This window comes from Hippocampus bargibanti, linkage group LG11, assembly GCF_051943395.1.
Source record: "Hippocampus bargibanti isolate YZ-2025 linkage group LG11, ASM5194339v1, whole genome shotgun sequence".
NCBI classification, from domain to species: Eukaryota; Metazoa; Chordata; class Actinopteri; order Syngnathiformes; family Syngnathidae; genus Hippocampus; species Hippocampus bargibanti.
The window spans coordinates 8,906,213-9,163,837 of NC_142744.1; the positions used below are offsets into that span (position 1 = coordinate 8,906,213).

At 41.1% G+C, this 257,625-nt stretch overlaps 12 protein-coding genes, 1 long non-coding RNA gene and 1 other non-coding gene across 20 annotated transcripts; 10 read left to right on the plus strand and 4 right to left on the minus strand.

Annotated features, from left to right (window-relative positions):
• The first annotated feature begins 4,698 nt into the window (after positions 1-4,698).
• LOC148891416 (insulin receptor-like) lies at positions 4,699-41,306 on the plus strand. Its single transcript, XM_089009168.1, has 4 exons — positions 4,699-5,772; positions 19,370-19,918; positions 34,259-34,594; positions 41,167-41,306. The coding sequence occupies exons 1-4, from the start codon at positions 5,685-5,687 to the stop codon at positions 41,169-41,171; spliced, it is 978 nt and encodes a 325-aa protein (XP_088865294.1). The 5' UTR covers positions 4,699-5,684; the 3' UTR covers positions 41,172-41,306.
• Positions 41,307-43,830: 2,524 nt separating this feature from the next.
• LOC148891417 (insulin receptor-like) lies at positions 43,831-62,534 on the plus strand. The gene is made up of 17 exons (XM_089009169.1): positions 43,831-43,849; positions 44,928-45,054; positions 45,284-45,537; positions 49,153-49,320; positions 49,476-49,674; positions 50,450-50,730; positions 51,215-51,354; positions 53,053-53,212; positions 53,295-53,391; positions 53,476-53,543; positions 53,673-53,902; positions 55,323-55,433; positions 55,523-55,682; positions 56,906-57,035; positions 57,115-57,249; positions 59,359-59,585; positions 61,313-62,534. The coding sequence occupies exons 2-17, from the start codon at positions 44,981-44,983 to the stop codon at positions 61,465-61,467; spliced, it is 2,589 nt and encodes an 862-aa protein (XP_088865295.1). The 5' UTR covers positions 43,831-43,849; positions 44,928-44,980; the 3' UTR covers positions 61,468-62,534.
• Positions 62,535-63,208: 674 nt separating this feature from the next.
• LOC148891418 (rho guanine nucleotide exchange factor 18-like) lies at positions 63,209-90,141 on the plus strand. The gene is made up of 20 exons (XM_089008873.1): positions 63,209-63,355; positions 70,476-70,589; positions 70,802-70,896; positions 72,134-72,274; positions 75,512-75,762; positions 75,916-76,041; positions 77,974-78,091; positions 78,186-78,437; positions 79,985-80,061; positions 80,163-80,353; positions 80,434-80,492; positions 81,317-81,496; positions 81,570-81,716; positions 81,803-81,906; positions 81,987-82,046; positions 85,551-85,598; positions 86,501-86,977; positions 87,901-88,225; positions 88,407-88,487; positions 89,401-90,141. Exons 2-20 carry the CDS (start codon positions 70,516-70,518, stop codon positions 89,544-89,546), a joined length of 2,952 nt encoding a protein of 983 aa, XP_088864999.1. The 5' UTR covers positions 63,209-63,355; positions 70,476-70,515; the 3' UTR covers positions 89,547-90,141.
• A 329-nt stretch (positions 90,142-90,470) lies between these two features.
• On the minus strand, positions 90,471-103,315 carry sppl2b (signal peptide peptidase like 2B). Of its 2 annotated transcripts, none has more exons than XM_089008812.1 (15): positions 103,164-103,315; positions 101,896-102,006; positions 101,465-101,647; positions 101,303-101,392; positions 100,875-101,014; positions 100,608-100,750; positions 100,401-100,497; positions 99,131-99,247; positions 97,843-97,924; positions 97,695-97,769; positions 97,552-97,614; positions 97,285-97,384; positions 95,171-95,248; positions 94,916-95,076; positions 90,471-93,467 (listed from the first exon to the last, which is right to left on the minus strand). In XM_089008812.1, exons 1-15 carry the CDS (start codon positions 103,218-103,220, stop codon positions 93,318-93,320), a joined length of 1,647 nt encoding a protein of 548 aa, XP_088864938.1. In that variant the 5' UTR covers positions 103,221-103,315; the 3' UTR covers positions 90,471-93,317. The 2 variants fall into 2 exon arrangements, with proteins under 2 accessions (XP_088864938.1, XP_088864939.1); XM_089008813.1 differs by having other exon boundaries at positions 93,333-93,467; positions 94,863-95,076.
• Positions 103,316-103,546: 231 nt separating this feature from the next.
• On the plus strand, positions 103,547-103,618 carry trnae-cuc (transfer RNA glutamic acid (anticodon CUC)). Its single transcript has one exon. It is a non-coding gene; the product is annotated as a tRNA-Glu (tRNA).
• A 404-nt stretch (positions 103,619-104,022) lies between these two features.
• Positions 104,023-112,716, plus strand: dapk3 (death associated protein kinase 3). The gene is made up of 10 exons (XM_089008985.1): positions 104,023-104,142; positions 104,236-104,351; positions 104,757-104,875; positions 104,970-105,330; positions 106,526-106,655; positions 106,781-106,829; positions 108,750-108,776; positions 108,863-109,015; positions 109,082-109,127; positions 109,617-112,716. The coding sequence occupies exons 3-10, from the start codon at positions 104,814-104,816 to the stop codon at positions 110,145-110,147; spliced, it is 1,359 nt and encodes a 452-aa protein (XP_088865111.1). The 5' UTR covers positions 104,023-104,142; positions 104,236-104,351; positions 104,757-104,813; the 3' UTR covers positions 110,148-112,716.
• A 1,106-nt stretch (positions 112,717-113,822) lies between these two features.
• Positions 113,823-144,246, plus strand: prkci (protein kinase C, iota). The gene is made up of 18 exons (XM_089008984.1): positions 113,823-114,172; positions 124,382-124,503; positions 125,709-125,798; positions 128,045-128,095; positions 128,965-129,050; positions 129,412-129,549; positions 129,800-129,854; positions 130,584-130,639; positions 133,236-133,412; positions 135,011-135,108; positions 135,759-135,845; positions 135,943-136,078; positions 136,213-136,300; positions 138,547-138,672; positions 139,536-139,615; positions 139,844-139,933; positions 142,456-142,571; positions 142,656-144,246. Exons 1-18 carry the CDS (start codon positions 114,090-114,092, stop codon positions 142,741-142,743), a joined length of 1,767 nt encoding a protein of 588 aa, XP_088865110.1. The 5' UTR covers positions 113,823-114,089; the 3' UTR covers positions 142,744-144,246.
• A 4,351-nt stretch (positions 144,247-148,597) lies between these two features.
• On the plus strand, positions 148,598-190,956 carry LOC148891423 (ski-like protein). Of its 2 annotated transcripts, none has more exons than XM_089008982.1 (8): positions 148,598-148,720; positions 152,345-153,632; positions 182,463-182,567; positions 184,407-184,492; positions 185,052-185,194; positions 186,599-186,927; positions 187,224-187,454; positions 188,367-190,956. In XM_089008982.1, the coding sequence occupies exons 2-8, from the start codon at positions 152,508-152,510 to the stop codon at positions 188,619-188,621; spliced, it is 2,274 nt and encodes a 757-aa protein (XP_088865108.1). In that variant the 5' UTR covers positions 148,598-148,720; positions 152,345-152,507; the 3' UTR covers positions 188,622-190,956. The 2 variants fall into 2 exon arrangements, with proteins under 2 accessions (XP_088865108.1, XP_088865109.1); XM_089008983.1 differs by having other exon boundaries at positions 182,466-182,567.
• On the minus strand, positions 156,278-160,943 carry LOC148891424 (uncharacterized). The gene is made up of 3 exons (XR_016116516.1): positions 160,885-160,943; positions 160,601-160,791; positions 156,278-156,731 (listed from the first exon to the last, which is right to left on the minus strand). It is a non-coding gene; the product is annotated as an uncharacterized LOC148891424 (long non-coding RNA).
• A 1,797-nt stretch (positions 190,957-192,753) lies between the features above and the next one.
• On the plus strand, positions 192,754-209,314 carry nadkb (NAD kinase b). Of its 3 annotated transcripts, none has more exons than XM_089007712.1 (12): positions 192,754-192,942; positions 195,557-195,873; positions 195,957-196,040; positions 198,177-198,306; positions 199,615-199,723; positions 200,098-200,183; positions 200,257-200,359; positions 201,554-201,714; positions 204,849-204,948; positions 205,031-205,188; positions 205,652-205,734; positions 206,482-209,314. In XM_089007712.1, exons 2-12 carry the CDS (start codon positions 195,563-195,565, stop codon positions 206,639-206,641), a joined length of 1,485 nt encoding a protein of 494 aa, XP_088863838.1. In that variant the 5' UTR covers positions 192,754-192,942; positions 195,557-195,562; the 3' UTR covers positions 206,642-209,314. The 3 variants fall into 3 exon arrangements, with proteins under 3 accessions (XP_088863838.1, XP_088863839.1, XP_088863840.1); XM_089007713.1 differs by having other exon boundaries at positions 195,562-195,873; XM_089007714.1 differs by lacking the exons at positions 192,754-192,942; positions 195,557-195,873; positions 195,957-196,040 and adding an exon at positions 197,811-198,037.
• Positions 209,315-210,227: 913 nt separating this feature from the next.
• On the minus strand, positions 210,228-217,867 carry sec62 (SEC62 homolog, preprotein translocation factor). 3 transcript variants are annotated; one of them, XM_089007715.1, is made up of 9 exons: positions 217,789-217,856; positions 215,960-216,004; positions 215,766-215,874; positions 215,544-215,649; positions 215,274-215,463; positions 213,939-214,025; positions 213,793-213,853; positions 212,794-212,913; positions 210,228-211,236 (listed from the first exon to the last, which is right to left on the minus strand). In XM_089007715.1, exons 1-9 carry the CDS (start codon positions 217,828-217,830, stop codon positions 210,752-210,754), a joined length of 1,245 nt encoding a protein of 414 aa, XP_088863841.1. In that variant the 5' UTR covers positions 217,831-217,856; the 3' UTR covers positions 210,228-210,751. The 3 variants fall into 3 exon arrangements, with proteins under 3 accessions (XP_088863841.1, XP_088863842.1, XP_088863843.1); XM_089007716.1 differs by lacking the exon at positions 217,789-217,856 and adding an exon at positions 216,187-216,204; XM_089007717.1 differs by lacking the exon at positions 215,960-216,004 and having other exon boundaries at positions 217,789-217,867.
• A 931-nt stretch (positions 217,868-218,798) lies between these two features.
• On the minus strand, positions 218,799-229,383 carry samd7 (sterile alpha motif domain containing 7). Its single transcript, XM_089007710.1, has 9 exons — positions 229,121-229,383; positions 223,875-224,006; positions 223,668-223,791; positions 223,462-223,586; positions 222,280-222,361; positions 221,548-222,206; positions 221,358-221,473; positions 221,172-221,282; positions 218,799-219,456 (listed from the first exon to the last, which is right to left on the minus strand). Exons 2-9 carry the CDS (start codon positions 223,975-223,977, stop codon positions 219,208-219,210), a joined length of 1,569 nt encoding a protein of 522 aa, XP_088863836.1. The 5' UTR covers positions 223,978-224,006; positions 229,121-229,383; the 3' UTR covers positions 218,799-219,207.
• A 3,136-nt stretch (positions 229,384-232,519) lies between these two features.
• apoda.1 (apolipoprotein Da, duplicate 1) lies at positions 232,520-234,636 on the plus strand. Its single transcript, XM_089007718.1, has 5 exons — positions 232,520-232,648; positions 233,278-233,412; positions 233,645-233,766; positions 233,838-233,923; positions 234,132-234,636. Exons 2-5 carry the CDS (start codon positions 233,299-233,301, stop codon positions 234,389-234,391), a joined length of 582 nt encoding a protein of 193 aa, XP_088863844.1. The 5' UTR covers positions 232,520-232,648; positions 233,278-233,298; the 3' UTR covers positions 234,392-234,636.
• Positions 234,637-238,338: 3,702 nt separating this feature from the next.
• On the plus strand, positions 238,339-243,162 carry and2 (actinodin2). Its single transcript, XM_089008505.1, has 6 exons — positions 238,339-238,400; positions 238,474-238,550; positions 240,245-240,289; positions 240,415-240,578; positions 241,638-242,531; positions 242,644-243,162. Exons 2-6 carry the CDS (start codon positions 238,493-238,495, stop codon positions 243,031-243,033), a joined length of 1,551 nt encoding a protein of 516 aa, XP_088864631.1. The 5' UTR covers positions 238,339-238,400; positions 238,474-238,492; the 3' UTR covers positions 243,034-243,162.
• The last annotated feature ends 14,463 nt before the right edge of the window (positions 243,163-257,625 follow it).

The window sequence follows — 257,625 nt, forward strand, 5'->3', positions numbered from 1 at the left end:
TGTAAGTTGCTTCAGTGCTATATTTTGTAAGGAATGTATGTTTAAGGCTTACATAAGTATGTTTAAGGTTTGTATAAGTTAATTTGTCCTGAAAAATAAACATTTAATAAAATATATCCTCTGTAAAGATATGTACATGTACAACTGGCGAGAATATTACATATGTTCCTACAAAAATGTTCGTATGTTCCGTTGTTCATACTGCGAATGTTCGTAAGTAGGGTAGCGTCTGTAAATATATATTTTGTCATGCCAGCCTTGACACATTGGGGAACATAAAATGCAGTGTGAATCTTAACCCTAGAATTGAAATATTATTCATAATAATACATTTCATTTCTAAGCGCCTTTCAAAACTCTCAAGGTCACAGGATAAGTTTGTTTTTCTGTGGGTGAGCAGCGGCAGAAACACGCGCCAGTGTTCACTCAACCCAGACCCGGAATAACTCAAATAGATAGAAAACTAGCTAGCTAGCTAACAGCTATCCAACAGCTAGCCAGCCAGACAGCTAATAGACAGCAAATAGATAGATGGCTAGGTAGCCAGCTAGATCACCAGCAAGATAGCTAGCTAGATAGCCAGATAAATAAAAAGAAGTGAAGAGAAACTCCTCCCCTCAACATAATTACTGTATAGCGATACAAGATGATCACACTCTTCACCTTATAGTGCAGGGGTCGGGAACCTATGTAATTTTTACATTTATATTTTACTCTTTGATCCAATGTCAATATTTTGCTCCAAATCAGCTCCAGATATACTTTGTGCTGAGCTACACTTAATTCAGACCGATTTCTGTGACGATTTTCACAGGGCAATCAAAAAAAAAAAAGCATTGTTGAAAAGCAGAACGCGATTACACCCCCCCTCCCCCGCCCCCCAGTGGTTCCATCCGTGATCCCAGAAAGGAACATGGAAAACGACATCTCAGCTCTTCTCAGTTGGCTGTTTTTGTTATGTTTGCCACCATCAACTTGATCTGCTAATTTGCCAGCTCTCGTCAACGACTTTAAAAAAAAACACGTGTCGGCTTCAGGCCAGGCGAGCTCGTGCGGTATGAGAGGACACGGAGTACCCATGTGGACTTGGTTCCGCAGACCTTAGATTAGTCTCATTATAGCTTCGGAACTATCGACGTGTTTTTGTGGCTCACGCGCAAATAAATGAGTCATGGTCACACACAAGCCTGATGTCAGCGCTTTTTTTTTTGTTTTTTTTTGCTTCAAAAGGGATGAGGGTCGACAGAGTGTTGGTCTTAAAGGACAACCGACGCCCCGGACAAGTTGTGTCCATAATTTGTAAAATCACTTCAAATGACTTCCACTGAATGTATTTTACAAAGATTCCACGGCATATAGCTATATTTTACGTTTTAAGATTTGCCGAATATTCAGGAAGTCTTGTTTTCGAGTTGGCAACGAGTCCGTACGTGACGTCACTGAAGGAACACCCCTGACGGAGAAAGCCACACACAATGCATTTTGGGTGCTTTGTTTGGGCTGAAAACTTCGTGTTGATCCGTGTTGATCGCGAAATTAGAAGGCAAACACATAAATAATGCGATGGTGAATCGTTGTGTGTTGCACCAAGACTACTATTTGATACTAGTTGATGCAAATTCCCAGCAGACAAATCAGCCCATTTCCAACGGAGCTTGTGCGCCATCTTGTGCATTTTCTGGGCGCTACATTGGAGTCCTGACGCCTCAAAATGACACGGAAGGACTTTTTAAATTGATTGCAAACATTTATGCTTTCCTCTTCAGAACTATTTGAATCATCTTCATAACTGGATGAGTAACAAGAAAGCATCTTCTCCATATCTGAAGCCATTGTTTTGATTCTCGAGCAAGGCAAAGACGTACTGGCGTGACGTCACAAACAAGGGGGCGGGACCTTCTGAAACTCGTCATTTCTAAGGTCATTTTGAAATAGTTTTGGGACACTTTAAGTCATTTTTATTGGTGTTTTGCATCTGACTAAAAATATCAGCCTGCGTGTTTTGGGTATTTTAAATGCATACAACGTTTTTCTGATGTCAGTTAGGAAACAGAAAAAAATGGTGTCGGTTGTCCTTTAAACCATTTTTTTGCACCTATTCAAGTTCCATCCTCTTTTGTTCCCCGTTTATATCATGCGTCTCTTCAATTTGTCAGCAGTTTTCCAACTGAGGCCACCGTCCGGGGGGGTTGACTTCAGCCCCTTTGAATGTCACATTTCGTAACATGTGAAACTAGTTCTGGGAACATCAAGCTCTTTGGAAATGGTCCACTTGTACAGTCTTTCACTTTAACTCATTCACAGCCATTCACAAATGTATGGGGGGATAGAAATTATGACGTAGAGCGCCATTCCCGAATTTATTCAGGTTTTGTTTTTTTTTCACGCTTGGGTGCAGATAAAGCGATAAAGCTAGCTAGCCAGCAGACATAGAGCTATCTAGCTAGTCAATAGCGAGCTAGTTAGCTATCAAAGAGAGAGCTAGCTAGCTAGCAAATAGAGAGCTAGCTAGATAGATAGCTAGCCAGCCAGATAGCAAATAGAGAGCTAGATAGATAGATAGCTAGCCCGATAGATAGCAAATAGAGAGCTAACTAGATAGCTAGCCAGCTAGATAGCAAATAGAGAGCTTATTTGATACTGTGTTGATTTTATTTTGATATTTAAATACTTTTATGGACTGACTCACGGGCACAGTAGAGTTGGTTTTGATCTCACTGCAGAAATCAGTGATTGGCTGTTCCACAATTGGCCTTTCCAGTACTTTTGTCAGATTCAAATGATTTTCATGACCATTGAGAATTTTTTTTTTTCATTACTGGATGGGTAACGACCTTTTGTTGTCATTGTGTGTATCGCTGTGATTTTTATCTGTCTCTTATGTTACTCCAGCATTTGTGTTGAAAACTTTGACCATTGTGGCGAACAAATATATACTCAGTGATGTTGAGTCGCTCATTACCTGACAGTGCTTGTATCTCAAGTTTGCGCTCGCCAGTCAAAGCAAGATATCAGCTCAGCGGCAGCTTGTGTCTTGAAAAATGTTGAGTTGAGTTGAGTCATTCATATCTCATCGCTCTAATTGTAAATTTAGAGTTTGGCAGCTTGACAGCAACTCCATCCCTCCTCATCAGTTTCCGTCTTATCATCCATCTTGCTTTGTTTTGACCATTTTTCGGTGTCACTTGGATACGGCGGTGTTGTTAACAACCTTTCTTTCATCCACTTCCACCATCAACAATACATGTTTCCTTCTTGAGCTTGCTTTCGCACCACCATCTAATAAAAGAACTTTTCTTAGACCTGCGTGTGAGAGGACAGAAAGTCAAACAATAGTTTGAGAACGGAAGTGTCAATGTCCAATGTTCACGTTTCCTCGGTGGGAAAATCGTTGAATTCAACACGCATGACTGGTGAGGAAAACAGGTACCAGGAAGACAAAACAATGAAGCAGACGTGCGTGTCCAGAAAACTCATACAGTACGTGATGTCCATCTCTTCAGATTTTCAGCTCAGGTGGACAAGCATTTGTTGTCAAGGGGTCCACATTTGACCTTTCAAACTGGTTATTGGAAGTGAGGAGAGGTCAACTGTGCATGTAATGTCAGACATGTCTAAAAATACAGTAATTACAATCGTGACTTTACAGAAATACCAATTGCATTTTTCAAACTTAGAAATGAAACTGAATTCCTCAATAGTGATAACTTGGCTTACAAACTTAATTGGTTCCCCGACAGAGTGTGTAAGGCGAAAAGTTGGTATCCCAAAAAATAATTTCCCGTAGGAAACCATTAAAATGAGAATAATCCATTTCCATGTCCCTATAAAACATAATTTTCTACTTTCTAATTTTCTCAGCCTTAAAACGACACCCTTATTTTATGTAAAATAAATGTGCTATGGTATTATAATTAAAGAAAGTAACTGTACTGTATAATAAAGTCATTTTAGTTACCTGTGTGATGGTCGTTGATGGCTTGATGCAATGGATAGCTTTTTGCATTAAGTGTTTCAAGGAGCTGTGGGTTTTACAGCTTGGAAGTTGTGATATTGCAACAGATACAAGCAGACACACTAGAAACATTAAAAGCTTGTTCCCTTGCTCGTCTTTTCATTTCAAATTGAACTGCTGGCTAGTGCAGGTTATTTGGGGAGTCTGATTGATGGGTTGTTGAAACAAGTCCAAATGTCACTGTTTTCTATTCATTTTCTCCCTCTCTCTCTGTCATCTGCCTGTCTCTTTAATGTTTAAACCACCTCCCCTCACTGCTGCGTTCTTGACCAATCACATGGCTTTAACCGACGACTGTGGGCGGGGAATAGAGGACAAAAACAGTCATCTGCCATTTTCTTGTTAGGAGAACGGGCTCGTTCGTAAACGACACATCAGTCATTGTGGCGCTCTGCGTGTATCCCGAAAAATAGTTTGTATGACAAGGTAACATTTTCAGAAATTTAACGTTTGTAAACTGAAACGTTTGTAAGCCAAGGGGTTCGTAAACCGAGGTATCACTGTATAAATAAGTATAAAAAAAGAGAAACCTTGAACAAGGTCCACAGATGGGCAGGGATTCGCCCATCAGGATGACCAGGCTGCAATGGATACATTTCACACACAATCTGAAGTGTTTATTGACGGAGCGTCATTTGCGATCCAATGAACTCCAGTCCGTGTTTCCTCGGGAGCCCATCTGCCTTCTCTTGGCAGCGTTTGTTTACTGCCTGGGAGAAGAAGAAAAAAACACGCACACACCCTGTGAGCCAGACTATCTACCTCTATCTACCCGTGCAATTAGAACGAAAGGGGTTTTGAAAAGCACAACAGAAAGGAAAAAGTGCGACTTTACTCCGATTGTAGCGTTGTCTGCCATTTTACAAGCGGCGCGAGTCGCGACTGGGTGGTGTGACGTTCACGTGAAAAGCAAACAAACGTGGAGCTGCCCTTGCTGCCGCGTGGAGCTGCAGGAAATCTCGAAAATCTCGCTGTCGAAGCTCGCCTCGGAGTTCGGAGGAAAAAGCACAAGCAAAGAAGTCAACTTTTTTTGCCATGCTTGGGCCCACGTTTGACCCGCATTCGGGGGACGATTTGATTTTTTCCCGAATTCACGTGAATGTAACGCCACGCGTGCCACCATCGACCTGGACTCTCAGGGGCTAAACGGCAACAAATGAAAAACATGCACATTTCCGGTGCAAATTTTTGACATTTTTCTGGACTCAACATCACGGTTTTGTAAGTAAAGCGCGGCGTTAAGTGTCCGCGACTTGAACTTTGACGTATGTGGCCTGGTTGGTTGGGATTGGCTACTTTTGACAACTAGCCTATGAGCTCCAGGTGGCTCACGTTAGCTGCCAGGTAAAGCCGCTTTTGAGCTCTCTTGGTCGCGAGGGTTGAAGCCACAAACCCGCGGAGAAGCCACACGGAGCTGGTTGGCTTAACGTTAGCTTTAGCCGCAGTAGCTGAAGCGAACACGTTGGACTCGTTCCTCCGCCCATCTTCCGGGATGCCGTTGATTTATATTTATTTACTTGCTGGCTCACGCCGCAAAAGTAAAACAATTTCCTGAAGAAGAATTACACCCCCCCCCAAACAACACCCCATTTGACGCCCTCCATTTTTGTGCCCCCTCCCTCGTCACAAGAAGGATTACTCGAGGAGTTTTTTTCTGACAAATTGGCGGATGGTGCTCGAGCCCGAGTCAGTGATGTGGCTCCGGACTTTGGCTGTTGTTTTGGCCGCAGCCTGCTTCGTGCCCACCACCGCGGAGAGTAAGTAACCTTTCAATTTCAATGAGCCCCCCCCCCCCCCCCCCCAATATGATCCCCTTGGATGTAAACATTATTTACCTGTGGTAGGAAAAGTGTGGCCCGAAGGCTTAAATTCCCTCATTTATAATTCGGCCAATTGAGAAAAGCAACCATAAAAGGGCATTAAAAGTGTAATAAACATCAAATGCAATTGTATTGCATTCAAAAGTTTAATATAGTTGAATTGCATTGGTGAAAATTGTGCATGCCACACATTTTATATTAATAAAAAAAAAAACTGAATTTATTGATTTACTGTCAAGCTGGTATTTCAACAAACAGTGAATAGTTGCGAACAGTCAATTCGGGGGTTTCTGCAGTATTCATAATTGCGGGAACGTTTTAATTCTTCCCAATATTTTTTTTTCTCTTGACGCTATCCATAAATGAATGGTGGCTTCAAAATGCTTTCATATCGGGGAGTAACCAATCAAAGGAAAGCTTCTTAAATTAAGGAGAACAGCAACCCAATCAGAGAAAAGATTCAGATGAAAGAACATCATGATAATTAAAGAAAATACAATAAAATGTGGCATGAATCAGCGTACTGTACTGGAGTAATGAGTAAAAAAACAAGAGCTTAGCATAAAATAGGGTCCAGTTCTGCATGATTTGAACATTTAATTCAGCCGTGAACAGTGGTTCAACCTTTCAAAACCATCAGGTCTGTTGATTTATTATCACTAAATCGTATAATACTGTACACAAAATATTGTAAAAATTGGTATTGTGCGTATGTATGCCTTTAGCAATTCTGCATTTATTTTAGGAAATAATAATTTATGAAACATGGGTAATACCAACATTTTGGTGATACTTTTGAAATATTTATTTATTGTAGTTGATGAATTAATATTGATCACTTGACTAAAATGTTTCAAAATATGTTTTATTTGCCAGTATATTTGTTGTTTTTCTTTTAGTTTTTCCCAAAAAAATGACGATGATCACAGTGAAAATATTTAAAATGAATTGTTTCTTAAAATAAAGCTATTCAACGTGTTTTGCAAATTTGAAATAGTTGTTCAATTCACTGAAAATTTGTTTATGTATTCTAAAAACTACTTGGTTGGTGAATCATAATTGAATTAATTTCAAGCAGTGATTGATAACTGAATGACTTCATTAAAATTCTATCTACTTCATATCTGATAATCTCCTAAAATACAAAACAAGTTTTTTCCAGAGGGGAAGTAAAAATAGACCACAAAGGTGAAGTGCGGCATTATAAAATGGTGGATGGATGTGGTTGCATCAAGAGTTAACCAGTCATTTAAACTCGTGTAAAACAGGGGTTGTCACACGTCTTCCAGCATTAAAAGTGCCATTCATTAACACCCAAATAAATAAAGTTCCGATGTTTTAGTTGGCGTTCCTGGGCATTTTTTGTGGTCGCGTGTGACATGCACGGGCTGCTACCATGGCATCAGAAGGCAGACCAGGCCAACTTGACGGCTCCTCCAAAATGAATGAAAAGACCAAAAAAGAAAGCTGGTCAGTGGAGCCGCCGAGAGGCCATACAAGAGCTATGAGGTAGCTGTCGGAATTTTTAGTACACGGGATGGCAAATGTCTCATCATCTTCGTATGTCTGGGGCCGTGGGCTCGGGTGGCAAGAGAGAACAGATGTCTTATCTAGCGTCGAGAGAAAAAAAAAGCAACATAAAACGCTTGAAATCTGCCAGAAGGATGCGGGAAAATGTGTTACGGTCTGAGGAAAACAAGGATAAACGTCATTCCAAACTGTACCGATGGCTTCTATCCAATGAGACCATGTGTTGTCAAAAAAAGCCAGCACAGCCACAACAAAGTAATTATTTGAGGTTGAGCATTTTATTCATTTATTCCCCCCACTGCCTTTAAAAATATCAGTTTGTGGCTCAAAGGTCACATGAAAGGTCATGAAAAGAATACAAAAAATATGGCATTTGTGGGGGTAGGCCCTTTATTTATTTATTTATTTATTTTTGCTTTTTTTGAATGTTGCTGTGCCGATGACCATTTTGTGTTTGTGAGCCTTTTACCAAGCGAGTTGCTTGTTCTGTAGCCACAAACGGACATAAGTCTTCTTGTTCCGGTCCCAAGCCCGGATAAATACAAAGGGTTGTGTCAGGAAGGGCATCCGACGTAAAAGCTTGGCCAAAACAAACATGCGGATCAAACCTCTAAAGATGGAGGACGCTGATTTGCTGTGGTGACCCCTTGAAGGGAAAAGCCAAAAGAAAAAGATTTATTTATTTATTTATTTATTTTTATTTATTTGTTTGTTTGTTTGTTTGTTTGTTTGTTCATTTATCTATCTCGCTATCTAGTGAGTTATCTATCTAGCAAGATAGCAACTAGCAAGCTAGCTATCTTGCGAGTTAGCTAGCTATCTTGCGATCTAGCAAGCTAGCTAGCTATCCAGCTATTTATTTATCCATTTATTTGTTCATTTGAGTTTATATATTCATTTTTCAACAAAAATGTTTATTTTGTTTTTTTTTAACCAGGAAATAAGAACTATAAAACCAGATTTTTGTCAGTTGAGTCAAAATTTCACTAGAATAAAGTATTTATTTATTTATTTATTTATTTATTTATTTATTCATCTATCTCACTATCTAGCGAGTTATCTATCTAGCAAGATAGCTATCTTTCAAGTTAGCTAGCTAGCTTTCCATCCATCTATTTATTTATCCGTTTATTTGTTCATTTGAGTTTATATGTTCATTTTTCAACAAAAATGTTTTTTTTTGTTTTTTTTACCAAGAAATGAGAACTATACTAGCAGACACTAGAATAAAGTTTTCATTTATTTATTTATTTATTTATTTATTTATTTATTCATTTATTCATTTATCTATCTCGCTATCTAGCGAGTTATCTATCTAGCAAGCGATCAACTAGCAAGCTAGCTATCTTGCGAGTTAGCTAGCTAGTGATCTAGCAAGCTAGCTAGCTATCCATCCATCTATTTATTTATCCGTTTATTCGTTTATTTGAGTATTTATATATTTATTTTTCAACAAAAATGTTTTTTTTTTACCAGGAATTAAGAACTATAAAACCAGATTTTTGTCAGTTGAGTCAGAAATTCATTAGAATAATATAATAATATTTATTTATTTATTTATTTAGGGTATTTATGGTATTTATTTATGTATTCATTTATTTGTTTGTTTATTTGAATATTTATTTATTTATTTTTCAACAAAAATGTTTTTTTTACTGGGAAATAAGAACTATAAAACCAGATTTTTGTCATTTGAGTCAGAATTTCACTAGAATAAAGTTTTCGTTATGTGTTGGGAAACTAATGCAATTCTATCAATGTATTTATTTATTTATTTATCTATTTATTTATTTATTTATTTATTTTATTTATTCATTTATTTATTTATTTATTTATTCATTCATTCATTTACTCATTTGTTTATATTTTTATTTTTGTACTTATTTTTCATCGATTCCATGTATTTATTTATTTATTTATTTGAATGCGAAGTGAAAATGATGAAAGTCAATGTCTCCACTGAGCGACGGCAGTGCTTCAAACGGTCGTGCCAGTTGACGTTTGAGTATAAGCGCTGTTGTTTTGGCCACGACGGCATATTGACGATGTTGTAACTCACAGGCGCCTCATGCACGCAAAAAAAAGGCACAAAGGTCGAGCACTTATCATCTGTTTGTGTCCGTAAACAAATTGTTGTTGCCGTTACCTTTCCTGGCTAAGAAGTCTGAGAATGCCGAAGGGGATAATCTGTTCTTACTCACTACTGGCCAATTTAAGCATTTTTTTTGCATTGAGTTTCTCGCTCTTATGGCCGAGGAATGTGACATTATAAACTCCTGATAGTCTCCTGATAGTTTTTTCATAGTCTAGTTTTTTTCCTAGATGCATAAACCCATGTTCCTTTCAAGTCTGAATGTAATGATGCAGTATTTCCTACCTGTTGCCAAAGCATCCAACGTCAGAGAAGTGCTCCCCCAATTATCATTTATTTACCGTATTTTCTGATGTATAAGGCGAACCCAAATGCCTTGATTTTCTTCAAAAGATGACCCTGTGTCTTGTATGCGTACCGCCTTAAAGGACAACGACGTCACTTTTTTGACTTTTAACTGACATCAGAAAAACGTTTTATGGCATCTAAAATACCCAAAACACACAGTGTGATATTTGTATTCAAATTTGAACTGTATTGTGCGTAAATAGCTATTCTTGAATCTTTAGCTGGGCACTTCCTGTAATATGCGCTTTTTCTCCAAACGGTTCACTGCGCCCATCTCCAGTTGGCGTATAATAATGTTGTAAATATCACACGGCACTCAAAGCACGTACACAGTAGGTCTTGATGGTTTTTTTAATCCGTGCAGATGATGATGTTTCTCTTTGGCCGCTGTCTTTCGGGTGACCCCGCCCGCGTACCTGGCATGACAACAAAGCTGCCCTTTAATCCTCCACATCGCTTGTCATCACGTACTCACTGGGCCTTTTTAATTGTGAAGGGAAATAAGATGATATGTCAAGCATGTTTTCTATTAAGCATGTGTGGGTTAAAAAACAGTTGAGAGTTCTTTTTATTTTATTAACAAATACACTGCCAGACAATGTGCAAAAATGTCCACTTCAGTGCCAGCCAGGGTTTTTGTCATTGTCACTTGACCCACAGAAAACTTAACCTGTGACTGTAGAGTGTCCTTGAGAGTTGTGAAAGGCGTTTATGAATGAAATGTGTTATTATTATTATTATTATTATTATTTGAGTTTTAGGACTACATACATGTAAACATTAAATTCAGCGTACGAAAGCTAAGACTCTGCTTTCATCAGAAAAAAAGAGTTAATTCCTAAGATATAGTTCTGGAGTTATCTGATCTTGAAATGGGTGTGGCTGTACAAAGTACAATATTACATACTATAATTATATTAATTATCTTAATATATTAAAATATATTTAATATTGATTTATATAGCGCTTTAACAACAGCTGAGGCCGTAGCAAAGCGCTTACATGAACAAAAAGGCAAATCATGCCCCTTCGTGGAAGGGGAAAACATTGCTAGAGGTCTGACCAGCGCTCTATCAGCACCCCCGCAAGAAAAACCAAAACCCAAACAAATTCGGGAATGGTGCTCCACATCACGCTTTTCAATTCGGGAATAAATTCGGGAATGGCACTGAATGAGTTAATCTATCTTAATATATACCTAATCTTAATATATACAGAAATCTGCGTCAAATGTTTCATGACAGCCTCTATGAAAATCGATCCTGAACATTTCAAAAAAAGTATTTATTTATCTGTTATTATTTTGTTTTTTTACTTTTTTTTTTTAACGGACAGCACCAGAAAAAAATGTTTTGCCAATACATTATATGGACTTTATGACGATACTGTCCCCATTTACTCACAAATTAACTTGTTCAATTTCAAATCTTGTGATTGATTCTGTTGGTGAGGCAGGTTAACTGGGCCTTCTGCCATTTTGGAGAAGAGCATCCAATTGCTCGTGCTTCTTATACATCGCTGACATGGATAATAATGATATGGTTGTTGTTGAAAAAAAAAAACGTTTTTTATTTGTTAGTTTGAATGGAAAAAAAGTACCCTGTAATTTGTGCTGCCAGTGAAATGTGGCCCGGCCTGTTGGGCACGAGTGTAAATGCCAACTGCAATAACAAGCACATTGTTAAATTAACACCTTGTTGACAGAATCATTAAAACCCAACATTAGTTGCTTTGCGCAATCCTCAAAGCCAGACGGTGTAACTCGCAGTCGTGCGGTGTGACTTTACAGGCTTTTTCTTCGCTGATTAAAAAAAACAAAAACGTAGTATTAAATGTATGAGCTTCGTCATAGCAAGCATCGACTATATTTGTGATGAAAAGTACAAATATGTCAACTTTGGTGGCCAATCGAATTGTACCCTCATCTAGTTTGAAAACGACAAATTCATTTTTCACTCTCAACAGCAGCACTTCATCCCAAGACTCAAAAAGTATACTTCCCTACCGCTCAGATTTGTGTATGTGGTACATGCAGTCATTATCAAAAGTGCCAAGAGGCTAATTGAGTTCGCTGTTGGTAATCTCCGGATTCAACAAAACAACTTGTGTGGTTTGTTGGTCGCTTGAAGATGACTTCTCTTCACCCAGGCTAGCTGCCAAGTCGTGGGTGAAGAAACCTGATGTGGTAGTGACAATGTTTTTTTTTTTTACGTGGGAATGTTGCCGTTCATTGATATGTCGATGAGAGGATCAAGTACAGTCAAACCCTGGTTTTTGACCATAATCCGTTCCAGAAACCTGTTTGAAAAAAACAAAACATTTCCCAATACAGTGATACTTTGGCTTACGAACTTAATTGGTTCCCAGAAAGTGTGTGTAAGGCGAAAAGTGTGTATTCTAAACATTCACTTCCCATAGGAAACCATTAAAATGAGAATAATCCTTTCCCAGGTCCCCATAAAACATACTTTTCAACTAAATAATCCTTAAAATTACACACAATATACCTTATTTTATGTATAATAAATGTGCTATGGTATTGTAATTAAAGAAATAAACTGTACTGCTGAATAATGTTGTTTTATTTACCTTTGTGATGGTCGTTGATGGCTTGATGGAATGGATAGCTTTTTGCAAGTGTCTCAAGGAGCCCTGGGTTGTACATCTTAGGGATTGTGATATTGCAACAGATGCAGGCAGACACACTAGAAACTTCATGAATAGCTGGTTCCCTTGCTTGTATGTTCTCTTCAAATTGTACAGATGGCTTGTGCGGGTTATTTGTGGAGCCTGATTGATGGGATATTGTAACCTTGCTGTCTACACTCTGCTTTTGAACTATCAATACAGTTGAAACTAGTCTAAATTTCACTGTTTTCTATCCTTGTTCTCACCATTTCACATTATTAATTTTTTGTTTGAAGCTCTGTCATCTCCCTTTCTGTTTCTGTTTCTGCATGTGTCCCCTCCCTCCTCTACCACGGATCTTGACCAATCACGTGCGGCTTTAACCGAAGACTGAGGGTGGGGAATAGAGGGGAAAAAAGGCCGGCTGCCATTTCAGGAGCTCCAAGAACCGGCTCATTCACGAACGACACATCACTCATTGTGGCGCTCCGTGTGTTTCCCAAAAATAGTTTGTATGCCAAGATTATATTCTCGCGAATTTAACGTTCGTTAGCTAAATCAGAATCAGAATCATCTTTTTTGCCAAGTATGTAGAACATACAAGGAATTTGTTTGTGGAGAGGCACTATACAGTTCTATTTGGGCTACTGTTGAAAGTGTTAATGGCTTGGGGCAAGAAGCTGTTTAAATGTCTGCTGGATTTGGTGCGCATGGATCGTTCGTAAACCGAGGTATCACTGTATAGTATAATCAATATAATCAATGTCTGCTTTTTTTTCTAATCGTGATTGAAAACACGCCTTCTCATAATGGAACGCGACACGAGGAAGTGACGTATAAGGAAGCGCAGGGAAGTCAAGTGGTCCATTCAGGTGCACTCATATACATACACAACACAAATACATAAAAAAAACTGCAATTTTTGGTTAAAAACTAAGTTGGTCGAGAACCGAGACGTTGGGCCATTACGCATATGTTGCGTAATGGCACCGCCCATCCCTTGCCTGTCTCAGGCGGCTTTTTAAGGGCCTACGGTTTCATGACGTTTTGACCACAGCTCGAAGTGAGCAATGACATCAAACCGACTCAAGCGGGAATTTCTGCAACGTAAATCAAAAGAATAGTTGCGCAATTCCGCCGCACTACGCAGATGGAGGGCCTCATGCTGAACCCACTTCGTAAGCCCGTCCGACCAGTGGCTAAGTGTCCTCTCAGGTGCTTGTTGAAAGACGAAGCTTTTAGTCATCGGCGATGGGAATTTAATGCATTCCAAAGTTGCCTCCGACTGAGAATTTCACTATCTGGTTTGTCAACTGCCATTTTTAACATTACTGCCAGACGATGTGCAACAATGTGTCCACTCCAGCGCCAAGGTTTTTGTCATTGTCAGTCAAATTGCAGGACCCACCGAATATTGAGTTTTAGGACTACATACACATTCAATTCAGCGTAAGAAATCTCAGACTATCTTCTTTTATCAGAAAAACAAGAGTTAATTCCTAAGTTCTATGGGTCTGGAGTTATCTGAGCTTGAAATGAAGGCCGCTGTCCAAAATACAATACATACATTTTGATTTACAGTAAAGTCTCGTTATATCGATATTCCAGGGAGTCCGAAAAAATATCGATATAACCGGGACTATCGATATATCCGATATCGATATAACGAGACTTTACTGTATATAGCGCTTTAACAACAGTTGAATATGTAACAAAGCGCTCACATGGACAAGAGGCAAATGCTGCAAAACATTGCTAGAGGTCAGACCAGTGCTTTATCGGCATCCCCCGCAAAAAAACAAAATCCAAAGAAATTCGGGAATGGCGCTCAACATCACACTTTTCATTTCCTGAATAAATTCGGCAATGGCAGTGCTTGAGTTAATGATGTTTCATGACACTCTATAGCCCCAAAATAACATGCAAGCGGTGGCAGCGTGGGAAGCTAACGTCTAGATTGCCAATCAATTTGCAATTATTTTCAACAAATTCACACACGAGTGCCTCACAGGAGACTTATAAGATTCTAGTCCTCAAACCAAGAATGCTGTAAACAAAAACAGGAAGTTAGAAACCTTCCAAAATAAAAGCAGGAGCCGGTAAATACAAATGAGGGCTTTGGAGTGAACCAAATGTATTGATTCTTCAAGGTTTTTTATGATTATTATTTAAAATAAATAAATTAGCGGATGGATGGATAGATAGATAGATAGATAGATAGATAGATAGATAGATAGATAGATAGATAGATAGATAGATTCATACAGGGATATATAGATTGATAGATACAGTAGATAGCTAGCTAGATGGCTAGATACAGTAGATAGATAGATAGATAGATAGATAGATAGATAGATAGATAGATAGATAGATAGATAGATAGATAGATAGATAGATAGATAGATAGATAAAATATTTGCATCAGCCAAACAACAACAAAAAATGCTATTTTATGTGCGATAGGAAATGGGGTGGCCATACCAATCGATGGTTGGGAGCAATAAGAAAGAAACATTAGCTGTTGTAAATGTTAATTTCTTTGGCTGCAGTTCTTTCACATCACATGTTGTGAGAAAGAATCTCGCTGACTTGTATGGAAAGCAAAAAGAACAGTGAAACCTTGAAAGGGGAAGTGTCGCAATGTCCCCACTGCTTGTGTTCCCGCGTTTTCCAGAGGCCCTCTCAGGGAGTTCCCACCTCACCCCCAGGACCACCACAACCTCCGCCACCGCAGACTCAACACCAGCCTAACAACATGAATCCTCGCCAGTCTTCCTCCTCCCCTTGTGTGGGGTCAGAATCGACTCCTTGCCCCATTAAAAAAAGGGAAAAAAAGGAATAGCCGGTTGTGTGTGGGACATGTGCGACACCGACGGGCCTCCGACTTGAGCCCGATTAAATTTAGCTTTGTCCTGTGACCTGCTTTGTACTTTTGGCCTGTGCTCAAGCCCGCTAATGGCTCATTGATGATTCTTTGCGGCACCGTCGAGCGCTTTGCTTTTCACTCTGACCTTGTATTGATCACGGCCTGTTGCCATAGCAACGTTTTGATGAGCCGTGCCTCTGCCGCGCGAGGGAACGTCACAAACGTGGAGAAATTACGGCTTTAATCATCTGATTCGTTTTAAATCAATTATCCTATCGATTACTCGGTTGATTGACCGTGTGCGTCTGCAACCAATGTCCGTTTGGTAAAACATGAACAGCGTCCGTACTTTTTTTCTTGAGTTTTTAGCTGTATTTTTGGTCATCGCTGGTGATGAGGAAAACAAGTGTGTGATGAAAATCTTGACTCAGGAAGCATCTGTCTACTTGCATCGTCATGATGAAGTTTGTCTTTTAACTCATTCACTCCCAGACGATGTGCAAAAATGTGTCCACTCCAACTGTCATTGTTACTCAAATTGCAAAACCCACAGAATATTGAGGTTTGGGAATACATAATCATTCAATGCAGCATTAGAAACCTTAGACTCTCTTCTATCATCAGAAAAAAAAGAGTTAATTCCTCAGTTACAGTAAAGTCTCGTTATATCGATATCGGATATATCTATAGTTCCGGTTATATCGATACTATTTCTATGCACGCACGGAGAAAATTACATGCAAACAGGGTCGGATATATCGATAGTCCCGGTTATATCGATATTTTTTTGGACTCCCTTGAATATCGATATAACGAGACTTTACTGTATATGGATCTGGAGTTATATATATATATATATATATAAGTGTCGTATTTCCAATTCCAGAATAAATTTATGAATGGCAGTGAATGAGTTCGTAATACAGCACCATTTGCCTTGTGTCATCAACGTTTGACCAGTTTTCTACTTTTATTTTAGTTTTACTGGACAGTGGTTCATCGTTCATAGTTCCTCACTTGTATGACAGTCAAAATAGATTAATTTTTTTAAAGACATGTAAAAGTCCTCTGTTTGTTTTGCTTCAAGGCGAGTCCCGTTGCCATAACCTGCAATGCAGCTATTTCATGCCTTTGGCGCACGTCCTTTTAGATTTACAAGCCATGGCAAAAGTCAGGACTAAGTGTTCGCACGTGGGCCCAGTCAAGTCTTTCTCAAAAATTCCCCACTCACACATTTGGGTCGTCATGTTCCCGTTTTTCAGTGAGCTTAGCTAGCAATGGCTTGCATTTGGCCATTTCTAAAAATACTCTCCCAGCTGAAAGTGAACACTGATAGTAGCAACGATGATGACGGCTCACTCGTCTTTCTGAGCGGGGTGGGGGTCACTCGGTGCATGTTTTACGAGTGGCTGAGCCCCCCTCCTATTGTACGCTTGTCCATTCACTCCTTTTGGTGTGCACCAGAAAGTTGAGCTCTTTGGGGCTCTCCACTCTTGTCCCGCTCAGTTTACTGGTTTTGAAATGTCTTAGCACCATGTATGATCTCCTATTTTTTTTTCCTTTTTAATGTTGTTTTTTGGGGCAGAGCGGAGGTTATTTTGTGTCCGTAATGAAGACTATTATTTGACAATGTTCTTTTTTTGTAGAAAAAGCCAATTCAGCAAGGATGTAGATTTGTGATTTTTTTTTTTGGTGACAATTTTATTTTATACTTCACTTTGTGACTATATTGGAGCGATGCATTTAATTAATATGAAAAAAAAAATCTAACTTAATTTGCTAAGAATAGTTACATTTTTGTCTTGAGAAAAGTTATTTTTTTAGGAGAGTTAATTTGCAATTTTAGAAGAAAGGTCACGTCTATGAGATGGATTTTTGGGGGCTTCCAAGAGAATTTTTTGGAAAAGAAAGTCATTTTGTGGGTTTTATATCCATCTACTTCTTTTATCTACTAATAGATATGGATATATATCTAGCTATCAAGCTATCGCACAGTCTAGCTAGCGAGAGGTAGGTAGGTTGGTTGGTTGATTGATTGATTGATTGATTGATAGATTGATTTATTGATACATTGATTGATTGATCGATCGATAGATTTATAGATAGATTTATAGATAGCTCGATAGTTATGTAGCTCGCTAGTTATGTAGCCTAGCTAGTTACCTGGCTAGCTAGTTACCTGGATAGCTAGTTACCGAGCCAGCTAGCTACCTAGCTATCCATCCATCAATTTATCTACACATATTTATTTATCAATGTATTCATTTATTTATTCATTTATTTGAGTATTTATTTATTTTTCAACATGTCTATTTTTTTTACCCGGGAATCTGAACTGTAAAACCAGATTTTTGTTATTAGAGTCAGAATTTCACTAGACTAAAGTGTTTTTTTTTTTCATTCTTATGTAATGGGAATCTAATGCTATTCTGCGAGGGGAAAAAAATCAGTTGAAAGTTGAATGTTTCCTTGTGTGACATTGTGCATTGAAGTCAAATGTGCTTCGGGGCTTTTAGAAAAAAACTGGTTGGATGTTAAAATGTTCCAAGCCATGTTTTGGAAACATTTGGTTTTAGAGTTTTTGAGCCATTAAAATAACACACATTTTCATTGCAATTGAAAGATATATTTGCATCAACAGCAGGTGCACATATTTAGTGTTCCCCTCCCTAACAACTTCTTTGTGGTAAATATAAAAGCCATGTCCTCTCGGAGTGTTTAAAAAATAATAAATAAAAGTGTGCAATGATTCACACGGTGTATAAATGCTCTTGTAAAAGCTCGTTTGCGGTTCGAGTAAAGTTGTCAAAAGAGTTCTCGGCCATAAAGAGGTGACGGCGAAAGGCTTTCGCCGTCTCACAGCTGACCGGTTGACCTCACCGGCGGCTGCCTCTGTAAACAAATACACGGCCGCATGCCTGCACACTTGTGAACTATAAGTTGGAATGTCCCGATTTGCACCTGCATGCCAAATAGAAGAAGTGGGATGGATCAGATTCAGGCCTTGACCACTTTTCTGAGCCTTCAGCTAAGCTCTTTATGGGTCCATTGGTGCTTTCGTCTGCAAGTCTGTCACCACGCGACTTCAAATTACCTTATGCATGTGAGCACTTTTCTTTGGAAGTTATTTGGAGTTGTCTTCTGGAAAGTGCCTGGTGACTCGCCAGCACACTACTCAAAAGTGAATTTAAAGTTCTTTGGTTCTTCAGCACCTCTGCCCACTACCATTATCCAGAACGCCCACCGTAACAAATATGGCAGTCGCACACACTGTGACTGACAGGCTTCTTTTCAAATAAAAAAAAAAAATACAATGAGACCACTCATGACGTCCTCACACTCATTTCTGGCTCGACCGAGAACTTGGCTCACACATGGAAACGCTCCCCAGTTCACAGTAACTTAACACCACAAATGCAATTGCAAAACAAAACAAAAAAAGTCAACAAAAACGATCTGCTCTCATCACAAGCTGAAAAATCGTCGCATAGTTTGCGGTGAAACCAAACTGCTGGTTAGCATTCATACCTAAGTAACGTAATCCTCATTTATTGGCTCCAAGTCAGGAAGTGGGGGGTAAGATTTATATGCATGGTATTAATAGTGACTCTTAATGTTCTTCTGTATTCTTAACTCATTCGCTGCCATTCCTGAATTTGTTCGGGTTTTCATTTTTTGCCGATAAAGCGCTGGTCAGACCACTGGCAATATTTTTCCCTTCTTTGAGGGGGCAGCATTTACCTTTTATCCATGTTAGCGCTTCGCTTCAGTTGTTGTTCAAGCACTATATAAATCAATAGACATGTATTGTATTGTATTTTGTACAGCCGCCCCCATTTCAATCTCAAACAACTCCAGAACCATATAACTTAGGAATTAACTCTTTTTTTTGTTTCTGTCGTCTAAAACTCAATATTCTGTGGGTTCTGCAATTTAAATGACAATGACAAAAACCCTGGCACTGGAGTGTACACATTTTTGCACATCATCTGGCAGTGAATGAGTTAGTAGCGACTCTGAATGTTCTTCTGTTTTCTTAAACTTCTCCTTCTCTCCTTTCATCTTTCCAGTCTGTCCAAGCAAGGACATCCGTAACAGTGTGACCAACCTCAACTCACTGGCCAACTGTACGGTGATCGAAGGACACCTCAAGATCATTCTCATGTTCAGCACCAAACCCGAAGACTTCCGGGGTCTGACGTTCCCCAAGCTGACGGTGGTGACAGACTACCTGCTGTTGTTCCGCGTGTACGGCATGGAGAGCCTGAGCGACCTGTTCCCCAACCTGACGGTGATCCGTGGCAACAACCTGTTCTTCAACTACGCCCTGGTGGTCTTCGAGATGCTGCAGCTGCGCGAGCTGGGCCTGCACAGCCTGATGAACATCACGAGAGGAGCCGTCAGGATCGAGAAAAATCCAGATCTCTGTTACTTGTCCACGCTGGACTGGTCTAAGATCCTGGACTCGGTGGAAGACAACTACATCATGGCAAACAAGAACGACAGGGAGTGTGGCGACGTGTGCCCCGGTGCGTCTGTGGGGAAGACCACGTGCCAGACCACCACCATCAACGGACATTTCAGCGAGCGCTGCTGGACGCAGAAGCACTGCCAGAGAAGTAAGTTCATCAGCCGCCGTAAAACTCAAAATCACAGAAAAGAAACGCTATCCACCCAAGGGGGGCCCATAGAATTGATGCTATGGCTACATGCTACGCTAGAAACCTTTTGGTGTGGTATGACACAATATTCAAAGAATACTGCTTTTAAAAAAGGAAAATAAGACAAGTTACAGCTGAACTACGGTCAAGAACAGCTGCGATGTTAATTGCCACAAAAATAAAAATCCAAGTAATATAAACAAATAAATACATTAACACTTGAATGAATGAATAAATGAATGAATGAATGAATGAATGAGTACGTAAGTAAGTAAATACATCTCATCTCTCATCTCATTTTCCATACCGCTTATTCCTCATTAGGGTCGTGGGGGTTGCTGGAGCCTATCTCAGCTGTCTTCGGGCACGAGGCGGGGGACACCCTGAATTGGTTGCCAGCCAATCGCAGGGCACACAAAGACATACAACAGTCACTCTCACACTCACACCCAGGGACAATTTGGAGTGGTCAATCTGCCTGCCATGCATGTTTTTGGAGTGTGTGAGGAAACCGGAGGACCCGGAGAAAACCCACGCGGGTCCGGGGAGAACGTGCAAACTCCACACAGGGAGGCCGGACCGGGACGCGAACGTCTCCACTGTGAAGCCGGTGTGCTAACCACTCGACTACCGGGCCGGCCCAAGTAAATACATAAGTCAATAAGTCGATAAATAAATAAATAAATAAATAAATAAATATGGATACAATTACATAAATACACCAATACATAAATAGACACATGCATAAATAAATAAACAAATAAATAAATAAATAAATAAATATAAATACAAAAATAAATATATAGATAGATAAGTGTATAAATGTATAAATACCTACATGTACAAATATATAAATGTATCAATATATAAATGTATAAATACATAATTACATGAATAAACACACACATAAACAAACATCGATAAATGAATAAATAAATATAAATAAATAAATATCTGTATTAATATATAAATGTATAAATATAGAAACATACAATTACATAAAGACACAAATAAACATACATGCATAAATAAACAAACAAGTAAATAGATAAATGAATAAATAAATATAAAAATACATAATTACATAAATACACAAATAAACATGCATGCATAAACAAACAATCAAACAAAATAAATAAATAAATACATATACATGGATAAATATATAAACGTATGAATATATAAATGTATATAAATACATAATTATAACACATAAACATAAAATAAGCATAAATAAACAAAAAATAAACATCATCGTTTTTTTTATACCCACAAATTGCACTCACAAAGAAAAACACACACTAAAAGTTCTCTTTTAAAACAGATTCTTTACTTACAGACAGTGTATTGTCGGTGTTCAAATACCTGACATGTTTCGGCGTATACTTCGTCAGTGTCCAGTCACTGGGACACTCTGAAAAGGCGGAAGTATACGGCGAAACATGCAAGGTATTTGAACACCTACAATACACTGTCTGTAAGTAAAGAATCTGTTTTAAATTAGATATCAAGTAGACAGGATGAACTTAATACAACGACACTAAAAGTTCGGCGGAAACACGGCAGCACAAACACAGGTGGAAAAACGAGCTGTCAAAATTGCAAGGTGACGACGACGTGTTGCGCAAGGGTGCAAGAAAAGGCATCAGCACAGCACCCTCGTGCAAAATTCTTCCGAGAACTTGAACTGCTTGGCACCGCCAAGCCGCAGTCCGCTTTTCGTCACGGGGGAAGCCAATGTTTTACATGTCGTATGAGAGCAGCTCCGAAAATAAGAGAAGTCACAGACCCGCTTAGAGGAGCCGTTGATGGCCGAACTGGCCCGTTTAGTCCCGTGCGAAGCCGTGACCGAAATAGAAACTACAACAAGCAAACACTGGCATATGACACAATGCCGGCATTCCAACATAGCTAACTTTAGCTAACGTTGCGATTCATCCCGATTGATGATAGACGACGATGATTAATTATTATGGTTTTGTGCATAGGACATGGTATAGCAGGGGTCAGGAACCTTTTTAACTAAGAGAGCCATAAAAGTAAAATATTTAGAAATGTTTTTCAGTGAGAGCCGCACACACACACACACACACACACACACACACACACACACACACACACAAACATGCACGCACGTGATCTCAACAAAATGTCAGAATGTGTTATTCAAAATAACTGATAATGCGGCCAGGTAGTCGAATGGTTATCACAGTGCAGAGTTCGGCGGTTCGCGTCCCCCTCCGGCCTCCCCGAGTGGAGTTTGCATGTTCTCTCCGGGCCCGCGTGGGTTTTCTCCGGGTCCTCTGGTTTCCTCCCACATTCCAAAAACATGCATGGCAGGCAGATTGAACACTCAAAATTGTGAGTGTTAGAGTGATTGTTCTATGTCTTTGTGTGCCCTGCGATTGGCTGGCCACCAATTCAGGGTGTCCCCCGCCGAGTGCCCAAAGACGGCTGAGATAGGCTCCAGCACCCCCCGCGACCCTAATGAGGAATAAGTGGTACGGAATGGAACTGTGATAATACTCACCATTAATATGAATGGTTTTCCGTTCCTCATGATTGGTAAAAATCCAGCCAAACGATCAGAATGAAAGGAACTCGTCAGGCTTATTTAAAAGGGGCCGTTTACCTGTTTCGACATCAATGGCCACCTTGGTCAGTATCATCCAATCGAAATGGCTCTTTGAACATCAACAGCTACCTTAGGTCAGTATCATCCAATCAAAATTGCGCTTTCCGCCAACTGACGCCCAAACAGGAAATGAACAGCAAAAAAAGCAAGAATATATATTTAGTTTTAGCGGCGAGCCAAATGCAATCAGCAAAAGAGCCATATATGGCTCGCGAGCCATAGGTTCCCGACCCCTGGTATCGTACAAAGTCCAACCATGGCAAAAGCAACCTGATCCATACCACCGGTTTTGTTTGAGCTGTAGTGAACAAACCACATCCAAATCACGGTGTCAATACAATTTGATCAAATGGAGAAACCTTTGTTTGGAAAGACCATCTGGCAACACGGGCACGTACCATTACGTTAATTGAAGACACTCTATAGCCAATAGTCCACACGCTGGTTTTCACCATTGACAGTGTCTGAAACTCATGACAAAAAGTTACCGGACACCAGGGTAGACAATTGTGAAAAGTTGCCTGCCCGGCCATAAAGTTGGCTGTCCCATTTTTCACAACTCGAAACACAATAAGACGACTAATCGCAAAAAAAACCGAATGTTGCAAAGTATTAAGTTTTTTTATTATTATTAAGGATGTGCCTCCCACAAATGCTCCCTTGCTTAATTTATCGTAAATATCCCTTGCTGATGATTTTGCTCCAGTTGTCGTTTGTCCATATACTGTTCGGCATGTTGCACATTGCAATGTTTGCGGTGCATGCAACAAGCCACGTGAACTTCTCTTTCTAAGCGCCTTTCAAAACTCTAAAGGACATTTTAGAGTCACGGGATAATGTACGTTTACGTTTTGTAGCGTCATAAATTGTATTAGCTTCTTTTGAATCTTTCTTCTGGGGCTGAGGTTCTGTGCATCTACTTTGGAAAATGATACGCAAATGCACGACCTTATAACGCTCGGGAAAGTCTGGAAGCAGGCTTGTGATTGGCTGCCGTGTCGAGTATGCAAATTGCCAAACGAACCGAAATTCTGAAATTTCCAAACCAAACGAAGATTTTGAAATCGGAATAATGTATTCCAATTTCAAAATCTTCGTTCAAACCGATGAAAAGGTTTCTTCAGCCGTCATCTGTACTTCTTTGTTCAAACGTTTGCTTTATTGAAAAATGCAAACATTCGATTTGAATTTTTTTTTTTTTTCCAAAAAAAGTTGGCCACCCAGGTGGAGACGTTTTCTATGTTGTACGCCCGCCATAAAAGTTGCACGCCCCGGGCCTCCGGGCAGTCACTGCTATTGAGCCTTTATTCTGAATCCGAAACCCTCCGTGGCCCCCGATGACCCTCCTCCACATTCTCCCCTCCTATACAGTAAAGACCCGTCAAATCGCAGTCTTTTGCCGTAACAAAAACTGCATTTTGTGAACTTGCGATTGTCATGCTAATGCAGTTCAACGTTCGGAATATGTATGAGTGGAACAACTTTGCCTACACTGAAAGACGGGAAAAAATAAAGAAAAGAAAGCTCTGCTGCCTCTTCATCGGCATTCCCGGTTAGTACAGTATTAATTTATTTCACCTTTTTATTTTTATAAATATCGACACCAATTTGGAAAATGCATTGTGATTCTGATTTGGATTCGGATTTGGATTTGCATTCTGATTCATATTGTGATTCTTATTCGGATCTCTAGAATGTACCCGCATGTTCTCAATGTAACCATACTTTGCCGCTTTGTTTTGAAAAATGAGGCAATTAAGCAGCTCTGGTTAGAGTCATTGGGTCAAACTTGTAAAACAACAGAATTTGACTCCAGATCCCTGCGGCCTGACCTGGCTTATCGCCCGTGTTTGCCCCCCCTCTCTTGCTGTTTTCCCCACCGCTTCTTCTGCAGCGAGGTAATTTTAGCTGCAACCGGAGTGACCGCCGCAGATCACGCCACTTTCCTTCCGCGGCTGAGTCGCGCTCATCCTTTGGTCAAAGTGGCGCACTGTGACTCTGGCGAGCGACGCTGATTAGATTTTAGCTGGAGTCACCTGCGTGAACATGTGCCACGTCAAGAGTGACCGCCGCTGGCTGATGTTGCGATACGGTCTCGTTGACTGTTCTTGTGATCACTGCTCGCCATAACGCTTATTGAGTTTTCTTACGTCCTACTTATTCGGTCGGCAACTTCAGCCGATGTTCATTTGGACAACGTGACTATGTCAATCCTTTACATCTCAGCTTTAACGCACCAATACATTTCCTTGTCCATTAAATGTATAAATCCCCTTTCTGAGTTATTGGATTGGATATGCCTTTATTAGTCTCACAGTGGAGAAATTTACATTTCACAGCAGCAAAGTGATGAAAGGAATAAAAGTAGGAAAACAAAATACATGAGCTGCTGGAAAGGCAGCCACTCTCGCGGCGCCGTCTTGAAGTCAAAATAACAAAAAAAAAACCTAAATAACAAATAATATGACAGCATAGAGACAATATGACAAAACAAAGACACAGAGAGACATTCATTCTTCAGGACTTGCTGTACCCTCTTTGTGATGACATGAAGCAGTTATAGATGAAAGAGGAGAGGATCAAAGCGTATTTCTATGAAGCTCCTTTTTAAAAATAATTATTTAGTATTTTTTTTTATTCATGAAAATAACTTTGGACACAAAATTTATAGTCATTTTCAGATATTTAATCAATTTTGTCGACTGATTTCATCAAATCCAAATCTGATGCCGTCACAAAATCTCAAACTTCCCGGCCGATGCTTTGAGTAATGTTAACTGTCAAACGTACGAGTTGTGCTTCAATTTATTTGGTAAGTGGAGTTGTTTATTTACACACAGTCGAAGAGGTCACTTTTTTGGGGGGGATGGTGAATGTCTTACCGCATTTAAATGTTTTTTTCAATTTTATATACAGTGAACCCTCGTTTATCGCGGGAGATACGGTCCAAAAATAGCTCACGATAGGTGAAATGCGCGAAGTACAATGTTTTTTTTACACAATTCAAAACTGTATGTACTGCAGAATGAAACAAAAAATAAAACCTCTTTTTTAATAGTTAAAAGACTGTGTTGTTAAACAATATTTTGCTCCTGCGCCTATTCGTCCTGACTCCGCTGCACTGTAGCGTCTTTTTCGACTGAAGGAGTATTTCTCCAAGAGAAGAACATTGTTGTCGGTAGTTGTTGGCACTCTTGTATGGACAAGATGAGAGTTTTCCATGTTCGGACACTGTGCAAGGCAAAGCGTATAAATCACACACTGCGTGATAGACATAGCTTGTGCGTGAGGTTGCGTATTGTTTGGTGTTGGCTGCTTGGAGACAGAGGAAGAGACCCGGCATGGCGTGTATATGAAGCCATCCGTCACTCTTCAGAGGAAGGAATTGCAAGGCCAACGGTCACCGGGGCGGATAAAGTCACTTGAAATGGCCGCCGTACTCGGCGAGGCCTCTTGCTCCCACGCGAAGCTCCCGCCAATCTCCTGACTGGCGCCACCACGTTTCCTTCACTCCGGATGATCGTAGTCATCCGAGTGTTCATACTGATTGTTTCCCGTCTTTGTTGCACCTTTCCCACTGGGGGGTTATTAACGGACGTGAGAGCCGGCTAGTGGAACCTGATATTATTTTTATGACGGATCTAGATGAAAAGTTAGATGCCCACTCAGGGAGGGATTTGAGGTTTATGTCAACGTTTGAGCAATTTGAGGTGGATTTTGTGACCTCAAGAACGATTTGAGAAAATGGGCTTTCACTCATGGCGCTTTTGTTGGCCTATGAGGCACTTCAAGTCCCCATGCACTGACTGATGACGCAGAATCAGGTGTAACTGCTGGCTCATTCTCTTGTGTACTTGGGGATCGAACCCATGTCACGTTCCGGTTACCGACCAATCGGTGGCACTGTCAGCCACACCTGCAGCTGCATAGGTGTTGGTTGTTTTAATCAGTGGCAGTTAAAAGGTTCCCGGCACAGCCATTCCATGTCGGGTCATTGTTTCTTTCACCCTGTCTGGTTTGTTTCATCTTGTCATATTTTTACTGATGGTTTTATTTGATACAGTGATACCTTGGCTTACGAACTTAATTGGTTCCCAGACAGTGTGCAAGGCGAAAAGTGTGTATCCCAAAAATTAATTTCCCATAGGAAACCATTTAAATGAGAATAATCCGTTCCCAGGTCCCCATAAAACATACTTTTCTACTTTCTAATTTAAAGAAATAAACTATACTGTATGATAAAGTCGTTTTAACCTTTGTGATGGTCGTTGATAGCTTGATGGAATGGAGTGGCCGCTTTCATCAGCATTAAACACTTGATGAGGAAAGTAACCTTCTTTCACCATCTTGAGGAATGATCCTTTGTAGGTGCTTTCTCTGTGATAATTTTATCTAGTTCCTCATCAATTGTGTTCTGTTTAGCTAGTTTGCAGTCTACACTCTGTCTTTGAACTATCAAAGTTGAAACTCTCTCATTGTTGTCTGCCTATCTCTTTAATGTTTAAACCCCCCACCCCCTCACTGCTGCGTTTTTGACCAATTACGTGGCTTTACCTGAAGACTGGGGGCGGGAATAGAGGACAAAAAACAGTCGGCTGCCACTTTGTTGTTAGAAGAGTGGGCTCGTTCGCGAACGCCACATCAGCCAAGGTAAAATTTTCATAAATGTAACATTTGTAAACCGAAAAGTTTGTAAACCAAGGGGTTCCTAAACCGAGGTATCGCTGTACTTTGGACTTTTTCTGTTCTGATGACTTTATTTTAATACAATTTGTCAAATACACATTGCTCCACCCCTCTGCCTCCTTTTTTGGGGTCCACCACCATCACAACCTTGCAAACCATGACAACCCACAACTGCTGGGTTAGGAGACGACCAATCCACCAATATTTGGTTTGAACTGATGTCTTGCAGTGTTGCAGATAAAGATATGCAATAAGGTTGGATTGAATTGACCCCTTTTGATGAACAAAATATTTGAAAATATGTATCTTTGGAAGCTCTCAGTCGTACAGGAGTGGTCCAACGACGAAAAAGTTTCTTCAGCCGTCATCTGTACTTCTTTGAAGGTTTCGCTCCTCATCCGAAAAGCATCGTCAGCGAACTAATATTGTGCTGGTCGCTCTGGCCCTCTATCACAATTTTAGTTCGCTGACGAAGCTTTTCGGATTGAGGAGCGACACCTCCGACACCTTCAAAAAAGTACAGATGACGGCTGAAGAAACCTTTTCATTGATTGGATAATATGTGAAATATTCTCCAAGCAATTTTTTTTCTTGTCTATGACGCACTCCGCGGCTAATTCGGGAGACCACGTTCCATTGTTCTTGGAAAATACACCAATTTTGTTCCCCCCGTCGGTAAACTGCAGTTGAAATTGAGGATGAGTGCGCCATGTCGGGCAAAAACCAAACCCGCCCAACCGAATCGGTACATATGAGTATTTTGAAGTGCATGGTGTCACTCTCTTCAATGTGCATCTCTATTCTCTTCACCTCGATTCAACCCTGCACGCACGTGCGCACATAGCGTGAGTGTTTCCTTTGAGCTGACTACACCGCTCTGGCACTCGCCAGGAGCTGCACCCTGCGAACTCTTCGCCGTACTGCTACTGAAGCCAGTCTGGCGGAATCCCGGATATTTCAGGCATCCGGCAACAAGCTTTCAGAATCAGAATCATCTTTAGTGGCCAAGTATGTAGAACACACAAGGAATTTGTCTCCGGTAGAGCACGCTGCACTAGTATCATCATTTAAAAAAATTGCAGAGGCACTATACAATTATATTTTGGTTACCGTTTAGAGACTTAATGGCGAACTTGTTTAAATGTCTGCTGGATTTGGTGCGCCTGATGGGAGTATTTGGAATAGGTGGTGGGCAGGGTGCAAAGGGTCCAGTCGGATTTTCTGTGCCCTTGTCTTGGTTCTTGCAGTATGTATTCTCTGTGTTTGTGGAACAATCCGTGTTTCATTAATCAGAATCATCTATATTGGCCAAGTATGTAGAACACACAAGGAATTTGTCTCCGGTAGAACACGCTGCACTAGTATCATCATAAAAAAATGGCAAAGAGTCACTATACAGTTATATTTTGGTTACCGTTTAGAGAGTTAACGGCTAGGGCAAAGAAGCTGTTTAAATGTCTGGATGCTGGATTTCGTGTGCATGGATCAGTAGCCCCTGCCTGAAGAAAGTTTCTGGAAAAGGTGGTGGGGAGGCTACGGAGGGTCGAGTAGGATTTTCCACGCTCTTGTCTTGGTTCTTGCACTGTGCAAGTCCTCGAGCCAATTATTTTTTTTCTGCCATCCTAACTGTCCGTTGAAGTCAGATTTTGTCCATTTTTGTGGCGGCCCCGTACCACTCTTTTTCACTACAATAGTCACTCTTTTAGTCGTCACTGATACCAATGGACCAATACCTCTAGTGCCGTATTTTTCGCACTGTAAGGCACACTTAAAAACATTCCATTTTCTCAAAAATCAACAGGGTCTTGGAGAAGGATCAACGTTCTGGCTTCTTGGACATAGTACCTCTACTTACGAACATCTCTTCATGCAAATTTTCACGTTTTGAAATGACGCAACAGGAAAATATTGCCCGACGGGAGTATTTGGAAAAGGTGGTGGGCAGGGTACAAAGGGTCCAGTCTAATTTTCTGTGCCCTTGTCTTGGTTCCTACAGTATTTATTCTCTATGTGTGTGCGCACAATCCGTGTTTCATTCAAAACCTACCGTTATGCTATTGGATTATTTTAAATATTTGGTGTGTCGTCAGGATTCAATGTCGTTTGGATTGTCAATGTCAACATTGACAATCCAAATTGCTTTGCTCTTCCCACGTTTTGATTGACCACGAGGCGATAAGGTTGGATTTAATTGACCCCTTTTGATGAACAAATTTTCTAAAATATTGGAAAATATGCATCAGTCGTATATACGAGTTAAGACGCATCTGCCATCTTGTGCGTCATTTGCCTGTCGAGCAGGAGGCCTTAATTACCGATCACCGCTACGTGTGTTTGTCATTTCATTCCTGTCACGGACAAACTGCATATCCGGCTTTCAGGTGGCGATGACAACAACAGCGCCCTTCAAAATGAAAAATGTCGACCCTCCTCCTCCCCGTGTTGTTTTTCTTTTCTCGATTAGTGGCGAGCGGAGCCCGCTAATCAAATTGTTTACCTGTTCTCCCCACCCCGCAGCCCCCGCCGTTTTCTGAATCCGAACACATGATGAGCAAGATGAACCAAGAATAAGAAAACAAAATAGATTATTCTTATTAGAATGAGTCACTTTTTTCCCTATCATTTCTGAATGTGCGGAACTTAGTCAGCCGAACGCATTCTTAGCATGTTTGTCCAATGTTGTCGTGGATGATTTGAATTCTCGCACGTCTTGCATGTTTATCATTGAAAGATGTCACAAGTGAATATTTCAACCGACTAAGAAAAAGTTCCAATTCAAATTTGCCTTTATTTTTGGGGATAAGATGGAGGCCAAAAAAAATCACAACAGACCATGTTACATACCATATACACACACCGTTGTATAAGGCGCACCGGAACATAAGGCACACCCCCAATGAATAGTGTATTGTCAAAATGTTTCCATATATATGAATGAATGAATATTTTTTAGATATATATTACAAGATGTAAAGATGTTAATAAACGCAATATATTTACTAAAACAGAAAAAAAATCAACAGAATTAGTATCAGTAAAAAGTATATATATATATATATATATTTTTTTTAATTACGCACAAAATCATCCAGCCAATGATGACCAAGTGGGCATTTCATTATTACGGTATTTTTCGGTGTGTAAGGCGCACCCCCAATGAATGGTGTCTTCTCAAAAATGTCCCACATATAAGGCACACCAGAGTATAACGAGCACCTTCAATGAATGAAGAGGTGGAACACATGAATGGAATTTCAGTAAACTTTAATGATTTGATGTGTGAGGAAATTGATATGAACTCGGTCACTCAATGAAAATAAAACGAAAAGTAAAATTAGAACTAGCTTGCTAGCTAGTTAACAAGCCAATATCGGCCAAAGCAAAACTCCTCTCACATTATTACTGCTTGTAAACATGCTAGCTTACAGTTATGGCCACGTTGTTCATTGGCGTAGCATCTTTTCCTGTGTAAACTGTCATCTATTTGTAGTCATACCAATTTCGAGTAGTCGCATGACTCCACGTTTCAAACAAAAGGCAAGTAGACGACTGCTGTTTATTTACTTTCGTGTTCATTCAAACCTGCAGTTGACCGTTTTAGCAAACATTAACCTCTGTTATTGATCGTCCTTCTCTGATGTCAATTACGCCTGTCTCTGCCGTGTACTCTAAAAATCTTTTGTTGATCCAACAACAACTAATTTTATGTTCTTGGGCTGCGTTTGCAGTTGGATCTGGAATATACGTTCCAGGTGTGATGAGCGACGATTCCATTCACTTCGTGGACGGACTGTATATCATTTTTAGTACACGCGGTACTGTTTTAATGACTTCCATATTTGAAATTCAAACAACCCGTTCCCAAAAAGGATCAACGTTATAGCATCGACAGTCAAGCCGATTAACTAATTTGAGTTTACTTGCAAATCAGAGTAGGCGTCAGACATCTTAATGAAGTTATTAACAAATCGGCTTATGGGTTGCGAACGCGATGAAAGCGACTCGACACCTGAGATGTTGTTGGCTTCTTCCTATCCTAAAGAATTTCTAGAATGTGCTTCTGAGTCAAAAGTTTGACCCACGGGGCCATTTTTGTATTCAGCCACGGTGCTGGAGTGAGTTTTTTTTGTCTGCGACAATAAAATTCATGTGAAGCGGTTGGAGTATATTTCAGCTTGTATAGTAAAATTTTTACAACCTTCCTACTTTTGCCCTCCTACTGACCACCCACCATCTGAAAGGGCTTGAAAGTGTTAAAGCTGGGGGGGGGGGGGGGGGGCGTCTTCCTCAAAGATGGGAGAGAAGCCATTTGAATGGCTAGCTTACGCAGCTAGCCAACACATTGGCTAAGGCCGAGGGTGGTACTTGCGCAGCCGCGACTCTCCGACATGGATCCTGCGGGATCAGGAGTGCGATGCGGCGTTAATCCATGCGTGCGTTTGCGCAGAAAGCAACGCTGAAGGACAAGTTTTGGAAAACCAAATTGGGGGCTTCACCTAAAAGGCAAGATATGTTAGCGACTTAGCGAAGAGGTTCTTATTTCACAATGTTTTCCCTCTCACACGATGCCCCCCCGCAACCCCCTCTTCACATTCCCCCTCTCTTTGCCATTCTCACATAGCTACCCCCCCTGCCCCATTTCCATACACATGCTTCTTTCAGAGGTAAAGAAAGAACCTTGGGAATTGGGAGGCGATAGGCAGTGTCAATGTTGAATAGAGCGGACACCACAAACCACGCGCAAACATAAAAAAAATCATTAAACCCTCGAAACGCGCTAGTACCTGAAGAAAAACCACACACAAACTCCATACGAGAAGGCTTCAGCCGAGATTCCGACGCCAAACCTCAGTCACAACCGTGCGGATGTGCTAACCACGACGACCTCAAAGCTGACCATTGTAAATTCAGACACATTAAAAACCGCCACTTGACCGGGCCCTGTGGTTAAACCCCTGCTACAAATAGCATGTGGATGAGAAACTGATTTTAACCCCCCCTCCCCGCCCCTCCGGATTTTTTTAATTACCCTGACGAACACTGTACTCTTCTGCAACGCGATGGTCCAGTACTCACGTGCTACAAGCTCAGAACATTTAGATCACTTGCTAGTCGACGCAGGAAAAAAAATCTCAAACAACTCGGCTCCTTGCTACGCAGGGGTTTTCACATTTTGTACAGGGACATGAAGAAGAAGCACACTCTTGCATTTTTCGGTTCCGAAGACCCCCCACATTCACACCCTAACCCCCCTTTCTCAATCCAAAGCATAAGTAGGGTCGGTGCATTTTATTTTGGGCAGGCCTTTACCTCAAAGAACCTTTTGTACTTGTCCTCACATTTACACTTGGATAATAGTACACACACAGGGGGGGGCTTCACACCCAATCTAATGTTATATAACAGGCGTATTATGACAAACACACACATATGCGGACGCGTGCATAAACAGTGGTCTTGCGTCATGCTGTCATGCTTGGTGTCCTTCAAAGTCCCAAAAACTCGCCGGCCTCGTATGTTAACCTGCCACGTCTACTATTCGATTTTGCCGTTGCCGCGCTTGGTTCATGCACGCGGATCCCCCCCCCATCCTCCCCAAGTCGCCGTTCACGAAGGCACACGTTTTTGTTGTTGTCGGTTCTTGAGTCAGCCGTCGCGCATTAGTTTCGTATTACAAAAGTGTCTCGCTTGCAAAACACGTCAACCGTCGCTCGTGTTTACTTCCCGCCGGTCGACGATTGTCCTTCCTCATTAGAATGTGTCTGCTGTTGAGCCATAGCACCCCCCACCCCCCTCAGACACTCTCCGGCCCCCTGCTGTTTATATACAATAACAATTACTGTTAGCATACAGCGAGATGATTATCTCGGCTGCTGACTGGCTTGCTGAGGGATTTCACTCTACCTGATGAGCATTTTTATGGAACAGTAAAGCTACATGAACCTCTTTATTACTCCTGCGTGTGTCAAATCCCGCCTGGAATCATGTCTCCAGATTGTGCTGTCAAGTTCCCCCCCCCCCCCCCCCCCCCCCCCCCCCCCCCCTGTCCCAAAAAAATGGCAGAATGACGGCTGGTATGTCGAAAAAGGTCCTTTGCTGGGTCACTTGTATCTCAAGTCTGGACAGGAATGTGGAATGCCATGATTGTGACAGCACAAATTTGCTGTAACATTCTACAATTTGCCTGCTTCTGTGGAAAAGATGAACAAAAAAGCATTTTTTACCCTCTAGCATTTTTGCAGGATTGATGTGTCTCCCCATCGTCTCGGTCCTGATGTTATAACTCTGTCTGAAAAAAACTGCACCTTTGTAGGATGACGGGGGTGTCACGTAAAAAAATATTTATCCAAAGGAACCCGATTGATGAAAGAAAAAAAAGAGCAACTCTTTAAGAGCCGTCGTTAAAATAACACACTGGAACGCATTTGCACCCAAAGTGAACCCATGAATAAACAAAGATAACGCCACTTTCCATATGCCTTTGAGGGTACTTATATTCTTAAATGATGAACGTTACTTTCCAACCCAGATTAAATCTCCTTTGATCCACCTCCAGAAACACCCAAGAAATGACCGCTTTCGTTTTCACCCTCTTGACCACAGGTGTCAAAGTCAAGGCCCGCGGGCCAAATCCGGCCCGCCACATCATTTTTTTTCGGCCCGCGAAAGCAAATCAAACTTGTTAAATTCCATGATGATTGCTAAAATCTGAGCCCACAATTTCATATTTTTGGATGTCAACCACAATAAAAGTCATTATTCTTGACTTCAGATTTGAAAACGAGTTATTCATTAATTTGCTGTGTGCTCTACATGTAATATTTGAAGGGATTTAAACATTCTAGTGGGTTCCCCAAATTCATAACGGCCCTCGAGAGGAAACCATAACAACAATGTGTCCCGCGGCAAAAAATCACTTTGCCACCCCTGCTCTTGACCATCCTGACCTTCTTTTGTCCCCCCCCCCCCTACCAAAGTGTGTCCCGTCCACTGCAAACACCGCGCCTGCACCGGGACCAGCAGTGCTGCCACGAGCAGTGCCTCGGCGGCTGCTTGGAGCCCCACTCGGCAGCCCACTGCGTGGCTTGCAGGGGCCTCCGGCACCAGGACGGATGCGTGGAGCGCTGCCCCGAAGGCCACTACACCTTCAAGGGCTGGCGCTGCGTCTCCTTCTCCTTCTGCCAGGACCTCAATGACAGGTGCAAGCGGGAGAAGGAGCGTAACCAGAGCCCAGAGTGTCATGAGTACGTCATCCACAACGGCGCCTGCATCCCGGAGTGTCCCTCCGGCTATACCACTGTCAACTCCTCGGCGTAAGTTCACCCAACTTTGCATGACTGAAAAAAGGTATAAATAATATATATATATATATATATATATATATATATATATATATATATATATATATATATATATATATATATATATATATATACACACACAGTAAAGTCTCGTTATATCGATATTCAAGGGAGTCCGAAAAAATATCGATATAACCGGGACTATCGATATATCCGACCCTGTTTGCATGTAATTTTCTCCATGCGTGCATAGAAACAGTATCGATATAACCGGGACTATCGATATATCCGATATCGATATAACGAGACTTTACTGTATATATATATATATATATATATATATATATATATATATATATATATATATATATATATATATATATATATATACAACTACAAAATATAATATAGAAATATATAAATGTTTTCCATATATCAGGCACACCGCATTATAAGGCGCTACAGTAGGTTTCGCACGACTTCTTCTACAGGCGGAAATGGAGTCGGTGGATGTTGACAGTAGTTGCGAGACCTGTTATGGCTCAATATTACCTCACATATAAGGCGCACCTGTGTCCTTGAGTTTTGAAAGGTGCTTATACATGAAATGTATTATTATTATTATTAATATTATTATTATAATTATTACAAGGCGCAGGGTCATCTTTTTAAAAAAAATCAAGGCTTTTGGGTGAGCCTTATACTCCGGGAAATACGGTAATTGACACTTTTAGTCAAGGTGCTCTTATCCTCCATTTGCAGAATCTCAATTGAATCCCTGCATGACTGCAGATATATTCCTGACGTTATTGGATTGTTACGCTCAAGGATGAATTTGAATGTTACATTTTGTAAAAGCCAGTATTTTTCCGCACCCCCGAGCCAAGTGGCTCTTCTTTATAAACTGCCACGGTGGGAGATATGAGCCAAAGAATTTTCCCCATTTTAAAGGGCAACTGACACCTCCGGACAAGTTGTGTCCATAATTTGTAAAATGGCTTCAAATGACTTCTACTGAGCGTATTTTACAAAGATTCCACCGCATATAGCTATATTTTATGTTTTAAGACTTGCGCTGAATATTCCGGAAGTCTTGTTATTGAGTTGGTGACGAGTCCGTACGTGACGTCACTGAAGGAACGCCGCTAACCGAAAAAAGGATACATTGTAGCAGTCCTTCCATCACGTCAATGCATTTTGCTCTACTTGTTTGTTCTGAAAACTTCGTGTTGCACCAAAAATAGGCAGAAGAGGGCGACAAAGCTCCGTGTAAGGAATTAATCGGCCTGTGGAAACGGGCTGATTAATTCCTTACACGGAGCTTTGTTGCCATTTTCTGCCTCTTTTTTAGTGCTACACCCCCCCCCCCCCCTTACTGCCTCAAAATGGCACAGAATAAATTCTTTAATCGATTGCAAACATGTATGCTTTTCTCTTCAGAACTATTTGAATCATATTCATAACTGGATGAGTAACAAGAAAGCATATTCTCTGAATCTGAAGCCATTGTTTTGATTCTCCAGCAAGGCAAGACGTCTTGGGGTGACGCCACGAACAAGGCGGCGGGACCTTCTGAAACTGGCCACTTCCGGGTTAATTTTTTTTTGTAGATTTTGGACACTTTAAGTCATTTTTATTGTTGTTTTGCATTTGACTAAAAATATCATACTGCGTGTTTTGGGTATTTTAGATGCTATAAAACGTTTTTCTGATGTCAGGAAACAAAAAAGTGATGTCGGTTGTCCTTTAAGGTCACGTCAGCCAAAGCAGTGACAAGATGGTGCCTGTGTAGACAAGAATTTTGGAAAATTGCAGGGTGGACATTGCCAACTTAGTCAGTGTTGGCGTTGTTGATTCCAACAACATCGGTGGGGAAGAAGGTGGGAAGGTTGACTTGTTGTCCCCCCCATACCCCATCCCATTCAGTGTCGGACGAATTTGGTCCAGACTGGGCTGAATGAACTGAAATAGAGTTCAAGTGTACTCAACAACACAAGAAAGCAGACTACTGTGTTGATGTTTTGAGCAACCTGTAAATATTTCCCATTTTCTTACCGAGCTGAATTCAGTCCCTGGGTGTTGTCTTGCTACATAAGTGTCTCGGGGACTCAGACGTGAAGTGTTTTACCCTTTCCTCCACTTGACTCCATTTCCAGTTTTTGTGATCCTTATCTCTCTGGCTTCCCACTCTTGGTTGAGGATTTCTATACATACGCTGACCTCCGGACAACCTTCTTCACTTGCTCCTCGTCAGCCTCGCGGACCTCATCGGGGGAACTTGCATATTTTTGGCCTGCCAGTCGGCGTGAACTCCCAACATTATTATCTTCTTTCATCGGAAAATAAGAGTGGATTCTTAAATTACATGGGTCTGGAGTTATCTGAGCTTGAAATGGGGGCAGCTGGACAAAAGGAAATGCTGCCAACTCGTGGGAGGGCGAAACATTGCCACAGGTCTGACCAGTGCTTGATCGGCACCCTACGCAAGAAAAACTAAAACCCAAACAAATTCGGGAATGGCACTCCACGTCGGAATAGCACTCCACTTTTTTTTTTGCCACAGTTCTAACCGGCGCTTTATTGGCAACCCTCCCGCAAGTAAACCAAAACCTGAACAAATTCGGGAATGGCGCTCCACGTCATATTTTCAATTCCCAAATAAATTCGGGAATGGCAGTGAATGATTCTGATATGAACACAAAGAGTGAAGCAACACATGTAGACGGACAATTCTAGAAAAACTCACAGGCATATGTTCTTTATCCTCTCACCAAAAAATAACAAATATTGGATTGGATTGGATTGGATATGCCTTTATTAGTCTCACAGTGGAGAAATTTACATTTCACAGCAGCAAAGTGATGAAAGGAATGAAAGTAGAAAAACAAAATACATGAGCTGCTGGAAAGGCAGCCACTCTCGCGGCGCCATCTTGAAGTCAAAATAACAAAAAAAAAAAACTAAATAACAAATATGACAGCATAGAGACAATATGACAGAACAAAGACACAGAGACATTCATTCTTAAGGACTTGCTGTACCCTCTTTGTGATGACATGAAGCAGTTCTAGATGAAAGAGGAGAGGATCAAAGCGTCTTTCCACCAGTGGATCAGGGACATCATGGTGGAATGTGCACGTCGACTACAAGCTAAATGTTGAAAGCAAACACGCAGCTGTAGCATCCATTGACGAAAAGAGATTGTCTCACATCTCCTGTTCCACATAAATCTGCTTCAATTCCAAGCCGCAAAAGTTCCACATACGCATCGGCGCTCTGCGCTGACGCTCCTTTCTTCTTATTGCGGGTTCCTCAAGCCATGCATCCATCCAGCCGCAGACTGCCAACAGCACTGACCTTCCACTGAACAAAGCGGGGCTGTGAAGATGCTGCCCATTACAGGCGCAAAAAAGCACAATGGCCCCTGTGGTGTCCAGCGATGGCAGTCGAATGGCTCCGACATTCCTCCCATTCAAAAACAGTACTGGCATATTCATGCTGCCGAAAAGGCGCAACCGCTCAGCACAGTCTCCTCCTTGATGAATGTCGTGGTCAAAAATGCTGAAAAACAATCCGTATCCGTTCCACACGATGCACAACAACACAAAAGTGACAAAACAAAACACAAAACAAGACAAAAACAACCAAAAAAAGCAAGGCTCATGAGAGCACTTGCTGAGGCTGCCTACTCGGGCGCCATCTTGGACTTCACACAATATCACAGCGTCGGACTGAATCACTTATAGTCATAGTGGAATTCTTCTTTTACTTTTTTTGTACCGCAAAACATTCATTTTATTCTATTTTATTGCCAATAGCACTCTCTCTTTAGTATAATATTGAGTTCTACTTTTCCATATTGGAAAAAAAAAAAAATAAACACACCACAGGAAAGAAAATAGAGTCGCTGAAACGGAATGTCTCTTATACAGTCGCTTCGGGAACATAAACGTGCGTGCTCGGAACATTTAATCAATTTATTTTGGAACACTATAATTTACTATTTTAGTTTTTCGGCCATCACGATCACGTCCTGTGACAATAACGTCCCGCCATGCTTGCTGTTGCGCTTTGAGTTTGCCGCATTTGCCTCCAACTGAACCCTTATTGCGTTGTCGCATATCAACAGATTTGAACCCCCCCCCCCCCCCCCCCCCCCCCCACACACATGCGCCAACCAGCACCGCTTCCGTCGCAGCTCAAGTCTCACCGGCGCTCAGAATAAACGTTACGCTCAACGCTCCAAGTGCACACGTGGCAGAGAGAATGAGGTCAATGTTGATTGTTAACTCAAAGATGGCTCCCCCTGCTGAAAGCCGCATACTTGGCCATGTTGCTCCTATCAGCCTGACTCTTTTTTTAAGTGCCAGTTTCCTTGATTGCTCGATCGCTACCTCGTATATCAGATTGGGCGAGCGACGATAAATGGCGAGGAATTTGGGTCTTCACCTCGTCACGTTGGCGGAGTTTGTCTGCACCGTTTCAGTCCATCCTTTTTATGTATTTTTTTTTTTTTTTACAGTTGCTTCTGTGCTCCGCCAAACAAAACATTTCCGTCATCATCAAACCGCCAGACCAAAATAATTCAGTACCGATCACAGCGATGACCGTAACTTGCATCACTAAGGTCTAATCCTCGATTTAATCACAACCTTAATCACTCTGGTCACTCCCTCCCCCCGTATCTGTTGAGTGAATCCGTTCCTGGTTTACTTTTTATAATATGCTCATCACCACCGCGTTATGAATGATGGGATTGCGGCGATGGATTTATCAGAGAAATAATTTCACGTGGCAGACACACACAGCTCTTGTGCGATATGAAAGCCAAATAAATGACATCTGGTGGTTTGTTTACACCAGGTTCAGGCGAAAGATAAAAATGGCACTATTTTTGTTAGCCTCCGTTTGTGTAGGCTCTCAGTCATACAGGAGTGGTCCATCAATGAAAAGGTTTCTTCATCATCTGTAGAGTTACCAGCACAACTTTAGTTGGCTGACGATGCTCTTTGGATGAGGAGCGAAACGTCCGACACCTTCCAAGAAGTACAGATGACTGCTGAATAAACCTTTTTATCAATATTTTTGTTAGCGTGCACTTATAGTCACCATTTTTTGTCCAAAAGTCAGTTGTAGTCACTTTCGCGGGGATGCGGTGGGTGTTGGAGGAGTGCTGAAATGTCACACAAACACATTTAGCAGTGGTAACATTTATTCGCTAATGGCTTTTATATTTCTCTCAGGGTGCAGATACAAGCCTCTCTTGTTAGCGTCAACGCTAATGTTCTCATTCTTTGCTGTTTGTCTAAACTTTGCCTTCCCTACAAAACGATCAGACGGTGTTTATTGCAAGGTAAACACACAGATGGGTCGTAGTTGTAAACCTTGATAGCATAAGGAAACCATATTTAGTCACCTTTAAGGCATGTTCGATGTTAACTCATTCGCTTCCATTCAAGAATTTATACAGGAATTGAAAAGTGTGACATGGAGCGCCATTCCCGAATTTGTTTGGATTTTCCTTTTTCTTACGGGGGTGCCGATAAAGCCCGAGTCAGACCTCGAGCAATATTTTTTCCTCCCACAATATAGCAGCATTTGCCTTTTGTCCATGTTCGCGCTTTGCTACAGCTTCAACTGTTGTTAAAGCGCTATATAAATCAATATATATGTATTGTATTGTACAGTAAAGTCTCGTTATATCGATATCGGATATATCGATAGTCCCGGTTATATCGATACTATTTCTATGCACGCACGGAGAAAATTACATGCAAACAGGGTCGGATATATCGATATTCCCGGTTATATCGATATTTTTTCGGACTCCCTTGAATATCGATATAACGAGACTTTACTGTATTTTGTACAGCCGCCCCCATTTCAAGCTCAGATAACTCCAGACCATTATAACTTAGTAATTAACTTTTTTTCTGATGAAAGAACAGAGTTTAAGGTTTCTTATGCTGAATTGAATGTTTATATATAGTCCTAAAATTCAATATTCTACAATGAGTGAAAATGACAAAAACCCTGGCACTGGAATGGACACATTTTTGCACATCGCCGGGCAGTGAATGAGTTAAGGATTAACTAGTTTTCAAATTTGAAGTAAAAAATGATGACTGTTATTGTGGTTTACCTGGGACAATTTGAAATTTTGGTTTGTACTTTAGTGACCATTATGAAATTTCACAAGTTTGATTTACTTTTGTGGGCTGAATAAAATGATGTGGCGGGCCAGATTTGGCCCCTGGGCCTTGACTTTGACACCTCTGCTCTAAACCATTTCTTGGTAGTAGTCTGGCAGTGAATGAATTTCTCCCAAACAATTCAGAAGGAAAGGTAACATTGCGGGATGGTAACGTACCTCCTGGAAAGTGAAGTTTAAAACAAAATAAATTGATGATAAAAAAATCTGATTTACAATAAAAATGGGCAGAATAAAAGATGTCTGGCATCTCACCCAAAATATAGACGAGGACCCGCCCAACATCGGGAAATGATACCATGTCTAATGGAACACAATATTGTATATTTTTTTTCCCTCACAGGAGTAAAATATTTGTTTTTTGACTGCACAGGCTGAACTGTACCCCATGTGCCGGGCTCTGCCCCAAGGTGTGCATGGGTCTGAAAATCGTGGACTCGGTCACGGCAGCGCAGGCGCTGAGGGGCTGCACCATCCTCAACGGCAGCCTAGTCATCAACCTGCGCGGAGGAAGTAAGGACCCCAAAATCACCACCACCTTTAAGTCTAACCGGGCAACATGACAAAGTGTGGGCTGTTTATTTATTTATTTATTGATATGGCGAATGGGGCAATCATGGCCAGTCATAGACCATAATCAGTCAGGACAATAGAAGTAATCAGTTTAGTCTCAGGCAATAGTCCTCTGCTCCCCCAACCTTAGAGCAGGGACCTATCAAAGCAGAGGTCTGGCCCTGCCACCTCTGGACATTAGGGATATATATAAAGGGCCAGAGCCACCAGCAAAATTTAGTATGCTTCTTGGATGAGGAGCGAAACCTCCGACACCTTCAAAAAAGTACTTCTGAAAAAAACCTTTTAATCATCCATGGACCACTACAGTATGACTGAGACCTTACACCAACATATGTATTTGTTTGTTTATTTACTTATTGTTTTTGCATCAGACAACATAGCAGCAGAGCTGGAGGCCAGCCTGGGCCAATTGGAGGAGATCACCGGCTACCTGACGGTGCGGCGCTCCTACGCCCTGGTTTCGCTGTCCTTTTTCCGCAAGCTGCGTGTCATCCGTGGGGAGGAGATGGAAATTGGGTGAGGCATTTGGCTTACCTCCTGCAGAGGTTCTCAAAATGTTTTTTACACAAGTACACCGTCATAATCCAGAAGACCATTTACGCATATACAGTGATACCTCGGTTTAAGAACCCCTTGGCTTTCGGTTTACGAACATTAAATTTCTGAAAATTTTACCTTGGCAAACAAACTTTTTTTGTACACGGAGCTGCCTCAATGAGTGATGTGTCATTCGCGAACGAGCCCGTTCTTCTAACAACAAAATGGCAGCCGACTGTTTTTATCCTCTATTCCCCGCCCCTAGTCTTCGGTTAAAGCCACGTTATTGGTCAAGAACGCAGCAGTGAGGGGAGGTTGTTTACACAATAAAGATAGATAATGATAGTTGAAAGGCAGAGTGTATACTGCAATGTTAAAATATCCCATCAATCAGGCTCCACAAACAACCACTTGATGCAAAAAGCTATCAACCCAGCTAAACAGAACACAATTGATGAGGAACTAGATAAAATTAGCACAAAGAAAGAACCTACAAGTGATCATTCCTCAAGATGGTCAAAGAAGGTTACGTTCCTCATCAAGTGTATAATGAAACCGGCCACTCCATTCCATCAAGCCATCAACGACCATCACAAACGTAAATAAAAGGACTTTATTATACAGTACAGTTCATTTATTTAATTATAATTCCATAGCACATTTATTATACATAAAATAAGGTATATTTTGTGTAGTTTTAAGGCTTAGAATATTAGAAAGTAGAAAATTATGTTTTATGGGGACCTGGGAACGAATTATTTTCATTTTAATGGTTTTCTATGGGAAATTAATTTTTGGGATACACACTTGTCGCCTTACACACTCTGTCTGGGAACCAATTAAGTTCGTAAGCCAAGGTATCACTGTACTAGTTATCCTTCACTTTATTTGTAGTTTATTTTTTATTTTTTGCACTTTTCCGGCTTTGCTACATGATAGCAAAAAAAAATACATTCCAAAAGAAAATTATTTTATTCTTGTTTATTTTTTCCTCCTTCCCCCAACATATTTGGTTGTCAAATGAGGTGGATTTTTGCTTTTCATGCCCAGTCGCTACTGTATCCCCCATGAATAGCGTGCGTCCGACCGCTGTGAATAGTAAAATAAATATTTAGCCACTCGCTACTTTGTGGATTTCATCTGCTGTGGGCGTAACGTTCCAGTTTACCCCCGCAATTGTGAATGTTTTCCATTGCTGCTTCTTTTTTGGAGAACAGCAAGTTGTGCAACAAGTATGAAAGCACCGAACAGTTGACTGTGCATTCAAATGTTTAGACAAAGTGAAATTAAGTACAGTACACCTATAACGACAGCATATGTCAGATACGCACGTCTTAAAAATTAAATGAAATAAGTGATTGCTAATTCTTATGGTGAGGGTGTCTCAGCTCTCCCTTTCGCATTGAGAGAAGCCCGATGAGGTGGCTTGGGCATCTGATTAGGATGCCTCCTGGACGCCTCCCTAGTGAGGTGTTCCAGGCACATCCCACACGGAAGCCGTCCTAGAAACCATCAGGTTACGCTGCGGGACTTTGTGTTCTGATTAATGTGGAAACGTCTTCAGATATGTCAGGGTGAAGTGGCTTGGGAGCGAAAATCCTGAGTTTTGGGAATGGAAGAAGATGGATGAATGGACAGACAGATGGATGGATGGATCACCCCAGTTTAGAATCACTGACTTCGAATGTGTCATGAACCAGTTCTGATTCTTCAACCTTGTCTATTCCCTCCCAAGCAATTATTCCTTCTATGCGCTGGATAACCAGAACCTCCGACAGCTCTGGGATTGGTCCAAACACAAGCTGAGCATCCTCCAGGGACGCATGTTCTTCCACTACAACTCCAAGTTGTGCATGTCCGAGATACGCAAGATGGAAGAGGTTGCCGGACCCGAGAGCGCAGGAACGACATTGCGTCCAAGACCAACGGTGACCAGGCATCGTGTAAGTCAAGAGTGTCAAACTAATTTTTTTAGCCGCGGGCCACATTGTAGTTGCGGTTTCACCTCGGGGGCCGTTATGAATTTGCGGAAACCATTAGAATGTTTAATCCTGTCGACATATTACACACAACAAATTAAAGAATAACTAGTTTTCAAATGTGAAGTAAAAAATAATGACTGTTATTGTGATTTACATTTGATTGGATTAGCCTTTATTCGTCTCGCAGTGGAGAATTTACACTTCACAGCAACAAATTGATGAAAGTGAGAGGAAAGGAAGAAGTAGAAAAACAAAATACAGGAGCTGCTGTAAAGGCAGGTGACACAACTTAAAAGACAGACAGTCATCAATTTTAAGCACTTTCTGCACCACATTTGTTGAATTAAGCAGTTCTTGAAAAGAGTAGAGTAGAGGATCAAAGCCTCCGTTTCACCAGTGGATCAGGGACGTCATGGTGTAATGTGCACGTCTGATACAAACTAAATGTTGAACGCAAACATGAAGCTGTAGCATACATTGAAAAAAGGAGATTGTCTCACATCTCCTGTCCCACATAAATCCGCTTCGATTCCAAGCCGCGACAATTCCACTTGAGACAATTTGAAATTTTGGCTCAAACTTTAGCAAGCATCATGCAATTTTTCGAAATAACTGTTACTGCGGTTTACATGAGACAATTTGAAATTTTGTTTTGGACTTTAGTGACCATCATGAAATTTCACAAGTTTGATTGGTTTTCGCGGGCCGAATAAAATGATGTGATGGCCACATTTGGCCCCCGGGCCTTGACTTTGACACCTGTGGTGTAAATAGTGTTTTCACAGAGATTGACACATCTTACTAGTTGTCGTTTCATCGGTGGCTTTTGTTGGCATCACAAACAAGCATGATTTTGTTCGTCTGTTTAAAAGCGAAAGTCCTGAAAGCTTGATGACCCATTTACATTTTGATTCACTTAAAAAAAAATATTTCAGCACATTAAAACGATTGATTGTGCCCATCTTTTAGCATATGTGTGTCACTCGGGAACATCTTTTGCAACTTTCTTCACCTCGTGACCCCAAATGTTTTTTGCCAGGTGAGAATCACATCCTGAAGTTCACTCAGATCCGCACTAAGAGCGATAAAATCATGGTCAAGTGGGAAGCCTTCTGGCCCCCAGACTTCAGAGACCTCCTGGGCTTCATGGTTCTCTACAAAGAGGCGTAAGTTTTTTTTTCCTGTGACTGTGTGACCCGGAGCGTATACCAAATCTTTATTGTTTTCAGCTGCAACAAAAATGGATGACGTGAAAAAAAATGTGAACATGTGTTTTAGAAACATGGGAATGAGCTGGCTAGCGCTTCATAGCCATCTCGTTTCTACCCTTTGACATGTAAAATCCACCAAATTTATGTATCCGAGTCACTGATTGACTCGCTCTGATCTTCTCAGACCGTTCCAGAACGTAACCGAGTTTGACGGGCAGGATGCGTGCGGCTCTAACAGCTGGGTGATCGCCGACGTGGATCCGCCGCCGCGCTCACCTGAGGGCGACAAGTACCATTTTGAGCCTGGTCACCTCATCTTACCCCTTAAGCCTTGGACGCAGTACGCCATCATGGTCAAGACGCAGCTCTCCGCCTCCGACGAGAACCAAGTCCACGGGGCCAAGAGCGACATCATCTATGTGCGCACTAATGCAACAAGTAAGTGATTCCTCTTCTCTGTCGAATTATGTACACGAATAAAAAGTGGTCTTTTGTCCAAATTGAGCAAAGGTAATCTATTACAGAAGAAAGTGTTGCACGAGAAAGAAATACAGTAAAGTCTCGTTATATCGATATTCTCGGGAGTCGGAAAAAATATCGATATAACCAGACTATCGATATATCCGATCCGGCGGCATGTAAATTTTCTCCTTGCGTTCATAGAAATAGTATCGTAATAAGCAGTACTATCGATATAACCGATATCGATATAACGAGACTTTACTGTACCTTTAAGTCTTTTTTACTGTACTAATTTTGATGGCTACTTTTTTCTCGGATGTTCAAGACATTATTCTTTTAAGATTTATATATTATTGATCTTCATTTTTTTTCAACTTAACTCATTGACTGCCAGACGATGTGCAAAAATGTGTCCGCTCCAGTGCCAGGGTTTTTGTCATTGTCACCCAAATTCCAGGACCCACAGAATATTGAGTTTTAGGACGACATAAATATTCAATGCAGCGTAAGAAACCTTAAGACTCTCTTCTTTCCTCAGAAAAAAAGAGTTAATTCCTAGATTATATGGGTCTGGAGTTATATGAGCTTGAAATGAGGGTGACTGTCCAAAATTCAATGCAATACATACATATTGGTTCATGTAGCGCTTTAACAACAGCTGTAGCTGGAACAAAGCGCTAACATGGAAAAAAGACAACCCTCGTGGAAGGGGAAAAACATTGCCCGAGGTCTGAGCAGTGCTTTATTGGCACCTAAGCAAGAAACACCAAAACCCGAACAAATTCGGGATGTCATTTTCAATTCCCGAATAAATTCAGAAATGTGAATGGGTTAATAGCTTGAACAGTCATTTTTACTGTACTATTTTTATTGAAACTTTTTTCTCAGATGTTCAAGACATTATTCTTTTGACATTTATAAATTATTGATATTAATAAAAAACTTCACTTCAACTTAATTTGTGGAAGGTTGCGACCCTACTTTCATAAGACATTTTTCCCACTGATATTCTTGAGAAATAATGGCTACTATTATAGCAGTTTATTTATGTAGATATTTATTTATTTGTTTGTTTATTTGTTTATTTATCTGTTTATTTATCTATCTATTTATTTATTTCCATACCCTTCTTTGTTTCTTTGTTGATGTATTTTTTGTTTACCCATTTATTTATTTATTCAGTGATCCATTTATTATTTATTTATTTGTTTGCATATTTATTCATTTTGTTGATGAGTTTGTTTATTAGTGTATACATTTATTTATGTTTTTTATGTATTTTTATTTATTGTACAGTAAAGTCTCGTTATATCGATATCGGATATATCGATAGTCCCGGTTATATCGATACTATTTCTATGCACGCACGGAGAAAATTACATGCAAACAGGGTCGGATATATCGATAGTCCCGGTTATATCGATATTTTTTCGGGCTCCCTTGAATATCGATATAACGAGACTTTACTGTATTTTTTTTTTAGGGGTGAGGGTGGTGAGCTACTTTGCTCTCACAAGAAGATAAAATACATTATTTGGACCAGTCGCTTTTATTTCCATGGCTGGCCGGCCAAACATAATATTGTAACGTATGGCTCGAGCGCAACTTTGTTCATCGTCAGTTTTGACCAAGTGCTCCCCGGGAAGATTTTTACATGTGACACCCGCGTTCTTTGCTGCTTCTTGAAATAAATCCTCTACTCATGGAAAGATGGAGGGGGGGAGACAGTGTTGTGTGCCAATTTTTCTGTCTGAAACACACTGCACATTGTATATTATTAATACCATCTGGTCAAGATTCTACACAGATTCCTAAATGTCCTTTTGCTAGCTCGGTAGCCATGTCTAGAACAGCATGGCGCTTTTACACCCTGTCTGGCAGCTCTCACTCCAAGGTTCCCTCGTCCATGTCTCGTTTGATTGTCATTCCTGGCCCCAAGGGCAGAGCTGTCGGTTTGGTGCACAAACAGTCTCTGCGCACCTTTACCCTGACATCCAGACTTCTTTTCCGCTTCCAGGTCTTGACGTCGTTTTTTAATGCTTATTCACATCACCGCCGGCCTTGACTCGTCAATGAGCTTTTGTTCACGCACCTCATCCGTTCAGTGGCGCAAACTTTTCTTCATCAGTCAAACGCATTCTCTGATCGCCATCTCCAATAACGCTTTCATAAAAACAACATACACTTAAAATGTTTTTGTTCACAAGTGACTAGCATACGTGAGTTAGTTAGCGGGGGACGCTAACCAAGCAGTCTATGTCATCACTTTGTCAAAAAAGATCAACTCAACACACACAAGCTCTTCGCAAGAGTATGATTGACGTAAATCAGAATGTGAGCGATTGCAAAAAGTAAAATACAAATCAAATCAGATCAATTGTAGCAAAAAAAGAATGACAGACTCCATTGTGCAATAGCTGACATAGAAAATACTTTAACATCTATCTATCTATCTATCTATCTATCTATCTATCTATCTATCTATCTATCTATCTATCTATCTATCTATCTATCTATCTATCTGTCTGTCTGTCTGTCTGTCTGTCTGTCTGTCTGTCTGTCTGTCTGTCTGTCTGTCTGTCTGTCTGTCCAGATAAAATGGTCGGGTACAGCATCAGTCCCATATTTAGCAACTAGCTAGTTCGCTAGCTAGCTAGAAAGATAGACAGACAGACAGATAGCTAGCTAGCTTTGTATATACAGTAGTATTCTTTCTAGATAGATATATAGCTTTCTAGATAGATAACTCGCTTTCTAGCTAGCTAGCTAGCTATTTATTTATTTTTGTGGGGTACACTACAAACATATCTGCAATTGCAGCTTCTTTATGTCGTAGGGTCGGACAAAAAAGTGGCCGGGAACAGCATCAGTCCCATATTTAACTACTTTCTAAACTTTATTTACTTTAGGCCCTGCGCTATTTTAGAAGCTCTCCTCCATATAATACCTAAAAATAAAATTGGCCGCATATCAGCCCCACACACATACATACACACACACACACACACACACACACACACACACACACACACACACACACACACACACACACACACACATATATATATATATATATATATATATATATATATATATATATATATATATATATATATATATATATATATATATATATACACACACAATATTTATTAATGTATACAAAAAAAGCACTGAAACAGAATAACTAAGGGTTATCCCACCTTTATTTAGAGCGCACTTTAAAACAACCATACCGTACCAAGTGCGTTCTCTACGCATAGTAAAAATCAGTTGTACAATCACAAACAATGAAAAGAAACAATTAAAAATGTCACAAACTGTAGCTGAAAGTGACAGTACGGCTAAAATAGAAAAGTCATCTGTTGTTGTCAACATCATTGGCCTCATTTGCCATCTCTGAATAATATAAATGGTGTAATTTTGTCGCCAGTACCTGAGCCAGTAATTATTTTTGAAATTAAAGTTTTATTCATTATACTACACACGCCTCCCCTCGAGCCCTCGGTGAGTCAGCATTGATCAGTCATACATACAGGAAGTGGCAGTGCATGTCCTAGATATTCAATGTCGTTATCTTTCCGTCCACAGAACCATCCGTCCCCCTCGACCCCATTTCGTCATCCAACTCGTCCTCGCAGATCATACTCAAGTGGAAGCCCCCCAACGACCCCAACGGCAACATCACACACTACCTGGTCTTCTGTCAGCGGCAGGCCGAGGCCAGTGAACTCTACAAGTTTGACTACTGTCAGAAAGGTGAGAGGTCGATGACAGTTATGCACGTGCCGTTATGATTGACGTGTCAGTTCGTCCAGTGATCCGGGCGCCGAAAATAGCCCACTATTTACGGTACGATCAGCCTGGCTTTTGGATGCGACTGTTTTAGTCACAGCATCTTCCCATTCTCCCAGGGATGAAGCTGCCTTCGCGGGTACCGACTCAGGTGGACGGAGACGAGGAGCAGAAGTGGAATCAGACGGAAGAGCAGGGAACCGGCACGCGATGTTGTGCCTGCCCCAAAACGGACAAGGAGCTCAAGAAGGAAAAGGAGGAGCTGGAGTACCGCAAGACCTTTGAGAACTACCTCCACAATGAAGTTTTTGAGATGAAGTAAGACTTCCATCACGCGATACTTTAAAAGGGTCGTCAAGTCAAGTATTTTTGAGGAGAAAAAATAACATCTTGAAAAATGGCTTTCAACTTTATAGTGGGAAATTTTAATTTTGAGATTTTCTTGATTTTTCTGGGTGGTTCCAAGGAAAAGATAATATCTATTTATCCAGCTATTTATCTAGCTGGCTAACTATCTAACTAGCTAGCCATCTATCTAGCTAGCTATCCATTTATTTATTAATTTATTTGTTTGTTTGTTTATGAAGTGACCTAATTTTGAGAAAATCATATTGTGAGAAATTGTTTGTGAGAAAATCATATTTTCTAGGTTTTGTTTGTATTTTTGTGTCATATGTTTTCTAGAAAAAAATATTGGTGGTAATGGGGGGTCGTCATATTTTGGGGGGTTGTCATTTTAGTTATTTTTTTGCCAAGGGACAAAGTATAATTTTTTGAAAGAAGCCTATTGTTTCCTCGGAAATAATGTTTATATTTTTTTAATTAATTGAAAAAAGGCTTTTCAATTATATGTATATTAATTAAAAAATAAACATTCTTTGCATTTTCTATCAAACAAAGAGGTATTTTTAAGGCAAAAATGTATATTTGGGGGAGTATTTTTGAGGACGCAAAACAATTGGATCCGTTTTCTAGAAAGCATATACAATTGTATGGAATGTACTATAAAACTCAAAATGTTTTCTTTTTTTGTGAAAGTTGTAAAAATTTACAATTTTACAAAAAAATACAAAAGTCAATTTCCCCATTGCAGACGCTCAAGACAGCGGCGCTCGGCGATGGCCGTGGCCAACCAAACGCGCCCCTTCCCCACCTCTGCTTCCGGCAGGCTGTCGAGCACCGTCATCCCTGAAGACGAGGAGATGTTCGAGAGCACCAAGACAGTGGTCACCGTCCTATCCAAGGAGTCCACAGTCATCTCCAACCTGCGCCACTTCACCAGCTACCAGATCGAAATCCACGCCTGCAACCACCCCACCGACGCGGCCCGCTGCAGTATGGCGGCCTACGTCAGCGCCCGCACCATGCCTGAGGGTGAGCCACACTCGACACATCCCTAGGCTGTACCATATACAAGTCCAAGTACAGATTTCCTGCTGCAAACAGGATTGAGAACATTTACAGCGATTCCCAAATCCCTTAAGAAGGAAAAAAAGTATCAATTATTTCCTCCTTGTTGATTTAGCTTAAGGAGGGACTTGTGACAGTAATTCTATTTAATGTATTATTATAATAAAATCAGAGTTTTCAATATTAAATGATATATTTTAATAAAATTAAAATGTAATAATAATACTTATTATTATTATTATTATTATTATTATTATTATTGTTATTATACATACTACTACTACTACTAATACTACTAATAATAATAGTGTTACTGTTATGTCATTTATCTATATTTGTTTTTTGTATTTATTTATTTATTTTGGGTGGAAGTCCACCTGAATCACAAAAGGAGTTGAGTAAAAGTGAATAACAAACCTTCCTGTGACATTTAATGTGTTCCCCACAGACAAAGCCGATGACATCACGGGCCCTATCACGTACGAGGTGTCCGACATGATTGCGCACATCACATGGCAGGAGCCCGCCGCCCCCAACGGCATGATTATCCTGTACGAGGTCAACTACAAGCGCATTAGCGACAGTGAGGTGAGCGGCTGTGAATCGAAACAGCAGTGTCAAAATGATACAAGAAATATTCAGGAAAAAATACATGGTTTAGGTAAGCGAAAAATATTTTAGAAAACATAAATAAATAATGGGCGGCCCGGTAGTCGAGTGGTTAGCACACCGGCTTCACAGTGCAGAGGTCGCCGGTTCGCATCCCGGTCCGGCCTCCCTGTGTGGAGTTTGCATGTTCTCCCCGGACCCGCGTGGGTTTTCTCCGGGTCCTCCGGTTTCCTCCCACACTCCAAAAACATGCATGGCAGGCAGATTGACCACTCCAAATTGTCCCTAGGTGTGAGTGTGAGAGTGACTGTTGTATGTCTTTGTGTGCCCTGCGATTGGCTGGCAACCAATTCAGGGTGTCCCCCGCCTCGTGCCCGAAGACAGCTGAGATAGGCTCCAGCAACCACCGCGACCCTAATGAGGAATAAGCGGTACGGAAAATGAGATGAGATAAATAAATAATATGATACCCCATAAATACAAAGTAAAAAGCAAAAAAAATAATGAACCTCTGAAACATGGGTACAGTGATACCTCGGCTTACAAACGCTTTAGCTAATGAACTTTTCGGCTTACAAACGTTAAATTCGTGAGAATAGAATCTTGGCATACAAACTATTTTTTGAGAAACACGGCGCGCCACAATGTGTGATATGTCGTTCGCGAACAAGCCGGTTCTTGGAGATCCTAACAAGGTGCTGGAAATGGCAGCTGACTTTTTTTGTCCTCTATTCCCCGCCCCCAGTCTTCGGTTGAAGCTGCATGTGATTGGTCAAGATCCGTGGTAGAGGAGAGAGGGGACACACATGCAGGAGACAAGCAGCAGTGAGCGGGGGGTTACAGAAACTGAAACACACACGAAAGGGAGACGAGAGAGCTTGAGAAAAAAAATCAAATGGTGAGAAAATGGATAGAAAACGCAGTGAAATTTAGACTTGTTTCAACTTTATTGATAGTTCAATGGCAGAGTGTAGACTGCAAGGTTAAATTTCCCATCAATCAAGTGGCACAAATAAACCGCACAAGCAATCTGTACAATTTGAAGTGAATATACAAGCAAGGGAACCAGCTATTCATGATGTTTCTAGTGTGCCTGCCTGCATCTGTTGCTGTTGCAATATCACAACTTCTAAGATGTACAACCCAGAGCTCCTTGAGACACTTTATGCAAAAAGCTATCCATTGATTCCATCAAGCCATCAACGACCATCACAAAGGTAAATAAAACGACTTTATTATTAAGTACATTGATTTCTTTAATAATAATAATAATAATAATAATAATAATAATAATAATACATTACATTTTAAGCGCCTTACCAATACCATAGCACATTTACTATACATAAAATAAGGCATATTGTGTGTAGTTATAAGGCTTCTTTAGTTGAAAATATGTTTTATGGGGACCTGCGAACGGATTATTCACATTTTAATGGTTTCCTATGGGAAATTAATGTTTGGAATACACACATTTCGCCTTAAACACACTTTGTGGCAACCAATTAAGTTCGTAAGGTAAGGTATCACTGTACTTAAAAGAACATTGTCCTGAGAATACAGTACAATGGAAAAATATTGCCATCTCCTGGACTTGACTTCGGGAAAATCTCTGAGGAGATTGCAAATGAAGAAATGAGATTTAGCCCATGAGTTGAATCAGCTGTTGTGGCCCAGGAGCTGCACCAGTGCGTGTCAAGGAACATGTACAAAGCCATGCGTGGCTGCAAACTGCGGGTGATGCACTCCGGAAACTACACGGTGAGGATCCGAGCCACCTCCCTGGCGGGGAATGGCTCGTGGACCGAACCCACCTACTTCTACGTACAAGACGCGAGTAAGTATTTGATAACGGTGACGCGTTGACATCATCATGGAAATGTGTCTCACTTCAGTTATTTATTTTATTTTTTTACCAGGAGATCCTCTCAACATCGCTAAAATCGTGATCGGACCGGTCATCTGTGTACTTGTCCTTTTTGCAGCTTTAGTGGGATTCGCCATGTTCAAGAAGAAGTAGGCCGCTTCCCCCACTCGTCTCAAAGCGCTGCGCTTCTTTGATGAACTGATGTGATTGATTCTTTTTTTTTTTTTTTTCAGCCAAACTCAAGGGCCCAGTGGTCCCATTTACGCGTCGTCCAACCCTGAATACCTCAGCGCTAATGACAGTAAGGCACAACCTCACCATCTGATCTTTTATTCTTTTTTTAATATTTATTATTTTCATAATTATACATACAGTACATTTGGTCACTGTAGTATGTCACTTTACCAACTGCAAATGCGAATGCACGCAGTGTATGAAGAGGACGAGTGGGAGGTGGCGCGTGAGAAAATCAAAATCCTGCGAGAGCTCGGCCAGGGATCGTTCGGCATGGTGTACGAGGGTATCGCCAAGGACATCATCAAGGGCGATGGTGAGACGCGAGTGGCCGTCAAGACCGTCAATGAGTCGGCCAGCCTGCGCGAGAGGATTGAGTTCCTCAACGAGGCTTCGGTCATGAAGGCGTTCAGTTGCCACCATGTGGTAAGCGCAACAGCTACAGCGACTTCACAGTAATGCACCATTGCAACACATATTACCTGACAAATTTCAATTCCTTTTTTAAAAATTGTTCAATGTATTTATTTATTTTTATAATAAAAATGAAAAGTCAAAACTTTCAGTACAATTGGGACACAAATATTAGATGGAAAAATACATTTATTTGTATGTATTCTAATGCAAAGCATTAAACAAAAATGTAAATATATATATATATATATATATATATATAGTGACAACAAATATGGAAAAATATTTTTCAACATTTCCCAAAAAGAAAATTGATAACAAAAAAAGATCGTTATAAAATAACAAAACAAAACATCTCTTATTTTTAATAACTGAGAAAATAGCGCAAAATTGGAAAATATGGAGAAAACACATGACTGTAAAAAGTAGACAGCAATAAGTACATTAAAATATGCTCACACACATATATATATATATATATATATAATTTCTCAATGAAATATACACTTGCTACACAAGCTGCGGCTTGGGAGGACCCGACAACGGGATTCGAGAGAGTGCCTGAATAGAATGACTGCGCATGAGTTGTGGCGTAACAACAGCTCCTGATTGTATGTGATAACTGCTACGTTTTGTTATTAAAAAGACCGACCCGCTATACCAGCGACTGTGCGCATCATTTGCCACGCTGAGGGGCATTACAGTATGTTTCAGATCCTATTTCAGCAGTAATGTGAGCTCTGCTACGCCTTTTTTATTGTGCTAGCGTATGACAGTTCAAAACACATGGAAGCTGGTCACGTGACTGGGGCTTGGGAGGACCCGACAACGGGGTTCGAGAGAGTGCCTGAATCGAATGACTGCGCATGAGTTGTGGCGTAACAACAGCTCCTGTTTGTATGTGATAACTGCGACGTTTTGTTATTAAAAATCGATATAAACAGAGCAAAATGGCCGGTGGGAGATGAAAAATAGCACCGTAGTAACCAGAATATCGTAATAACCATGTATCGTACTAAACGGAACTAATTATACATAAAAAGACGAAAATAGACAAAAATAGTATCGTAATAAGCAGTACTATAAATATAACCGATATCGATATAACGAGACTTTACTGTATTTACAATTAGCAAATCAAGTAGCACCCTTTATTTATTTACTTTTATGTATTTATTTTTTTAGGTATGTCTACCGGGTGTGGTGTTTCAAGGTCAAAATTTCAAAATATGGAAAAAACTTATGACACAAATATTTGGAAAGAATGCAAATACAAGTCAACAATAATTACATCAAACTAATCCAACAAAAATATATATAATTATTCAATGAAAGACACACAAAGAAAAAAAGCACAAGGTAGTAAAATATTGGAGGTGGGCGTGTATATAGTACCGCCCTTTATTTAATTTTATTTATTTATTTATTTTAGGTACGTCTGCTGGGCGTGGTGTCCAAAGGTCAGCCCACCCTGGTGGTCATGGAGCTGATGACACACGGAGACCTGAAGAGCTACCTACGCTCCCTGCGCCCTGATGCTGAGGTAACACCCCCCTTATACATTTCCCTCAAGCAGCCGCAGTGTACTCTCCACTTGAAACAGCTGAATAAATAAAACAATGTGATTATCAGAACAACCCGGGTCGTCCACCCCCAATGCTTAAAGAGATGATCCAGATGGCGGCGGAAATCGCCGACGGCATGGCCTACCTCAACGCGAAGAAGTTTGTGCATCGAGACCTCGCCGCCAGGAACTGCATGGTGGCGCAAGACTTCACCGTCAAAATCGGAGGTGTGTTTTACACCTCGGAAACGTTGACTCAACATGGTCATGTTATTTTCACAATTTTTTTCCCTTCTTTCCTCTTATGTATTCTTTTATTTTGAAAGGATTTCATTTTCACACACATATACACGTATAGTGATACGTCTGTTTACGAATCCCTTGGCGAACGAACTTTTCGGTTGACGAACGTTAAATTCATGACAATTTTACCTTGGCATACGAACTACTTTTCGGGATACACACGGAGCTGCCACAATGAGTGATGTGTCGTTAGGAGAACGAGCCCGTTCTCCTAACAAGAAAATGGCAGCCGGCTTGTTTTGGTCCTCTATTCCCCACCTCCAATCGTCGGTTAAAGCCACGTGATTGGTCAAGAACGCAGCGGTGAGGGGGGTGGGGTTTACAGAGAGAGAGAAAATGAAGCCATTCTTCAAAAAAGAAAATGGCTGCCGGCATTTTTTTGGTCCGCTATTCCCCGCCCTCAGTCTTCGGTTAAAGCCACGTGATTGGTCAAGAAAGCAGCAGTGAGGGGAGGTTGTTTAACATTAAGAGACAGGCGGACGACAGAGAGAGAGTGTGACAAAATGGATAAGAAAACTGAAATTTGGACTTGTTTCAACTTTGATAGTTCAAAGGCAGAGTGTAAACTGCAAGGTTAAAATTCCCATTAATCAGGCTCCACAAATAACCCGCACAAGCCATCTGTACACTTGATGAAAAAGCTATCAACCCAGCTAAACCGAACACAATTGATGAGGAACTAGGTAAAATTATCGCAGCGAAAGCACCTACAAGGGATCATTCATCAAGATGGTGAAAGAAGAAGGCTACGTTCCTCATCAAGTGTTTAATGCTGATGAAACCGGCCACACCATTCCACCAAGCCATCAACGACCATCAAAAAGGTCAATAAAACCACTTTATTATACAGTATAGTTTATTTCTTTAATTATAATACCATAGCACATTTATTATACATATAATAAGGTATATTTTGTGTAGTTTTAAAGCTTAGAAAATTAGAAAGTAGAAAATTGTGTTTTATTGGGACCTGGGAACGGATTATTCTTATTTTAATGGTTTCCTATGGGAAATTATTTTTTGGGATACACACTTTTCGCCTTACACTGTCTGGGAACCAATTAAGTTCGTAAGCCAAGGTATCACTGTATATAGATAACGAGTTGTATTGCTTTTGTTGGAAACATTTTTGTTCCTTCTCCGTTCAGATTTTGGCATGACCCGAGACATCTACGAGACAGACTATTACCGTAAAGGAGGGAAGGGCCTGCTGCCTGTCAGGTGGATGGCACCCGAGTCTCTGAAAGATGGGGTGTTCACTGCACATTCTGACTGCTGGTCCGTAATTCAATTCATTTGAACGTCATATAAACATTTTTTTTGTATCACAAGGTTTTGTTTTGCTTTTGGCCGGCAGGTCATTCGGAGTGGTGCTGTGGGAGATCAGCACGCTGGCCGAGCAGCCTTACCAAGGCCTTTCCAACGAGCAGGTGCTCAAGTTTGTAATGGATGGTGGATACCTGGATCGACCAGACAATTGCGCAGACCGACTGTGAGTACATGATCATGTCAATCATGTAAAAGTATGACTGTTGCCATTTATTTTATTGACAGTTAAACGTAAATATTGGCAATTGTAATTGTACAAAAAAAAGGTGGTGGTTGCTATTTGTGGTAGGGCCTAGCCAAAATGGACTTGGACCCGCTAAGTGATTGTAATTACATGTTGCTGCCACAAAATGGCGACAAAGCATTGAAAACATAGTGTATTTGGGGGGACTCACAATTACAGTGAGACCTCAATTTACGAACTTAATTGGTTCCCAGACAGAGTGTGTAAGGCGAAAAGTGTGTATCTAAAAAAAATTCCTATCGGAAACCATTAAAATGGGAATAATCCGTTCCCGGGTTTCCATAAAATATACTTTTCAACTAAATAAGCCTTAAAACTACACACAACATACCTTATTCTATGTATAATAAATGTGCTATTGTATTGGATGGATTTGGATTGGATTGGATTTACCTTTATTAGTCTCGCAGTGGAGAAATTTACATTTAACAGCAGCAAAGTTATGAAAGAAATGAAAGTAGAAAAGCAAAACACAGGAGCTGCTGGAAAGGCAGCCACTCTCGTGGCGCCGTCTTGAAGTCAAAAGAACAAAAAAAAAACTAAATAACAAATAACATGACAACACAAAGACACAGAGAGACATTCATTCTTAAGCACTTATTGTACCCTCTTTGTTACATAAAGCAGTTCCAGATGAAAGATGAAATACACTACATTGTATCATAAAGTCACTTGGCCTTGGAGGTCAAAGGGAATTGCTGTTTGGAAAGAGAGGCGCATTACATGAGGACTGTAATTAAAGAAATAAACTGTGCTGTAAAATAAAGTTGTATTTACCTTTTTGATGGTCGTTGATGGCTTATGGAAGCATGTGTATGATGAAAATAGTGCTTATTATAACGTTTAATTTTCATAAATTTGACGTTTGTATGACGAAAAGTTCGTAAGATAAGTTGTTTGTATGTTGAGGTCTCACTGTATTCATTAGATTTCATACTGAAGGGCCACAAACCCCAATACTTTTGGCGCACACTTTGACAATGCTGTTTTTGACTTCTTTTTGTCTTTCACAGACAGCCCATTAAACGTCAAAAGACTTCCAATAAAAAAAAAAAAACAGATCAAAATTGCATGATTATGAAACATCTTTGGCATGGGCTTTTGGGTTACTGTATTTTTTGGTGTACAAAGCGCACCAAAAAATCTTGATTTTCAACAAAAGATGACCCTACGTCTTATACGAGTTGTGCCTCATATATGAAGTAATATTGAGCCACAATAAATCTCGCAACTACTGTCAGCAACCACCGACTCCATTTCCAACCTGTAAAAGAAGTAATAATAATAATAATAATACATTTCATTTTAAGCGCCTTTCAAAGCTCTCAAGGACACTTTACAGTCACAGACAAGCATAGGTACTATAATAAATAAAATACAATCACAAACAAAATGCAATAAATAACATACAATTACAAATAGAAACACGAGAAGGAGCTACACAGAAAATGCGATTCTAAATAGGTGGGAAGAGAATCGATGTTACGAATGTTGGGAGGAAGTGAGCTCCAGAGCTTGGGGGCAGAGCAGCTGAAAGCCCTGTCCCCCATCGTGCTGAGACAGGCAGGGGGGACACAGAGGTAGTAGTAGAGGAAGTAGTGCGTAACCCCAGCCTTTACTGTCCTGTAGTGCCTTATAAAATAGTGTGCCTTATATTCGGAAAACTTTAATATATTTATGTATTATATTTGAAAAACTTACAGTCCTGTGCGCCTTATATATGGAAAAGGTTTGAAAATACATCATTCATTGGGGGGTGTGCGCCTTATAATCCGGTGCACCTTATACATCAGAAAATACGGCAAATTAAGATCATTTTTGGACTCAACAAACTAGGCAATGTTAACACAAATTGAGATGATAATAATAATAATAATAATAATCCATCCATTTTCCATACCACTTATTCCTCATTAGGGTTGCGGGAGTGCTGGAACCTATCATTTTTGTTTGTTTGTTTGTTTGTTTATACTAATGCCTAAGCGCAAATGTGTTGAGTTTTCACCATTGCCGCTCCCCTTCTTCCAGACACAACCTGATGCAAATGTGCTGGCAGTACAACCCCAAGATGCGTCCGACCTTCCAGGAGATCATTGAGATGCTCCGTGACGACCTCCACCCGTCCTACCGCCAGCGCTCCTTCTTCTACAGCGAAGACAACAAGCCGCCCGAGAGCGCCGACGACCTGGACCTGGACGTGGACAACATGGAGAGCATTCCGCTCGACCCCTCGTCCTACTCGCAGCGGGAACTCCGCTGCTGCCCCGACCGGGAAGGAGGCGGGGGAAGTTACGAGGAGCACCATATCCCCTTCGGGCATATAAATGGCGGCAAAAACAACGGACGCATACTGGCTCTACCGCGACATAGCCCCTCCTAACCGGAACCCCTCCTTCCCCCCTTTTTTTAAACACATAAATCACACACTCTCCAGAAAAGCCTCAATGCACATCTCAGGATTTTTACTTTTGCTACACACATACCCACTACAGTGATTTTTGTAAGCAGAACCTTCTGCATCTTACCTCTGTACATACTATATATAGAAATAGAGAGAGAAATATGAATTTTGCCAATTTTGTGGATAAAGAATTCAACTGTGAAACAAGGCTGCTAACAATAACAAAAAAACAACAACCTTTGGATGAAACCAGGGGGTGAGAAATGACATATGTACATATAAGCCTGAGGGGGGAAAAGTTGAGGGTGTTCCCCATTCCTGTGCTAAAAGACTTCATTCTCTGGTTATTGTTTGTGTGTATGTATGTGTGTGTGTGAGGGGGGGGGGGGGGGTTGAAAAGGGGCTCCCCACTCCCGCGTCAAAAAGCTTCGTTCTCTGCTTGTTGTGAAAAAAGAAGGGAAAAAAAACTGTCCTTCAAGAAACTCTTCAACAAACTGCTGAAAATGAGCTGGTTCATCGTGAAGATTTTTTTCTCTCCATCTCCTGGCTCTGCAGTATTCCAAACACAAACAGGCACACAAGATACAACACACAAAATCACTCGTTTCCTTGTCAGATTTGTATTTATTTGTTTCTGTTCCACATTTACAGCTGAAGGATATTTAAAAAAAGGACCTCCTCACATGAACCAATAGCTGCTTTTTCTTTCAAAGCGGGTGTTCAAAAGAGACGCTATATACATTTTTTGTCGTTTTGTTTTTAATATACCGTGTATATATACACGGCATATCCGTGAAATGATTCTTTGATTGTTTTTGTACATAGCTCATGTTGTCGCTCCTGAAAAAAATGTTTTTACATGTTGTGCTATTATATTCAATCTGTTTTTTTTTTTTCATTCTAACATGAACTCATGATCAACCAACAGCACTTGTTCTGTTTTTGCAGCCTTTACTGTCCTGTAGTGCCTTATAAAATAGTGTGCCTTATATTCGGAAAACTTTAATATATTTATGTATTATATTTGAAAAACTTACAGTCCTGTGCGCCTTATATATGGAAAAGGTTTGAAAATACATCATTCATTGGGGGGTGTGCGCCTTATAATCCGGTGCACCTTATACATCAGAAAATACGGCAAATTAAGATCATTTTTGGACTCAACAAACTAGGCAATGTTAACACAAATTGAGATGATAATAATAATAATAATAATAATCCATCCATTTTCCATACCACTTATTCCTCATTAGGGTTGCGGGAGTGCTGGAACCTATCATTTTTGTTTGTTTGTTTGTTTGTTTGTTTGTTTGTTTGTTTGTTTATACTAATGCCTAAGCGCAAATGTGTTGAGTTTTCACCATTGCCGCTCCCCTTCTTCCAGACACAACCTGATGCAAATGTGCTGGCAGTACAACCCCAAGATGCGTCCGACCTTCCAGGAGATCATTGAGATGCTCCGTGACGACCTCCACCCGTCCTACCGCCAGCGCTCCTTCTTCTACAGCGAAGACAACAAGCCGCCCGAGAGCGCCGACGACCTGGACCTGGACGTAGACAACATGGAGAGCATTCCGCTCGACCCCTCGTCCTACTCGCAGCGGGAACTCCGCTGCTGCCCCGACCGGGAAGGAGGCGGGGGAAGTTACGAGGAGCACCATATCCCCTTCGGGCATATAAATGGCGGCAAAAACAACGGACGCATACTGGCTCTACCGCGACATAGCCCCTCCTAACCGGAACCCCTCCTTCCCCCCTTTTTTTAAACACATAAATCACACACTCTCCAGAAAAGCCTCAATGCACATCTCAGGATTTTTACTTTTGCTACACACATACCCACTACAGTGATTTTTGTAAGCAGAACCTTCTGCATCTTACCTCTGTACATACTATATATAGAAATAGAGAGAGAAATATGAATTTTGCCAATTTTGTGGATAAAGAATTCAACTGTGAAACAAGGCTGCTAACAATAACAAAAAAACAACAACCTTTGGATGAAACCAGGGGGTGAGAAATGACATATGTACATATAAGCCTGAGGGGGGAAAAGTTGAGGGTGTTCCCCATTCCTGTGCTAAAAGACTTCATTCTCTGGTTATTGTTTGTGTGTATGTATGTGTGTGTGTGAGGGGGGGGGGGTTGAAAAGGGGCTCCCCACTCCCGCGTCAAAAAGCTTCGTTCTCTGCTTGTTGTGAAAAAAGAAGGGAAAAAAACTGTCCTTCAAGAAACTCTTCAACAAACTGCTGAAAATGAGCTGGTTCATCGTGAAGATTTTTTTCTCTCCATCTCCTGGCTCTGCAGTATTCCAAACACAAACAGGCACACAAGATACAACACACAAAATCACTCGTTTCCTTGTCAGATTTGTATTTATTTGTTTCTGTTCCACATTTACAGCTGAAGGATATTTAAAAAAAGGACCTCCTCACATGAACCAATAGCTGCTTTTTCTTTCAAAGCGGGTGTTCAAAAGAGACGCTATATACATTTTTTGTCGTTTTGTTTTTAATATACCGTGTATATATATACACGGCATATCCGTGAAATGATTCTTTGATTGTTTTTGTACATAGCTCATGTTGTCGCTCCTGAAAAAAATGTTTTTACATGTTGTGCTATTATATTCAATCTGTTTTTTTTTTTCATTCTAACATGAACTCATGATCAACCAACAGCACTTGTTCTGTTTTTGCTTGGCAGGATAAGGAGTGTTGTTTTTGTTTCTTCTTTTTTTTTTTGAATCGTCATCCTAACGAGATCAAATAAAATGTACATTTTCAGCCAGGTGCATCCTCAACCTTAGCCTGCTATTTCTTTTTTATTAACTACACAACTAAATGTATTCAAAAGCAAAAATAAATAAATAATTAGTCCTGCTGCATAATTCCAACCAAAATTCAAACGAAAAATGCCAAAATATTTAAATGTTTTCTAAAAACACTGTAAGTATCCATGCATCTATTCTATGAGACACTTTAGCCTCACAAGGGTCGCGGGGCATGTTGGAGCCTATCCAAGCTGTATTCGGGCGGTAGGCTGGGGACACCCTGACCCTGTTGCAGGACACACAGAGACGAATAACCATCAGCGTTCACACTCAAGGGTCAATTTAGAGTGTTCAATCAGCTTGCCATGTATGTTTTTTGGAATGTGGGAGAAAACCGGAGGATCCGGAGAAAACCCACGCGGGCCCCGGGCGACCATGTAAACTACAGAAAGGATGGGGTTCAAATCTGGTACCAAAACAAGTATCTCCTTTTCACATACAGTGCATTGGGTGTATGTACACACATACAAAAATATGTAAAATTGTCCGAGTAGAAAATGTACAGAAAATATCCCTAAACTACACCAAAAACACTGAACATATTTAAATGTAATCTTAAAATATTAGACGGTTTTTAGTTTCTGCCCTTTGAACGGAAGTAGTTCTGTCGGTTCTACCACAGGAGGCTGAACCTTCTTCTTGACCGCCTCCTTCGAGCTGACAACCTGTTACTCGGGAGTCGGCATATCAGCGTTCCCCGCTGCTCTCATCGTTCAAGTTGAGGAAACGGCGACCTGTCGTCTGTCTGGAAATTAACAATATAAAACCTTCTCTTTCCCGTCTCCTCCGAGGTAAGATATTCGACCACTGCAACGTTTCACGTGCGCCCGACATTTTGTTCCTTTTCCGGGGAGGTTTCCCAATAATTTTTGAAAAGACGACGCCAACCCCACCTGCTTGAAAACGTGATATTACTTACAAATGAGATGAATATCATTTTAAATTGTTTGGTAAATAATGCACTTTTTTAAGCGTGGCTTTTAATAGCTAACAATTTAACACAGTAGCATGCAGGTAGCCAGCCAAGTCACCTGCCGACCTCAGTCTGACTTGACACCTGTTTGCCTCCTCGCCCGAAACTGATGATTTAAACCGACAAACTGATGACTTTTTATATTATCTTTCAAATTATTGTATGTGTATAGTAAAATGTTTTAAAATCGAGACGAAGCCGTGGTAACTGAACACACGTTTATTTTGTTTGTTTCTTGTAGTTTGTTGCAGTTTCATTTGTCATCATGTTGCGCGCGGATTGATACTGCGAAAGTGAAAGCGACACGAAAAAGTAGGTCGTTCGACGATAGATTTTCGGCGATTGGCAATACATCGTCGCAGTAAATCTATAAATATTTAAAAATATGTGAGTAAAAACCCAAAATTGTGAAAAGATAAACTACTAATCAAATTTATTAAATATTTTGTTTTAAAAAAATATTCCGGAATGTTTGAAATGTGTACAAAAACAATAAGGGAATATTATACCAAAATATATACAGTAAAGTCTCGTTATATCGATATTCAAGGGAGTCCGAAAAAATATCGATATAACCGGGACTATCGATATATCCGACCCTGTTTGCATGTAATTTTCTCCGTGCGTGCATAGAAATAGTATCGATATAACCGGGACTATCGATATATCCGATATCGATATAACGAGACTTTACTGTATTTTAAACAATACTAGTCATTTAGAAAATAAGAGAAACATAGAGGAAAACGCAACATGTTGGAAAAAGACACCAAAATGAAACAAATATTTGAATAATACAAAAATGTTATATGAGACGCTGTTAAGTGCTATATAAACCAATATGTATGTATTGCAATGTATTTTGGATAGCCACCCTCATTTCAAGCTCATATAGCTGCAGACCCATATAATTTAGGATTTTTTTTCTGATGAAGGAAGAGAGTCTAAGGTTTCTTACGCTGCATTGAATATTTATGTAGTCCTAAAACTGTATATTGTGAAAAACGCATATGAGCATTTTTTTTGGGGTGAAAAATTAATAGGGTGTCTCATTGGGACCATTTAAAGTGTCCTGTTAACCTGCCATGCATGTTTTTGGACTATATGAGGAAAATGGAGTACCCCGAAAAATCCCACGCAGGCACAGGAAGAACATACAAAAAGTTACAACTGTTGCCGCTATTGACAAGTTCATGATTAAGAACTGTACATCCATGAGCGTGTATTAATCAACAAGTAGAATCCAGAAACGGCTCTCTCTGAGTTGTGTTGTGCTACACGAGGCCGCTGTGTACTGTATGTTGAGTCGTGCTGTTTGCCGTGTGCGCTGTGCAGCGAGCCACCTGGCAGACTCGCTGATCTAGTTCCTTGTGTTGTGATGTGGGGAAGTGACCTGTATTTCACATGGCTTCGCTTTCGGTCCTTTGAGGTGTGGCCTGCGCTGAAAAACATATCAGCATTGGGGAAAGTGGGGTCGGGGACCGGATGTCCATATTTGCTGATAATTTTATTTTGAAGATGGCTTTACGTTACAATTGAATCTGTTTTTATGACACATTTGTGTCATTTTATATAATTGGATTTCATTTGATTGTGGCTCTTGTATTTTTGCATTAATTTTAAATTTTGTAATTTAATTTTGAAGTACAGTGAGACCTCAACTTACGAATGTAATTGGTTCCCAGAAGGAGTGTGTAAGGCGAAAAGTGTGTATTTTTTTCCCCATAGGAAACCATTAAAATTGGAATAATCCGTTCCCAGGTTAATAAAATATACTTTTAAACTAAATAAGCCTTAAAACTACACACAACATACCTTATTATATGTATAATAAATGTTCTATTGTATTGTAATGAAAGAAATACACTGCATTGTATCATAAAGTCACGTTATTTACATTTGTGATGGTCATTGATGGCTTGATGGAATGGCGTTGGAGGTCAAAGGGAATTGCTGTTTGGAAAGAGGCACATTACATGAGGACTGTAATTAAAGAAATAAACGGTGCTGTAAAATAAAGTGTTATTTACCTTTTTGATGGTCGTTGATGGCTTATGGAAGGAGAGTCACCTTCCACAAGGACTGTTGGTAACTTAACCTCTGGTGTGGCTTCTCTTCTTTGCTCCTTTGGAGACTCCTCATCATTTTTGCTGATTTAAAAACCTCTTAATTGACACCTGTCGCTTTCTGACTTGTAAGGTCTTATGAAGCTGAGACATTATCATTCATCATGTTGATGATTGTCATAGCCACAGTCTTTTTCTGGATGAAACTGTTCGGTAAAAGCCTGCACATCATTCCACTATGCCAACATTGCCTTTATGAGCTCACTTGATGCTGCAGCCATCTCCTCCTCGCCCTCAGATGTTCTCAAACGATCCGTTGCTGGCTTTCAAATCCTCAATAAGCGCCGAACTTCCAAGTTGGTGCATGGCGATATCGGTGTGAATTAGCCATTCTTTCTCGCATAAAATAGCTTTACTCGCGCTGTCACCGGATAGCTGCTTTTTGTTATTCCAAATTAACAGAAGTTTTTCAACTTCGATTGCCCGAGACTGTCGCTTTGAGCGCACGGAAACACCTTTTGCAACTGATGCACCTTTGATGGCTTCTCTGTTCCGGAGAATGGTAGCAATGGTTGACTTAGCATAGCCGTGCTCGGCCACTGAATCACACACACCTCGTTCGTGTTTTTTCAATTATCTCCTTCTTCTCAGCGACGGTGATTTTATTTTGTGTCTTCTTGGGCTGAACACGAGCCTGTGGTGGTTTTTTCTTCGGTCCCATCATCGTAAAATTATCAGCAAAAAGCTCCAAGGAGGCGATCAACGTGTGCATTCAATGAGAGGGGGTGTGGAAAGTAGCGCCGGCTGGAGCGCCGTTTGGTCGTGTGTTTCCGCCGAAGATCACTCCGCCAGATCCGAAGGTCGTGTGCTTTGGTGTTCTTCCGCCGAAGATTACTCCACCAGCCGTGGTCGGGTGTGTATCATGAAAATAGTGTGTATTATAAGGTTTAATTTTCATAAATTTGACGTTCGTAAGATAAGGTGTTCGTAAGTTGAGGTCTCACTGTATCTAATTCCTGGTATATTTCATTGTTTCATTTCTTAATTTATTTTCTTTCAGGCATGTCTTTTTTTGTATATTTCCATCTATTTCAAATTTTTCATGCCCTCACTTTGTGGCGACCCCTCAAAGGGAAAAGCCGAAAGGAAAAGAAGAAGACTTTTATCAAAATTGGATTGGATTGGATATATCATGTGACTATAAAGCAGGGGTCTCAAACTCAATTTACCCGGGGGCCGCTGAAGGCAGAGTCTGGGTGAGGCTGGGCCGCATCATGATTTCCACAAGAAAAGCATCGATAAAACATTCCAACGTTCTCAAAATCTTTATTTTTAACACACAAAAAGGAATTAAATGAAAAAATGAATAAAAAATAAATTACCCAGGAATAAATAAAATAATTATAATGATCATGAGGCAGATACAGACGACTGAGAAAACCACAGGAAAACTAATTTAATTTAAACTAATTTAATAAAGTTTCAAATGTCTGTATTAACAGTTCTTTACCCTTTAGCTTTCTTAACATAAATAAAATATTGAACATGAACTGTCCTAAACATTGCTTCTCTTGCCTACTTGTTCAGCTTCACACACAAGTTACATTCGTATCAATCATGCGGGCCGCACTAACATTAATCTTTCATATTAAGGCGGGCTGCAAAATATTCTTTTGGGGGCCGCAGTTGGCCCGCGGGCCGCGAATTTGAGACCACTGCTATAAATTGTCCTTGAGAGTTTTTAAATGTGCTTGGAATTAAAGGGTATTATTATTAGCCTTTATGAGTCTCGCAGTGGAGACATTTACATTTCACAGCAGTAAATCTATAAATATTTAAAAATATGTGAGTAAAATACACAAAATTGTGAAAAGATAAACTACTTCAGCAACTTTTAAATCAAATTTATTAAATATTTTGTTTTAAAAAAATATTCCGGAATGTTTGAAATGTGTACAAATACAATAAGGGAATATTATACCAAAATATATATTTTAAACAATACTAGTCATTTAGAAAATAAGAGAAACAGAGGAAAACGCAACATGTTGGAAAAAGACACCAAAATGAAACAAATATTTGAATAATACAAAAATGTTATATGAGACGCTGTTAAGTGCTATATAAACCAATATGTATGTATTGCATTGTATTTTGGATAGCCACCCTCATTTCAAGCTCATATAGCTGCAGACCCATATAATTTAGGATTTTTTTTTCTGATGAAGGAAGAGAGTCTAAGGTTTCTTACGCTGCATTGAATATTTATGTAGTCCTAAAACTGTATATTGTGAAAAACACATATGAGCATTTTTTTTGGGTGAAAAATTAATAGGGTGTCTCATTGGGACCATTTAAAGTGTCCTGTTAACCTGCCATGCATGTTTTTGGACTATATGAGGAAAATGGAGTACCCCGAAAAATCCCACGCAGGCACAGGAAGAACATACAAAAAGTTACAACTGTTGCCGCTATTGACAAGTTCATGATTAAGAACTGTACATCCATGAGCGTGTATTAATCAACAAGTAGAATCCAGAAACGGCTCTCTCTGAGTTGTGTTGTGCTACACGAGGCCGCTGTGTACTGTATGTTGAGTCGTGCTGTTTGCCGTGTGCGCTGTGCAGCGAGCCACCTGGCAGACTCGCTGATCTAGTTCCTTGTGTTGTGATGTGGGGAAGTGACCTGTATTTCACATGGCTTTGCTTTCGGTCCTTTGAGGTGTGGCCTGCGCTGAAAAACATATCAGCATTGGGGAAAGTGGGGTCGGGGACCGGATGTCCATATTTGCTGATATAGAATTGGATTTCATTTGATTGTGGCTCTTGTATTTTTGCATTAATTTTACATTTTGTAATTTAATTTTAAAGTACAGTGAGACCTCAACTTACGAACATAATTGGTTCCCAGACGGAGTGTGTAAAGCGAAAAGTGTGTATTTTTTTCCCCCATAGGAAACCATTAAAATGGGAATAATCCGTTCCCGGGTTAATAAAATATACTTTTAAACTAAATAAGCCTTAAAACTACACACAACATACCTTATTATATGTATAATAAATGTGCTATTGTATTGTAATGAAAGAAATACACTGCATTGTATCATAAAGTCACGTTATTTACATTTGTGATGGTCATTGATGGCTTGATGGAATGGCGTTGGAGGTCAAAGGGAATTGCTGTTTGGAAAGAGGCACATTCCATGAGGACTGTAATTAAAGAAATAAACTGTGCTGTAAAATAAAGTGTTATTTACCTTTTTGATGGTCCGTCTGTGTAAGCTCTCAGTCGTACAGGAGTGGTCCATCGATGAGAAGGTTTCTTCAGCCGTCATCTGTACAAAAGTGAAGGTTTCGGACGTTTCGCCTCCTATCCAAGAGGCTTCGTCAGCGAACTAAAGTCTGACTGGTCGTATCGGCCCCATTTATATATCTCTATCTCTTTTTGATGGTCGTTGACTGCTATAAATTGTCCTTGAGAGTTTTTAAATGAGCTTGGAATTAAAAGGTATTATTATTAGCCTTTATGAGTCTCGCAGTGGAGACATTTACATTTCACAGCAGCAAAGTTATGAAAGGATGAGGAAACAAAAGGAAGAAGTAGAAAAACAAAATACAGGAACAGCTGTAAAGGCAGCCACTGTTGCGCCGCTATCTTGAAGTCAAAACAAAAAAACAAAATAACAAAATGTGACACCACAAAGACACAAAATGTATTTTAATTCATTTCAATGAGGAATAAGTTTATATTATTGTTACACTGTTATGCTAATTCATGATTGTATTTTATTGATGGACGACTTCCCTCTTTTCATTTATATTTTTTTAAAATGCTATATGAGATCTATGAGTTCTAGCGCACCTGTGACTTTTGTGAAAAGTGCAAAAGAAACATGGATATTTTATTTTCGTCTGAGAGTGGCTGCTCCACTTGTAACCAACAAATGACTCCATTGCAGTCGCCACTCCAATGTCTCAATGCTGCCTTGATCTCTTTCTTGAAGTTTTACAGGTTCCATCCACGCCCTCGTCCCCAAATTAAAATAAAAAGAAGTTACCATAGTCATAAGTCACACTATGCATAAATCAAAAGTGTGTTTGATTAACAACAGCGTGTTTGAGGTGTGTCTGCTTGTGAGTTGCTGTTGATTTTTTCTTTTTCCAAGGGCTCTAAATAGCGCGACGACATCGACGGTATGTCAAGTGGATGCCGGCAGGTGTCTTGTTTTTCAAACGGCAGCCGTGCGCTCGTGATGAAAATATTTAGACATGCCGGGTATGCCGCACCCTCGTCAAGTATGAGTGGATAAATGCTGCCGTCACATCTGGGCTGTGACGGCATTTCCCACAGTGCGCTTCCAATGTTTGTCAGGGAGCTGGTCGGACCTGAGCTCTTGGCAGCTGTCGTTGATATTGCAACCTCCGCCGTCGTCGCCGGCATTTTATTTCGATCCAACGCGCTCTGCTCTTGTCTGTCTTTTGCAGGCAGCTCCCGTGGCAACATGCTCTCTCGCAAGTCTAAATCATTGGTCTCATTTTGGTTTCAAGCGAGCGCTCCAGGCAGATGGCCGACTCCCTCGAGATAACTTTCGTTAACCTCTGAGACCGTTTGGAAGCGCGTTGCTTAGCAACCCTGAGGAAATGTCACTGCCATAATGTAAAGTGTACGGATTGCATTGTGTAACAGTGAATATATAGTTTCCTTGCCAAACAACTAAACACACAGCCATGAGTGCCGAAACCACCGTCAACAAAAGCGAGTCCATCCCTAAGTTTTAATCTCAATTTTGCCATTTTTGATCATCTTTTTCCAGGAAGTTCGCATTCACACGAGCACTTTTTACTGTATTCCACGTTGGTTTCATTTTGTCAGTGTTCCCGATGGCATCGCTGGTTTCCCCCCGGGTCCCGGAATGACAGTGACGCCAACCCAAGGCAAAGCTCAACCCGGTTCGTCCCCACATAAAGACGCGACGACAAGCTTCAGGTGCGCCGGTAACGGCAACTCTGATCAACTGGTTTCGCCTCATACTTGAGCCTCAATTCACATCCCGCGCAAAGCACTGAAGAAAAAATAAGTTTGGGGAAAGTACTAAGCTAGGGTATATGTTAGCTGCCTTTTTCAAAATGAGCTTGATCCGCCCTTTTTGATTTGAGCAATGTTTTCACTCCAACCATTTTTCACCCCCTAAAAACTAGATCCGGCCCAGCACGGATGGATGAGCTGGATGCCCTGCGGGGGAGGCTTATGGTCGAGGATGCCATTTCCCTGGCTGAGTCCATTAATCTGGAAGGTCAGCTCCTCAAGATCGTTTTTTTTTTCACACACGATGGTGTCTTTTGACAAGAAAAAAAAAATGACTTGTCATGCGCGAAGGATGACTACTTTTGTAATTTAAATTTTATATGTATTCATGGCTTCATTCTTTTGAGTTTCTCTATTTTGTACTCATTTATATTATTTCATTTATTCATGATGAATTTCATTTCCTTTATTTAAAAAAAATCAGAAGATGAGTTTATTAGCTTTTAATTTATTTGGAGTGGGGTTTTTTCCCGGAACATTTAAAAAATCATTTTGTTCATTTCATTAACTCTTTTAGATCATTTTATTTGAACACGAACATAGAGATGCTTCACCATTTAATTATAGTTTTTATTGTATGTCATCACTAATTTCAATTACTTAATTTTTCATTTTCCTTTTAACTCATTCACTAAAAGTTACATAAAATAACATTTAAATTTAATACTAAATTTGGGGTTATGCTTTTCTATTCTTACCACCCCCCTAATTTTTTTCCTGTTTTTTTGGACTTTATTTATTTGACTTTAGTATTTTAATACAAAAATACAAAGAAAATGATTTCCTTCAAAAACATGCAAAAATAATTCAGATTTATTTTCAGGTGACTTTTTCTAAAATAGTTGTAAAAGTTTTTAATGAACTCATTCACTGCAAGACGATGTGCAAAAATGTGTCCACTCCAGTGCCAGGGTTTTTGTCATTTTCACTCAAATTGCAGGACCCACAGAATCTTGAGTTTTAGGACTGTATAAACATTCAATGCAGTGTAAGAAATCTTAGACTCCCATCTTCCATAAGAAAAAAGTTAATTCCCAAGTTATAGGCGTCTGGAGTTATCTGAGCTTTAAATGGGGGCAGCGATACAAAATACAATGATATCATGCATAAAATCATATCATGTTTGAACAACAGTGGAAGCTGTAGCAAAGCACTATCATGGACTAAAGGCAAATACTGCCCTCACGTGAAAGGAAAAAACATTACCAGAGGTCTAACCAGCGCTTTATCGGCAACCCCCGCAAGAAAAACCAAAACCCGACCAAATTTGGGACTGGCGCTCCACATCATGCTTTTCAATTCCCAAATAAATTTGGGAATGGCAGTGAATGAGTGAAAGATGGCATAACTATTTTATTTTTGTATTTGTATTTTTTTCATGTTTATTATTTGCAGAGTCATTTTCTAGATTGTCCCCTACCTAGCGAATATAATGTGTCCCTCAGATGGCCATTATTCTTTGCTGCGAGGCGGGTTAGAGTCCGACAGTCAGAGCCTGGAAGCTGAGTCCTGGAGCGCGGCAGCCGACCCGGATTACCTGAGAGGTCTGGACCGGGGGGCCATCAAAAGACAGGATGTCATCTACGGTACGCCCAACATCCCAACACCTGAGCGCGATCAATTGCGCCCGAGTTACACATTGTAACGGATGTGCTATTTCACAAGCGGTAGCCACGGTGATTCTTATCTTTTCACTTACAATGATTGTTAATTATATAAGGGCGACTACTTGTAATTATAATAATTACACAGTGTGAAATGTTTTTCACTAACTAGAATCTCAAACGGTCTATGATTAGAAAGCTCACCGTTGTCGACGTACCGTGTTATGGTGAATGCCCGAAACGGCATGCTATTTCGGTCCATATGGCGCTAGATGCTTCCCTTTGTGTGTTCTGAAATTACTGTATTTTCCGGTGTATAAGGCGCACCAGAGTATAAGGCGCACCCCCAATGAATAATGTATTTTCAATTTTTTTTCCGCATATAAGGCGCACCGGACTATAAGCAGTGTTTATATTATTGTCTGCCCGGACGCCCGGGGCGTCCAACTTTTCCGTCGGGCGTACAACTTACAAAACGTCTCAGCCTGGGTGGCCGACAACTTCTTCAAGAAGGAAAAAAAAATGAAATACTTTTTTTTTTTCAAATCAAACGTTTGATTTATTTAATAAAGCAAACGTTTGAATGAAGATTTCGAAATCAGAATAAATCATTCAAATTTTGAAATCTTCATTCGGTTTGGAAATGTCTGAATTTCGGTTTGTTTGGCAATTTGCATAATCGGCACGGCAGCCAATCAGAAGCCTGCTTCGTGCTTCCGTCATTCCCGAGCGTTATAAGGTCGTGCATTTGCATATCATTTTCCAAAGTCGACGCACAGAACCTCAGCCCCAGAAGTAAGATTCAAAAGAAGCTAACAAAATGACGCTACAAAACGTAAACGTATATTATCTCTTGACTGTAAAGTGTAATTGGATTTGGATTGGATTGGATTTGCCTTTATTAGTCTCGCAGTGGAGAAATTTACATTTCTTACTTGAGAGTTTTGAAAGGCGCTTAGAAATTGAACGCACATTGAAAGCATTGTGGAAAGAAAAATCCACGTGGCTTGTAACAGACGACGCAACGCAAACATTGCATTGTGCAACATGATGAACAGTGAACGGACAAACGACCAACTGGAGCAAAATCATCAGCAAGGGATATTATGATAAATTAAGCAAGTGGTAGTTACTTCCTTTATTAAAAAAATCCTTTATACTTTGCAACAATGTTTTTTTTTTTACGATTAGTCGTCTTATTGTGTTTCAAGTTGTGAAAAATGGGGCAGGCAACTTGTCAGAGAGTTGTCTGCCCTGGTGTCCACTAACCTTTTGTCATGAGTTTCAGACACCGCTATAAGGCGCACCTTCAATGAATGAAAAAAGTTTTCCAAATAGAATATATAAATATATAAGTTTTCCAAATATAAGGCACACCACCTCCGCTAGAGGCTGGGGTTACGCACGACTTCTTCAATAGGGTGAAATTGAATAGTTGCGACATCTGTTGTGGCTCAATATTACTTCATATATAAGGTGCGCCTGCATTAGACCTCTTCAAAATTGACCTTTTTCTTCAAACATATGGAAACTGATATTATTTCCATTCTCCAAGGTCTAAATTAGCTAAATATACAGTAAAGTCTCGTTATATCGATATCGGATATATCGATAGTCCCGGTTATATCGATACTATTTCTATGCACGCACGGAGAAAATTACATGCAAACAGGGTCGGATATATCGATAGTCCCGGTTATATCGATATTTTTTCGGACTCCCTTGAATATCGATATAACGAGACTTTACTGTACCAGTTATTGTGCTCTTGGACCTTGGCTATGCCCGCCTCAAGAGCCATGTAATTTTATTGTTGACGTTTTACAAAAACACAGCAAATTTTGGGATATTATGTCCTTATTTTCATTGTAGCTTTCATTTTTTGAAGAAAATCAAGGAATTTTGGGTGCGCCTTATAAATCGGAAGAAGAAAAATTGAAAACTTAAAGAAAAGTTCAGTAACAGTGTGAAAATGAATAGAATGATTATTCATTTTTCATTCTGCCTTAACCGTTTTGTTAGTTTTTTTTGTTAGTCATTTTTTTTAATAGGAAGGGAATGATGCTGTGAATTGAAGTAAAATTTGAAATTTAAAAATACCGTATTTTCTGGAATATAAGGTGCACCGTCAACAAATGACATATTTGACATACATTTTCCATACATAAGCATTGTCATCAAATGGTGAGTATAGTTTTGCTTTTTTGAATGTTGCCGTGCCGATGACCATTTTATGTTTCGGAGCCGTTTACTTAATATCTCCATCTTTATTAAGTTCATCAAGTTGCTTGTTCTGTTGCCACAAAGGGACATAAGTCTTCATGTGCCGGTCCCAAGCCCGGATAAATACCCAGGGTTGTGTCAGGAAGGGCATCCGACGTAAAAGCTTGGCCAAAACAAACGTGAATCAAACATCTGAAAATGGAGGAGACTGATTCGCTGTGGCGACAACTTGAAGGGAAAACCCAAAAGGAAAATAAGATTTTCCATACATAAGGTGCACCACATTATAAGGGGCACCTTCAATGAATGACATACAGTAAAGTCTCGTTATATCGATATCGGATATATCGATAGTCCCGGTTATATCGATACTATTTCTATGCACGCACAGAGAAAATTACATGCAAACAGGGTCGGATATATCGATAGTCCCGGTTATATCGATATTTTTTCGGACTCCCTTGAATATCGATATAACGAGACTTTACTGTATTTTAAAAAGTTTTCGATACATAAAGCGCATGGTAAACTATACGGTACCATTTCAACATGTACATTTCAAAAATATTTTAATACATAGACATTTATTTAAAAAAAAACATTTATTTTTTTATATATTTTATTGTAATTATTTTGTTGGGGTGTGACAATTATGAATACTCAAGCACCAAATCTGGCCTGTCACATCATTTTATTCCGCCCACGAAATCAAATCAAACTTGTGAAATTCCATGCTAAAGTTCAAACTAAAATTTAAAATTGTCCCATGTAAACTACAACAGGTCATTATTTTTTTACTTCAAATTTGAACTAAACTATTTCTTCATTAAGTTGTTGTGCGCTCTATATGTAATATGTGGAGGAGGATTAAATATTCTCATGGCTTCGCACATTTTATAACGGCCCCTGAGATAAAACCGTAACTACAATGTAGCCCGCGGCAAAAACTGACCTCGTCTTACTTTATTCTGTGTTGCATTTTTTTTTCCTCTCCAGAATTGATCCATACCGAGATGCGCCATGTGCGTACGTTGAAGATCCTCCGACACATCTACATGCACGAGTTGCGCCAATCCCTGCTGCTGGACGACGACAAAGTGGGCACCCTGTTCCCCGGTGTGGACGCCCTGCTCACTTTGCACCAGCACTTCCTCGACTGCCTCAAAGTACGCCAAAGCCAGAGTCAACAGGAGGGCAGTCCCAACGGCTACCAGATCACCGAGCTGGGAGACATTCTGATCGCACAGGTAGAACGACAACATTTTCCTCAGGAGTATCTCTGTTTCTTTAGAGATAATTTTATTTGTATTTATTTATTTATTTATTTATTTATGGGAATAAATATACAATACAAAGCAAATGTACATATGTATGGCTAATTTCTTTTTTCTGGGGGGTAGTTTTCTGGCCTGGTGGGTGAAAAAATGAAGGAGTGGTACAGTATTTTCTGCAGCCATCACACAGAAGCTGTCAGCTTTTACAAAGAGCAGCTGCAGAGCAACAAGAAGATTCAAAGCCTTATGAAGGTAAGTGACTCTTGCGGGGCGGAAACCGGAGATGCCAGCAGCGTTAGTTTTCTGACGTATCCAAAAGCCACCAGACGGATCGGTTTACGGCTGAAGATGATGGAAAATAACTGAACTTTGATGGCTTATGCAGCTAATTTACATAATACGGCCTCTGCTCGCGCTTTGCTAGCCTGACTGGGCTACATTTCGCTATGGTTTAATTGCAGGTGACGAGCTATTTTAGTGAAGGCGTACTGCGTTTAGTGACTTTCCAGACTCCCTGGATTGTTTTTTTAAATATAAGTCATTTACTGCCATTCCAGAATGTATTCGGGAATTGAAAAGCGTAACGTGGAGCGCCATTCCCGAATTTGTTTGTTTTTTCTTGCAAGGGGTGCTGATCCGGCAATGGCCTCTGGCAAGGTTTTTTTCTTTTTCACAAGGGGCAGCATTTGCCTTTTTTCCATGTTAGCGCTTTGTTACAGCTTCTAGCTGTAACAAAGCACTATATACAGTAAAGTCTCATTATATCGATATTCTCGGGAGTCGGAAAAGATATCGATATAGCCGGACTATCGATATATCCGATCCTGCGCCGAACTGCGTTAAAAGGGGGCAATACAGTAAATGGGGAATCTTTGATATGGCATGTAATTTGCTCCTTGAGTTCGTGGATTGCGTATCTAGCATGCTTTTGGACTATAGTGAAGTGAAAAACAAACTTATGCATGAAATAAAAACGTCATTTATTATTTTTATAATGCACTCTTGCAATCGTGACTCTGAGTAGCACTCGACATTGTTGACATTGTACACACGAGAGAAACCACGAACGGCAGCATGTAAACATATGAAAAACAGTGATTATTGCAAGCGATAAAGATACCTGAATACAACACAATTAAATACATGTATGGAAAACAAAAACTGCAACGTTTACATTACTTACGTTGATGAAGTACAATATTCTGCGGCACGTCGAACTCTTTCGCGATGAAGGATTTGGTTGTTGGATTGCCCTCCACAGCCACGATTGCCTTGTACGTTGTTCCGATATCACAATTCTTACGTTTCCCCATGGTTGAAATTGATGTTGAACAACAGTACTGTGGTGCCTTTCTCATCCTTTTTGATGCAGGTCCGAAGTTTTTTACTCTTCTTTACTTTACTCTTTACTCTTCAGCCACGTTGATAAAGTACAGCATTTTGCGGCACGTCAAACTCTTTTGCAATGGAGGATTTGCTCCTTGTTGGATTCTCCTCGACAGCCATTATTGCCTTGTACCTGTATTTCGTTCCGAGTTCACAATTGTGACGTTTCCTCATGGTTGAAATTGGTGTCGAAGATGCTATTGCTGCTACACTGTGCGAGACGCGGAAGCTGGTCACGTGACCAACGGTGTGACCGATACAGATTTCGATAATGGTGGTACTGTATAGAAATCCCTAAGGAAATATCGATGCAGCTTAAACTGCTTTTGTATCGATATAAACAGAGCAAAATAGCCGGCGGGAGATGAAAAAGGGCACCGTAGTAACCGGATTATCGTCATAACCATGTATCATACTAAACGGAACTAATTATATATAAAAAGACTAGAAATTTGACAGGAAATGAAAATAGTATCGTAATAAGCAGTACTATCAATATAACCGATATCGATCTAACGAGACTCTACTGTAAATGTATGTATTGTATATTGTACAGCTGCCCGCATTTCAAGCTCAGATAACTTCAGACCCATAGGAATTTAGGACTTAACTTCTTTTCTGATGGAAGTACAGAGTCTAAGGTTTCTTACACTGAATTGAATGTTTATGTCGTCCTAAAACTCAATATTCTGTGGGTCCTGCAATTTGAGTAAAAATGACAACCCTGGCGCTGGAGTGAATACACTTTTGCACATTGTCTGGCAGTAAATGAGTTAATGTCCGTGAGTCTGCCACCAGAAAATTGGTCAGCTGGTGCTGGTGAGAAGGTTGAGCATCCCCGAGTGTTTCCTCCTGGTGACCCAGCGTATCACAAAGTACCCCGTCTTGGTGGAGAGACTGGTACAGAACACAGAAGGTAAATGATTGGAGTCATTCGCTTATTTAAGAGTTACGTGTGCATTATATGCCCTAAAAAAAAACATAAAACAAAACCCTGGTGCGCCTTTCAGTCGACACAGACGAGCACGAGTCTCTGCTCCAGGCCTTGGCGGCCATCAGGGACACCATCTCCCGAGTAAACGACAACGTCAGGGAGTACGAGAAGGCCTCCCGCCTCCGTGAGATCTGCATGCGACTGGAGCCCAAGTCGCTCGGCCGGATGAAAGACGGCCAGCTCATCCGTCGGGAGGAACTGTTCCAGGGAGAGCGGACGCTGCTGCACGAAGGACCGCTCACCTGGAAATCATCTGGCAGACAGAAAGGTTCCCTCACAACATCTTATTCTTATTATTGCTAAAGTTTGTGGGCAGACAGCTCATTATCACACAATGATATGCCTCTGGAGTTGGGATATGTTTAGTTGATACTAATAATAATACATTTCATTTATAAGCGCCTTTCAAAACTCTCAAGCAGCGGCAGCCGCACGTGCCAGCGTTCACTCAACCCAGAATAACCCATAGATAGAAAGCTAACAAGCTGGCTAATAGATAGCTAATAGTCAGCTAGCTAGACAGCTAATAGATAGCTAGATAATAGATATCAAATAGACAGCAAATAGATAGTTAGCAAGGTAGCCAGCCAGCTAGCTAGATAGCTAGCTAGACATATGAAAAGCATACATTATTTATCCTCTGCAAAGAATGACTCTAAACTGTATATATAGAGTCCACTGCATTTATAGAGTTTGGGTGACCAGCGGCAGCCACACACGCCAGCATTCACTCAACCCGGACTAACTCAAATAGATAGAAAGCTAGCTAAAAATGCTACGTTTTCTGATATTATGAGATGCATAGGTTGACCTAAGGCTTGCTAACTTACTAGCGAGTTTGGGCTAACGCTATCAAGACAAATTCTGAATTTATTCTTCCACATTTTTCGGTTAGTTTGTTTCATTTTGCCCAATTCACTAAGATCTCAAACAGGTGCTGAAACCACATGTAAATAATTAAAATCATATTTTTAAAAATGCAAAATTTTCTCGATGTTAGAGTGAACACTAGCGTGTCTGGCTGCCGCTGCTCATCTGCATAAAAAGTTTATCTTCTGACTGTAAAGTGTCCTTGACAGTTTTGAAAGGTGCTTTTAAATGAAATGTGTTGTTATAATTATTATTATTAGTAGCAGTAGCATTATTATTATTATTAGTAGTATTATTATTTTTAGTCTGTGTAAGCTCTTAGTCGTACAAGAGTGGTCCATCGATGAAAAGGTTTCTTCAGCCGTCTTCTTTGAAGGTGTCGGACGTTTCGCTTCTTATCCAAGGAACTTCGTCAGCAAACTAAAGTCTTACTGGTAGTTTCGGCCCTATATACAGTAAAGTCTCGTTATATCGATATCGGATATATCGATAGTCCCGGTTATATCGATACTATTTCTATGCACGCACGGAGAAAATTACATGCAAACAGGGTCGGATATATCGATAGTCCCGGTTATATCGATATTTTTTCGGACTCCCTTGAATATCGATATAACGAGACTTTACTGTATATATATCCCTACTGTCCAGACATCTGCTATGATAGGTCCCTGATCTCAGGTTGGGGGGAGCAGAGGACTATTCCGTGCTAATTCATGAAGCAGGGATTATTATTATTATTATCATTTATTATTATTAATTCAAGCCACTCAACGCGGCCTCTTAAGTTCGACAAGGCTCACGCGTCACAGCGCTTTGATCCAACCAGTCTTGCAACATATTTGAATGTCGTTACATCATGTCAAAGGTTTCCTGACGCTACCAAAAGCTCATTTTATCCTACCCCGATTTAAGTGGAATCATCTTTGATTGTATTTTCATCAGACATCCATGCTGTGCTGCTGTCAGACATGCTCCTGCTCTTGCAAGAGAAAGATCAGAAGTTTGTTTTCGCTGCTGTAGTGAGTGACCCTTGGGAGGGGAAAAATTTGCATTCATTTAATTTTCAAATATATACGTATACACAAACAGGTTTCCCCTGCCCCGCTATGTTATCACGCAGGATAATAAACCGCCAGTGATCAGCCTTCAAAATCTGATCTTGAGGGAGGTGGCCCATGAGGACAAGGCCATGTTCCTCATCTGCGCGTGCACCGCCACGCCGCAGGAGGTGTACGAGATGTACGAGCTACACACCGTCTCCAGGGAGGAGCGGATCGCATGGATGGGGCACATACGGGACGCTATAAACCGGTGAGGACACTTTTTGTTGTTCTGATTTTTATTCTTTGTGGCGGTGCTGGCTAAGACATGAACAAATGGTTGCGGTCCAGTTACTCGGCGGAGGACAAACACTTCCAAGAGCTGATGAGCAGATTGCAAGAATATCAAGGTGAGAGTCCAGACACTTTGGGGGTTTACAATAACATTTAATCATTATTATTATTATTATTATTATTATTATTATTACTGTTTTTATTATTGTGTGTTTCCAATTCATATCATTATGATTTTTTTTAAAATTATTGTTATTTTGTGTTTCCAATCAACCCTCTTTAATCATGCTTTTTATTTTTATTTTATCATTGTCATTATTATTTTTGAAAGGCGCTTATAAATGAAATGTATTATAATTTTGTTTGTTTCCAATGCATACTACTCAATTTCTGTTTCATGTCATCACAAAGAGGGTACAGCAAGTCCTGAAGAATGAATGTCTCTCTGTGTCATTGGATTGGATTGGATTTGCCTTTATTAGTCTCACTTTGTTTTGTCATATTGTCTCTATGCTGTCATATTATTTGTTATTTAGTTTTTTTTTTTTGTTCTTTTGACTTCAAGACGGCGCCGCGAGAGTGGCTGCCTTTCCAGCAGCTCATGTATTTCGTTTTTCTACTTTCATTCCTTTCATCACTTTGCAGCTGTGAAATGTAAATTTCTCCACTGTGAGACTAATAAAGGCATATCCAATCCAATCCAATCATGCTTTTTATTTTTGTTTTTATTTTATTGTTATGATGAGGATTTTTATTGTATTTTGTTTTATTTTATTTCATTGTATTTTATTTTGTTTTATTTTACTTATTGTTATTATGATGATGATGATGATTTTTATTTTATGTATTTATTGATTGGTGTATTTATGTCTCTATTTATTCTTTAATTAACTAATTAATTTATTTATAATTATTTTTATTTATTTATTTTAATGGGTAGAACGTTTGAAGGCGAGGGACGAGCACATCAAACTGTGTCTGTCGGAGAAGCTGCAGATATTCAGCACCATGTATCAGGACATGACCGGCCAAGAGAGCCCCACGAAAGGGCTTCTGCTACGAGGAGATCCCACTGATCTTCAGCAGGGGGAGACACTGCTCGAAGGAGCCATCCGTGAAGGTCGGTGCCAATTCCAAATGTCTTTTGGGCTCATGGAGTTCCCTTTTTAAGTTTCTTGTTCTTCTTCCTGCAGTGGAAAGCCTTCAAAATCTCCTGTTCCGCACAGCAAAGGACCCCACTAACATCCAGGGGGGTGATTATGTGTTAAAATGGAGGTCGCACAGGAGGGTCGAGGCCTCAGAGCCGGTCGATGCTAACCCGTCTGCAAACGCTCTTAAGAGTAAGCTGCAAAATTGGAACGATAAAACCCCCTCATGTAACCGCTGGGATGAATCCCATTGGATAAGGTGTTCTTCGTCGTTTTAGATCACACGTCTTCCGACGGGGATGTGGTTGACGGGCTCAGCATTAAGGCCGACGACGCTCCATTCCAAGAGACGGCGCACTTCTCCGAGAGCCATGAGCAGCCTGTGAGTGACAAAACCGCAAACCTTACCCCCACATACTGATCTGTATATGACCCAAAACCTTTTTTTTCTCTCATCGGAAGGCCACCAGCAACGAATGGACGCATATTTGGGCTTCGGCCCCTAGCGACTTCCAAGCCGAGGTGAGAATCGTAGAGCTGAAGGGTGTTTTACATGAATATTCACCCAATCTGCTCCAATTGATTCTGTACAAATTTCGTAAATATATGCAATGAAAGAAAAACTCAGTCTTGCTTTAATATTCAATATTTTGACATTTATAAACTTTTGAATTGGTCAAACAATATTATTCTTTTTTTCCCTGCACTGAACACATTTATGTTGCTCGTCAGTTTAAATCTTTCTATAAAGAATGACGCGAACATGATTAAAAAGCCTGCAAAATGTCAAATGCTGAATTTGATTTCATACTGCTATGCTAGCAGTGAAAAGGTTTCTTCAGCCGTCATTAGTACCTCTTTGAAGGTGACGGACATTTCACTCCTCGTCCGAGACGCTTCGTCAGCGAACTAAAGTTGTGCTAGTAACTCAGGCGCTCTATATATATCCTTAATGGACAGAGGTGGTGGACAGACGTACTGCTATGCTAGGTTATAATTTATTGAGTAAAAAATAAAAAGGGGGGGTCATTCTCAGAAATATATAAATAAATAAATACAATTTAAAAGGCTTTACATTGGACCTTGGCTTAATTTCTTGGCTTTGGAATGAATATCCATTGCTACAAGGGTTCTAACTACCGAAACGTTCTGCCCGTACGCTAGTTTCATTTGTGCGCATGTTTTTTTTTTTTTTTTTTTTTTTTTTTTTTTTTTTTGGGTGTAAGATTGGTTTCACATTTATTAGTCTCGCAGTAGAGAAACATGTAGCATCATTTTATTTGGCCCGCGAAAGCCAATCAAATTCCATGATTCAGTTTGAGCCAAAATTTCAAATTGTCCCTTGTGGAATTGTCGCGGCTTGGAATTGAAGTGGATTTACGTGGGACAGGAGATGTGACGCAATCTCTTTGCATCAATGGATGCTACAGCTTCGTTTAGCTTGTAGCAGACGTGCACATTTCACCATGCCGCCCCTGATTCACTGGTGAAAAGGACGCTTTGATCCTCTCCCCTTTCATCTAGAACTGATTCAAGTCACAAAGAGGGTGCAGAAAGTGCTAAAGATTGAATGTCTGTCTTTTGTGTTGTCTCACATTATTTGTTATTTAGTTGTTGTTTTGACTTCAAGATGGCGCCGTGAGAATGGCTGCCTTTGTAGCAGCTCCCGTATTTTGTTTTTCTACTTCTTCCTTTCCTTTTATGACTTTGCTGCAGTGAAATGTAAATTTCTCCACTGCGAAACTAATAAAGGCTAATCCACTCTCAAAATTGTGGCAAAATCTTACTATTTTGTTGACATTCTCTTTAGTGCAGCACTGTCTAATGCAGGCATAACATACCCCCAGCCTCTACTGTAGCGCTTTATAAACTGGTGCGCCTTATATATGGAAACATCTTTAAACATGCATGTCCTTCATTGAAGGTGTGCCTTGTAGTCTGGTACGTTTTATATGTGGAAAAAGTTTGAAAATACACCATTCATTGGGGGTGCGCCTTATAAAATACGTTACGTATTTGTAAAGGAACTGCCCACTGGTGTGACAACTTCATTTTCTTGTTGTCACTTGGTCTCGCAACTTGGGGCAAAAAGAAAACAAGGTGAACTCTGGAAAAACTCGTTAGATCACACGTCTTCCGACGGGGATGTGGTTGACGGGCTCAGCATTACGGCCGACGACGCTCCATTCCAAGAGACGGCGCACTTCTCCGAGAGCCATGAGCAGCCTGTGAGTGACAAAACCGCAAACCTTACCCCCACATACTGATCTGTATATGACCCAAAACCTTTTTTTTCTCTCATCGGAAGGCCACCAGCAACGAATGGACGCATATTTGGGCTTCGGCCCCTAGCGACTTCCAAGCCGAGGTGAGAATCGTAGAGCTGAAGGGTGTTTTATGAATATTCACCCAATCTGCTCCAATTGAGTCTGTACAAATTTCGTAAATATATACAATGAAAGAAAAACTCAGTCTTGCTTTAATATTCAAGATTTTGACATTTATAAACTTTTGAATTGGTCAAACAATATTATTCTTTTTTTCCTGCACTGTACACATTTATGTTGCTCGTCAGTTTAAATCTTTCTATAAAGAATGACGCGAACATGATTAAAAAGCCTGCAAAATGTCAAATGCTGAATTTGATTTCATACTGCTATGCTAGCAGTGAAAAGGTTTCTTCAGCCGTCATTAGTACCTCTTTGAAGGTGACGGACATTTCACTCCTCGTCCGAGACGCTTCGTCAGCGAACTAAAGTTGTGCTAGTAACTCAGGCGCTCTATATATATCCTTAATGGACAGGGGTGGTGGACAGACGTACTGCTATGCTAGGTTATAATTTATTGAGTAAAAAATAAAAAGGGGGGGTCATTCTCAGAAATATATAAATAAATAAATACAATTTAAAAGGCTTTACATTGGACCTTGGCTTAATTTCTTGGCTTTGGAATGAATATCCATTGCTACAAGGGTTCTAACTACCGAAACGTTCTGCCCGTACGCTAGTTTCATTTGTGCGCATGTTTTTTTTTTGGTTTTTTTTTTTTTGGGTGTAAGATTGGTTTCGCATTTATTAGTCTCGCAGTAGAGAAACATGTAGCATCATTTTATTTGGCCCGCGAAAGCCAATCAAATTCCATGATTCAGTTTGAGCCAAAATTTCAAATTGTCCCTTGTGGAATTGTCGCGGCTTGGAATTGAAGTGGATTTACATGGGACAGGAGATGTGATGCAATCTCTTTGCATCAATGGATGCTACAGCTTCGTTTAGCTTGTAGCAGACGTGCACATTTCACCATGCCGCCCCTGATTCACTGGTGAAAAGGACGCTTTGATCCTCTCCCCTTTCATCTAGAACTGATTCAAGTCACAAAGAGGGTGCAGAAAGTGCTAAAGATTGAATGTCTGTCTTTTGTGTTGTCTCACATTATTTGTTATTTAGTTTTTTTGTTGTTGTTTTGACTTCAAGATGGCGCCGTGAGAATGGCTGGCTTTGTAGCAGCTCCCGTATTTTGTTTTTCTACTTCTTCCTTTCCTTTTATGACTTTGCTGCAGTGAAATGTAAATTTCTCCACTGCAAAACTAATAAAGGCTAATCCACTCTCAAAATTGTGGCAAAATCTGACTATTTTGTTGACAATCTCTTTAGTGCAGCACTGTCTAATGCAGGCATAACATACCCCCAGCCTCTACTGTAGCGCTTTATAAACTGGTGCGCCTTATATATGGAAACATCTTTAAACATGCATGTCCTTCATTGAAGTTGTGCCTTGTAGTCTGGTACGTTTTATATGTGGAAAAAGTTTGAAAATACACCATTCATTGGGGGTGCGCCTTATAAAATACGTTACGTATTTGTAATGGAACTGCCCACTGGTGTGACAACTTCATTTTCTTGCTGTCACTTGGTCTCGCAACTTGGGGCAAAAAGAAAACAAGGTGAACTCTGGAAAAACTCGAAAGTTGGCTTACTTGGAATTTCAAAATCCCCATCGTAGCTCACATGACTCTCATTCCCCCCGCAGGTGTGTGAACGTGTCATTCTGCTCGCCCAGAGGCTGTATGCCTTGCAAGTAAGTTGTAAACTGCCCTCGCCCTGAAAGGACAACCGACACCTTCGGACAAGTTGCGTCCATAATTTGTTAAAATCACTTCAAATGACTTCTACTGAGTGCATTATACAAAGATTCCACCACATACAGCTATATTTTACGTTTTAAGATTCGTGCTGAATATTCAGGAAGTCTTGTTTTCGAGTTGATGACAATGCCTGAAGTGATGCCACATTTGGACCGAGAAAGTGACACACAATGCATTTTGGCTACTTTGTTTGGTCTGAAAACACTGTTGATCGCGAAATTAAAAGGAAAACTACATAAATAACGCGATGGTGAATCATTGTGTGTCGGAGCCAATTGCGGTAACACACATAAAGAAGGTGTAAGTTTACACAAATTCACAGCGGACAAATCAGCCCATTTCCAATGTAGCTTGTGCACCATCTTGTGCATTTTCTGGGCGCTACATTGGAGTCTGACGGCTCGAATTGATACGGAAGGACTTCTTTAATCGATTGCAAACATTTATGCTTTCCTCTTCAGAACTATTTGAATCATATTCATAACTGGATGAGTAACAACAAAACATCTTCTCCGAATCTGAATTCTTTGATGCCGTTGTTTTGATTCTGGAGCAAGGCAGTGTGTGACAAAGAGTGACATCACGAACAAGGGGGGGGGACTTTCTGACAGCCCAGTTTTGAGCTCATTTTGTGGTAGTTTTGGGCAACTTTAAAACATTTTTATTTGTGTTTTGCATTTGACTAAAAATATCAACCTGTGTGTTTTGGGTATTTGAGATGCTATGAAATGTTTTTCTGATGTCAGTTTGGAAATAAGAAACTTGTGTCGGTTGTCCTTTAACCCACCCTGCCGACCCCTCCTCCCCAATGCAAATTCAACCCTCGTCCTCCCAGGCTGTGGTGGCCCAGCAGGACAGTCAGATCGAGGTCCAGCACGTCCTGCGTTCTCACGCTCAAAGACACCCGCGGCCCTCCAGCAGCGCTTTGCTGGAACAGGAGAAGCAGCGCAACATGGAGAAGCACAAAGAGGACCTGGCCAACCTGCACAAGCTGCAGGCGCAGCACCGCGAGGCGCAGCAACGCTGGGAGAAGGAACGGGAACGCCACAGCGTCTACGTGGAGGCCGTGGAGGCCCAGCTGAGGCTGCGGGAGGACGAGTGCGTCCGGCGAGAAGTTAAGCTCGGCGAGGAGAAGGAGGAGTACGACAGGCAGTGGGAGAACTACCAGCAGGGTCTGGAACGCCTGCGGGAGACCACCAAAGCCGTGGAGAGGGAAAAGGAAAGCCTGAATCAGGAGAAAGAACGCCTGGAGGACAAGTTGAAGAAGTACGCCGAGGCCGTGAATGCCGGAAACGCCAACTATGACGACTCGGTGAGTACAAAATGGCGCGGCAGCTTGTCCGGTCGGCATCCGGGACGTGTCTTCAAGTGTCGTTTGGTTTGACTGGCCAGGGCCAAGCTTTACCGAACAAAGCAAATATGAATATTTTGGTGGAAAACTCTCACGGGACACCGACAACAGACACGTTCATTTACATTTTCTGCCATCTCGTGGACAGACGCCTCGAAAATCTCTTGCGCTCTCTCGCATTCGCTCTCACTCTCTCTCTCTTCTCTCTCAAACTCCCTCACATTCTCTCTCTCACTCATTTCTCTCTCTCTCTCCCTCTTGCTCTTTCGCTCTCTCGCTCAGTCTCTCCCTTTCTCTCTCTCCCTTGCATTCGCTCTCTCTTGCTCTCACTCTTGCTCGCTCCCACTCTTTCTCTCTCTCTCTCTCTCTCTCTCTCTCTCTCTCACTCTTTCTCTCCCCCTCTTTCTCTCTCTCCCTTTTTCTCTCTCTCCCTTGCACTCGCTATCTCTTCCTCGCACTGTTGCTCGCTCCCACTCTCACTCTCTTGCTTTCTCCCTCTCTCTTCCTCTATCTCTGTCTTTCTCTCTCTCGCCATCGCTCTCCCTCTCCCACTTTCCATCTATCTCTCAATCTTGCTCACTCACACTCTTACTCTCTCTCTCTCCCACTTGCTCTTCCTCCCACTTGCACTCTCTCTCTCCCTCTCTCCTTTTCTATCTCTCTCTCTCCCTTGCACTCGCTATCTCTTGCTCACACTCTTGCTCGCTCCCACTCTCTCTCTTTCACTCTCTTGCTTTCTCCCTCTCTCTTCCTCTATCTCTCTCTCTATCTCACTTTCTCCTCTCTCCTTCCATCTCTCTCCATCTCGCTCTCTCACTCTCCCACTTTCCACCCCCCCCCCCCCCCTCTCTCTCTCTCTCTCTAATTAAATGTTTCCTCCACAGTACATCAACCTCTCGAGCTACAAGTCATTCAGGAGCAGCCTCGCCAACAGCCCGACCAGCGTAAGCCCGCGTCCGCACGTCCTCCTGGCCATCGCCCGCGACAACAACAAGGAAACGCCGCCCAAAGTGCCGCCGCGCAAGGAGAGCATGAGCGTCCCTGCGGCGGCCAAACCCGAACTGCCCGTGCACCTGGTCAGCACCACCAACCAGGTGCACAAGGTGGCCGGCGTGGTGCAGCAGATCCCTACCAAGCTGGCCACCATCTCCAAGGGCAAGGACCGGGGATTCCGTCTCAAGGCGGCGCACCAGAGGGCCCACAGCGCAGGTCATCTTCATCATCATCATCATCGTCGGATCTAGCTAGCATATTTAGTGTATTGTACCTGATACATCGTCTCTCTTTCTCTCTGCATGATGTACCTCAACTGTCAATCACTGTATCCACTGCCTATTTAGTCATCTGTCTAGCTAGCCACTGTACATGTTTGACATCTCTGTGCTTGCAGCCTCCATCGACGTGAGCCAGGTTGTGCCCATCAGGGTGACGGGGAAGGAAGGAGGGAGTCTGAGGGCCTTCTCTCATTCAGGTACGAATAATACAAGATCGATGATGAAGGGGCCTGCAGTTTTTTTTTATTAGCGCCACTAGGGGTGCCACTGAGTACTAAAGATGATTGTAATAATAATAATAATAATAATAATAATGATAATACATTTCATTTCAAAACTTTCAAGGATACTTTACAGTCACAGGATATTTTTTCTGCAGCTGAGTTGTTCATTTCCTGAACAGATTTGATTTTAAATACACAAAATATGTACATATATATATCCCTGTTTGTAATTATATCAGTGTACAGAACAATGTTTATATATTCTCATGGTCAAATGAATATCCTAAAAAAAATACACAGATGCTGTGATCCACTCAGGCCTTTTTTGTTGTTTTTTTGCCTAAAATTCACATTCAAAAATGGCACAAAACAGCAAACCAACACACATCAAGTACAAAAATAATTTTGGGGGCTGTTTTCACAACATTCAACTCACTAACGTCTTAAATTTATATCATGCTAAACTTTCTGTCAGTGCAGTACAGGCGCTCCCCAACTTACGAACGCGATCCGTTCCGAACATTCGTTCGTAAGGTGAATTTGTTCGTAAGTTGCTTCAGTGCTATATTTTGTATGTAATGTATGTTTAAGGCTGATATAAGTATGTTTCGGGTTTATATAAGAAACTTGTATAAGTAACCTGTATTGGTTTGTACTGGAAAGTAAGCATTTAATAAAATATATGCTCGATAGATATGTACAACTGGAAAGAATACTACATATGTTACTACAAAAATGTTCGTATGTAGCGTTGTTTGTAACTCGAATGTTCTTAAGTAGGGGACCGTTTGTATTTGTAAATGGATGACCCTTACACGTCCTCCCTTAATATGGTTCTTGACCCCAGCTGAACTTTAATTTCCTTTTGCAATGTGTCTTTATGTAGAAGAGTCATCCGGGTATCCCGGCAGCGTGAAAATATCCCAGTCGTTTATGCACTCCCGGATTGGTGTGGAGACTCCGCCCCCAGTCCCACCCCCTTTCCCCAAGGAAGTGCTGGAGAAGCCGACGGAGAAGGTGATATTTCTATAATTCACACCGTATTGTATCGAGGAGGGGAAAAGACTCAGAGTCCTCTTTGAGGTACCGAACACAAATGTGTTTTTGTCAAAACATTTTTTTTTTTTTTTTGCCTGAGATGAGAAGTTAAAAAAAGGAAAGCGCAGCCATTTTGCACAGTGGAGAAAATATTATGTTCCGTGTTATTAATGTTCTGATATTGCCAAAGATTATTTTTTTTCGACAAATGTATTTTTGATTGCAAAAGAACACCGCGTTTAATGACATTTTTAATTTTTTAATTTAATGGTGCGTGGAAGCTATTTGCAGAGGAGAATTTAAAACAAGCACTGCATTTGAATTAAAACAAACACAAAAAAACTGCTGCAATATAGAAATAATTGTGCTCTATGGAATTATTTAAAAAAGATTTTACTGTTATATTGGTATTTATGGTTTTTATGATAATTTTTAATTATATTGAATATTTTTGTGCAATGCAATTCTTTAAAATCCAAAACAAAGAGAGAAGAGATATTTCATTCTATTTGAAAAACATTAAAGCAAGTACAATATTTGGAAATGCTTTTGTTGTATTTCTATCGGAAATTCAAAGAAAGCTTTTTGACAATTTGTATAAAAATGATTATTGTTTGGATTATTCACCACAACAAAAGACAATTGGTGTTGCTGATTTATTTTTAGAAAAATATATTTTACAATCACAAAAGACATTTTTTTCTTCATTTTTTTTGTAAATTAAGGGGTTGTTTTTTTCCTTTTTAAAAATTTTCGCATTTTGTTTCTTTTTCAACCAAACAAAACTACCTTTAATGAATTCAATTTTTATTCCTCTTTTGGATACATTTAAAATATTTGTTTTCACTGCAGAATTTTTTTGACATAACCAAAATGTTTTATGTAAAGAAAAGAAAAAATGCACAGAGTCAAAAGATATTTCCGCAAAAATCGTTTAGTGTTTATTTATCCAACTGCAAAATTCAACCTTTCATTCTATGTTGTTCTCAATTGAGGCACTGAACAGAACTAAAAGGAGTACATTGCTCTTAAAACCTATACAGTTGGGTCACCGCCTCAAGGGGCCCCATCCAGCGTGTTTTTTTAGCTCCTTCCTCAAAGACACCCCATTATCCTGTTTTGACACGCTAATCATTTGAATCGGGTGTTCTGGATGTGAGACATCAAAAACATTGTGGATAGGGGGGGTTGAGGGACCAGGGTTGGTGACCCCTGCTCCAACATAGTATAGCACGTTATATATACATACACAATATGTACATTTAAAAACACAGAAATGATCTTGTATAGCATGAGTTGTGCAAATGCTTCATACAATCTCACTTGATCTCTTGTAACTTGAATGACTCCCGCGGGAATCCAAAGTGCTACATTTTTATTTCATGATTTTTCAAAAAAACGTTGGCTCCAGCCAATATATCAAGTCTGCACTATAGGTTATAATAAATTGGTAATACTAGGTTGAGAATCCACATCACAGCATGCAAAACAAAGAGAGTAGATAGCAAAAAAAGAGGAATTTAAATTAAAAAAAGGAAAACATTTGTTTGGCTCAGTAGACAAGCTGACCAACTTAAAGCATATATCCACACATTTCTGTCATTTTTACTTGAACTGCTTTGTTTTGAATGTTTGATTGTTTGATTTAACACGAGCAGAGGCAGTTAATTTTTTTCTGCAAACGGCAAAATGTTAAAAAAAACACAAGAGAAAAGCACAAATTGTGATAATTTTCAATTTCTAAAAAACAGCTTTTGTAGCCATTTCTATTCAGTTCTTATTTTTGGTAAAAAAATAAAATAAAATCAAAATTGAATGCGAAATTTGCTGTTTTCTAATTATCACCCTAAATTTTTTCTCTCTGTATTTTACATTTAAAAATTCAAATAGATTAATAGATTCTTGACTTCAGCATTTAAATAGTGATACCTTGGTTTACGAACCCCTTGGCTGACGAACTGCCTCTGAGTGATGTGTCGTTCGCGAACGAGCCTGTTCTAACAACAAAATGGCAGCCGACTCTTTTTGTCCTCTATTCCCCGCCCCCAGTGTTGGGTTAAAGCCACGTGATTGGTCAAGAACGCAGCAGTGAGGGGAGGTGGTTTAAACATTAAAGAGACAGGCAGACGACAGAGAGTGAGAAAACACACACGCGAAAGGGAGACGACAGAGCTTGAAACAAAAAAAAAACAAAAGTGAAGAAAAACCCAAAAGTGAAAGGGTGAGCAAATGAAGAGAAAACAGTGAAATTTGGACTCGTTTCAACTTTGATAGTTCAAAGGCAGAGTGTAGACTGCAAGGTTAAAATATCCCATCAATCAGGCTACACAAACAACCCGCACAAGCCATCTGTACACTTGATGCAAAAAGCTATCAACCCAGCTAAACAGAACACAATTGATGAGGAACTTGATAAAATTGTCACAGAAAAACACCTACAAGGGATCATTCCTCAAGATAGTGAAAGAAGAAGGTTACGTTCCTCATCAAGTGTTTAATGCTGAGGAAACCGGCCACTCCATTCCATCAAGCCATCAAAGACCATCACAAAGGTAAATAAACTTTATTATATAGTACAGTTTATTTATTTCATTATAATACCATAGCACATTTATTATACGTAAAATAAGGTGTATTTTGTGTAGTTTTAAGGCTTAGACAATTAGGAAGTAAAAGATTATGTTTTATGGAGATCTGGGAACGGATTATTCTCATTTTAATGGTTTCCTATGGGAAATTAATTTTTAGGATACACACTTTTCGCTCACTCTGTCTGGGAACCAATTAAGTTCAAAAGCCAAGGTATCACTGTACAAAGAAAATGATTTACTTCAAAAACATGCAAACATAATTCAGATTTATTTTCAGGTTTTTTCAAAATAGTTTTAAAAGTTTATAATTAACTCATGCCCTGCCAGATGATGTGCAATGATGTATCCATTCCAGTGCCAAATGCCAATTTGTCATTTTCACTTAAATTGCAGGACCCACAGAATATTGAGTTTGAGGACTACATAATATTCAATATATTGTTAGAAACCTTAGACTCTCTTTTATCATCAGAAAAAAAGAGTTAATTCCTAAGTTATATGGGTCTGGAGTTATCTGAGCTTGAAATGAGGGCGGCTGTACAAACTACAATGCAATAACGCTTTAACAACAGCTGGAACAAAGCGCTACATGAAAAAAAGGGAAATGCTGCCCACTCGTAGAAGGGAAAAACATTGCCAGAGGTCTGACCAGTGCTATATCAGCACCCCCGCAAGAAAAAAAAGCCGAACAAATTTGGGAAAGGCGCTCCACGTCACACTTTTCAATTCCCGAATAAATTCGGGAATGGCAGTGAATGAGTTCAATACAAAGAAAATGATTTCCTTCAAAAACATGCAAAAATAATTATTTTATTTTTAGGTTGGAATATTTTAGTTTTTGATTACAAAGTTATAGAGAGCCATGCTTTTTATTGGACTTTTGTTTTTTCCTAAAATACTGAAAATGTCTGTTTTTTCCCTAAACTAAAAACAACAAAAAATATTTTCTGGAGATTGAACATAATTCAGATGTGTCGTTAGATCCACACTTTTTGTTGCACAGCAATGATACACATCTTGAGCCACATATTCCCTCCCCAGCTATCATTCCCTTTAAAAGATGAGGTATAAACACACATTGCGGCGCCTCGTTCTCATTTGTCCCTTTTAACGTCCATGTGTGTTGCAACACTATATGGAAAATAAACTTGAAACAGAGACATGCGCTTGCTTTTTAGTTGAGCTTTTCCTCGTTTTCAGAAAGGGGCGTGTCCTGAGCCTGAACGGGGTCTTGGCCCTGATTGGTTGCGTCTGCGCCCGATGACCCCTCGGGTTGCGTCCCTGCCATTTGTGTACACTTGATGGGTGCGAGAGCTATGGCAGGCTGTGAGGGATACAGATGAAAAGGCGTTCATTAATGTAGCCGTTACATGACAAAAGTCAATGCGCTTGTTTCTGATCAACAAAGTGCTGGAGAAAGTATTGCATGTACCTCCACGTGAACGTCGTTCCTCAAATAGCGTAAACTGCTGTCACTGTGCCCCACTTATGTGCCAATCATTAGGATATCGGTTTATTTTTTTCCCCCCAAATTATGTCAAGTTAAAAATAATATGCAGTCTTCTCTGTATTCTTGTTTGAAAAAAAATTCAAACAAACAGCACCGCTAATAAAGTTGCCTTAAAGGACAACCGACACCATTTCCTAACTGACATCAGAAAAACGTTTTATAGCATCTAAAATACCCAAAACATGCAGTATGATATTTTTAGTCAAATGCAAAACACCAATAAAAATGACTTAGTGTCCCAAAACTACTTCAAAATGACCTCGGGATGGCGAGTTTCAGAAGGTCCCGCCCCCTTGTTCGTGACGTCACGCCAGGACGTCTTGCCTTGCTCTAGAATCAAAACAATAGCTTCAGATTCGGAGAAGATGCTTTCTTGTTACTCATCCAGTTATCAATATGATTCAAATAGTTCTGAAGAGGAAAGCATAAATGTTTGCAATCAATTAAAGAAGTCCTTCCGTGTCATTTTGAGGCATCTGGACTGCAATGTAGCGTACAGGAAAATGCACAAGATGGCGCACAAGCTCCGTTGGAAATGGGCTGATTTGTCTGCTGGGAATTTGTCTCAACTAGTATGAAATAGTAGTCTTGGTGCAACACACAAGGATTCACCATTGCGTTATTTATGTGTTTTCCTTCTAATTTCGTCATCAATCCAGATCAACACAAAGTTTTCAGACCAAAGTACCCAAAATGCATTGTGTGTCGCTTTCTCGGTCAGGGGCGTTCCTTTAGTGACGTCACATCAGGCATCGTCACCAACTCAAAAACAAGACTTCCTGAATATTCAGCGTGAGTCTTAAAACGTAAATAAAATAAAATAATATAGAATAATAAATAAAAAAAACAATAAATAAAAAAAATAAAAAAATATAGCTATATGTGGTGGAATCTTTGTAAAATACGCTCAGTAAAAGTCATTTGAAGTGATCTTACAAATTATGGACACAACTTGTCCCGAGGCTATGCTAATGCTTCAATGAGAATTAACAAAATGGAGGCTCAAAAAATTGTGTGAGATAACAAACCAGACAGAATACCTGCAGTGACCCTGACAGAGAGCTGAGCCCTCAGCAGCAGACTAAATAGAACCCCCCCCCCCCCCCCCCCCCCCCCCCCCCAAAAAAAAGAAACAAGCAGTTGGAATGTATAAAAAAAAATAATAATAATAAAGATAACGTTATTCTATTGAAAGTGATTTTCCCTTACTCGCGTCAAAAGTATTGTTTGTTGTTGCGTGCTTATATCAAACTGGTAGTCACCACAAATCCGCTGCCGGTCCAGAACTGAGACAGCTCCCTTCGCCACAGCGCCACCGCTAGGCTGGTGAGCAAAGTGCAAGGCACCAGGTAGAGCAAGGCTGGCTGGCCCATCTGCATCAGGGCCAGCGCCACAAAGGTGATCAGCAGGCCTACGCCGTATGCTAAATAGAGAGGGAGACAGACTATAGTTTTAAAAAATATATAAAAATAAAATAAACAGGCCCTGTTATGATGTATCGATTGATGGTTATGTACCAATTGTGCAAGCCACAAAGTAGATCCTGGAGGACTGTGTCAAAATGTCAAAGCGGTGGCAGTACACTACCAGCAAGCCTGGGGGAGAATGGAGAAGAAAAAAAAAACATTACAATGATAACAATAGCACTGTGTCAAAAAGTCCAAAGTTGACTAGAATTTCCCAAATATGTTTTGAATTTTAAAAAATGTATAGCTGGTATTGGATAGTTTTATTACTTGATTTAAAAAAAATCACTTTTGGAAAGAATTACCATATTTTCTGGTGTATAAGGCGCACCGGACTATAAGGCGCACCACGAATGAATGGTGTATGTTCAAACTTTTTCCATATATAAGGCACATCATCAATGAATGAAAAACGTTTTCCAAATATAATATATAAATATAAAAGTGATAATGTATAGACAGAATAGAAGTGATTATATTTAGGAGTTTCATGCTGTTGTATGCTTTGTTGGCCGAATACAAGGCCAACAACAGAAGCACAATCGAGTGTCAATCTGAGGTGAACAGACACAGCCTGTTAAACAGTCATCCTCAGGTAAGAAATCTATTCTCGGGCGGAATTTAGGACTCAGCTGCGCAGGAAGCGCTCATTCGCCAGATTACAAATCAATCAGTTCATGGGAAGACAACCCATTAAAATGTCTACGTTCTGTTGGTTTATGGATGTTGGTGAGTGTACCATGGGACGTCCAGGGGCGTGGTATTCAAATCAAGAAGGCTGCGTTTTACTAATGTATCACTTAAATTTGAATATACAGTGATACCTTGTCTTACGAACTTAATTGGTTCCCAGACAGAGTTTGTAAGGCGAAAAGTGTGTATCCTCAAAAAATAATTTTCCATAGGAAACCATAAAAATGAGAATAATCCGTTCCCAGGTCCCCATAAAACATAATTTTCTACTTTCTAATTTTCTAAGCCTTAAAACTACACAAAATATACCTTATTTTATGTATAATAAATGTGCTATGGTACTATAATTAAAGAAATAAACTACAGTATAATAAAGTAGTTTTATTTACCTTTGTGATGGTCGTTGATGGCTTGATGGAATGGAGTGGCCGCTTTCATCAGTATTAAACACTTGATGAGGAACGTAGCCTTCTTCTTTCACCATCTTGAGGAATGATCCCTTGTAGGTGCTTTCTCTGCGATAATTCTACCTTGTTCCTCATCAATTGTGTTCTGTTTAGCTGGGTTGATGGCTTTTTGCATCAAGTGTATAGATGGCTTGTGGGGGTTATTTGTGGAGCTTGATTGATGGGAATTTTAACCTTGCAGTCTACACTCTGCCTTTGAACTATCAAAGTTGAAACGAGTCCAAATTTCACTGTTTTCTATCCATTTTGTCACTCTCTCTCTGTTGTCTGCCTGTCTCTTTAATGTTTAAACCACCTCCCCTCACTGCTGCGTTCTTGACCAATCACGTGGCTTTAACCGACGACGGGGGTGGGGAATAGAGGACCAAAACAAGCCGGCTGCCATTTTCTTGTTAGATGTGTTGTGTCGTGCGCGAACGACACATCACTCATTGTGGCAGCTCCGTGTATATCCCGAATAATAGTTCATATGCCAAGGTAAAATTGTTGGGTTATTTTTTATCGTTCGCCCTTGGTTCATTGCTTCGACGGGTGTTGATGGAGATCGATGGTTAAATCATCAGGGAGCCAGGACTTGAACAGAAAGTTGATTTAATTTGGAGAGCACGGGCATTGTAGTGTCGCGGAGGAGGAGGGAGCGCATGGGAAGAGAGAGAGATGAACGGGCTGCAGGAGTATTTATGCGGTGCATAGCAATGACGCGACAGGATGTGACGTACTAAAAGTGCGACATCGTGTAAAGGAAGGCAGGATATGACATACGAGGAAGTTCAAAATGTAAACAAAGATTACAGAGCGATGTTTAGAGATGTTTGTATGGCGAATTACCCTAACAAAAATGTTCATAAATTTAACATTCGTAAACCGAAAAGTTTGTAAGCCAAGGGGTTCGTAAACCGAGGTTTCACTGTATGCTCATCTTTTAAAGAAAATCAAGGCTTTTGGGTGCGCTTTATACACCAGACAATATGTTTTTTTTCTGCGTTAATGGTGTCATTTAATCACCTGGCACTAAGATGTCGCCAAAGCCCAACAGGGAGAAGGGCCGATCGCATAGGGCCAGGGGTGAGGAGTTCAAGCGTGGCACCTTGAGCACCATCGGAAGCTGTGGAGAAAACCAGCAAAAATCAAGCTGGGAATGTATTTTATATATATATATATATATATATATATATATATATATATATATATATATATATATATATATATATATATATATATATATATATATATATATATAAATCTTTAAAAAAGCGTTTGAGAAACTTTTACCTTTTCGTGCGTGGCTGAGTCAGAAGGGCCCGCCGCCACTTCCACCATGACACTCTCGCCACTCTGCACATTAAAAAGGCAACGCATGCCATGACCAACCGTTAAGACCCGAGAATGAGGCAGGGTGTCATCTGTCAAGCTACCTTTGTGAAGAAGGGCGTGATGAACACGAAAAAAACGTCGTAGACGAAGAGCACCGTCAGTAGTAAAGTGCAAGCCTGTCATAGATAAAAAAGAAAAAAAAATCTCCATTTTGGTTCATAGCTTCATGATATGTTTACGTTTGAGTACCTTAAATGTGGGCAGTCTGACAGTCTTGAGCATGTAGAGACAGAAGGCGATACCCAGGGTGTCCTGCAACACCCACGCCCACCTGGACACAAAAATAAATAAATACGATCTCTGATTTTGTTCAGTGACAAACTGTACAAGGCGCACCAGAGTATAAGGCGCACCCCAATGAATGATATATTTTCAAACTTTTTCCATATATAAGGCACACTGGAATACAGGCGCACCCTCAATGAATGACAAAAGTTTTCCAAATATTATAAATATATCAAAGTATTCCAATATATTCCAAATTTTATTTACAAGCGCCTTTCAAAACTCTCATGGTCACTTTACAGTCACATGATCAATTTTTCTGTGGGTGAGCAGCGGCAGCCACATGTGCCAGCATTCACTCAATCCGGAAGTAACTCAAATAGATAGAAAGCTAGCTAGCTAATAGACAGCCCATAGATAGCTAGCTAGATAGCTACATAGCTAATAGATAGCTAGCTAAATAGCCAACCAGCCAGATATGTGGTGTCCCTTATATTTGGAAAACGTTTATATATATCTATATATTATATTTTGAAAACTTTTATTCGTTTGCTGACTATTTTGGAGGATCGGCCAAACGTTTATAAGGCACAGCACATTATAAGGCGCTACAGTAGAGGCTGGGATTAAACACTACTTCTTCTACATGGGGAAATTTAGTCAGTGGCTGTAGCAGACGTGCACATTCTACCACGACATCTCTGATCCACTGGTGAAAAGAAGGCTTTCATCCGCTCCTCTTTCGTCATGTAATAAAATGTTTGTCTTGTACTCAAATATCAGTCAATGGGGAAATCTGTTAAGATTGCACAACTGTCCACGTTTTTATGTGTTTATTATTTTGCTTTGTGTTGACTATCATGTGAAGTGCTTTGTCCCAGCTGCAGCGGTTGTGAAAGCTCCGCCTTTATGGCGCCCGCCATGCGGCTGCCTCCGCAGCAGCTCTGAACCCTTTTTAAATCCCTTTCTGCTATTTTTTTTTCTGCTTAGAATACTTTTTTATCTTTTCACCGCCCTCCTTTCAATGTTGCTGCTATAGATTGCACATTTTCCCATGATGGGACTATTAAAGTCCTTCTGATTCTGACAGTAATTGCGAGACCTGTTGTGGCTCAATAATACTTCACATATAAGGCGCAGAGTCATCCTTTAAATAAAATCATGGCTTTTGGGTGCCGGAAAATACGGTATGTGATAGCCAGTCGTCCATGCGTGCACCCCCCCACCCCCACCAAAGTGTCTCAATGCTCACTGGTCCTCATTGCGAAACACCATCCAGGTGATGCTGACGCCCACGCAGAGTGCCGACAGCAACAAGGCGCGCACCTGAGGGCGCTTGTGCAAATAGGGAAGGTTGTTCTCCGGGATTCTACGTAGAGGAAAGGGAAAAGGGGATATCGATAGGGCATCAATCACCAGCATGAAATATCCTCTCTCGTACGGCAGCTACAAGTTGCCATCTCAGCGACCGATCGTCAAGCAATGAGTTTTGTGCAGTGGTGGGGAGTCACGATATCTTTTGGTGAGTACTCCATACAGCACAAATAGATGTAATGTTGCATACTGGACTTACTAAAGATACAGGAGGTTTTTATTTTTTTTCCTACAGTCAAATCATTGGGCAGCCATTTTCGGGTATCTTAAAATGTGATATGAAGGTATATTGGAGTCATAGTTGTACAGACGCTCCCCAACTTACGAACAAGATACGTTCCGAACAGTCGTTCGTAAGGTGAATTTGTTTGCAAGTTGCTTCAGTGCTATATTTTGTATGGAATGTATGTTTAAGGTTTATATAAATATGTTTAAGACTTGCCTATGTAACCTGTATTAGTTTGTACTGAAAAATAAACTGTATAAGATAGATGCTCTATAAAGATATGTACAACTGGAGAGAATACTACATATGTTACTGCAAAACATTGATATGTTCCTGTTGTTCGTAACTCGAATGTTCATAAGTAGGGGAGCGTCTGTACGTTTAACTCATTCACCGCCATTCCCGAATTTATTCGGGAATTAAAAAGTGTGACGTGGAGCGTCATTGCCATTTTTTTTTCTTGCTTGGGTACCGACAAAGCGCTGGCCAGACCTCTGGCAATGTTTTTCCCTTCCACGAGGGGTCAGGCTTTCCCTTTTTTCCATATTAACGCTTTGTGACTGCTACAGCCGTCGTTAAAGTATGTATTGTATTTTGTACAGCCACTCCCATTTCAAGCTCAGATAACTTCAGACCCATATAACTTAGGAATTAACTGTTTTTTCTGATGAAATAAGAGAGTCTAAGGTTTCTTACGCTGCAGTGAATGTTTATGTAGTCCTAAAACTCAATCTTCTCTGTGTCCTGCAATTTGAGTGAACATGACAAACCCTGGCACTGGAGTGGACACATTTTTGCACGTATGGCAGTGAATGAGTTTCCAAGTATTGACAAAGGCAATTTTATTCTTTTTTTTTTGTCTTGTTTCTTTGGTGTCACGTGACGTTTCATTGCATTTTAAGTCTGGCGTCCTTTGTCTCACCTGCATTTGCAGAAAGGAAGGCGCCGCACAAAAGGCCACAAGCAGCTGTAGAGCCCCACGGAAGAAGCCAGACAGAAAATGGCGATCACCCAAATTGCTGCAAAAACAACCCAAAAAAATACATAGATATAAAATTGAATCAGGACATCATTTCGGATGTACTTCATGCGTTTTTGTGTGACTCTTTTAGTATTAGTTTTTTTGTACCCAGGCTGTCGTAGAAGAAGTAGAGCAGCACCAGCATGCTGCAGCACATGACCACAAACACGCAGATCATGATGGGAGTCACATCCAGCGTCTCCTCGTCCTGCTTGTCCGACCCATCGTCACGCTTGTGCTTCATGTAGCGCCTGCATGTCAAAGGTACATATTATGGCCGGAATAGTTTAGTTCAGGTGATGTTTATTCAAGTAGATGACCCAATTTCAGAGAAAAAAAAAATTAGTTTGCAGCCTGTTGAGCATCCACACTTACTTCTTGCGGTCTTTGCTGCCGGCCCAGTGGCCACCGACTGCGACGGTTCCCACAGCCATGAGGAAGATGATGACCATGTTATAGTCCAGAACTGGCTCTTTGGGGGCGTACATGGCCACCAGTCTGCCCTTGGTAAACATCTACCACTCAAAACATAGTGAGTCAACTCAGGCACCAGTCTCGTTCAAATAAGAATAAAACATTTTAAAAAGCCTTTAATCGTCCAGCAATGGGGAAATTTGAAAAAGGAAAAAAATAATAATATCTCAAAGAAACTGTATTTTTGTTGAGTTCATCGTGCGGCTAAAGATGAATATTAATTAGCTTCACATTGTTGGCAGGTTAGTTGAGTGTCCATCCGGCTTGCCTTCAATTGCCGTATTTTTCAGTGTATAAGGCGCGCCGGAGTATTAAAAACTGCCTCTCACCTTGCTTATCTCCAGCATGTCAGAGTAGCTGAGCAGCGCTACAGGGATGTCAATCTCCTCATACTGAGTCTTGTTTCCCGCTGGTGGCGTCTGAAATTATTATTATTTTTTAATTGCCAGATGTCGTATTCAATAGGAATCCTTCAATCCGATTGACGTTACCAGTCTGTCCTTGCTGACAATGAGCAGGCCCTTTGCGCCGTTCAACTGTGCCAGACGGACCTTCTCGTAGAAGGTGCAGTTACCCCTCATCACCATGGCGATGCGGTTGGGGAAACCGCCCTCCGGGACGTCGGCGGGCGAGCACAAGACTGATGTGGTCAGGTCGTAGATCTGGAGACGTGACTGTGAGTACGTGGAGAAACCCTGATGTTAGATTGCAGTGTATCAAAGCAATCTTCAGTTATAACATTAGCCAGAAATTACATCTGCAGAGCACAAGTGGCATCTGTAAAGCTGCCATTCATTCTGGAGTTTGAAAAATATGTATAGGGACACTTTGAATTATTTCGTTGACCCGTAGAAATAGGAACCGGAAGAGAACAAAAGAAACACTAAGGTAAATGCAAGCTACTCTGGACTTGAGTTCTCACCGCCTTGTTGAGGTCCTGAGGCAGACGTGCCCATTGCGAGTTAAAGAAGATGCAGTAGTCCTTCCCTTTGTTGTCATCGCTGAAATGAGCCATGCCATGCTCCGCTGCCACCTGTGGATGTGGCGAGGACAAACGCAAATGTGCCTTGAGATACAACATTTTATGATGGCAGTGAACTCGACTTGTATCATGATGGCTGCACTTTGATAAAAATTATCCTATGTTGTGTGTGTGTGGAGGGGGAGGGTGAGAGAAAGAAAACCAACACAGTATAGTCTCGTTATATCGATATCGGATATATCGATAGTCCCGGTTATATCGATACTATTTCTATGCACGCACGGAGAAAATTACATGCAAACAGGGTCGGATATATCGATAATCCCGGTTATATCGATATTTTTCGGACTCCCTTGAATATCGATATAACGAGACTTTATTGTATTTGTGTTTTGGAGCTGAAAAAAAAGAGCTCAGGCAATAGTATGGCAGTACTTCTATTAGGAGGGCATATATATTTTAAGGAGTAAAGATGATTTGCGACACGACTATTTTTAGTTAAAAATTAATTCTACGCGGATCTCAAGGAGCCACCGTTTGGTTTTATTCACCTAAAATGTCGATTTACGTCGAAGTCAAACCGAGAAAACAAACGTATATTGACAAACCACAATATTGGGGACACCAAATGCGCCTCAATAACCCAAACAAGAGACATTTTATCTTTATAAATTCCTGGCTGATGTGAAATTACTGACTGTTATTAGCATTTTTCCTAGGTAACAAAAGGTAGTGATGGAACACATGGACGCCCCCGATTACCCCCTCTCTCTCATAGGCGAGGGGAGAAAAATAAACATTACAACTAGAAGGCTGTGATGTGGTAAGAATCAGCTCACAGAAATGTACTCGGATGTCGTTAAATGACAAACTTCATTTCACCGCAGAGGCGAATTTTAGCTCGGATGCTATAGGCGTTAGCTACCCACTACCACCCAAAATGACTCAACTGCTAACATGCTAGCATTTACATCACCGTTTAATACGATTACAATGGCGATGATGGGATGCTACAAAGTTGTCAACTGGTGTCAGACTTGACGAAGCAAGAAGCAGAAAAATGCGACTCTTTGTTGTTTTATTTATTGGTCAACGATGATGTGGTTAGATAAATGGCTCGTAGCCGGGCACACGCAAAAAAACTTAGCGGTGGGGAAGAGTGATTTTCGGTAGGAAAAAAAGAGACGGCGTTGGTGTCGCTCACCCACCTGGTGGATGACTAAAAGAGCTGCCCAGATCATTGTTCCGAGGCCGGGGACCGTCATCGTGAAGGCAGGCAGCTATGTTGTTCTGATCACCATCCAACAGAAAGCAGGGAAGTGAACACCACACACACACCAGCTGTCTCTAAGACACGCCCATTGGATGACGCTCAACCCGGAAATGTTTCTGGGACACTTCTCGAGGACTAAATTAATTAAAAAGTACACCGCATTTTAGTTAAATCGTTTAGTATGTAGGTTTCTAGATGATGAAAACTAATGTCATGTAATGGGTAGACATGCACGCACAACAAAAAATGATAATAAAAAAACAATACAAGATACAATGTTTACTCCTTGAGGTTACACATGCGATTGAATCGTATTAGTCCCTGGTGGTCTAGTGGTTAGGATTCGGCGCTCTCACCGCCGCGGCCCGGGTTCGATTCCCGGTCAGGGAACGAATGTTTTGCCAATCTTTTTAAAAAGACCACGTGTAACTTACATTTACGTCTTCGACAATGTCTTTGTCTTTCCATTGTCTTTTTATCTAATTGATCTGTCTTTCTATTAGTTTTGTTGTTGAAAAATGTAAACTGTTGGCACTGCTCTCGAAGCTTAGAGTCGCGTTGCGCGCTTGACTCACAGCGGCGTTAAAACCGCGGATCAACGTCAATTCATGTTTTCCCTTCTAGCAGGAATACTGTACCTGTAGTTTTTTTACGCCAACGCCGGAATTTAAACGCCGGAAATTAAAAAAATAAACGTTAAGATAAAAATCCTATCTATTTCATTGGGTAATACCTATTTTCATTTTTGTATTTGTATAATGGAAGGAATTCGCTGTTCGTGGTGCGACTACCTTCACAATGTATTTTATTCTGACGAGTCATAACGGAAGCTCAGTGACTGTACCACTCTTCATTTTCCATCTCACACAGTCAGTTAATTTGTCTCAATGCAGCACTACTAACCCAATAGAAACGTAAGTACCTCGCCGTAAATCATGTTTTACATTCCATCCCAAACTGGTGTTTATTGAGCGTTTTTCAATGACTGCCAATCGGTGCTTTTTCAGCGGCTCCTTCTAGCTAGCTGGTCTGCTAAGCTAACTACAGTCTTGAGTCCCGGCTGTTTCTTTTTCTATTTTACTCGACCCCCACTCCATGACAGTACCGCCAGCAGAAAAAGGAGGTTTGTAATTGTAACTTCATTTGTTTTCCGTTCATTTCCAATTTGCTTTTAATTCCCGCGAACGTGCTGTTTTTTATGTTGATCGTTCCTATCCGAAAGTCACAATACAGTGCCCAATCAAAATTTGCGAGACATTGTCATTCCTGCGTTCACTCAAAGCTGTTTTCATGCTCAGTTTGCCATTTTTAGAAAGTAGTAAAAATGTCCGTATAAGAGTCCATTTAACTGACTGATTGGCAAGGAGATGACGTAAGTAGGACTGGAATGCAGGGGGCTCGCTGACATCATCTTCAATACTGCTGGCCAAATAAGGAGGAAAGAAACGAAAGAACATGTGACGTCAATTTGGATGTTGATGCCTCGAGGAAACTCATTTCTTTTAAGTATCTAATCTCTTCTATGCAGTATAAAACTCACAAAAGAAGGTTGCCGGGCCATCAGCATTGGTGTAGCCAGCACGTAATGGCTGGCTTCCGGGAAGAGGATGTGGAGCTGCACTATGAGATGGGAGAGGAGCTGGGCAGGTATGCTGTTCAGATATGGTTGTTAACTTTTCTATTGTGGGCATTATACATGCAAAAAAAACATACACATACTGCTGATGTCTCCTCCCTTCAGCGGTCAGTTTGCCATCGTGCGCAAGTGCAAGGAGAAAAGCTCGGGCTCCGAGTACGCCGCCAAGTTCATCAAAAAGCGTCGCCTGTCGTCCAGCCGGCGCGGCGTGAGCCGCGAAGAGATCGAGCGCGAGGTCAACATTCTGCGCGAGATACAGCACAGTAACATCATCACCCTGCACGATATATTCGAGAACAAGACAGATGTCATCCTCATCCTGGAACTGGTGTCCGGCGGTGAGCTCTTTGATTTTCTCGCCGAGAAGGAGTCTCTGAGCGAGGAGGAAGCCACGCAATTTCTCAAGCAAATCTTGGACGGTGTGCACTACCTGCACTCCAAGCGCATCGCACACTTTGACCTTAAGGTACGGCCACTCTGCACTTTATTGGGTAACACCTTGCGCCAACAATAATAATAATAATAATAATAATAATACATTTTATTTCTAAGCACCTTTCAAAACTGTCAAGGACACTTTCCACTCACGGGATAAGAACTTTTTTTTTCTGCGGGTGAGCAGCGGCAGCCATTCGTGCCAGCGTTCACGCAACCCGGAAATAACACAAACTCACGGCACTAATGTGAGTGTAGACAGAAAATGCAGTATGTAATAATACTACTACTATTACTACTACTACTACTACTAATAATAAAAATAATACATTTCATTCATAAGCACCTTTAAAATCTCTCATGGTCACTTCACAGCCACAGGATAGGTTTTTCTGTGTGTGAGCAGCGGCAGCCATACGCACCAGCGTTCACTCAACCAGGAAGTAACACAAACTCACGGCACTAATGTGAGTGTTTATATAGACAGAAAATACAATAAATAAATAAATAATAATAATAATAATACATTTCATTCATAAGCACCTTTCAAATCTCTCATGGTCACTTTACAGCCACAGGATAAGTTTTTCTGTGTGTGAGCAGCGACAGCCAGACGCCTCGGCGTTCACTCAACCTGGAATAACTCAAATAGATAGAAAGATAGCTAGCGAGCTAATAGATAGCTAGTATATTGCTCGCTAGACAGCTAGATAGCTAATAAATACATTTTCTACTTCTTTCTTTCCTTTCCTCTTCCTTTTATAATTTTACTGCTGTGAAATGTAAATTTCTCCACTGCGAGACGAATAAAGGTACATCCAATCCAAATAGCTAGCTAGATAGCCTGCGCGACATCCTAATTTATATAGCGCTTTGACAACAGTTGCAGCTGAAACAAAGCCTTCACATAATAGTCAACACAAAGCAAAATAATAAACACAACAGGAATACAAATACATGGATAGTTGTACAATTTTAACAGCTCACCAGCCAATCGTGCAATACCAAGAGCAAGCATTGACAACCACAGCCATGTGTAATTAACAAAATGGACACTTCGAAACAACTCCGAAATGCCGTTTCAATTTCAACTCCACAATTTGTTGACGATGAATTTGTCACCTGTGCAGTTTTTATGTGCTTTATGGGATGGCGAACGGTCAAATTTGAATTCTTACTCTTGTACGCAAATTACTTCGTTTCATTGTTGCTGCGTTGCGTCACAGCCCGAGAACATAATGCTGCTGGACAAGAATGTTCCCAATCCCAGGATAAAGCTCATCGACTTTGGCATCGCCCATCAGATCAAAGCCGGCAATGAGTTCAAGAACATCTTCGGAACGCCCGAGTTCGTAGGTGGGTTTCGTGGCCCCCTCCGCACCCCTCCTACCACCGCGTTGAGTTTCTTTGCCGAGTGAGTGAGTTTGTGCGGTCTCCACATCTGCTTCGCATTGACATCTTGGTTCGTCTGTGCTTTGCAGCTCCAGAAATAGTCAACTATGAACCGCTGGGACTGGAGGCCGACATGTGGTAAAGACTGCAACCTGCTTTGCACACATTACAAAACACATTATACATGAAGACATTTTTCATCACCCGTATACATTTGATGGGGTTTACAGCTATTTATTTCAAGGCTACACAATTTATATGAAATTTATGGTGGGCGTATTTTATGCTGTCTACATGCACGTAGATGCGTAGAACTTCAGGTAGCCCGAAACAGTTTTGGCCGTGGTCGTCGTTTTACTTTAACATGTAGAACTTTTATGCCATTGATCGTACTCCCATTTACTGTATTGTCCGGTGTATAAGGCGCACCCAAAAGCCTTTATTTTCTTGAGAAGATGAACCAGTGCCTTGTACGCAGGTGCACCTTATATGTGAAGTAATATTAAACCACTACAGAGTAGTGCTTAACACCGGCTTCTACTGTAGCGCCTTATAATGTGGTGTGCCTTATATTTGGAAAACTTTTTTCATTCATTGAAGGTGCGCCTTATAATAATAATAATAATAATAATAATAATAATAATAATAATAATAACAATAATAATACTACATTATTTCAAGTGCCTTTCAAAGCTCTCAAGGACACTTTACAGTCATAGACAAGCATCGAAACAATAGTAAATCAAATACAATGATAAATAGAATACAATAAATAAAAGACCATTATAAATAGAAACAAGAGAGACACAGAAAAAGCAATTTTAAATAGGTGGGTTTTGAGATGGGATTTGAAGGTGGGAAGATAATCGATGTTACGAATGTTGGGATGAAGTGAGTTCCAGAGTTTGGGGGCAGAGCAGCTGAAAGCTCTGTCCCCCATCGTGCGAGACGGGCAGGGGCGGCACACAGAGGTGGAGGGAAGAAGAGGATCTGAAGGAACGAGGTCAGGGGGGGCAAGGTTATGTATAGCTTTAAATACTACGGTGTGCCTTAGACATGGAAAAATATTGAAAATATACAGTTCATTGGGGGTGCGCCTTATACTCCCGTGCGCCATATACACCAGAAAATACAGTAATCCTGTGCTTTAAATATATACACAAATTTAGGATTTATAGTTGTCTGTCTTTGACATGTCAAGCATGTCAGTTGCCATGATGCTTGCTAAAGTCCGAACCAAAATTTCAAATTGTTGTATGTAAACCACAATAACAGTCATGATTCTTGACTTCCAATTTGAAAACTAGTTGTTCATTATTTTTTTGTGCGCTCTATATGTGATAGAGATTAGACAGAATAAGAAGTTATCATATTTAAAAGTTTCATGCTGTTATATGCTTAGTCAACATGTGTGACGCGAATACACAATTGAAGCACAGACAACCTGGGGTCAATCTGAGGTCAACAGAAGCAGCAAGTTAAACTGTCATCTTCATCTAGGAGATCTGGCCTTGGACAGAATTTAGGACTTGGGAAACTCCTTTATCGCCGAAGCAATTTATGACTTGAAACTCCTTCACAGGAAGAGCTCATTAGCCAGGTTACAAATGTATCAGTTCATGGAAGAGAATGTTTTATTGCTTACAGCTGTTCGTGCTTAGAACGCCCAGGGGAGTGGTATTCTAATCAAGAAAACTATTTTTTACGAATGTATCACTTAAATTTGCATATACTCTCAATAAATAGCTTGGCAGAGGGCTGCAGAATTCAGGCGTCTGTCATGAATGGCTGTGTCTCCTGCCGGCAGTAAAGACAATCTTTCTGGGTCCGAGCCTTCGTCCGCAGTGTCTGATCGAACATCCCTGACAATATGTAATATGTGGAGGGGATTAAACATTCTAATGGCTTCCCCAAATTCATAACGGCCCCCGTAAGACTGTAACCCACGGCAAAAAAACGACTTCAACACTCGTGATCTATGGGATTTAAGGTCAACTTTTAAACCCACACATGTAATATGAGTATTCCCATGTGATATCTTCTGTTTTTTCTGTGCAGGAGTATCGGCGTCATCACGTACATTTTGTAAGTGTCGTCTCCCACAAGGCTAACAAGCATTCAACTCCTTGACTCCCGGAATCCTTTAAAGCGTCCCAACGTTTCCCCATCAGGTTGAGCGGCGCTTCTCCGTTTCTGGGTGAAACCAAGCAGGAGACGCTGACCAACATCTCAGCGGTCAACTACGACTTTGACGAAGAATACTTCAGCAACACCAGCGAATTGGCCAAAGATTTCATACGCCGCCTGCTGGTCAAAGATCCAAAGTATTAGACCAAATTATTATGTTTTTGTTTCTTTCCTGTCTTTTTCTGACTGACCTTCTTTCGCAGGAAGAGATTGACCATTGATGACAGTCTTCAACATCCGTGGATTAAGGTAATGTACCATTTTCTTTCACTGTTGTGGATGACAGTTCTGTGTTGTGTTAGCCTTTATTAGTCTCGCACTAGAGAAATTTCACAGCAGCAAAGTGATGAAAGAAAGAAGTAGAAAAACAAAATACAGGAGCTGCTGTAAAGATAGCCACTCTCAGACCGCCACCTTGAAGTCAAAACAACAAATCAGGGGCATTCCTGACGTGACGTCACGTACGGACTCGTCACCAACTCAAAAACAAGACTTCCTGAATATTCAGCGCGACGTAAAATACAGCTATATGCGGTGGAATCTTTGTAAAATACACTCAGTAGAAGTCATTTGAAGTGATTTTACAAATTATGGACACAACTTGTCTGGAGGTGTCGGTTGTCCTTTAAATGTTATCGCAAACATCATCCCAGCGTTCCCGTTTTATCCCTCCTGACACAAAATTAGGTTGTGATCATATTTACAACTGACTGACATTGCTGCTTTGCTGTTGCCTAGGTCATCAAGCGCCGCAACGTACGCCAAGAGGACCACGAGCACAAACCGGAGCGCCGGCGTCTGAAGACGACGCGTCTGAAGGAGTACACCATCAAGTCGCACTCCAGCATGCCGCCCAACAACACCTACGTCAACTTCGAGCGCTTCTCGCAAGTCCTGGAAGAGATCGCGGCGGCCGAGCAAGGCCTGCGCCAACTGGAGCGCAACCGTCGCTCCTGCCGCGATGATGTTGCCGCGCTTCTGTCCATCTACGAGGAGAAGGAGGGCTGGTACAAGGAAGAGAGCCGCGGCATCTCCGGCCAGCTGGGCGCCGTCCGCCAGGAGCTGCAACGCACGCAGGCGCAACGTAAGAAGAGCCAGGAGGACGCGCGCGGAGCCGCCCAGGCCGCCGGAGCCCTCAAGCGTAAATTCGGACGCCTGGAGAACCGCTACGAGGCTCTGGCCGAGCAGGTGGCGCACGAGGTGCGCTGGGTGGAAGAGCTGGTGCGCTCCATCGCCGTCGACAAGGACCGTCGAGAGAGCGCACCTTGAGGCTACGCTGCACTCTTCATTTTTTAATTTATTATTTTACACTTTTTATACATACATACAGTGCTGTGCCCTTTTTTTTAACACTCATTTTTCATTTTTATGAGTGTCAGCCTTCGCTGTCAGCTCCGCAGTGCCTCTCTGCAACAAGAACGGGAACTATTTTTTGATTATTTTTTTTTTGTCATCTACGCACACCTGAAACATTCCATTTTTTTTGTTGGTTGTTTTTTTAACACATTCCCCAGGTATATAGAACATTTTCAGCGAAGTCCCCCCCCGCCTATATCTACTCGTTGGCACTTAAGTTTGAAGGGGTGTTTACATGGCAACTTTCACTCCGGTGTCACACCGAGGCTGCAGTTGACCGTTCACCGTAAAAATTTATCACGGTGTAGAGTCTACACCGGGTCAGGGTCTACACTGTAGACCCTGAAAACTGCTTAAACCGAAGCAAATTTAACCCTGCTCAGGAGGTGCTTTAAAAATGTAAAAAAAAAACAAAGGAAGTACACTTACACATGATCGTGTTATATTTCCGTATTATTCCTATTGTATTGCAGAAACTGCCATTTGAACGCAAGTCGGGCTGCAACGGGATTAACACGCTTCTTGTTAGTAAGCGGCTTTATACGTGTGAATGCTCCACTAAATTTATTCTATATATCACAACAAATTAACGTATTTTCCAGTGTATAAGGTGCACCGGAGTATAAGACGCACCCCCAATGAATGGTGATACATCGGTTTACTAACCCCTTGGATTCCGAACGTTTTGGTTGATGAATGTTAAATTTATGAAAATTTTACCGGGGCATGCAAACTATTTTTCAGGATACAGACAGAGCTGCCACAATGAGTGATGTGTCGTTCGCGAACGAGCCCGTTCTCCTCAAAGAAAATGGCAGCCGGCTTGTTTTGGTCCTCTATTCTCCGCCCCCAGTCGTCGGTTAGAGCCAGGGAATTGGTCAAGAACGCAGCAGTGTGGGGGGGGGGTTACGAACAGAGAGAGAGTGAAACCATGTTCCAAAAAAGAAAATGGCTGCTGACATTTTTTTTGTCCTCTATTCCCCGTCCCCAGTCTTCGGTTAAAGCCATGTGATTGGTCAAGAACGCAGCAGTGAGGGGAGGTGGTTTAAACATTTAAGAGACAGGCAGATGACAGAGAGTGACAAAATGTATAGAAAACTGTGAAATTTGGACTCATTTCAACTTTGATAGTTCAAAGGCAGAGTGTAGACTGCAAGGTTAAAATTCCCATCAATCAGGCTCCACAAATAACCCACGCACTAGCCATCCGTTCAATTTGAAATGAAAAGACAAGCAAGGGAACCAGCTATTAATGATGTTTCTAGTCTGTCTGCTTGCATCTGTTGCTGTTGCAATATCACAACTTCCAAGATGTACAACCCAGAGCTCCTTGAGACACCTCATGCAAAAAGCTATCCATTCCATCAAGCCATCAACAACCATCACAAAGATAATTAAAACAACTTTATTGTACAGTACTGTTTATTTCTTTAATTACAATACCATAGCACATTCGCTATACATAAAATAAGGTATATTTTGTGTAGTTTTAAGGCTTAGAAAATTAGAAAGTAGAAAATTTTGTTTTATGGGGACCTGGGAACGGATTATTGTCATTTTAATGGTTTCCTATGGGCAATTAATTTTTGGGATACACACTTTTCACCTTACATACTCTGTCTGGGAACCAATTAAGTTCGTAAGCCAAGGTATCACTGTATTTTTAAACTTTTTCCACATATATTGCACACCGGACTATAAGCCACATTTTCAATGAATGAAAAACGTTTTCCAAATACATGTAAGGCACACCATCTTAAAAGCCGCTACAGTCAAGGCTGGGGTTACGCACTACTTCTTCTACAGGCGGAAATGGAGTCGGTGGCTGCTGACCGTAGTTGCGAGACATGGTGTGGCTCAATATTGCATAAAATAAGGCGCACCTACATATAAGGCGCAGGCTCATCTTTTGAACAAAATTAAGGCTTATGGGTGCGCCTTATACACTGGAAAATACGGTACATCGGTGCAACAGTGATGCTAATGTGCCATGTGAACACCCCTTATAGTAACGGCTCAAAATATATACTGTATATTATTATTTTTTTTGTATATGTGTAAACAAGCTGACATTTGATAGCTTTTTCCAAATAAAACCTTTTCTGTAAACTGTGTCCAGTTCAACATCTGGTATGCTATCAAACGCTTTTAATTTTATTTTTTTACCGTTCGTATTATTGATCGCATTTGTACCTCGGAGGACGTAGGTGACGGGAAGGTGACTGCCACCATAGCTGCAAGCGCTATGAAAATAGACTGCTGACGGCAGCAAAGGAGGCAAGCTGCTTCAAGACATAACCGGCAAAAAATGATTAATGAGGTGCAAAATGTGGCCTGCGAGAAAAAAATGCAACATTAGAACATTTTTCCAGGGGCATTGCGGGCATACTGGGTTATGCTTGCTTGCCGAGCACTGGTTTCAGCTCATCAACTTCCCTTGAATTCTTTTCAATGAAATTGAAGCAAACATGCAGAGGTTTCAGGTTCTGTCTAATATTCGGATTCAATTCTATTTAATTATCACTGTTTATTTCATGGTCTTTGATACGGGAGCTAGTATCACTTGCTTTCTTTTAAACCTGACAGGCCCTTTCCGTGTATCTGCCAGTTTGCTCAGATGCCCTCAGTGCAGCCTAGAACCGGGATGAGAATTCTGACCAAAAAAAGGTAATCTAATACCTGTGTGTTCGATTACATGCGTTGGCTTCCACTCAATGACTGCCCTGCCCTTCATTCTGATGACCTTGGGGCAAACTAATACCCAGATTTGTCTCTTGTTTTGTATGTTGGAGTTATCTGACATCGAGATTGAATTCCGGTCAGTCAAAGGTTCCGAGCGCTAAGACCTCAATCAACCATGGCCATTAAGTCATACTTTGCTGGTGCTGTACGGTATTGGAAGATTGACTTCATCGCAAAAATAAAAGACCTAAGGTGAACTGCCTTGCAGCCAAGTGTTGCCATGGCGACTGCCGAACTTAAGTTATCCAATCACGTGCTATCAAATTTTGTTTTAAACTTTTTTTAAAATCCATACCTGGTACCAACCTTTAAAACGTGTATCCCACAAAACAGCAAAGTAATAAAAGTTTGTATGCGATAACTGAGAAACCCTTCGATACCCGGGAGGCTTACTTTGGGATGGTTTCAACCCCGTTCCATAAGCCACGTGTGTTGTGTTTTGCAATGTTTTTCTTCAAAGTAGCCTTTCGCTAAATGACACGCTATGGTTTTAGCTTCATGTCGCCATTTCTTCTGCATCAGATCAGTTGAATGCGGCACATATCCTCCGGGTATCTGTTATAAAGTCCAATCTCAGAGACTTGTGCATGAGTGACACTGTCCACATGAAAGCTGGAGTTGGTCCGCTCTGACTGGGAGTAAATTCGTTTAACTGTACTCCCATTTTATATCGATATGATATATTTCCGGAGCAAATATCGGATCAGTTTGTGATAATGACTTTTATTATGTTGTCAGATGTGAGTAAAAGTTTGTATAACAAAAATGTAATGTGTTGTCTTTCGGTTTTAAGTTACGCGCCACCCCTGACAAAAATTCCAACAATGGTGTCGTCCATGCCTAGGCCGACGCAGTCGGGAGTTGTTTAGCGACCCATCTTAAGTTTTTCTTTACTTTCCGTGTCGTTTTGTGTTTAACCACGTATGCGATTATTTTTCTTCTTACGACTCAGTTGACCTCGCTTTTCACTCGTGAAACTCCACTTAGCTTTAAAGATACCATTTTCGGGGCGTGGTAGATAACTAACAACACGCGCACGCGAAAAAGGAAGGAAAAAAGAGCCGGAGACGGAAGGGGAGCTTCAGTAAATTCTGGCTGACCGCGGCTGAGCTGATGATGCCGACGTTGCGGGACAGCACCATGTCTCACTCCGGCGAGAATTCCCAACAAGTCCGGGTGAAGGCCTATTACAAAGGGTAAGAAGACACAGCTATCGTCGTCCTTTTTGCGCCCTCTCGCCACTCCTCGCAAGGTTTATTATCGTAGAAGACAGCGAAGCAAGACGGCTAAGCTAACGAAGCTAATGGCTAGTATCGCCCAGTGTGGGGTAAACTTGACAGACAGGTGAAACTGTCCAGACACACAGTGGGCGACTAGTGTTTTATCCCGTTTTAACGCTGACTCTATCTCACCAAAACACGAATTGTTTCAAAGATAGTTTTGTGGGAGTGAAGGTTTGACGCTTGTTTTTCCTTTTTTTATTACTGTACGGTCAAGTTGGCAGAATTGGCTAATAAATCGAACTCAGAACTGTTAGCCGTCGGAGCTAATTAACAATAGGATGTCACCGCGAGGCCCAGTATGAGTGAAATTACAGGTCTTGATGATTTATGACACCCAATTACCCACTTACGGTTGTTAAATAACTCAAAAGTGTGTTAAAATGGCATTAAGGTGAATCCAATTCTTTTGTTGATATTTTTTTCTGGTCTCATGTGGGCAACCTATGGCTCATGGGGCATGTTGCGGGCTAGAAGAGGATTTAGGGAGGTCCATTGGTCTCTTTTCTTTACAGTTTTGACTCTTCTGTTCCAGCCAGTCAATCGCAAGGAACATGGGAACAGCAATGCATCCATTTCTCTCCTGGTTGTCCTCTTTAGCATCACAAGTGATGCTGTCTATCACAATTGAGTTTGGGTGAGAGTAAGGGTACACCCGGGACTGGATGGCAGCCAATTGCAGTACACATACTGTATAGACGAACAACCATCCTTCCATTTTCCAAAATATGTCTTCGTCATTGTGGAAATTGAACTACTCACATAACACGATTAAAGATTAAATTGATGCAAGTTTGTGGGTAGCTGTAAATTTGGACAATGTAAAAATACATTTGATGTGATCCAGAGAAAATGCACTTTTTTATAACTCCCACAAATAACAGTTAAACAAGTAAAGTGAGGCGAATGTTTGCTTTGCAGGGTGAGGATCCTGGTTAGCTAGCTTTACTTGCTGGAATTTGATTCGTAGACAACCATTGTATAGCATTTTGAAAACAGAAAACTGCGCAGTACTTGCACTTCTTTCCTTCGACTGCAGCTAGGTTACTTTTTTTTCTCCAGCAGCACAGTTCTTTGAAATTTTCTTTGGTACATGTCCCTCAAGCCCTTCCACTTTTTACTTTTGACAAGAAAAAAAATCTAACATTGAAATCAGGTAGCCAGTTTCTGCTAAATACCTTCGGTCAAGCTAAACACTCTTTTTGAACCGGTGTAAATAAGTTAAATTGTTATGTATTTGAGTAATCTGCCTTAAAGTGAGTAATAATATCAATACTAGAGCATATAAAGTGCATTTCAATGGTGGTTATTCTGCGCCTTGACATATGGATTGCGGAGTTCCCCAGGGAAGTTGCCCTGGTCACCTTTTGTTGGATTGGATTGGATTTGCCTTTATTAGTCTCACAGTGGAGAAATTTACAGTTCTCTGTATTTACTGTTATTTGTGTTAAAACATGAAACTATGGCGATAACATTATTTGCGGCTGCACAAACAATAGCTCAACTCAGCGTCTTAAAATAAAAACGTGTTTCAGTCGCCCCTAGCAATTATTTTTCAACACTGAAAAATAAGAAATGTGTAGTGATTTGGTGTCGCAGTTGATTCTACTTTATTGTAAAACAATCATGTCAATTTAACTTCAGAAAATAAACAGGACTATGGGCATTATTAAATATTGCATAAGTGGTTGACCAAATATTATATTCAATCATTTAGTACGTTGGATTGTGCATCTTTGTGTTTTTTTTGTGTCAAACCCTGATGAAATAATGTATACATGTTACAAGCCGCACTAATTGTTTTCGGTTTTTCATGTTGAAGTCATGTTTCATGATAACGTGTATTGTGGAGCAGTCTTGAATTTATAATAAGTATTTGTGAAAAGGATTTATTGGGAATATCATTGTCACATAAAACATCTGAAAGAATGTAAATGGTAAATTAATAATTCATTGTTAATGAAATGAAATTGAATCACCATTTTTGCATTTGTAGTTTAGTATGTGCAAAATTAATTGGAATTAATTTGAAGGAGAAAATTAGCTTTTGAGCTGAGCCAGGCCAGAATAGGGTTCTCAATACAAGAAACAAATGTACAGAAATTGCTGCTGTGAAATGTAAATTTCTCCACTGCGAGACTAATAAAGGCCAATCCAATCCAAATTAGCAACACAGTAAAGTCTCGTTACATCGTTATTGGTTATATCGATAGTACTGCTTATTATGATACTGTTTCTATGAGCGCAAGGAGAAAATTTACATGCCGCAGGATCGGATATATCGATAGTCCGGTTATATCGATATTTTTTCCGACTCCCGAGAATATCGATATAACTTTACTGTAATTCACTCGAGAGTCTGAAATTTATGTTAAACCGAGTTTCTAAATAATTATTATGAATTATTTGATAATTAATTGCTGATTTGTACTTTATTTTGTGCTGGACAAGTGGAAGAGTGCAGTGATATCTCAGCTTACAAACTTAATTGGTTCCCAGAAAGTGTGTGTAAGGCGAAAAGTTTGTATTCCAAACATGTATTTCCTAATCAAATGAGAATAATCCGTTTCCAGGTGCCCATAAAACATAATTTTCTGCTAAATAAGCCTTGAAACTACACAAAATATACCTTATTTTATGTATAATAAATGTGCTATTGTATTGTAATTAAAGAAATAAACTACTGTATGATAAAGTCGTTTTATTTACCTTTGTGATGGTAGTTGTCAATGGATGGTAGCAATGGTTGACTTGGCGTAATGATACTGGAAATGCTAACCATGCTCCCTTAATTTAGCCAATCCTCCTCCGTCATTTACAAAACTCACATAGCATCATGCCGTTTTGTGAACTCAGTCCAAATCCAAAAACTTTAACAAAACTAAAATGTTTCCCCTTCTTGGTTAAAGTCAAACCAAACTGGTCAGTATGACTAATACTGATAGTAGAGGTAGATGTATTTTATTTTTTATTTCTACATAAGTGGATGCAATGGTTCTGTAAGTGTCAATTTGGCATCAAGAAGATGTGAAACTGGCAGATAGGTGCCGATAACGCTTCAAAAAAGTGCAACAGTATCACTTCAGAAATGTTTTGATCAGCATGTTCGATCATATTCATAGAAATCTACTTAAGATTCACTTTTTTCCCCCCCCCTTGTACTATATGCATTTTCCGTAAAGACGTTTCCACCTCCCTCTTTGCGATGGAGCCGGCGATTGGAGCGGGACCTGAAAAACTTGTCGTACGTGTCCCGTTCGCCACGCACGGGTTGTCATTCTTCGACGCCACGAGCGAAAAAACACACCTCAGGAAGGCTCCTGCCGTTTTGCATTCGCTTGTTCGCAAAGTGACATCTCATTCAAGCATCCCGAGCACGCTGCTTGGGAATGTCAGCTATGCCAAACTTAAAGAGGAAATGAAGATAAATCAAGTATTTGATGGCGGTGGCAAATTGAGCAATGATCGTTGAACATTACATTTCCTGGCATTTCAAAGGCTATTTGGTTTTATTGTGGCTTTGTCAGGGGTGGGCGGACATCATTCGAGAGTTCATTCTTGACTGGTTCCATCAGCAGACCGGTGTCTGACGGTGGCAGCCTCGGTCTGTCGCAGAATTTTCTTCCTTTGCCCTCATTCATCACATCAGTTTGTGAGTCACATGACGCAAAGGCTTTTATTGTCCCCCCATGTCACGACTGTCTTGTTGTAAAGGCTTCCACTTGAGCTCGATGGTTTCTCTGTCAGGCATCTCGTCGGGCGGGAAACGGGTAGTCGCTCATCTGCGGAAGACATCGAAGATTGTCGATGAGCTTAAGCAAATGAGGCGAAATGGCTTGTAGCACTTGACTGCTTGCTGTTGATTAAGTTTTAGTTTGGTGTCTCAAAAAAAAGCACGTCAGGGCGAGAGGAAGTTGCGCTTCATATCATACCGGCGCCGATACAGGAGTTCAGAACATTCACAAAGATTATTCTGTTTTATTATTGTATTTTTTTCAAAGTTGGTGTTATTGGATTGATTGTCAATTTGTCGCTTTAGGGCAAGGGTGTCAAACTCCTTTTTTGCCGCGGACCACATTGTAGTTCCGGTTTCCTCTTGGGGTCCGTGATAAATCAATTTTCCCTACCGCCTATTCCTCATTAGGGTCACGGGGGGGATGCTAGAGTCAATCCCAGCCATCTTCGGGCACGAGGCGGGGGGCACCCTGAATTGGTTGCCATCCAATCGCAGGGCACACGGAGACAAACAACCATCCACACTAGGGACATACTAGGGACAATTTGGAGTGTTCAATCAGCCTCACGACCTCTGCACTGTGAAGCCGGCGTGCTAACCACTCGACTACTGGGCCATGGTTAATCCCCTCCACATATTAAACATAGCGCGCACAACACATTTATGAATAACTACTTATTCAATTTTGAAGTCAAAAATAATGATTGTGGTTTACATATGACAATTAAAAATGTTTGTTCGGACTTTAGCAAGCATCACGGAACTAATGTGCTAAATTTGCTTTCGCGGGCCAAATAAAATCATGTGGTGGGCCAGATTTGGCCCCTGGCCTTGACTTTGACGCCTGTGCTTTAGGGGAAAAATGAGTGAATTGCCTTTTGGGAGTCCTCAACATTTGTGACTCCTGGTGAAATTTAATGCATTTTAGCGGTCTTGAGCAGCCAATTTCAACAATCCATGCATCTTGAAAAACCTCTCTTTTTAACTCATTCACTGCCATCCCCGAATTTATTCGAATATTGAAAATATGACGTGGACCGCCATTCTCGAATTTGTTCGCTTCTGGTTTTTCTTGTGGGGGAGCCGATAAAGCGTTGGTAAGACCTCTGGCAATGTTTTTTCCTTCCACGAGGGGGCAGCATTTGTCCTTTTTCCATGTTAGCGCTTTGTTAGAGCTTCAGCTGTTGTTGAAGCGCTATATAGACTAATATGTATGTATTGCATTGTATTCAGGACAGCCGCCCCTTTTCAAGCTCATATAACTCCAGACCCATATGATTTAGGAATTATTTTTCTGATGAAAGAAGAGAGTCTAAGGTTTCTTACGATGAATTGAATGTTTATGTGGTCCGAAAGCGCAATATTCGGTGGGTCCTGCAATTTGAGTGGAAATGACAAAAACCCTGGCACTGAAGTGGACACATTTTTGCACATCGTCTGGCAGTGAAGGAGTTAATCGTATCAAATTGCGGCGTAAAGGGCGATCGTTTTGAGCATTTGCTGTGAAAAATAGCGCATCCATGTCACAGGAGTGGGCGTTCACGTTGAGCAGTGAAGATGGATATTTCCAAAGGTGCTCTCGGAAGCCCAGCAAGGCACTCTGACCTTTCCTCCTGCTAGAGGTCTCCACAGACAAATAGCTTCGCTCCAGGCAGATGGGACTTCCGAGCCTGACTTACGATGTCAGAGGCACGGTTTACAAGAACACCCATTCACACGCACCCTTTCAAATTGAATACAGACCGCCTTAAAGCGACTCAAGTCGGAGATGAGCTACGGTCTCGTATCCAATGGACACCCACATCTTAGCTCCCGCAAAACGTGACGCGTTCAACATCACCCATTGCCTTCTGTTGGGGTCGTTGTGATCTCCACCGGGAGGATGTAGCTGCCCTTGTTGGTCCTCCGGCAGAGATCCGAGTGTCGGACTGTCGATGGCAGCTTTCTCCAACCCCCACCTCCCTTCGTAGGCAATGATTAACACTACCAGACTGGAGGATGGAAGGTGAGAAAATAGCGGCAGGTTGGGGGGCGGAGTCGGCAACATGCCACTGATGTACGGAGCTTTCACAATGCCACAATTCTTTTTTTTCGTGGGTGCCTTCCGCCGTCTGTCATTGAGTGTGACGCTGTCTCTTTGTTTTAACACTTCTAGTTGAGTGACGCATGAAGAGTTGGCCATAGTGCTCTTTGCTATCGCAAAGATACATTTTTGAATTTGGACAAAATGTGAATTTGCTAATTGTATATTGACGTTTGTCAGTGTTAAAATACAAAACTGCAAATACAACCAAGTGCTTAACGTTTATGTTCCTGAGGAGTTTTTATTGAATATTTTGGCTTTAACATTTTCAGAAATACACACATTTTTTGAGACACTAAATGCAAAAATGCCAATTTTCCATTCATCCTAAAAAAGAACTCAGTTCGGGTGTGCGTTATAAACGAGGCCTGGGAAAAAATGCGCATATATATTTAATGCTTTATCCCTTCCAGGAGGGGGCAGCATTTCCATGGTTCTTCTCCATAGGCCCTCCAGTTTCGATTCTCGAAAATACCCAGACCACACGCGTTCCTTTTTTTTAATTGTTGAATATCATTTCTTTAACTACGCTACATTTCCTTTCCTCGCCTCACCCACACTGAAACTTGAGTTAAAAAAAATTATACCGATTTTTAATAAAAATTAAGGGTGCGCGTTATACACGTGTGCGCGTTATACTCGAATAAATACGGTAAACATGCCAATAACGAAAAAAATATGAAGAAATCGAAAACAAAATTGCACTGTTCAGACCTGTTGCAGTTCAATATTACTTCACATATTAGACACACTATATTATAAGTCGCGTAAGGTTAAGTTTTGAAGAAAATGAAGGATTTTGGCTCAGCGTTATAAAGTGGAAAATCTGGTAATTCCATTTTATTTCATGTTGCAATTCAATATGCTATCCATTTATATGCTCCGATAGTGATTCCAATAGAAGCTAAAGACTGACAAACTACACTTCTGATGGCAGCTTATTCTGTTTGAATGCAGCATAACAGCTACAGACGCTCGCCTACCTACGAACATTCGAGTTACGTACAACGGTACATACGAACATTTTTGCGGTTATGTCGAAAAATGTTCAGACAGAGATGCTGTAAGTTACATTTTGTATTGCACGTCTTTTTTTCGAGTAGTGCTTCTTTCTGCCGCTAATACCGACATGAGACGCTGTTAGAGCTATCATCCACCCCACATTCAGCTTCCTCTGCCCAGTTCGTCGCGGTGTCCGAGCATATTTTTTATTAAATGTTTATTTTACAGTACAAACCAATACAGGTTACTTATACAAGCCTTAACCGTATTTATATAAAACATACAGTAAAGTCTCGTTATATCGATATCGGTTATATCGATAGTACCGCTTATTACGATAGTATTTTCATTTCCCTTGCATATTTCTAGTCTTTTTATGTATAATTAGTACCGTTTAGTACGATACCCGGTTATTACGATAATCCGGTTATTACGGTGCTCCTTTTCATCCCCCGCCGGCCATTTTTGTTATTTATATCGATATATCCGTCGCGCCATTGGCCAACTTGGTCACGTGTCTTGTTACGTGAGCCGCCATCGGTCGCGCCATTGGTCGACTTGGTCACATGAGCCGCCATCGGTCGCGCCATTGGTCAACTTGGTCACGTGTCTTGGTTACGTGTCACGCCATCAGTCGCGCCATTGGTCGACCTGGTCAGGTGACTTGGTTACGTGCCCAGCACCCGTGTAGCAGAGCCATTTTCATTTTCAGACGCTAGCTCGTGTGTAGCAGACGAGATTGAAGTGTTTGTGTTAAAAGGTAAAAATGGGAAGCAGAAGAAGATTGATGACTTTTTAAAATTGTATACATAATACAGTAAGATGTAAGCGTTGCAGTTTCCCTGTTGTGTTATGTACATGCCCACTGTACTGTATATGAATGCAATCGTTTTTTGCAACAATGTTTCTTGTTTTGTCTGCTGAAGCGCGATGATTTTGAAAATTATTAACATTCCATACTGTGTATTAAAGGACAGCCGATGTCACTTTTTATTCAAATGCAAATAAAAATGACTTCACGCCAAGACGTCTTGCATTGCTTGTGAATCCAAACAATGGCTTCAGATTCGGATAATATGCTTTCTTGTTACACATCCAGTTATGAATATGTTTCAAATACACTGTAGTTCTGAAGATTAAAGCATACATGTTTACAATCATTAAAGAATTATATGTGCCATTTTGAGGCAACATTGGGGGAACATCTCTCACCCAAAAAAAAGGGAGCTAATGGCCAGCTCCGTTTCTTATATGGCGCTTGGCTGCCCTCTTTTGGCGGCTTTTGTTTAATGCAGTTTGGCGCAGGATCGGATATATCGATAGTCCCGGTTATATCGATATTTTTTCGGACTCCCTTGAATATCGATATAACGAGACTTTACTGTACTTATGTAAGCCTTAAACATATATTCCATACAAAATATAGGACTGAAGCAATTTACGAACGAATTCACCTTACGAATGACCGTTCGGAACCTATCTCGTTCGTAAGTTGGGGAGAGCCTGTAAATGCCACCGTCATTTGTTAGGGGAGAGCCCAATGTCATTAGTTGCCTTGTACGATGTTGACGGGTCAAATGGTTGAACGGTTGACAAACTTCTCCACCAAGAAGTGCAACTTGACTCTCACCGTGCTTTTACCAACTTACATGACAGACTTTACGGCTTTACCAATGCATTTTTATGTTCTGTTGTATTTTTTAAAGTTAACTGTTCGTCAAAGTGCTTTGTTATGGCTTCAGCTGTTGTAAAAGCTCTATGCAAATAAAGATATATTGTATAATATGGCAGCATATTATGTACTGCGTAACCACCATGGCAATGCCAGATTGTATTTATTTATTTTGTTAAATTATTTCACAATCTGGTGCATCCTTCTTTATTCTTTTTTTTAGCAGGCTAGTAAAAGGAATATCCTTGTGCATTGATTCTTGGCCTACAGGGTCCCCTCAATATCCCCCGACTGACCCATTCACCTACTTTTTTTTTACTGTCTACATTCTAAATAACCCCTTTCCACGTGCGTTCGGGGATTTGCCGTCATGTGTTGCCACGGAAGCGTAAATGCTTATGGCTGCCATCTCCTGGGCTGTAAACATCAGAATGAGAGGCCTAGCAGACAAGGCTGTGAAGCGTCTGACAGATGATCCCCTCCACGGGGGTGAACAGTCTCGTTCACCCTCCACTACCCTCGTTATCCCTTCTGTGTGTTTTTTGCGGGTATGGGAGTGGAAGAACCAGCATCATGTCTGATGGCCTAATCTCTGCGGTTGGCCACAGTCCGTTAGTAAAGTGTTTTGTCATTTTGGGACTAGGGGAAATTATTTACTCTGTTGCAGGTGATGAGACCTAGTTTATCGGGTGCATGTTTTTTTGTTTTGTTTTGTTTTGTTTTTGCCTTCCTTCTCAACACTGAATAAACATACTTGGTTACATTTTTACGGTTTATGTCCAAGAAAAAAGTGGAAAACAATCTATAGCATTTCATTTAAAATTTAATTCCTTTTGCATTTGCATTCATTCACAACAAGGAAATTCAATGATATTTTTGGAAAGGTATCAGGCAAAATTTTTGAATTTGAGATATTTTAAAAAATATGATTATTATTTTTTATTATTTTTATTGTATTTCTTTTTAAATACATAATATAGATTAAATAATTTAGATTATTTTTCCCCATTTTGAACTTACCTGAATTTCTTTTGACATGTTTAATTTTAAGAATAAAAGATTACAGTACATGCAAAAATTATGCATTCATCAAAATTAATCCACTCACCCTGTGGCATTAGGTTGAGTGCACAGCAGTTTTAGCAAGGAAGCCCCGGGGCATGGGAGTTTTAAGAAATGCATATTTTAAAAATATAATAATTATTATTAGAATAAGGAATTGATGTGTGAAGAAAATGCAATTCGAGTCTTAATTTAAAAATGGTATTATTTGAAACTTGTTAATAATTCAAACAGTAAGTTTTTTTTTCTCTTTTTGGTTGGAATGTATGGGGTTAGAAAACGCAACAAAATAAAATTGTCAAATAAGACTTGATGGGTTTATAAACTAAATGTTATCTACTCACATCATTTTTTTATTTGACAAAAATGTATTTTAAAATGTATTTGTACTAATAAAGGCAAATCCAATCCAATTTTAAAATCAAATCATCATTGTGAAATTGTTTCGTTTAAAAATACAAACTGACAACATTGTCGTTTTCAATAATGCCTGAGACATATCATGCTCAACTGGTGTGTTGGCATCTTATGTGCAAAAGAGCCCGTGATTAACCAAATAATTCTGTGCAGCGACATCATGATAACCCACTTTGAGCCGTCCATCTCATATGAGGGCCTTTACGGTGAGGTCAGAGACATGTGCTCCATGGACAACGACCAGCTCTTCACCATGAAGTGGATCGACGAGGAAGGTGCGTGTCCCACTCATATACACAATTATTAGAAACACTCTTACATGCTCATTTTGATGTACAAATATTTTTGATACATTTTTTTTGTTGCGAAGATCAAAATATGGCAGTCCTTTGTGGCCAGTGACTGGTCCGCAGATTTCATCCATCTCCAATGCCTGAAGTGGCATGAAGCCATTTCAAGATTTGAAAACAAATAGAATTTTAAAAAGTACACCATATTGAGTGTCACAGTATTGGAGTGATAACCCCCGTCACCACATTTCGCTCGAGCGAGACGGCGCTGCCGCATCTTACCGCTCACACATGAAGGTCAGCATGACAAAACTAATTAGACTCAGCCGCCATACACAATCGGGGCGTCATTAACTTGCTAAGAAAGCTTCTTGAATGCTCATAATGAAGTTCTATGGCATCACCCATGACATCAATGGAACATGCAGGTGTTGCCCTCCTTGAGATCGAGGATAATATTGCCTACCATTATTATATTTGTATTAAAAAAACTTAAATGAAACAAAATGGGAATCTTTTTTGTGTATGCATGATTAATGCAGAAAACATGACTAGCGTATTTTCCAGTGTATATGGTGCACCAGAGTATAAGGCGCACACCCAATGTATGGTGTATTTTCAAACTTTTTCCATGTGTAACGTGCATCATCAATGAATGAAAAGGTTTTCCAAATATAATATAGAGGCATTTAAAAGTTTTCCATATATAAGGCACACCACATTATAAGGCGCTACAGTTAAGGCTTGGGTTGTGCACGACTTCTTCTATAGCCGGAAATGGAGTCGATGGCTGCTGACAGTCATTGCAAAACCTGTTGTGGTTCAACATTACTTCACATATAAGGTGCAGGGTCATCTTTTGAAGAAAATCAAGGCTTTTTTGTGCCTTATACACCGTAAAATACGGTAGTCCCCTCAGCCGTTTTTATAGCTTGGTTTAAAATTCCATAAACATTTGGATATTCTGCACGTTCTTTGTTTGTGCGTACTCACGATTGGAGGAGCACTCGGGTCGCGACTATTCAGATCTTCAAGGGCCTCAGAACGGACAAGACCACAAATTGAGCAATAGTTTGTCTTACTACTAACTTCAGTCAATTGACTGTCGTCTATAATTAAATCCCATTCCTTCCTTAACCTCTTTGTCTGCGTGAGGTTATGTGATTTAACATTCTTTTATCTTCCGACAGGTGACCCGTGCACTGTATCTTCTCAGCTGGAGCTTGAAGAAGCGCTGCGCCTCTACGAGCTCAACAAGGACTCTGAGCTCATTATTCATGGTAAGCCCCCACTTTTTTTCCTTGAACACCATTTCCTGGCAAAACATTTATTTACTCAAGGTGGAATTGTGCACACTAGTCTAAGCCTAAGCTATTACATGAAGCACTGTTCCTTTTTTACATATAATTCAACCTGTAATAATAATAGAATTCAATGTAAAGTAAGTTTGTGCATTATGGTTGACTCATTGTACTATCGTCACTAGGGGCCAGTATAATTTCTCTATACGACGTGAAACAAAAAGTACGTCCTGCTGTATAAGATGCGGTTGTCTTCTGTCTCCCTGTGAGCGCTGTTATAGTGTGTGTGTGTGTGTGTGTGTGTGTGTGTGTGTGTGTGTGTGTGTGTGTGTGTGTGTGTGTGTGTGTGTGTGTGTGTGTGTGTGTGTGTGTGTGTGTGTGTGTGTGTGTGTGTGTGTGTGTGTGTGTGTGTGTGTGTGTGTGTGTGTGTGTGTGTGTGTGTGTGTGTGTGTGCGTGCGCGCGTGTGTTGTGTATTATGTGTGTGCTTCACCCTTTGTTGAAATATAGCTTGCCCGAATCAATCCTTGTGAAATGAGTGTGCATTGTGGCTTAACATTAAACCAGTAAACCTTTGCATTCTATAAAAGATAAAAATGCAAATAATAGACACAACATCAGGGGAAACGAGTATTTGACACTCGCGCAGCGAAGGAAGAGTCTAGGTACGGTGGCGAGTTGAGTCAATCATCCGACATTGGCGAGGTGTCCGCGAACCGTATAAATGCCCCATGTCCGTGATTAGAGAATTGACAGCAGGTGGAGGGCGGCCAGGAGAGGCAGCCCCGCCCCCCGCTGTCAACTCGCAGATGTAGAAGTGAGCTGTATGCTTTTTTTTCTTTTCATTGACTGTATGGACCTGAGAAATCAGAATAAACTTTACATTGAAAAAAATATATATACACACAATGGGGGAAATGTGATTTTGAATCAAAAGGAAGTGGAAAATGCCTTGCTCATGAGATTAATGAAAATGTTTATGTTTAATTCATCTTCCAAAAGTGCAGTATTCATCAAAACACAAATGTTTAGATTAATGGTGGGCGTGCATAACACATTATTGTAAAGACAACTTTAGGGTTAACATCCCCTTTAAATGACAAAATATACAAGTAAACTTTTTTCCTGCCTCAATCTATAATTTATTCAATACAGTGCTATCGTTTGTCTACCTAATGCCCTTTCTTTTTTTATTTTCCACAATCTTTGTACGGTACGAAACCAAGCATATGTCTGATGATGCACTGAAGTGTGAACACCACCGCATTTCAGCCCCCCTGACACGCGTTTCCAGTCCCGCTGGCTACTTTGCAGCTATTCTTAGTCGCTTCTCCACACAAATGATGTTGATGCGGAGATCAAAATGGGCGTGTGCATATCCCATATTTGATTGACAGGCGTCTGGAAGTGTGTGACTGGAGTTGGGGTGGTTGGGGGGTGTTCGCATGGTGTTAAGTTGTCTTTGAATCAGAGGTGAGGAGTAGGTTCACGCGTGCAAGAGAGGGTGGTGGGAAAAAGAGCCGACGCAGCAGGGGGGAGGATGCCGGGCCGTCGCTAACGAGCTTCTCAGATTCTCGGCTGTGGCCCACGCCTCGCCTCTGACTCGCACTGCCTCTGGTCTGAAGCTCCGTGTGTCTCACACACACACATACATACACGCACATTTGTCAGCTTCTCTTAGGTCATCGCCGCGCATCCCAAAACCAGCATGCACCGTACTGACGACGTGTCAGACACTCGAGGTGACACTCTGTCTGCGGGTGGTCTTTAGTACTGCTTTCTTATTCAACATTATTAAGTTCAAGGAGAAGGAATTATTACACAATTCATAACAATTCCCCTAGGTATCATAAATAGGGATGAATTGCGAATGTGTGTACCGTCCCACCACCCCAAATTGAATACTTGGGTCTACTTACTATTTTTGCTTTATATTTATGCAATGGCGGAATTCTGGCCATTGCTGGATTGTGGGCTCTGGATGACTTTGCGTTACCATGACGACCAGTGTTGGAGCTGAGAGTCAGAATAGGGCGAGAAGGCTACTTGTGCTACAAGCAGAGGCAATTTATCAAATGGGCAACACTTTGTTGTTTAATTTCACACTTGATGGCTGGACAGGCACTCCAGAGACCCACCTCACTAGTTGTATAGCGGTACAGGCAATTAAAAAGTCCAATTTCAATACGCGGTCGCATTTAAGGTGTTCTTTTTCTCCACCATTCAGTGTTCCCATGTATACCGGAGAAGCCTGGCATGCCATGTTCTGGTGAAGACAGTAAGTTCAATTTTTTTTTTTTTTTTTTTTCTTTGCATGGAAAAAAATGTTCATTTTGTGCTGTCAATGTGACTGGAGTGCCAAGGAATTTGCGCTTGTAGAAGTCCTGTATTCTTGATCATCTGAGAAAAAATACAATTAGTGCCATACTGATGAGCAGAAAGGAGTTCAGACGTCTCAATGAGGAGTATATCTGTCTGTTATTACACTGATATAAGTTCTAAATACAGACACTCCCGTACTTATGAATATTCGAGTTACGAATAACAGTACATACAAGCGTGTTTGTACACATATGTAGTATTCTCTCAGTTGTACATGTACATATCTTGATGGATCATATATTTTATTAAATGTTTATTTTTCAGCACAAACCAATACATGCTTAAAAATGCTTAAATAAACATTAAACATACTTGCCTAAGCCTTAAACATATATTCCATACAAAATATAGCACTGACGCAACTTATGAACGAATTCACCTTACGAACTCCCATTCGGAACGTATCTCGTTGGTGAGTGTCTGTGCTCTATGCAGTACAATATGACATAAACTGTTATTTTTGTCCTCATTCAATTTAATTACGTCATTAGGATATATTTGTCCAAAGTACAATATAGGAGTAATTTTTAATAGTCATAGGAATTATTAAATATGTACTGTATCTCAAGCCAGCATTCTGATTGCCTTCTTTTTTCACCTGTATGGCTGTTGATAATAATCAAATGTTGCTTCCCCGAGTCTGACCCTCCAGCAAATGTATTCACTTTTGTTACTTCCAATGTGGGGGTATTTTTTTTGACACTTGGACAAGTTAGAAGCCAACCCGTTTTGCACAGTCTCTCTCTTTCGCTTCCCGCCCCACAGAGTCCATATATCGGCGAGGAGCACGGCGCTGGAGGAAGCTCTATTTTGCCAGTGGCCATGCCTTTCAGGCCAAACGTTTTAATAGGGTATGACATCACACTGAATACTCTTTATACCGTTTGCATCTCGTGGGAAGTGTTTTTTTTACAAGGACCAATGCCACCATAAAGTTTCTTTGGCGTCCTCATCAGAAACATTTAGTTGATGAAAATATCCCAGAGTGATGCAACTGTGATGGCTTCTTAAAAGCGCTCAAACATGTACACACATACCAGTGCAATTATCAGTCTACAGGCTCCTCACCTTGTCAGTAGTTTAGTAAATAAATGCCCTCGGCCACTATTAATGCAATTGGGGTGTCTTTTGGACTAAATAAATACATAAGTAAAATATCGGATCTATTTTAAAACGTCATGTCTTGTTTGCTATTCTCACCGACGTCAACAGAGAGCGCATTGTGCCATCTGTACGGACCGCATCTGGGGTCTCGGCCGACAGGGTTACAAATGCATCAACTGCAAACTGCTGGTGCACAAAAAGTGCCACAAGATGGTTACGGTGGAATGCGGCCGGCCCATGATCCAGGTGATGTGGCGTTTATTTAATTTACCGTATTTTCTGCACTGTAAGGCGCGCCTAAAAGATTTATTTTTTTTCAAAAGTTGACCATGCACCTCATAATATAATCCGGTAGGATAGAAAATGTTTTTAAATGTCATTCGTTGAAGGTGCGCCTTATATTCCAAAATATACGGTAATTTGTTTTTTACATGTCCCCCATAACACTGGCCCGATCAGTGCTGTGACTTGGGCTTTTTTGTTTTTGTTTTTTTAGGAGCCAATTATGCCTGGTCACCCACCCAATCAGTTAGACCCGTCGGAACAGCCAGGTACTTGTGCGCTTCCGAAACTGCTCACAACTTTATGGCATGATTAAGATTTAAAGATTTTAATTGCAGTCCAATATGGTCAATAATTCTCCTATCACCGTTTGAATTCAGTGATATGTTTTGGACTGTATTTTCATAATTTCTTTTTTTTCTTTCAATTTTGTTGTTTTCCAATCTAGTTTAAATGTGAAGATGCATAATCTAATATGTTTATCTTTATTTAAATGTATTGATCTTTTTTTATTCCAATATTTTTTTCATGTTTTTTTTTTTAATTTATGGTAAATTTTATGAAGATTTCATTACAATTGTCGTCAATTTAAGTATGACAATTATTGCAATATTGTTCATGACTTCAATAGTTATTCTTTGTGATTTTATTCATATTTTTTTCAGTTTTGATTTTCAATTTTTTTTCTTTTTCCTTTTTTTTTTCTCGATGGTTTTGTGTCTGTGCGCTTGTCTCAATGACAGTTTGGGCAGGGGACATCTCCAAGGTCATGCATTTGTGTTATAGCATTCCCAACATCATATTGGAAATTTGCTATTTTTTTCTTCCCCATCCAAATGGGTGCCGAAATTATTCAAGTCCAGCAGAGCTGTGAACTAAGTGACAAAGCATGACTGTCTCTCGCTTAGTTTCTCTCTTTCCTGTTTTTTTTTGCCTCCCCCTCTCCTGCTGCTGTCTGTCTGACACTCTCTTTCTCTCCCTCGATCTCTCTCACTCAGGCCCGCAGAATAAAGACTCCAGAGAAAGCTTGACTTATGACGGAGAGGAAAAAGAGGTGATTTTTTTTTTTTTAAAGAAGCCATTCATTTGTGACTCTCGCTATGTCAACACGGCTTTTTGGATATGTGTGTAAAATCCCTGACATGCTAGCAAACAATCTCTTGGATTTGTTTCAAATTGATATGCATATAATCCCGTGTTTTGAATTTATCTTTAAAACCACAAATTAGAAATATCCAAGCAATTAGCGGCTCTACAAAGCCATCATAATGTGAATTGCGTCGAGGTGCAACTCCCAGTGCTGCTATAATGATTGACGCGTGCACTAGTCCGATAATTACATTAAAATAAGACCTGAAAAGTCAACAGATGATGGTACAGTCAGCCCCTGTTGGAAGGGTGGACTCACCAAAAGTGAATGGCTCTGAAGATTGATTACAGACTTATATATTTTTTAAATTTCATTCAAGTTCAACAACTCGTCAAGTAACTTATTGATTCAACAAGAGGCGGCAGAAAGTCAAAATGCGCTCATAAGAGCGTTCAGTGGCAGTCACTGTTGCAGTGCCTTTTTTATTGATTTCCCATAGCGTTGCAAATAAAGTGGCCTTTTATCACAGCTCCTAACACAACTGGCTGATTAATAGCGATGTGCGTAGTTTCGGGCACATTTGGTACTGCCGCAGAGGGACAGGGAGTCAGATACGCACAGATGGTCCGAGATAAGAGAGGGGCGGCTGAACGATCTTATCTGCACTCTGGGATGTGATTGTCTAAGCACATGCTTAGTTGGTTCGGCGACTAGAACGTCTTGCTACAACTCTAGATTACGGCTAGAAAAAATAGAGGCAGGAAGATACCGGAGGAATGTGATAATGGGGTCTGTAGTTTGACTGCCACTGCGGCGAGTCATCCATTTACAGGCATGCTAGGTTCCAGCAGTGTAATGTTTTATAGCTTTATAGCTATATGTAGTCACATCTCTAGCATGTTTTGTAACAGGTTATTCAAAAACTACACTATTCTACTTACAAACTAAATTTTCAAGTTAGGAAATGTTTCAACAACAAAAAATATTGCCCCTAAAGACGCTCCCCTACCTATGAGGATTCGAGTTAGAAACAATGATACATACAAACATTTTTCTAGTAACATATGTAGTATTCTCTCCACATGTACATATTTTTATAGAGCATATATTTTATTAAATGTTTATTTTTCAGTAAAAACCAATATAGGTTACTTATACAAGCCTGAAACATACAATCCATACATAAAATAGCGCTGAAGCAACTTACAAATTCACCTTATGAATGACCGTTGGTAAGTTGGGGAGCGTCTTAGGAAAATACATTTTAAGATACAAAAAAATACAGGTTTGTTGCATATGTTGGTCCATATTTCAATAGAGGTAGGGTACAAGATGAAATACACAAAACAAGAATTACCAATCGATGAAAAGGTTTCTTCAGCCGTCATCTGTACTTCTTCAAAGGACAACCGACGTCTCCGGACAAGTTGTGTCCATAATTTGTAAAATGGCTTCAAATAGGTTCTACAGAGCGTATTTTAATAAGATTCCACTGCATATAGCTATATTTTACGTTTTAAGACTCGTGCTGAATATTCAGGAAGTCTTGTTTTTGAGTTGGTGACGAGTCCGTACGTGACATCACGAAAGGACCGCCCCCTGACCGAAAAAAGACACATTGTAGCAGTCCTTCCATCACGTCAATGTATTTTGCTGTACATTTTTGGTCTGAGAACCGTGTTGCACCCAAAAGCCGCCAGAAGAGGGCATCCAAGCTCCACATAAGGAATTTATCAGCCTGTGGAAGCAGAGGTAGCCACTGGAGGTCGCCATTTTGTGCCTCTTTTTTTCGTTGAGACATCTCTCCTCAATGTTGCCTCATAATGGCACGGAATAAATTCTTTAATCGATTGCAAACATGCTTTCCTCTTCAGAACTATTTGAGTCATATTCATAACTGTATGTGTAACAAGAAAGCAAATTCTCAGAATCTGAAGCCATTGTTTTGAGTCACAAGCAATGCAAGACGTCTTGGCGTGACGTCACGAACTGGGGGCGGGACTTTCTGAAAATGCCCAATTCGCAGCTCAATTTTTTTGCAGATTTTGGACACTCAGTCATTTTTATTGGTGTTTTGCATTTGACTAAAAATATCATACTGCGTGTTTTGGGTATTTTAGATGCTATAAAACGTTTTTCTGATGTCAGTTAAAAAAACAAAAAAGTGACGTCGGTTGTCCTTTAAGGGTATCAAACGTTTCGCTCCTCATCCGAAAAGCATCGTCAGTGAACTGACGAAATGTCCGACACCTTCAAAGAAGTACAGATGACATCCACTCCTGTACGACTGAGAACTTACACAGAAAAATTACCAATGGCGAGCTCTATTGATAGATCCCACGCACCCCCCCCCCCCCCCCCCCCCCAAAAAAAAAAAAAAAAAAAATCCACAGTGGGTGATTTTTATTTACTTTGTTAGCTTTCGCTTTGGAAAAGTCTATATATATATATATATATATATATATATATATATATATATATATATATATATATATCTGTGTTGCCTCATCATAGTGTCAGTTTGATGAAATACCCTGCCATCTCTCACCCCCACGATCAGGCACGGAACAGTCGGGACACGGGGAAGTCACCCTCCAGCCTTGGCCTGGCCGACTTCGACCTGCTGCGCGTGATCGGACGAGGCAGCTACGCCAAAGTACTCCTAGTGCAGCTGAAAAAGACGGAGCGCATCTACGCCATGAAGGTGGTCAAGAAGGAACTGGTCAATGATGACGAGGTGAGCGTGCAATATACAAGTATACTATCAGGGATACCATTTACACATTTTGACAGCCACTAGTGCAACTTTGTAACTCCACTGCGCCAGCACCGGCGCATGTCTATTACGATTACAGCATTTGCTATATGATCCCCGCCACATATGGGATATTTCTGTTAAAATAGCGAAAGAAACAAATTTAGTGAAACAGCCATTGAAAATTGTTTGTTTGCCATCTGAGGTTTTAAATTTCGTCGTCTGCCTTCCATTTGTTTCGCTGCGTTCCAAAGTTGTGGTATAGGATATCTCGGGCTTTTCCGTGATCCGCCGGAAACTGCAGAAAGAGGTAATCGAATATTAATTTACCCATGGTGCATTGCAGTATTTACATCGAACATGGCGGATGGTTGCAATATGGAGTGTGATCACAGGACTAAAAGTCTAAAAGACATTACAAACAGGCAGCAAACAAACACATTCTTGTTTTTTTTTTTTTTAAGAAACAATCAAATAAGTGCAGAGAGTAGTGACAATTCATTGCAGTAAACTGCTGTGAATAATTCGAATTTAGTAGCTAATGGGAATGATATCAGAGCCTGTTGCAGCACATTGGAAATCTTCAGACATTTGTTTAAATAGACACTAGTAAGAAATATTGTGCTAAATCTGTTCTCTTTGTCTTCTCTGTAATACCGTACAATATCAAAATAGCACAGGATTGATTGTGTACTTATTAAAGACATTTGAAAATGTTTATTTTATGTATGAATAAATTCTTTGACTTGAATTAAAATTGTTGATATATTAGAAAAATAGATTTTACTCAAATAATTGCTTTTCATTTACAATTTAGAAATATCTTCCTCCAATTAATGTATTTTGGTTTATTTCAATCAGTTTAGTATACTGTAGTTAAATCAGGCCCCATCAATTTTAGAATTTGGCCCCCTTTTCAGACATTTTTAATTTCCCAGTTGCATCCTTATAATATGCAATGTTGTTTTTCTGTATGTAAAGGAATGCTTTTTGAATAGAGATGGAAAAACCAAGGCAGTTTAAAGTCAGTGTGCAGTGCGACATGAAGACAAAGCTTTCAACCAAGTAGACATCAGACCAAGTTAACAGTACAGTCGTCTTATTTGTGTGTCCGAGTGCATTGGTGAAATTAATGCAATTAGCGCAACCGCTGTTATTTATAGCACGGCAAGTGCGCTTGAACATCCATCATAGATATCTTGTCAAATGCTTTGACCCCCTTCGGTGCCTCCGAGAAGGTGTAGATTAACCGCAGCGTCTTCGGGAATCAATCAGCGGCATATGCTGCACGTGATGGGAGTAGTTTGTCTTGATTTGACGCTTTTAGCTCGATTGACAAATTGACACGCGGCAGTCGGTCGATGGCCCAGTGTTCTATTGTTGTGGGTTCTCGCCAGCAGCCTGTGCAGACAGACGTATGACGGGCTCTTCCGGCTTGCCCTTTCCCCCCACCGTTGCCCACACGCTAGTCGATGTCAAAGCTGCTTATTCAGCTTTTCACACACTTGAACACAATGTCACAATGACCTCTCTTTGGCATCTTGTTGCATCTGTCCAACCCCGCCTCCCTGCCTTTTCAGGACATCGATTGGGTCCAGACAGAAAAACACGTTTTTGAGCAAGCGTCCAATCATCCTTTCCTGGTTGGCCTGCACTCTTGCTTCCAGACAGAAAGCAGGTATAAGGCACTTGGTCAAGGCAACCTATGATTTCTAAAAAGCAGTTTGAAATGTTCTTAACTCAGTCATTGCCATTCACGAATTTATTCGGGAATTGAAAATGTGACGTCGAGCGCCATTCCTGAATTTGTTCGGGTTTTTTTTCCTTCATGCTTAGGTGCCGATAAAGCGCTAGCCGTGGCCTGTGGCAATGTTTTTGCTTCTCCACAAGGAGGCAGCATTTCCCTTTTGTACATGTTAACGCTTTGTTCCAGCTTAAGCTGTTGTGAAAGCACCATATAAACCAATGTGTATGAATTGCATTGTATTTTGGATAGCCACCCTCATTTCAAGCTCATATAACTCCAGACCCATATAATTTAGGAATTAGCTCTTATTTTTCTGATGAAAGAAGAGAGTCTAAGGTTTCTTTTGCTGCATTGAATGTTTATGTAGTCCTAAAAACAATATTTTTTGGGTCCTGGAATTTGTGTGAAAATGACAAAAACCCTGGCACTGGTGTGGACACATTTTTGTCATCTGGAAATGAATGAGTTAGTGTCATATTTAGCAATTGCTTTGACATGCTGTCAAATTAATGTACATGATTGACATCTGTGTTGATGCCGCTAACAGAAGAATCAACTTTTGTCAACCTTCCTTCCCCCAGACTCTTCTTTGTTATTGAATATGTGAACGGCGGCGACCTCATGTTCCACATGCAGAGACAACGGAAGCTTCCAGAAGAGCACGCCAGGTAGACTTGCTCACCGATGTTACATGGCCTCCCTCCAATTTGTGGGTTTTCGGTGTTGAATGTTTTTGTTGTGGTCCCCTCCGCCATCCCCCCTCAGATTCTATTCTGCAGAGATCAGTCTGGCACTCAACTACCTCCACGAGCGCGGGATCATCTACCGAGATCTCAAATTGGACAATGTGCTGCTCGACTCTGAGGGACACATCAAACTCACCGATTACGGCATGTGCAAGGTAACACGTGTTTGTTTCCGTGTGTGTCTTGTGCCATGAAGTTCTATGCGTTTTTCCGTGTGAGTTTCTGCCCGTGCACATCCTTCAACCAAAGTGAGCCACTGTCATATTTATTGATGTGTTGTTTTGTTCAGGAGGGCTTGAGACCCGGCGATACGACAAGCACTTTTTGCGGCACCCCGAACTACATCGCTCCTGAAATACTCAGAGGGGAAGATTACGGTGGGAACAACAAACACACGGTGCCACTTGCACACATTCAGTTTCCAAAGTTACTTTTTTGCCTTAAAGCTAAGACACTTTTTTGTCAAAATAGAACACCTTACATGTATTAAAAATATATATTCCTGCAAGGCGAACGAACAAAACCAACAAAAAACAGATTGACCCAAAGCTAAAACATCTGACTGCGTTGTGACGTGGGCAGAATGAGGCAGCTTCACAATACCCCCTCCTCACCAAAAAAATAATAAAATACACTAAAAATACCAGTTTCAGCATCACCACAGTGCCATTGCAGTACAAATAGTTGTGGTGTCATAGCAACAGGACCTTGCTTGCTTGAATGCCTTCATTTTGTCGGCATTGCACATTCTTTTTTTTTTTTTTTTTTTTTTTTTTTTTTTTTTTTTTTTTTTTTTTGCTTTGATTAAAATCACGTTCCTGCTCGTTGTTTCAGATTGAACTTTTTAAAATTAAATAATAAAAGGTTGCACATTAGGGTGTTTGATATCACACCTTAAATAATATTGCAGTTTTTTTGGGGGGTGGTTTAATTAAATTTTGAAAAGTCACAATATGTATTCTATCAGGCCACGACAACGTATTCTGTCTTTTGATCTCTTTTGGCCGTATGTGCGTTGTTCTGAGCAGCATAAATAATGTCGGATGGGGGAGCAGTACCGCAGGTTGACTTGATCCTCAAATGAGGATTTGATGCCTAAAATGGGAGGGGCCTGTGTCAAGTGGAGGTGTTTTGGCTACAAAAGATCAGATATACAGCAAAATAAAATATCGCAGGAAAATTATTACTAGTAAAGTTGGAAACTCAACAAATCTGTTTCTAAACTTAAATACAGGTACACGGCCAATCTGAGTAAGCCATGAAAACGCATAAGAAGCTCGTATCTCAAGTTTGCGCCTGTAAATCTGAGAAAAGAAGTCCTCTGATTAACTCATTCACTGCCAGACGATGTGCAAAAAGGTGTCCACTGCAGTGCCAGGGTTTTTTACATCGTCACTCTAATTTCAGGACCTGCAGAATATTGAGTTTTATGACTACATAAACTTTCATTGCAGTGTAAGAAACCTTAGACTATCTTCTTTCATCAGAAAGAAAAAGTGAATTCCTAAGTTATATGGGTCTGGAGTAGCGTGAGGTGCAAGTGGGGGCAGCTGTACAAAAGGCGAATGCTGCCCCCCTCGTCGGAGGGAAAAACATTGCCAGAGGTCTGACCAGTGCGTTGTCTCCCCCCCCTCCCCCCTCCCCGCAAGGAAAAAAAACTAACAAATTCAGGAATGGCGCTCCAAGTCATATTTTCAATTACCGAATACATTCAGGAATGGCAGTGAAAGAGTTAATGGCTCGATTGCAGAAAAAAAGTTCTTCATCGGGTTAATCGTATCTCAAGGCAACGCTGTTATGACATTCGTGCCAGATGCTTGCTTTGAGGGACTATTAAAATTAACTTTTTAAAATTAATTATACTCGGGTGGTTAATTAGATGCAAGGGGAGTTCTACTAATAAACCTTTTTTATTTGAAGATATTAAGTTCCTTCAGGGAGCACCAATTACATGAGTAATTTTAATCCGCCCCATCTGCGAACACACACACACACAAACACTTTTCTGTGTTAGTTGCATCATTGGAGGTCAAAATCGCAGCATCGAGGTCGGAAAGTCAAATCAATATCGTGGTATCAATGTGTCCATATTGCTCCATCATATTGCTTTGTGCGCGTGGGCAATATTTACACTCGCCCAATCAGTTTTACTCCACCACTTATAATAGAAAAGAAACTTTAATTTGCCTCTCCATCCCCATAATATATTTTAAACAAGGCATTTTGCGTATGTGTATGCATGTGTGTGTTTAAATGCACACAGATTTATACCCCCCCCCCCCTAAAAAAACCGCTATTTGGAAGGGTTTTGAGCGTTTGTGTGTGTGTGTGTGTGTGTGTGTGTGTGTGTGTGTGTGTGTGTGTGATCCCGTGTACGACTGATTCACAGGAGTGCACCCATCACAGTTTGGGAATCCCTGATTTGATCCAAGCTTTCTGCAAGGCTCAAATAAGACATTTTCATACATTAGTACTTGTAGGTTTAGTCAGTGAGAACACATTTACTGATCTTTTCCACATTGGACAGGTTTCCATAGTAACAGTGAGATGAAGTATGGGAAGGATTAAAAGTAAAGCAGTGTCACAAGTCTGATCTAAAGCGCCTCTCCTAATTTGTGTGTAGGCTTCAGCGTGGACTGGTGGGCGCTGGGCGTGTTGATGTTTGAGATGATGGCAGGTCGATCGCCCTTCGACATCGTGGGAAGCTCCGACAATCCCGACCAGAACACAGAAGACTACCTCTTCCAAGGTAACGGAAATCTTGTTCACACGTTCATGCCCGCCATCTGCTACTCGAGAACCTGCTGATGAACAAGCGCTCTGGTCTATCGGTTAATTTCATTTCGGGAATGAGGTCTGGCGTGTTGCAATATCAAACCTTTCATACAGGATCATAACTGGACAAAATACATGCAAACACCTTGATTGGAAATGTTCTGATGGTCTAATTATTGTCATTTTTTCTTTCTAATTCATAATTAAAAATATTTTTTGAAACAATTAAAACGCTAGGTAACATTGTGATTGATTTATTACTATTAAATTTATGGTTGTCGCATTCAAATTGTTTCTGTACCCACTGACAAGGGCACCAACTTTTTTGTGTATGTGTGAACCGTATTTTCCGGAGTATAAGGCGCACACCCAATGACTGTTGTATTTTCAAACTTTTTCCATATAGAAGGTGCACCAGATTATAAGGCACACCTTCAATGAATGAAACAAGTTTTCCAAATATAAGCTAAAAAATAGAAAAGTTTTCCAAATATAAGGTACACCACATTATAAGGCGCTACAGCAGAGGCAGGGGTGACGCACGACTTCTTCTCCGGGGGGAAATGGAGTCAGTGGCTGCTGACAGTAGTTGCGAGACCTGTTGTCGCTCAATATTACTTCACATATAAGGCGGATCTGTGTATAAGGCGCAGGGTCATCTTTTGAAGAAATTCACGGCTTTTGGGTGCGCCTAATACACTGGAAAATATAGTATATATTTCATCTTTGGGGTATGTTTTAATGAGATTCCATGTCACATTAAGTCACCTTGGAACAATACAATATGTAATCTTGTGGACACATCTCACCTCATCGCTCTTTTTGTGTCCTTTGCAGTCATATTGGAAAAACAGATACGAATTCCCCGCTCATTGTCTGTCAAAGCTGCCAGCGTCCTTAAGGGATTCCTCAACAAGGTAGGCAGAGCTTGGATGAACACTGAAAAGGATCGTATGACCTTTGTCTCACATAGCACCTTTTCTTCCCCACTCACTTTGCCACTTCTCATCCAGTTCCAAATTTGTTTTTATCTTAACACATATATTTGCAGCTTCTCACCTTTCTGTCTGTTCGCCTTTTTTTTTTGTTCTTGTACTCTCACACTTTTACCTGTCTCTCACCTTCCCGCCCCCATCTATTTGCAGGATCCCAAGGAGCGTCTAGGCTGCCACCCTCAGACAGGCTTTGCTGACATCATGGGCCACCCATTCTTCAGAAACGTCGATTGGGACCTTGTGAGTCTTTTTTTTTCTTTTTTTACGCTTTACTCAGGAGGATGTTTGCACATGAACGTGGCACAGGTTTTACCCATTCTTTTCATGATATTATACAATAAAGAAAATACAACATTGCGTACGAATGAAAACGCAGTCATCTCAATTAAGAAAAACAAAATAGAATTTATAAGTTACAAGGTGAAGAGAAAAGACGCCAGTAATCCTTTTAATTCCTACTATGCTAGCTTTCTCGTTGCGGATTTCAATAGTATTGACTGGTTGTAAGCTGCGCACACACCTGACTGCATTTTCAAGTGTGACTACACAAAAAGGTTGCCACATGGCTCATAATCAACTCCTCATACTTATTAGAGCTTATCGGTGGAATTATGCTTATTTGCAGGGCAAGTTACTGTGTCATTAGCCCCCTTTTTTATTATTATGATTTTTTTAATAGATAGTCTTTGCCCACTTCTTTGTAGGTTTCAGAATGGAGCCTTTTATTTAACATGTTATTAGTAGATCGAGCCGTTAGTCCAAATGGTTTTGCTAACTACTAACCCGGCATGGATATTCATTCATCTTCCTCACTGCTTTATCCTCACAAAGGTCGCATGGGGTGCTGGAGCCTATCCCAGCCGTCTCCGGGCACTAGGCAGGGGGGAACCCCGAATTGGTTGCCACCTAATCGCAGGGCACACATAGACTAACAACCATTGGCTCACACTCTCACAGCTAAGGACAATTGTGAGTGTTCAATCAGCCTGCCGTGCTTGTTTTTGGGATGTGGGAGGGAACCGGAGGACCCGGAGAAAAACCTCGCGGGCCCGGGGAGAACATGTAAACGCCCCAGAGGGAAGCCGCAGCGGGATTTGAACTCAGGACCTTTGCACTGTGAAGTCGGCGTGCTAAGCACTCGACTACTGGGCAGCTGCATGCATATTCATTAATTATCATAATCATTTTCAAAAATGACATTTGGCCATTAATTTCTCCAACAGCCAGGTCCCATGGGAGTCAAAAAATGCACTTGTAAGCTATTCTTCCACGTAAACGTTCTTTTCAAATGGTCAAGTTCAGAAAATGGAGTGTGTTATATATAAAATATCAACAGTGGAAGACTTCAAGATTACTAAAGTTTGGCGAGTGAAGTGCGCCTTTGACTGTGACCAGTTCAAAACGACTCACCGCCCGCAACGCCGATATAGGCTTGAAGTCACTATTAAAAAAACATCTTTTTCAAATGTATCAATGACAACTGTGCAATTTATCACCCCGATGAGCATCAAAAGGAAGCAAAGCCGTACCGGCTGACATGTAGTTCCAAAGCAATCCATGTATTGATCGTGGTAAGGAAGAGTGGATACTTGGACCGCCCTGCATAGAAACATTGTGGCAGGAAGACAAGAGGAAAAAAAATGAGAAGTACAGAAGATCAGTAGTAACATAGTGACCAGCAGAGAGGCGGTGACAATGAGACGTGAAAAGGAACTTGTAGGAAATAGTCTCTGCCACTAAGTCACACTTAACTAATGTAGATTATGGTCAAACTTCTGATTTCTGAAACTTTCAGGATAACCTGTTTTGACAGTTGCCCCCGCTATTCAACCACGCCATTTAAATGGCAAGGCACGGAGGTCATGACACAAATAAACATCACTTAGGTCTTGTCACTCACCAGCCAGTTTGCTCCTCGCTCCAAAACTTTTGCCAGGGACGTTTACTGACTGGAATCTCAGAATGAGTCGAGCGATGGCTAAAAATGTTCCAGGTGTTGTTTTGCTGTACTAGCTTTCTGTTCCCTAGTCATAATAATGACGAAAAGTCTAATATTTCATAGGGAGTGACATTCCTGTGTTGTGTCAGCACGGCGGTGAAATGAAACTTGTGTTCTTTCAAGTCATTCATAGAACCAGTGAATAGAAAATGAATCAACAGCAGGAAAGGAGACATTCCCATTAATGTTGTGTATTTAGATGCAGGTTCAGTTTTATTTTTACATCAATGTGTAATCGTTAAATCTCTGTGTCACCACCCTCTTTGTTGTATGAAGCAGTTCTAGATGAAAGAGGAGAGGATCAAAGTGTCCTTTTCATCAGTGGATCAGGGACGTCATGGTGTAATCTACACATCTGCTACAAGCTCAATTTTGAAAGCAAATATGAAGCTGTAGCATCCATTGACGAAAAGTGATTATTTCACATCTGCTCTCCCACGTAAATCCGCTTCAAGTCCAAGCCGCGACAGTTCCACATATGCATTGGATTCCCATAAAAAATTACAAATTTCGTCGATGTGGCAGTAACATATCATGGTTATACCATTTTTTGGGGGGGTGGGGAGATGCACTGAATTGGCATTTTATTTGGGGAAAGATGTTTTGCTTTACATTGGCTGGCAACCAGGTCAGGGTGTCCCTTGCCTCGTGCCCAAAGATGGCTGGGATAGGCACCAGAACCCTCCGCGACCCTAATGAGGACAAAGCGGTCTGGAAAAATGGATGGATATTTTGAGTGAAGAGTATGTGATTGTGATTACAGCTGGAGCAAAAGCAGGTGGTCCCTCCCTTCAAGCCCAACATCTCAGGCGAATTCGGCCTGGACAACTTTGACGCCCAGTTCACCAATGAGCCCATCCAGCTGACGCCTGACGACGAGTACGATTCGCCAATCGGTCGAATTAAATGCCTTTGTGAATCGATCAATGAATCCATGGATCATCCCTTTGTTGTTGTGTGCAGCGACGTGGTGAAGAAGATCGATCAGTCCGAGTTCGAGGGCTTTGAGTACATCAACCCGCTGCTCATGTCGGCTGAGGAGTGCGTGTGAATGGAGACGCGCATGCACACACTGACACACACACACACACGTGCCATCTCAGTGTCTTCATGCAGCGTGGTTACGAGACAACCCGGCGATGTCATCATTCATAGTTTTCAATGTTGCCAAAAGCAGTTTCGCACTCTGCCAGTTCTAACCACTCGCCCTTAAGTCTTCTTTTTATGAATTATTTTTTAAATGCTCTCTATATAAATACACAAATATATGAATATCAAACTGCACTGATACCTTCGTGTCATTGGGGGGCCTCTTTAACAAATTCTTCCAAGGTTACTTACCGTACACAGACTCGTTTTATTTGTATATATGAAACTGCTGTTGATTAACGTTAGCCATTTAAAAAAGAATTCTCATCGTTGACATCATTCCTCCTTCGCAAAACACAAAATATGAATAGCTCTATTTTTTTAATTTAATTACAAACGCTTATGTGTGTTGTGCGTGTGCGACTTCAGGATCACAACTGGATTTGAGTCGGCTAATATACTGTGAACAAATATCGCGCATTTGTCAGACTTAAATATTCACACAGGACCCCCCCCCCAAAAAAAAAGGCAGGTTTGTATCTATCTAAATATGGCCGTGTCTTTTTAACCAATGGCCTTCTACATACGTCTGCCACCAAATTAACTCCTGCTAACTTTTCCACTTTTCCAAACCAAAATAGCACCTACCACCAAAAACGATCTTTCAGAGAAGTAGCGAATTTTCCCACAGTGTTATGGATCATCTGTCACAAAAGAGAAAAAAAACATAGCACCTGTAATGTCCATGACTATAAAGCTGTTGCTAACCAAAACAGCAGCTCTGACCTAGGGCACATAGACAGGCTCAATGTTGCCTACGTCAATGTTTACTTTGCCTCGGTTCTCAATAGTTTCTCCCAAGATGCTTTTTTTTTAAACTTAATTATCACTTCATGTAATATCATTCCTTTTGGAAATATGCAAATATCTCATCATGAATATTTTTTCCTGCATTTATTTTGCCACTGTACCTAAAAATTCAACAGGTTGAAGCATAGCTGACTGTGGCTTCAAAACTGTTGTTTTCTTCAAAAAATACAGTAAAGTCTCGTTATATCGATATTCAAGGGAGTCCGAAAAAATATCGATATAACCGGGACTATCGATATATCCGACCCTGTTTGCATGTAATTTTCTCTGTGCGTGCATAGAAATAGTATCGATATAACCGGGACTATCGATATATCCGATATCGATATAACGAGACTTTACTGTATAAACAAAACACACATTATCTGTAGATTATTTTCTGAATGATTCCACTAACTTAAAACACTAAGAGACAGATTGCAAACCTCTGAGAAACACATTGTTACTTTTTTATTATTTGTAATCACCCAATTCAGTATGAAATGTTATTGGGTGTATTTTGAAAGGCACCTGCTGACATTTTTATTATTATTGTGCTAAAGCAAAACATACAGTAAAATAAACATTTTATTTCTCTTTGTGGTAAAAAAAAATGTTTGTCATTTTTATAACTTTTTTTCTAACAATGTCGGACACACATTGTCAAAAACAAACGTGCTAAAGTCGGCCTACCATGTAAACTGCATTCTTACGCACCACAGTCTCCACTTTGCTGCTGCGTTCCCATTTTCTCACTGCCCTTCGTCAACTTTGAGATGAGTTTCCTAGCACCAAATTGAGAAATTTACACGGGAGACCATCATTTGGTTCTAACCAATTCACACCGCATTGTAGATGCCACAGTATCCAATTTAATGCAGAACTCCTATTCCCCTTAATCTCATGGAATAAGGAATTGAAGAATTTATAGATGCTAACCAACTGTGCTCACATTAACCAACACTGCTAATGATATACGCCACAATCTCTACGTTGCCGCAAAACTGCATTTCTTGTTGCCCCTTTCTCATTTTGGATAACATGGGAAATACATCACCTTGTTCTGACTTATGAACATGAGCGACATTCGCAGTTTTGTGGCCCTTAAGCTCCTCTTGGATATTTTTTTTCTCTTGTGGAATTAACTGCCCCCTATGGAGGGGGTATCATGCAGTGATTATCATGCAGCGTGACTCGTGCTCACCTGCTAATGTGACTCCATAGTTTCCGTTCAGCTGCAACGCTCCCATTTTTCTCTCTGCTCTTAGTCCTCTCTTGGATAAAATGTGTTTTAGTTCGTTAGAATGTGCTTGTATTCAAAGCAAATTTGTTTTCTTTCCTCCACTGTTCCCAGTGTCCATAGTTCCATCTTTTCAGAACAGCTCTCCAACCTCCTCTTTTGACATCTCTTGAGAGTCATTCACTCCTGACCACCTCTCTCATCCCTTTTCTGACCTAAGACCCCACAAGAACTGAAGGGTCACGGAAATGATGATGTGCTGCACATAATGAAGCAGATTGATTTGTGAGCCGCAGTAAGCTGAAACAACTGAGGTTTAGTTTCACACACTGTCCCAGATGAATCACATTTGTCAGTGAAAAAAAAAGACTCCATCTAGAACAAATGTCTTTGCATAATTGCTAATACACACAATGGTTCGTTTGACATTGTTCCCATGCCTGCTTTTGCATAAATTGCACCCCCTCCCCCCAGGCGATGTGACTGCTCTTCACCCCACGGAAGACATACAGCTGAGGTATTCACCTTGTATCATTAATAGCAGATAAAAAAGCATCCTCCTCCTTTTTAATTGCTTTTATCTTGTCGGGTGTTTTATCCCTTTAACCCAACCCCGAAGGGACTAATTAGGTTGTGGAAATCCCATGGTCAACGCCGTCCCTTTTGTAAAACACACACAAACACATACACTACAACTGAAAATGTTTTACTTGGTAGTGACATACTGTGATCTTGTACAATGGGCTTATGTATTTTTTTCAGGTGTGTGTTCTCAGGACTTCATTGTAGCTGTTTTCGGGATACGGTGATCCCTCGCTACTTCGCGGTTCACTTATCACGGCTTCAGTGCATCGTGGATTTTTTTTTTTTTATGGGAAAAACTTTTTTTTATTAATGGTATGCAAATGTGCAAAAAAACAAAGTAAGAAGAACCAAAACACTGCAAACAAAGCTGAATAAAATCAAACACACTGGCTTTGACAGCTCATGGAGCATTCTGCTACTACAAATCGGGCCATGTCGATTTATAAAAATCGTCTTGCTAAAAAAAAAAAAAAAAAAAAAGAGTGCCAACAACTACTGATAATGTTCTTCTCTCTGAGAAAGACTCCTTCAGTAGAAAAAGACGCTACAGCGCAGCGGAGTCAGGACGAATAGGCGCAGCAGCCAAATATTGTTTTACAACACCGTTCTTTAAACTATTAAAAAAGAGGTTTTATTTTTTGTTTCATTCTGAAGTATGTACAGTTTTGCATTGTGTAAAAAAAAAAAGCTGACTACATTGAACTTCGCGGATTTCACCTACACGCTGGATTTTTGGAACGTATCTCCCGCGATAAACGAGGGTTCACTGTACAGCAATATATGTCAACCAAATTTCATGTTTAAAAACTGAATTTTTTTGTTTTTCTTCTCTCCCAAAAACCAGTCGCAATGGTCTAGTGCAGGGGTGTCCAAAGTCGGTCCTCGAGGGCCGCCGTCCTGCCTGTTTTCCAGCTCTCCCAGGAGCAACACACCTGATTCAAATGATGACGGCCCTTGAGGACCGACTTTGGACACCCCTGGTCTAGTGACTCTAGTCATTTGGAATGATACTACCGTATTTTCCAGTGTATAAGACGCACCCAAAAGCGTTGATTTTCTTCCAAAGATGACCCTGTGCCTTATACGCAGGTCCGCCTTATATGTGAAGTCATATTGAGCCACAATAGGTCAACTGTCAGCAGACGACTCCATTTTCCCCTGTAGAAGAAGTCGTGCGTAACCCCAGCTTCTACCGTAGCGCCTTATAATGTGGTGTGGCTTATATTTGGAAAACATGTATATTTAGTTATTATATTTGTAAAACGTTTTTAATTCATTGAAGGTGTGCCTTATATACGTAAAAAGTTTGCCAATAAACCATTCATTGGTGGTGCGCATTATAGTCTGGTGCACCGTATACACCAGAAAATACGCTAATCCTGTGCTTTAAATGTATATACAAATTTAGGATTTACAGTTGTCTGTCTAACAATTGGAATTGGAAATACTGTTTGTTTATCACATTCTCTTCCGAGTAAAATCACTCTCCGCCTAACCCTATTTAATGAAGTGCATTCCTCCCACAGTGGTTGAGCATTGTTTTCCCTAAGCTGTTTGTATATTTGCCATCGCCGGTCACGAAGAAACCAAAATCACCTCCAGACCATCCCCGCTGGGTCCTGCATCCGGCATGTTGTCATCAAGCATCATCACCACAAACTACATTTATCGACCCCGAACGAACCCTGCCATATTTTCATAAACTACACCATTAACCAAAACCGCCGTTATGCCTGCCTCCCGGGGGTTTCCACTTATCGTTACCCAGTCCGATAACGGTTAAGACAGAGCAGCAGATAGAGGAAGGGGCTTCTGTGCCTCACTCATTTTGCTTTCTAATGAACCGTCACATTAGCGCACATAACAGATGAATGGAATCCCTGCGCACCACTTGTAGCTGTGTTATTACAGCGAAATCAATGCACCCCCCCCCCCCACAACGCCTCTTGTTGTGTGTGGGGGGGGGGGGCGGGGGGGGGCTTTACTCACATCTCTCATAATACAACTGCTGACCTTGCTGTCGCATCACAGCAGCTGCAGCAAAACAGCCCACGGGGTTGTTTGCGAGAGTGCGTTCTCTCTGTGTGCCATCAGTCATAACTCAAACGATAGACTGTAGCCTATGTGGTCACATGAAACTTTTTGTGGGTGTGCTCATGATAGACATACTAATCTCATGTTATTAAATAAAATTGACTTTCAGGAGTGCGTTTCCAGAAAACTTTCCAGGGAGAGCTACCAAATAAACTACAATGTATCTTTATGTCACATTTTCACACCGTCAGCAGCTGTAAGAAAATGTGATACATAACAGTGATGATAAATGCGAATTGTAACCAAAATGATGCTTAAAATGGCCGCTTCAAACCAAAATGGCAGTCTATCAATGTCTTCAGGCATGACATTTTTTTGTAGAGATGCCTTAGACAGGTAGACCAAATTTCCAACTAAATTGAGGACAGACTGAAGTGCTTTTTATTATGATGATGATTGTCATTGAACAAGTGGACTCAACGGCTAAGAAAGCAATGCTCCGTTTAAAACAACTTATCTGTTAAACTCCTGAACAAATACATTGAGACGATTTCTCTTGTGATTTATCTGTGAGGTCATTAATCACTAGTGATGCTCTTGCTACTGACCCGTTAAAGGCATTTTCTTCAAACATGCTTGGCTAACGAATTGAATAACTGTTATTTACCTAACTTAATGGTAAATGATCCATCACTTCTATAGTGTTTGTCTACCTTGCGTATTCAATGCTTTCCACTATAGCATCAGAAGCAACTAAACTAGGGGTTTGGTTTCTTGTTCAAAGGCATTTTGACATGATCGCAATGGCTGGGGATCGAACCATCAACCTCAAGGTTTTGAAAGCTCCGTAAAAGCCGTACATGTCACATTTTGAAATCGGAAAAAAAACTTGATTGACAGCTGAAAACCGAGTCGATAACAACGTTTCCCCTTTAAATAATCCCGCCGCTATTAAATGTGTCTCCTAAATGCAGTCAGGAGGAAATGGCAGACAGACACAGACGGAGTGCGCGAGAGAGGGAAGGAGGGAGGGAGGGAGGGAGAGAGAGAGAGACACCCCCGCATCGTTTCCTGTAGACGTGATGACGTCTCCGCCTCTCGTCCTCGATGTGCCGTGACGTCACAGGGCTGTAGTGGTGGTGGTGTAGCCTCTTCTTGACGCTCCGCCGCCGCCGCGAGGCTTTTCCAGTACGGAGAAGACCCCCGGCGAGTGAGGTCCAAGCAGACGGAGGCAAGTGCTTCTTTCCATTTTTTAATACATTCTTACTAGCCCTTTTGTCAAACATTACAATTTTAAAAGTGAATGTTCCAGTGATTTCTTTGACTACGAAAGGGCAAGTGTCGGTGGGGTGAAGCTAGCTCGGCGTTGCCCGCTGTGTCGCTCTCGCTCTGGGGGAAAGTGAGCGAATCGGTCGTTCTCCGTTGGACCTTCGGACAACACACCGCGGTATTCATTGTCGTACTGTATTCGTCGTCGGCCGAATTGGCGAGATAGTGGTGGGCTTCTTGAGTCCCCCACCTTCCGCCTCCTCTCCGACGCCCTAACTACCGCGTAAGCTGTCTTGTTATAACCCACTTTTGCTGTGTTTTGGGGCTGAGCTGAGTGTTGTATATGGCTAGCTAACTAGCATTTTCACCGCTTAAATTAGCCTCTCGTTTCGTTTTTTTATCCCCTTTCTCTTTTTTAGTGAATTTTATCAACCGCCCCTCGTGTGTTTTAAGGCAAGCCTGACATGAATTCAAATGTGGATTATTATTATTATTATTATTATTATTATTATTATTATTATTATTATTATTATATATGTATTACTATTTTGTCGTTGAACGTGTCGCGAAGTCGACCCGCAGTGACACACTTGTAGGGGCACCCCGCTCAGAGGGAAGCCCGGACCGCGTTGGCTTATAGTAGTCGTGGTGGCGATGGTGGTATTGGTGGTGGCCGCGACGGCTTTCCCCAGTCGAGACTGGGCAGTGCAGACAGTGAATGTCATTATCGGCGCTGTCTGCATACCAGCGCAGTCGAATCGGGAGAAGGGGCGGGGAGAGGGGGGGGCTGAAGACTAGTGAAGAAGCTTTTTTTATGCGGCGTCCTTGCAGCAGCTAAGCGGTACCTCGGACTTGGGTTGGTCCCTATTGGATGATCCCCAAAACGCATTTGTTTACGGGATACTCGCCGCTCACCGCCACCTACCGCCTCTCCCGTGGAGCAAAACTCATTACCCCGCCGAGAAGCTCATGTTGACATGTGTTCGCAGTGCTTTATTATATTAAAAACGCCCGCAAACATCAACCAGGCTACGGAATCAAGGTCGGGCTTTTTTGCGCAGAAGCAGTGCGCCAGTCGAGGGGAATGCTCCGTGAAAAATGTGCCAAGGCACGCATATACCCATTGGTCTGCCAGCACTGGCCAGGAGAAGCCCCCTTTTTCCATTTCGATATATTGAAAATGCATCAACGGGGAACTAAAAAATTTAATCTGATTTTAAATGACACATTCCATTCATCTATGTCATTGAAATGAAATAATACAAATGTTAAAATAAATATTGTCAAATATGAACCTTGTTTTTCAATTAGTCGTGTAAAAAAGGAAAAATAACACGGATGCACACAGGAATAAGTGACCTTGTATCAGCCAGCATCAGTCGACTGAAATACTACACATAAGATCCGAGGCAGACTGAATCAAGCTAATAAGTCACCTGACTGGAAATGTGGTCATGCCACAATTTTCTGTCTGACTACTTGTCATAGACAACATTATTGTGACAAAACCGAAAGCAGCATTCGGTTAAAAAAATACCGTGCTGCTTGGATACAACATTGTGGAGCGTCTACGTCAGAGTCTACTGGAGATATTAGACGTAAGATCTGAGTTAGACTAGGAAACAAAAAAAGAGCACTATATTCTCAATATTCAATAGTCTCAATATTCTAAAGTATGACTCTTTTTTTCTGGAAAAAAATAGGCTCTTAATATCTCAAAAATACAATGTTATACTTTGGTTGTCCACCATTTAAACTTATTTGATGCATCCAAGTAAGACACCGAATCACTGAGCAGTGCTCCCTCTAGTGGTATGCAAAAGAATCACTCAAATAAAATAATCGAAAATAAAATGGATATAAAACATCATACCTGTCAAACTGCGAGACACTGTGACCTTACTAACGGCTCAATTTTTCCTTACTAGGAAAAAAAAAACATGCGTGTATAATATTTCATTGCGCAAATTTATTAACAAAATTTCACATGTGAACATTAATACTTTTAACAAGTTCCAACATATTTCGAGCAATAATCAAGTATGTTCTTTGTTGTACAATATTTTTGCTGTGGACACATTGAATTTGTCCACAGCAAAAAAACAATTTGAATTTGTGTTCTTACGATGTCTAATGTTTATAAAAACCATTAATGATATTCAGTGGAAAAAAACACGGTAACATTACTCTCCATTTGTGTTTAACGTTGAAGTCCAATTAATTTCAATTGAATCTTCAGGAAAGGTGTACTTTCAAACATACAATATAGGTACAACTTAACTAAAAAGTCTGATAACCACCATCCCTTGTATAATTCTGCTGAAAGTTGCATTGTGTAGTCAAGATAATGTGACGCACAAAGATAATGCAAGCGCTGTTTACCGTCTTCCACATGGCAAATCCTGCTTTAAAACAGGCTGTTGTATGTCAAGCTGTGAGGGAGTGGTGGGGGTTGGAGCTGGAGAGGTTCTGTTAAGACTTTCATGGAGTGTTATTCATGCTTTTGATGGAGCCAGCGTGGGGTATAGAGCACGGTATGGTTTTTTTTCACCCCCCTTTACATTTCACGGAGAAGCATTTTCACTTGCAATTTGCAAATTTTCGTAGCATAATGGTAGCGGCGGCAGTCGTATCTGGTCCAATGGATTCGCTTGTCGGGATTTTTCACAAAAAGTGAAATATCCGATGCAAATTGCATCCCCCCCTTCGCCACCACTCACCACCACACACAAACATCCCACCCTGGGTTCAATTGCAAGTGGTGCAAGAGATGTTTGTGTGAACTGTGTTAATGGCCATTTGGCTCAGTGGTGCATGCAAACAGCCATTGACCTCATCAATCCCCACGAATGTGACAGTAGCCGTAAAGCATTGAAAGGCTTTGTGGAGTTATTTTGGGCTTTTGGATCATTTTAATGATTTATTGATTTTTTTTAAGTGATTATAGTTTTTTTTGGGGTGGGGTATACATTCTCAACAAGTTGTTCAAGTAATGATTTTTTGGGGATTGGGTTTGGATTGGAATTACCTTTATTAGCCTCGCAGTGGTCAAATTTATATTTCACAGCAGCAAAGTTATGAAAGGAAAGAAAGAAGTCAAAAACAAAACATACGAGCTGCTGGAAAGGCAGCCACTCTCGCGACGCCATCTTGAAGTCAAATAAACTTTTTTTCCTGGAGTAAATCTTACTTTTTTATTTTTTTGGGAGAGAAAATGCCTGCGTATCAGTAATTCAGACCCTAACCCTAAAAAGTTCTTGGAACCATTGCAAAGTACAAAACGGTGGGGTCAACTTTAGGCTACCCTAACTAAATTTTGACAATCGTTACTGCGGTCGAAAGACGTCATGTCCTCCAAAGGTTGTTATTATTGGATTGGATTGGATTGGATTTACCTTTATCGTCTCGCAGTGGAGAAATTTACATTTCACAGCAGAAAAGTGACGAAAGGAAAGAAAGAAGTAGAAAAACAAAATACAGGAGCTGCTGGAAAGGCAGCCACTCTCACCATTTTTAGAGTCATGTTGATTATCATTGTCATCTGTTAACGTACTTTTTTTTTTATGTACCCCTTTCGATTCTCCAGGAAACGCATCAGAACGTCAAAGATTCTCCATCATGCTTGTCTCCGCCTACTTGAGAATCAGCATTGTTTAAAAACGCCTACGGGATAAACTAAAAGGAGTTATTAAAAGGGAAAAAAAAAATCCAAAGTTGAAGATAGCAGAAGAATTAGAGAGCGCTCGGACATGGCCAGCACCCAGACCAGCTTGAAGAGCCCCTTCAAAGGCCTGAGCTCCTTCAAAGGCAGCATGAAGCGCCTTTACCGCGAGCGTCTAGAGGACGCGCCCATCAAGAAGCGAGTGATGGCCGAGATGAAGCTGAAGCGCCGCAGCTTGGAGTCCTTCCATAAGGCGGCCAAGGTGAAGCGGGAGTACGCGGACGAGACGCACCAGCACCAGCAGCAGCTTCACCGGCGCGCCGCCGACACGGAAGCCGAGTTGCACGCCGCCTCGGCGAAAGCGCTGGACCTCAGCCCGGGGCTCAAACACACGCTGGCCCAGTTCACGCTGAGTAGCCAGAGCTCCCTCGGGGGCCCTGCCGCCTTCTCGGCGCGCACCGGCCTGGAGCCTTCCCACGCCGGCATGCCCCCGCTGCCCTCCCCGCCCGTCTTGGGAGGTGGCCCTCTGCTGGTCCCCTGCGACAGCTCCACGGAGCTCACCCACTCGCTGCTGGAGGGCGAGTCCATCTCCTGCTTCGTGGTGGGCGGCGAGAAGCGGCTGTGCCTGCCGCAGGTGCTCAACTCGGTGCTGCGCGACTTCTCGCTGCAGCAGATCAACACGGTGTGCGACGAGCTCTACGTGTACTGCTCGCGCTGCGACGCCGAGCAGCTGCACATCCTCAAGGTGCTGGGCATCCTGCCCTTCAACGCACCGTCCTGCGGCCTCATCACGCTGACGGACGCGCAGCGGCTGTGCAACGCGCTGCTGCGCCCCGGCGCCGCGCCGCCCGCCGAGCTGGGCGCCAAGCTGTCGCCGCCCCTAAAAGAAAGCGAGGCTGGCTTCCAGGTGGAGCACCAATGCCTGGGCAAGTGCCAGGGCCTGTTCCTGCCGCAGTTCTACGCCCAGCCCGAGGCGCCCTGCGTCCAGTGCGTGGAGTGCCACCTGCTCTTCTCGCCGCAGAGGTTTGTCATGCATTCGCACAAGTCGCCCGACAAGAGGACCTGCCACTGGGGATTCGACTCGGCCAAGTGGCCCTGCTACCTGCAGCTGGGCAGGAAGTACCAGGGCTCGCCCGAGGAGGCCAAGCTCAAGCAGCTGCTGGACGAGGTCAAGGGCAAATTCCACTATCAGCTCAAGCGGACTCTCGACCGGGTGAGTCCTCCTTCCTTCCTTTCCCTCGCTCGCGTGTCGTCGAACGTGACTTGGCATTGTTGTGGTCTGCGAAATTGCTCGTCTTTGACTTGATCTAGTCGTCTTCTGTCGCACTTTCTGGATGATAGGGAGCACTCTTCATGTTGGGGAGGCTGAATGACTGAGAAAAATGGATCATGAAGGTTATTTTGGATAAAGTCTTTTATAGGAAATAATTATAGAATCTCATATAGGTATAGGTTATTTTTTGTTTGATTTTACGAGGATCAATATATTTTTGATGAATTTTTGATTGATTGTTTTTTTTAACAGAAAAAAAGTTGTAATCTTCTTAAGCTAGTCATTTGAGGCGATCATAGAATCAATGATTTTCACAGAATCTAAATTTGATCACACAGAGTCAGCGTTTACCAAGAAAAAAAAATAGCAACTTTGCACTTTCTAAGAAATAGCAATATTATGACATCTTATTTTTATTTTGATTGTGTCTGTGTCAGATTATTTTGATTGTTTACTCAGACACATTCACTTTGTCATTGAACGATCAACTGGATTACACGACATCACGCCGATTGTGTTTTCTTAAACCATCGTTGACCTACTGTGTGTTTGTGTTTGTTTGTGTTTGTGTGTATGTGTTGGTGAGAGAGAGAGAAAGATCAGGGACAGGTGGCCTCATCAGACAGACGAGGTTAGGCCAGCTGGCCACAGCTGAAGGGGAAGTGCATCATTTGTTCCCCCTTCGGGTCACCCGGGGGTCACTGGGAATGTCATTGAACAAAAGGTCAATACATGAACCTCATAAACTGCAAGGCCAGAACCAAAGACCACCACTGCCGGCTGTGTACTGTCCAAGTTGGGGGCACGTGTTTCAAAATGATAGCGACTCTATTTGTATATGACATATTATATCATGCTGTCATGAAACAAACATTTGTGATCAGCTATGAGTGTTACCCTGCCTACAAATGACAAAATGAAAACTATAGGCTAGCTAGCTTGTATCGCTGACAAAGCTATTTTGTTCACAAAACAGAGCTGAGAAGTAGCTATTCATGTACCGAGATGTAAACTATAGACTAGCTAGCGAGGTAGCAAACTGGATAACTAGCATTGCTGACAGACATTTGTTGTTATACTGTTCACAAAACAGCAGAGAAGTCGCTACTCATTGTCTGAAATTAAAACTATAGACTAGCTAGAGAGGTAGCTAACTGGCTAACTAGCATCGCTGACAGAGAAATTGGTTGCAACTCTGTTCACAAAACACTTATGTCCTGAAATGAAAACTATAGACTAGCTAGTGAGGTAGCTAACTGATTAACTGGCACAGCTTATCGAGCAATATGTTGCTACACTATTCACAAAACATAGCAGAGAAGTCGCTACTCATGTTCCGAAATGAAAACTATAGACTAGCTCGCGAGGTAGCTAACTGGCTAACTAGCTGAGCTGACAAAGCAATTTGTTGCGACTGTTCACAAAACGTAGTTGAGAAGTCGCTACTCATGTTCTGAAATGAATACTATACACTAGCTAGCGAGGTAGCTAACTGGCTAACTAGCATAGCTGACAGAGAAATTTGTTGCTCCTTGTTTTGGCTTCATTTCTGTTTATGTTGTTTCATTTCAGTTGTCTATGTAGCACATTCAGCGGACTTATACGATTTCTTCAGAATAATTAATTATTATTTGTCATCTTTTGCTACCTTGATCTCGCAATATTTTTGCTCGCTGTTACCATATCGTCCAAATCCTATGCCTTCCATGAATACGATAATGCAGTCATCAAGACATAATTACAGTAAATATTTCAATACAATACGTCCCGGTTTATATCGCGCTTTCAAAACAGCTACAATATGGAATACTAAGTTGGGTAATACCAAAGCAGTCTCATAACCAGACGCCGCTGCCCAATTTAGTTCAGCGCGTGGTTTACTGTACAGGTAGATGTGAGGTGAAAAGAGATGTCACACTTTTTGCACATTCACAGATTCGAAAAATTTCCTATTTTGGTCCGTCCGTCTCCCGTCCCGCCTGGCCCATTTGTCTTCCTCTTCTGCTTCGAGAAGATATTCTTGAAACACGAACAAAGGTCATCGCGCAAAGCGTAACCCTCGCAGATGAACCTGTGAGACAATGTCGTGAACCTCGTCGCCAAGGTGCTGTTAACCGCAGGCGAGGTGACGCATCGGCGCAGCTCGCCGTCTCACACTCCAGCCGTCTCTCTGGAGCCTTCCGTCTCGCTATGTTGTCAGGTGTTGTCGTCCCTTGGCGGATTGCCTCGTCACTCTCTTTCTCTCTCTCAGTCTCTGTCTCGCTGTCTATGTCTGTCTCTCCTTCTCTGTTTCTGTCTCTGTCTCTCTCTCGAAACCATTCTCACGGTCCTCAAATTAGACCTGTATATTAATTGAATAGCCAAATTCCCATATTTTTCTCATCATAAATATTAAAAATATATTTTTAGGCGGTTAAGCTTAATCTTAAACATTGCTCGCAAATAATAATAATAATAATAATAATAATACATCTGACTCAATTATTCACTAAATTTAAATAACTTTTTAAATCAAGCCTTTATTATCAATGATTCAATGTTACTCTCAGAAAAATATCCCCTAACCATTTTTAAAAAATATTTTTCTTTGTAGTAAAAGTAGTCCTTGAATATGTTGAAAACCTGCTTATTTTTTTTTTTCTTAAAATGTTCAGATAAAAAAATGGACATTCACATTACCCTCGCAAGATATGAAAGCAGAGGTCTGGCACCGCCACCTCTGGACGTATACAGCATACAGGGCCAGCGCTACCAGCAAATTTTAGTTCGTTGACGAATCATCTTGGATGAGAAGCGAAATGTTCGACACCTTCAAAGAAGTACAGATGATGGCTGAAGAAATCTTTTCATCGATTTTAATCTTCATAGTTTAAAAATAGAGCATTAAAATTTCTCCTCTCAATCTATGACGTTTTCTCATGCTACAACTTGTTAAATTATCAATTTTTGTGAGGCGGCGGTCCGTAGAGTAAGTCACCCGGGTCCACATATGTACTGCAAACCAACCCTGTTGAGGAGCGCTTGATCATTCCCAGACTCCTGGATAGGAATTACAAAAAAAGAATGTTGTGCTTCAAAGAACGGATACAGCATTTGTAAGTCACAGGCTGTTGTTTGGCGCGTGTGATTAAAGTGCGCCTTTGCCCTAACAGGAAGTGAGGCAGACAGCCGTGTCTCTCAACCCGAACATCCTCTAGACTCCCGCAGTGGCCGCCGCCGTCGCCGCCTCCACGGCGGTGACTCACAGTTTCCACATCCCAGTGGATGTTAGTGGAAGACAGGCAGCTTATAGTAACATACTTTTTCACACTGGCTTATTTTGGGGCTTTTGGCGTATTGCTCTAACCCTTTTCCCTTTGGCCCGCATTCGTACACTGCGGCTTTTTACAAGCAGTATAGACCCGAACAACGGGGCGGCTTTCTGGGACCTTGACACTTTCTTTGCCAGCTACAGTTCTATATCCTGTTCAGGGTGTTGGTCTGCAAAAAAAATAGAGTTAAGCCCCCCCGCACCAACCCCCCAATGCTCTACAAACAGCACCGTGTGCCTCGCAGCGCCATTAGTTAGTGTAAACACTGACTCAAGTGACATACATATACGCCACTGATCTCACTTGGGTTGTCTTCATAATAACGCCTCGTCAGTCAGATGTCAACAAAAACAGGACAGACCCAAAACTTTTAAAAAAATCATTAACTTCCCATAAAGATTTTTTACAAGTATTTTTCTAAAATAAAAAGAAAATCTGGGACCAGAGTATTTATTTTCATCAAGTCAGAATCATACTGCAAGAATCGAAACAAGGGCATTGAAAATCCTACTGGACCTTCCACACCCTGCCCACCACCTTTTCCAGCTACTACCCTCAGGCAGGCGCTACCGATCCATGCTCACCAAATCCAGCAGGCATTTAAACAGCTTTTCCCCCAAGCCATTAACTCTCTAAGCAGCAACCCAAATATAACTGTATAGTGCCTCTTTGCAATATTTTTATGATGATACTAGTGCGGCGTGTTCTACCGGAGACAAATTCATTGTGTGTTCTACGTACTTGGCCTATAAAGATGATTCTGATTCTGATATGAAAATAAAATTCAACTATGGTAGGAAAAATGGACAAAATTCAAGTTTTTATATTTTTAACTCATTCACTTCCAGACATGTGCAAAATGTGTCCACTGCAGTGGCAGGGATTTTGTCATTTTCACTCAAATTCCAGGACCCACAGAATATTGAGTTTTACGACTACCTAAACATTCAATGTAGCGTAAGAAACCTAAGACTCTCTTCTTTCATCAGAAAAAAATACTTAATTCCTAAGTATTATGGGTCTGGCGTTATCTGAGATTGAAATGGGGGTGGTTGTACAAAAGGCAAATGCTGCCCCCCTGTAGGAGGGAATAAGATTTCCAGCGGTCTGACCAGCGCTTTATTGGCCCACCCTCTCACAACAAAAACCAAAACCCGAACAAATTCGGGAATGGAGCTCCACGTCATTCTTTTCAATTACCGAATAAATTTGGGAATTGAAATTGTCGGCGAGTGAAATCTTGACTGATTGACTTCCATCTTTTTATCTGGTCTTTTCATTGTCGCTGTCAAACCCAGTAGCATGACAATGCCACAATTCCGTGCAGACCTCCGCCAAGGCCAAACGTACACCTGTGTATTGAATTTTGATTACGCGTGTGGCAAGCAGTCGACCGTTTTATCACGTTGGTTTCGTTTTTGTGGAACAGACTCGGACGCCGTCACCTGATATCTTCAGCCAGCCTCACCGTGGCGAGGCAATTTCGTATGTGTGGCACAGTCACAAGTGTCAGACAGACCGAACAGCCCCCATCTTGTCTGCACCAACCCCCACCCCCTCCCCGCACCCCCCAGCTCCCCACCCCTGACTGAGTGTCTGCGGCACAGACAGAAGACAGCTGCATCTGTGTATTTGCTCTTTGGAAGCCAGTGACTTCATTACTGCATTGACGTAGCTGCACTCAGCGGCGATCTGCCGTCTGTCGGCAGGCAGCCCCCAACCACCTCTCCCTCCACCGCCTCACCGTCATCTAAACGGATTGTAGACGTGCTAATCTTTCATTTTCTTCCTCCTCTACCGGCTCTGGTTCCAATGCTCGCTTCCAGCTCTATTTACGCCGTTTGACTTGCACACTCAGACATGTCAGCTGTCGCCCATGTGTGTCCGCAAACAGAACAGGTCAAGAAACCGCAAGTTAGGAAGGTTGGAAATTACAAATTGAGTTTCATAAAAAGAAAAAAAAAGCTTTTCATTGATGTCTTATTCTTAAGACTTATTAGGTGTTTATATGTTGTGTGCTGTGGTCAATAATGCCCAGAATGGGCGCTAACATAAAAGTAGTTTTGATCATCATGATCTCGGATCTCTTTATACTATATTTTCCGGTGTATATGGCGCCACAATAGGTCTTGCAACTACTGTCAGCAGCCACCGACTCCATTACCCCCTGTAGAAGAAGTCGTGCGTAAGCCCAGCCTCTAATTTGGCACCTTATAATGTGGTGTGCTGTATATTTGGAAAACGTTTTGATATTTAGATATAATATATTTGGAAAACTTTTTTCAAACAACTTCAAGGATTTTTTTTCAAATGAAACGTTTGTTTTATTCAATAAAGCAACCAGTTTGTATATGTTTCCAGTTCGTTTGGCAATTTGCATACACGGTACGGCAGCCAATCAAGCCTGCTTCATGCTTCGGACTTTCCCGAGCGTTATAAGGTTGTGCATTTGCATATCATTTTCAAAAGAAGATGCACAGAACCTCAGCCCCAGAAGAAAGATTCAAAAGAAGCTAACACAATTTATGACGCTACAAAACATAAACGTACATTATCCCATGACTATAAAGTGTCCTTGAGAGTTTTGAAAGGCGCTTAGCAAGAGGAGTTCACGTGGCTTGTAGCAGACAAAGCAAAGCAAACATTGCATTGTCCACCATGACGAACAGTGTATCGGCAATACGTCTGTCTAAGATGTATGGACAAACGACAACTGGAGCAAAATCATAATCAAGGGATATTTGCCATAAATTAAGCAAGGGAGCATTTGTGGTAGGTATATCGGTAATTTTGAAAAATCCTTTATACTTTGCAACACTTTTTTTTTTTTTTTTTTTTTTTTTTGCGATTAGTCGTCTTATTGTGTTTCAAGTTGTGAAAAATGGGGCAGGCAACTTTATGGTGTCAGCTCACTTTTTATCATGAGTTTCAGACACTGCTTACACCGGAAAATACTGTCTGTAATTTAGTAATTATATCTCATCAGAATAAAACTTAAATTATAGTTTTATGTAAAAAATAATCACAAAGGTGGGAAATATCCTGTGACTGTAAAGTGTCCTTGAGAGTTTTGAAAGGTGCTTGGAAATTAAATGTATTATTATTATATAAAGAAAATTCCCATAATATTGTGAAGAACCTATCTATCTATCTATCTATCTATCTATCTATCTATCTATCTATCTATCTATCTATCTATCTATCTATCTATCTATCTATCTATCTATCTATCTATCTATCTATCTATCTATCTATCTATCTATCTATCTATCTATCTATCTATCTATCTATCTATCTATCTATCTATCTATCTATTTATTTTGGATTAGGGCGTGGTAGATATAATTTTCGGAGAGGATCAATGTCTACATCAAATCCACACTTTTCCACTGTAGTCACACCCCCATTGCCCAACCACCCGACACTTGACAAAATAAGCAACAAAAGGAGCCGATAAAGTCCGCTCTTACGTAAGCAGATCAGATTTGATGAATGTGGCGCGTTGCTCAAATAGGAAAGGGACAAGCGAAACCAAGTCATTTGCGCAAGCGCTACATTTTGAGACTCGCTGCGCAATCGAGTTAATCTCGCCACTACCTCCTTATTGCCGCTCTCCAGACGACCCGCAGTGTCGGCCAGAACTTGCGGTCAAAACAGCCCAGGAAGCCATGCTTCGGCTCGTCCCTTCCCTCAGTTGAAAATTAACCTCCCCGAGACCCCGGATGACCCGCTCACCCGGCCCGGAACGGCCCCTTCGGCCCACCAATCACACACCGGTATGCTTTGACCTGAACACAAATTCAATCCCAATTCAATTCAATCCAAGGATAGGCGTGTACATATTTCATGTCATTTTCCAAAGAACAATTATCCATTTATACCGAATACACAGCAGCTTTTTAGAACCTCCAGTCTGCATGCAGCGCCAGGCACAACAAGACCAGCCTGTGTTTGCTTGCTCTTGTAAAAGGGGGCCCCTTCGAGGTTTTCTGAGCCAGGGCGGGGTATGTTTCTGGTATGTCGCCATCAGGTCAAAGAGAGCCTGGAATGGCAGCAGTGCAACAGTTCGACCACCCGCTTGGAAGAATGCCAAATTCACATCACGATGAGGCCCATATGCTATACCAAAAGAAGTCGTAACGCTGAGGTGGGAAAAAAATTATAATATTAAAATAGGAGAAAATTTTGCTTTTTATTTTGGATTTTTAGATAAATACTAAATGTGACAATGGAAAAAGAATTTACTGAGACTCAAAATCTTATGCAAAAGAGTCCACATTAAATAAATATTCACAAGAATTCCCATTTTTCGGGGAAAAAATGCTCTCTTTTCACAAAAAATATGAAATATTTATATTATGTATTTTCGGAACCAAAAACCTAATTATTTTGTCGCTGATGTTCATTTTCTCGAACAATGAAATTGGAATTTTCCATGATCTTTTTCTTTTTCTAAGAAACTACCATCATTATTTTCAAGTATGGTAATCTTTTTACAAGCACTGAAAAAAAGAATCTTTTCAGAGTAAAAAAAAAATATACTAATGATCAATATGAAAAACATTGCCAGAGGTCTGGCCAGCGCTTTATTGGAAAAAAACAAAATCGGGAATGGCGCTCCATGTCATGCTTTTCAATTCTCAAATAAATTCAAGAATGGCAGCGAATGAGTTATTTTTTTCTTTTGTTTTATATTCTCACCCAACATGTTTTTTTTAATTCAAATAAATATTCATGGTAATTATGACTTCAGTACTGTGCTAGCTAGAGCTTGACTCAGTTCCATGTTGGCACTGCCCCCCGTATGGGAAAATACAGCATTGGTGCGATTCTTTGCCTCAAGTTGAAGGCGCCTTAATTGGCAAAGAGTTGAGAGAGAACTTTTAGGAAGCAAGCGCCAAACAAAGCAAAACAAAAAGCCGGAACACATTCTTGCCCAGTTTGTTTTGGCGCAGAGTCTTTGCAATAATGAATCAATTTGTTGACATGGAAGTGAAGTCTTGTCTATCCGGTCTCTCTGGGAGACGCAAATGCAGGTTGTCTTTTTAATCGGAATCGAAGCGTTTGCATTTGAAAGAACCCCCCGCGGGCCCTCCCACCCCACTCTTCCCCACCCGCCCGATGGGAGCGTTGATTAATGAAGATGGAAACGCCAGAGATCATAAAACGGCACTTTTTCCATCGGCACACACATGTAGACACATCATACAAGCACTTAAGAGTCCCCCCCTTCTCATGTTTTATCCCCACAGACGGATGAAGATGAGTGCCGGATATCAAAAGCATGTCACAAGTCCCGTTGGACTGCCCGCACTCATAAATTATGCATGCCGCAAACAACCCAGAATCAAGAGAGAATAGTCAGTCCTTGCCATGATGGGAATCCCCAACACTCCACTTATTCCTATAATCTATTTTGCATGTTCCGTAATAGGCATGTAGACACTCTTTGGACTGGTTGCCTTGGTTCTTTCTGGTTTTCACTTTGGCTTTTCATTTTACCATTGGATCGGATTAGCCTTTATTAGTCTCGCAGCGGAGAAATTTACATTTCACAGTTGCAAAGTTATGGAAAGAAGAGGAAAGGACGAAGTTGAAAAACAAAATACAGGAGTTGCTGGAAAGGCAGCCACTCTCGCGGCGCCATCTTGAATTCAAAAGAACAAAAAAATAACACAATAATACGACAACACAAAGACAGTCATTCAATCTGAAGCACTTTCTGCACCCTCTGTTGTATGAAGCAGCTCTTGATGAAAGAGGAGAGTATCAAACCGTCTTTTTCACCAATGGCTCAGGGACGTCATGGTGAAATGCAAATACAAAGCTGTAGCATCCATTGACGAAAAAAGATTGTCTCACATCTCCTGTCCCACGTAAATCCGCTTCAATTCCAAGCTGCAGCAGTTCCACATACGCATCGGCGGGCTCCTCAAGCCATACATCCACCCAAAAGCACCGAGCTTTTCGCTGAACAAAGCGGGACTGTGAAAATGCTGTCCATTACAGGCGCAAAAAAAGCGCACTCGCCCCAGGGCTGTTAGCAATGACAGTCAAATGGCACTGACATTCCTCCCAATCAAAAACGGTGTTGGCATATTTGTGCTGCCGAAACGGCACAACCGCTCAGCACAGTCTCCTCCTCGATGAATGTCGTGGCCAAAAGTGATGGAAAACAATCCGTATCCGTTCCACATGACGCACAATAACACAGTGACAAAAGAAAACAAAAACGAGAAAAAAAGCAAGGCTCATGAGAGCACTTGCTGACGGCTGCCTACTCAGGCGCCATCTTGGACTTTTCCCCACTTTCCTCCACTAACATGAAAAATACCCCCGCACTGCCTGTAAATCCTTATCTTACCAAGGGTGTGACTGGCTGCTTACTTAAAAAGACTGCAAACCGCCTGCTAATGTGATGGCGAAACAATTGGCTGTATCGCGGAATTGTCTCCCCCCCCCCCCCCCCACACACACACACACACACACACTCACTCACTCTCACAGTTCATTCTTACACGCAATTTTCTGGCTTGGTACAAAGTGTACAAAATTTCCATGAAAATACCATGTGAGGGAAAATGGCGGCATTTTGTGTTGAAAGCAACAGTCACGCCGAGGTCAACGCGCTTCTCATTATCTCAATCGAGCAATCCGTACGGGCACCATCAGCTATTACGCCTCTGAAGCAGCAATTAATCGCATGTGAAGCCAAGGTAGTGAACTTCCTCTACCTTGGGACATCACCCCTCCGCGGCGGCCATTTTTAATGCCCCGCCGCGATAAGCGCGCTTTTATCATTTTCCGACGGTTTCCATTTTGTCACGGCTGTCAAAAACCACTGCAATGAATCACATCCTCGTCCCGGCTGCTTCGTCATCGGCGGTAAAAAGGACACGAGGCCAGACGCTGACCTCAGCGTGATAACATTCCTCATTCAGGACACACACACACAGTGAAAGATAAGCAGCTGTGTAGACGCACCTCGCAGCGATGCGCCTTTCAGGAAATAAAAATGACGGGACCAGGAGCATTGGCTTCCTGTCACATTGCGGTCTTGCCACAGGAGGAACGTTGGACAAAAATTGGTCATTATCCCCCTCCTCGCGTGCGCTTTTGATCTTCCGCCCAGGTGTGTTGACTCCCGATGACTCAACCCCAATGACATTTCGGCAAGTGACTCAGAAACGCAGACGCGGACCTTTGCATTCAATGTTTAAAGAGGCGAGTGTTTACAAGCAGCCTCGGGGACACGTTTACAAATCATTTACTCAATCATTTATAGTCAACAAGCATCACATGCGCATCGGAAGTGACGATACTAGCAAGTGAAACGGGTGTTCAGAACAGCCGCAATAGGATTTGCTAGACTTCCATTTTGTAAATTTATCTTTTGTAACGTGACTTTTTCTTTGACATTTCAACATATTTATTATCAAGTATCCACATACAGTAATCCCTTGCTACTTAGCGGTTCGATTATCGCGTCCCTTGATACATTGTGGATTTTTCTCGAACCTAAAAAAGAAAAGTGGCTGCAAATGGCTGCAAAAGTCAGTACAGTACAGTGATACCTCAGCTTACAAACTTAATTGGTTCCCAGAAAGTGTGTGTAAGGCGAAAAGTGTGTCTTCCAAACATTAATTTCCCATAGGAAACAATTAAAAATGAGAATAATCCGTTTCCAGGTCCCCATAAAACATAATTTTCAACTAAATACGCCTTAAAGCTACACAAAATATACCTTATTTTATGTATAATAAATTTGCTATTGTATTGTAATTAAAGAAATTAACTACTATATAATAAAGTCATCTTATTTACCTTTGTGATGGTTGTTGACGTAGTGGCCTCTTGATGATATCCGAGTGAAGTTGCCGTGCTTTCTCTGTGATGATATCCTCACTAACGGTCCCCTGCGAGCTACTTTTTGTTAATCCAAATAAACATAAATTTTCAACCTCTTCTATTGCTTGAGAACCGTTGCTTAGACAACGCAGAAACACCCTTAGCCACACGTAGCAATAGTGGACTTAGCACACTGGTACCGGGACGCTAAGTCACACAAACGCAGACCTCGTTCGTGTTTCTCGATGATCTCCTGCTTGACCGTAATTTTGTTTTGTGTCCTCTTCGGCTGAACACTAACTAGCCTGTGGTGGGGTCTTTTTCGTTCCCAAAAAAATCAAAAGTATCCACTCGATAGCAAACCACGTATGCACTCAGAGAAAGGGTGTGTGGAAAAGTAGTCCGGCAGCCACGGTGGCGCTGTTCGCCCGTGTGGTTTGGTGTTCTTCCGCTGAAAACTAGTCCACCAGCCATTGTGGCGCTCCGTGTGTTTCCCGAAAACCAATAATTGTAAGGTTTGCTACATCGCAGCTTTTCGTCTATCGCGGGTGGTCCGATGGTCCGCATTAACCGATGTAAACTGGGGATTACTGTATATTTTTCGGTAAATGCGATTACTGCTGTAAAATGGACTTTTTTCCTTCCTAATAATCTCTTTTTTACCGCTTTGTGATTGTCAGATGAAACTACAGTAAAGTCTCGTTATATCGATATTCAAGGGAGTCCGAAAAAATATCGATATAACCGGGACTATCGATATATCCGACCCTGTTTGCATGTAATTTTCTCCGTGCGTGCATAGAAATAGTATCGATATAACCGGGACTATCGATATATCCGATATCGATATAACGAGACTTTACTGTATTTTCAAAATGTATCACCTTCTCATGCTTTTATTTGTCCTGAGGATTTTGTAACTACTGTATTGTTGTAAACGACTTATTTTTCATGATCCGATCTGTAATATTCAGACTTACATCCACTCACATTTATTGGCACTTTGTGCTCATAGAATCCCGAGTGTTTTATCAAACGTTATGAATTTCGTTTAATAACATTACAACCTGTTTCTCATCGCAGTCCCAACACGATTCCCGTGATATTAAAGCCTTTCCTGAAAATAATCCATTTTATTTCTTGTAATATCATCACAATTTGTCTTTTAACCTTACCACCTGATCCTCCTGTGTAATAATAGTACATGTCTTCATTTTACGATTTAATTCAGATGATGAGATCCAGAAAGTATTGTCTCCCCCCCCCACACAAACACACACTCCATTGTGCCTTTGAACGTTTCTTATGCTGCAAACTGAAATGAGCATGCAGGAAGTAATAGGTGTTGCTCCATGAGCTCTTTTTTGGGAAGGAGAATGAGTTTGGGGCAGTGAATCTGTGCGTGCGTGTTAGTGTGAGAGTCAGGTCTGTCCAGAGGGGTGCTGGGTGGTCCGAGGTGGCATTAGGGGGGGGGGGCACTGGGGGGTTAGCACAGCCAAGCTGGCCATGTAGAGAGTGAAAAGCAATGGAGGCTTCAAACGAGCATTGCATGTAATATGGATGAGAGCCTGCACTCTCGCTCTCTCTGACTTTCTTTCATGCTTTGTGATGCTTTTATTCCCCCCCCCCCCCCCAAAAAAAAAAAAAAATAACAGCATTACATTACATCAAACACTAACGTCACAGAAAAAAACATAACATGAACATTTAATATTGCTAAGGAAGCTAAGGCTACATTGTGCGGCAGGGATGCAGTATGTCATCCGTGTATCCTTTTGGGGTGGGGGGGGGGGCCATGTTTCTCATTCCAAAACATCCCAGATACTTATTTTGGTGGTTGGCTGGAAGCAAGAGGGTGGGGGGTTTGGAGCGAATTGCGATCTCCATTCATTTTAATTGGCTGAGGTCATTTGAGAAATGGGGATTTGAGTTACAGGCGATTTAAACTCAACGCACCATTGCGGCAGACAGACACTCCCCTACTTCTGAACATTCAAGTTACCAACAACGGTACATTTTTGGATTGTATTGTACTTACCTTTATTAGTCTCGTAGTGGAAAAAAATTATATTTGACAGCAGCAAAGTTATGAAAGGAAATGTAGGAATATATGTAGTGTTCTCTCCAGTTGTACGTGCACAGATCTTTATCGAGCATATATTTGATTAAATGTTTATTTTTTAGTGCAAAGCAATACGGGTTACTTATACAAGCCTTAAAGGACAACCGACACATTTTTTTTGTTTCCTAACTGACATCAGAATTTTTTACAGCATCTAAAATACCCAAAACACGCAGGCTGATATTTTCAGTCAAATCCAAAACAACAATAAAAATGACTTAAAGTGTCCCAAAATTACTTCAAAATGACCTCAGAAAGTTTCAGTTTCAGACGGTCCCGCCCTCTTGTTTGTGACGTCACGCCAAGACGTCTTGCCTTGCTCGAGAATCAAAACGATGGCTTCAGATTCGGAGAAGATGCTTTCTTGTTACTCATCCAGTGATGAATATGATTCAAATAGTTCTGAAGAGGAAAGCATAAATGTTTGCAATCGATTAAAGAAGTCCTTCCGTGTCATTTTGAGGCATCTGGACTGCAATGTAGTGTCCAAGAAAATGCACAAGATGGCGCCCAAGCTCCGTTGGAAATGGGCTTATTTGTCTGCTGGGAATTTGTGTCAACTAGAATCAAATAGTAATCTTGGTGCAACACACAACGATTCACCATCACATTATTTGTGTTTTCCTTCTAACTTCAACAAAGATCAACACGAAGTTTTCAGACCAAACAAAGTACCCAAAATGCATTGTGTGTCGCTTTCTCGGTCAAGGGCGTTCCAGACGTGATGTCACGGTAGGTATCGTCACCAACTCAAAAACAAGACTTCCTGAATATTCAGCACGAGTCTTAAAACGTAAGATGTAGCTATATGCAGTGGAATCTTTGTAAAATACGCCCGGTAGAAGTCATTTGAAGTGATTTTACAAATTATGGACGCAACTTGTCCGGAGGCGTCGGTTGTCCTTTAAACATACTTATATAAACCTTAAGCATACTTGTATAAGCCTTCAACATACATTCCATACAAAATATAGCACTGAATTAACTTGAACGAATTCACGAACGACTGTTCGGAACGTATCTCGTTCGTAAGTTCGTGAGTGCGTGTACAACTATGACCCCAAAATACCTTCATATTTCATTTTATGATACCCTAAAATGGCGGACCAATGATTTGACCGTGTAAGGGGAAAAAAATAATAATAATAAAATAAAAACATGTATCTTGTAAGTACAGTTTGAAACAATATATGTTTTCAGTACTGTATGTCTTACTCACCAAAAGATATCTTCCGAACTAATTCACTTTACGAACGACCCTTCGGAACGTATCTCGTTTGTAAATTGGGGAGCGTCTGTGATGTCGGAAGACATGATATTCATTTTACATATAACATTAGTTTCATTGAAACTTTATGATAGCTTGTGAAATGTCATGTAAAAAATGCCTTTATCTGGACACGAATATTTGTGAATGCAAAGGGACTTGGGCAACGTCTCCATTTTGTATCATGAAAGCAAAGCTGCGCTGGCTCGCCTTCTGTTTAGCAACGTCACTCTCTCGCATTCTCTTTCTCTCTTGCTTCTCTCCAGGCTCTCTCTTGTTTCATCCTCTGACTTTTTTTCCACCACCCCCTTCACTTCTCTGAGTTCATAAGTGTCCTCTGGCAGTGAGAGTCTCCAGACTCTTACGTCCACGTTGGCCCAGATGACAAGTACAATCATGGATAAGACAAGAGCCCACTGGCCTCATTCTGAGCGTCCACTCTCGTATTGTGCGCTTGTCTTTCAACTGCGTCATCCTCCTCTTGACTGGCGGACGCTTATATGCGGCGGTCCATAAAAAACCAACACTCTTGTCTGCGGACGATCGTTTCCATTTCATTTAAGATGAATCAACGAACCCATGAGTGATCAGCAATGGTTCGATTAACCCTCAGAGGATGTTGTTGCAACCATTTGGTTGCTCCAAGAACTGATTAATCAATCAATTCCTTGAGATTCTTCTTAACTCATTCACTGCCAGAGGATGTGTAAAAATGCCTCCACTCCAGTGCCAGGGTTTTTGTCATTGTCACTCAAATTCCAGGACCAACAGAATATTGAGTTTTAGGACTACGTAAACATTCAATGCAGCATAAGAAACCTTGGACTCTCTCCTTTCATCAGAAAAAAAAAGAGTTAATTCTTAAATTATATGGGTTTTGAGTTATCTGAGCTTGAAATAGGGGCAGATGTACAAAACACAATACAGTTCATACATACGTATTTATTTATATAGCACCTTAACAACAGTTGAAGCTGTAACAACGCGCTAGCATGGACAAACACGGCAAATGCCGCCCCCTCGTGGAAGGGAAAAAAAACATTGCCACAGGTCTGACCGGCACTTTATCGGCACCCCCCGCAAGAAAAAAAACAAAACCCGAACAAATTTGGGAATGGCGCTCCACGTCACACTTTTCAATTCCAGAATAAATTCGGGAAAGGCAGCAAATGAGTTAATGATCCATTACAGAGTTCATAAAATGATTTAAAATGTCCAATAATACTCAAAACAAACGAATAGGAGGACAGAAAACAGAACCTGTCGGAATTCACCTCGGTGAGCAAAGTTATGATTAAAATTTGCACTCCATTTTTAGCATGAAGTAACACAATTGGTGTTTTTTGGGGGGGCGCACTTGCAGGAATGACAAACGTGCCTGCATGGTGCACGCTGCTGTCTAGACGCTCAACATAACTACGACGTGTTGTCATCATGATCCGGATTTTAATTATTGTTGTTAATGGCATAATTTAGCGCCACGGCCAAGCCAGATCATCACGCAGCTGCAAAGTGAGCCATGACCTAACGCTTCCTGTTTGTCGTTATAAGGAACTAAGTGGCGGCTTTCTTTCGGCGCCTTCCTTCTTCACATTCTGTCTACAAGGCCACACGAGGTCAATTAACTCATTCACTGCCAGATGATGTGCAAAAATGTGTCCACTCCAGTGCCAGGGTTTTTGTAATTTTCACTGAAATTGCAGGACGCACAGAATATTGAATTTTGGAACTATATAAACATTCAAGACAGCGTTAGAAGCCTCTCTTCTTTTATAAAAAAAGATTTAAGTCCTAAGTTATATGGGTCTTGAGTTATCTGAACTTGAAATGGGGGCAGCTGTACAAAATACAATACAATACGTACATATTGAATTATATAGCGTTTCAATAGTAACAAAACGCTAACGTGGACAAAAGGCAAATGTTGCCCCTTTGTGGAAGGGAAAAACATTGCCAGAGGTCATACCAGCGCCCTACAAGAAAAACCAAAACCCCAACAAATTTGGTGATTGCACTTCGCGTCACACTTTTCAATTACCAAATAAATTTGGGAATGGCAGCGAATGAGTTAAAATGTGACCCAAAAAAACAAAAACAAAATGCAGCATTAAAACGATATCTTGTAAAAGTCAACATTTTCACGACAAAGGGATTCATTGCAATAAAAGACTTTTAGAATAAAACATGATGAAAGATGTCAGGTAGCTCTGCAAGGAAAAAATGACATTTTTAATGTTTTCCAAATAAATATGAGACTCACAAAAATATTACATTTTGCAACGCGTAACAATTTCGATTTTCATTACAAGATTATACTCATTTTTACAAGTAAAAAGTCAAACAGTCGTAGCTTTGCCAGAAAAAAAAAGTATGTACCCAACTTCTATGCCAAACTCAGCTGGAAAACAATTTCACACCCTTTTGAGGAGAAACGGGACAAAAAAAAAACATATGGATGGAGGTATAGTTTTACAACTATCTTCCCAGCAGGATAATTTTACAATAACATCATATTTGAAGAAAAGAAAATACAACATAATTTAACAAAAATAAAGTAATACTATAGGAAGGGAAAGGGAAAAAAACATGGTTGTCGTAAAAACATAAACAAGGCGAAAATTAAGCCGAGACCTTTAGTTGCCTCTTTTGTCAGCGTCGTTTCACAATATAACCTTCATTACAGCCCACCGCCGTGTGCGTGCTCGTGTTTGTGTTCAGCCAGCAAAGTGTATTTTCGGGCAATTCATGAACTAACGTCATTATGACCCCTTGACTGTGCAAAAGGGAAAGTGGGAAATAGAAAAATTGATCGAGCCAAATCGTTTTGTTTTTTTATGTGAAGGATCATGGAAAATAAAAATCTAAGTGCTGTAGTAAAGTGAAGCATAGCAAGACATTGCCCGCTGTTACGTTTTTAACGAAGGCATTTTCACCCGCATGTTTTAACAAAGCTGCGCAAGGTCGGCCTGTAAAAAATGGCTGGCGGGAGCGACATGGAAGCGCGGCTTGTATACGATTATTTCCTCTAAAAGCAACACTAAATGTATACAATCTTTGATGCAACAATTGTAACTCTATATTATTATTTTTTATTAGTTAAATGTCAAAGATTTTGTACAGTTACAACATTAAAATCTCAAGAACCCCAGAGCGAATAGATATAGAAAGTCGATTATTTTCGTTTTTAGCATCCATTTTGAGTGTCATTTTCACAGTTTGAATCGGCCACTTCAGGGTTGTTAATATCTCCAGTTTGTCAGGCTGCCCAGAATGTTTTAAAAAAAATCGCACACACCCCTCAGTGAATTTCTAAACATTCACTGTGGTAGTGAATCTCAACAGGTGTGAAGAATCTCACATTTCATTCCTTTCATCACTTTGCTGCTGTGAAATGTAAATTTCTCCGCTGTGAGACTAATAAAGGCATATCCAATCCAATCTATAGACAACACAAGCAATCTACCATTTTGATTTGAGTGTCATTTTAATGAATATTTGCATTTGGTATCACCCTACAGAATGTTTTTAATATTGAGCCCCCAGTGTCAAAATCACTTAGCAACACGCAATGGGTGGCCGACGTGTCTGTTTTTAGACGACTCACAAAAAAATTGTCTTGCCAACTCGTGCCCAAAAAGACATGTCAGCCATTTTAGTTCAAGGTTACTGTTTAACTTTTCTTTTGTTTTTAGAATTTTCCTCCCTTTGGTCTAGACAGCGTCCATGCGGTGCAAAAAATATGCTAGCGGGCCTGAAGCCAAAGCATTCGGGTGGGAATGAAACACTCCTTATCTGTGTGTGTACATGTGCGTGTGTCGGAGGATGCTAGTTGCGGCAGGTTTATAGACACGTAGTCAGTCACACGACATCAGTCTCACCTGTCTGCTGTCATTTTGCTTCCTGTTTGTCTACCTGTTCGTATTTTTCCCCTGATGTGTAACACGCCACATTTTTTTCTCTTTGCTCCCAATTTCCAGGTACAAAAGAAAGACATTGGCCTATTAAAAAAAAGATATGCTAATGAAGCCCCCCAGCCTCACTTCATGAGCTTCGTTCACGGCTCTCGTCGATTTGGTGGGTTGAAACAAAATGCCGCTCCCAGTCCGTGGCTAAATGGTTTATCGGATTAAGACCTCTTGAGTGTCTTGTCTGCGTGTGTCGGGTCTGGGATTGGGGGGCAGTTGGTATCACCACACGTAAAGCAGACAGATGACATGTTTATACGTCAGACCGACTCAAACATAAACCGACACGGCCGGATTTCCGCCCCCGCCCCCAAAATAGTTCGATGTGTATCACAGGATGTCTCAACGCAACTTGTCGATCAGTTAGAGGTGGGAGTGGGGGGGCCGAAGCGTCTTCCCCACACGAGCCTGTCGAGCTGCTAAGACAGGAAGTGTGTATTTCAACAGCTTGGCATCTGACGCGGCTCGACGGACCGCGGCAGGATGTGGTGGAAGCAGACAGGGCGTGACCGAGTTTCTGCGGGCGACTCTTCCAGCAAAAGCGCACCCAAATAGGTTTAACTTCCTTTTTTTTGGGACATAAAAAAAGAAAGAAACGTCTGTGGCGTTGACCTACTCATGAATGCCAAGTTCATGAATGGGCCCTAAGGGCCTGGAGGGAGAGACGCTTTGGGTGCGGGAGTGTTTGGAGTTTCACTGAGTCATATGAAATGTACTCATTAGTCATGAATCTTTGAAACATTCTACCCCGGAGCCAATTTCACTGAGAATCATCAAATGTCCTGATTTTGTTCATCATATCACATGCTTGAAATACCACAGGAAATAGGAAACATTTTGATAACACGAGGCCTTTCGGTGAAAATGTTTGTGATTATGATAATTCCCCCCCCGGAGTCGCTTTCAAAGTGAAATATATGCTGGGCATGTCTATCAATTAAATGTCAATTTAAAATAAAGTTTTAAAAAAAGGTACAATATCTGCGATTGGGGTTCAAATTATTGATTATGAATCAGTCCTCAATTTTTTATTTATTTTTTATTCACGTAATTTGAATTGGGTTGGATTATCCTTTATTAGTCTAGCAGTGGAGAAATTTACATTTCACAGCAGCAAAGTGATAAAAGTAAGCGGAAAGGAAAGGAAGAAGTAGAAAAACAAAATACAAGAGCTACTGTAAAGGCAACCACTCTCGCATAAAACAAATCATGTGACACAACACAAAAGACGGAGACAGTCATTCAATCTTAAGCACTTTCTGCACCCTCATTGTTGTACGAAGCAGTTCTAGATGAAATAGGAGAGGATAAAAGCATCGTTTTCACCAGTGGATCAGAGACGTCATGGTGCTATTGCACGTCTGCTCCAAGCTAAATATTGAAAGCAAACTCAATGCTGTAGTATCCATTGAGGAAAATAGACAGACTCATATCTCCTGTCCCATGTAAATCCGCTTCAATTCCAAGCCGCAAGAGTTCCACATAGGCATTTACGTATCCCTCTTTGTAAAACCATCATTTTGTCCACATTCCTGAGCGCTTGTATACAGACAAAATGGATGGGATGCTGTATCGCCGAACAAACCACGTTAAGCGATGCACCGACCCTAGAACTCCCATTTTTAGCATAACGGCTTGTTTCTCATGACCAATATCGAGCCACTTCTACGATTGCGATTTTGTGAAGATTATGTTATCCTGACGCGGGAAATCTGCAATTTTACTGTGACACAACCACAACATCATCATAGTCGAACAACCCGAGATGTACATCACGTGTGTGTAATGTGTCGGCGATGAAAGTACAAACTGAAGGCCAGTGCTTTTTTTTTCTTTTTAATTGTTACTGAGATAAGATATTTATGAGCACAGTTTTACCAGCAGGTTACCCCTCTTACACACACACAACTCAAAGCCATAAAAAGCTGTATCTAAATGGCAATTTAATCATTGTTTAAGTCCCAGCATTATAACGTGTAGTTGTGACATTTGCACCAGTAAGTGAGTGATTCGTTTATAATTGACCAACACTGCGCTGTCCTAAACACGCACGTACTTTCTTTCCACTCCACAGCTCTTTGTATGTCTGTTACGTATACAGAGTGTCTATATACCGCACCCATACATTATACATTCAGCAAGAAGACCGGGCGGGTATTTATAACCGTTATGTGTACAGATACACGCAAGGGAGTAAGAACTTGACCTCGGAACTTGTTTGCTTCGTCTGTGTGGCAGTGTGTCAGTCCGGATCGAGCGGCTTGCGCCGCTCCCTAAATAGGAAGTCATTTGATCGCCCGAGTCGTTGCAATACCCAAGGTCATCCCTTGAACTGGCGCACCGCTTTCCTGCCTCGCACACACCTGCTCGCCCCACTCACAAATAGGATCATAAACAAAAAATCATCCAACCGTGTGATTATTATTGTTTTTTTTGTTTTTCCCAAGATGGCGGCGTGTGAACACGCAGCGCCTTCCCTCTCCCGGCAAATTGGCGTTTTCATGTTTATTATGTTTGTTAAAGTCATTACATGCTGGGTCCGAGAGGACAGTAATTTCATCTGTGCTGTATGTCATGCATATTAGCATATTTGACAATAAAGCTGACTTTGACTTTGACTTAGCTTAGCCATGTCATGCTGGAGGTCCCTGATCATGTGCTATGTTATTTGTTTATCCGGTATTTGGATTCCACTCCTCTGAATATGTGCTTGTATGTGTCGATTGTTGTTGTAGTGGTAGCTGTTGTAGTATTTAACAGCCTATGCGCTACACAAACATCTTTCTGCTCCAATAAAGTCGTCTGCTGCGGAAGCGTCACGTGTACAGTGCTAACGGTCTGGGGAATATGCAGAGGCTGCGGAAATAGGTCACCGGGAACGTTCACATGGTTGAGTCTGTCTAGGGCAGTATGTTTCATCCAGTTGCTGCAAAGTGTGTGTATGTGTGTGTGTGTGTGTGTGTGTGTGTGTGTGTGTGTGTGTGTGTGTGTGTGTGTGTGTGTGTGTGTGTGTGTGTGTGTGTGTGTGTGTGTATTCCTGTGTTCATGTGTGTGAGAGAGACTGCAGCAGCAGGCAGGCAGACTGCTGGTGATTAGGACCAACAGGGCAGAGTTCAGCCAAGCGAGTGTGTGGAATGCTAATCCACATTGTCACAAGGCGAGGTTTGGCCTCTCAACGGGGCTGGAGACATACGTGTGTGTGTGTTTATGGTATTGTATGTATGTGTGCTTGGCATGCCAAGGGTGTTGTGTATGTGTGTTGTTAGCCGCCCACATAAGAGAGGTGCTACTTTATGGCAGATTAGCACAACACGGTGTTTGTTACTAAAAACACCACAGGAGGGTGGGGGGGGGGGTGCAGTGAGAGAGCGACGGACAACAACGCTCCTCAAACGAGACAGTTGCGTCGAGGTTTGCAGACGCACTCATTAAACCAGCACGGACCGGCGAGAATAATGAGCATTAGCTGTGTATGTGGGTGTGAAGGGGGGGGGGGGTATTTATTCGTCATCTGTCAGGTAAACAGGAATCACATGAGTAGCCATTAGTCAACGACATACGTGTCCATCAATATTACTGAAGCATTTCTGAGATCTACATACTGCATGTTGACCATCATGCTAACAAAAACAAACATTTCGGTACCATATTTTCCGGTGTATAGGGTGCACCCGAGCATAAGGTGCACCCCCAATGAATGGTGTATTTTGAAACATTTTCCATATATAAGGTGCACCGGTGCCCCTTCACTGAATGAAAAAAAAATTCCCAATATACTATTGCACTGTAAATATATACATTTTACGGTGTATATGGCGCACCTGAGTTTAAGGCACACCCCAATGAATGGTATATTGCAAACTTTTTTCCATTTATAAAGTGCACCTTCACTGAATGAAAACAATGTTCCAAATATATATACTGTAAATATATGTTTTCCGGTGTATAAGGTGCGCCGGAGTATAAGGCGCACCCCTAATGAATGGTATATTTTCAGAGGTTTTCCATATATAGGCGCACTGGAATATAAGGTGCAAAAAGTTTTTCTTATATATAAAAAGTTTTTCTTATATATATATATATATATATATATATATATATATATATATATATATATATATATATATATATATATATATATATATATATATATATAAACTTATAAATATAAAATTCTTCCAAATATAAGGAGCACCACATTGTAAGAATAACAGTAGAGGCTTGGGTTATGTACTACTATTGGGGGAAATGGAGTCGGTGGATGCAGACAGTAGTTGCAAGACCTGTTGTGGCTCAATATGACTTTCCATATAAGGCGCACCTGTGTATATGGCGCAGGGTCATCTTTTGAAGAAAATTAAGGATTTCAGGTGCACCTTATCCACCAGAAAATACGCTACGAGGAAAACCAAGCTAATTTCCCTCCCATAGCATTCAAAATAATCCTACATTTACATATATACACGGTCGCACAATCTCAGGCGCCAGGTGGTCTGCCATTGCGCACGTCACATCCAGGGCCGACCACATCATCCGCAATGGGGGGTGGGGAGGGGGGTCTTGTAATTTATATTCCGGTGTCGTTGGCAGACCCCCAGCCATTGTATTTTTGTTTCCGCAATGTCAAGCCGACGTGCGCTACGACCGCCCTAATTTGAATGCTAATGTAGCGACTAATTGTAGCAACTATAGAAACGTATGGAGAAACCCATAATAGGTAATCTTCAGAAGAAAAATGAAACATTACAAAAACATGACAGCGTTTTTTTTAATCAGCGTCAAAATATGTTGAGAAACACAAAAAAATCATTAAATGCTTGTCACGCAACTGATTAGTTTCCTCGGGTTGTCTTGCTTGGAAACAAATACTAATCCTGACCCTCACTAAAGGTCTTCGCCAACCGCTTAGCCGTCATGCGCATTATAGCTTTTCTACCACCCCACCCCTCTCCCTCACAACAACAATACCTTTCAAAAACACAGGAGGCCAAATATTTTTTCGTATTCATTTGCCCAGCAAAGCTTCGTCACCCAGTCAACAACCAGCGTTAACCTTCAAACGCTCCTTAGAAGACGGGGCCGGTGTCCTTCGCGTGTCACGTGACATTTACTCCGAAAGACCACGCACGCACACACACACACACACACACACACACACACACACACACACACACACACACACACACACACACACACACACACACACACACACACACACACAGGTGTGCACTTTAATGAGCTGTCTCAACACACCGCGCGTTGTAGTAAGGGTTAAGCAGAGAAACGACTGGAGGCAACCTGTCATTAAAATGTGTCTGTGCTTCTCTTGTTTTTGTCATCAATCGCCGCAAACGTGCTTCGACGAGGCACCACTGCAGTGGCTTCACCGTCACTTTCCGTCGGTCTCTGCCCCCCCCCCCCCCCTCCCCGAGTTTCTCCCAGCCCACCCGCTCCCCCTCCCATCGTCTCTGTTGCTGCAGTCGGGAGGGGAAAAAAAGGATCCAGCCAATCGGGAGCCAACATAAACAGACGAGCCCCCTCGCTCTGCACACACGCGCTCTGCGCGGCACACACCCACCCACACTCCCTCCCTCCCTCCACCCCCCACACGTATACACACACAGACACACACACCTGGTTGTGCTCTTGCCTCCAGGCTCTTACATGTGCAAACGCACACTCGTTCAAGTGCGTCTTTGTAAACACACTACTATGCCTGACAACGCACACATTACGAATACATGATTGTTTTCCTTTCCTTTTTTTATTAACTCATTCACTGCCAGATGATGTGCAAAAATGTGTCCACTTCAGTGCCAGGGTTTTTTGTCATTGTCACTTGAATTTGAGGACCCACAGAATATTGAGTTTTAGGACTACAAAATAGTCAATGCAGCGTAACAAACCTCAGTCGCTCTTTCATCAGAAAAAAAAGAGTTCATTCCTAAAATATATGCGCCTGATGTTACATGAGCTTGAAATGAGGACGGCTGTCCAAAATACAATGCAATACATACATATTGGCTTTAACCACATCTGAAGCCGGAACAATGCGCTAACATGGAAAAAAGGGAAATGCTGCCCCTTGTGGAAAACAAAAAAACATTGCCAGAGGTCGGGCCATCGCTTTATCGCTGTCTAAGCATGAAATAATAAAACCCAAACAAATTCAGGAATGCCGCTCTACATCATATTTTCAATTGCCGAATGAATTTGTGAATGGCAGTGTATGAGTTAACAACATCTCTCTCATAGCAGCGCGACGCGGCCAACCCCAACCATTAACAACCACCGTGGGGGAATAACAATGACATTTTGCGACGCACAACTGCACATTGCGCAATTGCGACTGGGTTATCCCATATTAATCTCTGAAACAAAGACGGATAATCCGTTTGCTCGTGGATCAGGTGGCTGTTACCTGCTTGTCAAACATATTTGAGCTATGAGTGCTAATTACCATATTTTACAGTGGATAAGGCGCACCCAATAGCCTTGATTTTCTTCAAAAGTTGAACCTGCGCCTTATATGTGGGTGCACCTTATATGTGAAGTAATAATGAGCCACAACAGGTCTCGCAACTACTCTCAGCATACACTGACCCTAGCCTCTACTCTTGCGCCTTATAATGTGGTGTGCCTTATATTTGGAAGAACTTTTATATAATTGTATATTATATTTAGAAAACATTTTTCATTCATTGAAGGTGCGCCTTATCATCCGGTGCGCCGTGAATATGGAAAAAGTTTGAAAATAATAATAATAATAATAATAATAATAATAATACAGTAAAGTCTCATATCGATATTCTCGGGAGTCGGAAAAAATATCGATATAACCGGAATATCGATATATCCGATCCTGCGCCGAACTGCATTAAAATGGGGGATCTTTGATATGACATGTAATTTTCTCCTTGAGTTCATGGATTGCGTATCTAGTAAGCTTTTGTACTGTAGTGAAGTGAAAAATAAACTTGTGCATTCAATAAAAATGTCTTTACACTTTTTTAATGATCATTTCATTTCTAAAATTCAACCAATGCAAAATCCTCACGTTGTTCTATACACACGAGAGAAACCACGAACGCCAGCATGTACATATGAAAAACAAGTGATTATAGCAACCGATAAAAAGATATCTGAATACAACACAATTAAAGGACAACCGACGTCTCCGGACAAGTTGTGTCCATAATTTGTAAAATGGCTTCAAATAGGCTCTACAGAGCGTATTTTAATAAGATTCCACTGCATATAGCTATATTTTACGTTTTAAGACTCGTGCTGAATATTCAGGAAGTCTTGTTTTTGAGTTGGTGACGAGTCCGTACGTGACGTCACTAAAGGAACGCCCCTGACCGAAAAAAAGACACATTATAGCAGTCTTTCCATCACGTCAATGTATTTTGCTGTACTTGTTTGGTCTGAAAACCTCGTGTTGCACCCAAAAGCCGCCAGAAGAGGGCGACCAAGCTCCATGGAAGGAATTTATCAGCCTGTGGAAACGGGCTGATTAAGTCCTCACAGGAGCTTGGACGCCATTTTCTGCCTCTTTGTGGTGTGTGATACATTTCCCCCCAATGTTGCCTCAAAATGGCACGGAATAAATTCTTTAATCGATTGCGAACATATATGCTTTCCTCTTCAGAACTATTTGAATCATATTCATAACTGAATGTGTAACAAGAAAGCATATTCTCCGAATCTGAAGCCATTGTTTTCATTCTCCAGCAATGCAAGACGTCTTTGCGTGACGTCACGAACAATTCGCAGCTCAATTTTTTGCAGATTTTGGACACTTTAAGTCATTTTTATTGGTGTTTTGCATTTGAATAAAATATCATACTGCGTGTTTTGGGTATTTTAGATGCTATAAAACGTTTTTCTGATGTCAGTTAAGAAACAAAAAAGTGACGTCGGTTGTCCTTTAAATACATACAATACAAAAACAAAAACTGCAACGTTTACATTACTTTCGAAAAAGTATTCTGCGGCACGTCGAACTCTTTCGCAATGGAGGATTTGCCTCTTGTTGGATTCTCCTCCACAGCCACTATTGCCTTGTACTTCGTTCCGATATCACAATTCTTACGTTTCCCCATGGTTGAAATTGGTGGTGAACAACTGTATATAAGAAGAATACAGTATGTTTCAGATGCTATTGCAGAAGTAATGAAAGATGTGAGCTCTGCTACACGAAAGCTGGTCATGTGACCAACGATGGAACAGATACAGATTTCGCTAATGCTCGTACTGTATTGAAATCCTTAAGCAAATATCGATTCAGCTTGAAGCTGCTTTTGTATCGACAGAAGCAGACCAAATTGGCTGGCGGGAAATTAAAGGGGCATCGTAGTAACCAGATTATCGTAATAACCGGCTATCGTACTAACCGGAGCTGATTATATCATCAAAGACTAGAAATTTGCTGGGAAATAAATAGTATCGTAATAATCAGTACTATCAATATAACCGATATCGATATCACGAGACTTTACTGTACATTGAATTTCTCAGCGCCTTTCAACCACAGTATTTTTGGGGCGGGTGCCTTACACTCTGACAGCCTTTTGTATGGCCGCCCCAATTTCAAGCTCAGATAACTCCAGACTCCTAGGAATTAACTATTTGTTTCGGATGAAAGAAGAGTCTACTGTCTCTAACACTGTATTGAATGTTTATGTAGTCCTCCAACCAGGCAGTCAGGAGACTCAACTCTCTCCCAGCCCTGCTCCCCCTGCCCCTTCCCACTGCCACACTCACCGAACTCTGAGTACACGCTATACGCTGTACTATCATCCTGAACTCTTTTTTTTTCTGCAAGACCTCACTTCAACCTTTTTTTCTGTTTTTGCCTCACTACACTACGTCACTTTACATACGACACTACCTCACTTTACATACGACACTACCTCACTTACATTCAGAAATTACATGTATTGTCTGTTGTCAATTGTCTGTCTTTTTTTAGCCAGATGAAAATTCATTGCATGCTGGGTCCGAGAGGATGTCAATTTCATCTGTGCTGTATGTCATGCATATTAGCATATTTGACAATAAAGCTGACTTTGACAACTCAATATTCTATGGGTCCTGCAATTTGAGTGAAAATGACAAAAACCCTGGCACTGGAGTGGACACAGTTTTGCACATCACCTGGCAGTGAATGAGTTAAGGTTAAAATGTACTTTATTTTATTTGTATAATCGGGTGGAGCCTTGAATATCGGCTCCATCAAACCCTTTGCTAAGCCTGGCCTGGATTTGCTGAAAACACACATGCGCAGAGCTAATGTCGCTTTTAGTATTTACACACACACACACACACACACACACACACACACACACACACACACACACACACACACACACACACACACACACACACACACACACACACACACACATGCACGACTTACAGGATGAGAAGCTGACATAGTGAATCATGAAGCTCACACATACACAGACAGACACACAAGCGCACACACGCATCTATAGTGTATAATATATAGCACATCCTCACATTGAGTGAGACTCCCAGCTGCGTTGTGGCCCGCCTAGCAATGAATCACACGCACACCAGCGCGTGATGGCAGCCCGTTCGGCTTTGCTCCTCTTTTATTCATATAGCTTCCTCGGCGGCCTCGCTCGCCTCCTTTTTTTTTCTCACAAAGACATTCATCTCCATTTTCCATCTCTTGGATGTCATTAGCTCCCCCCCTGTCCTCCATTTTCGAAGGTCTTTGTCTCGATATTGTCTTTCTACTTCTCCGGCATTCTTTTTTTTCCGCACTGCCGTCAGGATCGTTGACATCACAGACTGGACGTCACAGTGCGGGAGAGAGTGGGGCAGGGTTACGGGATAACAGCAGGATGAGTCTTGCTGTCCGAAGTTGTACATTTGTCACGACAGGTGGAAGCTATTGAAAAGCCATTTGCGTCTAACATTTTGATACGGAGGTCTTGGTGTCTTGATACGCATCAGTCATGGCAGCGAACATGTTGGGCCAACCGCTTGTCGGCGTTTGTAAGGCGAGGAAAAAAAAATCTTGCCAAAGGATCAAATTTTGAGTAGATGCCACTGTAGTGACTGATGCGACATACATAGAAAATAAATATATTTTCATTGAATATTTTTTTAAATAAAAATTGCCCCAAATTGATTTTAAACCCCACTTTTTGGATTCCATTTGTACATTTCCAGTTTGTTTCACCTTGATGTGCCCCCCACCCCCTTTTTTTTCCTTCCTTCCAGAAGGCGGCTGCTGCAGATGAAGACCAGGAGAACCAAGCGCGCAAATCCACTGCGGACCTCTGCCATCCCAATGGCAAGCTGCCTGAAACCGAGACCACGAGGAAGGTCTGTCGCTGGGCTACCCCTCCCTTCAACCCTCCACACCAGCACCACCACCATTTTTCAGTTTGCAATTTCACATCCATCAACCTCCAGTTTTTCTTGCCGCCCTCCCATACAAGCGGGTCAGCCCTGTGGGTCAGCTACCATCCGCCAAGCGCGCACACAAGCTGGTCATTTTCTGATGGCTTGTCTCCTCAGTCATGTCAGGAAGCGCGTGGACACACACACAAGCACACACACACAATAACACAGCTGCAGAGATGCTCTTCGAAGCTCTTTATCATCATTATCTCTTTTTCTCCACACACACACACACACACACACTCAGTGAGCAGCAGGTGATCCCTCATCCATGTCTCCTGGCAGCATATATTAGTTCTATTAGATTACATTTCTGACAACGAAGCCCATTTCCTCTGTCATGTCTCCACGTAGCGCTTACAACGCATCTAATGACCAATTGTATCGTATTTTCCGTTGTATAAGGTGCACCCAAAAGCCTTAATTTTCTTCAAATGATGGCCCTGCGCCTTATACACAGGTGCGCCTTATATGTAAAGTCATATTGAGCCACAACAGGGTTCGCAACTACTGTCAGCAGCCAACCGACCGACTCCATTTCCCCCTAAAGAAGAGGTAGTGCGTAACCCCAGCCTCTACTGTATAGCGCCTTATATGCCTTATATTTGGAATAATTTTATATATGTATATATTATAGTTCATTCATTGAAGGTCCGCCTTAGTCAGGTGCGCCTTATATATGGAAAAGGTTTGAAAATCCATCATTCATTGGGGTGTGCCTTATACACCAGAAAATACGGTAATCTCTGTCTGAAAATGGTGTTTATCCTGATTATTTTGCCGTTTCCATTTTTTTAGCCCTTTTATACCAAAATACAAAAAAAAACAAGACATAATGCTTAAAATTAGATCATCTTCAACACCATTGGCATTGCCACTCATAGGTAACTTTCCTAATATCTGAGTTTTTAAATTAGCATATTTTCCAGTCTATAAGGCACACCAAAAAGCCTTGATTTTCTTCGACCCTGCGCCTTATATGCCAGTGCACCTTGTATGTGAAGTAATATTGAGCCACAACAGGTCTCGTAACTACTGTCAGCAGCCACTGACTCCGTTTCCCTCTATAGAAGAAATATTGCATAACCCCAATCTCAACTGTAGCGCCTTACAATGTGGTGTGTATTTATTATCTATTAGCTTATTACCCCTCCTTTTTTATTTATCCAGCTATCCAGCTATTTAGCTATATAGCTGGCTATATAGTTGGATATCTAGCTGGCTACTTAGCTAGCTACCTAGCTAGCTAGTTATTTGCTATTTATTATCTATGAGTTAGCTGTCTGGCTGGCTATCTAGCTAGCTATTAGCTGTCTGGCTCGCTGGCTAGCTATCTATTAGCTATATGGCTATCTATCTGGATAGCTGGCTATCTATTTACTATCTATTGGCTAGCTTTCTATCTAATTGAGCTACCTTTGGTTTGAGTGAACGCTGGCGTGTGTGTCTGCCGCTGCTCACCCACACAAAAACTTATCCTGTGACTGTAAAATGACCTTGAGAGTTTTGAAAGGCACTTATAAATGAAATGTTTTTTATATATATATATATATATATATATATATATATATATATATATATATATATATATATATATATATATATATATATATATATATATGAAACTGTTTTCATTCATTGAAGGTGCGCCTTATAGTCCGTTGTGCCTTTATATGTGGAAAAGGTTTGAAAATACCCACCATACAGTAATCACACCTCCATTCAAAAACGTATGTTTTTATCCCTTTGCTTTTACTGCAGGTGAAGATGTCGCCGACCATGGTGTACAATCAGCTTTTTCCTGATATAAAGGAGGAGCCGGGACATCCCGCCCTGGTCCACCCAAGGTACGAAAACACAAACGCCGTCTCGCAAGCAGCCGTGTTTGTTGTCCATCCGCGTTGCACTTGTCAACAATCAGCAAGCTGTGCATTTTTTCAAACAGCCTAGGTTTGCCACTGTTGTACGCTTAAGCTAGTTTGCCGTGCTAGCCTGTCTGGAGGGGGGTCTCGTGATGATAATGGGGGCAGGGTCTTTGCGAGTAAAGAAGCAGATAGTGCCACCTGGATGTTAGCGATAAGCCCAAGGTCTGTTTAGGCGGAGTCGGTGTAAATACAAGATAAGACCTACCCAGATATTCAGCGCCAGCGTGAGTTTTATTGGCGCGGGTAGCGTAAATTACGGCTTGTGTATATGCTGCATATCACCCCCCTCTGCTTCCTCCTCGCTCAGTCCATAACTCATAAGGTTTTATGAGATCATGAAAGGTGACATTGCTTGCTCTCGATGATGAGTAGGGTAACAAAAAAGCCGGAGCCAGTCAATTATGAACAAACGGAATTAATTAAAGCCGTCTCGGAGTGCATATCGATGTTTAATCTCTTTTTTTTTGTCTGTCTTCTCCAGCTACTACCTGTACACATACGATAAGATGGTGGCTCCCAACGTGTCCCTGAGCAGGGAGGCAGAGATGAGCCCCGAGATACTCGGGGCGCTGCTCAAACATCAATACGGCCGAGGAGCGCCGCACCATGACGAGCCTCCCATGGGTCAGTTGGAATTTATTATTTATGATGCATGCTCAAAAGTGCACTGTTTTTATTTTTCACATTGGCTACAATGACTCCAAAAGGTGAATTTGATTTTATTCTTCCCCAAATGGGGAAAAAATTGTATATCGGTTTGAAGAATGGATGCCATTTCAGATTGAATATCAAATGGGCCCTAGAGCAGCAATCATGTACTGTATGTCACTCATAAGTCTGCTCTCGAGCGGTGCGCTGGTAGAGTGCTGCATGTTTGTAAATAAATACACACTTAGAGAAGAGCTGGCACAAACTATTAACATTCTTACGATGTGACCGGGAGAGACAAGCATGCTTATGGAAGAGACACACGTGTGCACTGTAAACAGTAAGACACACATCCACATTCACACACACATATACACACACACGCCCGCGGCTATGCACATAATCGTATGCTGACCTTCACTTAAAGACTGGATGTATGGGGTAGGGGTTGGGGGGGGGGGGGGGTACTTCACTATCGATGAGCAAAGAAGGGTAACAGTGACCTCCTTTTCTGGACTTCTTCTGCAGTGTGTGTTTTGAGTTCTAAAGCATGGGTTCTTGAACTTTTTTTTATTCATCTTTTCGGCCTTTGGGTTCTTAGGACTTTTTTTGCTCTATAGATGTTGCAAATTTCATTTTGCAAAGTGAAAGTGTCTCGGGGTTGAAGATTGGAGGATGAATGAATGAATGAATGAATGCAACTGACAAGTTAATAAATAAAAAAAAATAAACACAGATAAATAAATACAATAAGTACATCAGTAAATAAATACATACATAAAATGAACAGGTAAATAAATAATCAAATAAATACATACATAAATATACAAACAAATATAAATAAATAAATAGATAAATAATAAAATAAACATGTAAATTAAAAAAATAAATACAAAAAACGAACAGGTAAATAAATACATAAATAAATAAAAAAATAAAAATACAGGGATAGATAAATAATAGATGAATGAATGAATAAATAAATAAATAAAAATAAATGATTAAATTAATAAATAAAACCGACAGGGAAGGAAATAAATAATAAATACATACACAGATAAATAAACAAACAAATAAATAAATACATACATAATAAATAAATAAATAAATGCATCATAAAACGAACAGTCAAATAAATAATAAATATATGAATGAATGAATGAATGAAAATTCTGGGGACTGGGGGATGCAAAAATAACTTAATAAATAAACAAGTGGATGGATGGATGGAACAAACTCCTTGCATCTTCTCCGGCATGCCTATTTTTTAGACCCCCCCCCCCCCATAAGGGGCGATCTTTTTCCGCATAAACGTCAGTCCGCATTTTGCTACCTCCTTTTTTCCCCTCCATCGCTAACTTCTTTCTTCATCCCCCTCAGACCTTCACGCGTCGCCTCCACTGGCTGAGGAGGCCAAATCCCAACACACTGCCGAGCGGGAATGCCAAACCCAGGCAGTTTCCATGGAGACGAGCAGCCTGAGCGGCAAGACAGCCGCCCGCTCCTGCAGCCCTTCTCCTCTTCATCCTGCATCGCCGCCGCCGCCCGTCACAGGGGCGGCGGAAGAAGACGCCGCGTGCGCTGCCAACATGACGTCAGCTGGGCTGGAGGACGACAAGGACAGGATCGTGGTGGAGATCATGCAGATGTACGGCAGGCAGCAGGAGAAGCTCAACTCCACCCTGCAGAAGCAGCTGCAACTGGAAATGGTAAATAGACTCACGGGGTTCCTCGTTTGAAGTCAGAACTTGACTTGACTTGTTGTACGCAAAATATATTGATGAGCAACTGCAAGATCTCCACTTGCGGATTATACGCAAAGCTCCAAACCAAAATGGAGCCCTCTGTGTCTATTCCCACACGACTTCTTGACAATTTTTGCTTGGTCTTTTCGGAAGATATCCCAACCAAATTTCAGGTTGCTCAGTGAAGCTAGAACTTGCTGCTGAAGTTAAAAGTTAGTCTCTCTTGCATCTGACATTTGGTTACTTTTCTTTTCACGCAGGAACTGGAGACGTTGCGTGGCGGCGAAGCAGCGCGGCTCCGCGAGTTGAGCGCCGAGCAACGGGAGCTGCGCACCGAGTTGGAAGCGGTGCACAGCGAGCAGGCGCGTCAGCTCGGCCGGGCCCGCCAGGAACAGTTGGAGCTTGAGACGCGTCTGGAGCAGCTTCGGCAGCAGACGTGCGCTTGCGAACCCGCCGCTCAGCGCCAGCAGGAGGCGCATTACGCCGCACAGGTGTGATGCTACGCCGCATGTCGGACCGACGTGGGCTGATTTTCAAGTACACAAATGTGTACCGTGTTTTGCTATACTATAAGGCGCACCACGAATGAATGGTGTATTTTCAAACGTTTTCCATATATAAGGCACACTGGAGTAAAAGCGCACCTAAAATGAATGAAAAACATTTTCTAAGTATAATATATAAATATAGAACCAAATATAAGGCGCACCACATTATAAGGCTGGCCCTGGCCTCTGGAAATGTTTTTTTTTTTTTTTTTTTCATTTCCACAAGTGGGCAACATTTCCCTTTTTTTTCCATGTTAGCGCTTTGTTACAGCTTCACCTGTTGTTAAAGCGCCATGGAAATAAATATGTATGTATGGATAACATGTATTCTGGACAACCGCCCTCATTTCAAGCTCAGATAACTCCAGACCCATACAATTTAGGAATTAACTCATTGTTTTCTGATGAAAGAAGAGAGTCTAAGCTTTCTTACACTGCATAATAATAATAATAATAATAATAATAATAATAATAATAATAATAATCCATTTCAAACGCTCAAGGTTACTTTACAGTCACAGGATTTTTTTTCTGTGGGTGAGCAGCGGCAGCCACACGTGCAAGCGTTCACTCAACCCAGAAGTAACTGAAATACAGATGGAAAGCTAGCTAGATAGCTTGACTGTTTATATAGTCCTAAAACTCAATATTCTTAGAGTCCTGCAATTTGAGTGACAATGACAAAAAGTGGAGTGGACACATTTGCACATCGTCTGGCAGTGAATGAGTTAAGGCCATCACTAAAGTAAATACGCAACTTTTTTTTGACGTGAAAACTGACATTAATGTTGTCCGTTATTTATATTTTTACATTGTTTAAGTTGCTAAGAGCTCCACCTCACGTTCTCTCCGCAGTTGTCGGATCTTCGCCAGAGGCTGGAACGCGCCGAGGCCGACCGTCAGGAGCTGCAGGAGGAGCTGAGACGGGAACGGGAGGCGCGCCAAAACCTGGAGCGCACCATCACCCAACTCAAGCAGCAGATGACCCAATCGGGTGCCGCCATCCGCACCGGGGGCAGCCCCTCGCCTCCCCTTACACCGTCGACTGGGCCCCCCAACGCCCATTCGCCCGCTTCCTCGTCCTCCTCTTTCTCGGAGGCTCCAAAGTAACTGTCGACCTTCTTCTGCGTTCACTTGTAGGACTTTTGTAATTGAACAGAAAAAGAATTTTGTCTTTTTTATTTTTATTGTTGTTATTATTATTATGACCGCTAGTCCTTCTTATGCATTTAGCAAACATATTTAAAAACCTTTGCGTTTCTTTTTTTTTTTTTTTTTGGCACGTGATTACAATTTCTAGCCACCACCGTTCGCGCTGCTTGTTTGGCATTCCCTCAGCACACCTCATGGACAAAAATGGAGGACAACTACTACTACCCCCCCCCCCCCCCTCTCTCGCACCACTGTGGCATTCTTCCACCCCCACCGAGAAAAAAAAACACTGCTCCTTTTTTTCTGGGGTACTTGAGTCATCCGATGAGGCAGCTTTCTTTTCCGCCCCGCCCCTTCCCTTGATTTGACCTGAATATGGGACAGCAGTTACACCCGCGTTATGCTGCCCAATTGAACAAACAACGGTGGGAAAGTGAGTCGAAGGGGGGCGCGTGGGGAGATGCACCCTATGGAGCGTTGACTTTGACAAGCACCGGAGCAGCGTTGGGCACAGACAGACAAACAGCACCACTTTTTGTCACCTTACCAGGCAAAAAGGTGCTTTTTATTGCCTCTACTATTACCTAGAATGTGTGTGAAAGTGTGCGTGTGTAAAATAATGGCTGAAATGAGGTTTAAAAAAAAAAAAGAAAGACAGGTGGGGCTCTTTCTAACTTTTTATGCATCTGTAACAAATGCAAATTGATAAGACATTCCACTGTGTTCCATCTCAAAGGTAGATTTTTAAGGGACGTTGCAAGTCAAGTCGTTGCTGATGTGTGGGGGGGGGGGGTAGTTTCCAAAAAATATTTAACATTAGAGTAAACAAAAGATTTATATTCACCTTGTACATAAACTAGCCATTAATATATGAACTCTTCTGTGGAATATTTTGAAGGTGAAATGAATGGGACGGAGGGGGATGGGATGCTTGTGATCATGCAAACTTGTCAAGTAGATACAGCGAAAAATTATATTTCACGTCACACTTTGCCACGGTCTTTTTTTTTTTTGAGCTGGGGAAAGAAAAAAAACATTCCTTTCACTTTTTCTATGAAATCTATGAAAGGCCAGACTTGATTTCTGAGGGGGAAAAACATCATGTTTTTCATAACAATTCCGATGAGGTTTTTAGAAATGATATATGCATGTTTCCTAGCCCTCTCGTGTTTGTCACATGACCACACACACATGAAAATAAAATCTCCCACACATAGAATATTAATCATAAACCACCGGGGCTCGTGTGCATGAACCTGTGCAAGTTTTTGAAAATCCTGATGGGTTGAGATGATGGCTTTATTCAAGGTCAGCGTGTGTGTGAAACTCAGACTGTAATTATATGTTTGTACACTGTTGACGCCACTGAATTCATATTCAGTATTAGTGTTGTTTATTTTATTTTTTATTTTTTGGTTTTGTGGGTAACACCAGAACAAGACAGTTTTCTACACAAGGGGGGGCTGCTGTTTGAAGTAAAAGAGACCCCCCCCCCCCCCGCCCTCTTTAACGATTAACATTTTGCAGTGTTACAATATAAATATGCTTTTGTACAGTTTTTTTTTAACACCAGTACCAAGTTTGTCCACCATGATGACATTAACATATCCGCAGTTCGGGTTTTAAAGTAACCTCGCCGCAGCCTGTAAATAAAGATGACAAATAAAAGACAGGAAATATGAATTCCCGACAGGAATGACAATCGGCGAATTTGGCAAACTCCTGTTCTTTTCCTATTCGGTGGCATGCTTTTGTCGTCCCTCCTAACGTTGATGGTGAGCGACAAGGAGGTGGTACACTGTGTTTTCATTTAAACACTTCTTTAAAAAAAATAAAAAGATCTATATATATATATACATATTTATCCAGAGAGAGCAAGATATTCGTGGCTTCCCTAACGCCGCCCTACAATGCCGAAACATGACTTGCAGTGTCCGTGTATAAATATGACCATTTGCCAATAACCATGTGATGAGACTTCTTCTTTGCATGACTTGAGACACTGATCTCCTACCTCATGTTGTGATATATATAAATAAGATGTTTTTTTAACGCAGAGGACACTCTTAACTGTTCAATCATTTAATATTGGCAAGTACAGACATGATCTAACCTGTAAATGCTTCTTAGCTCGATAATACCTCACTTCTTGTATCTTTGTGGTTTGTGTTTTTGTTTTATTTGTTTGATTATTTCTTTACCCTCATTTTCATTTCACACCTTGTACATATGACCTTGTGTAGAGACGATGAACTTGGATGCAATTCAAGTAAAGTTCTGTAGTGTTAAGCCATCGACGCGTGTCTGTCTCCTGATGATCATTTTTACATATCGATATTTAGCGCGTTGCCGGAACGAAACTCATCAACTATCCCAACATCACGAAAAACTTTATTATTAACTAACATTTTAACACTCCAACTATTGTGCTTTTTAAAAGTATAAAATCAGGTACAGTTTATTTGCTAACCTGTACAGACAATGGGTTGACATAGTATTTGTATCACATAAATAAGGGGCCGCAAAAATGGATTTTAACAAGTCAAAGGTCCGTTTATCAGCGATGATATGGTAGTATTGTAATTAATAATAATACATGTCATTTATAAGCGCCTTTCAAAACTCTCAAGGTCACTCTACAGTCATAGGGTAAGTTTTTCTGTGCGTGAGCAGTGGTAGCCACACGCGCCAGCGTTCACTCAAGTAAGAAACTTAAATAGAAAGAAAGGTACCTAGATAGATAGCTCGACAGCCATATAGATAGCTATATAGCTAGCCAGACAGCTAATATATAGCTAGCAAGATCGCCAGACAGATAACAGATAGCTAATACATAGCTAGCTAGCTTGGTAGCCAGCTAGATAAATAAAAAAGTGAAGAGAAGAAAACATAAATAAGAATAGTAATAAGAAAAATAAATAAAAAAAGACAATAAAAACCAAAATTGAAAATACACCATTCATTGGAGGTGCGCCTTATACTCTGCTGCTCCTTATACAAGGAAAATACGGTAATCACAATGGATCTTTTTTTTTTAAGAAATGGCATCACTTTGGAGGCGGCCCGGTAGTTGAGTGGTTAGCACAACGGCTTCACGGTGCAGAGGTCACCGGTTCGCATCCCGGTCTGGTCTCCCTGTGTGGAGTTTGCATGTTCTCCCCGGGCCCGGGTGGGTTTTCTCCGGGTCCTCCGGTTTCCTCCCACACTCCAAAAACATGCATGGCAGGCAGATTGGCAACTCCAAATTGTCCCTGGGTGTGAGTGTGAGAGTGACTGTTGTTCGTCTTTGTGTGCCCTGCGATTGGCTGACAACCAATTCAGGGTGTCCCCCGCCTCGTGCCCGAAGACAGCTGAGATAGGCTCCAGCAACCCCCGCGACCCTAATGAGGAATAAGCGGTACGGAAAATGGATGGATGGATGGCATCACTTTGGGTGATACGTGTTGCGGCTGTCGCTGGCTGTTAATTTGAATATTACTCTGATCGAATTTGCAACATGCAAATCTTGTCATTCCCATTCTCAATGTTTTCTGCTAAATTTAACCTTCCCAGTAGTGGTTTGTCTGAGCAAATATACTCACTCCAAATACCTTTACAAAACATATTTGCTATCTGTCCAGTGAAGCACAGCTAGGCCAACAAACAAATCCCCCCAAAATAGCATTTTTCCTGGCAATAAACCTGATTGATTTACATTAGCAAACACCATGACAACTAAAGACAGAAATAGACTCCACATTTGAGAACAGCATGCCGCAGGTTCCACACACGTCAGCTTTGAGCAAAATGTTCAATGGAAACCGTGGGGGCGCCATCTGCGAGGCCAAAGACCCCAGCCGGAGCGTCCCACTACAAAGTCTACCAATAGAAATTGTTTCCTCAAGAGTATATAGTGTATATGTGTGTTTAGAACCAACAAGCAAGTCGAGTGTGTTCCCTGAAAGCATGCCATGGATGGATTTGTGTAGTTCTCTATGAAACCGCCACATGACCACCAATGGCGCTGTTGCACTCATTTGGCGCTAAATCCTACCCGATTATGTACCCCAGAGTGAGACGCACGAGCTCAGAATCACGAGCGTGACGTCACGTGACTCCAGTTCCTGTCACGCGGATTGCTAATGTCAATTGGGGGGTTGTTTTGACGCCGGTGTGTCTCAGTGACAGTTAATGAAGAACACTCATTGACTGTCAGATTTACGACGCTGCTCCGTTTCTCGACGACGTCCTTCTTGTCAGCCATTATGAACTTGTCTTGCTTTTCATTGCCGTAAATACGGTACGTACTGAACAACGGCTAGCCGGCTATTTAGCGGTCAAGAGACCAGTCGAGGCAATTAATATGTAAATCATCGAAGTTTTCGCATAGCTGAAGTAAAATTATTGACGTGTATGACTGACATTTTGGGTCAGACAATTGTTTAATTTCATGACTTTGCGCTTTACTGTGTAAATTTGTTTTATAAGCCTCCATGTATATATAAAAAATATTTATATTGTATATAAGTGACGTCAATAAGGCAACACCTGCATTTCAAAATATCAGCTATTTTTAAATATATAGTTTCTAACCACGATGGCTAGCGCATGATGATGACGTTTTGATCATCATCATTAGTAGTCGTAGATTATGGTCAACCCATTTTGTAAACCGAGATGCGTGAAACTTTTTGGAGAAGGTCTGATACTACCTTATTTATCTTCATGATAATTGGATTGGATGTACACTAATAATAATAATAATAATGTATTGGATTTGCCTTTATTTGTCTCGCAGTGGACACATTTACATTTGCTGTGGCGACCCCTTGAAGGGAAAAGCCGAAAGGAAAAGAAGAAAGTGATAAAAGGAAGAGGAAAGCAAAGAAAGTAGAAAAACGAAATACAGAAGCTGCTGGAAAGGCAGCCACTCTCGCTGCAATCATAATAAAAATAACAATAATACAATACTGTTTATTTAGCCAGCAACAAGTGGATTTTTTTCAAATACAGTAAAGTCTCGTTATATCGATATCGGATATATCGATAGTCCCGGTTATATCGATACTATTTCTATGCACGCACGGAGAAAATTACATGCAAACAGGGTCGGATATATCGATAGTCCCGGTTATATCGATATTTTTTCGGACTCCCTTGAATATCGATATAACGAGACTTTACTGTAGTTACAAAATATAATGCATGATTAAATCCAACCGATTTGTATTATTACTTGTAGGGTTTGTATTTTTATGTAAAAATATTTTTTAGGTTGAAAAAAAAATCCACCCGATACTCAGATTTTATTCTGAAATCAATAATAATAATGATAATCCTGATAGTAATCATTATAGGAGATGACAGTTGTTTATGGAGGTGACATCACGAATCACGTGATTTTTCTCGCTGGTAGGCAAAAGCAACAAGCGCGAGTATGGACAAAGCGAATTACTGTAGCATGAAATCTGAACAATGCTCCGATTCTATGCAAAAGCTACCGTTAGAAGTCCGAGAGCGATACTTTGAGAAGCTGGGATGTCCTGGCGGTACTTGTAACTTGCCGGATCCTTTCAATTTGAAGTATGGATGGGTTGACGATCCATCATTGTGGCCGGACATTACTTTCGCCGATATTTATTTTGACCTCGTCGATACTCCCGGACACTTCACTCACGATAATTTGAAGGCATATGAGGCCCTCAAAGCTTATGAACACGTAGAAAGCGGACATGTGTATCCAGTGTTTTATTACAACGTTGAATAGTCGCCGTATTGTTTTTTGGACGACAAAGTTGTAGTGTCTGTTATACATTTTGAATCATATTTAATCATTAGAACATTTGAAAGGGAAGATACTATGTCAGTTGTGGTAAGTCATTAAACCAACTTGGGATGCAAATTTGAAAGAGCACAGCGTATTGTCATAATATTGTCAAACTGAGGCACAAGATTATTCTCATAGTTATACTTAGAATCGTAACATTTTTAACACGCCCGATGGCTCTCTCTATATGAACCCCCTTCTTCTTGATCAATGTTACTGGTACAGTTAGATAGTCCCAGGAGAATTGAGGCAGCGTCGTTCGTTTCTTGCTGGATCCTTGCTGTAGTCTGCCTGTCATCGTCCCGACGCTGTACTCGCTGATACCTTTTCTTTGAATTATCAGCAGTTAACATGGCTGAAGTTTTATACAACCACACACTATATCACAATTGTACTAAAATACAAAGACTTTATAATAATAATACATTTAATTTCATTAATTTAAACCGAAAATGAAACGCGTAAGCTTACAAAACAATGATAGCACTCGCTAACAACTGTTGTGTTGGTAAGCTTTCTGCCTACCGGAAGTTAGCGGCCGATCACGTGATCATAACAAATGACGACACGCTGGCATCTCCTATCGGTATTAATAATAATAATCATAATAATAATAATGATAATAGTAATGATGATGATGATGATGATAATAATACATTTTATTTCTAAGCACCTTTCAAACTTAAGGACATTATGGAGTTATCATATTTGATTATCAGTCCTCTGCCAATAACCTTGATTTTATTCTGAAATGATGTCAATGTATTATAAAAATACAGTAAAGTCTCGTTATATCGATATTCTCGGCAGTCGGAAAAAATATCGAAAAACCGGACTATCGATATATCCGATCCTGCGGCATGTAAATTTTCTCCTTGCGTTCATAGAAATAGTATCATAATAAGCAGTACTATCGATATAACCGATATCGATATAACGAGACTTTACTGTAATTGTTGTTGTTAATTATTTATTTTGTAAGATTTTTTCCCCTCGACTCACACTAAAGGAAACCCCTCCCAAGTTATTTATATTGCGTTTAATTTTCTTGGGTTCAACTGCTTTGACGTTTTTGCTTTTGCCACAGCGCAGCATGGAGAACTCCAAAGCTGGTACCTCGTCGCAGCCCGACAGCGTGACAACGCAACCGACATCCTGCCCGAGCCAATCGTCCGAGCCAGTGCGGTCCCCCTCGTGGGCCTCCCGCTTGTCCACTGAGCACCGCGAACCCAAGAGACGGCGAGAAGCCAAACCGCCGCAGCAGGAAGAACGGCGACGACGGCGACGGGGGGAGGGTCAGGAACAGCTGCTCCGTGAGACGGCGCGCCGGAGGTTGCCGGGCCAACGCGAGCACTCGGAGGCGTGCGGCTCAATGAGCGACGCAGCGGAAAGTTCACCTAAGAGGTTTGCTCGGGCCAAATGCCAGCTGGTCGCTCATGCCACTGGCATGGGTGGGTTGACCTGACTTCTTCCTTCTCCCTCTGCAGGAGAGCTCACTTCCTTCATGGACCCTATCCAGCCACTCACTTTGGACCCAAAGCCTGCATTCTTCCTAACCCCACTTCAGTCATGTAAGCGACCGCGGAAAAAAATGAAAATACTTGATTTGAATCGGTTGCAAATGACTAAAAAAATGCTTGTAACTGTCATCATTTCCCCCTCTGAACACCATTTGAGTCATGCAAAACCCGCATCAAGGAATCATGATTATTTTCTTTTGTCTCTTATTACACATACTGGTGAAAATATACCCTTGTGTGCTTTAAAACAATGTAATTACCGTATTTTCTATAAGGCGCACCTAAAAGAAACGATTCTTATGTATGCACCTTATGTAGGGAAAAACATTTTAAAATGTCATTCATTGAAGGTGCCCCTTATAATGCGGTGCACCTTATGCATGGAAAGGGTTTTTCAATACAGTGATAACTGGTTCCCAGACAGTGTGTGCAAGGTAAAAAGTGTGTATCCCAAAAATTAATTTCCCATAGGAAACAATTAAAATGAGAATAATCCGTTCCCAGGTCCCCATAAAACATAATTTTCTACTTTGTAATTTTCTAAGCCTTAAAACTACACAAAATATACCTTATTTTATGTAGAATAAATGTGCTATGGTATTCTAATTAAAGAAATAAACTGTACTATATAATACAATCGTTTTATTTACCTTAGTGATGGTCGATGGCTTGATGGAATGGAGTGGCCGGTTTCCTCAGCATTAAACACTTGATGAGGAACATAGCCTTCTTCTTTCACTATCTCGAGGAATGATCCTTGTAGGTGCTTTCTCTGTGATATTTTTTTCTTGTTCCCCATCAATTGTGTTCTGTTTAGCTGGGTTGATAGCTATTGATAACAGATGGCTTGTGCGGGTTGTTTGTGGAGCCGGATTGATGACATATTTTAACCTTGCAGTCTACACTCTGCCTTTGGACTCTCAATGTTGAAACTGTCACTGTCGTCTCTTTAATGTTTAAACCACCTCCCCTCACTGCTGCGTTCTTGACCAATCACGTGGCTTTAATCGAAGACTGGGGGCGTGGAATAGAGGACAAAAACAGTCGGCTGCCATTTTGTTGTTAGAAGAACGGGCTCGTTCGCGAACGACACATCATTCATTGAGGCAGCTCTGTGTACGAAAAAAGTTCATATGCCAAGGTAAAGTTCGTAAACCGAGGTATCACTGTATGTGATTCGTTGAAGGTGCACCTTATATTCCAGAAAATACAGTACATTTATGTTTTGGATTTCCTATTTAGTTCTGTTGATAGAATTAACCTTTATTTTGAAAAATGCTTTCCTCAGAATGATTTGTGGCCATAAAATGAACAGAGACAAACTTCATTCTGTACTCCAAAAATATGTTTGGTCATTTTTAACATAACACAGAATTGCATTTTGGACACACTATCGATCAATTTATCAGAATCAGAAACCCTTTATTCGTCCCACAATGGGGAAATTTGCAATCCACGGCTGCAATTTGAAAGGGAATACAAGATATTCTAAGCATAGTAAAATAAAAATGTCAACTGTATACTGTCAATGTGCAAAACCGTTTAATAAAAAAATGTACATAGCGCAAGTATCAAGAAAGGCATATTGATACATATTGAACGGGAAGGTTGCCCCCCCCCCCCCCCCCTCCGCCTACCGCTTCTTGTTGTATACTGGTGACATTTGAGTTGTAGAACAAAAGACATATATGAGACAAACGTCCAATATTTCAGCTTTTATTTCTTATTTTCTTATTTCTGTTAGTGTGTGTGTGCATGTGTGTAGTCGTGCGTGCGTGCGTACGTGCGTGCGTGCGTGCGTGTGCGTGTGTGTGTGTGTGGACATTGACACCAAAAGACTTGTGTAACCCTGTGAGATAAGATTTTTTTTTAAAAAAGGAAAGGAAAACAGTGATTGGTTCTTTTAACTGAGAATGTGAATGGTCATAGATCAGGCAACCACACATGCTACTCACCTCATGTCAGTGTGTGTTTCCCTCGGAGTGTGTTTGCGGGTTGATCACAACAATGCCGGTCAGCCACCTCAGTAAGGAGGAGCGAAAAAAAAGGTCGGGAAAAAAAACGCAAAAGGGAAATTTGTGCTTGTAGTTTCTCATCTTTGGTCAAACGTACCCAAGGATGTTGAACTTTTCCCGGCGAAGGAATCCTGTCAGGACGGCACTAAAAGGTCTCACGTGTATTTGTCAGGCACATCCAGGACCCAGCAAGCCAGCGCCTCACTTGGAACAAACCTCCCGTCAACGTCTTGGTCATCAGGAAAATCCGAGACGAGAGCCTGGCGGAGCCCTTCAAAGAGCTGTGTCGCTTTCTCGTGGAGGTACGTGTGTGACAGCGACGCACCTGTTGTGTCTGTTTGGATGAAACAACGTGCGTCTGTGCGTGCAAGCGTGTTTGTGTGAAGGTGTGTTTGAGCATGTTGCGTGACTGCTGCCGACAAATAAACTCTTTGTATGTATTTGTACTTTGCACAGTGTTAAACTAAGACTTTTACAACAGTAAATTGGATGGCATGACCAACAATGACTTCAGCTACATGGCCACATTTATTTATTTATTTATTTATTTATTTATTTATTTATTTATTTATTTATTTATTGTTTTTGGTTTATTTAGTTATGTTTAGATATCTGTTTATTTGTGTATATACTTCTGTATTTATTTATATTTATTATGTGTGTTTTTGTGTATCTTTATACATTTATTTATTTAATCTATTAGTTTACTGGTGTCCTTATGTATTCGTTTGTTGAGTTCTTTGTGTCTTCATTTATTTGGTTATTTATCTATCTGTTTATTTAATCCTTTGTGTATGTATTTATTTAGGCATTGACCTACTTATTTTTATTGATTGTTTGTATTTTTATTCATGCATTTTTATATATTTATTTATTTAATTTATTCTTTTGTCGATGTGCTTATTTATTTATTTGTTTACTTGTTTGTCTTTCCATTTACTTGAATATTTATTTATTATCTATGTGATTATTTATGTTTGTATTTCTTATTCTTTGTTTGTTGATTGTGTGTATTATTGTTTATCAATTTATTTTTATTGTTTGTATTTTTATATATTTATTTATTTAATTTATTCATTTATTGATGTCCTTATTTATGTATTTGTTTGTCTTCATTTATTTGGTTATTTATGATCTGTTTATTTGGTTATTTTTTCATGTGTCTATTTGTTTATTTATTGTGTGTATTAATATGTATATATATTTAATTTATTCATTAGTTGACGTCCTTATTTATTTGTTCTTTGTCTTCATTTATTTGGTTATTTATTTATTATCTGTTTATTTTATGTGTGTGTATTTTTATTGAGTCATTTATTGTGTGTGTGTGTGTGTATATATATATATTATATATATAATTTATTTATTGACATTTTATTTTAGATTGTCTTCATTTATTTATTTTGTTTATTTATTTGTGTGTATATTTATTTATTGTGAATATTTTTATTTGTGTTTTTATATATTTATGTATTTTTTTTCATTTATTGATATCCTTATCTATTCATTTGTTTAGTTGTTTGTGTCTTCATTTATTGATTTATTTGTTGTTGTTTTTTTGCCAGTCCAGTCCTGCTAAATAAATGTGTGTGTTTGCGCCCGTGAAATAGGAGAAGCAAATGATGGTGTATGTGGAGCGGCGGGTGGCCGACGACGGCACGCTTTCCAAAGATGAGAACTTTGGCTCCATCCGAAACCAGCTGTGCACATTTAGAGAGGGTGAGTGACCCTCAATTGACTCGAAAGATGGGTAGTAAAAATGCCGCTCAACATTCAATATGCATTGAGGAAGAAAAACTCCGGGGGGGGGGGGGGGAATTTGTCCTTTATTGCCCACTTTTTACCTGACATGAATGTGACATTGTAAGCACATTTTGGAAACCATTTAGCTCCGGTGTAGCTGTACACATACGGAAATTCTGTTGACTTCATATATAGTCGCTTCGCATATGCAGTATGTTAGCTTTATCAGCTGATTTTCAAGTTGTTGCTCAACATAAAATTCTCAGACGACTTTGATTAATCTTACATTCCAACTTGGGGTCTGTAGACTTTTTCTCTCCGTCTAACAGTCTGGTTTTGACCCCCTGCAGGCTACGACGACATCTCCGACTGCATCGATCTGATCATCTGCTTGGGAGGAGACGGCACGCTGCTCTACGCTTCTTCTCTCTTCCAGGTACATCCGCATGTCTCTTTGGCGTCGTGTTCGCATTCTCCTCAAAATCGCCTCAAAATGTCTTCTCATCCAGGGCAGCGTTCCCCCGGTGATGGCCTTCCACCTGGGCTCTCTGGGATTCTTGACGCCGTTTAAATTTGAGTCGTACAAGACTGAAGTGGACAAAGTCTTTGAAGGTAGGTGACACTCAGCGGACACTTCATTAGGTACACCGCATTCGGAATACAATTTAATACATATTGATTTAAATAGCGCTTTCACAACAGCTGCAGCTGTACCAAACACAATAGCCAACACAAAGCTAAATAATAAAGAACAGGAACGTAAAAACATTGACGCAATTGTCATAAGAAACCATATTCAGTCGTTACATTATTTAAGACGAACATCACATGAGGGTCATGAATCGTAATTAGCTAGCATACAAGCCAACTTTTTTTTTCTCTGATGTGACGTCACACATGGGCTTGGGGGAAAACAAATACAGTAAAGTCTCGTTATATCGATACTCAAGGGAGTCCGAAAAAATATCGATATAACCGGGACTATCGATATATCCGACCCTGTTTGCATGTAATTTTCCCCGTGCGTGCATCGAAACAGTATCGATATAACCGGGACTATCGATATATCCGATATCGATATAACGAGACTTTACTGTATGTGCATATTTACACAAACAGTATTAACTCATTCACTGCCAGACATGTGCTAGTGTGTCCACTCCAATGCCAGGGTTTTTGTCATTGTCACTCACATTGCAGGACCCTCAGAATATTGACTTTTAGGACTACATAAACATTCAATGCAGCGTAACAACCCTTAGACTCTCTTCTTTCATCCGAAAAGAGAGTTAATTCCTAAATTATATGGGTCTGGAGTTATATGAGTTTGAAATGAGGGCGGCTGTGCAAAATACAATGCAATACATACATATTGGTTTATGTAGCGCTTTAACCACAACTGAAGCTAGAACAAAGCGCTAACATGGAAAAAAAGGGAAATGCTGTCCCCTTGTGGAAAAGAAAAAAAAAGATTGCCCGGAGACCATGGCCAGCGCTTTATCGGCACCCAAGCATGAAAAAACAAAACCTGAATACATTTAGGAATTGCGCTCTATGTCATATTTTCAATTCCCGAAAAAAATTTGTGGGATTGACATGCAAGAATGCGTTAGTGAGTCACGCTTTTGTCCAGGATATCCTGCATTGAAGTCTCACCAACAAAATAAGAAGCATGTCTATGAATTCAACTTTTTAACACCAGATGGCAGTAAAGTGCCAGAACATGCCAGAAATTGATTAGCATTGTCGGAGTAACACACATTTGCACAGTTGCGTCATTTACGAAGCATCTGACCATGTGTTCAGGGAACGCGGCCATCACTTTACGAAGTCGCCTGAAGGTAAAAGTGGTGAAGGAGATGTTCCTGCCTCAGCAACAGGAACAGGATCAGGAATCGGAACTCAACGGACTTGTTCCTCCCCGCGACACCAGTAGTGACGGAGGCAAGGTCACCTTGCAGCTTCAGGTGAGATCTTTTCGTCTTCCATCATGGAAAAAGAAATAGCGGTGCCTTGACAGACAAATGACCCAATTTATGAGTTTTTCAACATGTGACCTGTCATTCGGCCAGTTTTATGTTTTTTGCTTTGATAAGCTAGTGTGGATTTTAGTAACAGCAATATAACAGTATGCAAAATCGGATATTCTTTATCCTCTGTAACGAAAAACCGATGTTCATGGCATACTGTTAAACTGATTGGACTTGAGGCACCCCAATGAACACTATAATCGATTGTCTTTCTGTCTGAATTGTTTTTGATTCAATTGACTGTATTTTCCGGTGTATAAGGCGCACTCAAAATCCTTAATTTTCTTCAAAAATGCCTTATATGCAGGTGTATATTATATGTGAAGTCATATTGAGCAACAACAGGTCTCGCAACTACTGCCGACTTCCCCCTGTAGAAAAAGTAGTGTGAAACCCCAGCCGTCACCTTATAATATGGTGTGCCTTGTATTTGGAAAACCTTTTTCATTCATTTAAGGTGCACCTTATATATAGTCCAGTGCGCCTTATACGCCGGAAAATACGGTAATTATGTAATTACTGTATGTCATGGGTTTCAAACTGATACTTTGCCGTGGGCCTTCGAGAGGAAACCCTAACTACAATGTAGTTAGGGTTTGCTCTCGAAGGCCCTTATGAATTTGGGGAAACCATTAGAATGTTTCATCTCCTTCATATATTAAGTACAGAATGCACAACAAATTAATGAATAACTCATTTTCAAATTTGCAGTAAAACATAATGACGTTATTGTGGTTTTGATGGGACAATTTTAAATTTTGGTTTGGACTTTAGCATCATCATGGAATTTCACAAGTTTGATTTGCTTTCGCGGGCCGTATAAAATGATGTGGCGGGCCAGATTTGGCCCCTGGGCCTTGACTTTGACACCTGCGCTGTATGTTCTGACATGCAGTACGGTACGCTACAACGTAATGTAGTACTATTTTTCATCATTCTAACACATACATACATACATTGCAACAATTGTATTTTGGGTGAAGGGTGGAACAGATTAATAGCATTTCCATTCATTTCAGTGGGAAGAGATGATATAATAATAATAATACATTTTATTTCAAGCGCCTTCCAAAGCTCTCAAGGACACTTTACAGTCACAGACAAGCATATATTTGCAATAAAAAGCATTGTTGCGGACTGAATGGATCTGAAAGCACGACTGTATAAGTCTGACTTGCTCACTATACTTAACAAAGAATGCCATCCTATGGGGAAAAGCAGAAAAAAAGGGTGGGGTTGTTGCAACAAAAACACCACATCACCGTTGCAAGGTGACGTTGAGAAGTCACTCACATGCAGAATATGATGTCAAGACAATTAGGCGGCGGCATTAAATATCAATTCGCTGTCCTGACGCTATGCAAACGTCATTGCCAATGTTTGCCAATTCTGTAAAAACAACAAAAGAAAAAGATCCCGTCATCTCATTTCCTTTTCATCCCCTCCGACTTTGGTTTTTCCTCTGCGCCTGTTTCACATATTTGCAGACTGTGTTGCCGTGGCGACAGTCATAATAAAGCCACTTGTGTTGAGCCCGGTTGCCGCGGAGATCGTGGCGTCAACAGCAGAGCAGATGCCAAATGGGTCTTGGATAGAGTCTGCTATTACACACACACACACACAGAGCCGCCATGGCTCATTTCCCCCCTTTCCACCACCGCCTCCTCCTCTTCCCCCACGTGTGTCTGATCTCATTGATAGACTGAAGAGGCTGATTGACGATTCTTCCGTCAGCGCCTCCATCTAACCCCCTCTCGGGGTTGCGCTCGGCGACTGACGTCAGCGCTTCTGTCAGACATCGTGAGCGTCTGACGCGTGGGACGCTCATTTGCATGCACCACAACCAAGCAGCCTCGTGATCATTTGTTGTTTGGATCATGCGCCGGTCTAGGAATCACACGTAGAAATAATTTTCACGTTGAAGAATGACTGAAACTGCTTCTATTTCTACTTTGATCCAAGTGTCTATCCTTCCTTATTTTTATGCTACTTGTTAGCTATAGCCCAGTTAAACTGATTTTGGGATTCAGAGCAATAATAATAATAATAATAATAATAATAATTAATAATACATTACATTTTAAGCGCCATTCAAAGCTCTCAAGGACACTTTACAGTTACACTTTACTTTACAATCACAAATAGAATGCAATCAATAAAATACAATTATAAATAGAAACAAAAGAGAGAGCTACACAGAAAATGCAATTTTAAATAGGTGGGTTTTGAGATGAGAATACATTTTTTACAGGATAAAAATGTTACCTCATTCACTGCAATTCCTTAATTTGTTCAGGTTTTAGTTTTTCTCGCAGGGAGTGGCGATAAACCGCTAGTCAGAGCTCTGGAAAAAATATTCCCACGAGGGGGCAGCATTTGCCTTTTGTCCATGTTAGCGCTTTGTTCCAACTTCAGTTGTTGTTAAAGCGCTATATAAACCAATATGTACAGTATATATAAAATTGTATTACGGCCAGCCGCCTTCATTTCAAGCAACTCCAGACCCATACAATTTAGGAATTAACTATTTATTTCCTGATGAAAGAAGAGAGTCTAAGGTTTCTAACGCTGCATTGAATGTTGATGTCGTCCTAAAACTCAATATTCTGTGGGTCCTGGAATTTGAGTGACAATGACAAAACCACATTTTTGCACATCTCGCAATGAATGAGTTAAAATCAATATTTTTTTTTATATTTTTTTTAATATTTCAAGAAATTAAAATGTAAAAAGTTTACAGTGAAAATTGTACACCACGTTGTATTATGTGTTCATACGGAGAAAGAAAAAAACAATAAAGAATAGAAAAAAGAAATAATAAAGAAAATGTGAAAAAACAAAAAACATTTAAAAAATGCTAAAGAAAACAAAACAACATGTCAATCTGCTTACTTACACTATTGACATTGTTTATACTCACATACTGACAACCAGAGTGCTGCTGCCACCTACTGTAGTGAATGTGCAATTACATTTTGTTATAGTTCAGAGAGCAAAAAAAGGGCCCACCCATATTTGAGAAGGACAGCTGTAAAGCCCAAGTCTCTGTTGACCAATCACTCTGTGCGCAGGTTCTGAATGAGGTGGTGGTGGACCGCGGGCCTTCATCCTACCTGTCCAACGTGGACCTCTACTTGGACGGACGTCTCATCACCTCCGTGCAAGGCGACGGTGAGGATCCGCGGCCGCCATTTTTTATTTTTTTTACTTCTTTCATCCTATCCAACAAGTGTAAACCGTCACCTCCCGCCAGGCGTGATCGTCTCCACGCCGACAGGCAGCACGGCATACGCAGCGGCAGCGGGGGCGTCCATGATCCATCCCAATGTGCCAGCCATCATGGTGACGCCGATCTGCCCGCATTCGCTCTCCTTTAGGCCCATTGTGGTACCTGCCGGAGTGGAACTCATGGTATGGGATATTTTCTCTCTCTGTCTCGATTACCATATTTTCCGGTGTATAAGGCGCACCCAAAAGCCTTCATTGTCTTAAAAAAAATGGCCCTATGCCTTTTTCTTCAAAAGATGACCCTGTGCCTTATACGCAGGTGCTCTTTATATGTGAAGTATTGTTTAGCCACTACAGGTCCCGCAACTACTTTCAATATAATATATTTATATAAAATATCCTGTGACTGTAAAGTGACCTTTAGAGTTTTGAAAGGCGCTTATAAATTAAATGTATTATTATTATTATATTTGGAAAACTTTTTTCATTCATTGAAGGTGCGCCTTATAGTCCGGTGCGCCTTATGTATGGAAAAAGTTTGAAATACACCATTCATCGGGGGTGCCCCTTATTCTTCAGTGTGCCTTATAAATCGGAAAATACAGTATTATTATTATTTATATTATATATTTTTTTTCCCCCCAAGATCACTTTATCCCCCGACGCCAGGAATACGGCCTGGGTGTCGTTTGATGGCAGGAAGAGGCAAGAGATTCAACATGGCGACTGGTAAGCGCGCTACAGACGCTCCCCTACTTACGAACATTCGAGTTACGAATAACGGTACATGCGAACTTTTTTGTAGTCTCTCCAGTTGTACGTGTATCATATCTTTATGGAGCATATATTTTATTAAATGTTTATTTTTCAGTACAAACCAATCCTGGTTACTTCTACAAGCCTTGAACATACTGATATAAATCTTTAACATACTTATATATTCCTTAAATATACATTGCATACAAAATATAGCACTGAAGCAACTTAACAAAAAAAATCATTTTACGAACAACTGTTCGGAAGGTATCTCATTCGTAAATTGGGGAGCGTCTGTATTGAGTTTTACACATTAAACATTCAATTCAGCGTAAGAAACTTTTTTTTTTTATAAAAGAGTCTAATTCCTAAGTTATATGGGTCTGGAGTTATCTGAGCTTGAAATGGGGGCGGCTGTGCAAAAAGGGAAATGCTGCCCCACCGTGAAAGGGAAAAACATTGCCAAAGGTCTGACCAGCACCCCCACAGAAGAAAAACGAAAACCTGAACAAATTTGGGAATTGCGCTCCACTTCATATTTTCAATTCTTGAATAAATTCAGAAATGGCAGTGAATGAGTTAAAAACTTAGATTATTCGTTTTTTGTGGGAGGCAGGAAGGAAATAGCTTTTTATTTGGAGGGGTGGGTTAAAATGCTCAATCAAACCCTGTCATAGCAATGTTTCCACACATCATTTTTTTTTGCCTGCACCTTCTCAGCATCAAGATCACCACATCATGCTATCCCGTGCCGTCCATCTGCTGCCACGACTTGGTCTACGACTGGTTCGAGAGCCTGGCGCAGTGCCTCCACTGGAACGTGCGCAAGCGGCAGACGCGCCTCACCGAGGCGTCGGATACTTCGGACACTGAGAACTGAACCCGGTTGGTGCCCGCACCCCTTTTTTCCTCCTGCACACCCGCGCCCACTCATCTCAGCTCCTAAACCACATCCCACACCTGTGAAGGTACTTCTAACAGTGCCCCCTCCCCTTTTTTAAGCATTCCACACAGTGTCAAATTAAGAGAAACATTCAAGTGTATATATTTGTACAAATTATATTTTACTTCATAGTTATTCAACACCATATTTATATATTTTCAAAACGTCACACATCACCCCGTAGAACCTTTTTTTTCTTTGACGAGCTAAGGTGCACATTTTACAAGAGCGCAATCGACACGCAACAACATATAGGTGAAATAGTTTATATTTAAGGTGAATCGCTACAATTTGTTGGAAATTGGCCGCTCAAATAATTAATCCCCCTCCAAAAAGGAATGCTGTAATTAATTGGGCCAATGCATATAAAACTCAGAGCTTCCTCGCTCGTATTTGTGAGCATAGTAGGCTAAACGACATGCTAGCAAGAAGGGACGTGGTAGCGCGCGTGAGATAAACTGCTATGCAGACGAGCGTTTTACCCCTATTAAGTCTTGAAATTCACACTCTGAGATTGACATCCATACATGTCAGACAATATTGGCAAATTGGAACGAACTGCAAAGTCGTAAATGCTTTGGAAACAACGACGTTCTGCGCGGTGTGTTCAAAGGCCGCCAAGAAAATAGGACCTTTCAAAAACTGATCATTGGCGTTAGGTCAAAGGCTCCTGTGTCATTATTTGGTCCATTTAATAATTTTCACACTTCTTTTGGTCATTCCTCATTGTGTGTGTGCGATTAAGACAAAATGCTGACCAATCAAAAGTGTTAAAGCTGTCTTACTATTCTATTTGAATTACTTCCGGTTTAAGTGAACGCTGGCGTGTGTGGCTGCCATTGCTCACCCACAGAAAAACTTATGCTGCGACTGTCTAGTGACCTTCAGAGTTTTGAAAGGCGCTTAGAAATGAAATTTTATTATTATTATTATTATTATTATTTTTTTTTTTTTTTTTTTTTTTTTGTGCAACATGTATTCAATGAGGTCATTTTTACCCGTATTTAAGAATCGGCACAAAACAGTCAAATAATAGGTGACATGAGCAGCAACTGTTTCTGAGATGTGGTAAACATCCTTGATAAGAGAGACAACATATTCTTACCCGATGGGATATTTTAGAACTGTTTTGAAGAAAGGAAAAGAAAAGGATATCCAGTGCCTTTAGTCAACAAAAATAGAAACGGGTAAAATTGACATACATAATGACGGTTCATAATTTTCACAATTCTTTTGGTCAGTCCATGTTGTGTGTGCGTGTGCTATTTATACAAATTGATGACCAATCAAAAGTGTTAATGGCTCAATAGAGATTGTTTTGCCTCTGGTAAAGTGATTATGGAGGCAGTACGAGGATTTGCTTGAAGCCAGTTGAGACGAAAAATCCGATCATGAATGAAACCTAAATCAGATTCCACCAGATGGCGCTAAAGTAATCCTTCAATCCCCATCACTCCTCCCTCCCCCCAAAAAATAATAAATCGAAATAATTTTGAGAATCCGGCCCCCCAAAAAACATGCACATTGGTTATGGTAGAATTGCGAACATGTGCGATTCACACCGGATACATATAATTTGTACCTTCATAATCCCGTGGAAAAACTTCCCTCTTCCAATTGTTTTACCTTCCAATAGAATAGCAAAACGTTTTATTTAAAGGACAACCAACGCCTCAGGACAAGTTGTGTCCATAATTTGTGAAATCACTTCAAATGACTTCTACTGAGCGTATTTTACAAAGATTCCATCGCATATAGCTATATTTTGCATTTAAGATTCACGCTGAATATTCAGGAAGTCTTGTTTTTGAGTTGGTGTCGATACCTACCGTGACGTCACGTCAGGAACGCCCCTCACCGAGAAAGCGACACATAATGCATTTTGGGTACTTTGTTTGGTCTGAAAACTTCGTGTTGATGGCGAAATTAGAAGAAAAACACATAAATAACGCAATGGTGAATCGTTGTGTGTTGCACCAAGACTACTATTTGATACTATTTGACACAAATTCCCAGCAGACAAATCAGCCCATTTCCAACAGAGCTTGGGCGCCATCTTGTGCATTTTCTGGGACGCTACATTGGAGTCCTGACGCCTCGAATTGAGATGGAAGGACTTTTTTAATCAATTGCAAACATTTATGCTTTCCTCTTCAGAACTATTTGAATCATATTCATAACTGGATGAGTAACAAGAAAGCATCTTCTCCGAATCTGTCGCCATTGTTTTGATTCTCGAGCAAGGCAAGACGTCTTGACGTGACACCACGAACAAGGGGGGGCGGGACCTTCTGAAACTCAGCATCTCTGAGGTCATTTTGAAGTAGTTTTGGGACATTATAACTCATTTTTATTGGTGTTTTGCATTTGACTAAAAATAACAGCCTGCGTGTTTTAGATGCTATAAAACGTTTTTCTGATGTCACTTAGGAAACAACAAAACGGTGTCGCTTGTCCTTTAAAGTAAATATGACTTATCCGTCTAGTCAGGGTGAATCACTACATTTCATAGCGCCGCAGTGTTTGAGGAATCACCCATCTGAAAAGTGTCGTGTAGGTGGGAGCCCAAAATGGCGACTTAACAAAAATAAAGCTGAAACACATCCTGGTTCTTTCTGTTGTTTTTTTATTGCAATAATATATTTCCAGACATCCATTATTCATATTTGTTTTATTATTAAATTATACTCCAATATTGCATGAAAAGCGAATGTGAACATCTATCGACTGAGAGAAAACATTGACATTGCCACCGTTTTGCGATGGGAGAGTCATTTTAATATCATATACTATATTGTACAAGAGCAAGTGGAGGGAACAAAAAATGATGAAGATACGAGACAGAAAACGGGGGGAGGGGGAGTGAATGGAATGAATTAAAGGGGCAGAAAAAGTAGCAGATGGAGATGTATTGGTTATTTTGACTATAAAAACTAAAACATGATGGCGGGGAAGGGGAATATTCAAATATATTTAACACCTCGTGATAATAGCTGCAAAAGAGGCTTTTATGTCGATTGCAAACATGGTATGCATATTTAGAGCTCATAGATCCAAATACAAGGCGGTAGGAGGGGCCACACGCATAACAAAATAAGACCACGACAACTTTGTCAGAATTTTAACAGAACAAACTAATGACAATCTCTGTTGTTTTTTCGTTTTCGGAACATGAAGGCATCTCAACACGTTGCTTATGAGAAGAGAAAATAAATACGGGATGACATCATGAGGTATAATTTACTTTACACGTGATCACTGAAACTAAACGGCACCTTGTTAAAATGTAAAAAAATGTTGTTTTTTTTCATGGTGTCATTTGCTTTTCTTGTGTGGAGAAATGATACGTTTCAAAATGTGAATCCTCCTCAACATGACACGCGCTGTGCTCCTTTTGTTGGATGATGCACTGTTGTCGTCATCATCACACTTCCTTGCGCTGTTTGGCACCTTTCATTTTGAAAGTGGATTTTCGCTTTGAAACTAGTTGACCACGCCCACAAAAAAAGAATGTCTGCAAGCCTTTTTAGATTACTTTACACACATTAATATGGGGAAAAAAAGTTTGGTCCCTCTTTGTTGCATCAGGTGTGGGCTGTGATGACACCCAAAAAAAAGGATTCTCTTTTGGATCTTGCTAGTTTTTTCTTTTTTCAGTGATGGTAACATCGTATCATTTTTTTCTTTTCCAAAGTGGAAACAATTCCATGAGGATTGAAGGCAATTTGCCGCTTCCCTAAAGCATTCAAGCGTCAAGATAAGTGTTGCTCTCCTTTGCCCCCACGCGAGGGCATGAAACGACTTGAATTAGCCCCTAATTCTAGTTTTCTATTAAGAGCCAAAAGTATATTTGATACATTCTTGGTTTATTACTGTTAATTCACATGAAAAGTTTCCCACCCCATTTGGAACATCCTCAGAGTTTTGCAAACCAAAGGAGAAACGATGCAGGAAAGGTGGAAAAGATGTGGGACGAGTTGTGCGGAGGGGGTGAGGGCGGGGGCAAAGAGTCAGTAGTGCGCGACGGCGGGATTCCTCTTTTGGAGTTTATGATTGAGCCGCGTGAATTTGAGTGTCTTTGCGCTGCGCCTTCTCTTTGCGTCCCTCGTCTTCATTTTCATCTTCTTCCGTGTGCTGGTCCAGTTCCTCCCTGGTGATCATCTCAAAGTCGTTGCCGTTGCTGTGTTGCGATCCTTCCTCCTCCTTGCGCTCGCTGTCCGTGTCCGAGCGACGCCCTTCCTCCTCTTCTTCCTCCTCCTCGCCGCTTTTACACTCCTTGTCGTCCTCTTCCTCTTCCTCGTCCTTCTTCTCGCTATCCGATTTGTTGTCGTCGCTGTCCGACTTGCGGGCGCCGCCGGCGTCCTTCTCCTCTTTGGCTTTCTTGCCGGCGCCTCGCGGGCCTTTGTACTCGTGCGTGTAAAGGGGGCGGAAGGAGTCGATGAAGCCCACGTCGGCCGTCAGGTTGGGGAGGAACCAGAAGTGGTGACGCCCGCCCGTCACCAGCCAGATGAGCAGGAAGAGAATGCAGCGAGCTTGGAGAGCAGAGGACAACGTCGGTCACCGCAACAGAAAAGCGGCTCAAAGGGTGAGTGGATGCAACATTTCAAAATTAGACAATCTCAAATGCTAAATCATAAACCAAATAATATCTTCCAAAGGTTTCAAGAATGATATATTTAAAGGACAACCGACACCATGTTTTTGGTTCCTAACTTGACATCAGAAAAATGTTTTCTAGCATCTAAAATACCCAAAACACGCAGTCCTTTAAAGGACAACCGACGTCTCCGGACAAGTTGTGTCCATAATTTGTAAAATCACTTCAAATGACTTTGACTGAGCGTATTTCACAAAGATTCCACCGCATATAGCTATATTTTTATGTTTTAAGACTCGCGCTGAATATTCAGGAAGTCTTGTTTTTGAGTTGGTGACGATACCTAGCGTGACATCACGGTAGGTATCGTCACTGACCGTGCAAGCGACATACAATGGATTTTACAGTACAGTACTTTACTTTGTTTGGTCTGAAAACTTCGTGTTGATGACGAAATTAGAAGGAAAACACATAAATAACGCGATGGGGAATCATTGTGTGTTGTGTTACACCAAGACTACTATTTGATACTCGCTGACACAAATTCCCAGCAGACAAACCAACAGAGCTTGGGCGCCATCTTGTGCATTTTCTGGGACGCTACATTGGAGTCCTGACGGCTCGAATTGATACGGGAGGACTCCTTTAATCGATTTATGCTTTCCTCTTCACAACTATTTGAACCATATTCATAACTGGATGAGTAACAAGAAAGCATCTTCTCCATATCTGAAGCCATTGTTTGGATTCTAGGGCAAGGGAAGACGTCTTGGAGTGACGTCACGAACAAAGGGGCGGGACCTTCTGAAACTCGGCATCTCCGAGATTATTTTGAAGTAGTTTTGGGACACTAACTCATTTTTTTTGCGTCTGACTAAAAATATCAGCCTGCGTGTTTTTGGGTATTTCAGATGCTATAAAACATTTTTTCTGATGTCAGTTAGGAAACAAAAAATGGTGTCGGTTGTCCTTTAAATGTACTGTACAGTGATGCCCTCGCTACTTTGCGGTTCACGTATGCAGTTTCAGTGAATCAGATTTTTTTTTCAGGGAAAAAAAACGTTGAGAATAAAAAAAAATGGCAAATGACTCTGAGGTTTTGTAGCTTGATTGTTTACCAGCGCTGACATCACCCAATGACAGCACAAAATCTCATATTTTACAGTCGTGTGAATTGGCTGTGCATCTTCTCAACGCCCCCCCGAGTCTTATCACATGGCTTATTATTATATAACTACTTTGTGGATTTTTATGTATGTATATTATGTGTTCCTGGTCCCCATTAACCCTGAAAAACGAGGGATTACTGTATTGCATTTTCAACACCCCTGCAATAACTGTTTTAATACACTGGGGGGAAGCAGAGTCAAGTCTGCATTTCTTTCCAAAGAAGCAATATTTGAACCAATTAAAAACCATTCCAACTCCTTTACCTTGTTTTTTTTCTAGGCCGCGGCGGTTGGTTAAAAGAGAGCAAGGCGAGCGTTCTTACCGATGGCGAGGAGCAGAATGCTGGCCACAAAGCAGCCGGCTGCCACGCTCAAGAAGTAAACACCAACGCGCATCTCGGCAGGCCACAGTGGGAAGAGCGTGGCGGCGACCACGGCAATCACTGAGGATGATGAGCGACGTGTTAAAAAAAGGTGCGTGGAGGGAGACATTTAACTCATTCACTGCAATTCACAAATTTATTCAGGAATTGAAAATATGTGGAGCCAAATTTATTTGGGTTTTGTTTTGTCATGCTTGGATGCTGATAAAGCGCTGGCCATGGCCTCTGACAATGTTTTTCTTTTCCACAAGGGGGCAGGATTTCCCTTCTTTCCATGTTAGCTCTTTGTTACAGCTCTAGCTGTTGTTCAAGCGCTATATAAACCAATATGTATGTATTGGATTGTGTGCAGTTGCCCCCATTTCAAGCTCAGATAACTCCAGACCCATATAGTTTAGGAATTAACTCTTTTTTTCTGATGAAAGAAGAGAGTCTAAGGCTTCCTTATGCTACATTTAATGTTTATGCAGTCCTAAAACCCAATATTCTGTGGGTCCTGGAATTCAAGTGACAATGGCAAAACCCTGGCGCCCCCATTTCAAGCTCAGATAACTCCAGACGCATGTAGTTTAGGAATTATTTTTTCTCTGATGAAAGAAGAGAGTCCAAGGTTTCTTACGCTACATTGAACGTTTATCTAGTCCTGAAACTCAATATTCTGTGGGTCCTGGAATTCAAGCGACAATGGCAAAACCCTGGCGCCCCCATTTCAAGCTCAGATAACTCCAGACCCATGTAGTTTAGGAATTAACTTTTTTTTTTCTGATGAAAGAAGAGTCGCTGCATTGAATGTTTATGTAGTCCTAAAACTCTATATTCTGTGGGTCCTGGAATTCAAGTGACAATGACAAAAACCCTGGCACTGGAGTGGACACATTTTATGCACGTCTGGCAGTGAATGAATGAATGGGTTGGGATGAGCACGAGGTGCAAACTGACCCACGACCAGTCCCATGGCGAACGTTTTGAACTGGAAGGGGTCGTAAATCCACACGTAGACCTAAAGGGTGGAGATGATGATTATTTGTATACGTTTTTTGTAATGTTATGAAACGAAGGGTCACCCAGGTGACATGTCTTTTCACCTCGTTTCCATCGAGGAAAAGCTGGTCCTCGTGCAGCTCCAATTTGAATTTCTTCTTCACCTCCTTCTTCTTTTTGGGACTTTCGTCCTGCAACCATAAAACGGACATCGCTCACCGTCAATGACAACTAGGACAAATAAGCAAGTGCCTTGAGATACAACTTTAATTTATGATGTGACCATGGTTGCATCTCAAAAATCACCCGTTCCTATTAAAATAGAAATTAACTCATTCACTGCCCTTCACAAATGTATTTGGGGTTTGAAAATATGACGTAGAGGGCGATTCCTGAATTTATTCGGGTTTTGGTTTTTCATGCTTGGGTGCTGATAAAGCGCTGGCCCTGGCAATGTTTTTTTTTTTTCCTTTTCCACAAGGTGGCAAGCCTTTCCCTTTTTCCATGTTAGCTATTTGTTCCATCTTAAGCTGTTATTAAAGCCCTATATAAACCAATATGTATGAATTGCATTGTAATTTGGACAGCCACCCTCATTACAAGCTCAGATAACTCCAGACCCATATAATTTAGGAATTAACTCTTTTTTTTTTTCTGATGAAAGAGGAGAGTAAGGTTCCTAACGCTGCATTGAATGTTATGAGAGTTTTGAAAGGCGCTGATAAATGAAATGTATTATTATTTATGTGGTCCTAAAACTCAATATTCTGTGGGTCCTTGAAGTCAAGTGACAATGACAAAAACCCTGGCACTGGAGTGGACAAATATTTGCACGTCTGGCAGTGAATGAGTTAATCATCACTTATTAATCGTACAGTAAAAACAGAGTCATGGTAAAGTTGTGATGCTCTTTCTGGTGTGTCCAGCATAGAACAGAAAGCTGGTCGTACGATTCACCAAGACTCATTTATGTACCTCTCATCTTAACAGTACGGAACAAATCACCCCTTGTACATGATGATGTTATTATCAAGGATACGAATATCCGTGGTACTGTTATGTCTGTCTACGTGTGTCACTGCACCGTTTGTGTTCAAACCATGAAATATGCTAACTTTATAATAATAATACATTTCATTTATAAGCGCCTTTCAAAACTTTAGACGTAAACGTTCCAAGAAACAATCATATGATTTGTATTTTTTTTGTAATTATCATTCAGCAGCTCATGTATATTTTTTCTACTTTCTTTCCTTTCATAACTTGACTACTGTGAAATGTACATTTCTCCACTGTGAGACTAATAAAGGCTAATCCAATCCAATTCACACAAAACAATTTTATCATTCGGTTCATTGATTAAATAATCTATTGATTCTAAAAAGTTGATAAACTCTTATCAGGTCTAGTGCAGATCAGATTTAATCCATCAAACGTACACTCTTGTCCTTCTTGGCTTCACCGGTATCCGTCGCCGCTGCCTCCTTCTTCTTATCTTTGTCCTTCTTCCCCTTTTTATCTTCTTCCTTGCTACTGTCACCCTTGGACTTCTTGTCCTTCTTGACATCTTTCTCAGACTTCTTTTTCATCACTTTAAGCGCCCGTTGGAAGAACTGCTTCTTGAGGAGTCTGAGCAGCCAAGCAAAAGGACACAATGTTACTCAATCGTGTTTTAAATTTACACTCTGTATGTGGCGAGGTGTGGGTACCTATTGCAGTAGTCTACCACAGAGTCTCTGGTGGTGAAGACCGCTTCCTCGCCCTTCTTGGCCTTGGCCCACTTTGAATCAAGTAAACAGTCCACAGCCTTGGAAGCTGGCAGAAGGAAAACAAAATCCACACAAAACAGGTCTCATTTTTCTTAACTTTGCCAATTTTCTAGCAAATAACTCAATAACTTTGCCGTCACTGCGACTTTGAGGATGAATTACCGGTGAAGTAGTCCACTCGCTGGCCCATCATATTGGTGGATCTTGTAGGACAGTTGAAGCGCATGTACTTGGCCACCGCCTTCTCCTCGTTGGTGGGCGTGCTCACCTCCTGACACACAACAACATTCACTTTTGATCGGCAGTGTCAATAGTGAGTGTCGTGTGGTTTGAGGGGTTACGTTTGCGCTCCTTACATCCCACCGGTACACCAAGATGGTTGGAATAGGCAACAGTTTTCCCTGGCAAAAATTGAGATGGTAAAATGTGTGTGTGCGGCTCGTGTGCACCCACTAGCTCAAGCACATTTAATGACTGAAATATTTTCGGAAAGTAGTTTCATTTAATGCTATTATTTTCAATTATATTGTAATAAACTACAATGCACCCAATGCTATAGAGCTCTCGTTCCCTCTTAACCAACCATTGTCGTTCAGATGATCAAATTTAAAGAGTTTGATGGTTCTCTTTATTTGTAAGTAGATTCGTTGTCAGATCTCCCAGGCAGGTGACGCGCAGAGCTTGATCGCGGCGTAGAGTCGAGCAAGTCGTGCTGTGAAACTCCGTGCGATGCTGAGCAGGTCTCTGCGAGCGGTGTGTCTGTCCGGGTCTGAGTCCGAGATGAGTCTGAGTCTCTCTGTCCCACGACAGCTGCTTTCATACCATTTTCAAGCGTGTGATATGCGTCAGGGTGAGACGCACATCAAGGAGATCAAGGAATTGAAAGACATTAAAGCGGCGGTGCGCACCGGTGACGCCACAGGTCTCCGCACCTGGATCTGAAGTCGGGGAAGGCGACGCAGGAAAAAAACGAGCTGGACGCACTCAGAAGAGCCGGTAGGAGGTGAGACATTCTGGGAAATGCACAAGTCTGCCGCTCCGGGTCGTTCGGCCACACGGAGAGGCCAGGCACGAAGAAGGCCTGTGGCGTCACCGGTGCGCACCGCCGCTTTAATGTCTTTCAATTCCTTGATCTCCTTGATGTGCGTCTTTCAATTATATTGTAATAAATTACAATGCACCCAATGCTATAGAGCTCTCGTTCCCTCTTAACCAACCATTGTCGTTCAGAGTTCCAAGAATGAATTGACAATGATGATCAAATTAATAGCTAAATATTTTCTGCTATTTTTCATCCACTATGAAAATTCACTGAATGTTTTGACCCAAAATAAGAAACTTACATGTCTCTGTTTTTAGTTAACGCTGCTGTAGCTAAATGCCCAAAATATCGATCTATGGCTTCTTCTTTTCCTTTCGGTTTTTCCCCCTCAAGGGGTCGCCACAGCAAATCAGTGTCCTCCCTTTAGAGGTTTGATCCGCATGTTTGTTTTGGCCAAGCTTTTACATCGGATGCCCTTTCTGACAACCCTCTGTATCTATCCGTGCTTGGGACCGTCACAAGAAGATTTATGTCCCTTTGCGGCTACAAAACAAGCAACTCGCTCAGTAAAAGGCTCCCAAACACAAAATGGTCATCGGTTCAGCAACATTCAAAAAAGCAAAAACTATACTCAACATTTGATGACAATGCTCTGATCTGAAATGGGCATCTGTTTCCCTACATTACATCATTGTATCCGTATGTATCCATTTTGTATGCAAGCAACGGTTTCACTACACGACAACGAAGGTGCCACATGGTACCTCCTCGAATTATGTAAACACGTCGCGCATTACAGTCGTGCTGAGGCGGATTCAGCCACGAAACATCCCAATTCGGGGCAGTTGAGGCACGCCACCCGGTAAATTATTCTAAAACGGATTAAATACATGATGATGGGTGGATAAATATGAATTTAAGCAAGGGGACCGCGTTTCAAGTAACATTTCAGTCGAGACGCAGGACTCTAATGGAGTTTTAACTAAACTAGCTTAGCCACGTTAGCATCACCGAGCTTCGCTAAGCCGGCAACAAACGGAATTGGAGCGGGCTGGCGAGTCAACGGGAGGAAAGCACACTTCATCGCGCCACCAGATGAGGTTCAACAAACATAAAGGAGGGCAAAGAAAAAAAGCAGCATACCTGGATCCTTTTCTTGTGTCGCCTGCGCTCCGCCATGATCATCCACAGCTCAGAATCTCCCGAGCGAGGGGCCGCGTCAAGTATCGCGAGACTACAAACGCGAAGTTGGAGATGGACGGAACAACGCTTTCATGAATGTGTGCTAAAAAGATCACACATTTTAAACATTACAGTTTAAATTATGACACATAACGTGAAATTAAATAAATATAAATGATATATAATACCGTGTTAAAATTATTAATGTTTTAAATCTGCTTTTTGAAATCAATATGTATATGTTATAGCATTTGTTCTAGCTAACCTTTTAGCACCAATGTAGCTAACATGCACCAAGAAACATATACAGCAGGGCCGCGGACCGGTACCGGTCCATGGGTCATTTGGTACAGGGGCCGCGCAGAAAGAATAAATAATTTACATAATTTCCGTTTTATTTATTATCTGAGTCTGAACTCTGTTTTTGTTTTGAGAGATGAAAAATTACCAAGTAACATCCGTCTATGACTTGCTCTTGACACATGTCAAAACGCTTGTCTAGGTCACGTAATACATACCGCTCAAATTAGCCCCCCGTAAGCTAGCAAAATTAGTAAAAAACAAACGTCTTTGGAAAGTTTCTTTTAAGGGGAAAAGGCCCAGTGAGGAGACGGAAGAAGAGCCTATGACTTCTAAGAAAAAAAGGCTGCATTTAACAGACAATACCATACAGTTTCCATGCCTGACGTATCATTATATTTTGTTGTATTTATCCGCCGGTCCGTGAAAATATTGTCTGACATTAAACCAGTCCGTGGCGCAAAAAAGGTTGGAGACCACTGATTTACAGTATGCTTTTATCTCTAACCATGATTTTAATCAGTGCAGTATGAGGAAATTCTTCTGTTCTCATGGAAAATGTATAATTTTTCATGTGTTTTTGATTTTTATTTTTAAGGGGAGCCGCTTGGAACAGATTAATGTCCATTCCATTCAAGTTAATCATCAAAGGTAATTTGCCGTATGCGTCAACATTTTTATGAGCGAGGTAATGCAACTAAACAACTAAATCTCATACTGTATTATATTTTTCTGACTTCTGGAATGAGCCAGCATGATATATTTCTATCACAACAATAAATCAGCCGAAGTGAACATCATTTCTTTCAATGTAAATGACAAAACAGACACATTTTATTTACAATCAATTCAAACCATTAAAAAAAGGTGTCAAATTTCAATAATACTGTAGAAATAAATACAATAGACCAATCACTCCACCAGCATAACTTTTCTGCTTGCCTATTTGTGTGACATTGTTGTTATGCATACTGTATACCCCCAAAAAATAAACACATGGAGCATTGTCAAGCGACATGGTGGCAAACATAATTCCATATGACATACTATGTTCATCTTCAACCACTGCTGCCCAAGCGTTCACATGGGCTCTGTGGTTAACTCTTTAGCACGTGGGGAACTGTTGTCTGGCTCGCAGAGGTGCTCAGCGGCTTTGAGGATGTCGGCAGTCTCCCGGGGACTCGCCATCATCATATCCTCGCTGTTGCAGTTCACCGGTGAGCCCAAATCTGACGAATGGTCCCCAGGCTTCTCGGGCACTGCCTGCAAAGGTCCGGCAGGAAGCGGAAGGTTCATCATGTACAGCATGCTGCCCATGCGCCTCGACACCTGCCGAGGTTAGAGAATATGTTCACAAGATAGATTGATTTATTGTTTCTTTTTATATCCAACTAATAACTAATGTTATGCGACTTGCTTTGTATTTCTTTACAGGTAAAAGAAACACATTGTTGTGCCACTGAATGTTATACCCAACTATTCAACAAAGAAAGGTAATACAACTATTTTTCTTCCATTTATTATCTGATTTTTACTTTTTGATGGCTCATTAATACAGTTCACAATTTTATAATCTTGTGTTGTGCTGTTTTATATGTCATAGGGTGTGTTGGTCTGCAGGGAACATTGGACTCACTTCAGAAGACTTTGAGAGCCTTCCAAAAGATGCTAGCCAATTAGCATAAAAAAGTATGTGGAGCATTTTGCATTTCAATGTAGCTGGTATAATACTACTACTACTACTACTGCTAATAATAATAATAATAATGATAATAATACCTTTCATTCATAAGCTCCTTTCAAAACTCTCAAGGTCACAGGATCAGTTTTTCTGCGGTTGAGCAGCGTTCACTCAATCCGGAATAACTCAAAAAGATAGAAATCGAGCTAGCTAGCTAATAGATAGCTAGACAAAAAACACCTGGAAACATTAGTCTCACTTGTGAGGAGTGGTTGAAGCTTCCGGACTTCTAGGTAGCTGTTTAACATGTTAGCGTAGTTTGCCTTTTTTGTTGACTGTTTTTCGATCAAAATGATGTAGTGATTTGGAAGAGTTGGAGTAGATTTCAGGAAATGTTACAAAATGTCATTGTTAGCATCACCAGCCCCATGCGTGCTTATGTAAATAATTTGGGGCCCAGTTGGAAATGTTGGGCTCACAACAGAAGTGTCGAAATTGCTGGCGAGTTTGAATCTGAACAGCGTCCACAACAACAAACATTTGGGGCATTCTGCTTCTGATCATTGGAATTTTAAATACTAAAATTGTATGTCTGTGTAACCTCTCAGTCGACGAGTGGTCCATCGATGAGAAGGTTTCCTCAGCCGTCATCTGTACTTCTTTGAAGGTGTTGGACGTTTCGCTTCTCATCCGAGGAGTTTCGTCAGTGAACTAAAATTTGCTGGTAGCCCTGGCCCTATATACATATATATTCTTAATGTACAGAGGTGGCGATGCCAGACCTCTGCTTTGATGGGTCCATGCTCTAAGGTTGCCCCATTCGTCCCGGTATGATACTAGGGTGACTGGGGCAATCAGGGTCAGTCATCGACCATAATCAGTCAGGACAAAAGAAGTAATCAGTGTAGGCACAGGGAATAGTCTTCTGCTCCCCCAACCTTAGAGCTGTGACCTATCAAAGCAGAGGTCAGGCACCGCCAGCTCTGGACATTAGGGATATATACATAGTATATAGGGCCACAGCAACCAGCAAATTTTAGTTCGCTGACAAAGCTCCTCGGATGAGAAGCGAAACGTCCGACACCTTCAAAGAAGTACAGATGACGGCTCAAGAAACCTTTTCATCAATATTTTAAAATGTGAAGTCATCTCGCAATGCTAATGCTGACTCACTTGCTCCAAATGACAGCGTTGGGTCTGAGTGATGACGACTTCATGAATGTTTTTTTTCAGAGCGGGTTAAGTTCTCAAACTATGTATGTCATCAAGTAAAATGTCTCAAGGCTATATTCTTGGACTGAAAGTTGCTATGAACTGATAACGATACATCCTACATCGCACCAAACCTGTCCCATGAAATTACCTGAGAGCGTATTTTGAGAGCCGGTCCAAGTTTAAGGCCCAGCGTGTCCAACAAATGTTCCTCTGAGAGTAGGGGCAGCGTCTCACCGTCAATTATGTGATCTTTAAATGTCTGCACAGTCAGAAACGGTTTTCTTTGGTGAAACAATTGAATTGAAAAGACAGCAACGCAAAGTGTGACACCCACCTGAGCATATTCGGAACAGGATGGAATGTTGTTGATGAAGTTATATACGTCGTTGACGCTCCATTTCCTGATGTCCTCAGACACCTCGTCGCCGTTTAGGAAGACATTGGGTGGACCTGAACGACAATAAGTTTCGATCACAAATGATGAAGTACATTGTGGCCTGGTTTTTAAACCCCAACTAGCGCACCTGGTGGGAGAAAGCCATTCCCGCCAACGGGGAACATGTAAGGCATACCCCCCGGGGGATACATGAACTTCTCCGGGAAGGTGGCACACTGACTAGGGGCTTCCTTTTCGCTAGCTCCACCATTGCTGGATTCCGCACATTGGTCTGGAGCGCCCCCTTTACGCAGACCCGCCTCGCGCTCCTTGTAGGACTTCCTGCCCCCCGAAGCCGCTTCAGAATCCATTTTGACTGGGTGGTGCGCCTTGGTGACAGCGCACTCGTCCCCCACCTCACTTTTCACCTCCAGTTCTTTCTCTTCCCCTCCGGAGGTGCCCCCCGGGCTCTGCTCCACGCTTTTGTCCTCAACCGGGCCCTTGAGATGACCGGCAGCTTGGTCGGCGCTCTTGTGGGCCGTGGGCCGCCTGCCCACCCGGCGGCCGCGCTCTCTGTGCAGTGTGCCGATGGGGGGGTAGGGGTTGGCTGTCATGAGGATGCTGTTGGAGTGGAGTTCGTCCAGGGTCGGCCGGTGGACGAAGACGTCGTGCCTGTCTGGCATGCGTTGGCGACCACTGAAAGTCATGGGGCTCGAAGGGTAGACCATGGGGTTCTCCATGCCCATCAAACCCTTCTGGTGGGCGTTCTCCAGCTCTTTCTGATGCAGGATGGCATTCATCTCCATTCTAAACACAAGATGAATATAGAAGACATTTGGTCCACATTCAATCTTTCGTCGGTGACCCTGCATGCACTCACCTCGCCATGTTTTGCTTGTGAATGAGCTCTTGCCGCCGGGCGGCCGTTTCCATTGGCTCTGAAGGGAGGAAGCCGTAGCCAGCTGAAGCGAAGAGAAGCATCACAGTCTTGATTCTAACAATACAGATGCTCCCCACCTTACGAACAGGATACGTTCGGAGCGGTTCGTAAGGTGAATTTGTTCGTAAGTTGCTTCCGCGCTATATTTTAGATGGAATGTATTTTTAAGTCAAACACTGAACGGGGAAGTATAAAACACAGATGCTCTAACAGTCGTAAAATTAATTTGCTGGCACGTTATTATTGAATTACGTGCCAGCAGCCATTACTTTTTGTTATGTGTCGCGTCCTCCTGGAGCGTCAACTGGGAAGAGTGATTTCCGCCCCGCCCACATACTCTACGCAACCAATCGTAAGCGAGCGCAGCGGGTCGGGGCCTGAACACGTTGGCAACACTTCAGCATAGCCGTGCACTGATTGGTCAGCCTTGGTGTCCGTCGCGTAAACATCCAGCCCTTGAAACCGCCAATATGTCTGTGCATGTGCGTGAAGCACAGTACGCAGCCAATCGCAAGCGAGGCACGCAATACAAAATCGAACTTGCAGTATCTCTGTCCGAACATGCGCGCAAAAATGTTCCTGTGTACCGTTATTCGTAACTCGAATGTTCCTAAGTTGGGAAGAGTCTGCACTCGCACAAATGTTCGTATGCACCGTTGTTTGTAACTCGAATGTAGTTCGTCTGTGTAAGCTCTCAGTCGTACAGGAGTGGTCCATCGATGAGAAGGTTTCTTCAGCCGTCATCTGTACAAAAGTGAAGGTTTCGGACGTTTCGCCTCCTATCCAAGAGACTTCGTCAGCGAACGGAGGCGAAACGTCCGAAACCTTCACTTTTGTACAGATGACGGCTGAAGAAACCTTCTCATCGCTCGAATGTAGTTGGGGAGCATCTGTCCCTGCAAAAACGTTCGTATGTACCGTTATTTGTAACTCGAATGTTCATAAGTTGCGGAGTGCCTGAACCCGCAAATATGCCCATATGGACCGTGATTCGTCACCCAAATGATCGTAAATTGGGGAGCGTCTGTACCCGCAAAAATGTTTGTATGGACCGGTATATGTTCGTAAGTCGTGGAGCGTCTGAACACATAAACTGACTGCAAACTGTGTGTGTGTTCATACCTGTTCCTGGAAAGGTTCTACCCGGGAGGACGGCAGCATGCGGGGCCATGGGTGGGCCCAGATGAGGCCCCATGTGCATCTGCCTTCCATCAGGAGCGACCATCTCAGCTGGCGGGACCAACTCCCTGAAAGAGGAGGTAGGTTCATTTTTGATACGGCTACAAAAGTAATCGGGTAATCCGAACGTTCGTGGCGGCCAACCGAACCTTTCCATGAATCGTGGTTCGAACGGGGTCGGGACCCCCTGTAACCTCTGCTGACCCTGGGTCAGGATCTGTGGCGCCATGGCCATTTGGTTCCTCATCATTATCTCTTGTCTCTGTCTCAGCTCTTTCACACAGAAACACACACTAATTCACCAGAATCTCATTAAAAACAAAAAAACCTCAATACTTCCTTTCTTCCTTCATTACCGTTTGCCGACATGCTGTTGACCAGGCGGTACCAGTGCTTCTCATCCAAAGCTCCTTGCTCTCCCAATGCCGTCATCTTCCTCAGCTGCTCGCGTGGGGTCATTTTACGCTCCCACAGCCACCACCAGGATGCTAAAGAAAACGCATGAGACTTTTAATCCACAAAAGAGGATTGAAAATTAGGAATATGGGAAAATAATGTACTAATGAGAATCATGTTATGGATACTTTTTGTTGAAAAGAAAAAAAAACTGTGGGTATGTAGAAATGGCAACATTGCAGTTCTTCCTACTCTAATTTACATTTTGATATGTTAATGTCAAACTTTTTCCATACTGTTATATTTTGTTAGCGGTAGCAGAGATAGAGTGAGGTAGGCAATATGAGCGCGCTGAGTCACGTATTCGCGAATCGGCATGCGCCATCTTATTCCCACCCTGACAGGACAACTGACACCATTTGTTTGGTTTCCTAACTGACATCAGAAAAACGTTTTATAGCATCTAAAATACCCAAAACACGCAGACTGATATTTTTAGTCAAATGCAAAACACCAATAAAAATGACTTAGTGTCCCAAAACGGCAACAAATGAACTCAAAACTGGGGAGATTCAGAAAGTCCTGCCCCCTTGTTCGTGACGTCACTTTGGGTCACAAACTGCCTTGCTCCAGAATCAAAACAATGGCTTCAGAGAGTTCAGATTCGGAGAATATGCTTTCTTGTTACTCATCCAGTTATGAATGTGATTCAAATGATTCAAATAGTTCTGAAGAGGAACGCATAAATGTTTGCAATCGATTAAAGAAGTCCTTCCATATCAATTTGAGCCATCTGTAAGCGATGAAACCGGTGAAGATCTGGACTCCGATGTAGTGCCCAGAAAATGCACAAGATGGCGCACAAGCTGCGTTTCGTCCAGTATATGAAATGGGCTGATTTGTCCGCTGGGAATTTGTGGAAACGTACACCTTCTTTATGCGTGTTACCGAAATTGGCTGCGACACACAACGATTCACCATCGCGTTATTTATGTAGTTTTCCTTCTAATTTCGTGATCAACACGGTGTTTTCAGTCGAAAAAAAAGTACCCAAAATGCATTGTGTGTCGCTTTCTCGGTCAGGGGCGTTCCGAATGTGACGTCACTTCGGGCATCGTCATCAACTTGAAAACAAGACGTCATGGATATTCAGTGCGAGTCTTAAAACGTCAAATATAGCTATATGTGGTGGAACCTTTGTAAAATGCGCTCAGTAGAAGTCATTTGAAGTCTTCTTCTTTTCCTTTCGGCTTTTCTCTGCAAGGGGTCGCCACAGCGAATCAGTAACCTCCATCTTCAGAGGTATGATACGCATGTTTGTTTTGGCCAAGCTTTTACGTCGGCTGCCCTTCCTGACACAACCCTCTGTATTTATCCGGGCTTGGGACCGGCACAAGAAGACTTATGTCCCTTTGTGGTGATTTTACATTACATATTATGGACGCAACTTGTCCGGAGGTGTCGGTTATCCTTTAAGTCATTCACTGCCAGACATGTGCAAAAATGTGTTTGCTCCAGTGCCAGGGTTTTTGTCATTTCACTCAAATTCCACTCAAATTCCAGGACCCATAGAATATTGAGTTTTAGGCCTACATAAACATTCAATGCAGCGTAAGAAACCTTAGACTCTCCTCTTTCATCAGAAAAAAGAGTTAATTCCTAAATGATATGGGTCTGGAGTTATATGAGCATGAAATGAGGGCGGCTGTCCAAAATACAATGCAATACATACATATTGGTTTATGTAACGCTTTAACAACAGCTGAAGCTGTAACAAAGGACTAATATGGGAAAAAAACGGAAATGTTGCCCCCTTGTGGAAAGGAAAAACGATTGCCAGAGGCCATGCCTAGCGCTTTATCGGCACCCAAGCATGTGTCGCCCCCTTAACCTTATAAACTCAAATTCATGAGTCTAAATTATAAAGTACTATTAAAATCTGTTCACTGACATTGACGGCTATGGAAGTCAAAGGGGCCGTTGTTTTACCATGGGCGGGGAGGGAATGAGCCGCAATCTACATCATAATAATGTAATAATCCATACTCCATTTCAGTGTTTACCTTTAACCACTGTCGTGACGTATATTTACTGTTCGCAAATACATACGCACCCCCGACACCTAACCTCATGTATGATGACAGCCTATCAAGTTCTCTCTGAAAGCATCTTATCGTAGCCTTGTAATCCCCCAGGTTGTCCTGCAACAGTCTGTTAGCGACATCTGCTGACCCTATTGCTCTACCCCCTTCCTCACCCTCATCCCAATTCCATCTCCAATTTCCTTACCCCACCACCGGCCGCCCCCAGCCGAGTCTCCCACACTTCCCCCAGGATCCTATTAGCTAAGTTGTGGCTATAAAGCACTTTAACGGGATGTGTCGGAGGTAATCCTCACGTTTAGAGTTTTACCCCCAGCAAACCTTGCCCGTAAGCATCCTGGACAATACACCCTGAGTGCTAAGCCTATTAGCTTCCATTAGCATCCAGGTTGGCCTAAAAACACCTCAGGGATAAATATTGGGGGGACGCAATCGGTTTATGGCGTACTATGTGGGCACCACAAAACACCTGTGTCCTTTTTTTTTCCTCCTCGTCGTCGTCAAAGACAAACCGTGTGTCGTTGGTAATGTAATTTCATGTGCGATCAATACCTAATGGGGCACTGTGAGGAAACGCATTTCGCTTGTTTAAAGCTTATTGGATTATCTTGAGAATTTAACATTGAAGTTGTGTTAATCCTGCCACATTGATCAATAACAATTGAAAAAGATCAATATGAATAACAACAAATTATTCTTTCATGAACCCTCAGGCAATCACAGTTATCTTAAAACGAGAGCTGCTTTTAATTCTGGGTCAGTTGAAGTTCAGAATATACGGGGGATTATTGAGGTTTATTTCAGTCGTTGTGTTGTTGACACGGCGATTTTCACACATAATGCATGAAAAAATATCTATATGAAGGCCATAATAATAATACTAATAATAATAATAATAACCTCTGAAGATGAAGGACACTGATTTGCTGTGGTGACCCCTTGAAGGGAAAAAAACGAAAGGAAAAAAAAATAATAATATTACATTTCATTTATAAGCACCTTTCAAAACTCTCAAGGTCACTTTACAGTCACATGATACGTTTTTCTGTGGGTGAGCAGGGGCAGCCAGAAGCACCAGATGAATAAATAAACTAAATAAGTGAGTAAATAAATATAAATATATATATATAAATGGACAACCACCACACAGATTATGAGACATCAGCTACACATGGACTATAAAATAAATAAATCCACAAATAAACAAACAAATAAAAAAAAGGGAAAAAAAGAAGTGGACAGATAAACAGATAAACAAATGACCAAATAAACCAACACATGCATAGATAAATAAATGGACAATCAAATAAACAGATAAATATAGCAACATCGGATTCATAAATGCCATTTAACAATATTATGTGTATCTTTACTTTAAATTCACAAATAATTTACAAAAAGATAAACTAGAATAAAAAAATGAGTAATAATCCCATTCAAGAACAGTATTTAGAAATGTATGTAATGTGTCTAATTTGTTATTTTGGCAGCAAAAAAAATTTAATATGTGTAATACTGTATATGTTTTTTTTGGTATACTTTTGAGAGCAATTATCGGCCTCTGTCCGAAATGTTATTTTAGAAAGAGAATACTTAAATGAAAGGTGAGCACTCAAAGTATTTGTGCGACAGGCGGCTGCAAAATGCGCAGGAAGGGCTGGGGGGGGGGGGGGGGGGTGGCTTGGACTCTTTGGGATTTACCGTTGCAAAGGTAATCCCATTACAAGAATGAATTAAAGGGAAAAATTGCTGACGATTTAGTTGCAGCTTAGAGGAGGAGGTCATATCAGACAATGTCTCGCCCCGTCTTAAGCTTTACAATGCACACGCATGCGCACGCGCGCACACACACACACACACGCACGCGCGCACACACACACACACACACATACACACTAAAGCTTCACATACTCTCAGTTACACATGGACAATTCCATTATACACAGCTTGTCAGTAGTAAGCACTGACTGAACAATTAAAGCAGGGTCAAGGCCTAAAACAAGTCGCAAGGTAAACAAGATGGCAAACCGCTCATCGTATGGTCCCTTGTTCTACATAATGAAAATACAAACAATGTACAATGTATATTGAAATCAACCAATTTTCATTGAATTTTGGAAAAAAATATACATCTATAAAATTCTCTCACAGTTTTCACATGATCACCAAATATGGTCTTTATCCTTTCTCTCCATATTTATTCAACAATACAGTTTAAATCATACAATTCCATTGCGTGTATATATATAAATACAGTAAAGCAGGGGTGTCAAAGTCATTTTTGCCGCGGGCCACATTGTCGTTGGTTTCCTCTCGAGGGCCGTTATGAATTTGGGGAACCCATTAGAATGTTTAAATCCCTTCAAATATTACATATAGAGCACACAGCAAATTAATGAATAACTCGTTTTCAAATCTGAAGTCAAGAATAATGACTTTTTTGTGGTTGACATCCAAAAATATGAAATTTTGGCTCAGATTTTAGCAATCATCATGGAATTTAACAAGTTTGATTTGCTTTCGCGGGCCGAAAAAAATGATGTGGCGTGCCGGATTTGGCCCGCGGGCCTTGACTTTGACACCTGTGCAGTAAAGTCTCGTTATATCGATATTCTCGGGAGTCGGAAAAAATATCGATATAACCGGAGTATCGATATATCCGATCCTGCGGCATGTAAATTTTATCCTTGCGTTGATAGAAATAGTATCGTAATAAGCAGTACTATCGATATAACGAGACTTTACTGTACATTCATTTTCTGATTAACTAGGGGTTGTCACACGATTATCCTGTATCAATCAGCTCATATTTCAGTTCCCAAATATGCTCGCTCTACCTCGTAATGCTTCATTTCAGGAAATGGACGCTGACGCTGTTTAAACTCACTTGGTAAGACTTCATGTCATGTTATGACATGGTGATTTTTACTATCTTTGTGACTGCTTTATTTCCCGTATATGATAGGTGTCCATGTTGAGCACTCTGTTACCGCTTCAGCTGTTGTTGAAGCGCTATATAATCAACATGTATTGTATTGTATTGTATTGTATTGTATTGTATTGTATTGTATTGTGAGTATTTCTACCAATCTGTCAGGACTCACCTTGAAAATCCAGTGAGCGGATCTTTGTTTCAGTTGAAAATTAATAAAAAATAAATAAAATGTCAGAGAAAAAAGGCCTTGAGCATCCAACAGTCCCGTGCGTTAAGTCTTTCCCGGCTTCCCGCCACACCGGCGAACTACCTGCCAGCCTAACTGCCTTAACTAAAAAAGACCTTTTAAATACCGATTGCTTTCATCTCCATTAGCGGGCCTTATCCGCCGCGGTAAGCCCTCCCTCGTCCTGACATCACCGTGATCTCCCTCGTCCAATTGCCCGGGTGCACTTTGCAACAAAAAAAAAAAACACACAAAAAAACCTCATGTGTAATTACTGAAGCAGCACTGCTCCTTAAGCGTTAAACCTCTTTGGACGTTTACCTCACTAATCCCTTGTTAGCACTTTAGGCCATAGTTAAGACACCTAAATGCTTAGCTCCCTTTTTGCACCGGCAAAATAAGCAAAGACCTCCCGCTCAGAGGCCTGATGCCGCAACACTTGGAAAATCCTTCCATAAGTCTTATTTGTGTTTTTTTTTCCCTCGCTGCCCGTGGACTGTTGCTCTCACTGGGGTGCCGCCGTCTTCACCCAAACATCCTTGGTGGTCATTTGTTAGAGTTCAGTCTAAATTGGCTGGATCAGCCACTCAGACCTCCTAAGCTGACAGTTTGTGCTCACCGGCCGCTTACTCCCAGGGGTCTGCACTGTGAGGCGTGTGTCCACAGAACATAGTCAAAATGGTCAACTGGAGGAAGGTGACTAGATCCAATAGACTTCAGTGAGAGGTTGCCGGGCTGCATTGGCATGATGAAGTCATTCTCTTCTTTCATACAGAGTTTCCACATTTGTATAACAGCAGAATCCCCATTTATTTACTTGTGCCTTTCACACAGAACTCTAAAGGCGCTCTAAGACCCTCAGACTTCCGTATTGGGTGACGCTTCGTTTTGATTCTTTTGTGCCAAGTCGCCACAAAATTGGCATGGACGAAGACTACATGTACATTTCACGCAGAAGTCAGCAAAGAAGGGAAAAATCAATGTACTGTATGCAAATAGCTTTGTCTGCCTTGAATAGTTTGCTCATATCAACTACGTGTGAAATAACTTCATCTAGCCACTGTACTACAAATTACGCTGGTCAATACAATATTACATTACATTTTTTGTCTGAGATGTCCACTTCTTTTTTTGCCCTTGTTTTTTTTTCATGCAACAGTATTTCAAATTGGATTAGCCTTCATTAGTCTCACAGTGGAGAAATCTACATTGCACAGCAGCAAAGTTATGAAAGGAAGCGGAAAGGAAAGAAAGAAGTAGAAAAACAAAATACAGGCGCTGCTGTAAAGGCATCCACTCTCGTGGAGCCTTCTTGAAGTCAAAACAAAAAGAAAACTAAATAACAAATAATTTGACAACACAAATACACAGCAGTCATTCAATCTTCAGCACTTTCTGCACCCCCTCTTTGTTATATGAAGCAGTTCCAGATGAAAACGAGGATCAAAACGTCCTTTTCACCAGTGGATCAGGGACGTAATGGTGGAATGTGCACGTCTGCTACAAGCTAAATGTTGAAAGCAAACACGAAGCTGTAACATCCATTGATGAAAAGAGTTTGTCTCACATCTACTGTCCCACGTAAATCCGCTTCAATTCCAAGACGTGACAGTTCCACCTACACTCTGCGCTGACGCTCCTTTCTCATCACGGGCTCTTTAATCCATGTATTCATCCAACCGCATACTGTCCAACAGCACCGACCTAAATACCTACAAAATACAATGCATGGTATAATCCAGATTGCAACGTTTTTATCGGTCAAATTTGAAAACAACAACAAAATATGGATATGTAAAAAAAACTGACGGGCTTGAAAAAAAAGTAGTGTTTTTTTTAAGTCTGAGTTCAAAATATGTTTACAGACTTATAAACCCCTTCTCAGTTATTGAATGGTAGCAATGTGATTAACATGAAAGTATTTCCACTTTGCTGGGTTCTGGGTGAAAGTCAAAGGCGACTAAATACTCACTCTGCTGTTACCCCAAATTTGATCAGTGTGTGAAGATGGATAATGCCTCAATCTTATTTTAGCCATTTTCATAAAAAAAAAACAGAGCTTCCTCAAAATTGGCCGAACAGTCGCGCAAGCATTTGTTTTCCTGTGCCTTTCACACGGAACTCAGCGAATGAAGACATGCCTCACTAGCATTCAATAATTGATCGGACTGCAATGAACAGATGAAAACATGAGCATCTTTCACACAAATTCTGCTGAATTAGCATCAGAGGCATCAGAGGCATCTTGGTAGTTTTATCGGTATGTGCCTCAGTCCTCTTTGTAAATTCGTTCTCACACTGAAATTAGAAAGGCATTAAATCTGAATTGATCAGGAAATGGGAGCCAATTACAAGCAATATACGCCCTGTTTTGCGCTCCAAAATGCCTAATTATGGACTTTGGAATTAAGCATTAGGACTTAAAAACTTCTAAACTGGTCATTTAGGAATCTGTGGGTCACATAAGCTTTTTATGGGGGATTTCGGTCCATCTTGTTTGTACGCAGCATTACAGAGTCACATCGAGGCAAAGGGATCACGGCGGGTTTAACCTCAATGGCTATAAATTGACAAACAAGACACTCTTTCTGCTTGGTCCTCTTCTAATTACAGCTGCAATCTGCCATCCGGACGTTTCACACTGCAGCCTAATCCTGCTCAAGTGCAAGCATTACGTCTTGCTCAAATCTTGTTTAGGTCTTGACTGTGAGCTTATTGTTTAGGTTGAATAATCCCAAAAATAAGCCTCCAATCTGACATTCAGGAACATGCTGTTGTCATCAGAATATAGCAGGAAGTGCTTCCAAATGTTCATTAGCTTCACTGTGCTTGAGGAACAAGGAGAGTGATACACTACAAAATGGCCGCCTAGCTAGATGTTTCATGTTGTCATTTTTCGAACAAGGAGTGATACACTACAAAATAGCCGCCGAGCGAGATGTTTCATTATGTCAAGCAATGTTATTTTTTTAAAATGGACATATCCTTCTGGAACATGTTCCCTCCAAAAATTCTTAGTATTTATTAACTGTGGGTGAAGAATAGTCTCGGCACTGGTAGACTCAAACTAAAAGTCCCAAGACCCCATGTCATGTTTTCGGTTGAAGCGGACATTTTAGAGAGATTTTTGCCATTTCAGGGTCCTTCAAAAGTGGTCTTGTGCTTTAGATTTTTTTACACATGCTATAAAATTGTTCAGTGCATAAATCTATATATTTAAAGATTATACATGTTTATACTGTGTGTATATCTATTTCAGAAAAATGTCCGCAAGTGTGGCACAACAACGCCCCAATCAAAGTTGTATGATAACATGTCCCGGTATGTCCCCCATGACTCCAATTTGATAATAGTTGACTTCAAGTCAGAAATAAAGTGAAGGCCCCAGCACAAAGGAACCATTGATGACGCAGAAGCGCACCGCGGACCGAATCTCAATCGCCGCTACATTTCTGTCTGACCACCTCTGAGGTAAGAACTCACTCTTTACCTGTTCATTATATGTTTTGAATTTTATCGACACTCAAACCAGCCTACATTTATTTATAAATTATATTTTGGATTTATTTGTGAATCGACTTCCTTGTCGTCCATTTTGTTCCCAGAAAAGCAAACGAGCGGTTTGAGTGCTGAACAAAATGACTGCAAAAAATGAGAAAAAGCTCGGTTGAAGATGACTGCCACTTATTTTTGATCATTCATATTGTTTGTTATACTAACTTAATGAAAATGAAATCAAAGTTAAGTGCTTTTTTACCCACCAATTATTTTTATAACGCACACAGTAAAATGTCCAAGTTTTCATTTGATAAAAAAAACAATTCAAATAAGGACAAGTAGATGACTACAACCTATTTTACTCGCCATTTTGTCTTCTTTCAATAAATGTCTCTGTGTACTAATATGGTATGTGTATGTAATATGTAATATGTATAATTAGGCAATACATATTTCAAGCAAATTTATAAGCAGTTATTTTAATAATCATCCTCTTTCTTCTATTGATTAATCACACATTTTGAGTGCATTACAAATAAAGTCTAAGTATCTGGCTGTTAAATGGCCCTAATTTTCACGCCTGGTTTAATCATCTGTGTCAGGTATCAAAGGTGAAGCTCGCCATGAAGCTGTTTTTGCCACTGGTGGCATTCATTGTGCCTTTTATCAGAGCTCAGGTGCCTCACTGGGGTCCATGTCCAGAACCTGATGTTCAACCCGCTTTCAACATCAAACAGGTTTTGTATCTCTCTATTCATTGAGCTAGCTAACTATCTGGCTAGCTGATATCTAGGAAGCTCTCTGGCTAGGTGACGAGCTAGGTGTCGAGCTAGGTGGCTAGCTCGGTGACTAGCTAGGTGGCTAGCTAGGTGGATAGTATCTCTCTTTCTCTCTCTCCCTCTCTTTTTTTCATACAATTTCTTAGTGACAAGGGGTAACATCTAACAGTGATTCTTATGCCTGTTACAGTTCATGGGGAGGTGGTTCGAAGTCGCCAGGCTGCCAGCGCAGTTCGAGAGGGGCCGTTGCATCGAGACCAATTTTACATTCAGAGGAGACAAATCCATCCGAGTTGTCAGCTCGGAAATACTGTGAGTGAAAAAAATGGTGATTTTTCGGATGAAAATACCTGACATACACAAATCATAATCTCGAGCCACAGGAAAGGAGAAGTAAGGAAAATCGAAGGAACCGGTGTCATTGAAGATCTGAAGAATCCTGCTAAACTTGGAATAAGCTACTCTTATGGTGAGCTATTTTTAAAATATAAACTGTTGACATGCTCACAATTATCACAGTTTCCGAAATCTTTGAGCATCAGATACTTGGATACAAATGGTGGTGCAACACATGTAGATAGACGATATCATCCTTCCGACAGGCAAATATTCCATAGCCAAAAAGATGCATACCTAAAGGTACGATTAAATTCATACATGCATCTTTTACCCATCAGTGCTGCCATTTTCCCCCTACTGGATCCTGTCCACTGACTATGTGAACACGGCGGTGGTGTACTCCTGCACGGACATCCTGCGTCTCTTCCACCTGGACTTTGCTTGGATCTTGAGCCGCACGCGTAACCTGCCCCAGGAGACAATTGACAGCGCCAAGGAGACCTTCGCCAACAACAACATCAACGTGATTCGCATGATTGACACCAAGCAGCAGGGCTGCGACAAAGACGCGCCCTGGAATGATGACCGGCTCTTATAAAAACAAAGTACAAAAGAAAAAAAAGCAATCCAATATCAAAACATAGCTGTTTAATGCAATATAACTACATGGCTGCACTGAACCACTGCTTCCGTATGAACAAGAAAGGCTTTGACATCCATGCCAGCACATCTGCACATTTGTATCAGTGAATGTTAACAGTTATTTTTAATGAAATACAAGTACGTATATACCAAGACAATGTATTTCTTGCTACGTAGATATAAATTCCCCATACGTCGCAACTTCTCATGACTCATCATTACCGTACATATAGTGATGCTTCGGACAGAATAAGACATACATATGACTTGAGTATTGTCATATTGTCTGTCTGCATATGTTGCTGCGCCGTTTGTATACATTCCATTGCGTAAAAGGGTTATATGACCATAACAAAGATGGTAATTGTGTCTTCGTGTCCAGCAAACAGACTGAAAGGCTTGATTTAAATCTACACTTTCTCATTGTCTTTGTTTTATGTTTAGTCTGACATTAAACTTCAATTTTTTGTGGCAACAAACAACGTGAAAAGGTCTTTTATCACAAGCCAACACAACAAAAAAAAAATAAAATGGCCGAAATGATGGCTTGTATCTTGACAAACATGTTAGCCAAGATACTGGCATCTTGAGACGCTAATTCTAGGCTTCGTGGATATGAATTAAGTCTCATAAAATGAAACAAGGATGTACTGTAAATAGGTCTTAGTTGTTTAATGTGTTTTCCTCAGGATCGAGATCACACCACATTAAGATGTTTAAAGAGTGTGTCAACAAAGGAGGGGGACGGATGACACAGACCGTGAATGCCCAAACATTTTATTTCAAGATTATAATTTTTTTTACATTCATTTAGCTATTCGTCCGACTTCCGGGCCCGTAAGTTTAACACTTACATTCTCCTCGTTCGTCTCCATATTGAATTTGACATTAACTCTCAACATGAAAACGTGTCTTGCACAACTCATACAATAGAAAGGGAGCTAAAATGCTATGTTGCTTCTTCACAAACCAAATTTCCGCCTGTCAGAGATGTGAACCCTTCTCTAAATGTCACATTCATAGTCTTTGCTTCTGCAGATTTTAAGGTTCTTTGATGATGACATCCAGCGACAGACTGCGATGGATCATGCGAGTCCCAACGCCAGACTGAACATTCTTTCGGGTAAAAAGCAGACCTGCCATTTTGCTTCCAATGTCTTAATGACATACAATCTTCTTTCTTCTCTTTTTAAACTTCATCCTGCAGATGTTGTGGGATTCTGAACATCACAAAGATTCTTTCGCCAGCATGGAGTAACACCTGGCTAGTAATTATACATTTGATGATCTCCTGTAAACGTGGTCAATTAAATATGAAGAGTTGTGTTAACTGCCGAGTTACGTTCAGAATTTAGGATTGCATTGTGACGGTAGAAGTACAAAAATTTACTTTGTGAATTTTATTTAAATCTGTTGAGCTCTAAATCGGGGGCTTGAAACAAATTTTTGCCACTATGAGTTGCGTTTTCCTCCTTAGGTCTTTTGTAACAGTGACGTCATAAATTTAAGATCGCCTCCTCGCCTATTAACATGAAGTAAGTTAACGTTTATTAGTTTCATGGTGGAGAAATTAACTTTTTAATATAATAGTTATATAAGCTTGTCCTATATTATTAATGGTTATCATTTGATGGTTAAACATCGTATTATTTCATGTTAAGAATACCTAAATTACATTGTGTTGTTTAATGACCGAGACGTGTTTTATACGTTATGGCTTCTGATTGGCTGTTGAAGTAAGGAAAAGCCGAAAGTCAATTACTTACCGAGAAGAGCGCGAAGCAGACGCCCTTTGAATAAAGCTCCGTTCTTAATAAATACCTTTCAGTCACCGATTTGAAAGTCGTCAAAGTCAGCTTTATTGTCAAATATGCTAATATGCATGTAATGCAGCACAGTTGAAATTACTGTCCTCTCGGACCCAGCGTGCAAGGCACTTATAATGTGGCTAAAAAAGACAGACAATTGACAACAGACAATACAGTACATATAGATTGTGAAGATTCGAACCCAAACGCAGATATAAAATACTAATTATTATTTTATTGTTGTTGTTGTTATTATTCTTTGAGTTCATTGTCTGTGCTGCTCTCTGCCACCAGGGAGCACGGTTGCCCGGTAATTAAGGATTCAGTAACGAACAGGATTTTTAATCTCTGAGTCCTTTATTTATTTCCGCAATTCTCTTCTTCAGCTCGAGTCGCTCATTTAGGGTGTTTAAAAACATGGGGGAGATTTATACTTGCGCGGTTGAGGAAATTATTGGAGATTGGTGTCAGATTTTGTGCTCCCAAGTTCTTAGCAGGCACCGTGTCGTTTTTTACAAGGGTCTGTCTTTTCACGAGCTTCTCATTTACAAGCAGCGTGAGACCATTTTACAGGCTCTCAAATCGTGGAGTTGTTGTTGTTTGTAAAGACACGTCACCATGCAAGGCAGAGAGGCGAAAGAAAATAAAAGGGTGGCTCCTGATTACAACAGAATTGGAATTTATAGCGGTAAATATGATCAATCCGACCCAGTGTAAATAGCACAACCACCATATGTCGAGTCAATACAGTTAGATATATCAAATATGCTTTTTATACTTTACATTATGGACAGTGTTTTTTAACTTTTCTTTGTGCTTTTGTACATTTCAGTCTCCTGACATTTTCATTTGTGTATAGAATACTTTGTTTATCTTTTACCCCACACCTTTCACTTTATAATAACGATGATGTTGATAATAATAATAATAATAATAATAATAATAATAATAATAATAATATACATTTAATTTCCAAGCGATTTTCAGAACGCCCAAGGACACTATTTTGCTGGTGTAGTTGCAAATTTCCCAATTGTGGAACTATGACTGTAAAGCAGGGGTCTCAAACTCAATTTACCCGGGGGCCGCTGGATGCAGAGGCTGGGCCGCATCGGTTTTTCCACAAGAAAATCACAGATAAAACATTCCAATGTTCTCAAAATCTTTATTTTTAACACGCACAAAATGAATTAAACGAATAAATGGAAAAATGAATAAATAAATGAACCAGTAATAAATAAATACAATAATTTAATGATCATAAGGCAGTTACAGATGACTGAAAAAAACACAGGAAAACTAATTATTTTAATAAAGTTTAAAATGTCTTTATTCACAGTTCTTTAACCTTAAATGTTCTTAACCTAAAGAAAATATTGAACATGAACTGTCCTAAACATTGCTTCTCTTGCCTACTTGTTCAGCTCCACACACAAGTTTCATTCATATCAATCATGCGGGCCGCACTAACATTAATCTTTCGTATCAAGGCGGGCCGCAAAATATTCTTTCGGGGGCCGCATTTGGCCCGCGGGCCGCGAGTTTGAGACCGCTGCGGTAAAGTGTCCTTGGGAGTTTCTGAAAGGCGCTTATCAATGAAATGTATTATTATTATTAACGGCTTTCTGATTGTGACAGTATGGAGTGGGGCTCCTCAGGGAAATGTGTGAGGTCCATTCATTAATGCGTGAAAAAAGCGACTTCTGGACAAATATTTTAATAATCCTGTCATCTATAATTGCCACAATGCAAAAATCTTGTTTGGCTTTGATGGAGTACTGAAGCATTGAAGTTGATTTAAAAGCTGATATCTCTTCACCCCCCCCCCCCCCCCCCCCAATCAGTGTAATTTTTAAATCTCCAAAATCAACCGATAGCAAAAACATTCCAGGAAGTACGGGTTCTCTTGTTAACACGCTTTCCCTGGCTCCTAATGACAGGGCTGCTGTTGGTCGGGACGGCGGCCAACAGCAACCCGTGTGGGGTTGTCGTTTTCGTATTTTTAATGACCTTGGGAGGATGGTGGGTGGTGTTGGGGAGTCTTCCTTAAAACCTTCGCCCTTGCCTGCCTGTGCCATACCGGGTAGGGGGCCAGACAGATAAGGCCAACAAACAGAAGCGGATACTGAGACAAGACCCCCTTCAGCACCAGTGCAGGTAAAACTTTGTGTCAAAAGTCCCGCTAAAATCGAAGTCTATGCCCTATTAACAATCATCGTTTACCACAAAGGAAGCACCTGAAAGCGAGAATGGCATCGCCTTCCTTCATCCATGTTGGATTCCTTCTAGTCATGATATTCTTACCAGGTGAGACTTTTTTTAATATATCTTTAAAATTCACCAGATAAATGCAATGTTTGGGGGTTTAGTGGGTTTTATGATGGTTAGGGTTCCATTAAACGCAATGTTCTCTTACCCTTCCTGTTTGAAAAAAGACTGTTTTTTTCCTCCAATAATTTTGAGGAGGATACAATGTTTAACTGTCCACATATTCTGTATTTCACTGGTTCTCTAAGGTTTGACACAGAAGAACCACCTAAAAAATATATTTTTATAATAATAATGATTAATAATATTGCTCTCCAAGCACCATAATTTAAATGCAATAGATCTGTAGGTTCCATAACTTGCACTGATTTTTTTTGAGGAAACATGAAAAAACTAATTCTATATATTTTACTTTTTTAAAAAGAGGTCTTTCGTTAAATACTCAAAGTTTAAAGAGATGTCGGGGAAATGCACTATACAATACAATACATATTGATTTCTATAGCACTTTTAGAACAGCTGAATCTTTATTTATTTAGTTAGTTAGTTAGTTTATATATTTATTTGGCCATTTGTTTAGTCGTTTATTTGTTTATTTAGTTATTTAATTTTTTCGTTATTTTGTGAGTTATTTCTTTCTTTCTTTCTTTCTTTCTTTCTTTCTTTCTTTCTTTCTTTCTTTCTTTCTTTCTTTCTTTCTTTCTTTCTTTCTTTCTTTCTTTCTTTCTTTCTTTCTTTCTTTCTTTCTTTATTTATTTATATAAATGCAACCTGTCACCACAGACTACCAAATTGGCCTCGAGAGCTTGGTCGAATGAATGTCTTCCTTGCTTTAAAAGCTCATGAAAAAAACCTATCCAGACCCCCAGCTGGTGCTCCAATCAGCTGAGTCGACTGTTTGACTTTTACGACTGCTCAACTTCAGAAGGAAACCCACGGTGGAGCAGAAGGACACAGGAATGCATACAATCATCACATCCGCATACAGTTTTTGCGATATTTGTTTTCCTTTTACAGCACAGAGGTAATTAGCCGATGTCAGGGTCTACACTTTGAAGTTTTACAGGTGGAGGTGGGCCTCCGGTTTGTCTTATAAATACACAGATGCTTGTTAAAAGCGATTGCGGGTGCTACCGGGGCGCCACCGCCCGGGTACATGGCTCGTTTTGCACCCCCACAGGGGCTCTTTTGGCCGGTTCAGCATTTTTTTTTCCTTCCGTGTGGATGGAAAGAGCGACATCTGGTCCTTGTCAGTGAAGGTGCTTGTTGCTTGCTAATGTGACTCCTTTGTTAACAGACATTTTGCATGAAATTATTTATTGACATGTATGATGATTTATTGTTATATGAAATTATTACTATACCCAGATGATGTATTTCTTGCAATAAAGGTATAAATTCCCCAGACATCGCAACTTCTCATGCCTCATCATTAGTGTACTTATAGTCATGCTTTGGAAAGAATAAGAAATACAGTAAAGTCTCGTTATATCGATATCGGTTATATCGATAGTACTGATTATTACGATACTATTTCTATGAACGCAAGGAGAAAATTTACATGCCGTAGGATCGGATATATCGATAGTCCGGTTATATCGATACTTTTTCCGACTCCCGAGAATATCGAGACTTTACTGTATATGACTTGAGTATAGTCATATTGTCTGTCTGCGTGTGTTGCTGCACCATTTGTATGCATTGCTAATGTGACTCCTGTGTGGGTTTGACAGAGTTCCTCGGGGCAGTCCCGCTGGAGCGGCGCAAAGAGGATGAAGGTGAGGATGTGTTTGTGGGATCCCTGGATCAGCATCCCAAAATGAAATCAAATGTGGGAAATCAGATTCAATGATATTCCAGAAAGTGTTGTTCTTAATTCGGGTTTATGTTGCTGTCATTTCAGTTAGTGGCGTATCTGATGACACCAAGGCCGAGGTCATGGCCAACCTGAGAAAATTGGTGCGCCACAGGAGGAACGCGCCTGTCATGCCGTTACCTCAGTTCCAGCGCGTCCCTGACTTCTGGGGCTGGTACAAGTATTTTATGGACAGCCACAACCAAGAGGGGGTGAGTGCTGCTCATGGTTATTTATTTTGACTCTCATGCAGCTTTTGAGATAGGAATTTTGTGTGTGCGTGTTTGTGTATTTGTATTTATGTATTTGTATTCATGTATTTATACATTTTTGTGCTCAAAGATATAGCACACATTCCCTCAAAATACTCAATGATACCAATGTAGAGCTACAAGAACTTGGCTGTTGGTGAGGTACCCAAAATAATTCAGTTTTAACATTTCAAAGTCAAGTCAAAGTCAGCTTTATTGTCAAATACGCTATTTTGGAAGCAAACGTGTTTCAACCTTTGGGCCGAACCAGAATGCCAATCATAACCTTACCAGTTGATGTTTGCTGTCACACATAAATAAAAAAAGCACGAGAGAGATCCTAACAAACAATGCAAAAAGAAATTGGATTGGATTAGCCTTTATTAGTCTTGAAGTGGATAAATTTACATTTCATAACAGCTAAGTTATGGAAGGAAGAGGAAAGGAAGAAGTAGAAAAAAATACAGGACCTGCTGTAAAGGCAGCCACTCCCGCGGTGCTATCTTGAAGTCAAAAGAAGAAAAAAAATATATGACAACACAAAGACACAGTCATTCTTAAGATTTTAAGCACTTTCTGCACCCTCTTTGTCATATCAAGTAGTTCTAGATGAAAGAGGAGAGGATCAAAGCGTCCTTTTCACCAGTGGATTAGGGACATCATGTTGAAATGTCCACGTCTGCTACAAGCTAAATGTTGAAAGCGAACACAAAGCTGTAGCATCCATTGGCAAAAAGAGATTGTCTCACATCTCCTGTCCCCGGTACTGTAAATCCGCTCCAATTCCAAGCCGTGACAGTTCCGCATACGCATCGCCATGCCATTCACATTCGAACGGTTAGGATTGATAAGTGCAGTTTTAGAAGCAATGGCTATTGCAACACAAATGGTGGCGCAGCACATGTTTACAGACAGTATTCTTATTTTTTTATAGACTGAAAGCTCTTTACAATCTGGGGCACTTATTGACTTCCAAAATGTCAAAATGATTTTTTTAATCAGACATTTTATCCTTGATAGGTTGAGGATTTGGACCGTCTGTACATGGCGTACCTTCAGAATAAGCACAGGATCGAAGAAGGCCCCTCCTTTAACCATTACCTCAAACATTTGAGCGAAATCTACAAAGCATGCGCCGATTCCGACGACCCAGAATGCATCGCCGAGTCCACCAGCAAGCCCAAGGCGGCTATGGTGATGCCCGCCGCTATCAAGTCTTCCGCCGTCCAGATGTGCAACCCCTACGTCGACCCCTACTGCCTCTTGCCACTGACCTCTAAAGCCATCGCTGCCCCGGAACCAGCCCCACCCAAGTCGCCCTCCCCCATCCTCCCCCCTATGCTGCCCATGTCGATGAAGAACCCGGCAGGCTTCTACCACTACGCTCCCATGCTGGAGCCCTTCCTGAACCACGAGCAGAAGGCTGAGCTGCTTCGGATCTGCAACCACGATGACGTCGAGTGTCTTCAGTACCACCTAAGGGCAGCGTACGGCTACCGACCCGCCACCGGTCCCGCCGCGTCCTACGGCGCCCTCAAATGTGACCCCAAGGACCCTTATTGCAATCCAATGATGGCTCAAAAGGCCCCCGCGGGCTATTACCATCTCCGCTACCCAAGCTGCGACCCGGCTGCGGATCCTTTTTGCGTGGGTAACGTCGCCGCGCCTGCCGGCCTCGGTGCCGACTCGGCGCCTCCCCAGGGGCATTGTAACCCGCTATTTGATGCCGGCTGCAACCCGTTGACTGCCACCAAGTTGTCTAGCCTCAGCAAACCCGTGCTGGAGTACGCCCAGAAAGGCCAGGCCGCCCACGTCGCCTCCCCACTGACCTGCGACCCCCGCTACGATCCCTACTGCATACTGGCGGCAGCCGCTGCACTGCGCAAGCCCCAACAGCAACTCCCGGAGCGACAGGTCTGAAATTCACACCCCGTTTTCACGACAACATTGTCGTTCATTTTTTTCTGTGTAATGCTTTCACTTGATGGATGTATGACCAAAACCCACCCACCAATCAATCAATCAGGTCCGCTACAAGCTCGGCATCCGCGGCAAGACCAAGGAGGGCTACGACTGCTATGTGCACTATGACAAAGACTGCACCCCGGTCAACCCTCAGCACAAGGTCAAGGCTCCAGCCGAACGCCGCTGTCATCCCTTTGACCCCACCTGCGCAAAATTTGCACCACCTTCCGACATCCGAGCGCGAGGACCCGGCAAGGGCAGCATCATCCTCCCCGACCCGCACTGCGACCCGGAGCTCGACTATAACTGTCGCCTGCGTCGTGCCGACACAGATGAGGAGAAAGCGGCGGTGCAGCTTGCCCAGAAAACAACCAAAAAGGCTACAAAATCCGGCTTCCCTCGTTTAGAAAACTTCCTCCGGGGCATCATGAGCCAACACAAGTCGATTTGAAACTCTTACAGAAAAACCTGAAGCCACAAAAGTTGTATAGATGTAGAAAGAGTCATACATGAGTATGTATTGATGTTTCTGTTAGATTGTTAGTTCACAGCAAGTGTCATCCAAGATACAGAAAATGTATTTAATGTAATAAAAAAGTATCTGAATGGGACGTCGCACTAATTTTTATAATCGTGGCGAATCCAACAAATAGTCGAACTTTGTTGACTCAAGGATGTAATACCAGTTTAACACACAGGGCGGCAGCATTGTTCCTAAGCCTGAGGCTGAAAAACATGAAGAAGGAATTGATAATAATATCGCTTCCACTATACCGAGCCCCAAACTAGATGAAGTGCCCCAGCGCCGCTAAAAGTTTGTTTAACATGCATGATGAAGTTAAATGGATAAAATCCGACCCGTGATAGTGTTTTAAACGCCAATTGGACGAGCGGTCGTTCTGCTCGAAGGCCTCTCGGACCAACTCTACTGCCTTAACCGCCATGTTCAATCAGGTGAGTAAGCCATCTCCTTCAATTGATAATAATAATAATACATTTCATTTATATACAATTGCGGATTTAATTGACACGCAGCAAAATGTATATTAGTATCAGATGTTGAGATCCCGAGTAAGTTGATTTTTGTGAAAATATGTCCCCCAAAAAATTATAGGGATTCATGGTGCCATCTTTGAATTGGTCATTTCCTTCAAGAGAGCCATTTTGGTTTTGGGTGGTGGTGGTGTGGGGGGAGGGGCAGTAACAGTTTTATTACAGTTATTTCTTTGGAGCGACGTATGTCCACCCGGTAGGCTAGACTTGTCTCAGGGGTACGAATAAATTAATTAAAAAAAAAACAGCCTCCATACACACACACGCAACATTGAGTTGTATCCACAGGGTGGCGCTGTTGGCACAGCTGATTCACACACTATACGAGTATTACTGATTTTACAGAGAAGCTTCCCGACGAAAAATCTCAACACGAATAAGCAATCGTTGTTTTCAAATCAACTCGTTTTTGCAAATCATCATGATCAAAACTATCATTGACCTAATGGCCACAGTGTGCTCGTTTCAATCTTCTTATTGAAAGATTTAAGACCTGAAAGCCCCGATGTGTAATTAAATTTTATCGAAAGAGGTCTTGGCGGAGAGGGGATCAAACCGTGTAGTGGTGGCGAGGAAGAGGAGGTGGGGGAGAAGAAGAAAGTAAATGTTTGGGATCAATTTCACGCCTCTGTGAAGAATAATTGAGGCAGATTGGAAACATTATGATGTGAAAGATAAGAAGCCGGTTTAGCCACTTGGCAGCCACTTGGCATGGAATGATGCATGAATGAATAGATGGATCGGTGGCAAGACGGAGGAGGTCAGATGGACAGTCGGTGAATGGATTGGTAAACAGCATTAAAGGACAACCGACGTCTCCGGACAAGATGTGTCCATAATTTGTAAAATGGCTTCAAATGACTTCTACTGAGCGTATTTTAATAAGATTCCGCCGCATTTAGCTATATTTTACGTTTTAAGACTCGCGCTGAATATTCAGGAAGTCTTGTTTTTGAGTTGGTGACGAGTCCGTACGTGACGTCACTAAAGGAACACCCCTGACCGAAAAAAGACGCATTGTAGCGGTCCTTCCATCACGTTAATGTATTTTGCTGTACTTGTTTGGTCTGGGGACCTCATGTTGCACCCAAAAGCCGCCAGAAGAGGGCGTCCAAGCTCCATATAAGGAGTTTATCAGCCTGTGGAAACAGAGGTGGCCACAAGAGGTCGCCATTTTGTTTCTCTTTTTCGTTGAGACATCTCCCCTCAATGTTGCCTCATAATGGCAACATTAAATTCTTTAATTGATTGCAAACATGTATGCTTTCCTCTTTAGAAATATTTGAATCATATTCATAACTGGATGTGTAACAAGAAAGCATATTCTCCGAATCTGAAGCCATTGTTTTGATTCTGCAGCAATGCAAAACATCTTGGCGTGACGTCACGAACTGGGGGCGGGACTTTCTGAAAATGCCCAATTCGCAGCTCAATTTTTTGCAGATTTTGGACACTTTAAGTCATTTTTATTGGTGTTTTGCATTTGAATAAAAATATCATACTGTGTGTTTTGGGTATTTTAGATGCTATAAAACGTTTTTCCGATGTCAGTTAAGAAACACAAAAGTGACGTCGGTTGTCCTTTAAGGCTTTTGTGATACAAAAAAATGAGACCAAGATGAATTTCAAAGGGGTTTCCACCATTAATGTGACCCCACAACCGATCCAATTGACTAGAGAAAAAAAACTAAGTCAAATAAAAAATAAACAACTGATCATCGAACATTTTGTTTTGTGTGCATGTATTATACAATCAAAAGAACATCTTACCTAACTGAGTCATGACCTTCGAATGATTAAACAAACATCTCTGCATTTAATACACTCCAGGTAAGCAAATCAATTTAACTCATTCACTGTCAGGCAATATGAAAAAAAATGTCCACTTCAATGCCATTTTGACTCAAATTACAGGACCCACATAATATTGAGTTTTAGGACTACATAAACATTCAATGCAGCGTAAGTAGCCTTATATTATCTTCTTTCATCAGAAAAAAAGAGTTCATTCCTAAGTTAAATGGGTCTGGAGATATCTGAGCTTGAAATGGGGGCGGGTGTACAAAAGGCAAATGGTGCCCCCTCGTGGGAGGGAAAAGCATTTCCACAGGTTTTACCAGTGCGAGATCGGCAGCAAAAAAAACAAACAAACCCAAACTAATTTGGGAATGGCGCTCCACGTCATGCTTTTCAATTCCCAAATAAATATGGAAATGGCAGTGAATGAGTTAATTTTCCCCCTGCCCTCGCTGGCCCTCATTGTCATTGCGAGAGTGCAACTGAAGCTTGAGCTTGGCCATACTGTACTGTAAAGATATTCCTGCGGCATGGGACTCGTCAAGACGCAGTCAGCAAAAGCGTCCGTCCGTGCTGACTCAAGCAGCCCCCCCCCCCCGCCTCCTAAATCCCCCAAAAAGCCCATCCAGAGCTTCCTTGCCAGTTTCCGCCACATTGTAGCTCCACACCGACCAAATCTGCTGTAATGTCAAAGTTTGCTTGCATGAATAATTGCGCAGTAACAAGACCTAATTTAGCATCTTACATTAACGAGCTGACAACAACTTAGCGTTACTTAGAGATAACACATCTTTTTGTTGTCAAAACAGTTATTCAGTGGTATTCAACACAAGTATGAAATATGGTGAGAGCAAAACTGTGTTCGATTGAAATATTTAACTCATTCACTGCAAGACGATGTGCAAAAATGTGTCCACTCTAGTGCCAGAGTTTTTGTCATTTTCGCTCAAATTGCAGGACTCATAGAATATTGAGTTTTAGGACTACATAAACGTTCAATACAGTGTAAGAAACCTTAGACTCTCTTCTTTCATCAGAACAAAGAGTTAATGTTATCACAAAGAGGGTACAGCAAGTCATGAAGAATGAATGACTCTGTGTGTTTGTGTTGTCATATTATTTGTTTTTTTTGTTTTGTTTTTCCCAAGATGGCGGCGCGTGAACACGCAGCGGCTCCCCTTTCTCTCCCGGCAAATTTGCGTGTTAATGTTTATTATGTTTGTTAAGTCATGATAAGTGCCTTGCACGCTGGGTCCGAGAGGACAGTAATTTCATCTGTGTTGTATGTCATGCATATTAGCATATTTGACAATGAAGCTGACGTTGACTTTAACTTAATTTCTAACGTATATGGGTCTGGAGTGATATCAGCTTGAAATAGGGGCGGGTGTACCACATACAATACAATACATATTGATTTATAAAGAGCTTTAACAACAGCTGAAGCTATAACAAAGCGCTAACACGGACAAAAGGCAAATGCTGCCCCTTGTGCAAGGGAAAAAACATTTTCAGAGGTCTGACCAGCGCTTTATCAGCACAGCTCGCAGGAAAAACTAAAACCAGAACAAATTTAGGAATGGCGCCCCACATTCTTCTTCTTTTCCTTTCGGCTTTTCCCTTAAGGGGTCGCCACAGCGAATCAGTGTCCTCCATCTTCAGAGGTATGATACACATTTTTGTTTTGGCCAAACTTTTACGTCGGATGCCCTTCCTGACACAACCCTCTGTATTTATCCGGGCTTGGGACCGGCACAAGAAGACTTATGTCCCTTTTGTGGCGCCGCACATTATGCACATTCAGGAATGACAGTGAATGTGTTAATAACGTTAGTCAATGATCTCAACACAATAGGATTCTTTCCATGCCTGAATGCATGTTTTGGTTGAGAAAAGGAGCAAACAGTTGTTATTGTTTGAGGGTTGCGGGGGGGGGGGGGGGTGCTTCCCATTAGTAGAAACTCCAGGCTTTGGCTTTTGGGAAATAAGCTAAATTTACCATCGGTTCCCAAGGTCATAACTCAGTGACAGCTAAGGCGGACATTAAGTGTGGAAAGCGTCTTCCCAGCAAGCTCTGCGGGGTCGTTTTAAAATGTCAAACACCACAAATCTAACTGGAGTAGAGAAGTAGAAAGAAATCAATATTTTACAACCCCAATGGAAAATTCATCAGCATATTGGCAAAACAATATTACACAAGTTATGAGTTATGCCTTTTTTAACATCTCAGCTAAGGACAAGAGAATACGTTGACGCCGTCACAGTTATCGACGTCATTATTTTGTAGACATAATGAGAGAAAAGCTTTTTAAAATATCCCTCTGCAATAATTCCACCCACCAAGGCTATTTTTTACCTTTATACCTTTATAAAATGGTAAAAGCTTTCATTTATTTGCATCTGTGTTTATGCGGGGGGAGAAGCAGCAGTGGCACATGTCGTTATCCATTTCGTGATTTGACTTGACATCAAAATATAAAAAAGTTTGTAATCATCTTTCAAAACTTTTTAATATCTATCTAGCTACTGTATCTAGCTATCGACTGTATCTAGCTATCTAGTGTATCTAGCTATTGAGCTATCTATCTAGCTAGGTAGCTAGCTATCTAGCTACTGTATCTCGCTATCTGCTGTATCTAGCTATCTAGCTATCTATCTGTTTATGTGTTTATGCGTTTAGTTGTTTAGTTATATATCTATCTAAGTGGCTAGCTATCTAGCTACCTATCTGTTGGCTATCTATTAGCTATCTACTAGCTGGCTGGCTACCTTTCTGTCTATTTAATCGTGACGTTCAGTGTATTAACTAGCTAGCTAGCTATTAGCTATAGAGCTATCTAGGTGGCTAGCTATCCAGCTAGCTATCTCTTAGCTGGCTAGTTAGCTTTCTGTCTATTTACTTCCGGGTTGAGCGAACGCTGGCGCGTGTTGCTGCCGCTGCTCATCCACAGAAACTAGACTGTAAAGTGACTATGAGACTTTTGAAAGGCGCTTATAAATGAATTCAATGAAAAGCACACAATGCAAAAATACACTAAATAAGGAAAAGTCATCAATATTTGACCAAAATATTATTTGGAGAAAAACAAAAATCGCACAAATAATGTCGTGAAAAAGAAAAAAGAAGCAGGGCAAAAATGGAATGTGGATTTTTCTAAATCTACTCAACTATTACGATAATTTGCATAAATGCACAAAATATGACATAAAGAATACATCAATAATGGGACCAAAATATTTTAAAATGAGATGAAAAACAAAAGTCTTGGACCACAATACGAGATGGGAAAAAATATCACCATCACCTGAGCTGTCGTCCACCATATTTCTGTAACTTGCCGTCAGTGTATGTTGTTGTTGTTGTCTTTCCACCTCACCTTCCACTCCCATTTCTACTCTATTAAAATATAACCCCCCAATTGCCGGGGCAACCCGCTTTCATGATAATGGCGCCAAGGTTCAATAAAAACAAAATAGAGTGCAGTGTATGTGGCGCCTCATAGCGTTGCCTCAGCGGGACTCGATTTTCTGTTTCAGGAAGTAGCGGGGAGTCGCCGGAAATAATTATTGTGTTTATTTATTGGGCGATTGTCCAATTCTTTCACCTTTAATCCCCCCCACTCCGGTGTGGCGGACTTCAGTTCAAAGCACAACCTTTCATGGTGATCCTGTTGTTGACTTTTAAACGAGAGGAGAAATAAAACACAAAAATAACCCCCCAAAGACTGCTGTGGTAAAGGTAGATGATTCATGACTCCTTCCGCCGCAGCTTTTTAAAATTCGCAACACATTTAATGAAGGTCAAGCGTTCGGAAAGAACAATGTAGGCAAGCTGACTTTTGTCTCCCGCTTTTGTGTCTATCTGCAGGGGGAAGCAATTGTGTTTGTATTTTTTTTCCTATTCCTCCTGCATGTGAAGACCCCCACGTAGTGCACGTGCACGCGTGTGTGCGCGTGTGTTTGCCTCCAGTCACAGCAGGACAGCTTCGGTGCGAAGAGGCCTCGAGGTACATACTAATCATATACGTAGTTGGCAGCTCCTCGCTGAGCACGTTTCCACAGTAACGGCAAAGTGCCGCTCAATAATACACGCCGCACTTGATCCGTTTTAGGTCGCTCATCAAAAGATGTGGTAAAAGAGTGGAGATTAAAAGCAAACGAACACGGTGATGACGCCATGGATTTTTCTCCAACCAAACTCGTTTGCTTAACCCTAACCCTGAACACTCTTTGATACTGTATGAAATGCTTTAAAAATAAAATCAAAATAATCCCACTGTACCACCCCCTACCTGGTGTGTACCGTATCAAGAAGTTGTTAGCTCCCTTTTTGAGGGTCGTTGTGTACTTTCTCAAAATCGTTGCACATGAGATGACGAATGACCGCAAGGCAGAGGCACAGTCAAACAGATGCTGGGCAGATGTCAAAAGCAACACACGTGCACCGGGAACTCACTTTTTGTTTAACAGACTGCTGAAGACATGCCTCGCAGCGGATGTCAAGTCGACACCAACACGGGTGAGGGCTTCACCTCGCTTACAAGGCCCCTCACGGACGCATCACCTTTGCAACTCGTCAAAATATCAAGTTTGGAAACTACACAGTAGACAATTTTGCCGTTACAGTGATATCATGACTCATGATACTGAATTGCTGTGAATAGCTGTCACCTTATTTATTTATTCATCTAGCTAGCTATATAGCTCGCTATCTATCTCGTTATCTAGCTATCGATCTCGCTAGCTATCTCGCTGTCTATTTATCTTGCCATCTAGCTCGCTATCTATCTATCTATCTATCTATCTATCTATCTATCTATCTATCTATCTATCTATCTATCTATCTATCTATCTATCTATCTATCTATCTATCTATCTATCTATCTATCTATCTATCTATCTATCTATCTATCTCATTTAGCTGCTTGTTTAATTCTGTTTTAATTAGTTTGTTTGTTTTAACTTGCTGTTGCAAGTCAAAGTCTGACTGTCGAGTTTGGGGACGCCTCGCCCTGAATTAAGTGCAAATGAAAGTCACCTCTACCATTTATTGAGCTGGACGGAGCCTAACGGACAAATAGAAAACTCGAGATACAAGTACCACGCCGACCACGCGAGCAAGTCAAAACAATCACATCTCAAATAATATTTTCACATTGAAATGAATGGTATTGCCGTTAATCTGTTCCAGCCATCCCTTCCAAACACAGTTGTTGCATGTATGTGTTTGAATACAAATCGGCGAAAAGTTAGTCTTTATTATAACTCTATTCTTCCTTACTTTTTTTTTGCGGATCTTCCCACAAATATTGGTGAATCACTTTTGGCCATTATCGACAGTCGCCGGTCGTTCTTCTGGCGTAGTCCTCCTAACGGTTGTCTGTATTTTGTGAACTCTGCTTTTGTGTTACTTGAATGTTTTAGATACGGCTGCTTACAAAAAAATAAATGGCACTAGATTGCAGACTCGCAACCAGGTTGTCAATCACTTTGAAAGAGCTTTTTCTTTTCTTTTTTTATGAAGAACGAAAAAACAATCTTGGTCTTTTCACGCTGGGCGGGAAAGAAAGCTGTCAGGAAGCTCAGTTTCACAATTGACAGACTTAAATTAGCATAAATTACTGATTCTCGCGGTTTTTATTTCTATTTTTTTCCCCAATCATGATAAGCTATGGCACAATATTTTGCGTAATCATACTGGAGCAGTTGGAAACGGTTTCTGATGCAAACCATCAAGTGACATTTGGCTGGAAATTTGAGCTTGTTTTTCATCTTTGACACCGACATAGTCACAATTTTGACTTTGGAGAAAAAAAAGCGCTATCGTGTATATATGCAGGAGCACCTCAAAGCTCAAACGGAAAAGGAAGACTAATTGGCTTTTATTTTCACATATTTTTACAAAGCTGTATTTGCCCTCACACTTCAAAGAGAAAATGTACACTGCAAGAAAACAAATAGAATGCACTTTTATTTTCATGGCATCTGATCACTTGGCAATTATTTTTCTTTTCTATCCTTACATTGAAATGCTATTCGTGACCCTCACCCCAATCCCAAAAAATATCCTACAATACCGTCTCAATATCATCCTTATGTGTACCCGATACCATATTGATCCGTTCCATTTTCGGAGCTTCTTATCCTTCCTCACTTGAGTTGTGGGAGTGCTGGATGCTTTCTCAGCTGCCTGATGTTGTTTGTTTGATATCTGGGTTGTAAAAAACTAAGTAGAGTAGTAGTCGATGCGGACAATCTTATTGTGTGAAACAACGTGAAAAAAAAATTAAATGAGTGAATTCAGTATAGTGTAGTTTATTGTGTGGATAGAGTGATGCAAAGACAAAATATGGACATCGGTAGGTCAAAAGATTAAAGTAAGTTGTAACATCAGTATTTTGGTGTTTTGGTCAGTGAACGGATGGACTGTTCGATCCGGTCAATAGCGGCCTTCATCATTCCTCGTAATGGTCAGGGTTGACCCTTGCAGCATCGAGTCTATCTCGGGAGCGACGCGTTTCTGGTGTGTCCAGTTTGCAAAAAAAAATCATTGTTCCATTAGGACCTCGTTTCTGTTGTCGATGCAAATCTGCGCGGACCTTTTGCGATGATCGAGACACGTGATCATGAAAATGGAGAAGCTGCTGAGATGCCAAAAGTACTTAACTTTACTTAAATAGAAGTTGTGATACTGTGGGGGTGGGGTGGGGGGTAACAGAGGAAGCACTGGTTCAACTCCCACAAACTCAAATAATTTCCCCCCATTTACATAAATGGAAATGCCGTTAATCCGTTCTCATCTCCCTCAAATACAACAACAAAAGAGCCATGTTTGTTTTTCATGGGAAAAAATGTCAGTCAATATTACTTATTATAATAAAACATACTTGTTGTGCTTGTGTTGAACTAGCCTTGGGCTAAAGTTACAGCCTGAAAGGATTAGCACAGCATCACGTGACCCAGTGCTACGAATCACCGGATGACTTATTATGGATCTCAATGCTGCTGTCTGGTCATTTCCTGTACATTCATTACTCGTCGGAGGCCAATGATAAGCTACGAGAGTCTGTCTGGGTGGAGTCGGTGAGGTTGGTGGTGGGTGGGGAGTGTAGGAGTGGGGGGTTGTGGTACCAGTGTGGCACACTCTCTCGTTATATGTGACAAATGAGTCCCAGACCGACGCTCGACTCTTTGAATTATGGAAGTGGCTGTGCAGGATTGCTGACCACATCGTTGACCCTCCCCCAACGCGCCGCCGCCACCACCACCCCCTCCGGTGCAATGGCAAATGGTGAGAAAGTCAATCTTTTGGCTTCTCAAGAGAGACAGAGACAGTGAGGGAGACAACCAATTAGTGACGTTGTGACTTTACTGAAAACACGGCTTTCAATAGACTGTACTGAACTGTTTTTATGTAATTTGTGTATACTTGTTGCCCCTCTGCTGATAAGTAGCACTTTAGCTTTTATTTCCAAATGCATACAAGCGATTGAGCGACTACATGCTCATTAGGAATGCTGCAGCTTGAGTTCTTACCCAAGCAAAAACATCCGAATATAGTACTCAGTACAGTCCTGAAAACCCGACTCTAGTTTCCGGTCGGCTATAGAATGGTAAAGATTAGCAGCGTATCTAAAATTCAGCTCACGGCAGTGGTGAAACAATGATACCTTAATGTCACGCAGAGACAGCAAGCGGAACGTATTGTCGTCAAGTGGAAAAAAAAAATCAAAAAATAAAACAATGCCCGAATGCACATTCGACAAGGGAGGGCAACTGTGACAGCGCGTCTGATCTAATTAAGTCATTGATGGATGCTTTGTCTTACAAACAACGGCGGCTCAGCACCTGCCTGAAGAATGTCATGGCTTTTAGTTTCTCAAAGGAACGTCACAGATCTCGCAAATGTCAACATGGAAGCGCGTTAAAAGGTGAGGCGTTGTCACACGCGTAAACACACACACACATCACCTGGAAAATGCACCAAAACAAACAGCATACGCATCTGAACCTCCGCTAAGGTCCAACAAAAACGAAATGCTATTGGACGGAAATACGTACAGAGCCATGGGAACAGTCAAATCAACCATTTTGTTGATAGCATGGAGGGAGGTCAGGTCATTTAAATATTTGTTTTATACATACATATATATGTGTATGTATGTACTGTATGTATGTATGTGTGTATGTGTGTGTGCATATATATATATATATATATATATATATATATATATATATATATATATATATATATATATATATATTATTCCTTATGCTTATTCCTCAGTAGGGTCGCGGGGGGTGCTGGAGCCTATCTCAGCTGTCTTCGGGCACGAGGCGGGGGACACCCTGAATTGGTTGCCAGCCAATCGCAGGGCACACAAAGACATACAACAGTCACACTCACACCTAGGGACAATTTGGAGTGTTCAATCTGCCTGCCATGCATGTTTTTGGAATGTGGGAGGAAACCGGAGGACCCGGAGAAAACCCACACGGGCCCGGGGAGAACATGCAAACTCCACACAGGGAGGCCCCACACAGGGAGGCCGGGGCGGGACACGAACCGGCGACCTCTGCACTGTGAAGCCGGTGTGCTAACCACTCGACTACCGAGCCGCCTATTTATATATATATATACACATATATATATACAGTAAAGTCTCGTTATATCGATATTCAAGGGAGTCCGAAAAAATATCGATATAACCGGGACTATCGATATATCCGACCCTGTTTGCATGTAATTTTCTCCGTGCGTGCATAGAAATAGTATATATATATATATATATATATATATATATATATATATATATATATATATATATATATATATATATATATATATATATATATATATATATCACATTCATGCTGCCGACTACATAATTACACCTCTCCAAGTGTGCGGACTCATAACTAAACTCGAGGCTGAATCAGGGGCCTGTGGTCCCCTCCACATCACCCCATCACCACCACTCAAACCCCCTCCGCTGAAGATACATATCCGGGGCGAGGAAGATGAGCTGCTTGGGCCATTCAGTCAGAGCTCAAGACGCAAAGCCGGTGAATTACAGCGCCCGTGTGTGTTTGTTCAGTACGTGCGTTAGCTAGAGATGAACGGATAGTTTGTTGGATGCGGTTGGGTTGGAGCCGCAGGGAGTTTCCACGCCATATTAGAGCTATGAAAAGAGAGACAATGCCAAAGCGAAAATCCTCTTCAGCGTTTTAATTGTTTCACTCCGGTTCGCTGCCTGTGTGGATGGACTCGATTCCTAAACCCCCGAGTTGGATTATGTGTAATGAGAACGCACGCCTTGGGAAATGTGACTCCCAGTTTACGTTTTAGAATACATTTGATAGAGAATAGACAGTATAGAAGTTTTCATATTTAAAAGTGTCATGCTTAGAAGGCCCACAATGGAAGCACATAAAATCTGTGGTAAATCTGAGGTGAACGGTCACAGCCTTTTATCAGAATCAGAAAAAAATGCTTTATTCATCCCACAATCGGGAAATTTGTTAAACTGTTATCCTCAGGTAGGAGATCTGGCCTTGGGCGGAATTTCGGACTTTGTAAACTCATTCACAGGAAGAGCTCATTAGCCAAGTTACAAATCTATCAGTTCATAGAAAGACATCCCATTAAAATGTCTACGTTCTGTTGGTGTATGGATGTTAGTGCTTGGGACGTCCACGGTTATGGTATTCAAATCAAAAACACTTTGTCTTACTCGTGTATCACTTAAATTTGCATATATTCTAAATAAATAGCTTGGCAGAGAGCTGCAGACATTGGCCGTCGGTCATGAGAGGCTGCGTTCCCTGCCGGCAGTAAAAGACAATGTTCCTGTGTTCGAGCCTCTGTTCACAGTGTCCGACCGAATATCTCTGACAACAGTGTTGGATAAAACAGGGGCATGGGTGAAGTCTCTCCGGTTGGGCAGTGTATTCAGCCTTGTTTTCATCTGTCCGTAAGATATTTTCCCAAATGTTCGGTAGATTTGGTAATGCTCTGATCTGTAAAACACCACAAATGTAAGTGAAGCATGTTCGCGGCAGCCTCATACCTGTTTTTGTGAGCTGCACGGCGGGCTGTACGTGAGGTGGAAGGAATTCTGAACAGTTCCAAATAGTAGCATGATTCACTAAAAGCACTCATGCGTATGCAATGCCAGGCAACCTGTATCTCACCTGACCTGGGTTTAAGAGCCCATCCTCACCCCCCAGTGATTGTCAATACTACCCCCGGGCTCATTAGAAACTGACTTGATTAATGGTTTAAGTAGTTTTTAATGAGAAAGCCCCCCCCCCCCCCCCCGCCCCCCAAGGGTATAAATGGATATATTGATTATGCGAGGAAGCCCTCTTACTCAATCTGGTGGGTGGGTTGGAGAAGCGATGATGCCTTCAGGGACCTGGTTAATTAGCAAAGGCAGAAAGGAAATATCAGATGGCTGGAGCAATGCGTTTGTCGTGGAGATGGGCAGTTTGTAAGTTTAGTTTTTTGTTGATGGTTTTTTTGAGGGGTGGGGGGTAATTGCACAGAGTGTGTTTGATGTATATTCAGATTAACTAATAAAACTCATGTCTTGGAATACAAGTGAACTGAGGGCGAGTTGAAGCGCAAACTTGAAATACAGGTACAGTTAGGCACAAAATGTTTATTTTAGCTCTTCACATAAACACATTCCAAAAGACAGTAATATAATGAATATGGGCTTTAGAGTGCACAATCTCAGCTGCAATTTGAGACTTTGCACATATAAATCGGAATAAGGGTTTAGGAATTATAGCCCTTTACATCCTTTATGCCCCTTTTTCAAGGGACCAAAGGTAATTGGACAATTGACTCAGAAGGCTGTAATTGACCCAGAAAGCCCCCCTTTTTGTAGAATTAATCGGATGGCACTTCACAGTGCATATGGACAAAGACCCAAAAGCACACAGCAAAAGCAACGCAGGAGTTTATTCGGGCAAAAATGTGGCATAATCTGCAATTTCCAGATCTTAGCCCAATTGAGCATGCATTTCCCTTGCTGAAGACACGGATTAAAGGACAACCGACGCCTCCGGACAAGTTGTGTCCATAATTTGTAAAATCACTTCAAATGACTTCTACTGAGCTTATTTTACAAAGATTCCACCGCATATAGCTATATTTTACGTACTAAGACTCGCGCTGAATATTCAGGAAGTCTTGTTTTTGAGTTGGTGACGATACCTACCGTGACGTCATGTCTGGAACGCCCCTGACCGAGAAAGCGACATACAATGCATTTTGGGTACTTTGTTTGGTCTGAAAACTTCATGTTGATGGCGAAATTAGAAGGAAAACGCATAAATGACGCGATGGTGAATCGTTGTGTGTTGCACCAAGACTACTACGAGCTGACAAATTCGAATCTGAAGCCATTGTTTTAAATCTCGAGCAAGGCAAGACGTCTTGGCGGGACACCACGAACAAGGGGGCGCAGCCTTCTGACACTGGCCATTTCTGGCTTCAATTTGAAATAGTTTTTGGACACTTGAAATCATTTTTATTGGTGTTTTGCATTTGACTAAAAATATCATACTGCGTGTTTTGGGTATTTTAAATGCTATAAAACGTTATTCTGATGTCAGTTAGGAAACAAAAAAAAGTGATGTCGGTTGTCCTTTAACTGTCCAATTATTTTTGAGCACCTGAAATGTGCCGTGTTTGGAGAAACATGTAGGTAATTCCTTCATTGACAGTCAGATGTTGTCCCACGACTTGAATTAAACATTACCGTCTGCACTTCAATTCTGCTCAAAATACAGTATTCCATTTCAAGTCCAATGTGGTGGCATGTTGAGCCCAACTTGTGAAAATTGTATGTCTGTCTAAATATTTTCGGGCCCAACTGTATTCGTATTAAAAACAACCACATACAGGTAGCTGCAATGGCCTTCTTGCTTACATACATTGGGAAACTTCGTAGGCACACTTGTTAGATCATGGATATCTGAATACAACGGCTAAAGGAACACATGCAGACAGGTAATGTTACAATTGTCACATGTATATATGATATATACGCCGCAAAACGTGTGTTATTACTGCTGTACTGTGAAGTAGAAAGAGGAGCTGTCTCTAGTGTTGTACATCTCTATGTATGTTTTATACTCCAATTATATCACTGCTGTATGTTTTTATAAAGTTAAAAACATT

Coding starts and splice junctions, on each gene's coding strand:
- LOC148891416 (XM_089009168.1), top strand. CDS start 5,685: ATGGTGCTCGAGCCCGAGTCAGTGATGTGGCTCCGGACTTTGGCTGTT. Junction 5,773..19,369: donor CGTGCCCACCACCGCGGAGA/GTAAGTAACCTT, acceptor TCATCTTTCCAG/TCTGTCCAAGCAAGGACATC. Junction 19,919..34,258: donor GCAGAAGCACTGCCAGAGAA/GTAAGTTCATCA, acceptor CCCCTACCAAAG/TGTGTCCCGTCCACTGCAAA.
- LOC148891417 (XM_089009169.1), top strand. CDS start 44,981: ATGGTCAAGTGGGAAGCCTTCTGGCCCCCAGACTTCAGAGACCTCCTG. Junction 45,538..49,152: donor TGTGCGCACTAATGCAACAA/GTAAGTGATTCC, acceptor TTCCGTCCACAG/AACCATCCGTCCCCCTCGAC. Junction 49,675..50,449: donor AATGAAGTTTTTGAGATGAA/GTAAGACTTCCA, acceptor TCCCCATTGCAG/ACGCTCAAGACAGCGGCGCT.
- LOC148891418 (XM_089008873.1), top strand. CDS start 70,516: ATGACAGTGACGCCAACCCAAGGCAAAGCTCAACCCGGTTCGTCCCCA. Junction 81,907..81,986: donor CCGAGAGCCATGAGCAGCCT/GTGAGTGACAAA, acceptor TCTCATCGGAAG/GCCACCAGCAACGAATGGAC. Junction 86,978..87,900: donor ACGCCAACTATGACGACTCG/GTGAGTACAAAA, acceptor TTTCCTCCACAG/TACATCAACCTCTCGAGCTA.
- sppl2b (XM_089008812.1), bottom strand. CDS start 103,220: ATGACGGTCCCCGGCCTCGGAACAATGATCTGGGCAGCTCTTTTAGTC. Junction 97,770..97,842: donor TCAGACTGCCCACATTTAAG/GTACTCAAACGT, acceptor TATCTATGACAG/GCTTGCACTTTACTACTGAC. Junction 95,077..95,170: donor CTTTGTGGCTTGCACAATTG/GTACATAACCAT, acceptor CTCTCTATTTAG/CATACGGCGTAGGCCTGCTG.
- dapk3 (XM_089008985.1), top strand. CDS start 104,814: ATGGCTGGCTTCCGGGAAGAGGATGTGGAGCTGCACTATGAGATGGGA. Junction 105,331..106,525: donor TCGCACACTTTGACCTTAAG/GTACGGCCACTC, acceptor GTTGCGTCACAG/CCCGAGAACATAATGCTGCT. Junction 109,128..109,616: donor TTCAACATCCGTGGATTAAG/GTAATGTACCAT, acceptor GCTGTTGCCTAG/GTCATCAAGCGCCGCAACGT.
- prkci (XM_089008984.1), top strand. CDS start 114,090: ATGATGCCGACGTTGCGGGACAGCACCATGTCTCACTCCGGCGAGAAT. Junction 125,799..128,044: donor CTCTGAGCTCATTATTCATG/GTAAGCCCCCAC, acceptor TCCACCATTCAG/TGTTCCCATGTATACCGGAG. Junction 136,301..138,546: donor ACTCAGAGGGGAAGATTACG/GTGGGAACAACA, acceptor ATTTGTGTGTAG/GCTTCAGCGTGGACTGGTGG.
- LOC148891423 (XM_089008982.1), top strand. CDS start 152,508: ATGGCCAGCACCCAGACCAGCTTGAAGAGCCCCTTCAAAGGCCTGAGC. Junction 186,928..187,223: donor AGCAGCTGCAACTGGAAATG/GTAAATAGACTC, acceptor CTTTTCACGCAG/GAACTGGAGACGTTGCGTGG. Junction 187,455..188,366: donor AGGCGCATTACGCCGCACAG/GTGTGATGCTAC, acceptor TTCTCTCCGCAG/TTGTCGGATCTTCGCCAGAG.
- nadkb (XM_089007712.1), top strand. CDS start 195,563: ATGGAGAACTCCAAAGCTGGTACCTCGTCGCAGCCCGACAGCGTGACA. Junction 201,715..204,848: donor AGGTCACCTTGCAGCTTCAG/GTGAGATCTTTT, acceptor CTCTGTGCGCAG/GTTCTGAATGAGGTGGTGGT. Junction 205,735..206,481: donor GAGATTCAACATGGCGACTG/GTAAGCGCGCTA, acceptor GCACCTTCTCAG/CATCAAGATCACCACATCAT.
- sec62 (XM_089007715.1), bottom strand. CDS start 217,830: ATGATCATGGCGGAGCGCAGGCGACACAAGAAAAGGATCCAG. Junction 215,650..215,765: donor GCGAGTGGACTACTTCACCG/GTAATTCATCCT, acceptor TCCTTCTGCCAG/CTTCCAAGGCTGTGGACTGT. Junction 214,026..215,273: donor AAGCCAAGAAGGACAAGAGT/GTACGTTTGATG, acceptor TTATGGTTGCAG/GACGAAAGTCCCAAAAAGAA.
- samd7 (XM_089007710.1), bottom strand. CDS start 223,977: ATGACCCCACGCGAGCAGCTGAGGAAGATGACGGCATTGGGAGAGCAA. Junction 223,792..223,874: donor CAACAGCATGTCGGCAAACG/GTAATGAAGGAA, acceptor TCTGTGTGAAAG/AGCTGAGACAGAGACAAGAG. Junction 222,362..223,461: donor TAGAACCTTTCCAGGAACAG/GTATGAACACAC, acceptor TCTTCGCTTCAG/CTGGCTACGGCTTCCTCCCT.
- apoda.1 (XM_089007718.1), top strand. CDS start 233,299: ATGAAGCTGTTTTTGCCACTGGTGGCATTCATTGTGCCTTTTATCAGA. Junction 233,413..233,644: donor CCGCTTTCAACATCAAACAG/GTTTTGTATCTC, acceptor TGCCTGTTACAG/TTCATGGGGAGGTGGTTCGA. Junction 233,924..234,131: donor TGGAATAAGCTACTCTTATG/GTGAGCTATTTT, acceptor TTTACCCATCAG/TGCTGCCATTTTCCCCCTAC.
- and2 (XM_089008505.1), top strand. CDS start 238,493: ATGGCATCGCCTTCCTTCATCCATGTTGGATTCCTTCTAGTCATGATA. Junction 240,290..240,414: donor GCGGCGCAAAGAGGATGAAG/GTGAGGATGTGT, acceptor CTGTCATTTCAG/TTAGTGGCGTATCTGATGAC. Junction 240,579..241,637: donor ACAGCCACAACCAAGAGGGG/GTGAGTGCTGCT, acceptor TATCCTTGATAG/GTTGAGGATTTGGACCGTCT.